This window comes from Podarcis liolepis (assembly GCF_965112155.1).
Source record: "Podarcis liolepis genome assembly, chromosome: 7".
Lineage (NCBI taxonomy): Eukaryota > Metazoa > Chordata > Lepidosauria > Squamata > Lacertidae > Podarcis > Podarcis liolepis.
This window is the reverse complement of record NC_139561.1, coordinates 52,052,630-52,294,355: the sequence shown is the minus strand read 5'-3', so window position 1 is coordinate 52,294,355 and position 241,726 is coordinate 52,052,630. Positions and strand designations below refer to the sequence as shown.

The following is a 241,726-nucleotide window of genomic DNA, read 5'->3' as shown; positions in this document are numbered from 1 at the left end:
ATGAAGATTTGGGTTATTGTAAAAGATGCAGGAAGAAATGATTAACGATAGGACTCACAAAGGGGAGGAGGGAAGTCCAGGAGATTCTATGGAATCTTGTATTTCTGTTGTATGTTGGATATGTGATCGTAAAACTGTAATTTGAAAAACCAAATAAATAAATTATATATATAAATTACAAATACAATTGCCCCTTAGGCCGTGTTTGTGAGATTGATGGGAGCCCAGCAGCATCCGGGGAGCCATAGGCTATTATTTATTTATTGTAGCTGTTTCTATACTGCTTAATATTCAGACTCTCTAAGGGGTGTAAGATTAGCCAGCCATGCCCAAACTCCTGATGTGTGGGGTGAGTGGAAGATGAACATGCTCACAGCATTAAGCAACAAATAATGTTTAGAGATTTGCAGCACAAACCTATGCATATTTACTTGTAAGTAATCCCCATTGAACTTAATAGGACGTACTTCTAATTGTGCATAGGAGTGTGTTGTTATATGCGGAGACTATGCATGTACAGTCATACCTCGGGTTAAAGTCACTTGAGGTTGAGCGTTTTCAGGCTCATTCTTTTCAGTGGGTGAATTCTGCTTGGGACGTAATAATACAGTGGTACCTCGGGTTACATACGCTTCAGGTAACAGACTCCGCTAACCCAGAAATAGTGCTTCAGGTTAAGCACTTTGCTTCAAGATGAGAACAGAAATTGTGTTCCGGCGGCGCGGCGGCAGCAGGAGGCCCCATTAGCTAAAGTGGTGCTTCAGGTTAAGAACAGTTTCAGGTTAAGAATGGACCTCTGGAACGAATTAAGTACTTAACCTGAGGTACCACTGTACAACCCAATTAACCCAGGTTAAGAACAGTTTCAGGTTAAGAATTAACCTGAAACTGTTTCAGGTTAAGAATTAACAATTAACCCAGGTTAAGAACAGTTTCAGGTTAAGAATGGACCTCTGGAACGAATTAAGTACTTAACCCGAGGTACCACTGTACAACCCAATTATTACACTGGCCCCAACCAGAAGTTGGGCATTTAGTATTGCTGATCCCATGCTGTGGAACACGCTTCAAAGAGACATTTGGCAGACATTAAGACTTTTTTTTATGTGGACAGGCCTATACAGCCGATCAGACTTTTCTTGAGTAGCCAGTCTTTTTAATGATTGTTTTGTGCTGCTTTTATTGGTTTTTAAAATGTTTTTACATTGTTGTACACCGCCCTGATGTTTTATGAAAGGGTGGTACGTATGTAAATAAAACCTGTGTTTGCATTTGGACATGTAGGCCCATACTGAAACTTGTACACATAAAGGAGGAGGGATGCAATCCTCACCCTCAGGCTCATTCCCAAACATCAAAAGCCAGGGGATATTGTTGTCAGAAAAGGAAGCCTTTTATTACATTTCTAAAGCCAGTGGCCTGCATGGGTGCATTGGAAGTCCGGGAAGCATTTGCTACCCTGGGAATGCTGTAACTCACAGGCCTTGTACCTTGCCACATGGGCAACAGTGCAGAGATTTGCAGGTTCTTAATGCTAGCTCTGGCAGCTATCACCGTAGTGCACCTAGAAGTTGATGTGGAGTGATTTAAAGTTTTACTTTTTGTACCATTTTTATCTTTTATTTTGCTTGTAAGCTCCTTTGGAAAGTCATTTGCCCAGAAAACCATCCTAAATAATTAAATAAATCCTAAGGCTCATCCTATATCAGGGTGGGTGCTACTTTTTAGCCCAAGGGCCACATTTCATTCTGGAAAACTTTTATGGGGGTCACAAAACCTTTGTGAGGCCAGTGAAAAAAAATGAGTAGAATAATTAATGTAAATTTAGCTTTGTACGGAAGACTGGTTTCTACACACTCACACTCACCCCTCTATCTTCCATCCAAGCAAGCAAGAGCCATTATCAGAGATAGAGGACATGTTGCAGCTAACCAAAAACACCCAAGGATGGTGAGGGGTGTAACTGGGGAGTGTGTATGACATTAAGTGAGTCCCAAAGGCCAGATAGAGAGGCCTACAGATTCCCCCACCTAGATCTGAGATTTCCCCACCTCTGCCCTTGATTCTGAGGCTGTGTGTTGGAGTTGACCAGCTTTTAGTATTCTAGTTCCCACCATAAAGCACAAACTTTGGTACTCTGCATCTGTTCATAATGCCCATAACATTACAAGAAGCAGACATTACAGGTAGGATTCGCCTAAGAGCCCTGTGGAAAGATTTTGGCTTGTGAAATGGGGCTTTCCCCCTCTCCTTCCCTAAAATTGGCTCTGGGTGGTCAGGAAGACCCCCAGAACAGTATTTAGGGATTACGGGGGAGGGGATTCCATCAGGCAAGCAGAAAGAACATTTAGCATAGCACAACACAGAATTACACCCTACATATGCATGCATGCACACAATGCAATGATTTCCTTTGGGTGTGGGATGGGGTGTGCTGCACTGAATATGATCTGTCCCAGTCAGCTTGGAAGAGAAAGAAATGTGGAACAACCCAATGCCTCGTGCTCAATAAACTCCCAAAGCTGAGGACGCTCATGGAACTTCACCTGTAAGAAGGCCCGTGTGTTTTTCCATTAATACAGCTGCTTTGGAAATTTCCTAACCAAGGGTGTTGTGCTTTGACTGCATGTAATGTGAAAGCCAATAATTTGGGTGACCTTGTCTTAATTATTTCAAGAGAAGTATGGTAATTTGTTTCTGCTGTCACCTGTTAATGATTATGATGTAAGGAAGCAGAACTGTGTTTTGGTTTTCCCTTCAACTTGTAAACAGTGACTTGGCTTCTCAAGTCACCTATCTAGGTCAAGAAGGAAAGCAGGTGATGTAACAGATGGATCAAGGAAGAACAAACCTAGATGCAAAAAATGGGAAAGAGGCCTGTTGAAAACAAAACAGGAAATAGCCCAGCCATCCTCTTCCAGCTGGCTCTCTCCCTTCATCCCTCCCTCCAGGAGAAAAGAAAGGAAGGGTGAGGTCTGAAGGTAGGGATGGGGGAGAAATTTGATTCAGTTCACAGTTCTGTAGGTTAATCTGTCCAATTCTCACTTTCCAAAACTACTTGAACCAAAACACAGCAATCCTTCCAAATTTGCACTTTTCCAAATTTTCTCCAAAATTTAGATAGCAGGTTGACCAGCTGAGGTGGATATAGCTGAATTAACTGTCTCTCAGTAGAGCTGATGGACTGGCTTCAATTCGTTCCTCTTATCTCATTCTGCTACAGCCTGATGGAGCGGCTGTTGCTAAGTGACCACTGAGGAAAAAAGCTTGTCTGCACTAACCTTTGCTACATGCTTTCTAGGCACAGGTCCAGGTTTTCCAGGTCCGTGTCTGAGCAGGGTTTGTCTGCCCCCCCCCCGTCACTTTCTCTTGGGAAACCAGCATTTTACAGCAGAATCAGAGCAAATGACAATCTGCAGAAAAACCCTATTGCCATTTGCTCCGATTCAGCGGTAAAAGTCAAGTTTTCCTGGGGAAAGTGCCAGGACAAAACAAAACAAAAAACCCCACTGATCAAAGCTGAATCCGGAAAGCCTGGACATGTGCTTAGAAATGCGGCCCCAAAGGAAGTGTGGATGAGCCCAAAGGCTCTCAGTAGATCTGATGGAGTGGCTCTGCTTTCCTTCTCTTGCTCTGTAATAGCCTACTGCTGTAGGCTATTTGACAGCTGAGGAACAGGAAGTAGGCGAGGAAGCCGCTGTCCATAATAAACCTCAGCAGTACACTTTAAATGCAAGGATGGAGTTGGTAGGGCATGTGTGAGTTTTTTTAATGACCCCTGTGCAGGAAAAACATCATGTGAAGTAGCTTGCACTGCAACATTTGGGTCAGAGGGGAAACAGAGTCGTCCTGTTTTATTCATGCAAATTAATGTCAATATCACCTGATCTAACTTTAGGATAGTCATTGCAGTGGCATAGGTTTGGTGTTAAGCAAGTTATCCTGACTAGCCTTGCCCTGCTCCACAAAAACATACACACCCTTTTATATTGCCTGCCTGCAAGTGACGGTATGTTTTCAGCTTCACCCTGATTTTAATCCTCTGCCTGAGATTTCTTCCAGGATATTGGTGTATGGTGCAACTCCTTAAGTGCTTGTATTGATTTCAGGAGCCCTAATTGTAAGCTGAGCTTTATGTTCTGACCCTGCATCCCTGAAGACAAAGATCTGGCCATTTACTTCAGTGGCAATGGAATCAAGGCTCTAAAACAGACCCAAAGCAAGTTTATCTGACAAAAGCTTTCAGTACAAAGGGATGTTATTGGACTCAAGACTGTTTACATCACAAAGTGATTTATGGACGTAGGTCACATCATACACTGACAGGACATGACTTCCCCCGAAGAATGTTGAGGGAACTATAGTGTGTTAAGGATGCTGGGAATTGTAGTTCTGTAAGGGGTAAACTGCAGTTTCCATTATTTTCTGGTATGTATGGATGTGACCTTGTGTTATGATGCAATCACTGATCTGAGGCAAGGCTGGATGTAGGGCTCTGGCTGTGATATAAGAGAGTAAAACACTACTGTTGCTCCAAAACTGGCTTTCCACCAAGTGCCTTCAACCTGGATTTTCCAATTTCTTGATCTTATTACCCTACCTATCCTCTGCTTTTTCTGTGAAATTGCTTCAGGACTGCCTTACCTGCTGTCCCAGCTCTTTATGTAGCCAGGGAGAGGAGAGGTTAAGAGCACACCAGCAGGAGTGGACTTAGGGCAGTGCAAGCGGTTGCGCACCGGGCATGCAACCTAGAAGGGCAACTTCTCAAAGCCTGGTCAGTGTTTGCCTGGTTTCAGGAAGGAGGCATGTGGGCCCTGACAGGGTCCTAGAGTGTTCCTTCTACCTTCCCAAAGCCAGGCAAGTTCTTACTGGACTTTGGGAAGGAGATAGGTGGGCTCTAGGACCCTGCCAGAGCCTCATAACTCCTTCCCAAAGCCCAGCTTAAGCAGGTACTGTGAATGCATCAAATGGCCTTGCACAGGGTGGCATATTCCCAAGGTCTGCACCTGACATCATGTAGCCATCTGCCATAAAAGGTAAAGGGATCCCTGACCATTAGTTCCAATCGCAGACGACTCTGGGGTTGCGGTGCTCATCTTGCTTTATTGGCCGAAGGAGCTGGTGTACAGCTTCCGGGTCATGTGGCCAGCATGACTAAGCCGCTTCTGACGAACCAGAGCAGGTCACGGAAACGCCGTTTACCTTCCTGCCGGAGCGGTACCTATTTATCTACTTGCACTTTGACGTGCTTTCAAACTGCTAGGTTGGCAGGAGCAGGGACCGAGCAAGGGGAGCTCACCCCGTTGCGGGGATTCGAACCGCCGACCTTCTGATTGGCAAGCCCTAGGTTCTGTGATTTAACCCATAGTGCCACCCGCATCCCTTCAGCCATCTGCCATAGAACACCACTTTTGGCCCACCAGTGTTGATTTCTAGTAGTACCTGCAATGGCACAGCTTCAAGGCCATGGTTGGCTGAGCCCAGCTCCTCACATTTGCATTGAACCTGTTGATTAGAGTAGCAGGCTTTCAAGTTGCACAAACCCCTTCAAGTAGAAAGCCCCAAAGGCCTGTAAGATCCAGCATATCCTATGGGTGTATGTTAATAGTCAGATCTGGGTAACTTGAATTCAAAGCCCTACTTAACCATTAACTCTGTGAGGATGGTGTGGGGTAATGTCATCCATCCCTCTTTGGTTCAGTTTCCATTTCCAAAGCATGGAACTTCCAGGCAACCTCTTTATTGAGCATTATCTTTATTTGACTGCAGGTGAATTAGATGACACTGGCTATTTAATTAGCATTCATTCTGATTTGTTTGGAGGAAGTTAGACAATGTTGCATCAAGCAAATATTATCCCACATTTTCCTGTGCATTTCCCCATCACTTTACGTAGTGCAAAAATTGGATCTTTCAGGAAAGCAGGTGTGTTGTGTTAGAGCTCCAAATTAGCTTTAATTGCGCAACCTGCATTTCCCCAAATAGCATGTCTGGAAGTGCCCTATGTATCCAATTTTATCAATTAAAAGCTAACTCTCAGTATTAAGAACAAAATAAGACATTATTAACACTCAGGAGGAAATTAAAAACATTTCCTGATTACCCAGGAATTTGATGGTTGAAAGATAGTAGGTTGTCTCCAACTAGTAAGTTTTACTCATAGCAAACCCATTGAAATTAATAGACCTAAATTAGTCATGGCCATTAATTACAATGGAACTACTTGGAGCAGAAGTAGTATTGGCTACAACTTACTGTTCTCACCAACCTTGAAATTATTAGTTGTATGTGGCAATTTTAACACGTTTTAGAGGTTCTTGATTGTATTTAATTGTTCAATGTTTTAATTGCATTGTTTTTACTATTTGCCCATTGGGCTTCTTTGGGAGGAAGAAGAATGGGATAGTAAGAGCCCTGCTGGACCAGAGCAAAAATATATCTAGTCCATAATCTAGTTTTCATTCTGATCAACCAGATGCTGATTAGAAGCTCACAAGCTTTTTGGGGTGCTGTACACATGATGTCGCAGCAGTTTTTAGCCTTATCCTCCATGAATATTGCTAATTCCCTTTTAAAGTCATTAAGTTGGTAGCCATCACTACATCTTGTGGAAGCATTTTGTTGTTGTTGTTTAGTCGTTTAGTTGTGTCTGACTCTTCGTGACCCCATGGACCAGAGCACGCCAGGCACTCCTGTCTTCCACTGCCTCCCGCAGTTTGGTCAAACTCATGCTGGTAGCTTCGAAGACACTATCCAACCATCTTGTCCTCTGTTGTCCCCTTCTCCGTGTGCCCTCCATCTTCCCCAACATCAGGGTCTTTTCCAGGGAGTCTTCTCTTCTCATGAGATGGCCAAAGTATTGGAGCCTCAGCTTCAGGATCTGTCCTTCCAGCATAGTTTATAGTTTAACTATCCCTGCATGGTGAAAGTATTTCCCTTTGCCAGACCTGCATCTATCACCATTCAGCTTCTAGTATGATGACAGAGGGAGCAAAATAGCTATCTGAGTGCTTCCACACAGCAGTTTATTGTGGATTTGGTCTTCTCATGCATGAAAGTTTTACACAGCATCCACATGAAGTGATCCTCAGCAAAATGCCATCCCATATGCTTTCCCCACTTAATCCAGATTTACCATAGACACATAAAATGCAGTTACAGATAGGTAGCCGTGTTGGTCTGCCATAGTCAAAATAAAAAAATTCCTTCCAGTAGCACCTTAAAGACCAACTAAGTTAGTTCTTGGTATGAGCTTTCGTGTGCATGGTATCTGAAGAAGTGTGCATGCACACGAAAGCTCATACCAAGAACTAACTTAGTTGGTCTTTAAGGTGCTACTGGAAGGATTTTTTTTATTTTGACATAAAATGCAGTAAGTCAAAACAAAACACTCACATGGAAATGGTAAATCCAGAATTAAGTGGGGAGGAAGGATGGGATGGCATTTTGAGAAAGACAATGTATTGTGGTTACTGCAAAAAAGCTACCTGTGTTATCAATGCAAACTCCACTATAAAATTTCCTGTGGAGGCATGCTCTATCCACTTCCGCCATAGCCCACGATGCTTAATTTTATATAGCTCTATCGTCATGACCCTTTATATTTGGCTTTCTTCCCATATTAATAGGAAGGCTACCCTCAAATCCAGAACCAGCCCTGATCTGCATAATAACTCTTTTATTCCATCTTTGGTCACAGCCAAAACATTTAAAGCACATTCAACACACATTTAAAGCACATGGGTTCCCTCAAAGAATGTTGGGAACTATATTGCGTTAAGGGTGCTGGAAATCATAGTTTTGTGAGTTCCCCACGGTTCTTTAAATGTATGGTGTGGCTGTGACAGGAGACTGTTTTTGTTTTATTTTTTTAAATAATGCTCAACAACATATTTTCTCTCTCCAAACTTTCCTCCCTTCCAAATTTGTTTTGTCACTTATCAAAACACAAAAGCTTGCAGACTACTTCATGTCTCCCCCACCATTGGCCATCATAACGAAATTATGCTGCAATATCGATATATTCATTTTCACCAAATGAACTGACATAATTATCTGCATTTTTAAAAAAGTCATATTCATTTTAGTCATACTCCACCAGGAATTGTAAATCTTGACAAGTTATTCTGAGAAGAGGAGACCCAAGTCAAACAAGCTCAAGCTATGATGCTACCACAAGCTTACCAATTGTTAAGGCTGAGCATTGAAACTGGGACTCTGTGGGTCAGGGGAACACTTGCACAGACCTTTTCCTTTGTCACGTGTAATTTTAATTTTTTTAAAAAGCATTGAAGGATTATGCAAACTGTACTCAGTTACTAACAGTCTAAAATAAACATGTTGGTTTCTATTGAATATACTTGGGATCTTCCCATCAGAAATTCCCTCAGTAAATATACCATGCCCCCTGGAGTTAATTGGAACAAATGAAGCATGAACTGTGTGATATTTAACTTAATTTCAATGCATCTGACAGCTTACTGTGTTTATATACATTATGGTGATTTCCCAAATTACCTCTGGTTTGAAACATTCTTCAGCTCCAAAGACATTTATCAAATTCTAGGTGGAGCCGAAGTGAAAGTTAAGCTAGCATGAGACAGAATAATGCAATGGCATCTGGGCTGTAATCTCCTTGCACCATGCCAAGTTCCTTGTTAAGACAGAATTAGGTTTGATTTCTGTCCATGAATGGCCACCCAGTTAGAATACAGTATCCAAATCACCCTCCTTTCCAGATTGAGGATTCATTTGTTATTGTACAGGCAATGTACATTTATTAAAAAAAATTGGCACGCTACTCCTATAGATTGATTTAGGAGTCGTAGTCCAAAACACCTGGTGAAAGCTGGTTTAAATTGCAACTGTATGCATTTTTGAGTATGCAGCAGTACTGGAAGAATGAAGATTTAATAACAGCAGGAGGAGCCTTATCTGCCTTCCAGAGGCTGTTTAGGAACATAAGAAACTGCCAGATATACTCAGCACTTTCTACATTGAGTAGCTGTGGCTCTCCAGGATTTCAGATGGGGGTCTGCGCTAGCTCTTCCTGGAGATGCCGGGGAATCGAATCTGGAGGAAGGAGAGGGTCAAAATATAAAAATGGCAACGACCCTGCCACAAAATGGTGGCTTTCAAATGAGAACAGGAAGAAGTCAGGGCTATGTGTCCCTCTGCTGTTTTCCAAGCTTTATGGATATCACTTTTCTTGCTATAGAAAAATGGGCAGTGAGTTATTGAATTAATGTCCATAATTTCAGAGGATTGCAGGCAAGTCAACTTCTATGGTGGCAGAATGCTATTCTAAAGGGCTGGATCTTGTATAGTACTTAAGAATGCATCCTTTTGAAGGACCAAGTACATTGATTATGGTGAAATTTACTTCCAAGTAAACATGCGTTGGATTGAGCTGTAAGGAGGGCTGGAACAAAGAGGCCTTGTCAGCTCAGAGATCTTCATTGGCTATTGATTTGATACTATGCCAAGTTCCAGGTGCCACTATTGGCATATAAAGCCCTTAACAACTTGGGACCAGTTTACCAATGAGATTGCCTTATCCCACATGTGCCCACTTGACCACTTCAGTCAGTGAAATTGGCACTACCACAGATGCCACATAAGACCTATTCCACCTTTGCAAGAACTCGATTGTTTAGCGTTCTCCCTGCCTTTCGAGATTAAGTAGGCGTTTTCACTGTACTCTTTTAGGAACCTGCTAAAACAAGCCTATCCAGATGCTTAGAAAGTCGAGGTAATTTTAATGTGTTTTGGTATTTTAACTTTTGTATGTTTCTTGTGGATTTCTCTCTCTCTCTCTCTCTCTCTCTTTTGAAAACTGCTTTGAGGTTTTTCAGAGTGTATAAATTTCATGAAGTAAATAAATAAAGCCCACAGAACAACACACCATAGCTGTCAACTTTTCCCTTTCCTTGCAAGGAATCCTATTCGGAATAAGGGAATTTCCTTTTTAAAAAGGGAAATGTTGACAGCTATGCAACACACCCTTTTACAAATGGGTGGGTAGTTTTCCCAGCAGCTCATTTTCTTTAAGAGGTGCAGAGTTAAATGTGCTTCGAAAGAAAAGGCAGTGGTTGAACTGGGTTTGTTGCAGAACAACTTGTTGTTTAGTCGTTTAGCCATGTCTGACTCTTCGTGACCCATGGACCAGAGTACGCCAGGCACTCCTGTCTTCCACTGCCTCCCGCGGTTTGGTCAGACTCATGTTGGTAGCTTTGAGAACACTGTCCAACCATCTCGTCCTCTGTCGTCCCCTTCTCCTTGTGCCCTCCATCTTTCCCAACATCAGGGTCTTTTCCAGGGAGTCTTCTCTTCTCACGAGGTGGCCAAAGTATTGGAGCCTCAGCTTCAGGATCTGCCCTTCCAGTGAGCACTCAGGGCTGATTTCCTTAAGAATGGATAGGTTTGTTCTTCTTGCAGTCCATGGGACTCTCAAGAGTCTCCTCCAGCACCATAATTCAAAAGCATCAATTCTTCGGCGATCAGCCTTCTTTATGGTCCAGCAGAAGAACTAGAAAAATGTTATTTATGTTTGGATATTTGAAAATAATAACAAAAGACATGCCAGGGGTGGGGTGCAGTTGGGGGTGGAGAGGGATCTGAGATTAATAGTGCAATGTTCTTTATATGTATTCAGAAGTAAGACTTCTGCATGAGTATTTTGCAGCTCGCAAAATGACAAATGGCGTTTGTTAAGCATTTGTGGCAATACTTACCTATTAGGACCTTTTAAAAATCAGACATATTTAAAATTGAAGTCAAATCATATTCTGGTTTCTTTTGCCCTTGGCTCCAGAACAGTATGTTTAGCTAAGGTTATCTTTATTTTATTACAATATTTTGCTTAGTATACCTTAGGGAATACCATATGAGAGAAGTATTTCTGTCTACGGCATGTAAAATTACTTTTGTCACTACTAATTGTTAGGTTCTTTGGATATGGTGCTTAGTCTTAGCTTGGTTATATTTCTCTTAAACAGAAAAAAATATACGAGCACAATCTCGCTTCTGCTGAAATAGCAAAGCATAATTTACTTATGAGACAGTAAGGACAGTAAGCCCACTGAACATGCATTAGATGTTCCTAAAGAAAAGATCTAAAAATAAGTACATCTGAAGGATTCAAAGGAAAAAGGCTTGCTTTAAATATAATTACAAGATAATTAAAAATAATATAAAAGCATTCTGGATTTAAACATTTTTCCACACAGGAAGGAGGATGAGCCTTGCCTTCTTTTGAAATAATACAGAATGTCAGGTCAAGAAATCTTTTAGCACCTTAACTTGACATTTCACTTTGGTCATTGAATTTAGCAAATGAAGCACCAAAGTAATCAGCTGACAATGAATCTCAAGTGAATTGCGATTAAACACCAGAATTTCTGACAAACTCAGATTATCGAGGGTTTCCTTCTAATTATGTGCTGAACACAATCCTTGAAGATTTCAAACTTTGGAAAGTGTGATTCATGGTGCACACACCACATTGTAAACACACTTTGTTCAAGCAACTAAGTCGTATGTTCATTGCACAGACATCTTGCAAAGCTTGGCAAAAGCACCCAGAAAATACTGCAGACAGCTTGCACCATATGCCAAGAACCAGGCCATTAGTCCAGCATTGCAGGTAAATATACAGGTGCACGTGCTGAGGACTGGAGTATCACAGCAATTTTTTCAGCAGTGTGCAGCAAGACTTAATGTCCGGATTATAGCATGAAACAGCCTATTTTATTCGTGTTCGTTGTCCAAATCTGCCTCAGGCTCCAATTTCAAATCCTTCTCAGGTATGAAGAGACCATGTAAGTCCAGGTGTAGATCTGTCTTGACCATGGCCCGAGCTATTTCCTTGAACGTTTTGGCATCCAGTATCAGCAGGAAAGGTGGTTTCTGGGGATCTGACGTTACGATGGGTGACAAGATGATACCTAAAGTTGCAACAGAATATACGGTATGCTAAAACAGATTTTCCTGAAATATTGCTCTTTTTTTTTTAAGAAGATGGGGCAGTGGGGGCATGGAATGGATATTAATTTATGCTTAACTTTTGGAGCTTGCCCTGGCACAGGGAATTAATAGTTTCCCACTAAACTGCAATGAAAAAGAAAGCACTGTTGCTGCATGGAAGAAATAGCCTGCTGGCCACTTAAAAAGCAAAAGAATTAATTGGAAACCAAGCTAACTGTTATTTGATGGAAAAATCTTAATGATCACTTTAATGGAGTATGTAATGTTAACACTTGGGAATGCAAATGCTTCTTTGATATGATTTTATATGCCCTGCATTGTTTTCTTCACTGATACTCTCTTGTTTGTTTTTCTTATATGTAGCATGCCTGTATGATTTCAGTATTATAAAATTACAATAAAAACATACTACCCAAGTAAAGAAACTGGAGAGGCCATAGCTCAGTGGTAGAGCACCTTCTTTGGATGCAAAAGCCTGTATGTTCAGCTCCTGGTATCTCCAGTTAAAAAGAGAGCAGGTGACTGGGAAGACCCCTCTTTTCCCGAGACCCTGGAGATCTCCTGCCAGTCACAGTAGACAGCCCTGAGGGAGATGGGCAAGTGGTGTAAGGCAGCTTCTTTTTCTGTTATAGCTGTGTTTGTTGTGTTGATATAAACTAAAAAGATTTTAAAAATTAAATCCTATGTATTATTATTGTTGTCCCTTAGCCTAACATATCACAGAGCTGTTATTATGTTGATAAAATGGGAGAAAGCCAAATACATCACCCTGAGCTTCTTGAAAGATGTGCAGGGCACACGTGATAAATGAATGCAATGGGGACAGTTGACAAAGGAAAGTGACATGTGTCAAAAGCCACAATGTGTGGATGTCAAGATTCCCAATTAAGTCAGCGTTACCACAAGTATATAATGGTTCCATGCAGCTTCTTGGAACGGTTTCTCAACATGTGTGCAAATGCTGAGCACTCACTTAAGCAGGAATGTAGCCCAGATTATAAAGACTTGTTTTCAGACTACATTAGCCAACATGCCATGGACTAAGTGAGTCATCGACAAGCCTGCAAAGTTTAAATCCAAAGAGTTGCATCCTGGGACATTATGGTGAAGGGTAGGAAAGAAATTGAATTAATAATAAATAATAATAATAATAATAATAATAATAATAATAATAATAATACTTTATAATATTACTTAGGAGATTTGAATCCATGCAAAGTTAATGGCACACATTATTATTATTATTATTAGTTACTGTAGTGGTTTTCAAACTCTCTAGCTTCAGGGGCACTTTGTCTGGCAAAGAACCCCTTGCACATTCCAGGGATTGTTCACCCTGATAAGCTTCCAAGGATCACCTGCAGTATTTTGCTTGAAAACTGAAGTTACTGATATAAGTAGAGAAACTATTAACTATGACTTTTCCTTATAATCCTGAGCAGGAACTTTTGTTTATTAAACTGGATGTTCTCACTTCTCCAAAGCTCCTATGTTGAGGTTTTGTTGGTTTTCAAATATTTACATGTAATCAGTTAAATGAATATATAATTAAAAGGCAGACATTGTCAATTAAAATATATTCAACCAGTTAACAGCCTTAGTTACTTATAGCATATAGTTATGTCTTGCTCCTATCTGCAGTTCTTCCAAAACAGAACTGGCAGAGTGTGATGAAACAACTGCTGTTGTGTTTGCTGACTCTGCTGTTTAGCTTAGACAAAACAGCCTTAATCTCCAGGACTATTACACAGTTTAAGACGAGGCCCTTTGATGATAAGCCATTCCAATAGGCTGCATGAAAGATCCATTGTACACGCCTCTGTGCCTGTCAAGGCGAAATGTAGCTTTGCTTTGTTCTGAGTTGTGCATTGTCAGTGGATAAGTGAGTTGCATTGTCGAGAAATTTCTACTGGTGATACAAACAAGGTTTAGGGGCTGTTATGGAAGGATGACATGTGCCAATCTAGTCATTAAAAATCCAGTTCTCCATTTGGAGTAGGTATCTTAGTACCTACTCCAGTACCTTAGTAACTGCTCATACATTCAACACTTCCAATTTGAAAGAATATCAGGTAAATCCATCTGCTTCAGATTCTGGACACTCACTAACTTGCAAGACTGGAAGATAGATTCCCTCTCCTGCACCTAAGAGTTGGTGGCTACTCATCATGTTGGTTATATACTGCTTCCAGGATCTGAGGCAACATGTCTCTGAATACCAGGTCCTATCTGCACTAAACCTTAATACAGTTTGTACTTTTGGCATGATGACCAACATATTTTAACAAATAAATTTGAGTGGCTCTTCAGTTGGGGTTGTATTTAGTGGTTTCTTGTTTGGCAGGGGGTTGTTGCTGTTATTGATTATTATTTTTTTAGTATCTTTATTTTTAGATCTTAGGATTTATGTGGAAATTATTTCAGTTTGGTTGTGTACTTTTTGATGTGTTTTATTTATTGTTTATGACTACCTTTGTTATAGGGACACGGGTGGTGCTGCGGGTTAAACCACAGAGCCTAGGACTTGCCAATCAAAAGGTCGGCGGTTCAAATCCCCGCGATGGGGTGAGCTCCCATTGCTCGGTCCCTGCTCCTGCCAACCTAGCAGTTCAAAAGTACGACAAAGCGCAAGTAAATAAATAAATAAATAGGTACCGCTCTGGCGGGAAGGTAAACAGTGTTTCTGTGTGCTGCTCTGGTTCGCCAGAAGCAGCTTAGTCATGCTGGCCACATGACCTGGAAGCTGTACGCCGGCTCCCTCGGCCAATAAAGCGAAATGAGCGCCGCAACCCCAGAGTCGGTCATGACTGGACCTAATGGTCAGGGTTCCCTTTACCTTTACTTTACCTTTGTTATATTTGTAATATTTTTTTAAACGTTGTAAGCTGCCTTGAGCATGGTCTTAACTATAAAAAGGCAGCATACCGATAAAATGATGTATGTATGCATTTGTGATTCCAGCAGAATTTGAGCAGTTTCTTCTCCCACAACAAAACCAGAGCGATAGAAAGGGAGAGAGAAAGCTGGCTGTCTAGTCACTGGTTTTGCAGGTTTCTGTAATACTCCCAAAGCCTCCCAAACTTGTTTGACCAGAGACAGCAGCAGGATAATAAATGAGAATCTACATCACAGTAAGGTAAACAAGGCCTGTATTATGCTACCTTCAAATCCCTTTTAAAAAACTGTTTGCCTCCATTCTTGGTAAAAGCAGCTTCTTAAAGCCTGTTCTATTTGTGAAAGAGAAAGACTTTAAATAAAAATAGTGTTTTTTGCGACTAATGAAATCCCATTCCCTTTAAAATGAGTCTTAACTTTCGCAAATCTTCACACTTTCCCTCATTAGAACCATCATGTCATTTACCATCATCTTCCTCTTTGGCATTAGGACTAGGAACAAAGATTGGTTCAGCTGGCCAGCAATGTTCTTCCTCCCAGTGAAGTGCCGTCTTTGTCAGAGTGTCAACTTTAACTACCTAGGTGAACAAAGAAGAGGGGAAATGCATTCTTATGATAGAATTCTTCAGATATTTCCTGATTTAGTTTTGCATGCCTCCCCAAAATAAAATTAATCCCCATGCCAACTGCCTGACTCAGAGGGAGGGATGCTGCAGCAAATCCCCACCCCCTTCAACGTGTCCGGGGACAACTGAGGGAGATGCAAGACAGCAACGACTTATCAGTTGGCCTGGCTGGAAGCTACTACCATTTTGTTTCTCCCCTCCCAGCTCATGTATTTTGCTCTTTCTTTTCCCCATTTTTATTTTATATTGTGTCTACTAGATTATGAATCATGATTTTAAACTGTGACCTACCCTGAGCAGAAATGGGGTATATACAGGTAGTAAATAAAATATATAGTGTCAGGGAACTGCCATCAGAGCATCAGGTGGTGGAGGGACTCAGGCAGGATGAAAGAGACTCAACTGCTGAAGCAGGGACCAGCAGGGGGAGGAGTGGGTCTCTGAGGGAATGCGAGCAGGAGGGAGGGCTCAGGGAGGCTTCCAGCGAGAACAGTGGGGAGGTATCGGAGTCTCCCATAGGGAGACCCACACCTCGCAGGAAACTGTCACGCCGTGAGTCCAGGAGACGCGTTTCCGTTAAGGAACTTCTTTGCTGGAAACGCTTCCGCAGACAGCCACTGTCGGACTCTACTAGTGACTAGAGCAGACATGTCTGAGGAGCTCCGTCACACACGGAGGTTTGTGGGGTCGCACAAACTCTGAGGGAGCACGTTTTCACGCACAAGCAGCTAATCAAACCCTCACAGCAGTCCGACAGTCTTTGTACGCTGCCTGTGCAAGAGAAGGCATCATGAGCGAACCAACCGGAACCGGAGGAGCAGGGGCTGGAGCTGGTCCAAGCTTGGAAGATAGATACCGAGCGTTGGAGGTTCAACTGGCCCTGCAGACGGCGAGGTTGGAGGAGAGAAGGGCTCAGGATGCAGACAAGAAGGGGAGAGCCACGCAATTCCCCAGAAAGGTACCAGGATTGGTGCAGAAATTTGGGGGGGACCCCAAGGACTACCATGCTTTTAGGACAGAGATGCAATATGCCCTTAATGTGCAGTTCGATGAGTTCCCTGATGAGGAATCGCGAGTTGCTTTTGTAATTGGGCATCTTGAGAAAGGGGCTAGAGACTGGGTTCGACCCCTAATGGCAACGCACAATGACATACTAAAGGACACAATGAAGTTCTTTCGTGCAATGGATATCATGTTTTCCAGCGATATTGAGGAAGGGGTGGTGCGCAGACAGCTAATGGCTTGTAAGCAGGGAAGTCGATCTGTCCGTGAATATTGGACTGAGTTTACCATGCTGATTCACAGACTGAGTTGGGATTTATCGGCGGCACCCGTTCAAATGCTATTTGAAGAAGGTCTTTCTTCGGGGGTGAAAGACGAGCTGGCACGGAGCCCCAGGGCGGAGTCTATGGATCAGCTGACCAAATCTGCGCTGACCATAGGAGCGCGGCAGGAGGCAAGAGCCTTGGAGAGGCGGGAAGGGAGAGGGGAACGTTGGAAGGAGTTCCGCATTCCAGACATTCCTGAGCCAGCTTTCCCGCCGGCAGAGCCGATGGAAATCGGAACAGCGCGCGCGCGCGCATTTTCAAAAACCAGCGAGGGAGCTAAGAAGGAGGGAAAGGGCCCCCGGAAATGCTATCTCTGCCAACAGCCAGGCCACTTTGCCAGAGTCTGCCCCCAGAGGAAGGAATGGCAAGGGATGGTGGGAGCTGTTGAGGGGGGAGAAGAAGGGGGAGCGGAGCAGGTAAAAGCCAACGCCTGGTTGCCACAATTGGGGCACTGCAGCCAGGCCAAAGAGCAGTGAAAGTGCCCGTGCCAGAAGCTCCTCGACCTGCTCTAGTGATTGAAGTGTCGCTAGAGCTGCAGAATGGGCACCCCCTAAAAATAAAGGCGCTATTGGACTCAGGCAGCTCCTGCAATTTTATGAGCAAGGAGTTTGCTGCTGAACACCAGATACAGACCATCCCTTTAAGCAACCCCCGGCAGGTGACCACGATTGATGGCAGGGAGTTGTTGGGAGGAGGAGTCCGCTTGCAGACTGTCCCAATGATAATGAGGGTGGCAAGGCACACAGAACTGATAGCGTTTAATGTGGCCACCCTGGGAGGCGCTCCCATTATTTTGGGAATGAGCTGGCTAGCTCTACATGATCCGCTGGTTGGCTGGCATCAAAGAGTGGTGTCCTTTGGTTCAGCACATTGCCTAGAACACTGCAAAGGGGAGAAGGGTTCAGCAGGGGCCCAAGCCACCCTAGCAGGGACTGAAGTAATGGGGAAGGTGAAGGTACCACCACAGTATGCAGATCTCAGCGACGTGTTCAGCGAGAAGGAAGCTGACCAACTACCACCTCATAGACCCTTTGATTGTCAGATCAATTTACTCCCAGGAGCACAGCTTCCCGTGGGCAAGTTGTATGCCATGTCAGACAGGGAAATGCAGGAGTTGCGAGGGTTCATTGACAAGAACCTGAAGAGAGGCTTCATCAGAGAGTCCAAAGCAGCAGGGGGGAGCCCAGTGTTCTTTGTGGACAAAAAAAATGCGGACAAGCCGAGACTTGTATGTGATTTTAGGCGGCTGAATGCAGTGACTGAACCGGTGGCGTTCCCTATGCCCAGAATTGATGATATTTTGACCAGGGTGAGGAAGGGAAAGATTTTCACAAAGCTGGATCTAAGGGGGGCGTACAACCTGATACGCATAAGGAAAGGGGATGAATGGAAAACCACCATGTTTACCCCTTTGGGGGCGTTTGGATACCTCGTTATGCCATTTGGATTACAAGCAGGCTCCGCGTGTTTTCAATCTTTTATGAACCACGTGCTGGGCCCTTTGCTCTACAAGAATTGCGTTGCCTTTCTAGATGATGTGTTGGTGTATTCTGAGAATGAGGAGCAACATGTGAGAGACGTCAGAGAAGTGTTGAGCAGACTGCAAGCCAACAGGCTGTGGGTCAAACTGGAGAAGTGTCGGTTCCATACCAAGGAGGTGGAATTCCTGGGGTACCGCCTGTCAGACAAGGGATTGGCCATGGATCCCGGCAAGGTACAGGCAGTGCTGGAATGGAAAACACCCAAAACCAAGAAGGATGTGCAGAGGTTCCTAGGGTTTGGAAACTTTTATCGTAAGTTCATCCGCAACTTCGCCCATCTGACGGCGCCCATCACTGACTGTCTCAGCAGTAAAAAGAAGTTTGTATGGACGGCGGAGGCGGAGCGAGCGTTTGAGGAACTGAAAAGGGCCTTCGCCTCTGAAGAACAACTTCTGCATGTGGATTTACGAAAGAAGCTAAGGGTTGAAACAGACGCATCTGACAGAGCCATAGGGGCGGTGCTTCTTCTGCAGCCGGGGAAGGAGGAGTCAGAGTGGCGTCCGTGTGCCTTCTTCTCGCGGAAGCTGAACAAATCCGAGAGGAACTACACGGTGTACGACCGAGAACTGCTTGCTATTCATGAGGCGTTCCGGAGATGGAGGCATCTGCTAGTTGGTGCACAACATAAAGTGCAAGTGTGCACGGACCATAAAAATCTAGAGTACTGGAGAACGGCGCGAGTGCTCAACCAAAGGCAGTTGAGATGGGCCCAAGAGTTCTCCAAATTTAACTTTGAGATTTGTTATGTGCCAGGCCCAGAGAATGTTAGGGCGGACGCTCTCTCACGCAAACCTGAATATTTGGAGGGGGAGGGAGCACCCGAAGAAACCCATATCATTCCAGAAGACCGCTGGGTGTGTGGGGCGACTTTGGTGGGGCAAAGGGAATTGGTAGAGGGTACGGTGCAGGATGCATACGCCCAGGGGAAACTCAGGGATCTCAGAGGGGAGGAAGACAAATCCGGTGGTTTTGAGGAGAGAAATGGGGCATTGTATTATAAGGGAGCGTTATATATACCTGAAGGGGAATTGAGGGAGAAGGTACTCAAGCAGCTGCACGATAGCCCCACAGCAGGGCACTTTGGGCAACACAAAACCATGTGGCTGGTTACCAGGGAATTTTGGTGGCCCAAGGTCAGGGAAGATGTGCGGGAGTATGTGAGAGGGTGTGAACAATGCCAAAGAGCCAAGGGGGAGAGGCGGGCGCCGGCTGGTTTATTAGAACCACTGCCCACACCTGAGAGACCGTGGGAAGCAGTGGCAATAGATTTCATGACTGATCTGCCAAGGTCTAGAGGGAAAACAGCCATCATGGTTGTAGTAGACCTGTTAACTAAAATGGCCCACTTCATAGCCTGCTCACATGCGGTTACAGCAGAAGAAACCGCCAAATTGTTTGTAGAGAATGTGTTTAGGTTGCATGGCGCCCCCTTGAGGGTGGTTTCAGACCGAGGGAAACAATTTACTTCCAGGTTCTGGAGGAAGCTCATGAGCTTACTGCATGTAGAGGTTAATTTCTCGACGGCCCGTCATCCTGAAACCAACGGGCAGGCGGAAAGAGCAAATGGGGTTCTCCAACAATATTTGAGGTGTTATGTTAATGACAGAGAGAATGATTGGGTGGAGAAGTTGGCGTTGGCAGAATTTGCCTACAACAATGCAGAGAACGTGTCCACGGGGATGAGCCCCTTTTTGGCTAATCACGGGTGCCATCCCAGAGCCTTCCCAGGGGGGGAGGGGGAGAACGGGAGCGTTCCAGCTGCAGAACAGTTCGTGGAAGAAATGGAAGCGATCCATCGCCAGCTCCAACTCAATTTAAACAGGGCTAAGGAGGAATATAAGAGGCAGGCAGACAAAAACAGAAGGGAAGGTGAAAGCATCAGGGTGGGGGACCAGGTGTGGCTGTCAACCCAAGGGTTGCCATTCAAAGGAGGTTGTAAGAAATTAAGACCCAAAAGGCTGGGTCCGTTTGAAGTCATACAGCAGGTCAATCCAGTGGCTTTCAGGCTCCGGTTACCGAACCACATGAAGCTGCACCCAGTTTTTCACAGGTCGTTGCTGTCACCGTATAGAGGAGACAGTGAGGGGAGGGTCACTAGGGGACCAGCAATGGAGGAGAAGGAACACAGCTACCATGTAGCGGAGATCCTCGATTCCAGGTGGAAGGGAGATCAAGTAGAGTATTTGGTAATGTGGGAAGGGGAACCGGAGTCGGAAAACACCTGGGTTAGGGCAGAGGATGTCAAAGACGAGGTTTTAATAGAGACTTTTCATCAGAGGTTCCCACGTAAACCTCAGCCGGTAGCGAGGTTCCGAAGGGAATACTTTGCCACCACCGACGAGGAAGAGGAGTTGGAGGGGTTCCCAGATTCTGAAGAGGAAGAGGATTCAGCTGGCCAGGACGACGATCGATGGAGAGAATTGTTCGAGACGTCAGAAGATGAGGAAGATTCGTTTCGGGGTTTTAGCCCTTCACCTCCCAGGGGGGAGGAATTGGGAGGGGGTGAGGGGGGCCCTGGAGGGGAGGTGGATGTCAGGGAACTGCCATCAGAGCATCAGGTGGTGGAGGGACTCAGGCAGGATGAAAGAGACTCAACTGCTGAAGCAGGGACCAGCAGGGGGAGGAGTGGGTCTCTGAGGGAATGCGAGCAGGAGGGAGGGCTCAGGGAGGCTTCCAGCGAGAACAGTGGGGAGGTATCGGAGTCTCCCATAGGGAGACCCACACCTCGCAGGAAACTGTCACGCCGTGAGTCCAGGAGACGCGTTTCCGTTAAGGAACTTCTTTGCTGGAAACGCTTCCGCAGACAGCCACTGTCGGACTCTACTAGTGACTAGAGCAGACATGTCTGAGGAGCTCCGTCACACACGGAGGTTTGTGGGGTCGCACAAACTCTGAGGGAGCACGTTTTCACGCACAAGCAGCTAATCAAACCCTCACATATAGTTTCTTTAAATATATTTATTATTGTTTTAATATTTCATTGTGAGTCACCTTGGAAAGATTTCTATCCTGAAAGGTGAGATTAAAATTACGATTGTAAGAAATAATCAAACAGCATACTCATTTAACTTTTCTGTCCAACATCCCCATTATTATTATTTTATGTGTAGAAATATTGAGATTGATTCAGATTCACATTCAAAAGTGAACCTACCTAATTTGCACTTCCTGAAGCAATGCACAAACTGAAACATAAGCATCCCTCAAAGTTTGCACTTTTCTGAATTTTGCAGTGCAGTTCTCAAGCCAAGTAATGTGTACAAAAAATGCACATACTGGAGTAATATGTGCATGAAATTGCATATATTACATACAAAAATGCATTATATTTGAGGAAACTCCTTTCCCAAAATGTGTGTATTATTTTTATTAAGGCAAAATTGCATATAACGTGTCAATTAGACGGAATCAGAACTAAAATGCTGATGAATTTTCATGAGGACTTTAAAAATACACACACTCACAATTGAAAATTGAGTTGGAAATGTGGGGAACTGAATTTAAGATTGGAAAAATGGGAAACAGAGAGAAATGGAAATTGACAGATTTGCCTATCCCTAGATATTGTATGTAGACAGAGTACGGCTGCCATATATCTGGATTTCCCCGGACATTACTGGGATTTCAAAAGCAGAATTGATGTTTGGGAGGAATTTCCAAAAGGCAGCACTTTGTCCTGGATCTTAGGCAAGTCAATTGAAAAATTGCATTTTTTTTTTAAATGCTCAACAACTTTGGGGTTTGTCTAAAAAAGCTCAGCAATTTTGGGGGTGTCCTGGTTTGTACTTTTTGAAATATGGCAACGCTAAGATGGAGTCTAGAATACAGGATATGGTCCTGACATATGGATATTACTTCATGTAATTCACTTCACCTCTGTATCTCTGGCTTGATCAATAATTATGGAATGAAAGTCACATTTCATGCAACTTTCCAAAGTTGCCAAAATAACTTGGAAAACTTTTGAACTCTGGGTCAGATTTGCTGCTGAAAAAGGAAGTCTATTCTCAGCTCTATTTTCTCCCTATTGTCCTCCTTGACCTTAACTCAGGAAGCAGCAACAGCCTTAATTAAGGGTTAACAAAACATGCATGTCAAGCAAATTTAATTCAGGGCCCTTTGGTTGTTGCTAAAGCTGTGATCTATGCATATAATTGTGTTAGGTGGCATCACCAATTATAAGAGAAAGAAAATAGGCCATGGACAATAGAAACGGACGTGATTCAGTGAAGCATCTAAAGCAAGGGTGGGGGACCTGTGGCCTTCCAGATGTTGTTGGACTACAGCTCTCATCATCCCTGACCAATGGCCATGCTTTCTGGGGCTGATGGGAGCTGGACTCCAAAATCTGAAGGGCCACAGGTTACCCACCTTGAATCTAAAGCACTTCTGTGGAGAACCTGAAAGGAAGGAGATGCCACCTCCTCCTTAGGCAGCTTATTTCAAACACTACTCTGCTTGTACTTAGCTCCCTGGCCTGCAAATGGCAATTGGAGTATCTTGCGAAGTTGTTGGTCAGAGGAAAGGTAGCCTTGGCTTTAAACAGATTTTGTTTAAATACAGTGGTACCTCAGGTTACATACGCTTCAGGTTACACACGCTTCAGGTTACATACTCCACTAACCCAGAAATAGTGCTTCAGGTTAAGAACTTTGCTTCAGGATAAGAACAGAAATCGGGCTCCAGCGGCGCAGCGGCAGCAGGAGACCCCATTAGCGAAAGTGGTGCTTCAGGTTAAGAACAGTTTCAGGTTAAGAACGGACCTCCGGAACGAATTAAGTACTTAACCCGAGGTACCACTGTAATAAAGTTAGTATAATGTTTATTGGCATTGCAGAATGACATGTTATAAGAGGAAGTGTGCTTTTAGACAGCATACCTGTGTGGGAACTGGACTCCATTTAACCTCTGTGGCATAGATATATCTGTACTTTTTGCCATTGTAGTCATAATTGATGCGAGGCAGCTCTATTCCTGCAAGGGAAGTAGAACAATTTGTACTCATAAACAACAAGAGGAAAACAGAATCACTGCTGATATAGGGGTAAATATATTTAAAGAGACTATAGTACTGAATATAGTAAGACTGTCTTCCTGTGTAATCCCTCTGGGAGCTGGTCATGTCTGCAACTGTGATCATATCTGGAGTCAAGTTCCTAGAGCAGGGGTATCAACATGGCACCCTCAAAATGTTGTTTGACTCCCAACAGGAATTTGGCCATGCTGGCTGGAACTAATGGAAGGGCACCATGTTAGCTAGCTAAGGTCGCTAATCATTTCAATGGGCATTTCACAAGGAAGGTGGTGGAATATTTTCAAGCACAGTCATATTTTAAAGGTAAAGGTACCCCTGCCTGTACGGGCCAGTCGTGTCCGACTCTGGGGTTGCACGCCCATCTCGCTTAAGAGGCCGGGAGCCAGCGCTGTCCGAAGACACTTCCAGGTCACGTGGCCAGCGTGACAAGCTGCATCTGGCGAGCCAGCGCAGCACACAGAAATGGCGTTTACCTTCCCGCTAGTAAGCGGTCCCTATTTATCTACTTGCACTTTGATGTGCTTTCAAACTGCTAGGTTGGCAGGCGTTGGGACCGAACGACGGGAGCGCACCCTGCCGCGGGGATTCGAACCGCCGACCTGACGATCGGCAAGTCCTAGGCGCTGAGGTTTTACCCACAGCGCCACCCGCGTCCCATAGTCATATTTTATACATCCCTTAATAGAAATTATGAGACTTAGAAGATCCAATGTGTCTCCCTCCCCACTGCCTACACAATGGCCTCTCACCTTCATATAGTAATTCAGGCTGACAGTAGATGCTGCCATCTTTTTCCTTCACTGCAGTTGCAGTGGTGGATGGGAGCTGGACCAAATTCGAGCCTATTTCTGCCTCCTGAAAGAAAGACATAGTGCAAAGGGTGCATTTCCAGTGCCAAATGAATACATAGGGACCAAGGAAGCTTGTAAAATTTGCACTAGGATGTATTTCATAGTATAAAACAGCTCACAAAATTATGAATTGGGATTGAGAAGCTACTTGACTGCAACGAGGCCAATTTCAAACACAGAGATGGGTTATTTTTTAGTAAACCCAATGAGGACTGAGCATGCACAGTAACTATGGAATGCTGAGTGTCACCTGAAAAAGAGAATATAAACTGACCTGAACCCTACACTCATCATCCGAACCCCTTCTTCATGTGCCCCCTCCCCAAGAGAGTGGCAACACAAGAAAGGGCCTTTTCTGCAGCGGCTCCCCATTTGTGGAATGCTCTCCCCAGGGAGGCTTGTCTGGCACCATTATTATATATCTTTAGGTGCCAGGCAAAACCTTTCCTCTATAACCAGACCTTTGGCCTTTAACTATTTAAGTGGGTGGGATGTTTTTAATGTATTTCTCTTTCCTTTTTGGTTTTAATGTACCTATGTGGGGTTTATTGTCTGGTTGGTTGTAAGTTGCTTTGGGTTGTCCTAAGCAAGATAAGTGACTAACTAATAATAATAATAATAATAATAATAATAATAGTAATGATGATGAAATTGGGTCTGGGATGGAGATGGAATGGCTTGCTGGAGGGTGGGCCCTGGCTGGCTAGACAGCACGCTGAACAGGAGCATACTTACTGAGAGATGATAATACATCAAGACTGTGTGCTGCAGGATCCACTTGCCATAGTATAAAAGATTTGAAGGCATTGAGATTTGCTATGCAGATTTTAAAGGGAAAATACTAATAACAGTTCACTTTGGCCAACCCCCCTGGCCCATGCCTTTCATTCTTTACAGATCAGGAAGAAAGAAAAATATCGAGGGCAACAACTGATGCAATCTCAGTTATTAGTACAGAGCTGTGTTTTCATAGCATTAGTATAGCCCTGTTTCAAAGGCGTAGCAAGGAACACTGTCTCAGCCATTCCACAGTGCGGCAGGCCAAAACTTGTCAGACAGGTTGATGGGCAGAATGAGTTATCCCTACAAAACAACAATGTAATAAAGTCAAGGCAGTTTCAGGACTGCTTCAAGTGTGATGGGATTCTTGACACAGGTAGCACTTCCCTGTTGGAAATCATGTTTATGTCACTTGAGAGCTGGCAGTTAAGACTGTGAACTGGGAAGTCCCCAGGGCAAACCTCACTGCAGCTGTGAACTCACTCAGTGACCTCAAGTGGTGCCATTGGGGTGGGGGGTGGGGAGAAATCCAGGGCTCCACTCAGTAGAAAGAGCACGAGGGTCTCAAAGCCCAGCTTGGGTGGCTTCATACATTTTAAAGAAAGCAGAATAGAAACATAGAAAGCTGTCTTATATGATGTCAGGCCCATCTAGACATCTAAACTGGCAGCGCCTCAGAAAGGAGACATTCCCAACACTGCCTGAAGATTCTTGGGATTGGCCTGGAACTTTCTGTGTGCAAGGCAGATGCTGTATCAACATCTAAAGTGGGGTAGCAATAAGGCCATTAAACCCTGAGTCTAAAATTACCAAACTGCACCATCATCTCTTATATCCCTCCACCTACAATTTGATAATAATGCTGGTTGACCTTACAGGGGTGTTTTGAAAGCTACATTACATAGTATTTTGGAGCTCTGCAGTTGGGTCTTGGGAGCTCCACAAAACAACTTGCAGGGGCCTGGGTGTGGCCTGAGGACTACAGGTTTGCCACTCCTGGTCTAAATCTTTGTTTTCCGACTTCGGCCCTAATCTGACTCCTCCTCTTGCTTAAAAGAGGAAGTGCTGTAGCTCAGGAGTAAGGTGTCAGCTTTGTATGCAGAAGGTCCCAGGTTCAATCCTTGACATCTCCTGGTAGGCTGAGAATGTCTCCCATCTGAAATCCTGGAGAGATACTGTCAGCCAATGTAGACAGAACTGAGCTAGATGGTTCAATGGCCTGATTTATACTGAATAGGACAGCTTCCTATGTTCTGATGAAATTGGTACTAGCTGCATAGAGGAAAACGTGCACGTTTGTGTACAGCTTCAGTGGGAGGGGATTTAATACAGGAAACCAGCTCAGAGGCAAAGGGTTAGACTTCTCTACTCCCACCTCAATCCAATTAACCCCTGCCTCCAGATACTTTTTAAGAAACAAAGAAACAGAAAATTGCAGGGCATTCCGGTCTTGCAACCACCACGCAACATTCAATTTGATCCTGGCGATAATAAATGCTGATAAATTTTGGTGAAGTGTTTTGCACTCCCTCAAGTACTATAATAAACGCTATGTAGTATTACACCATCGGTATTTACTTTGCTATTCAGATGCACAGGCACATGTAATAGATGTTGCAGCTGCCCTTGGTTGCCACAGCCCACTGAGGTTCCCCAGCGCATATACATGCAGCTAAACAGACACATGTGCATTTGTTATGTATGACACACAAACCACTCCCATGCCAGTGTCCCACTCCCCACTCTTCAGAAACATGAAGAAATACATTTCAAGTTACCTTAGAATTAACCAAAATGTGATCTTATTCCCTCTCCTCATTCTTATACAAATGGGATCTAATAAACAATTTAGAAATAGTGGACAGTTTTTTCATGAACATACCTCACATTGCATTCACTTAAACTCATGGTTTTAAAAATAAATCTGTTTTCTGGTGTATTTAGTTGCGGTGTGCAATGCAGCCGGGTGACCTCTCAGAAAATGTAATTCTCAAGCAAAGTAGAGAAGGGACACATCCATACTATAACATTGAAAGCACATGGCTTGCCCCAAAGAAACCTGAGAACTGTAGTCTACGCCTCATGTAGCTACAATTTCCAGCATTTTTAACAAACTACAGTTGTCAGGATTGGGGGGAGGAATAATGTGCTTTAAATGTATGGTATGGATGTGACCTTGAAAGAAAATGTGGCACAATGGACCAGCTCTGTTAAACAGGGCAAAGCGGTTGCCTCAGGTGGTGGATGCTGAGTGGCGGAGGAAAGTGGCAGCAGACTCCATCTATCCTTCCAGAGGCCCCTCCTTCTAGTCATCTGCCTCCATTGGAGGATGGAGCTATGTGGGTCACATTTTGCACCTTCTCAACTAGGCTAGTGCCCTTAAGCACTGTGGCGGACATTGTCCCACTGCTAATGTTGGCGTAAGGTTGAACTACCATTCTGGTCAGCTTCTGAACCTGCAATGATGTTCAGTGATGACTGTTGCCCACTGGGACAGGTAGATCAACAGAGAAGGAAGCCAGCAGTAGATGGAGCCAGAGCCAATGAAAGGCGGAGCCAACTCTCCTCCTCTCTGCTGAATTCTACAAGGGGCACCTCAGAGTAAGCTGCTAGGAAGTGCTGCCCACTGGACTGTGCACAAGTAAGAAGGTCAATGTCCCATTAACCCCAATGGACCCGGTTCCAGTGATGGTGGGGCGCTCTCTTCCCTTCTTGATCCGCCCCTCCCTGCACCTGCAGTTCACTTTTTAAAAACGGTTCATGCAGTTATGAATGTCATGGATAATATGTTCCTAGTTTGGTGCTTATGGTGTTGAGACCTGGGAAGTGGGACCTGGGGCAGGAGAGAGTGGAAAAGAGTGGAGTTAGGATTCTGTGGGAGAGAAAGCCAGGCAAGAGAGACTGCATGGGGAAAAGATATTCTCCCAAGCTGGGCGGATGGGTGTGTGGATATATGTGTGATTTCCGCATAGATCAGCCAAAACATTGGCTGCCAGAATTATACAAACATGTTGCGCAGTATAAGTAAATAATGCAATGAATTAATTTCATTATTTGGCTTACCTGGGTTGTGCCCAGGTCATTCAGAAGGCAACGTGCTTCTGACAATGTTTTCTTTTGGCTGACCCAGAAAACAAGCCAGGTCAGCTGGAGATTGTGGAAGGAAATGCATACCGTCTCAATGATTCACCCACAGAGCCCAGATCTCAAGGCCGGCCCAATAAATTTTGTTGCCTGAGGCAAAGGACAGCATGGTTCACACATGTACCCATTCCACATATAGCAGCGAATCCTATTTCAGTACTAGTAACCGGGCACTGCTTGGCCCTGGAGGGAGATAAGCGGGGTGGAGGGCAAGCTTTATGACACACAGCTCTCTTCTCCAACAGAAGGGTATGGTCAGGGAGGAATAACTGAGGACCACCAACTGCCTCCCAGCATATGCTGCCTGAAATAGTCACCTCACTCTGACTAATTGTTGGCCTGGCTCTACCAGGTCTTAACTACCAATGATTTGGGGAGGAAGCGTAATGTAAGCATTATCAGCTATATCAGGAATGCTGCCCCTTTAAGAGAAATAGCTATGGCGCAGAGCCCAGCTCCTAGATAGCTGATTCAGAGGTGTGGCCTGGCTGGAGAAGTTTGTCACTACTCTCTGCAGTGCCCCAGGCCTCATCAGAATTTTTTTTGGTGTGTGCTACCATTAATTCAGCTTATAGCGAGTTTCCATGTAAGCAGCAGAAGACATTGCAGGGAGCACCAGAAACTTTTATATAAGACTGTTCCTCTGGAAACATGACATTCTATAAGAGTACTGTTATCTAAGGTTGCCTCCAGATAATCTGTTTATTGAGCATTCATCCTGATTTCTTTGCAGAGAGGTTAGATGATGTGTCAAGCAAAGATGCATTTTCCCGTCACTTTGCTTATTGTAAAATGTGAATTTGTTGTGCAAGAACTCCAAAACAACTTTGATTTTGCATGTAGATGATGTGTACACCATTGCTATGTGAATCAGAACCAAAAGATACAGTTTAGAATTACGTACCTTGTCATATTGTAGAGGAATCACAAATCGCTTGCAGGTTGGTATAGAATTGAGTTTGGTGTTGTTTTCAAAGTTACCGTCCAGGTTTTTTAAATAAAACATCTGGTACAAGCTATTGTCTTTATAGGAGATGATGTCGAAAACCACATGGTCCTCCTCCTCGTAAGCATTCACGTGGTGAAAGAGGACCATGGCATCCGTGTAAAACTTGGCAGACACAGGTTTCTTGGTCCTTTTGTCAATAAGGTGGATCCAGGTCTACAAAATGGCAACACAACTTCTGGTTAAGAATGTTGCTGTCATAAAGATGGAAATTACATTACTCAATCAAACTGAATAATTCTGTATTTTCATTTTAGATACTTTGCTTTAAAAACTGTATATGGATTGTATTTTATTTTATGTTGTCTGCTGTTCTAACCCAACCTGGTTCTGCTGTTTGAAAGGCAGCATATAAATCTCAATAGTTTTTTATTTATTTATTACATTTATATTCCATCTTTCCTCCAAGAAGCTGAAGATGCGTATATTGTTGTCCCCTCCCTGCACTGTCCTCATGTTGTAGGGTAGGCTAGGCTGACAGACTGTGACAGGCCCAAGGTCATCCAATGAGCTCAATGGCTAAGTCAGAGTTTTAACCCATGAAGAATAATGCCAGATTAACGGGAGGAGTGGAATACAAGCTGACATCAATGACATCAAGTCTTGACTGGGGCTGATTGGAACTACAGTTAGGGATGGATGAAAGTGTCCATTTCAGCTTAACTCAACTTCTCATTGTTCCAGTCTTAAATTCACTTCTCTGCATGTCCTCAGCAGCTTGTAATTTTTATTTTAATCCTCATGAAAACTCATCAGCATATCTGCTTTTTCTGGTAATATACACATTTTTGAATGCAGTTCTGAACATATATAATGCCTTTTTTGCTATTTTCATGAAAATGTGCATTTTAAATTGCACACTTTCCTGCAAATATATGCATTTTTTTAAAAAAAACATTACTGGGTTGGAGAACCGCATTGCAAAATTCATAGATATGTGCATTTTGAAGGTTAATTGTGTTTCAGTTCATATATTGGTTTGCAGAGTGCAAATTAGCTGGCTTCCCATTAAAATGCAAACAGAATCAAATCTCTTCTCCATCCTAAATTGTGGTCTAAAACATCTGAAGAACATCAGATGAGGAAAGGCTGTTTTAGTCAGTGTTGGGCTTTTTATGTTGTTACCGGCTCTGGATATATAATTTTTAAAATAAAATAATGGAATCCTATGCAAGGAAATAAACTTCCAAATGTTAGTTAAACAACATGCAGATGTGACCACCTTAAAACTGCAGAGGTGACAGCCAAGACTGCGCAAATGTACTTCCAGGGGTTTATTGATTTCCGAGTCATCCCATCAAGAAAACTCACATAAGCAAACAGCCTGCAAATTGTTGCTTAGCCATGTTCTCAGGAAAATATGGGCTTTGGCACCTGCAATTTAATGTGAGGTGCGGCATTCCAAAAGAAATGTCCATGCTAATAACAAATAATATGTTGGATGGAGTAAGGGAGCTGTATAAAACTAATAGGCAGTTACAGAAAATTCACTACTGCTCTATTCAGCAAGAAAGGAGGGGGTGAGGGAAAGGTATATATATATATACCTTGTCATCCTTATGGAACACGAGGCAAGAGGCCCAGTTCACCCCTCTGATGTAGGCTGTTGCCATCTTGAGTATATCCAGTTTGAAGGGCTGCTCTATAAAGAGGATGTAATTTTCCGAAAGGCCGAAGCTGTGGTAATAGCTTGGGTGGAGCAGGGAGCGAGAGGGGATGGAACACATGACTTCCAGGTGTTTCAGGCAAGACTTCTTTTTCCTCTTTTCGCTTGCTAAATAAATAATAAAAGAACACATACACTGAGGGTTGTCAACATTTTGGAGCCTGTGAGCTCTTCTGCAAACCAGAGAACTGCCACACCAGTTCTTCCCTTACAACTGTACCCCCTGCCATAATGAGACTTGAATAATGCTTTCTATCAGCTACAGAAGTTTTCTTTCAAGCATGAATTTAGGAGGGGAGGGGGCCAGGAAAACAACCCTTTAGTAGGGAAGGAACAAATCCATCAATTTTGGTTTCTCTCAGTTTCTTATTTCCCCCCAGTCTTAAGTTCAATTTTGTATGCTATTTTCACAATAGTATGCATTTTTATGCACACTTGATCGAGCACATGCATTTTTGTACACATAACAGCTGCAGAACTGCACTGCAAAATTCAATAAAGTGTGAATTCTTAAGGATGGCTTGGTTTGAGAAGTGCACATTAGGTAGTTTCCCATTAAAATGCAGATTCAAATTCATCCTTCATTCCCTACACACACCCCCCCACACACCTTGCTCATCTACACGTGGTCTTTTTTTTTATTCATAGACCACCTACCCATACAACATGGTTGTTCCCTTGCTATGATCCTGGTTAAAATGCCCCCCCCCCCGGCAAGATGCTATTTCTGTTAGGAAAGGAAGTGCCCCAGGTGTTATCCAAGCACAACGTGTTGTACAAATCCACCTGATCCTGCTTTATTTCATATTAATAAGGAGCTCAGAGATGCCAGCTCCTTGTGCCTCTTACCTGGTGCTGAAGAAGGGATCTTAAAGATAACATATTTTGTCTTCCCCTTATCCACAATGGAGGTACCCATATTGAGAACATTTCCAGCACTGTCATAATGGGGATGGGATGTTGACAGATTGATGGCCACGTACTTGGTGTAGTCAACCTACCGCAGGACAGCCAAAGAAGACAGAAGGATGATGGGATGTGTTAATGATCATAATTCACATCCCAGAAAGTGCTGGCACCTTTGCTAAGGAATCTGTTCAGGGGAGGCTGGTCCATTAGGGCAAACAGAACAGTGCCCCAAGAGACTCACGTCTACCCGCATGCAACTCCCACCTGCCTCCCTTCCTACTTAACTAACAGTTCAGAGGGTGGCACTGGCTGCTGCCTTCCTCTTCCTTAGCCTCAGCGTTGCCCTTGTAGAACTCAGGAGGAATATATTAGCTCTGCTAACATTGGCTTTGGCTCCACCTACTGTTTGTCTCCTTGCTTTCTGTCCTACCAATCCTAATGAGCACCAGCCTCCACTGAACCTACGGCTACCCTTGTCAAGGATTCTGTTGGGCAATTCACCAGGAAGAGCAAAGACTAAAACAATGGTATTTAACCTGTGGCCTTTAGCTTAATTTCACGCAAGAGGAAAGGATGGGGGGAAAGGTGGGACTGGTGGGGAGAGAGAAGGAATGGCCCATCAATTTGGGCTCTGGCCTCATCCAATGCTAGCTATAGCACTAGACATTTGGCCCCCAAGGGAATGCAGAAGAGATAAGGTTGCCCACCCCAGACTAAAGCATTGGTTCAGAATTATACTTCATTCAGATCCTGCAAGTTTAAGAGTACTAGAATCAAAGGGACTTTAACAGATTAAAATGGCAGTGGGCCGCAAGGGTTCCGTCCAGACCGTCACTATTTTGGTGCATGAGGTTCAGTCACAAACTGGCAACAAACTCACTATTGTAAAGATGAACTTTTTGCAGTAATGAAAGGGATAGAAAACTGGAAAGTGTGGGGCAACAATTGCCAGGTGGGGCATCATAAAACATGCCCACAAATGAATCAAGATGGATGCTCCATAAACAAGCCATCTGACGGTGACCACTGATGGCTGCATGACTGAATTATAAGATGATATGGAAGGCTCACTTTATCTAATCCAAAGTATAATTCATGCAAAAAGACAACTGCACCCCACAGTGATAGGATCCACTAAACCTAATTACACCTGACAGATTCATCTGCATTAGCCAAGGTTGTAAGATTTATGAGGACAATTAAGTATGATGATAATCAATGCCGGGACTCAGTGGCAGAGCTGAATCATGTTTGCTAGCTCCAGTCCCGACATCGATGCATTGAACAGCTCTTGTACACAGAGCATATGGACACACAGTTTGGAGATGCTTGGCTCTGTGTAGAAGAGAAAATCCCTATGTAGAGATCAGGGGTCTGGCCAGGAGGTGGCATCCCCACCTCCCAGGTTTAGTTGTCTTCAGAGTGCTATAATGAGACATGAATAAAGAAATGTTGAGAAAGGATCCAGTCCTGGGAATTAAGTCCCACTGAAACTGTGGTTGGCCTTACTTCTCAGCAAACATGTATAAGATTGCACTGAATGGTACACTGGAAGCAGGGATGGGCAGAAGGTAGATGTCTGGGTGATTTGCAAGGGTTTCAAACTCTCAATTTGTCTAACAACAGCAACAGCTAAAAAGTATTTTCCCCTCCTAATTTAGGCTGATGAAAAGGCATGTTTGGAATAAAGCCTGAAGTGGATTTTTGTGTGAAAGGACTTGGGAGCTTGGTTCTGGAAGGAGCTTGTGTTGAGAGACACCCGCTTCCTTTCTTTTGCCTGTTCTCAGATTGGTTTAACAATTGATCCCTCTTCCTAGGGAATTCTGAAAACTATAGCTTTGTGAAGGTAATAGGGTTCTCCTAACAACTATCAGTAGCCTTAACAAACTACAGTTCCCAGGATTTTGGGGGGCAGGCCATGATTGTGGTACAATAGTGCAGATGTGGCCCAGCACAGTGGGGTCTCCTACACAAGTTCCTTTGGAATTAGGTTTACAACTATACCCTCTGTATCTGTCAAATCATCTCCTTGCAGCAAAGTGGTTTATCATTTGAGGTGTATTTTTACCAACTCCACTATTGCTCTCATTTTCTAGCCTTTTGCCTTATGGGGTCTACTCATAAGACACCAATGCTTACCTTCTCCAAGGTCTCCAGAGTCCGAGGATTGATTTTCCTAATGAAATTAACCTCACTTGTAGCGTAGTAATCGTCACCATTTCTCATTATGTTGATGAGACAGTTGTCTGTGAACTCAGGTATTGTGTGGGATAAATAACAGAATGCCCTGTGGTCAAGGGGAGGAAGGGGAAATTGCATCACAGTGATAATCTTTCCTATCAGCTTCACCAGGATACTTCTTTAAGTGCCAAGAAAATGTGAAAAACTGCTTTGGTACATATGCATGCACATTATTTGGTTAGACAATGTGTGTTAATCTGCAGCTGAACTTGTAAATACACCACATTCAATAGGATGGTACTTCAGGCAGCAACTAAATTCTACCTATGGCTCCGGCCTGGTGCTGCTCAGATGTTTTGGACTATGATTCCCATCAGCCCAAGTCACCAAGGCCAATGGTCAGGGATGGTGCAGTTGTTTGTCCAAATCATCTTGAAGACACCAGGTTGGGGGAAGACACCTGTGATAGGTCATTCACACATGCAAGGCACCACTTGTACAATACTCAAGGGATGGTATGTTTGTGAATTTGGCCTGTTGGTGGATTAAGTGTCATATATTTTATTTATCGGACAATTTTGACACTAAAAAGTGTCAAATAGACTTGATAAAGTAAAAATACAACACACAGAAGCAAAATAAGGCCAGAAAAAATGAGAAACACTGACAATGTAATATACATAAGATGCTAATCGAAGGACCAAGGAGCACCACCATAGGAGGCAACATCAGTTCACCAAAGGCCTGGGTAAACAGAGGACTTAGCTTGGCACCTAAAAACTGACAAAGATGGCACCAGGTGTGTTGAGCTAAGAACGGCATTCAGTAGATACTCTTGTGTGTCCTGTCTGCCATGTTGCTAGTATTTACTAAATTTTAAAAATTCTGAATAATGGAGTGTTGGGTAGCTAGGATGTCACATTCCTCTACTAACATAAGCAAAATGCATGTTGGAAAGCACCCAGGTATCTTTGTAATGCTGAAACAAACACACATTTCCCAGCTTAAGTAGTGACCCTTGGTATCAAGAATGAGGAGCCTCTGGCTTTCCAGGTGCTTTGAACTACAACTCCCATCCTTGGCCATTGCCATGATGGCTAGAGCCGATGGGAGTTGTATTCCAAAATCATCTGAGGGGCCATACATTCCCCACTCTACTTTATATGTCACATGTAATTGTAATCAAAGATAGGGGAGGGGTCAGGAACTTCTGGCTCAAGGGTTCTATGTGGCCCAAAGGGCCTCCCCCTCTAACTCACAGCCACTTCCCATGCCTACTTCCTCTCCTCCATCTGCCTCTCCTCCTAGGCCCCCTTTTCCTTGCTGTTGAACTGTTTCCCTCTGATCAGCACAAGTGGAATAGTAGAGAGGGGAGGTGTAGACTCAGCTGATTGATGGCAAATAGTATTTGTATCTGACAGGTATGCAGAGCTTGCATTACAATTTAATCATTGTGACCTGGGCAAAATTCCATACATACATACCCTCCGATTTATGCCAATGTTGGGTTTGCAAGTGACATGGTTATGTTAATGTGACTAAACAATTTCCTGCATTTGCCTATGTATGCAGAGGGAGGTGGAGACCTCTGAGTCAATGAAGGTGGGAGAGGAATCCTGTTCTCACGTAGGTATTTTTAAGGAGTCTGGACAACAATTTCCTTCGTTAAACCTATAGCTAGCAGTTAATAGCCCATAATGATCCATTGTGGTTCACCGTCAACAGAAGGAGCAGTCTGTGTATATGTGAAAACAGCACTTTGTAAGGAGGCATTATATTCATAAATAAGTAGAATAGGGAGAGTAGAGACGAGTGTGCCAACGCTGTGCTGCAACAGTGGCCTGGTTCACATGTAATTTACCATGGTTAATGATAAACATCATAAATAAACAACATTTTTACATAATGTTAAGCAATAGTTTAATAAACCATAGTTTAGCATTAGGTGCAAGCCAGGCTAGTGTCAACCTCCATGAGTTGTGAAGTTGACCATCTGCAGCTTGCTGTAGCTCAGTGGCAGGGCATCTGCTTTGCAATGAAGAAGGTCCCAGGATCCATCCCCAGCATCTCCAGGTAGGCCTGGGAAAGACTCTCTGCCTAAAGCCCTGAAGAGCTGTGGTAGATAATACTGAACTAGAGGAACCAATGGTAAGACAGCTTCTTATGAGCCTAGAAAATCAGGGTTCTATATTGTGTGGGGCGTTTCTTTGAGTAGCTCTGTGCTGCAGATGGTTGCCCTCCCACTCATGCAAGGTAATGGGGATGGTGACAAGAGGGTGGGCAGAGGGCAACCCTGGTTCCTTCTGAAGGACCTGAGAGAAGAGACACTGAGGAGCTAGGCCTCAAAGGGAAGCAGGGAAGAGCATCACATTGTGTATAGAAAGACTTGCTTACTTGGCAAATATATTTTTACATGGATCTGGATAAGCCATCGTTCCAAATTCTGACACCACGATTCTGTTTGCCTCAATATTGCAATTGTATGTGTCACTGCGGAGGTATTTACTTCGATAGAAAACTTCACCTGATAAGAAAAGAAAAGAAAAAGCTTTATATGCACATGTAAACCACACATGGATTGATTAATATGGTTCCAATTTCCCACTCATTATGCAAACTGAATTTGATACTTTTGTATAAAAGGCACACCTTAGTTTGACCTCAGCAGACATAGTTCTAAGCATGATTTTGGGACCACATATTAAGGACAGGAGAAGAACCCTGTTGGGTCAGGCCAAAGGGCTGTCTAATTCAGCATCCTGTCCTCACAGTGGCCAACCAGGGGCCTATGGGAAGCCTGCAAACAGCCCTTGAGCTAGAGGTAGGGGAGAGATTCAATGAACTTCACATTTAAAGGTGAGTCAGATGTTGTTGGACTCCAACTCCCATCAGGCCCAGCCAGTGGGGCCAATAGGAATTGCAGTCCAACAACATCTGGAAGGCATCACATAGGCTATCCCAAATATTTGCCATGAAAAATACAAATCTCATGATGCAGGACAAGGGTTAGAATCATAGAATTGTAGAGATGGAAGGGACCCTGAGAATCATCTAGTCCGACCTCCTGCAATTACAGGAATATGCAAATGTCCCATATGGAGATTGAGCCTGCAACCTTAGCATCAGCACCATTGCATGTCAAGGCCCCGAGCCCCCCTCCATTTGTTGAATAATAAAACACACGGCCACCAGTATTTCAGGTAAATGGGATAATTAAGGCCACAACTTTATTGGTTACAGAATATGAGTGGTATTGGCTTAGGCATTGGCATTGAACCGACTATATCTGACTCCGGCCTGCCATGCAGGTAGTCTAGTAAGGGTCAACCACTAGTAGGGGGAGCCCTGTTGATGTACATCAACTGAGAGCTCCCCCAGGGTCCCTGATGGGGTCGTGGCATGGCCCTAGCCCATACCCAGGCTTCAGACAAGATCCATCCCCCCCGATCCCTTTAACGGAATACTCTTAAAGAAGAGGAACAGGTAAACCAGGTTTTACCAATGCCTAACCGCAAGTTGCAAGTGAAGGCAACCGGCTGCTTCAGCACCCAAAAGAGGCAAAAGCAAAGAAAACTACTGCTTGTTTACACAGTGAAGCGGGAAGCTAAGGCAAGCAGAACAGGAGCAGCGGCAGAGATCCGACGAAAGAGGAGGTAAGAAGGGAGAACCCTCTGGCCGTGCGGCTGTTTAAATAATGCAAGCCACGCCCCCTGGCCGGCCGGATTGGTCGGCTGGGGGGCGTGATGCAGCCAGGACTCATCACCACGTCCCCCACTGTACATGGGGAGAACGTGTGGCCTGCCTGCAACACCGCACCCCGGGGAAGGGGAGCAGTCTACTCTAACCGACTGAGCTATCCAGGTTGTGTAAGAAGGTACTGGGTCTAGAAAAGGTTAGAAGCTTTTATAATCAAAGCACACAAAGGCATTTGTTTCAGAACAAGGAAGAAAACCCTTAACAATTCCAGATCGGCTGGGCCTGCCAATGACCCTGATTAGAAAAATCAAACTTCTCTACTTCACTGGCTGTGTTGTAAAAATGCAAATTGTGGAAACACGTTTACAAACTAAAGAAAATGCCAGAATAAGAATATGATAACAGTGAAATCCCCAAAACACAGCATCTGCTGTCCTGGAAACACACAACCTCTTCAAGCTTGTGCTGTGTTAAACAGAAAGCGCAGAGTGGTTACTTTTCACATGTTCAGAATTGTGGCAAAGTTCAGACCAGAAGTAATTGGGAAGGCAGAGAAAAGGATCATGTGAACTATTTGCTCCTGACCAAGCCAAGGTCACTTTGTTTTGGCTGCTGCTACTCCCCGTATTGGGGTCATTCATTACTATATAATGAATAGGCTGAAGAGTGAAACCTGTTTCACAAGTGGCCTACTTTCGTGCTTGGCTTCAGAAGCTAAAAAAAAACTGCAGAAGGGCAGACTTTAAGTCAGTGAAAACTAGGCTAATGTAGCAAGTTGCCCTTTTACCTTTGGGAAACCCATCAGATCTTGTGTGCATCACCATAAAGATGAATCTTACAGATTTTTTTATGGGCAGCCTGGCATTCCCTGGTGCTACACCCAGCCTCCATAAAGAGGCTTCTACTTCATGGCTTGAAGCAGGAAGGAAAGAAATCACCAGTGCAGACCTGCTTCCCTGGTCCCTGATCATGGAGCAGAGTTAAGACCTCAGCAACTGGGTTCAGAAGCTCGGAGAAAATGACTTTAACCATCTTCTCCAACCTGGTGCCCTCCAGATGTTTTGGACTACAATTCCAAATTGCCTAAGCCAGCATGGCCCAAGGTCAGGGATGATGGGCAGTATAGTCCCAAACAGCTGAAGAACTGTACAAGACTGGGAAATTCATGCCCCTCCCATCACCCCTTGGCCATGCTGGCTGGGCTGATGGGACAGGGGTCCCACAACATCTGGAAGGTCAAAGGTTCCACATCCCTGTTTAATGCACTGACTTTTAACCTAAAAGGCAAGAGCAGAGAAAATGCTGTGCCTCTTAACGTATGCGGAATACTTCCCCTTTATCACGCAGAAGTGAAAGTCACTAAGTACTTTCCCACCATCACATGTACAGTTCAGAAGCTGTCTTATTCCAGGTCAGATTATTTGTCCTCTAGCCTAGCAGGCAACTCCATAGCCCAGACTTTGCCAACCTGGAGACTTTCAGGTGTTTTGGACTATAACTCCTATCAACCCCCAAGCGATGGCTGGTAGCATCTCTCTAGGGTCTCCGGAAGAGGTCTTGCCCATCACTTGCTACCTGAGCAAATATCTGAAGATGCCAGGGATCGAATCTGGGACCTTCTGCACCCAAACAAGCTGTTCTTCCACTGGGTTGCAGTTCCTCCTTTAAACTGCACCAGGGTGTAAGGAAACAGGATCTAAGTCATGAGCCCAAACAGTGCTAGATATTTATAACGTATACTAAAGAAAGGGAGTGCCTGGCGTGCTCTGGTCCATGGGGTCACGAAGAGTTGGACACAACTAAATGACTAAACAACAACAAAGGGAGATTGCCATCACTGGATCTGAAGTTGAGAAGCTTTTTCTTTGGATTAGATCTCAGCTTCTCCCCTAAACTAGCATTCGCTGTCCAACAGTGGCTAGCCAATGCCTCTGGGAAACATCCATGCAGAGCTTGACAGAGAGAGCCATGACCTGTTGCCCACAAAAGCTTTAGCACATTAATTATGGCATGTCTCTGACATCACAAATGACTAATGCATTTATTGTGGCATAAGACACCTTGCTGCTCATCTCCTATGGTGTGTCTCCATCCTGTGGTAACTGGAGGTAAAATCTGCCTTTTGAGCACTCACTCTCCAATCAGCTGCATTGCACATTTGTGTGTAGAAGGGTTCAGTGACAGAGTATAAGCCCAGGCGTCCTCATCCTCGGCCCTCCAGATGTTTTGAGACTACAATTCCCATCATCCCTGACCACTGGTCCTGCTAGCTAGGGATCATGGGAGTTGTAGGCCAAAAACATTTGGAGGGCCGAGGTGGAGGAAGCCTCGTATAAGCTTTGCATGCAATGTCCCGGGTTTAATCCCCAACATCTCCAGGTCTGTCTCCTGCCTAGAATCCTGGAGAGCCCTTGTCTGTCAGTGCAGACAATACTGAGGTAGATGGACCAATGGTATGATTCAATAGAAGGCAGTTTCCTATGTTCCTCTTCAGTTTGTCTATTAGTCGGTGGCGGGGAAGAAGGGGGCTCTATCCAACATCTGATTGAACTCTGTTTTTGCAAAATCACTTAGTGGCACTCTGCCTATTTATTAGGGATGACAAAGATACTGTATTATACAGCAGGCTATGTTTTGTTAAAACTGGCATTAAATGTTTTTGTTGCTGAACTTGTATTTTGTGATATGGTGCAGAAATCTGGGATAACCCTAGTAAAGGTAAAGGGACCCCTGACCATTAGGTCCAGTCGTGACCGACTCTGGGGTTGCGGCGCTCATCTCACTTTATTGGCCGAGGGAGTCGGCGTACAGCTTCCGGGTCATGCGGCCAGCATGACTAAGCTGCTTCTGGCAAACCAGAGCAGCACACGGAAACGCCGTTTACCTTCCCACTGGAGCGGTACCTATTTATCTACTTGCACTTTGACATGCTTTCAAACTGCTAGGTTGGCAGGAGCAGGGACCAAGCAACGGGAGCTCACCCCGTCGTAGGGATTTGAACCGCCGACCTTCTGATCGGCAAGTCCTAGGCTCTGTGGTTTAACCCACAGCGCCACCCGTGTCCCTCTACTAGGGATAACTCTAGTAGAGAGGAATTCAGTGTAACCAAAAATAAGTTATGGTGTACACTAGTTGTAGTCCCACATTGTACACCTGAGACATTCTTCAGAATGGAAGTTGGCCTTCCTTCTTTAAAGGCACATGTTCATGAACCCGTAAGTTATAGATTGGACAAAGCCCTTCTCTATGTCAGCCCAACATTTCGCAAAACTGAATATTTTAAACCTGCAGAAAAGAGAAGGCTGGGCACAACCTTGTAGGCATTTGACAATGAGTTATTCAATTTTACCTGTATGGCATCTCAGGATGCCTCTGACGATAAGATCTGTGGCATCGTTTTAGTTGAAGATACCAAAACGGACTTTGAATAGATACAGAAGGTGATACATGAAACCAGAGATAGTCAATAGGGTGCCTTCCATTAAATAATAATACTAATGAAACAACAATTATTATTATTATAATAATTATAAAATGGATTTTTGTACTGCTCCCGCCAACCCAGAAAATACCAAGATAGCTATGCCTTAAACTTATGCCAGAAAATACCAAGACAGCTTCACATCAAAACACACACAAAATTTAATAAGAAAAATAGATTTTAGTAAACAACAGTTACCAAAGGCAACAGGAACCCAGGGAAAGCCTGGGTGGACAGATAGGTTTTTACTACTACTACTAATAGATAGGCAATACAAACAAGCTTACCATTTTTAATTGTAAAACTGTGCAACAAAGCCATGCCGTCGAACCAGTGATTGTATTTACTTTCCCCGATTGTATGCATGCCTGGACCGTTACGGAGAAGGATCCCCTCCATCCAGCTTGGGATCTCACCTGGAAAAGAAAGGGACTTTTTGCAGCAGGATATTTGTTTCTGCCTCAATGGAACCCCAGAAGTATTTCTGTTGAATGACCCCCAATTGCCCAGCCCTCACTCCTGCCAAATTAATATGGCAGGCTGAGATCAATTTTGCAACATGTCAAAGGTGACAGGATGGAGGTTGTTTGGTGATCTTAGAAATGGAAGGATGCTGCCAGACACAGGTGTCGGATGCATTAGGCAAAAAAGGTGTATTAAGTCAGTAGGGTGGCACCATCCCAATAAAGAAACCCTTCAAAAACCCCATACTACTCAAACTTCTGTTTCTCCCAACTGTTAGGATGGACCTACAAACTGCAAGTACTTCTGTAAGTATGTTTAGACACCCCTCCCCAACCATTTAGCTACTGGCAACACATTCTGAAGTGGAAGATCACCAAAAGGGAGGCGTAACCCTTGAACCTCTCTTATCCAGCTGCAGTCTGGGGAATAAAGCAGTTTGGCTGAGCAATTATCATGGATTACACGGATTTTTAGAGGGTAGGCCTATAATCTCTTCTATTTCTGATGTTTTGGTTGTGAGTGCCATTGTTTATATAGCCATAATGGCACCACCCACACGCAAGAGGGTGTTATCAGCAGAGTTGGAGAAGCCAGAGTTTTGCAAGTGTAGCAAATAAATCTTGAGAAATAACCCCAAGTGGGGGAGCGGGGCGGAGGAACTATCTAAAGCAGACCAATGAGAACTCAGCCGCCACAGAATGCTGACTGGTGGCTGCAAGGCAGGGGGCAGAAATGAAAAACCAGGGGGAAGAGAATGAAGTGGCTGGAATCCTGAACTGTCTGTTGTAGGTCCTACTTGTTACTGTATTGGCCTAATATAAGCCACACTTTCCCCCGAATTCCGACCATGAAAAGTTAAAGTGCGGCTCTATGGACTTTACATGTTTAGAGGCAGTGGTGGAGGACCATCCCTTACACAGAATTGGCCACCATGAGAAACTGTATACTGGGCTAGATAGGAACATAAGAAGCTGCCATATACTGAGTCAGAACCTTGGCCCAAGCTTAGTAATGTCTATATTAACTCTCCAGGGTTTTGGATGAAGGACATTCCCAGCCCTACATGGGATTAAACCTTGAACCTTCTGTATGTGAAACAGAGACTACCTCTGTAGATTTAGCTGACACCAGGAGCGCTCCTCTTTACATCCTTACAATCTTCACTTGAGTGGCAAATGCGGAATTCTCTCTTATTGTAAACAATAACAATCATACTGTCCATTTAAATCTACCTATCATTTAGTTCTGTGTGTATCTGTAGAAGTGGATGTCAACACACTTCACAAAGGCACTCATGCCGATGTAAATCCCAGATGAGCCAAGTCACAGTAATAATGCCAGTGCTAAGCTTATGATGCACTGACCATGGCAGAATTTATGACAGCAATATCTTCAAGCCATTGGTCATGCCAGAAAAAGGAAACCAGGATCCAAAGGCTCTGAAACTAGGCCAGTGAAACTCAAGGGAGCTTTAGATAATTCCCCTCCTTCAACAACCCTCTTCCTCATGCCCCATTGCGAAGTGCTTTTGAAAATGAAGGGAGCTTGGCTGTTCAAAGGAACAAGTAAAGAAGGAAAATAATCCAAGGGAGCTCGCCTCTTCTTGGCTCTCACTCAGCCAGCCTTCAGCAGCCTGGTGCCCTGCAGATGGTTCAGACTACAACTCCCTGCAGCCCTCAGCAATACTACATATGCTTACTTATCCTGTCTGAGTCGCAAACATTTCCAATGATGTCAATCTCATAACTTGTGTGTTCCCCTAATTATTATTCCTTTTATAACTTGAGGCAACTTTTCTCTTACTTAACTATCCTTTGTGCCAAGATACGTTTGCCCTAATATTTAACCCAAATCAAGCTACCCTCTTACAAGAGCAACATATTTCTTATAAAATGGCTTGATCTAATCCAGTATAAATGCCTTATGAAAGAGCTAGGTTTATCTAACATGCTTATTTGCATTACATGATGATTGACAGTGAAAGACGCGCAAACGCACACACACACCAAACAGGGAGACAGGAGCCAGGCAGGCAGAGAAGATGCGGTTCTTCCATTTTTATATGGGGATTTTAGCCACATGCACAAGGCATTTATAGGGAAGGAAGGAAGGATATGTTGGTGTCTCAGGTTTGAAATGCCAAACTTAGCTTTATTCTTGTGAGAGTCCCTGATGTGGATTAGTGCTATGGTATGTATGGCAGGGGTTGGTGGGGGAGCTAATACTTTTATGTCTCCAGCATGATTTGTGGTTGGTTCCTCTGTAATTTGGATTTTAAGAACTTGTATTAAACTAATTTAATTTGGTTTGATTTGTAATAATTTAGATTATTATTTTTTTTTAAATCAAAATGGCAATGCACAGTGGAAGTCAACCAAATCTTTTAAACCTGAATCTTTCACAGTGCTGATGGGTCTTGAACTTGTCTGGCTTTGAAGCTATTTTTGGATCTGGTATGCTAATGCAATGAAGAATATTTTGTATTCCCTCATTAGTTGTTGGTTGCAGTTTTGTAGGAAAACTAGGAGAAAGCCTTTCTTTAGAGCAATGAGATTTTATTTACTAAAGTAGCAAAGTGTCTGTCATTATGATGGGTCGGATACAGGTGGAGGAATGCTTTGTGCATCATAAGGAATCCCGGACATCTCAGTGGGTTCACCTGCTGTGCACCCATGCTATGAGATTCCTGTTCATGTGCAATGTTGAAACAAGACTTTGCCCACACCGCAGTAATGGCCCAATGGCTGGGTACAACTTTCTCCACACACCTGAATCATTTGTTTAGGTTTAGAAAATCGACTTCTGGCAAATCAAGCTACTGAGAATCAAGTCTTGCCTTATTGATATAACGTTGCCTCAACATCTGCTTAGACTTCCTCTGGGATCATGCTAGAATCTGGCAGAATATTGGGAACAGACTTTTAAATTTCCAAGCCTGCAAGCCACAACGAAAGGTTGCAGCACAATCTCACCTCTTAAAAGTAGTGCTCCGCTTTAGGGTGCCAGCCTCTCCATTCCATCCCCACCTTCATTTTGTGTGCCCCCCACAACAGTCAATTTTCTGTGGATATTGAACATGATTTATTCTTTTGCTGGAAGGAGAGGGTTTTGGGGGTATTTTTTGGTACTTCTGCAAAACTGTAGTTTCCTCTGAGGTTGCTTCTCTGTGAACCCAGTTTGGTTACCAACCTGTTAGTGCTTACCACCTGAGTTTGCTAAAAGAGAGAGCAACAAATCTATACTACATATTATTCTAATGCAGGGTTGGGGAAACATTCACCCGTTAGACTTGATGGAATGCACCTCCCATCATTCCTAACTATCTGCCAGGTTGCCTGAGGCTGGTCGGAGTTGTAGTCCAAAAAATATCTGAACAGCCACAAGTTCCCTATACCTGTTGTCTAGTGTGTGTTGTTGGTTGTGTAAGCCAGTGCAGTGTAGCAGTTGGCAAACCATGATGGGAATAAGGTTTACATCTCCAACTCAGCCATGAATATCTCATTGGGTGTACTTGAGCCCCCCAGCCAGCCCCCCCCTCTGTGTGTGTACACAGCACACACACAGCACACTTAAATCACATTGAAAGCACATTACTTCCTCAAATAATCTATGATTCTCTTATCACAATGCAACCATTACTAGCATCTTTAACAAAGTACAGTTCCCAGAATTCTTATATATCAGCCTCATCTACCTCTCAGGTTTGTTGTTAGACAAGGATCACAGGTGGATGGGTGAATAATCATGTATGCTGCCCTAAACTTCTTGGAGGAGCTGAGTGGGGGTTTTTTTTGGGGGGGGGGAATAAAGAAGTAAGCAAACAAAATGTAAGGAAGGAGAGATTTTTCGCTTCAATCTCCTCGCTAAACTTCCGCACATGCCTAAAACGTCCTTAGTTATTCCAGCGGGAATTTTAAGGTGATGAATTTTTATTTTGTGTGGTTTATTTCATGTACATTGCTTAGGTATATAAATGCCTTAGATAAATAAAACTGTAAGAAAAATGGAGCCGGGGGTGTGTGTAGCAATCTCTAGGTGCAAGCATTGAGGAAATGGCCAACTTGCTGACTAGGCAGATGAAAGCTCAGAGAGGCGAGGGGGAGGAAGAAGACGACGTTAAACCACCACCAGGGAAAAGTGAAAGTACGACTCCCCTCCCCTTATTTAGCTCCGAGGAAATCAACCTGCCCCCAGCTGTTTTGGACGTTTAAATGTATTTGGGCAAGTGTTACGCCACTTGTCCGCCTCAACCGGACTTTGAGGCTCAAGTCCAAGGGCAGTGAAGCCACATTCCCTCCCAGATGGTGATATAGGAAATGCTCATAAACAGGAAGTGGGGAGAGAAATAATTTATCTGCGATCCCTAAACTGCAACCCGATATATGTTTACTACGAAGTGGACCCCATTCAGCTCAGGCAGACCTGCCTCTGAGTAAACACGTCTAGGGAAAAGAAGTCTTCTCTGGAGAAAGGCAGGAACACCCCCCCCCCAAAAAAATCTGAGTTCCTTCGCAGTTGGCTAGCTGCCTGTTGCACTTACCCTGCACTTCTGCTCGGAGGGGCTCCGGGTGCTCCTCTTTATTTCTGGCAAAAATCGCTTCCATCATCCCTACAGGTGCTGCCATCGTCCCAGCCGGCGTTACTGACAGTGCGATTTGCAGCTTTCCTTTCCCATCTAAGGCTTTGGAGAAGGAGGGGGGGGACCCACCGATTTTTCTGGTTATTTATATTTACGGGGGTAAAAGGGTGAAGTCCGCCCCCAGCCGACTGCTAGTGGCTAAAGGGTGACCATGTGGTTTCTAAACGGCTGAGTATTAATCCGCAGGACTTTCTTTACTTTTCTGCTGAGCTTCACACTTTCTCTGCAAAGGCTAGTCCGCTCGCCCCGAAGTTGCGGGGTTTAGGATCACCTAGTTTGGAGGAGAGGAAATCCCTCCCAAATCGCCATCGGCTTCTCCTTAGCTTGGGAAGTTTGCTTCATTCGGCATGTCTTGTCTCCACTGCTTCGATATGTAATAGATTACTACTTCTGCTATAATCATACTGTTATTTGGCAAGATTAATATACCACATTGTGGTTTACATAAAATTGTATTATTAATTGTTGTTGTTATTAGACGTGTTAGTTGCTTGTTGCAAAAAGGTCTCCAAGTTACCTGCAACACGTTTAAAACAAATAAATATACATTATATCACAACAGCGGAACAAAACAAACCCCATAACAGCCACAGGATGCTTTGGGGGTATACCAGTAACAACTCCCTCCCCCAGCACCCCTTAGCCTACTCTATGAAAAGCATTATTCAGAATAGCAATTTGCACAACCCACTAAGGAATATAATAACATAATGAAATTCAAAACAGTAACATTTGCACATATTCAAAATCCAATTAAAACTATGTAGTTTAATTGATTCAATTAAACTGATGAACTCGATCCAGGGATACCAGCTTTTCAAAGTTTGATAGTCATTGGCACCTCCAGCACCTCATGCCGCCCGGTTACCTCTCAGCGCCTGCCTGGGTAATCCCACAGCACCACCAACTTTGGGAACCGCTGCCTTAGTGTATCAAAAGCCTTGGGGGGAAGTGTCAGCCTTTTCCTAGCACTGGAGCAATGCCAACGATGGTGCCAGATGGAGAAGAGCATTCCACAGATAGAATAAAATCTAAGGGTCTGAGTACAGTGGCGCCTCGCAAGACGAAATTAATTCGTTCCGCGAGTTTTGTCGTCTTGCGATTCTTTTCGTCTTGCAAAGCATGGTGTCGGGGAAGTTTTGGAAAAGCTTCAAAAATCACCAAAGTCTTTAAAAACCTAAAAAAGGCTACCACACCGCGTTCTATGAGTTGCTCCTCGAAGTCAAGTCGCAACTGTATTAACGGTGTTAAGAAAAAGGAAACAAACTTGCAAGATGTTTCCGTCTTGCGAAGCAAGCCCATAGGGAAAATTGTCTTGCGAAGCAGCTCAAAAAACCAAAAACCCTTTCGTCTAGCGAGTTTTTTGTCTTGCGAGGCATTCGTCTTGCGAGGTACCACTATATTATGTTCATATCAAGAGAGGCATATGAAATATCCATTTTAAAAATAGCAATAAAAACAGATTTTAAAAACAGCAGATTAAAATAATCAAAACATACTGTATATACTCGAGTATAAGCTGACCTTTTCAGCACATTTTTTATGCTGAAAAAGCCCCCCTTGGCTTATACTCGAGTGAGGGTCCTTTTGGACTTCTCCTCCTTCCTCCTCCTTGGCGGCGGAGAACCGAGCAGCCTGAAAGCAGCTTGTTCTTCCTCCGCCGCTGCCGCCACCAGCCTCTGGCTTATACTCGAGTCAATAAGTTTTCCCAGTTTTTTGTGGTAAAATTAGGTGCCTCAGCTTATATTCGAGTTGGATTATACTTGAGTATATACGGTAGATAAAATTAACGGTTTTAAATAAAAACACAAATGTACAGAATTAAGGTACAGTGGTACCTCTGGTTATGTACTTAAGAACAGACCTCCAGAACAAATTAACCTGAAACTGTTCATAACCTGAAGCACCACTTTAGCTAATGTGGCCTCCCGCTGCTGCCACGCCGCCACTTGATTTCTGTTCTCATCCTGAAGCAAAGTTCTTAACCCGAGGTAATATTCCTGGGTTAGTGGAGTCTGTAACCTGAAGCGTATGTAACCCGAGGTATCACTTTACGCATCTGGGTAGGGAAGTTTTTAGCAGCCATTTAAAAAGTAGTGTACAATGAAGTTACCTGCCTAATATCATTAGGCAGTGTATTCCAGAGAATAGGAACTGCCGCACTAAAATATCAGTTGCTTGCACAGCAAGCATTATTTGACACTTATAAAATGCCTGTTCTGCAGATCAAAGTGGTCAAGTGGGAAACCTGTGGATGCCCAGATGTGCCTGAACAACAACTCTAATAATTGGCTATGCTGGCCGGGGATGATTGGACTTGGAGTCCCACAACATCTGGAGGACCCAGCCCTGCCTGGAGATGCCAGGGACTTGGTACCTTCAGCACGCAAAGCAGATGCTCTACCACAACCCTACAGGTTTGGTATCAAGAACCTCGACATGGCCTTCAGCTGGCAGTATTGCAGCCACACATTTGACGGGCTTGTCCTCCTTAGTCTCTGTGCTTTGGCTATTGCTCAAGTCTGGGTTCATGAGACCAGATCCGTTCTACAAGGAAGATACAAGCCTAAGTGGGTGAAAACAGATAGTTATGGCAGGGAATAGGAAGTGGAGGGAGATGTAAGGGAAAGTGAGGCAAATATGCATACACTAACAACTTTTCAAAAATTGGTGTGCTCCCCCTCCCCATATCCATCCAACAGTGATTTACCAGTAATTTGTATCAGAAAATAGAAGATAGTCACAACAAAGGCTTTCAGATTAATAATAATAATAATAATAATAATAATAATAATAATAATAATAATAAAATTTAACTTTGAATGCTAGTAAAAGTAGCTCTTGTTGACTCTTACTCCCCCTTCTTTCCCTTCTGAAACTTGAACATCGCTAACTGTGAGGTTACATGCTCCACATGAAGACTCTTTGCACGACCCATTGCATGTCACAAAATCTCATGTGAATTAGACTTAGAAAATCAGAAGCTTATTAACCGCTGTCCCAGAATGTGTTTAAATCTCTCTTAATAACCAATTAAGCAATTAACATATGCGTCTGCTAGAACTAAATGGCAGTTTTTGCTGAATAAGGCTCTTGCTGCATAAGTTTGAAACTAGGTCCAGGAATATTTTAGATCTGCAAAATTTGTTCCTAGGTTGTTGAAGGGCAGAGCCACATATTATGAGAAAACCACAGGAGCCCTAATGCTGATCTTATCCTTGGGCTGTAAAGCCAAGGCTAGGAAGATACGTTACTGTGGAAAATGAACAAGTGGGAGCATCTCTGCCTTTTATAGAGAATCCAGGCAAATTTACTGTTAGTCTGTTGCATTTCTGCACTTTCTGTGTTGTCCTCCTGCTTTTAATCCCCCCCACCGCATAATCTGTGGCAATTAATCAATATGTAAGATACACTCACAGCATCAGCCTCTCCAATATAAACAAAACACTATTTAGGCTTTCACAAGTTATAGAATTCTCTCCATGGGAAGCTGACAGACTTTCTCTTTCTTCCCAATATTATATGGTATTCGAATATATTTTTATTCCAGGGGCAGGGGCAGGGGCAGGGGCAGGGGTTGCTGGAATTTAGTACAGCTGTACGTCTTTTTTTTATTTCTATGCAGTATTTTATTGTTATATTTTGGTTTTTGATGGAAGCTGCTTTTGGAAATTGATTTGAAAAGCAGAGTACAGTAGACATAATCAAACCAAACAAGCAATGAACCTGGGACATTTTGCGTGCCATGTTTGTGCTCCAGCATTAAGCTATCCATTGCATATTTCGAAGTGGAGCTATCAGGACCAGTCAGTGTCTATAACAGCCTAATCCCAAAAGCTTATCCAGTGCATGGCAAAGAAATGGAAAGCTGGAAAACTGTTTGGGTGCCAAAGGTGCACAGCCTTCTCCAGTGCAAAACACTGGTGGTCGGATGATGGAATGGAAAATGGAGTATCCTGTTTGGAAATCTGAGCAGGAGTACTCAACACTGCAACATTTTACTGCAGGTCTTACTCGTTCATTTCTTCTTCTATTTATCATAGTCAACAGCAGTTGAATGACAACAGGTAACAGCTAGCTACCTTTGAACCTGCCATTTATCTCTGTTGCTGTGTGGGGGAGAGGAGACTTAACTGTTTTAAACGTGGCTCTCTTATCAAGTGCACTTAAAACTGCATAATTCCGTAGTAAAAGCAGGGTCTGTAAATAAAAGTATTAGCAAGCTTGATGCATATATGAATCAGCCTGGGCAGTGTGTTATGAGCCAGCAGATGCAACAGCAAAATTGGTAAGTTCAGAACATAGCAATATATTCACTGAATTGATTGGGAGTTGTTACCTCCTTGTGCCAGGAGATGCAAGGTCTAACCATTATCATTGTTAGAGATTGCCTTGCGGGCGTGATACCTGTTGGCAATAAAGTAAAAGTGTATTTAATAGCTGAGGGCTGATCCAAGTTTCCTGATTTTGCTGAGAGGTTTCTGTGCGTCCGCTTAAGAACATCAGAAGACCCCTGCAGAACCAGGCCAAAGACTCATCTAGTCCAGCACCTTTTTCTCACAGGGGCCAAGCAGATGCCTATGGGGAACCCGCAAGCAGGACCTGAATGCAACTCTCCCCATGTGTGATGCTGAACAAATGGTATTCAGGGCCATCCTGCCTTCCAGAGTGGAATGCTTGTACACACGTAGGCTTTCTTCAAACCTTCAAACAAACCCATGTGAAACCCTAGCTGCAGCCACTCTGCTCTCCAAGCATGCACTCATTCCACCCACAAGTGTCACAAGAATAGCTCTTTAGTAAACAAATCGTATATTTATGAAGCTCTTGAATCTTTCAATAGACAGCTAAGCAACATTTATTTATTTATTTATTTGCCACACTTTGAGGGTATGTGCCTAGGACAGTGGTGTCCAAACTTTTTTCAAAAGAGGGCCAGATTTGACCAAAGGGCCAACCAAAGTTGTTGACCTTTTTTTGGGATTTAAGTTGTTGAGGTTAACTGACTGGTGGGCCGGATTAGGCCCCCAAAATGGACTTGGGCCATGCCTGGTCTAGAGCTGGAAAACCACTCAGCCACAAAGTTCACTAGGTGGGCTCAGGTCAGTCACAGTCTCCCAGCCTAACCTACCGTTGCTAACTTTGGGTGCGTGTACTGAGAATGTGTTGGTTTTTGTACCCAGTCAAGATAGCTTATCAAGGGAAGGTTTATTACATCTTACCAATTAAGATAAACACCTCAATAACCTTGTGACAGCACTAGCTGGAGCAGCTGACTCAGCTTATACAATACAGAAGAATGTATATTGTGAAATGAGCTTTGAGGAATCAAGAAAATCTCTTTGCCAGAAAAAGGGGACACGTTTCAGCACGGTGCCTTGGAAGTGGAGGGCAAGGAGGACATTTGGGTGAATGGGAACATGCAAAAATGAAAACTGCTACTATCAGTCTCCTTGGCTGTCTGTACCTTTTCTGATCCTCTCCTTAGGCGGATGGATTAACCTAGTTTCCTTTTGGTTAGCTAACATGGAAAGCTGCCTTATAGTGAGTCAGTCTATTGGATCATTTAGCTCACTATTGTCTACAATGAATAACAGTGGTTCTTAGGGTTTCAGACAGGACATTTCCAGCCCTGTCTGGAGATGCTGGAGAGTGAACCTGGGACCTTTTCTTTGTAAAGCAGGTGCTCTCTCACTGAGTCACAGTCCTTCCCCTCCAGCAGGAATAGCCAAAGTGGTGCATTCCTTCTATTGTTCAACTTCAACTCCCATCAGCCCAAGTCAACATGCCCAATGGTAAAGGATGGTGGGAGTTGTAACTAAACATCATCTGGGGGCATGGGGAACCACAAATATTGCCCACTTTTGCATAGAGGGATATAGGAAGCTGCCTTATATCAAGTTGGGTTTTCTAGCTCTGAACTGTCAACACTAGCACTGCAGGGGAGTTTTACCTGCAAGGCTCAACCACTGAGCTCAACCACTGAGCTATGACTGTTCTCCTACAAGAAAAACAAGAGCAACAACTCTCTTCGGCCTCTGCCAACATGCCCAACGTTCAGGGATGGTGTGGCTAATGGTTAGTAGAATAACAGAATCATAAAATTGTAGAGTTGGAAGTAACCCTGAAGGTCATCTAGCCCAAACACCTGCAAAGCAGTAATCTCAACCAAAGCATCCATGACAGATGGCCATCCAACCTCTGTTTAAAAACCTCCAATGAAGGAGTGTCCACCACCTTCCAAGGGAGTCCATTCCACTGTCAAACAGCTCTTACCACCAGAAAGTACTTTCTGATGTTTCATTGGCATCTCCTTCCTTGTAACTTGTATCCATTGGTTCAGGTCCTACCCTCCAGAGCAGGAGAAAACAAGCTTGCTCAATCCTCTATGTGACAACCCTTTAGATATCTGAAGGCGGCTATCATATTTCCTCTCAGTCTCCTCTTTACCAAGCTAAACATACCCAACTCCCTTTACCAAGCTAAACATACCCAACTCCCCCATAAGGGTTTGTTTTCAGACTGTTGATCATCTTGGTCACCCTCTTCTGCACATGTTCCAGCTTGTTAATGCCCTTCTTAAACTGTGGAGAGCAGAACTAGACATAGTACTACATGTGGGTTCTGACCAAGGCAGAATAGAGCAGAACTATTACTTCCCTTTGTCCTGGATACTATACATTTGTTGATCCAGCCTAGAACAGAATTAGCTGCTGTTAACCTTGTGGTCTACGAAGACCACAGATCCTTTTCACATGTCCTAGTGGCAAGCCAGGTGTCTACCATCTTATATTTAATGCAGCTGGTTATTCCTGCCTAAATGTAAAACCTTACATTTGTCCCTACTGAAATTCATTTTGTTAGTTTTGGCCCAGTTCTCCAATTTGTTAAGGTCATCTTGAATCCTGATTCTGTCTTCTGCAGCATTAGCTACCCCTCCCAGTTTGGTGTCAGATTGATTAACATCCCCTCAATTCCTTCACCCAAGTCATTTATAAAGATGTTGAATAACAACAAGCCCAGGACAGAACCCTGTGGCATCCCACTTGTCACTTTTTTCCAGGATTATGAGCATCCATTAATGAGCACTCTTTGGGTTCGGCCAGTCAAACAGCTACAAATCCACCTAACAGTTATCTTGTCCAGCCCACATTTTACCAGGTTCTCAGCAATACTATCATGAGGGATTTTGTCAAAAGCCATACTGAAATCAAGATACACTATGCCTACAGCATCCCCCTCATCCATCAAGCTAGTAACTCTGTCAAAGAAATGAGATTTGTCTGCCACAACTTGTTTTTGAGAAACCCATTCTGGGTCTTAGTAATCACAAAATCCTTTTCTAAGTGCTCACACACCAATTGTTTAATTAGCTTGTTCTAGACCTTTTCTGGTATCAGCATCAAGCTGGTCAGTCGGTAGTTACCTGGGTCTTCTTTCCCCCCATTTTGAAGATGGAGACAACATTTGCCTGCCTCCAGGAACATATGGAACATATGAAGCTGCCTTAAACGGAGTCTGTCCAGGACTTCTTCCTTGACATCTCAGACCAGGAGTGTTTCTCCTTTGTGTTTTTCACAACCTACATGATACACCAGGAGCTGACACAAAACATTTATGTATGCAAAGCGTGTGTTCTGCCACTGAGCTATGGCCCCTTCTGGCTAAGGGAACATAATGAAAAACATACCAGGAGTCCACCAGCTAAACAATGCATGCCTGTGTACTGTGATGTGACTTACAATATAATGCTTTACCTTAAAGTCCCTTTGTCCTCTTATGCCCTTTTGAGCTGGCTGGAATGGGGTGGCGTGAGACAGTCCTTCCATTGAGGGCAGTCTATACCATGAGCCAAGAGGCTGTAAAGTATAATAAGAACTTGTGGGGAATGAGGCACCATCCTGGGACAATTTCTTTGGGACTATTTGGAGTAAATGATTTCAGATCAGCAGGTGTTACATCCTGAAAAAATGCTCGTTCTGTGTAAGAGTCAACTCACATAGTTGCATATCAAAGGGGGTGATTTCTTGAAAGGATAGACATATGTAATATGAAAAAAAGGATCTCAGTTATGAATCCTTTGGGTATGGAAAGCTTCTTTTAGTTGCTGACTCCCAGGAGCCATCATTTTATTTTTCCAGAATATCTTGGACATTTTGTCATTCCAGGATATTCTGAGAAGAAAATAAGATTTGCCACCAAAAAAATGGCAGCGCTGACTGATGGCCACCATCCTGCCTCTTCCCTAATTTTTGGTGCTCCAGTGATCGTATATTCTAAATTTTGGAAAGGTAGAGAAATGAAGGGAAGCATGACCCATGCTAGATGTACCCATGCAAGCTCAATTAGGGTAGATTTAGGCTTCTGCAGAGTTAGACTCTGGGGTGTCTGTGCAGCAGGCCTTGATTCCATCCCTCAGCAGACATTGCATTATGATAATCACAGAAGGCTGATCAAGCATTTAGCAGTCCCACCTAAGTTGCCAGCTGCGAAACTGGTTAGGAGCATCACAGCTATAAAGACATTATGAGAGCTTAGCATCACAGAAGCATGTTCTGTTAGGATGACAGGTCTGGTAAAAAGCATAACAACCACTAGGCTAGTTATCAAGGCAAGGTCAGAGTATTTATTGTAAATACCAGTACTTGCCAGTACCAGTATGTCAGAGGCTGAAAGCCATATAGCATGATACATTTCCTGTCTCAGTGTGAGTCCATCTTTTGAAAATAATCTTATTGGTAATCAAAAGCAAAGTTTATATATATATATATAAAAACAAAAAACCCACACATACACAAGTTGAATGTTGGGTTGACAACTGAATTTTATCCCTCTCCTTATGCGTTTGATGGACTGTCTAGTTCCTCACTGGTGCTGGTAATTTCATGGGCACTGGCCAATACATCTCTACCACATTTATAACTGGGATCAGGGGGGGAAATTGTCTTTCCCCTAGTCCATCAAGCAAAGCCTGCAGAATAAGCTTATTGCAGCTGTCTCTCAAAATCCACACTTCTCTGAATTTTTCCGTGCAGGTCTTCACCCAGGTAATATGTACAAAAATGCATATACTGTGTAAAGAAAAGTAGGGTACCTTTTACCATATGTGGTGGGAATGTAAGAAAGTTAAGGACTTCTGGGAAATCTTAGTCTGTGATAGCCAAAGATTTTGAAATGATGTTTAAAAGAATGATATGCTGGAAAATATGTGTAAAAACCAATAAAAATATTATAAAATAAAACAAAAATGCATACACTGGGGTGAAGTGTGCATAAGCATTGATAGTGAAAATATCACAAAAATATTAGGCAAAATTGCATATAAAAATGTGTATTTCATGAGAAATTCGCACTGAAATGCTGATGAATTTTCATGAGGTCTTCAAAATAAATAAAATTGTAAACCAATGTGGAAATGTGGAAAACTGATATTAATTGAGGAAAAAAACAACAGGAAACCAACATGGATGGATGCACCCTTCTCTAGTGCATGCCCTGGTTCACATACTGAATGGAAAAACACAACTCCAATGTTTCATTGCAGATACAGAATTTCTGTCTGATTATTATGGTGCACCAGCTTTCTGAGTTTCTAAATGGTTATTTTGAGGTTGAATGCCCAGCTGCTAAGGTACAATAGCTTCTTTTACAGGATCCTTTATCTTTGGTTGCCATATGTCCAGTGGGTGTATATATCAAAGTAATCTTCTCTACTCACATGAAAGGCTATAAATTAAAGCCCACTGTGTATACTGTCTTTATTTGAACAATTGTACAATGGCCTGTCTCATATCCATTGGCACATCTTGGCATTAAGAAAAAAACGCTTTCCCCTGTGCAATAACCTTTGTTTATTGGGAGCAAGCTATTCCGCAGAGCCATTGCTAGTATTGTCCAGGGAAGGGAAGGTTGAGGCGAGAAGAGCATATGCCAGTGTAGAATGACACCCCAAATATCTGCAGAAAAGGTCAAAAAGAGTGGTGGGCTGCATCAGTCCCAAAACAGGACTTGGTAAGCTGCTGAATCAAACATGAAGCTCCTCATCATAAGCCTCATCATCCCTCTTGCCGTCAGTTCTACTGCAGAGGATTTCTCCCTTGTGGAGGGTATACCATGTTCAAAATACCAAGTGGCTTTCAATAGCTCATGCTATGAGTTTGTGAGGCTCCAGCGCACTTTCACGAGTGCCCAGAGCTGGTGTGAGAGAGGAGGGGGCCACCTGGTCTTTATTGAAAATGAAGAAACCCAGATGTTTCTGCAGGAGCACATCTCTGAGGACAACGAATGGTGGATCGGCATAACCTACAGTTCTTCCTCCAATGAAACTACTGAAGGTAGGGAAAAATAGAATCCCTGTTTTGTGAAATGTTGAGCGGGGGGGACGGGACATGTTAGCATAGTGTGGTGCAGGGGTTGGGAACCTGTGGTCCTAAATATGTTGTTGGACTATAACTTCCATAATCCCTAACTATTGGCCATGCTGGCTGGGACTGATGGGATTTGGAGTCTGACAGCATATTCAGGGCCATAGGTGTCTCACTCCCGGTTCAGAGTTTAGAACAGGGGTAGCCAATCTGGAATCCTCCAGATGTTGCTGACTACACTCCCATGACCCTTGGCCATTGGCCATGCTGCAGGGGGTTGGACTAGATGACCCTTGGGGTCCCTTCCAACTCTATGATTTTTATGATTTAGAGAGCACCATGGTTGGCTACACCTTGGTTAGTGTACCAGACCAAGACTGTGGAGACTCTGGTTCCTATCTCTGTTCAGCCATGAAGCTTGTTGGGTTGCCTTGGGGCAGCCAGTCACACTCTTTCAGCCTAGGCTTCCTCACAGGTTTGTTTTGAGGATAAAATAAGGGCTGAGGAGATTGTTGTGTTGCTATCTTGAGATCCTTGGAAGAAAGGTGGAGTAAAAATGTAATAAACAAGCATGCTGGATGTCAGTGGATTAAATTATGCTAAGATTTTTTTCACTGTACTACTGATGAAATATTAGCCAGCTGAGCCCCGGCGACATAGTCCTATATGAGCTGAACCCATAAGATATGCAAAAATGTGACCACCTCCCACAATCAATATCTAACTAATGGAAAATGCAGAATACTGGATATTTCCACTTTCATCTTATTTTCTTAAGGCAAGTTTCTGGTTTTAATGGTTGAATTTTAAAATTGAAAAGAAAAGAAAACCCCTCAGAAAATGTATATAACAGTGAAGATAACATACAAAAATGCATTATATTGAGGAAAATTGCTCGCTAGGAAAAATGCACTAAAATGCTGACAATTTTTTAAAAATTGCAAACTTGTGCAGAAATGTGCTAAACTGAATTCAGGACTGGAAAAAGGAGCAACTGAAAGAAACATAAATTGATAGATTCACTCATCCCAGTTGTTTAAGTAGGAGAGGCATGTACACTCACAATGCAGCTTCCTTCCATGCAGGGTCCATGGTTTGGCTCGATACCTCGAATATCACCTACAGCAAGTGGCACCAAGAACTGCCTTCCGTTCTCTCATCCTCATGTGGCTATATCCTGAGAAACACTGGCTATGACTGGGGTATAACAGAGAACTGCAGCCAGGAGTTTGACTTTATTTGCGAGTTTGGTAAGAGGTCCTAAACTGAACTTAAGGGTAACTACTTGTACCACACATCACCCCAAAAGAGTTAAAAAATAAGATTTGCACAGAACACAGATCTGCAGCAAAACACATAATTATAGGTGCAACATAGGACACTTAAAATAGAAGGCTGTCCTGTGTAATGCAACCTAACCCATGCATTTGAGAATGTATATTTATAGCTCGCTTGATTAGTGCTATTCCCTGAAATATGTTTATTAGCAGTTTCAGTGTGTGCACAATGCCATGCTCTCATTTCCACCAATAATAAACTCAAGTGGGGAGTGTCAGCAGTAATGGGCCAAATCAGGCCCATTTCAGCATGCTCAGGTGACCCTGTGGGCTTGGAGAAGCACAAAAGAAGGATGGAGTCCCATTCAGTAAGCTTGGTCAGTGGCCACTTGAATGATTTCTGAAGAACCCCTCACCCAAATCAGGGGCTGCAGGGGATGTGGGATGAGACATCCTGCAAAAGGTTTGTTGCATTTTACACTGCAACATCTTGTTGCAGGTCTCACTCGTGGTTGCTAGAATTTTCTCTCCTGCTTCTTTTCTGAATCTTATTCATGCCACCTAGAGGATCATTCTGGAAGTGCTCTCAACTCTATGAAATTCCCACTCAACTTTTTGGGAAAAGTAAAGGCATGGGATTCGTCATCTGGGGCAGGGAAGGGTTAAGAGGAAAAATAATGCTAGCGTGCTTTTCTCCAGGATTGAACACATTTTTTAAAATGGTCAGCTTTAAACCCGCTTAAATTTCCAAAATCCCACAGATCAGTATTTTAAAACTATCTTTGTTTTTAATAATGATGGTTCTATGTGTGTTTGTTTTAATGGTGATGGCCTTACGTATACTTGCTTTTAAGTGGGCTGTGTCTTTAGCCAACAATGCCACACACTCATGGTGTTTCTTGTATGCGTGTGCACAGAATCAGGCCACAGCATTGCCTGCGACAACTTCAATGCCACAGTGCAGTGTGGCTCAGGAGAAGTAATTCAGATTGGAGAAAGCTTTTATGGACGGAAAACACCTCACTTCTGTGTGCTAGAGACTCCCCTACAGTTTGATGTTGAAGAGGAATGTAGCTGGATAAGTGTAAAGGATGAAGTTGCAGGTAAGGCTTAGGTGACTTCAGTGTTTTGAACACAGATGGGGGAGAAAATTAATTCAGTGTGCATTTAAAGGCAAATCTATGTGGCATAGCAAGGCGCTAAGTGAAACGCAGCTAACCTTCAAAATCCACAGTTCTCCAAGTTTTGCAATCCTGTTCTCTGGCCAAGTAATGCATATAAAATACATACATTGTGGTAAAGTGTACATTGAACATCATTATATTAGCGAAAATGACATGCTACTGCATCAAACCTTGCAGGGCAGTGCCATGGACTCCAAGCATGCCAGGTGGCAGCTGATGGGACCTTCTTTGGAGATCCTTGTCCAAGTTTGGGAAGCTACCTGTCGGTTCAATACCACTGCATGGAAGGTAAGCAGAGGAACTTTCTCCACCCACAGGTACCATCAGCAGGTTGAGAAGCATCTCCCAGTGACCAGCTTGCACCTAGATGGACCAGTGCAGCCTGATTCGGTACAAGGCAATTTCACCCACATGACCTCTCCAAGGATGCAGAGAGGTGCTACTATTCTGTGCACTATTTTACAGGCTTGCGGCTGGCTGTGACGGAGGAAAGCTTTATCTTTGAAAACATCACCATATCAGTGAAGTGGCTCCTCTCTCCTTATTCTGGCAATCTCTCCTGCATCGTTAGCACCGGAGACGGAAACACCATTGATCCATACTACCCTCCAACGTAAGTCTACGTTTTTGCAGCCAGGCGATGAGGAAGTGAAGGTTTTGTTGCTTTCTTATTTGATGATGGTGATGATTGAAGACACCTTTCAAGTTGTCAGTGATGCCCCAAATCAGGAGAGCAGAACCTCACGCTTGGGGACTGAATCCCTTAAGGATTACCCAGCTGGTTCTCGAGACTCTCCCCATCACCCCAGACCTCACCTCTGACCGGGATGTGTCTTTGAGCTGTCAGACCTCATCTTCCTTGCCCGGTATATGTTTGTCGAGACATGCTTTTGCATGGCTGTAATGTAGCCTCCTGTACAAAGTAAGAGTCCCTTCCATTGCTCCTTCCTTCTGGCCATGCCCACCACCAGCATGCAGCCCCTGGAACATCAGAAGGGTATAAAGTGAAGGGGCTGGAAATAAGGAGGACTGGGGTGTGAGTGTGAAGTAGAGGGGAGAAGGTGCAGTAGCAAATCCAAACAGCTCTCCTTTTCCTCTGCCTTGGTCTGCCTGACCCATTCACCTCCCTCCTTCCCACGCTTCCCTTTTCTTCTCTCACACTTCTCAGGCTTCTCTGCTTGTCTGCCATCCATTTCCTCTCTTTCATTCCACTCTAGCTCTGCGTGCTACAGCATGCTATATCTCATGTCTCTAAGGGGCTCCCACATATGCCTGCATCAGGGCTGTCTTAAGCATATGCGGCCCTGGGGTGCAAATATCCGCCTGGTGCCCCCCCCCCAGGTTGCACAGTCCCAGGTGCGCAGGAGGGTGGAGCCGGCCAGCCGCCTCAGCGTCTCACTGGCTCGGTTGCCTCCAAACTTGCAGCGCAGAGCTGCCCGCAGAAGAGCCTGCTGCGGCGCTCCAACCGACGGGCGGGCTCTTCCCCGGACTCAACTCTTGGGCCCTGGACTCTCGGGCCTGGTGCCCCTGAGAGCCTGGCACCCGGGTGCCCCGCACCCCTAGCACCTATGGGTAAGACGGCCCTGGCCTGCATTCTGCTTGTGCCCGGTGTGGTGCTGGAATCAGTTCAGCCCAAAGGCACAAGCAGGACAGAGTGGGCAGGCTGCAGTGCTGAGGCCCACCTGAAAGTGGACTGAGGGTCAATGGTTGTCCCCTGGCTCTCAGACTGAAACACACTTTTTCTAGGTAGAAGAGAGAGAAAGACTTCCCAATGCCACAGCAAAAGAATGAAATGAATGCTTTAAATGCTGCAAAAATGATGCAATTTTAACTTGAAAAATGCACATATGAGCATTGTTGGAGAATGGAATGGATTATCCTGGAACAGGGTGTGGTTGTTGGTTGACTAAAATCCTAAACACAGTGGCGTAGCGTGGGTTGTCAGCACCCGGGGCAAGGCAAGTAATTTGCGCCCCCTAACCCGTGGATTTGCGCCCCCTAACCCGTGGATTTGTGCCCACTAACCCCCAGATGTTGCGCCCGGTGCGGCCGGCCCCCCCTGCACCCCCCACGCTACGCCACTGCCTAAACAGGAGCACTCGTGCTGCAACATTTTGTTGCAGGTTTGGCTTGTTCTGCTTCTAACGTGTTCCATTTTGCACCTCAAGCCTGTCTAGCAATGTGACCCATCGCTTCACATCTCCTGGCGAATTCACCATCTTTGTGGAGTGCACAACCAGCGAGTGGCACGTCACAGCTCAGAAACTGATCACCGTGCAAGACAAAATGGATGAGCTTTTGGTGACCGGGTGCTTCAGCAAATATGAAGTAGGGAACACTTCACATTGCAGGACTCTTTATGAAGAAGTGTTATGGATTCAGGTGGAACTTAATGGAGGTCAGAGCCAACACTTCGTTTTTGTTTATATATTCTTTTGCAGATCAATAGTAGTTTGAACAATGTACTTTCAGAGCACATAGGAGAGACTTTTGCTGGAATTGTCCTTTTTAAAAAACAAAACACCTTTCGTGCTTAGGGAGAAATTCAATTCAGTTTGCATTTGAAGGCAAATCCATGTAATTCAGACTTTCTTAAACCATACACATCCCAAAGCACGGTCTTTCTTTGAAATTAACACTTTTCCAAATTTTGAAATGTGGTTCTCCAACCAGGTAAGGTCCATTGACTTCCCATTTTAGACAGGTGTTGAAAACAGTTTTATTCCCAAAGGCATGTTGTAGCTGATTTCTGTCATTTAAAACTGTAAATTTGATGGATTGTTTTTTTTTTGCTTGTTTCAGTGCTGCTGTGTTTGACATCTGCCTCTGCTTTCTTTTTAATCGGTTTTATTATTTTTATATTTGATTCTTTTGTAATGCCATGCACACGGATGGTGCCAAATAAGTAAATAAACCACATTGCTATAGCATTACGGTAAATAAACTGATACAGTATTTAGTATATAAAATAAATGTTTTAAATGTTTTGCAAAAGGATGTGAAACGAGATATAATTTACACCACATTTTGGAAACCATTTCTCCTTTTCAGGTAGTGGAGTGACCTATACCGTGCTGGCTGATAACAAAACGCTGATGGAGTCCAGGGTGAAGGAAGGAATTGTTCCTCACAATCTCACCCTGGATGGCGCATCCCAACGGCTGATTGGTCCTGGCGTACATCATCTTGAAATAATTGCGTCCAGCAACACCACAGAAGCAGACGTTTCAGAAATCCTGACGGTTCATTTAGTAGAAGCAATCTCTGGTCTTCAGGCCACATTAAGCTCCCACTCTGTGGTTTTAGGAGAAGATCTGGAGATAAAAGTCTCTGTACATCATGGGTCTCCTGAGAAACTGAGGTTTGAGGTGACCGGGCTGAATGAGACCTTTTCCCACTTGAAGGACTTCACCGAAGGAGAAGCCGAGACCTACAGAATCCCAGTGAAGTCTGAAGGTACTTCCACACAAAAGCACAAACATGTAACTGAGCTAGATGAGTCTTCTTTTAAAAGTATGAAAAATGAGAGAGAAAGAGAAGGGAAGGGGGAATTTGCAGTGTACCATACATACACCACATGGGGGTGAGAAGGTGGAGCTCCCATCCCCTTTCCCTCTGTGGGCAAAGATAAAAAGTGGAGGCAATCCATAGTAGCTGAAGCTGGGTGCAGGGCAGGGAGCCAGGGCAGGTCAGGCAGGAAAGCAGGACAGGGTTTGGGCAGGAACTAGCAACCAACAATGCTGCTCCCACAACTTGGGACTGGGGCTGGCTGGCTTTTATCTGCCCCGAGGCATAGGGCGGCCCCGATCCTCTGGTGACTCGCCTCTCTTGGCCTGGGGGCGAGCACTCCTCCTGCGGGAACTTAGTTCCCTCCGCCTCTCTGCCCTGAGCCTCTGCAGCTCAGAAGAGGCTGGAGGGTTACCAGACCCAGAGGCAACCTCAGCTTCCTCTGATGGGGCTGAGAGTGGAGCACCTGCAGGCAGTGGGTCCTCCATCACCTCAGGAGCCAGAGCAGACTCAGCTGCACCTGAAGATCCAGCACAAGTGAGGACCCTTCAGGCTCAAGCCCCAGCCCTGGCTCAGCTGGTTCTGGAGGTGGGGAATCCTGTGCAGGCTGGGATCCCTCAGGTTCAGCATCCGAGTCCAAATCCCAGGCCATCACAGCAAGTGAGCAACAGCAAGGAGGAGGACTGGACCTACTGGGGGCATCTGGCACAAGGGGACCCCAAAAACTGAGGTTGGCCCTGAGACTGGTCAGATGACCAGTATTTGGGATGGAAAATAAGAACCCAGCTGGATGAGACCAAAGCCCAATCTTATGAATGGAGAACCTGTGGCCCTCCAGATGTTACATAGGGAGCTGCCTTATAATGAGTCAGACCACTGGTCCTTCTAGCACAGTATTGTCTCCCCAGCCCTACCCAGAGATGCCAGGGATTGAAATTGGAGCCCTCAGCTTGCAGAGCAGATGCTCTACCGCTCATGTATAGCCTTGCTTCACTGTTCCAAGGACTGGGATATTTGATTTGTGTTTTAATTCATAATTTTTTTTTACTAAATTGTTGTGCATTGCCAAGAGGACTACACTGATACATTCATAAATAACAGATATAGATATCACATAAATTAAAGCACCTTGTTCACTCAAAGTGCTAGAAAATCATGGGTGAAAGGGACTTGTCTTGTACTAATATTTTTGGCTCCATTTTTTGTCCATCAAGCCACATGAATCCATGTTCCCACCCCCTTTTTACAAGGTGGTACACTTCCCTGATTGGCACCAATAGACTTTGCGCCTGCCCTAACAAGTTTCACACCTTAATCTGCCTGACTCTGTGGATCTTTAGTTCCCAGCTTCTTATTCACCCTTATTCACCTTTTCCTGTGTCTTCTTTCCAGGTACCTTCCAGGTCAAAGTGTTTGCTATTAATGCTTTCTCGAACATGAGCACTGATGCAGGAACTGTAATCGTCTCATCTAACAGTTCTCACGAAGAAGGTAATAGCAGGCTCTTGATTATGCCAAATGATGACTTCATAAAATGAAGAGCAATCATACTTTTTAAATTACGGTATACTTCTGTCTTCTTTTCCTTTGCATTTTATTCATACTGTTGTGTGCTTCCCACTTCCAAGTGGTAAGAAGTTACAAAAACAGCATTATAGGATTTGGTATCCTTTTGATGAGAGGGCACCACAGACTTCTTAAACCAAAACCATTCTTAAACCGAGGCACGCTTTTCCTAATAAGGCCTCCTGCCACCGGTGCCCTTCCACCGTTCGGATTCCATTCTTAGACTGAGGTAAAGTTCTCAAACCAAGACACTATTTTCGGTTTTGCAGAGTTTGTAAACCAAATTGTTCTTAAACCGAGGTACCACTGTACATACCGCATTTTTCCGTGTATAAGACTCCCCAGGTATAAGACACCGCATACTTTTGGGGACCCCAAATTTAGAAAATGGGCATATGCACTATCTGTGTATAAGTCGCCCCCAGATTTTTAACCTTAATTTATAGTAAAAAAACCCTAGTCTTATACACGGAAAAGTACGGTAATCAGAGGACAAGGGAAACAAACAAGCACTCCTGCAGTTGGTAACATGTCCCTGTGGAACCATCCCTGGTTTCACTTCTGGTTTGATTTGACACTCCCACTGTTCCCATTCTCTCTCTCTCTCTCTCTCTTTCTCTCTCTCTCTCTCTCTCTCCACCCGCCCCCCCCCCCCGTTTCTTGCACACACATACATCACATTGGTGTGTGGACTCCACAGAAGGTTCCTAACAAGGTAATGTAGCCATCAGGCTGGAAAAGGTTTCCACCCCAAGCCTTATGGGAGGGCCCACCCTCACCACACTGGTTGGAAAGGGTTGCCCCTCCCCCTCTGCATTGGGCTGCGCATAGATTCCATATAATGGAGACATGGGACCAGATGGAACAGCTGGGTGCTTAGTACGAGGCAGCATGAGGCCCTGATAAATGAAGTCTGTCTCCCTCCTTCACATGAACAAACTGAATCCTTATACACTGTGATGCTTCGGGGAGCAATTTCTACCAGTTGCTCTGTAACTTTCACACAGACCTGGAAAAATAACCTTGATTTATACAGAAGAGGTCAGCATGGCATTTGCAGGTGCTATTGAAGCCTTCTGATTTATTCTTTGTGTTCAACAGATCCTCTTGAGGACAAAGAACAGTCCAATGTAAATGGTGAAAAAAGAGTTGTGAGTATCTATTAAAAGAAAGAATGAAAATAACGGAAAAATACTTTTGAAAATATTTGACAGGGATTAATGAACGGCTTTTCTTTCTTCTTGGTTAAGACACTGGATTTATTCAAGCTGATACCTTATGCCCTCTTGCCTGAGGGTAATCCCCATTGAACACAGTGGGACTTACTTCTAAGAAAGCATGCATTTGATTGCGCTGTTGTTGGGTTGTATCCAAGTAAGTTGTATTCAGAGTAGATGCAGTGACATGAATAAACCTAAGTTAGTCATGTCCATTAATTTCAGTGGGTCTACTTGGAGTAGGACCAATGCTGGGTATAAGCCACTGTATTTACTGAGGCTACAATCCTAACTATGCTTACTCTGAGGTAAGTTCTTCTGAACTCAATGGGACTTACTCCCAAGTAAGTGGAGTTAGTATGGAAGCCTACGTTTTATGTTTGGCTGTGCTTCAGCAAAACTATTAGGATGGCATCAAAGACAAAACCAGCCAACCAACAAAACCAGTTAATAAAAGAAAATATATGCCTGAAAAATTCCTGCATGTCTATGAAGTCTCTGTGGAGCCTTGGGAATGTCCATTCTTCCAGCCTTCATTCCCTGTCTGGAATGTGGGACTGATAATGGCTTATATCATGACAAGATTTTAAAAAGGGAATGATCTCACCAGATATCAAGGAGGCAAGAGGTACTTAAACCAAGGAAAACCTGTCCCAAAGCATAACACACCTAAGAATAAGACCCTTCTGGATCAGACCATCTAGCCCAGCTTCCTATTCCCACAGTGGGCAACCAGCTGCCTCTGGAAAGCTCACAAACAGCAGCTGGAATTCAGAGGCAGGCTACCTCCAACAGTGGTGGTAGCATACAGCCATCTTGGCTAGTAGTCACTGATAGAATTATCCTTCAGGAACTTGTCCAACCCCCTTTTTAAAGGCACCCACGTTGGTGGCCATCACTTCTTGTGGGAGCAAATTCCATGCTTCAACTATGTGCTGAGTGAAGGAGGACTTCATTTTGTCTGTCCTGAATCCCATGCCAAACAGTTTAACAGGATAGCCCCAGATTACGGTATCCTCCATCTTATTCACACCAAGCATAATTTTGCGCATATTTATCATGCCATTTTTTACTCTCTCCCCCCCCCCAACTAAAAAGTCCCAGATATTGTGGGGGCTTTCCTCATAGGGGAGTTGCTCCAACCCCTTGTTCATTCTGGTTACCTCTTTTCTGTGTCTGCTTGCACATGGAAGATGCAACTGCTCTGACAATTACTTTCCTTCGATCATTTCTGGTTTAGGATGACAAAGGGAAAAATAAGATCTACATTAAGCCCAGCCGCCATGCCAGCCTCTCCACAACAATCATTCTTGGCTGGCCTGAAGACAGCACTAATTCTACCTACACCTGGTCTTGCGGTATGTATGTTGTGTTTCACTGCCTTCTCCCCTTTACAATTGTGACCAGAACTCTCCATTCAAAAGAATATGAAAGTGTCCTCATGTTCTAAGCGAGCTGATGTGTTTGGTTTGTTTATCCGAGTTTAGGGCTGGGAGATCCATTTGATTCAGTTCACATTTAAAGGTGAACCTACCTAATTCACACATTCACACAGCCACCCTTTGACATTCTGATTTTGCAGTGCAATTCTCCAGCCACACAATGTGTACAAAAATGCATATACAGGGCTAAAGTGTCCAATATAAAAATACAACACTGGGCGCTGGGTTCTCTCAAATGATTCAGCTGAAAATTGCCTTTGAAGGTTACTGCTGGCCTGAATGGGACCAATGTGTGCAAGAGCATTCCATCCTCACAGACCAAAGAGAGATCCGGATCCCACCGGCTTGCTTACCTCCTCCCAGCTCTGCAGTGACCGTGAAAGTTACAGTCAAAAGCCCAGAGAAAGAAGAAAAACAGGATGAGCAATGCCTCTACATTACAGCAAAGCAGGATCTGAGCCTGCAGATCAGGTGTGCTGCACTTTATTTATTTCCTTGCGCTCTGAGGTTCTGACAGTGTCAGGTGAAAGCCTCATACAGAAGCTGTCAGAGGCAGTTTGCTCCTGAATTCTACTTGCTGGGAATCTTAAATGACTAGAGTGCCATTGTGCTCAGGTCCTACTTACAGGCTTCCCATTAGGGCATCTGGCTGGCCACCAGGAGAACAGGATGCTAGACTAGATGGGCCACTGGCCTGATCCAGCAGCCAGGCTCTTTTCTTAGATGCATGGAGAGGGTGAAGGATGGCAAGATGCTACCCTGACAGGTCAGGTGTGCTTGGGGAAGCCAACTAGGCAACAGGAGATCTCTTCAACAGGTAGACATTTGAGAATCCCAGTTGTGAGTATCACAGATGCACAGCATTGATTATATCATTCCACCCAAAAGCACAGAGCTCATTTGGTAAGCAAATACAGTTTGCTCCCCTTAGCTTGTTCCTTGAGCTTGCTAACTGCAGGTCCTGCCTTCCTCCTAGCTGCAAAATGAACTGCAAACCAGTGAATGTTACTGAAGACGTGACGCTCCTAGCATCCGTGGGGACAGACTCAAAGGCTACGCAGTACAAGTGGTACTTAGATTATACGTTCCACAGAAAGGTGAGCCTGTTGCCCATGTCAGAAATTCTGTACACACACAAAAGTTGAATCAATGAAATTTGCACTTTCTGAAACAATGTGAAAAACAAAACACAGGCATTTTTCAAAATATATACTTATTTGAATGTTATGATGCAGTTCCCCAACAAAACCATGCTTACAAAAACTCGATATATTAGGAAAAATTACTTGCAAAACTTCATTAAAAATGTGTTTGTTTGAAGAAATTTGCATTGAAACACTAATGAATTTCCGTGAGAATTATTTACAAAGAAATCTACAAATGGCTACAGAAATGTGGGGAACAGATTTTAAGACTGTAAAAAATGAAAAACTGAGAGAACAGAAATGGACAGATCCATCCTGTGTGTGAGATGACACTTGCTTTGACATAACATCATTTAACCTTCCCACAAACAAATCAGAAGGATATTCACTAAACAGCCAGCAGCAGACAACCTGCTTATTGAGTGTTTATCTTGATTTGTTTGCAGGGAGATTAGATGACATTGGCTATTTCATGACCAATTTTATCTTTCAGCAGGCCTATCCAGACACATGATATAGTTACATCTGTTTTTAAATTTATTTTATGTTTTTATTGTGATTTTTGTTTTTACATGTTTTCAGTTGTTTTAAAATGTTTTACATAAATATTTTTTTAAAAAAATACTGCATCATTGATGGGTTTTCTGCCCCGGGCAAGGTATCTGTTTAATAAAATTTTAAAAAATCAAATTTTGATTTCTCTGTGAGGAGGCTAGATGACCTGAAATCAGCCGCAGTCTGGATGCAGCCTTAGAGATAGAAGGCAAGACTATCAAAAGCTGGTTATCCTTTTGAAAGGGACAGGGGAGATATTAATGCAGCTGTTTGAGAACTAGGTGAAGACCTTGAGAACAGTCTTTTTGCTAGACATAGCAGAAAGGTGACCACAAGTCCATGTTTTAATCCATGTTTCTTCTGCTTTCTCTCTCTCTCCCCCTTGTGGTTCATTCCCCTCACCAGCCCAATCCTCTTCCACCAAGCTGTACCTTGAATGCTTTCCCACAGAGCTCCCTCACTTTGCTTCAGAGTGGCACACCAACGTTGGTGCTGAACAGCTCCTTCTTGCAAACCCAGGGAGAAGCTTTTCGAATTAAAGTAACAGGTGGGAGAGCCAGAATTTGGATAATCTGCATTTACTATGGCTTTAGTAGTAATTGTTTGCTTCCAACTGGTAGTTTTAATACTGCATGCTATCGATCGTTGTTTGTTTTCTACCTGTAAGCTGCTCTAAGCACTACTGAGTATTATTTTCATTACTATGAATTACCTGCCCTTCACTCTAAGACACCCAGGGCAGTTTACAACAATCCCTGTTTTAAAACAGCTGCTTTGGTTGCCGGTTCATTTCCAGGCTCAATTCAATGTATTAACAGGTTTAAGGTCTAAAACCTTAAATGATTCGGGCCCCCAAAATCTGAAAGACCACCTCCTTCCCTATATGGTGGCAGAGAAGACCCTCTTGATTGTTCCACCACCCTCAGAAGTTCAGTGAGTAGGGCATTCTCTGTGGCGGCCCCTAAATTGTGGAACTTCCTCCCCAGAATGCTGCAGCACACCTCTTTTCTCTTGTTTTTGACACCTGAGATGTACCCGCCTTATTTCTGGGATTTCTGTGTTTTAAACTGTTTTTAACATTGTCTTTCAATTATGCAAGAACTAAACAGAACCCCAGCCAGTAGTACAGCCGCTACATTTATAACCAATTTAAGTTTCCAAGACATCGTCAGGTAGAAGATTATCATATTATTAACTGCATTATAACAGCAACAACAAATGTGCAGTTCAGAGTTCTCTCTGGCACAAAGAACGGCAAATATTTCAAAGCCCCGCAGGATGAAACCTATGATGGGCATTGAAACAAACACTTCAGGGCTTTTTCAGACCTGTGGGAACACTTGGAATGGCTGCTGGGGGTTGTCTAGGTATTGCCAGGTAATGCATTTTGGGGGTTCTAAAATGGCTGCCAGCTGACACAGATGGGAGCCTATATACAAATGCTGCCACTAAGGTGTGATTGGCCCTGCCCTCGCCCATAGATATACGGATTTTATCCGAGCAAAGTTTCCTGGTGATCAGCCGGACATAGGAATAGTCCCGTGTGATCCTATTACCTGTATGAATTTTTTCTCTTCCCTGATAGAAGTTTTAACTCGCTTTTTTACTTCTCCAAGCTATGGAGTTAAAAACGATTATTTTAAATTTGGCGCCCCTTGGTTCAACTCTGCTTGTAAACTAGCCAGACTCCATCTACATACAATATATAATGACTATAAACTTTCCGGCGCTCTGGCCTTACCTCCATCTTATTCCCTAGCTAAAAAAGCATACAAACAGGCCCAGAAATCGGCCAAACGGGAATGGCATTTAAATCGCTGGCAGACTATAATTTCTGCCTCAAAATCTCATAACTCCCGGAAATTTTGGTCCTTAATAAAGGGAAGAAACACGAAATACCCCTTAACGGTGATCCCGGCCCCTACATGGGAGCAGTTCCTGAGAAAATATTTCTCAGTGGCAGAAGCTCCGGCCACTCACTGGAGACCTTCTAATCCCCTTCCCGTCTGGCCCAATACCGACCCTGCTGAAATCCTAGAATTGATAGCTGAGCTGAAAACTGGTAAGGCCCCTGGGCCAGATTTGGTCCCTGTTGAGGCTATAAAGTTACATTCTACATGGTGGGCAGGGATTTTAGCTAAAACGTTTGACGCAATAAATGCCACGGGCTTAATACCAGGAACGTGGAAGGAGGCCATTATAATTCCTATCTACAAAAAAGGCCCTCCCGGTGACCCAGGGAATTACCGGAATATCAGCCTGCTATCGTCCATTGGGAAAATATATGCCCGTTTTTTGCTGGCAAGGTTGATGAAATGGTCAGTTGAGGCTGACCTGATTGGGCATGAGCAAGCTGGATTTAGATCAAACCGATCCACAACAGACCAGGCAATTATTCTTTATCACTTAGCCCGGAAATACTCGACACCTCGACGGGGCCAACTTTGCGCAGCCTTCATAGATTTGAAAGCTGCGTTTGATAGTATTCCGAGGCAATTACTATGGGATAAACTTGCCTGCTGGGGAATAGACAGAAGGCTCCTGTGGCTTATCTCCCAACTTCATGCCGGGTCCGTGGCCAGGGTAAGAATATCCCCTGCTGGAGACCTAACTAACCCAGTGCCAGTAAATAAGGGTGTACGCCAGGGTTGTATTTTAGCACCTCTTCTTTTTAACTTATTTATCAGTGATATGAGGAACCCATTAATCGACTCACAAAAATTTATCCACACCCCCCGTATAGCAGATTATCGTTGTCCTTTACTTCTCTATGCAGATGATGCGGTACTACTCTCCTACTCCAGAGTGGGTTTAAGGAGGGCACTAAAGATTTTTGTGTCATATTGCCATTCTAATCATCTGTCTATCAACCACACCAAGTCCAAAGTACTGATATTTTCAAGGAGTCGAAAATTATATTCATGGAAATTGGAGGGCACGAAAATCGAACAAGTACATAAATTTAAATATTTAGGAATTTATTTTCAATATAATTTAGGGTGGAAAGCGCACGTTGAATATCTTCAAAACAAGACAAAAGCCCTATCACACTCCCTCCTCCGTTTTTTCTACTCTGAGGGGGCCTTATTCATCCCTGCGGCCTTGAAAGTGTATAGCATCAAAGTGATGGCCACAATGGCCTATGCTGCACCTTTATGGGCTGCCTTTGCAAACCTCTCACCTTTAGAGTCGCTTCAAAGCCAATTCTTACGCCGACTTTTAAAACTACCAACATGCGTAAGTAATGCGGCTATTCGCTTAGAAATGAAGATCCCCTCAGTGGAGTTAGTTTTATGGAGGAGAGTTTTGATTTATTGGATATCCCTATGGCATAAACTCCCGAACCACTATCTCATTCAAAGCATGTGGCGGGATGTCTTCACAAATTTGTGGTCAGGAAAAATCCATGCCAAATTGCTGTCCTATGAGATCTCGCCCACGGAATTGCTCAAACTGGATCTAAACGCGGCAAAAAGGTGTATAAATCAAAGGCTGGATGATGTGGAGCTATACCAAAATTTCTTAGCTGGTGGTGGAGCCTGCTCGCCGTTAAATCTCGGCATAACCCCTATCTATCGTGCTCCGTCCTACTTAACATCGCTTATAGCCGCATCTCACCGATATGCCTTCATTAGAGCCAGGTTCAATGTTTTTCCAACAAACGTGCTGAGACATAGATTCACTAAGGGCCAAGTCCCTTCAATGTGTGCTTGTGAAATGAAAACATCTGAATCTTTACATCATGTTATGTTTATCTGCCCTATGTACAGTTCAGCTCGTGCTAGTATACTAAACTCCATAATCCAGCCTATGGCTGACAAACCAGTAGACCTACAGCTTGCCTGGGTTCTTCAAGATGTAGATCCTTATATTACTCTACAGGTTGCTAAATTCCTAACAGCCGTCCTCTCGTACAAGAGACGGAATGGAATGTTAGCTGATTATTGATAGTTATAAGAATTTTTGATATTGACATCAGACATTGATTTTAGCGTAGTGCCTAAATTTTTAACTTTAATCTTAAATTTTTTTGTTTTGATTTGCCAATATTTGTCCTTGCGAGCTGTGAATTGTGTTATATTACTTGTGGCTTGTACGAGTCCGCTGTTTTATTTGATTTGTTTTGTGTGTTGTGCTTTATGATGGGCGTAAAGCCGAATAAACATTTTGATTTGAAGGTGTGATTGGTGGGAGGGGGGGAGGCAGGGTGAAGCATGGCCACTGCATGACCACACAGGTGTTGCTGCAGTGCAGCAAAATGTATAAGTAGTATTAATCCAAAAAGCCAAGTGCTCCTTTTGTGTCTCAATAGTATACAAACCATAGCAAACTCACCTTTGACTTGTTTTCTTTCTAAATTTGCCAGCTATGAGTGAGGACAAATATGGTGAAGACACCTATACTGTGAGCAGTGTGCCTCCACCTGTAGCCCCAGTATGTACTGTATCTCCTGCTCAAGGATCAGTGCTCACCAGCTTCTCCATCTCCTGTCATTCTCCCTGTCTGGTGGATCAGTGCCTTCCAGCTGACATCTCCTCACTCACATACTGCTTCTACCTGGAGACAAGTAAGAGTCAGGGGTGGCTGCTTGCATTCACTGTTTGTCTAAGGTTGGTTCTGGTAGCTGAATTCTCTCATAGGGATGGCATGTCAGTGTTTAGTGGGGTTAGAGGCAGAAGTGGTGTAACAAAAAGGGTGCTTCTTACTTTTATACAGTAAGTTACATTCCAGTAAAAGGCACATTCTGGGCATCCATCCAGGTAAGCAAGAGGCTATATATATATATATATATATATATATATATATATATATATATCTGAAATAAATAAATATACAATAAAATAAACATTCACAATTACAACATTCAGAATATAAAATAAACATTCACAATTCAATGACACATCCCAGCCTAGCAAAAGTATTCTAGAGGGTGCAGAGCAGGGCCAGGGGAAAGTGTGTCCTAGGAAAGGGGTGTGGCCTAGAGGGAGTCTCGAGGGCCAAATAGAGAAGCTTGGAGGGCCACATTTGGATGCTGGGTCTGTGGTTCCCCACCGTTATGCTAAGTGGTCAGGTTCTACAGTCCACAAGTAGCTTGTAGTAGCTAAGCTACTACTAAAGTGTGTAGAGGTGAAAATAACATTCAGAAATGGGTCATATCGGGGCAATTGTTTTGCAAAATTGCATAAGAAATGTGTGTATTTGGAGAAATTCACACTAAAATGAACTTTCATGGTGAATTTAAAAAATAAATCACAAGCTGATGGGGAACTGAACTTAAGGCTGGAAAAATGAGAAACCGAAACTGAGAAATTTGCTCCTCCCTACTCAGTTGTAGGGCATTGTAGTCCAGCAACAACAGTAAGGCCACAGGTTTCCCACCCCACCCTGTGTTAGAACCACTGGCTATAAATAGAAAATGACAAATAAATGTTCATCTGGCCATTGCAATCCAAGTCTAGATCAACACAGATCAAGAAATGCACTGCTGCTGCTGTCAGACTGGGTCATGGAAAAATTGGTTTCCTACTCTGTCACCTTCACCAATCTCCCTCCCTCCTCCAGATTCTCTTCTACACTGCGGACAAGAGCCTGTCCTACCTTCAGTTTATCTTCCACTTGGAGAAGCAGACAATAACTTTCTTTTATGGATTAACATTGGTGTGAGCAACGGCTATGGTGACACTGTTTATACCAATGCCACTGCCAGGGTAGGTGTGACTTCACTGGCTTCTGCTGTCTGTGCCTTTGCTATCTATATTATTATCTTCACATTCTATACAGCCATCTTAAGGTGATGTTCAATAAACACAGTTAAACACACACACACACACACACACACACACACGTAAATACATTTAAAACAAAACTGAGGCCGTACAAAATAGACACTCAAGGCAAAGACATCCACTCACCCTTGTGGTGTTGCTGGACAGCAGAGTCTCCCCCAAGAAATCCCAGGATTGGCTTCCTGTCCTGATGGGAGGAGAGGGTGGCTAAGGTGGTCGCTGTATTCTGGGGCCGGGTAGGAATTTGTCCACCAGGCAAATTGTCACCAGCCTGTTGGTTTTGCCTACCTCATAGCAATCGTCACAACTTGGTTGGGTATTGGGGCAATATCAATCTGGGATGGAGGGGAGGTTGTAGTCTCTGCCTGCCCCTCCAAATGCTGGACATCCCGTTAAAGGGATCTGGGGTGTGTGGCCATGTTTGCATGCCCAGCCGGAGCCTAGGACCATTGGCTCTCCCCCAGACACCAGTCTATATTTGATGTAAGTCTTAGGAACCCCTGTGTGGATTGACCATTGCGTCACTTCTGGCAGGCAGGCTGGAAGTATTTACTTGCCCCATGCCCAAGCCAAACCTCTCTCATCTGTATTCAATAAAGTTGTGGCCTGTTTCAATCCATAACCAGTCTCAATTGTCTTTCATTTCTCTGGGGGTAGAGGACTGGGGAGAATGACGACTGGTCCTGCAACCATTTATCCAGCTGCAATATCTTGTCAAAACAAAACTGTCTTCAATTGTTTCCAGAAAGTGCAGCCCAGTGAGTGGTTGTCTTTTCTCCACAGGAAGGCTCTGCCACAGAACAGATAGGGTGACAAACCCACACAGTTCAGGGGCTTGATCTGGTCCCCCTGAACACCCCCCCCCAATATACCACCTAATATCCCTCCTGATATCCCACCTATTTTGATAGTGGGATGAAAAGCAAAGCAAAGAAAGTACAGGTGACACAGCAGGTGGGTTTTTCTCAGAAAAGAAAATTCCACCTACTGTGTCTCCTCTATTATAGAAACATGTTGTCAACAACCCATTTACAATATTAAGCCCCTATCTGAAAACTTTCTTCTCACTGAGAACTGTTGGTGTCAGAGAACTGATTTGGATCAGGACTATAATGAGATGAAAAGCTTAAAGCCTTCTGCTGTATATCATGGTCCTGGCCTCAGCCTTGAGCATCTGCATCTGCTGTTTGTTTTCTAGCCACACAAGGGCTAAGAGGAGGGGACTAAGCCTAAGAATAACAACACATCTACTCTGGCATTCAGCAGCAAGAATGTCCTTGGTGGTTATGGAATGAACAACACAACTGTGTGCATTTCCCCCTTGCTTTATCAGGTTCAACATCAGGACATAAGCAGCGGAAACCAGACCTTGCAAGCCATTATTTCAGAAAAATCGAACACTATCCTCAAAGGCGAGAACAACAGCATGACCCTGTTCCAGCTGTACAAGTCAGTGTCTTCTGTCCTTAATCTAGAAACAAAAGAAAAGAGTGTTAATTCATCTCTGCGGACAGATACACGGAAAGAGGTTAGCTGCACATATTGCATCCTGGAACCATTTTTGCTCAGGAGCCTTTGGTGTGTAAGCAGCATTTGTATAGTTTAGCTACTACAAGCTACTCATGGAATGTAGAATCAATATCTTCTGGTGTCATTGCTTGATCTGGGCAGACCACAGGTGCTTCCCCTCCCTCTCAGCTGTGGGGGCATAAGGCTGGCCACACCCTCTGTGACATCAGCACATTTTGCCCAATGGTAGTGACCCCTATGTAAACCCCCACTCAGCTAACAGCATTAAGAGTTGGGTAGGAAAGAAATAATTGTTTTAGCTGTTTACAACCTTTTCACCAACCAGTTATTTTAACGATTCCTCTGTTGTTTTTAATGGTGTACATATTGTTGTACACTGGCCTGATATTTTATGAGAGGGCAGTACATAATTACTTTTATAAATGCATATAAATTAAAAAAAACAGTGGGTCATTAATTAAAAGCTAGCTGGAATAAGAGCTTTACCACCCATTAAAAGATGGGAACATGGAGTCTAGCAAATCTCCACCAGCCCCACAATCCCAGCCCCAGCACCGAGAAGGCTCCTTCTCTCTTGCCTGCACACAGGATCTCGTATACAGGCACTACAGAGAGCAAGGTCTCCAAGGCCTGGTAGGCTCATGAAGGAGCAGGCAGTTTCTCTGACAAAATAAAAACTATTTAAACTTTTTTTAAAAAAAGGAGTAGCAGGCAGTTTCTGAAAGGCAACCTGGCCCTAAGCTGTTCAGTTTTAAAGCCAATACTCACACTTTATGTTAATCCTGGAAACAAATAGATAACTACAGCAGGTGGAATAAGTCTGCATTTATATGCTCTGATCTTCAAATGCCAGCAGCATTTTGCACAAAATGAAGCTTGGGGTCTATTTCCAAAGTTGTCCCCGCATAGACACCATTGCAGTAATCTTGTGTGAAATAATGAAATTACAACTCATCCTGTTAATGTGTCCTTTGCTAATAAGCAGGATATCCCTCAGATATGGCCTTGTTCCCCAGTTCCTGAAGCATTGTTTGGGTTTGGAAGCCAATTGTCACAAATAGGGTTTGTATTATTTTAGTGCTTTGGGGATCCAAATCCTATCTGGCACTGCCAAAATGCCTCTAGATGTGCAAATAAAAGAAGCCAGAGAAGTGTAAAGAATTGTTTAATTGGCATTAATAATGATCATTTTGAAAGTCACGGGGTAGCTGGTACTTATGCTCAAAAAGGCTACATGTTCATCTCACTAGGAACTCTTGTTATTGCAAACGGATTTATTCCACATTCATAAATTCCCTTCACTCTCATGCAGTTAATATATTCCTCTATTTATATGTTCAACTGGAAGATAAACTGCGAATTTGCAATTAGAGTGAATTTCAACTCAGATTAGGCATAAAAACCACTTCCCACCCTATAATTTACAGTAGGGGTGGGCAGACTTTAAGCTTGGTGAGGGTCTACTTTTTCCCATTGGGACTCTGAGGTCCCCAATTGAAGCCAAGTGCAAAATCTCGGCTCAAGAAGGTGCACATAGAATTGCAAGGCAAGATGCCTCTGAGCACATGCAGAGTTTAGGAATTTGTTTCGGTAGCAGAAAACGGCTCACATCCTAATTATTTAACCCACAAATCTATTTCTGCTTTCTCAAGCATTCTTGATTTCTGCAGCCCAAATGAGGAGGTGAAGGGCATGGGAGAGAAAGACTTTTGGTTGTTGCTATTGTTAAACCATTGGGAGCCGGAAATTCTATATGTATATTTTTATTTAAAAGCATTTCTAAACCACTTAAAAATCTCGAAGCTGTGTACACTATGTACAATATAAAAACAATATCCATTAAAACAAAAATATAGGCTAAAATCAATAGAAAGATATAAAAATATAAAAGCAGATTTAGGAGATTCATACACAAAACCCAGGATCCTATCTTATGGCAAACAGGGAAAGGCTGCGCAAAAAGATAAGTCTTTGTAAGACATCTGAAAGAGGAGATGCTTTATGTATGGCTGAGGGACAGACATTCCACAGAACAAGGGCAACAGCTGAAAATGCCCATTTTGGAGTCACCACCCTATGATAATCAGTAGCATGTTGCAAATCACAGGGTCACCAATGCACAGTCTCTAGATGCAGGTCTTCGTCTGGTGCCTGTGAAACCCTGAGCCCCCAATTTCACTGTCCACCTGATCCTGGAGTGGCAAGGGTGATTTTCTTGCTTGAAAAGTACATAGAGGAGGAAGCTGGAAGGGACACCCTTTGCCACTTCCTGCTTTCCCCACTATGTGCTTTTCAGGGTCCAGGTTAATTCTACTGGATCTGATGTTTTAGTCAGATCACATGGAAGTGTGAAATGTGTCTCTGCACTTTCTCTTTTTGTGTGTTGGGGTGGGGGGATGATCCAGGGGGAGATAAAGGGAAGTGATCAGAGTGGATGGTACCCATGGCACTCACTCAAAAATCCAGATGTGCCCATGGACCTAGAAAGGTTGGCAACTTCTGTACTAGTTGATCCTGTTCTTCCAGGGGAGGGTCTATTAGAAACAAGACAATAAATAACCAGTATTTATAGGGTCTCTAATGATCTGTCTTTGCATCCCCAGCTGCGAGAGCTGATGCTGACGACCCTCTCTGCTGTAAATGTAACATCAATGCAGACGGCTCTTAAGATGTCAGAGGTGCTCAAAGAAATCACTTACAGGAGTGAAGAGCTCTCTTCCTCTGCGCAGGTGAGTGGCTAGGCAATGTGCATTTCTTCATAACTGCGTGTGGTTCATGCAAAGAGGCAACAGTTGTATTGACAATGTGAGAATCTGAGATTAGTGGTGCTTTTAACAGACTGGTAAGGGGGGGGGGTTGAAAGTGGGGTGGAGGGAGGGAAATTGAAGGAACTATTCTATGATTAATTCTTAGAAGAAGGCAGTACTTATAAAACTGTCAATCACCTCTTTGGTGGCCTTAGACAACTGGAGTTGGGACAGAAATTTCACAGAGGAAAAGAAATCCACCTATGACTGATGGAACCCTCCACCTTGTACCAAACGTAAGAAGAGCCTTTCTGGGTCAGCCAAAGGTCTTCCTAGTCCAAGATCCTGTTCTCATATTGGCTAACCAGGAGCCAACAGCCCTCTCCCCACCTGTGATTCTCTGCAACTGGTATTATCAGTAACATACTGCCTCCAACAATGGGGGTAGAACATAGCCACCATGCCTAGTAGCCCTTGATAGCCTTATCCTCTATGAATTTGTCTAGTCCTCTTTTAGTAAAGTAAAGGGACCCCTGACCATTAGGTCCAGTCATGGCCGACTCTGGGGTTGCGGCACTCATCTCGCTTTACTGGCCGAGGGAGCCGGCATACAGCTTCTGGGTCATGTGACCAGCATGACTAAGCTGCTTCTGGTGAACCAGAGCAGCGCACGGAAATGCCGTTTACCTTCTCGCCGGAGCAGTACATATTTATCTACTTACACTTTGATGTGCTTTCGAACTGCTAGGTTAGCAGGAGCTGGGCGACAGGAGCTCACCCTGTTTTAAAACCATTCAAATTTTAAAACCAAATAGGTGTCCATCATCGCAGCCTTTTTGGGAAACAGATTCCATAGCTGTGTGAAATGTTTTCTTTTCTTGGTCCTGACTCTCCCAATGTTCAGTTTCATTGGATGGAAGCAAAACGTGTGTGTGTTGAGTACCCCCTGGCAGAGGGCCCTCACCAATCTACAGTGGGTTTGTGAGAGGTGCTACCCTGTCATTTGCTTATCACCTGAATTTGAGAAGAAGGGAGCTATGAAACACCTGCTAGTTTGTTCTCTTTAGCCTGGAGAGCTATGTCCACTTAGAGGCCTCTTTTCTCATTCAGGTGGAAGCCGGTAATACTTTGAAGGATGTCAGTGAATCCTTGCTGATTGTGAATGCTGAAGATGGCGAAGATGACCTGAAGCGCAAGGAGGCTGCCAGCTATCTATTCAATGCAGTGAGCAACGTCCTTGAAGCTGCTGTGCAGAATGGGACAGAGGATGCTGCTGCACCAGAGACTGCACAGGTGGTCACTTAACTATGAAAGGTCAAAGAGCTATGGCATGCAAAAGTATATATAGCATATTGTGACTATGGAAGGGTGTCATGGACTGGCTGGACACACAGAGCAATGGTGGGAGGCACCAGCTGGGAAACCATCAAAGGTAGAAGGTTCAGAGTGTGGTTTCTTTCTTCTGTCATAGAGTTTGGTATCACTGCAGCTTCTAAACACCATTGAAAACCTCCAGAGTGCTCTCTTGATTGGGAAGTTGCCTGACAATGAACCCATGGTGCTCACAGCCCCCTCTGCAGCTATGTACATCAACCGGTAAACAGATTTTTGCTATACTGCTTTTTCATCACCCTCCAGAAAAATGTAGCATAACTGCAGCAACTATCATCCCATTAACTATGTGGCAAGGCAACAACCCTAACAACAAAAATGACTTTGGATTTTTCAGTGGGGAATTTTTCATTTGTAAGTCAGTTGAAAGATCGGAGTCAAACAAGGTTACCCAGAAGGGAATGTAGCCCTCAGGCTCAGAAAGGTTGCCCATCTGTGATGAAGACAATATAGAGCTAGATGGAACAATAGTCTGACTTGGTTTAAGGCAGCCTCCTATGCCTTCTGCATTGTATGCAGGAGGTCCTGGATCCAATCCCCAGCATCTCTAGGTAGGGCTGAGAGAAACCTGCCTGAAACTTTGGAGAGCCACTGCCAGTCAGTGTAAACAATACTGAGCTAGATGAACCAATGGTCTGGCTTGGTATAAAGCAACTTCCTATGTTTTGGTTCCTACTTCTGTGATTTTCTCTTCTTTGCTTTCATCTTTTCTGACTTTTTCCTTATCTTTCTCTGGAAAGGTTGCAGACAGACAACGCAGACAGCACATCCATTCATATCTCTGACTCCAGCTCTGCCAGCTTCACTCTGCCCTCTGCCTCTTCTCTCAGCATCTCAGGAGACAGAGACGAGACAGTGGACATCAGGGCAAGTGTCCCGTTTTTACTGCGCTTTAGCTTGCTCTGGGAATTCATTTTCTTCCTTTCTTATTAAGGCTTTTATTGGCTTTAATAACAATATAAACAATGGGACTATAGAAACTGACCCACCTGTTCCCCACCTGCCCAATAAAGGGTGGAAAGGGGGGGGGAGGAAAGGTGTAGGGAACTAGAACAAACAGAAATAGGAAGTACATTTTACAAAGCTAAGTACAGAAAAAGAATACAAAAGAAAAAGTTCAGGTGCTTTGAGAGGCAGAAAAGAAGGAGATCAGCAGAAGAATTTTTATGCATTTGCATTTTGTAGGAATTTCATCTGGTTTTGTATGAATGTGTTGATATTGTATTTTACTTATATTTAAAAAATGCTGGAAGTTGCTTGGAGACATCTGTGTAACAAGCAACTAGCAAGTTAGAAGCAGAAGAAGCAGAAGGAGAAGAAGAAGAAGAAGTTGTTGCAGTGGTAGCACAATGGAGGTTTTTAAACATAGATTGGATGGTCATCTGCATTATGGGGGGTTGTGGGGTCCCTTCCAACTCTACAGTTCTATGATTCTATGATCAAATCTTTTTGGTTCTTAAAAATCTCTTCCTGTAGATGGTGAGCTTGTCTGTGAATCCCTTTTCCACAAGTGACAGCTTTGATATCCATGGTGCTGTGGGAGGCCTCTCCCTCACCAGCCTAGATGGACTGGTTATTCCAGTTAAGAACCTTACAGAAGACATTGAGGTAATTTTCCTTGTGTGCATTTCTGAAGGGCAGGACCATGTGCTTTTCTAAAAACAGGCCACTTCGTTCATTCATCATTGCTAACTGTATTGTGATGAGGGGAGAAGCCCAGCCCACCCAGGCTTGGATCCAACATTAGTCTTACTTATAGTAAAGCCATGGAAATTGGTGGACATTATTAACTAAGATTTAATTTAAATGGGTCTACACAAAGCAGGACTTAGTAGGCTCCAAACCACAGTTCCCCACCCCTGGCCTATGGTCAGGGTGATGGGAGTTGTAGTCCAGAACCATCTGGAAGGCCACAGGTTAACCACAGCATCCAAGACATGGTCTTAAGGCAGAGCTTTCAAACTTTTCATGTTGGTGGCACACTTCTTAGACATTCAATACTTCTTAGTAATTCAGTTTTACTAGGAAATCGGAGGTTAAATTGACCTGTTTCCAGCCCTGGGAGGAGCGCAGGGAACATTTGCCTGACACACCTGCACACTGCAGCCAAGATACTAACGTGTCACAACACACGGTTTGGAAAGCTCTGTCTTAAGGTATTGATGCAGGCACCTTGCTGAAGCCAAACAAGTCTGAATTTGGGCAGTGCTTGGCTTGAGACTGCCTGGGAAGGGGAAACCCCATTAAAGACATCTGGAGTTCCATAGAAAGAAGGTGGGGTAGAAATTTGATATATAAACACCCACACACTTGCATTTATACTTCAGCTGGGTCTCCCTGCTTGATGACAGCATAGGTTTTTAAAAAATTATCAGGGTTTGGGGGCATTTCCAGAATTGAATTGTTGGCATTTAATGCAGATAATGCTGCCAAGGAATTCAGCAACTGACAATGACCTGAATGTGTTGAATCTGGGAAACTTCGGTGCTCTCCAAGTCAATGTGACTTCAGTAAATGCATCTCTAGTGATCCATCTACAGCTGGACCAAGACATTCCACTTATCCTATATTTGGGATATGGCTATCACCCCAACGAGACTGACTATGAATTGATGACACGCCTTCCTCTCAACAGAAATTCAAGAGGTAAAAATAAACACTCTGATAGAGGTCCGGTTGCTTGCTCATAAACCAAAGGGTTATGTAAGCCTGTGTGAAAACTAAAAATCTTTCATGCAGGTTAGTTTGAGAATTAAGGGGTTTGTTTATAAAACCTTACTTGTCTGGGAAACCAATTGGAAGGTGGTAAAACCATTGAGAAAGACACAAACTCTAGGCAATGTTTGCAAGTGCTTTGTGGCTTGGGCTGTAAGGGGCTTGGGTAGCCTGAGGGTACCAGATGAAAGAAAGGCAGATCAAAGTGAGTGTCCCAATGACAAGGAAGACAGCACTCCAAAAAAGGAGGAGGAGCTGCGACTCTAATGCAAGAATCTTTAGAGAGAATGTTATGTTGAGAGACTGTTTAGTCTGAGGGAAAGCTGGGTGCATTTAACCTCTTTATTTCACTATACCCTTGTTGGTCCATTTGGGGTTTGCAATGTGTACATGTAATCTTTCTTACTTTACAACCTTTCCCACTAAGAACAACATTTTAATCTTTTTAGTTGACTTTTAATCGTGACTTATAAAACCTTTGTGGTCTCTTGTTAATGTTTCAAAGTCATGTTTTAACCACGTAAAAATGTTATAAATAAAGCAATAAGCATTGCTTAATCTGATCATACTTCCCTAGACTTCAGCTCAACCACATCTGTTCCAGATGTTGTATATTCCTGGATCCTTCACCCGGAAGACCTTATTTTTGGAGAAGGGACCTACTATTTCATTGTGAGACCAGAAACAGAACTGGAGTCCATGGCCACCCATGACATAAATGTTTCTGTCACTTGCTTTGTCTCCCAGTGTGTATTCTGGGATGAGCACCAAGGGAACTGGAACAGCTATGGATGCCACGTGAGTAGACAGAATATAATGCAGCGGAGGGGCATCCTGAGTAATGAAATTTGGGGGAGGACCGCAGCCTAATGGTAGAGCACCAGCCTAGCATGCAGAAGGTCCCAGGTTCAGTCCCTGGCATCTCCAGGTAGGGCAGAGGGAGACTTCTGCCTGGAATCTTGAAGAACCACTGCCAGTCAGAGTAGGCTGTATTGAGCTAGACAGAACAATAGTCTGGCTCAGGATAAGGCAGCTTCCTCTATTCCTATAAGGGGGGAAAAATCTACTCACAAGGTTTGCACAAAGCCACAAGCTTGTGAGTGGGTATTTTTGGATTCTTATAGGAATGTAGGGATAGATAGGTGGTCATAAAGACAACTATTCCTTGGCTTGCAGGTTGGCCCCAAAACAAACCCCAATGGCACTCAGTGTCTCTGTAACCACCTGACATTCTTTGGGAGCTCCTTCTTTGTGATGCCAAACTCCATTGACGTCAGCAGAACGGTGGAGTTGTTTGCCACCTTTGTGGACAACCCTGTGGTGGTGACAACTGTGGGCAGCATCTTCCTCGTGTACCTGCTGGTTCTGATCTGGGCCAGAAGAAAAGACATCCAAGATGACGCCAAAGTAAGTCTTGTTCTCAGCTAGAACTTGTCTCCCGCAATATGAAGCTGTTATCACCTGAGAAAGATCGGTGAAACAAGACATTATCTGGAAGCTGTTGGTTGCTTAGAGCTTCCTGCACTCAATTGGAAGCCACATCAGCCATGTTGGACAATCGGCTTCCAAAAAACATTCACAAACCAAAACACTCACTTCCGGGTTTGCGGTGTTTGGGAGCCAAAACATTCGAGTCACAAGGCGTTCCAGAACCAAGGTACAACTGTACAATAATAAATATTTTTACACTGTGTGGCTCTTTGTCATCCTTGCTGAAATGTACACTTTGCAACTGTAATAGACTTTTGTCTACTTGATCGTAAACTTCCTCTCGTTAATACGTTGATGTTACAGTCTTGTGCCTTTTTGGCACATTTTTGTACTTGTTACATAGAGCTGTGCCTTTGTATATGACTTGTTTTCATACTCCTTTAAACTGCCCTGAAATCTCTTGAAGAAGGGTAGTTAAGAAATATTTTTTAAATATGTATTTTTGAGATGGTGCAAAGAGGAAGAGGTAATCAGCATTCCATTTGAGGACCCTATGTGTTTCCTTTGAGGTGTGAATAAATTATGGGGTGAGGTGGGGAATCGGAGCTCATCCCTCAGCAAAAAAACACACCTGGTCCTATTTCCAGGTACATCTTAGATTCAGATTTAGTAATCATTCTCCTCTTCCCTGCATTGCATATCTTCATTCGTCATTTGCATGTCTTTGCTGATGCTGCCATAAAATCTCCAGGTGAAGATAACGGTGTTGGAGGACAACGACCCCTTTGCTCAGTATCGCTACCTGGTGACTGTTTTTACCGGACACCGTCGAGGCTCAGCTACAACCTCCAAGGTACCAATGGGGTCCTGGGCATTGTTGCACACAAGTAAGGAGCTGTAGCTCATGCCTGAAACCCTGGAGGCTATAAGTGCAAATCATAAAGCAGTAAATAGTGAAATAGCCCCTGGTCGTGTTCATGCACACCTGCATTTGCTCTGTTCAGACACCTATTCACAGCTCAGGATTTGGTGGCACGCAAGTACAGTACAAGCATGAACAAATTGCTATTCCAGGTGACTCTGACCTTGTACGGCCAGGAAGGGGAGAGTGAGCCACACCACCTGGTGGACCCCGACATGCCAGTCTTTGAGCGAGGAGGAGTGGATGTCTTCCTACTGTGTACACTGTTTCCACTCGGGGAACTGCAGAGCATCCGGCTGTGGCATGACAATTCAGGAGGCAGCCCGTCCTGGTATGCAAGGGGCAAAGAGATGGAACAGGGAAAGGGTCATCCTTTAAACTAGGGCTGGGAAAGAGGAGCCAGCTGATAGGCTGGATGCTGAGCTCCCCCATGGGCAGTAGCAGCCACTGAGACAGAGCCGGGTGAGGAGATGCTGCTCACCTGTTTTCCCAATATGGAGGTTGCTGCTGGTAACTGAGAGGGAGAGGGGTGAAGTTGGCTTGGTAAATCATGGTCAAGAGTGGATTGGCTAGGGTGCCCAATTGCATAAGAACAATCACTCATGGCACAAAATACTGCCGTGGGGGCTCTGGTGCACTTGTGTTGTGCGAATCTATCCCAAGTCAGTGCCGCTAGCTTCTTTCTGTTGTTTTTGTTCACAGGTATGTGAACCGTGTGCTGGTTCAGGATGTGGCCATGGATCAGAAATGGTATTTCCTCTGCAACTCTTGGCTAGCCATTGATGTCGGAGATTGTGTCCTCGATAAAGTGTTCCCCATAGCTACTGAGGAAGATATGAAGCAGTTCAGGTATGTTAGGCTGGACCAGAAGGAGCAGTTTCCTCTGGCTGCTTTGGCCCTACCAGAAATGCTTCCCCTGGTTATGAAGTAGAGAGTCCCTTGCACATGGGTTTTGTTGGTAATGCAGAAATGTGTGTGTGTGTGTAAGTAAAATAGTGTAGTGGGGTTGGTATGAATGCTATCTTTGTGTCCCCTGCAAGCCTGTGGTTTTATATCTGTAATTCTATAGTGGAAGGAACTACTGAAGCAGTTAAATTAATGGCCACCAAGACGGTTAAACATCTTTTTACGTGACTGAAGAATTGGCCAAGTATAGGTTTGTTGCCGTAGAAATGACTAGCTAGTAAAACTTACAGAAGGAGGCGGAAGGTCTTCTCCCCACGCCCTGGCCCCCTGGTTGGAGGTCATGTCTTCCTAGGTGTAAGAGAACAACAAGCCAGGGGCCAGTCTGGGAAGACAGATGCTCCTCGCCCAGCTAGAGATTATTAACAGGGTGAAGACTACAAGTCACACCAGAACGATTTATGCGACTCTGGTGGTTTCATTTGTCTGTGTTGTCATGAAGCCATGTATCCACAAAACAGTCTTACGTTTTAGCTTAAAATAAATGTTACTCGTGGTCCAGCCTGACACCTTCTTTGCTCCTCTGCAGCAATCTGTTTTTCATGAAGACCTCAAAGGGTTTCCGTGATGGGCATATTTGGTACTCCATTTTCAACCGCTCACCACGCAGCTCCTTCACGAGAGCCCAGAGGGTATCCTGCTGCTTCTCACTGCTTCTGTGCACCATGCTGACCAGCATCATGTTCTGGGGTGTGCCTAAGGATCCAGCTGACCAGAAAATGGATTTAGGTAACTGCATGCCAGCCTCACCACTTGAATTGGAACTGTGGTGAGAGCTAAGACAGAATGATGAACAAGGAAGGGGTTCTATAGATCTGAAGGGTTCTTCTTGCTTTGGATTGGCATCGCTGCTAGGTGACTTTAAGCAGGCTGCTACTTTGTTCATTTCTTTAGTTATTTGGGAATAACCATACTGGCCTACTCTGAAGGGCTGTTTGCGAGATTTCTGAGATTATCCATGTGAAGCACTTTGAGTGTGTGAAACCTATATAAATGCTTACTAGAAAGGCTTTCCAGCATGCATGGCTCAGCTTCTTAAGCAAAGAACATGGATTCATCAGGTCAGAGTGTTGACATACCAAATTTTGCAAATGAAATGCCTCTGTAATGAACCACATTTGGGATTTGTATTAGGAAAGGAGGATAATTTGCTTGGAGTATGGAATGTTAGGTAGGGAGGAATGTTGCATATATGTTTGGAATGTTGGAGTGTTAAGGTATGGAATGCTGGGACTTTAATAGGAATTTAGCTGGTTGCTGTTGCAAGAGGGTGGAGAGTAGAAGGAATAAGCAGAATGAGAATGGGTTTAGGAAAATAGTAATTCTAATGACTTTCATCCCAGTCTTCAGTTTTCTGTCAATTTGTTTTTATGCCTGAAAGAAAGACTCTGTTGTTCTAGAAGTACGTATTAGGTCGTTTCTCATTAAAATGCAAAGAAAATGAAAATTCTAACTGATCCCTAACTGCAAAGCCTCTCTTCTACCTGATGTTGCCAGGTAAAATAGAGTTCACGTGGCAGGAGGTGATGATTGGCTTTGAGAGCTCCTTCCTCATGTTCCCCATCAACTTGCTCATCGTCCAGATCTTCAGGAACATCCGGTCTCAGCCTAAGAAAGAGAAGAAACCAGGGAAAAGTGGGCGAGTGTCTCCCGACCTACCTGCGCCTCTGCACCAAGCTACTCAGAATATGTCACTCACTCCGGAGGCTGTGATCAAGGCAAGCCACGTGACTATACAAAGCTGCCTTATGCTGAGTCAAACATGTTTTGCCTACAGAAGGTGCCATCTCCACTTAGAAGGGTCAGGGAAGGACAAAAGCAGAAGGTCGCAGTTTCAAACCCCAGCACCTCCAGGTAGGGCTGAAAACAAGCTCCTGCCTAAAACTCTGGAAGCCACTGCTAGGCAGTCTTGAAAATATCAGGAAGCTTCCTATGTTCTCTGTTTGAGACCCTGCCAGTCAGAACAGACAATACTGACCTACATGAATGAAATAGCCTGACCTGGTGACAAGGCAAGCTTTCATGTTCCTGTTGCTCCACCTGACACTGGGGACTCTGATGAAATGGTTTATAAACTCTCCTAAATTTAAATAAACAAACAAACAAGACTCTGGGCATGATGATTTTATCCACCCACACCCCCATTCTTTAAAGTGCAATGTGTATTTCTTGATTTGAGAATACGGTAAACTGCGCTTCTGGTTTTGCAGACTGCCTTCCCTCTATCTGCTGCATGGGGCCTGGGATTTCTGCCCCAGAATCGTCCCCTGATGGCTCCACTGCGCCTGTGCAATCAAGGGCACAATGCCTGAGCAGTATAGGCTCAATTTCATGATAATATGTAGTCGCTCCTCTCCTCCAGCATTTTATTTCTTTGGAAAAGGAATTCAAGTACTGGTAGATTGTGGGGTGTTTCTGGTAGATACTGGTTGATCTCTGGATCTCCTTCCCCCCAAAATAAAAAATAACTTAAAAAGCTCAACAACTACTGCTTCCTCAAAAAAGCTCAACCACTCTGGCTTGCTAAGAAAAGCTAAACAACTTTGGTTTTCCAAAAAAACACAACAACTTTGATCCATCTAATGACAATGGGTAGAGCACGGTCAGTTTTTTAATACTGTGAGTACATCACAATCTGTTGGGAGTTGGACGTCCCTCGTACTGTATATAGGAACAAAGGAAACTGCCTTATACTGAGCCAGACACAACAGTCCATACAGCACAGTATGTCTACACTGACTGGCAGCTGCTCTACAGTGCTTTCAGGAAGGGTTCTCTCCCAGTCCTAACTGGAGATGCTGGGTATTGAAACAGGGGCCTTCTGGAAGCAGAGCAGGTGCCCTACCACTGAGCTATAGCATGTCCCCTAATTGCAAGATTCTGTTCATCTTTCTTTTTGGGTAAGAGGGGGGTGGTTTGTTTTGTTTTTAAGGGTTTGGGCCTGGATCAAGGTGGGGAAAACCTTGCATGTTTTCTGCATGAAACCAACACAGATGGCATTTTCATAATTTTGGCAAATTTGGATTTTCCCTCCCATTGCCACCATATCTTCCATACAGGATATCAGGCGAATTGCCAACTCCCTGTTCAAAACCCTCAAGGCCCCACTACCTTCCCCAGACCCTGATTTTGGCAAATCGACTGACATCAACAAGCTCTTGGCCTTGGTTGAGGACATTATCTGCCAGCAGAACAGGATCGGACAGGAATTTTATGACGAGAGCAAGAAGAAAGATGATCCAATTATCATCACCCTCGGCTTGGTGGATTTACAAGGTAAGTTACAAGCTGGCAATTTCCGATGCGGCAAAATTCCGGTAAGTGAAGGTGATAACAGCTCCCAAGGACACAGAACCATCTGGCAGGCAACACGGTCCTAGTGGCTGACATGCTCACTCTCTGAGACAGTTCACCAGGGCCAGCCTGAGACATTTTGCTGCCTGTTGGGGCAAAAAAATCTTAATTTCACACATATATTCATTGGGTTGGAACTGCTGGTGGCTGACCAGGAACGAGACCTTGGGATTCTAGTGTGTGGCAATTGTGAAAAAGGGGCAACTTTCATGTTAGGAATGATGAGAAAAATAACTGAATATAAAACTGCCAATATCATAATGCCTTTATACAAATCTATGGTGTGACTACATTTGTACTGTTCTGGCCAACTTAGAAAGCACAGTGTAAAGTTGGGAAGGGTTCAGGAAAAGAGCAACCAAAATGATTGAGGGGTGGAGCAACTCCCTATGGGGAACGTTTGCTGCCTTTGAGGCATTCTAGTTTACAGAAAAGGTGAGTTCAAGATGACATGCAGGAATCACAGGTAAGGAGTCCCTAACAAGTAGCCATCCAACCTCTGTTCGAAAGCCTCCTGTGAAGGAGAGTCCGTTCTACCATCAAACAGCTGTTACAAATGATGGTGTTCTTTTAATTTCCAAGTAAACAAGTTTTAGTTTTCCTCTCCCTCTAGAAAAGACAAGGACTCCAACTCCTGAAAAAGGAGTGGGTGAAAGGCTGAAGCATCGAGACTACAACCGCTGCCTCTACATGCAGCTACAGCATGTAGAAATGGAGATGGAGTTGTTGGGGCCTCATAGATTCCAGAGCCCACAAAGCTACTCCCAGGCTGTGAGGCAGGTTCGGCACATGAAGGACTTCCTGGAAAGCCAGCTGTGCTCTGCAGCATCCATCAGCGAGAGGTAAAATGATGAGTTTGGGGAAGGTCCAGAGGCCTCATGCCATTGCCCATGCATTTATCTTACATAAGAACATTTACAAGCTTTGCCTTGTTGACTTTTTCCTCATAGGACTCCTATGAGATGGGTCTGTTATTCCCAGTTTACAGTTTGGGGAAGGGAAAACTGAGGCCAAAAATCCACCATAAGGCCACAGGTTGTACTCAGCTAAGCTTTGCTCAGATTAGACCTACTGAGATGAATAGACCTAAATTAATCATGTCAACTGATTTCAGTCTAACCAAAATGTCACAAAGCAGCGTGCAGGCTTTTGAGTTCACTAGAACACTTCATTAAGCTAGACAGTAAACAGAGTGGGGGAGGAAAACGGGGTGGGGAGAATGAGAAAAAAAAAGTTAGCTCATGTAAAGTCATGGAGTCTGCAGGGTGGAATTAAGATGTTTTAAGATGGAATGAGGGACAAGGAAACAGACATTCAAACCCCTGTTTTGAGAATATAAAATTCAGTAGTTAATCTGTCAAGAGGTTTTTTTATCTAAGACCACACAGTGAGTGAATGACTGGGGGATGACAAGGACCATATCCCTACCATACTTTTAAAGCACTCTTACACACTTGTAATCTTTTTCATTCAACATTCTGCCCCCTCCTGGTTAAGATGCTTATTTAGCATTTTTTACCACTGCTTTGAGCTCTTGTATATGTCATGTAACCCAGCTTTCTTGCTTCACCAGAGGCTCACCAACTCCCAGCGTTCTCGGAGATGGCAAGAAGGAACCAACACCCAAAGGCCTGCCCTGGTGGTGTGTCTTCATTGCCTGGTCCCTGGTGGTCATCACCAGCGGCGTATCGGGATTCTTCACAATGCTGTACGGGCTGCATTATGGGAAGGACAACTCCATCAAGTGGCTGATCTCCATGGCCATCTCCTTCTTTGAAAGCCTTTTCATCACACAACCCTTAAAGGTAAGCTCCCTTAGGAACATTAGAAAGCTGTCCATCCAGCTCAGTATTGTCTGCACTGACTCCAGGGTTTCAAGCAGGGGTCTTCCACAGCCCTTCTTGGAGATTCCAGGGAGGGGACCTGGGGCATTCTACATGCAAAGCAGATACTCTACCACTGAAGACTGCCCTTCCTTTTCATCACAGGCTTTAGTTACATAAGGTTCAATGGCAGAAGCTCCATTTACATGTGTGCACACAAGTGGGAATGTCAGTGAATGGTCACAGCAGGATATTCAGGGCTTGGAAATGAAGAGGAGATCTGCATTGCTCACCAAGGGTTTTGTTTCTGTGGACCACTTGCAGAAGGGATGCTATGGGCACCTCTGGATATGCACTTTCATTCATCTGATTTTATCTGCTTGTTCCTAGCCTAAGGCCAAATCAGGGTACCAAGAGGCCATCTAAATATATGTGGGAAGAATTGCAGGGCTTTGTTCCGTCTTTTAATTTAATGTCTATACTACAAATGTAAACTGGTTTTAAATCTCTTTAAGCATGAGTCTGAACAAAGAGAAGCCTGGAATTTTTAGTTATTGGTTTAACTATAGAATTGCTGGCACCTTCAGAAACCATAGTTCTAACGGTGCATTATCTTAATTTGATATGTGCAAGGCAGCCTTCATTAATCAGTGGCATACTATTTGTGTCGTCTTCAGAAAGAGTGAAACAGATTCCTGGTGGCCAAATTTTCCAATATTCCACAGGCTTCATCTGCATTTAGAAAACACAATATCTTTACTGCCAATGCAAGGTGTCAGAAATGGATATTTTACACTAAGCTTATCTGTGCCAAAATATGTTTCTAGATCTGCAACAACTGTTTTCCAGGTACTGGGGTTTGCTGCTTTCTTTGCTCTGGTTCTTAAAAAGGTGGAACAGGAAGATGAGGAAAACACATCTATCAATGGCCAATTGTCTGCCCCAGGTAACTTATTAAGCTATTTTAATAACATGGCCTAGAATAACATTAGCCTTCCCTAATCTGGTGTCCTTCAAATGTAGCTGAACTATAACTGTCACCAGCCCTGGCTATTGGTCATGCTGACTGTGTCTGATGGGATTTGGTGTTCAAAACATCTGGAGGGCTGCTGATTGGGGAAAATTGACCTATAATTTATTTCCCCTGGCTTTGCAAAATATCACGACCAGGCTTTGATGGTAGGACAGAGAAAGCTAGAAGTAGTTGTAGTTCCAATTTAAAGTCCTCCTTCTGTTTGCCACCCATCAAGCTCCCAAAAGAAGGGGACTGCAGAGAAGGCCTTCTGAGGACTTTCTTAACAGCTAGGCAGGTTCATACGGCTGACCTCAACTTCTAAAGGATTGAGGAAGAGCAAAGTGCTGAATAGGGGCAAGTCTAGCAATAACTGCACAATTTGTGTAACCTGCATGTACAAATAGTTGCGCACTCATGTTATTCACATGTAATGTTCAATTGTTGTACTGTCTGTGTACCTATGCACATAGTCGCTGAGCTGTACAGATCAACAAGTGTGCCCTCTTTCATGCAAACACTGGAACACGGGTAGAAACAGTTTGAACTTGTGGTCAGTACATCATGCGAACAAACCTGATATCAAGAGACATCCTCTTCTGCAATTTGTGGACCATAAGGGGCAACCAGGACTCAGGAGCATCAGGCTTCCCTTGTGAAACTGCCTCTTGTTGTCACATCAGTTCCACTGGCAAAATTAGTACGCTGTACTGGACACCTGCCCAGTTTTCTTGTCATCTTTGAAAAGTGGAAGTTTCACTGCCTGTACAGCAGAGCTCCTCGCTCCACTTAGGCCCTTTTCTCGCTTGTGCAGAGATCTATTTTTATCTCACCTTAAGCCAAACATATTCTCTCCTGCCCATTTCAATAGCCATGATGGGTGTTAGATCACATGCACTGTTTGATATCGATGACCTTTTCTTTGCTCCAGTCAGTCTACGCTTTTTTGTCCATAATCCAAGGTACTAGGTAAGTTTGTGCTATTTTCCATTTCTAAATAATTCAGCTTCTCCATTGAAGTTCCTAAAGGGGTTTTTTAATGTGTATCCTTTGTTTTCCTAGTAAGAACCCAGTGCAGGTTACATAAACAATTGTATCAAATAAGCATCTTAGCCTAAAACAGAAGGGCAGTCAGCATTAAAAATCAGCTTACGGTTGGTGATGGAAGACTGAGTATTTATAGAGAGCTGTTGTTTTTTTAAATGAAACTATCGTGCTGCTGTTTTATAATTAACAATATACTGAGAGATGCTGTGGAGGCAAAGTGCAATCTAATCCATGTTTATCTGGAGGTAAGTCCCATAGTGCTCAGTAGGGCTTTCTCCCTAGTAAGTGTGTTTAGGATTGCTATACACGCTTAACCGAACAGTGAGTCACACTGAAGTCATTGGTTTCTCCTTCTGAGTCGACAAACATATATAAGATCGCACTATTAATCAGCTAGTGCGGGGGGTGGGGAACCTGTTACTGGACTCCAATTCCCATCATCCCTGACCAGGCTACTGGGGCTGATGGGAATTGCAGTCCAACAACAACTGGAGGACCACAGATTTCCCACGTGCTGAGGAAGTGACTGCAAGGAGATATACAAAGTAGCCTGCAATCCTTCCTGTCTGTCTGTCTGTCTGTCTGTCTGTCTGTCTATAATTGTGCCTGGAAATGGTCAAGAAACCAAAGAAGCTTTCATTGACTTTGACCCACAGAGCTCTAAATGAGCTGGGTACCTAAAGGAGTATGAATGTCCTTGGTAGCCTGGGGCACATCATACTGTTGCTGTTAAAATGTATTTTCTGTAGCATGAAAAGTAAGTAAGAACATTATGCAAAAACAACCACGAACCCTGCCCCCAGACTGTTGCTATTTTGGGGTGGGATTTGATAACTAGAATGTGCCTTTGAGCTCCTGATGATGCTTCTTGCTTGCCTGGATAGACAGAGATGTGTGAGCATTGTTGCTCCACCCACTTTTGCTTCTGACCCTGACCACCACTGAAATGTGACCATTGGAAGGATGCCTAGAAGAGAATGATTCCTCAGGCTGAAAAAGATTCCCCAGCCCTGGTGTAGGCCATCAAAACTAGCTCTAGGGCTAGTCTAAATTAGGCTTTCCCAATGGAAACTGTACTTTTCATACAGCCAAGAATGCGCTACCTGAGATTGGTGACACAGGCCTATTGCCATGGATTCACAGTCTCCAAAACATTGTCCCTCTCCTGTTGTTTTCAGCTGATAAATTCCAGGCTAGTAATAGGCTGCTGCCTCCTCTTCCTGTACAGGTGACCCAAACCCTATCTTTGGAGCTCGCAGAGACAGCGGAAGCAACATCTACCAGCCTCCCCCTTCTACCGACATTGAGAAAATGAAGAATAACCGTGTCAAGGAGCAGAAAGCATTTGCCCTGATTAGAGAAATATTGGGTACTTTTATGATTGCATTCTAAACATACTGTGAGGGGAGAGAGAATGGGCTTTAAAAGAAGATATGAGTTGGTTAGTTACTTATTTCCTTGTCAAGAAGACGGAGACAACAGGCTACACTGATTCACATAAAATGTGCTTGTCTGATTTATATGTATAGATGCACATTCAGAAATGATTACTGTAAATGTAAATAGAAATACAATAATCTCACCATGGGGAAGACTGATCGGGTGAGCTGTGTGCGGGTGGTGCTGTGGTCTAAACCACCGGGCCTCTTGGGTTTGCCAATTGGAAGGTTGGCAGTTTGAATCTACATGACGGTGTGAGCTCCCGTTGCTCTGTCCCAGCTTCTGCCAACCTAGCAGTTCGAAAGCATACCAGTGCAAGTAAATAAATAAATAGGTAAGGTAAACAAAAAGGGAGTGGGTGGCGCTGTAGAGGGAAGGTAAACAGCATTTCCATGCGCTCTGGCACTTGTCACAGTCCTCCATGCGCCAGTAGCAGTTTAGTCATGCTGACCAGATGACCTGGAAAGCTGTCTGTGGGCAAACACCGGCTCCCTTGGCCTTGAAAAGCTAGATGAGCACCGCACCCCATAGTTGCCTTTGACTGGACTTAACCATCCAGGGGTCCTTTGTTGTTGTTTAGTCGTTTAGTCGTGTCCGACTCTTCGCGACCCCATGGACCAGAGCACGCCAGGCAACTTCTGTCTTCCACTGCCTCCCGCAGTTTGGTCAGACTCATGTTTGTAACTTCGAGAACACTGTCCAACCATCTCATCCTCTGTCGTCCCCTTCTCCTTGTGCCCTCCATCTTTCCCAACATCAGGGTCTTTTCCAGGGAGTCTTCTCTTCTCATAAGGTGGCCAAAGTATTGGAGCCTCAGCTTCAGGATCTGTCCTTCCAGTGAGTGTTCAGGGCTAATTTCCTTAAGAATGGATGCGTTTGATCTTCTTGCAGTCCATGGGACTCTCAAGAGTCTCCTCCAGCACCATAATTCAAAAGCATCAATTCTTCGGCGATCAGCCTTCTTTATGGTCCAGCTCTCACTTCCATACATCACTACTGGGAAAACTACTGGTTCTTCCCATTCTGTTGTTTTCCTCTATTTCTTTGCATTGCTCGTTTAAGAAGGCCTTCTTGTCTCTCCTTGCTATTTTTTGGAAATCTGCATTCAATTTCCTGTATCTTTCACTATCTCCCTCGCATTTTGCTTGCCTTCTCTCTCCCGCTATTTGTAAGGCCTCGTTGGACAGCCACTTTGCTTTCTTGCATTTCCTTTTCATTGGGATGGTTTTAGTTGCTGCCTCCTGTATAATGTTGTGAGCCTCCATCCATAGTTCTTCAGGCACTCTGTCCACCAAATCTAAATCCTTAAACCTGTTCCTCACTTCCACTGTGTATTCATAAGGGATTTGACTTAGATTGTATCTTACCGGCCCAGTGGTTTTTCCTACTTTCTTCAGTTTAAGCTTGAATTTTGCTGTAAGAAGCTGATGATCTGAGCCACAGTCAGCTCCAGGTCTTGTTTTTGCTGACTGTATAGAGTTTCTCCATCTTTGGCTGCAGAGAATATAATCAATCTGATTTCGATGCTGCCCATCTGGTGATGTCCATGTGTAGAGTCGTCTTTTGTGTTGTTGGAAAAGAGTGTTTGTGATGACCAGCTTGTTCTCTTGGCAAAACTCTATTAGCCTTTGCCCTGCTTTGTTTTGAACTCCAAGGCCAAACTTGCTAGTTGTTCCTTTTATCTCTTGACTCCCTACTTTAGCATTCCAATCCCCTATAATGAGAACGTCCTTCTTTGGTGTCAATTCTATAAGGTGTTGTAAATCTTCATAGAACTGGTCAATTTCAGCTTCTTCAGCAGCAGTGGTTGGTGCATAAACTTGGATTACTGTGATGTTAAATGGTCTGCCTTGGATTCGTATCGAGATCATTCTATCATTTTTGAGATTGCATCCCAATACAGCTTTTGCCACTCTTTTGTTGACTAGGAGGGCCACTCCATTTCTTTTACGGGATTCTTGCCCACAGTAGTAGATATGATGGTCATCTGAACTGAATTCACCCATCCCCGTCCATTTTAGTTCACTGATGCCCAGGATGTCAATATTTATTCTTACCATCTCATTTTTGACATTCAACTTACCCAGGTTCATGGTTCTTACATTCCAGGTTTCTATGCAATATTTTTCTTTACAGCATTGGACTTTCCTTTCGCTTCCAGGCATATCCGCAACTGAGCGTCCTTTTGGCTTTGGCCCAGCCGCTTCATCAGCTCTGAATCTACTTGGACTTGTCCTCCGCTCTTCCTCAGTAGCATGTTGGACGCCTTCCGACCTGAGGGGCTCATCTTCCAGCGTCATAACTTTTATATGCCTGTTGTCTTTGTCCATGGAGTTTTCTTGGCAGGGATACTGGAGTGGCTTGCCGGTTCCTGCTCCAGGTGGATCACGTTTGGTCAAAACTCTCCACTATGACCTGTTCATCTTGAGTGGCCCTGCACGGCATAGCTCATAGCTTCTCTGAGTTATTCAAGCCCCTTCACCACGGCAAGGCAGTGATCCATGAAGGGGCCAGGGGTCCTTTACCTTTACCTTTTTTACTGCTTACTGTTGATGGACAACTTTCAATGCCCCTTCTTCCTTGAAACAAGGCCCTTTCTTCTTTATAGGATTCTTTATCTTTAAACTGGATTTGGGCTGGGCAATAGGGAACTCTTCAAATAGAAGATTGTCCTCTGGGCCATTAAAAACAAACCAGCAAGGACATGTCCAGTTTAGAAAAGCTTTTATCTTAAGCGGTCCACAAAGTAAACATGGGATGTTACCTTAGGGACCATAAGCACAGTACAATTTTGTGTGTGTCCAATACCTTAGCATTTAAAAATTAGAACCAAATGAAAATGGATATTGCCCCTCATAAAAACATATGCCACAATCATTATGCCGTAATCCTAACCAGTGGAACCTTAACCATATCTACTCAGAATTCAATAGGACTTACTCCCAGGTAACTCAATTAGGATTAGGGTGGCAATGTTTGCTGTTGTGTTCTTGCACACTTCTTGAATTGTTTTTTAAGGTGTGTTTGCAAAGGTACAGAAAAACCTGTGTTCGTACTACAGTTGCACAAAGTAGAATGAGCCATTTGCAATGAATTAGCTCCTGTCTGGAAGCACCTTTGGAAACCTATTGGGTTTCTTCTTTGCTTTCATATTGCTTTGCTCTCCTCTCTCCAGCCTACTTGGGTTTCTTGTGGATGCTGCTTTTGGTTGCCTATGGGCAGCGAGATCCTAACTCCTATTACCTGAACAAACACATTGAGAACAGCTTCACAGACGGATTCCAAGACGTCTTCAGTTATCAGGACTTCTTCAAATGGGCCAGAACCACCTTAGTCAGCAACTTGTACAGCTCACACCAAGGTACAGAGATTCATTTCATTTTGTTTCATTTCAGTTATTTATTAAATTTCTATACCACCTTTCATCCAAAGATCAGAGGCAGTTTACAATATAAAAACACAAAAATACATAACAGATTAACAAACAAAAAACCCATATATTGTTTAATGAGCCAAAAGCCTGGGAAGAGTTCTAAAGCCCAGATACAGAGGCATGGAAGGCTGCATTTGGCCCTCTGGGCCTTAGGTTTCCCATCTCTGCTTTAAAGCATCTCCTCTTCCAATATACTGCTGTCTGTACCCCAGAGTCATCAGTGGAAGCCCTTCTGCAAGTACCCCCTGAGAAAGTGGCTGTAAGAGAGAGGGGCCGTCTCTCTTGTGGCTCCTCTGTTATGGAGTGCTAGATCTTGGGATATTCACCTGGTGCTTACATTAATTTGTTTTTTTGGCACCAGACACTCTTCAGTTCACCGAGTTGTGTTTTTTAAGGGCTTTCTTGTTTTAGCATGGACATATTTTTAATTTATTACTGGAATAATTTTAGGCTCAGCTGGCTGTGTTTTTTATGGTAGCGATGAGGAGACTGAAACCTAGGGGCCAAATGTGCCTCACCAGGGATCTCTGTCTGGCATTCAGACTCTGGCACAGTAGGAGACGTGGCTCTTCGACTGAAAAAGATCTGCCTTTTAAAGGATTTTCGCCTTATGAAGTTTTTATACAAGCAAATACAGTTAGCATTGCATTGTGCTGCCTCAGTTGCTGCTTCTTAGTCTCTGTTTCTTTGCATCTTGTGCTTTTTTTACGAGGGTTTGCTTGTCACTCAGACGACATTGCCATAAATGAAATAAATAAAATGAGTAAATAAAAAACTGTTGGTGGGGTACAAATTAACTTTGAAAGCATTGCAAATGACTGTGGGAGGATTTGCCTTTTCAAACACTTTCTCTCCCCCTCCCCCCTTAAATTTCAACAAGGCTTTATCACGGATGGCAACTCCAAGCTGGTGGGCAGTGCCCGAATTCGCCAGGTGCGAGTGAAGGGCAACACCTGCCCAATAGATCCCAAACTGCAGCTGACGGTTGGCAAGTGCCATGCTTCTTATTCTTTCGACACGGAGGACATGGCAGACTATGGAGCGCACTGGAACATCTCTTCCCTTGATAACTCATCAGAACTCAGTTCTGCATGGCAGTATCAGAGCCAGTCCAAACTGAGAGGGCACCCAATCTGGGGCAAACTGGCTGTCTACAGAGGTGGTGGATATGTGGTTCACTTGGGGACAGATGCCCACAATGCCTCCAGGTAGCTTATCTCTGCTTATTTGTGCTTCCACTGTAGTAGTGGTAGCAGCAGCAATAGTTTAATCAGTTAGATTAATTCAGGGGTTGGGAATCCTTGGCCCCACCTGGTTCTAGGGTCCCATCCCACCCATTAGCAGTTCAGTGGGAAGCAACCAAGGGAGAGAAGATGGGGTGTTGATGTTTTGCAAAGCATGCAGTTGCAGCTCCAGATTTGGTACAGATTGGGGAAAGTCTTAGCAGAGAGGTAAACTTACGTTTCCTTGTAAATATTCAGAGTTTCTGCATTTTCTAATTGCATACATGCCATTTCCAGGGTGTGACTGCATTTTGAAGTTTGGGACTTTGGATAACTGTTAGGCAAGGCTTGCATTTCAATGGTGTATTGATATTATTTGTATTCTTCTCCTGGAGCTATAGAGTTCTTTTTACCTTTTGCACAGTCAAGCCAGATAAAGTGGGGTTGAGGGTGTCTATGCTGGCTGTGGCTAATGGGAGTTGTCTTTCAAACCATCTGGAAGGTGCTAGGTTGGGAAAGGCTAGTTTAGACCAATGGCCGATCTAAGGGCATTTCGAATGTTCTAGATTGAATGCTTTGTTACTGCAGGAAATGGGGTTCCACCCTCTTTTCTGCTGGATCATCAGATTGGATTTGGCAACCTCTTGACTCCTTAGCATCTTAACATTTTTAGGACCTCAGGATGTGATTGCACATTCCTCACTTTGTATTTTGGCAGAATCCTCCAGTACCTCTTCAATAACGTTTGGCTGGATACATTTACGAGAGCTGTGTTTGTTGAGTTCACTGTCTACAATGCAAATGTGAACCTCTTCTGCATTGTAAGCCTCATGTTTGAAACCAATGCCTTAGGTAAGAGCCTGACATCTGCGCCAGTGTTTTCATGTAAGAAAAAAGCAGTGCCTACATTACTCTGGGAGTTTGCCTGGCACATTTTGTCTCCACATTGATGTAGTAATTCAATATCAACCCAGCATATTACATGGATACAGTGAGCCAGACAGAAAAAGGAACAGGGTTTCCATACCTTTAACAGCTACAATACATAGAAGAGGGCATTTCAGATTTGTACATTTTGTCTTAACCCTCCACAATAAGCTGCACCTGCTGTCCGACAGAACAGAATACTGACTTCTGCTTTGATTTCGCAGGGGCTTTCTTCACGCGGTCTGAGCTGCAGAGTGTCCGGCTTTATCCATACACAGATGGTCTGCATATCTTTGTGATAGCAGCAGAAGTCATTTATTTCCTGTTTGTCATATACTACATGGTGGGACAGGTAAGGATATCAGACTGGATCAAGCCAATGGTCCATTTGCTCCAGCATCCAACAGTAGCCAGCCACATGCCTCTGTGCGCAGTAGCACTCTTTTGCTCTTGGTTCTCAGCGACTGGTATTTAGAGGCATGGTACCTCTGAACAGTGGAAGGCATTCTCTTCCACCCTGAGCCAGGAAAGCGAACTTTGTTGGTGATATGAATCTGGAATTTCTTGTGCCACAGTTGAGAACAATGCTGCTAAACCAGACTTCCTCAAATTAGTCCTTCCAGATGTTTTTAAGTGAAGCTCTCACCATCCCTGGCCATTGCCCATATTCGCTGAGGCTGATGCAGATTGGAAGTCATCAACATCTGATGAATACACTAGTCCCCCATGCATTCTGGAGACCAGACACTCATATTGTTTGGTCACATATGTTCCAGGGCTTGCGAATCCTATCAGCAGCCCTGGCTGCCACCAGCCCTGACACTTAAGTGTTCCTGATTATTACGTATAGTGCTTGTAACTCCTGCTGCCAGTCAACTGCCACACCTTGCAGGCATGGACTAAGTAACCCAGACAGTGTAATTGTATAGATGTCTTCTCAGAAATAAGTCCCACACTTAGTTCTATGGGACTTTGTCCAGGTAGGTGTGCAGAGGCCTGCAGCCAAAGACTTGTTATGAGACAGCTGTCCTTCTTTTTGTGACCACCCTGAAGTTTTGGGATGCTGTCCTACAAACTGATTGGCTTTCTCTTTTGCATGGAATTTCCAGAACATCATTGGAGATAAAGGAGTACCTAAGGCTGCATTCGGACAAGTCTCTACACATGCATCGTGAATATAGTTGGGAATAGATAACAGTTTGCAGAGCAGAATGCCATCAGAAGTGTTTTCCTTAGCTTCTTTTCCATGTTGAATCTCTGTAGGTCAGGCAGAGAAAGCAGAGGCAGCCGCCAGCCAGAAAAAGCTGGAGACCCTCTCTGCATTCCAGCAGCTCTCTCATTTAACTGACTGTGTGATCCTTGGATATGAAGTCATGCTTGGCTACTCATCGAAATGAGGTTGCATTGTAGCAACACAATCTGCCTTTCTCCCTAACAATCACTTAATGCATTCTTTGGAACTGAACACCTTGTTCCTGCAGGGAAAGCTCATGCGCGCTCTGAAATGGAATTACTTCCGAAGCAAGTGGAACCTGTTGGAACTGGCCATCATTTCCATCAGCTGGAGCGCCCTGTTGGTGTTTGTAAGACGGACAATCTTGGGCTTGCGGGACATCAGCTACTATCAGGAGCATAAGGATGAGTAAGGGCTCCCCATCCTGCCACTTTGCAAACTCTCCATCCCATCAGGGGGAGAAAAGGGAAGAATGTTTAAGCATCCTTGGTGATCTATGGATGCTCCCTGTGGAATTTGATGTCTGTGAATTCCAATGCAAACTGACCTGATTTGCATCTCCCAAATATAATTATCATTTGATTTTGGCACTTGTACAAATGCTGCAGTACAGTCCTTGGCATTAAAGAGTACCAAAATGTATTAAAATAAAAATGTATGGTTTCAGAAAAAGGTCTTTAGAAAAATGTGGATTTAGATATATTTTTTGAAAAAAGTTTTTAAACACAAGTTTTTAATATAATTTTGTGGAGGTTTTTTTTAAAAAAACTGCAAGCTCAAAATGGATGGGATGGGTCGCATGAAATTCACATAGACCTTTTTTTTGCAAGGCATTTTTTCAACTTTGTAATTGCTACTGCTTGCATCCATAAAGATTATGTAAAATACAATTAATGTGCGTCTCCCAGGTTTTTGCTCTGAGAGAAGCTGTCCAATTTTAAGGGCTTATGTTTCAATTGGAAAATAATGGATTGGTTGACTTGCCCAACTCCACCTTTCCTCCAAGAAGCAGCTCAAGGAGACAAACATGATTCTCACCTGCCATGTGAAGCAGATCAGGCTGAGAAAGAAAGAGACTTGCCCAAAAAAATTCAGTGAACCTTGTGGCTGAGCCAATATCTGAACCTAGGTCTCTTCAGTCCCAGCCTGACATTGTAACCATTACACAACACTGCCTCATTACTGGGACTGGTAGAGCAGAGAGCAGAAAGGTCAATGACAGGCAGTGTCAACTAATTCTAGTTTAGGGAAGTTTTTAATGTTTGATGTTTTATTGTGCTTTTAATATTCTGTTCGAGCTGCCCAGAATGGCTGGGGAAACGCAGCCAGATGGGAGGGGTATAAATAAATTATTATTATTATTATTATTATTATTATTATTATTATTATCCTCTTCCCTGGTGAGTTTTAAAAAGCAACACTGAGACAAAAGAGGAGGAGGAAGCTGACATCTAGAGAGAGCCCCAGGACTGGTTATAAGGAAGGAAAGAAGCAGGCAGGCAAGCAGGTGGAGGGTAACTAAGGTTAGTGGAGCCATGCTCCATGTGCCCTAACAGAATAGCCTCCACTATGTCATAACGATTCCCATATTCCTTCAGGTTTGCAAGCTTCAACCAAACAGCGACTGTTGATGCAGTTCTGGGCTACCTGATTGCCTTTCTGGTTCTTCTTGCCACTGTGAAACTCTGGCATCTCCTGCGGCTGAACCCAAAGCTGAACATGATCACCTCAACCCTGAGGAGGGCCTGGGGGGACATATCAGGATTTGCAACTGTGATTATAATCATGTTCCTTGCCTACTCCATAGCGGTGAGTACCCATGTCTTCCATCTATTCCCAATTGGTTTTCTGGCTCTCTCTCTCTCTCCCCTCGCCCCCTACCAACCCTCCATAATTTGGATTAGTTTGCTCCTATTTTTTTTAGAGTCCTGTCTGTTATACAGATGTAGTCAAAATGGTACCTTCCAGATGCTGTTGGACTACAATTCCCATCAGCCCCAGATATCAAGGATGATGACAATGAGTTCAACTTACTACACACTCGTCACCCTAAGGTCCCAGAGCAGGTTACAGCCACTTAAAATACAATATTAAAAACAGGTTGAAACAAATTTCAACCCAAAGGTGGTTTCTTTCGGGGGTAAGTCATGACTCTTAAAGCGGTATGAGTGCTTTAAACATATGCAGAAGCTGAGGCCTAAAGCACAGGGGGCTTGTGAAAGCAACTGGCAGCAACAGTAATTATGTTTTCAAGCAGGGCTCATTTCTCAGTTGCAACCTCAGCTTTAACCTAAACCTTCATCTCTGCAGTAAAGAGACACCAACCGCTCCAATACACCCTGTGTCTAAGCAGAAAAATAACCATGTGTATTATGGAGAACCTAGTCTGCCCAGTAATCTGTGTCACTTGCTAACTGGCCTTGTGATTTGGGTGAGAAACTGTTTTCCTCCCATTTTTATAATTTGCAGACAAACTTGATATACGGCTGGAAGTTGAACTCTTACAAGACCCTGTTTGATTCTGCAGAGACAATGGTCAGTCTTCAGCTTGGAATCTTCAACTATGAAGAGGTATGGTTTATCCTTCAGAGGTTTTTTCCCTTGTAACTAAGGTTGAATTAAATGAAATGAACCACATATCTGTTGTCTTATTTATTTAGCACCATCCACACACATAGTTTTGCCAACCCCATCTTAAACTATCTATATTTTGCAATGCCGTTCTCCAACCAATAAATTTGTACAAAAAGCAAAAACCATGCATCTATCAGCAAAAGTAACATTCAAAAATGTATCATATTAGGGAACATTGCCTTGCAAACATGTGTATATTAGGGAGAAACTGCATATAAACATGTGTCTATTATGGGGGGGAATGCAGTAAAATGCTGGTGAATTTTCAGGACTTCTTCTTTTTTTTAATGCAAACTACAGTGGTACCACGGGTTAAGTACTTAATTCGTTCCGGAGATCCGTTCTTAACCTGAAGCACCACTTTAGCTAATGGGGCCTCCCGCTGCCACCGCGTTGCCGGAGCACGATTTCTGTTCTCATCCTGAAGCAAAGTTCTTAACCCGAGGTACTATTTCTGGGTTAGCGGAGTCTGTAACCTGAAGCATCTGTAACCCGAGGTACCACTGTAATGCGAAATGTGGAGAACTGAACTTAGGAAGAGAAAAATGAGAAACGGAGAGAAAATTAAATGTACAGATTCACCCATCCCTAGTTATCATAAGACAACCTTCCTCAACCTTGTTTGATTCCCATCTTCCATCATCCCCAGCCAGCATGGCTGATGGTCAGCAATTATGGGAGTCCGAAACATCAGGAGGGCAACAAGCTGGGAAAGGCTGTGGATGGATATTGGGACTACTGTAAGTGGTTTACCAAAGGCTTCATGAAAAGGCGTGTTTTGAGCAAAGCAATAAAGGTGAAATCACCTTTTGGGGTTTTGAAAAGCAGTTCTGGGTATAAAGGGGAAGAAAGGACGAAAGTTGACTAAGCAGGAAGAGACCTTTGGACAGGTGAGGGTGGTGGAAAAGGAGGAGCAAAAGTCACAGGCAATGATGCATTGGAATGGGAGAGGCAAGAGGGAACACATTTTTTTTACTTTTCGTAATGCTACCCCCTGCTCCCACTGAAGTACGGTAGTATAACTTGTACATAAAAAAACAGCAACACATACCTTAAGCATTACTTATCCTCAAAATATACAAAGAAACACTCTCTTCAGTATTAAGGCAGAGTGCATTTGGGCAAACATGATGCTTACACAAGACACCAGCAAACTAAATAATTCACAAGTACTGTCCCTGAAAATAATGTTCTCTTCCCAGAAGAAGATAACAATATCCCTTATTGTAACATATATGTCTCTTTCAGGTCTTGGACTACAATCCCATCTTGGGCTCCTTCTTAATTGGCTCCTGCATCATTTTTATGACATTTGTGGTGTTGAATCTCTTCATTTCTGTGATCCTTGTCGCTTTCAGTGAGGAACAGAAACATTATCAGGTTTGTCCACAGAAGTAATATGTGAATTTCCACATTTAAGGATGCCATCAGCCCTGGTCTGTACATATATATGTATACTGGGAGATCCGACTAATCAAGGACCTGCACAGGCCGAGTTCAAATGTAACACTACTAAACCATGGTTTAGTACTACGTACAGTGGTACCTCTGGTTAAGAACTTAATTTGTTCCGGGGGTCCATTCTTAACCTGAAACTGTTCTTAAACTGAGGTACCACTTTAGCTAATGGGGCCTCCTGCTCCTGCTGCGCCGCCGCCACACAATTTCTGTTCTTATCCTGAAGTAAAGTTCTTAACCTGAGGTACTACTTCTGGGTTAGCAGAGTCTGTAACCTAACGTGTTTGTAACCACTGTACATGGACATCAGGCTTGCCTGCTCCCCTTCCACTCCTCCCATTACTTTCAAGAATGTTGTCCTGTTTTATGAACCAGGAAACCTGCTATACAACTGTGGTAAATTTCAGAACAAGCCAGTTTCAAACTGTGGGTTGTGATGCTGGTTTGTTTAAGTAACTGGTTTGTTTAAAGCCAGGATTCCTGGTTCATACAACAAAACAAACAGATAATTCTTACAGAACAAACATCTGTAGATCTCTGCCTACTGGCTGTGCAGGAGGCGGGAAGGGGAGAGTCCGAGCCCAATTCTTTACTCTCCACAACTCATCCACGAGACTAAACCATGGTGTTAGCATTAAGTGTGGGGCCCTGGCCTGGTTCACATGACACAGTAATCCACTTTGCTTCTCCCCCGTCTTTTTACTCCTTCCTGCACTAAGCTAAGCCACGGTATGGCTCAGTGTGCTGTCCAAACCTCATCTTGTGATTGAGCTTGCTAACTATGAACTAGAACGAAAAATTACCCCCCCAATACATTTTCCTGTTTGTCTTCCTTTCTTTTGGCAGTAATTTTTAGTATCTGTCTGCAGCCTAATCACATGCACATTAATCAGCAGGTTTAGTTTGACTGACAATCTACTCATAAGGAAATTCACATACAGTATTATCCTGGCCACACTACAGTTTACTGCAGTGTGCTACTACAATGTTTAACATGACTGTTTCGTGTTCTACTTTTTCCTGCCTGTAGTTATCATCAGCACCACAAATTCTACACAAGCCCAGGATGCAATTCAGTTATATCTATACTCATACAAACTGTATTGTGTGTGTGTCTGTGTGCTTTTTAGGCTTCTGAAGAGGAAGAGATTGTTGACCTAATGCTGAAGAAAATTTGCAGCTTCCTTGGAATAAAATGTAAAACTGACCATAAACCAGCCTCTGACAAGAAACTAGAAGAACCTGTGATGAGCAACTAACAACTGGTCTTCTTACCCACTTCAACTTACAGCTCTTGCAGCTGCCTTTAGATATTGTGGCTTCCATGTTTGTGAAATGTTGTGGCAGACAGCAGGATTACTTCCATTGACTGAGGTCTTGATGTGCTCTCCAGTAATTGTACTTAAGATACTGGCCTTAACTCTGTACTGATAAATGTGAAAATGAGTGCTTGACAGAACTATAGAACTGATGCTTGCTTGATTATGCATACTGCTTTATTCTGTACTTATTCCACAGCGTAGTATAATAAAAGCTAAGAATCCAAAGCATTGTACAGCTTCATTGTTTATAACAAATTATAAAATCATTACCAGTTCAATTCATAATTTATTCTTAGAAAATGCTTTATTTGGAAATGTATAAAATCATTCACGGTGTGGAGAAAATGGATGAGGAGGAAACCTCTCTGAGTACTAGAACTTGGGACCATACAAGAAAGCTGAGTGTTGGAATATTCAGGACAAAAGATAATACTTCTTTACACAGCACATCATTAAATGGTTGAATTTGCTCCCCACAAGATGTAGAGATGGCCATCAGCTTAGATAGCTTTAAGAAAATTGTACAAATCCAAAGAGAATAAAGCTATCAGTGACTATTAGCCACAATGATTACTTTCACTTTCCAGTCTCTGAGGCAGTACTGCTCTGAATACCAGTTGATGTGGTGAGCACTGTTGCATTTATGTCCTGCTTGTCAGCTTCCCAGGGGCATCTGGTTCACAACTGGGAGAACTGTTGCTGGACTAGATGGGCCTTTGGCCTGGGGAGGGCCATTAGAGAGGTGTAGAGAGCCATGTTTGGCCCTTGGGCCCAAGGTTCCCCGCCTCTGTCCTAAAACATTAACTGAGGAAGTGGTGTCCACAGAGAATAGGAAGAAACAAACAATAATGCTAGGACATGTATTGATTGCACACACAGTTTGCATTTCAACTGGCTGGAGATTTAAAGTGTGTGTGTTAATGGCTGAACCTATGGAATCAGAAGTAAGCAATGTAGCTGACTCCCAGAGAAGTGCATTATTAGATTGCACTTTAGCTGCTCCTATAAATTAGCCATTATGCTATATGCTTTTAGTTATTTATTCATGTATTACATTTATATTTCACCTTTCCTTAAGTGCATGATTCTCCCCCTCCCCATTTTATCCTCCACTGCAAACCTGTGATGTAGGTAAGCTGAGAGACACGGAGTAGCCCAAGGTCATCCAGTGAGCTTCAAGGCTGAGGAAGGGATTTGAACCCTGGTCCTCCAGTTCGGAGTCCCAACAACTACACCACACTGCTCTTCGGCACACAGCTATCTGCATTTTGGGACTCTCATTAGAGGGAACAGGGCTCTATGGAGCTTGTCACGATGGGCTCCTAAAGTGCAAAAAGTACCACTCCTCTACTTATTATGGGATGCACTCCTCCAACTTGTTTCCGGCGAGAGTAAAAACAAAACTCCTAAGGGTTTGTCAGAATAGTGTTTATATGGCTTGAAGCAAGCTTTTAGACGAACGACGAGCTGCTTGTGTTGGCTCTTCCTTTTGGGGTGATTTTCTGCTAAATGCTACTGCTCTTAATTTTTTTACTGTTACTTTTTTAAAAAAAACAACACGCCACTTTTTCTTTTTTGCAAGCCGCCCAGAGGACACGGTCGATGGCGGTTAATAAATGCCTAAAGTAAAATAAAGGAAGCAGCAGCTGCCGCGGCAACCCGCTTCCCGCACATCCCCCCCCCCGCACTCTCCTCCTCCTCCTCGCCGGCCAGGCCAAGCCAGGCCCCCTTCCGAAAGGCCCGCCTCCCCCTTGTCCTCCGCCGCCGCCTCCCTCGCCGGCTTGTCCCCTCTGGCCCCGGCCGCGTCTCTGTGCAGCGGCCCCGCCATGGCAGCGGCACTGGCGGCCTTGCGAGCGCTGCGGCGGGTTGGGCCTGGCACGGCTTCTGCCGCCGCCGCCGCTGCTCCTTGTGCAGCCGGCTTGGCCAGGCCCCGTCGCGCCTTAGTCGGCTGCTCCCAGGCCGCCTGGGCCAATAGCAGCAGCAACAGCCAGGCCGCCCCGGCTCGGAGGCTCAGCACCAGCCCCGCGTTGCTGCTCGCCGGTGAGTCGCGGCGGGGAGGAGAGGAAGCGAGAGGGATGAATGGGCGCCGTGGGGTCACGGGGCGGAGAAGTGGGCGGCGGAGGGTGCAGTGCAAGGGGCCCGATCCGGAGGCAAGGTCTCCTGCGCAAGGAAGCCCTTTGCAATGAATGGGAGCTGCGGAGGAGCTTCAGTCGCTCTCGTTGGGTGGAGGGAGGGGGTGCTGCTGCTGCTACTGCTTTGCAACCCAAGCCTGCACGTGCCTTTCTCAGAAGGAAGCCCCTGAGAATCGAGAGGCGGCTTACTCCCAAGTAAGCGTGCCTAAGAGTGCAGCTGGGCAGCCCAAACTTGTGCGGGTTTACCTCACTTGAGTTCAAAGAGGCTTATTCCCCCAGCAGCCGGTCATAAATTTGCAGCTTGTTTGCTGCTACACACCATGCATTTAAAGCACATCCCCTGTCCCCAATGAATCCTGGGAACTGCAGTTTGAGCAGAGCTACAATTCCCAGCACCCTTAACAAACTACAGTTCCTGAAGTTCTTTTTTTTGGGGGGGGTAGAGGGATATGAGTTAAATGTGTAAGTAAAGGTAAAGGGACCCCTGACCATTAGGTCCAGTGTGACCGACTCTGGGGTTGCAGCGCTCATCTCGCTTTATTGGCCGAGGGAGCCGGCGTACAGCTTCCGGGTCATGTGGCCAGAATGACTAAGCCGCTTTTGGCGAACCAGAGCAGCGCACGGAAACGCCGTTTACCTTCCCACCAGAGTGGTACCTATTTATCTACTTGCACTTTGACATGCTTTCAAACTGCTAGGTGGGCAGGAGCAGGGACCGAGCAATGGGAGCTCACCCCGTTGTGCGGATTCGAACCGCTGACCTTCTGATCACCAGCTCTGATCCTAGGCTCTGTGGTTTAACCCACAGCGCCATCCGCGTCCCTCAGTTAAATGTGTACAGAGCCTCAAAAACTGCAGTCCTAAACACACCTGGGTGTGAGCCCCATTGAGTTCAATAGGACTTACTTTTGAGTAGACAAAGTTAGGATGGAGCTTTTCAGTACTGCAATCCTGAGCACATTTATTTGGAGTAAGCACTGTTGAACACAGTGGGACTCATTTCTGAGTAACATGCCTAGGATTTAATTGTGCAAAACTTATTGGGATATTTAACCTATCGAGGCAGGAGGGAAGGGATTGCTTTGGTTGACCTAGCTATGGGTGTTCAAACTTAAAATCTGTCTTGTGTGCAGTACAGAGTTTGTGCTGTTATTGGCTCATAGGCTGACTTTATGCAGTCTTTACCCTGCATTTTTGCAGGATTCGAATCATGCTTCCTGCATGCCCAAGACCTAATCAAAGAATAGAGGTCAGGGTTGCATTCCTTCATTACCCCATAAATGTTAATAAACATCCATGGAAGCACTGTGGTCCGTACAGGGTTAATTTTATTGCAGCATTTGCTTAGTTTGCCATTCATATCCAGTGGCACACCCACTCTGATTGGATCTGACTCTTTGGACTGGGTCTTGTGTTGCTGTGCGGCATAGTAATTTATTGCATTGCTTGTCATTCCCTATGCACCCTCATTTTTTCTCAGATTAAATTCTGCAAGATGGGGATGGAGGGTTTTTTTTGTTTTTGTTTTGCAGCAGGCATATGGAATTAGGGTCATGAGATTTTACACCACAGTACTGTTAATGTAACCTCAGGCCCAGGTGGCTGAATGTGACCCTCTATGCCTCTCTGTATGGCCTTCAGGACTCTTTCCAGGGTACACCCTTCCCTAGGCCGCATCCCACGTCCCGCACCAGCCCTGCTCTGTACTATTACCTGCTTGTAATGTGTCCTTGAACTCTGATAATTCCTATTGCTTGCCTGCACGGAGCAGGGGTGTTTATGTGGAAACCTCTGGTGGCTGGAATGTAGCCTACTGTACAAAGGTAAGAGTTGCATCCATTGCCCACATCACTTTTGCTTTTGTACCCAATTGGCAGGTTGCCCACAAAGCAGTGCAGCCCTTGGGCCAAAATAGGCCCTGCCATCCCTGTATCATTTAAGGTGCTGCAAGGCTTCACTCACTTGAATGGTAGATTGTGCTGCAGAACTTCTTTCAAGTGGTGTATGCATATTGGTGGGACCACTAAGATGTGCTTGCTCATGGTGGAGAAAAAAGGGGAGAAAGATTTAGGGAGAGGGTCCCGGGAGGGGAGGGACAGCTTTATTTTCATGCAAGATTGGGCAAAGGACTCTGTGCGAGTGGTGTGAGATTTCAAGGGTACTAGGCGTGCTTGCCCAGGGTCTGTGTTTCCTTTGGGACAATGAGGTGCAGAAGAGACTGTGGCATCTTGATCATATATGGTTTATTTGCACGTATTTACAACCAGAGTCTAGATAGAGGAAGTTCCCAGCATTACACTCTTGCTGCTCTCATAGGGGCAGGAGCAGATTGCCTGTTCCTCTCATGGCTGCCATGTTGGATCCAAAAACTGCCAGCAAACATTCAACTTGGCCTCTACTTTCCTGCTTGCCAAACTGCAAGCCCACCACAGTTGTGCCCCTCCCTTCTGAAACTGGGCTTTTGTCTCCGCTAACTCTCTCTCACCTCAGGAGGGGATTTTCCCATTTGTTTTCCTGCCCAGAGAGTCTCTGTGAATAGCCTCTTTGATCAACCATTTCTTTGTGGTCTTCTAAAGGTCCATCTCTCCAGGCAATTACTTCATCAGGAAAGCAGCCTGGCTTTTTTAACAGGCTAAATTCAATGTTTGGCACCCCAGATTTAGAAAGGGGGTCCAGAATTAGAAGGGGAGTCCAGGCATCCCACAGATTTATAGCACTGTGGGCTATTTTATGATATTTGACTGTGGTGTGTTGACTGGAATCCCAGCTTTTCTCGCTGGTTTTAATTAACTGCAGGGAAGTGCAAACATAATTCATAGATGGACAATATCCAAAGGAGCTTCACTTCTAAGGAGTGAAGCAAATAAGGAGAAACAATTTGCCACATACTATTTCAGTACATTTGATTTACCACATATTATTTCTGCAGTGGTGATTTTTATTATTGTTCAGGACTAACACACCAGAAGTCCTAAGGAGTGAAGCTCCTTTGGATAATGAAATTGATGCACAGCTTGGATTTGGGAGTGGTATTTTTTTTGTACTTGAAATAGGAAAGCAGGCTATCTTTTTCTAATTCCTGCTTGCAAACTTGGAACTAGGAAATCAAGTGCTTTTTTATGCTGATACATTTTAAGGTAAAACATTGAGGCAAAAAATGTGTTTAGAGAAAGCAAGGTGTGTTGAAATGTTCTGTTTGCTTCATTCAGCCCGTCGATTCACAGACAAGCATGAATGGATAACAGTTGAAAACAGTATTGGAACCGTAGGAATCAGCAACTTTGCACAGGTACTGCTTCTCTCTCTCTCAGCTTTGTGTTGCAAAATTGACATCTATCAGCCTTTTCTGTTGGCCTTGGTCTTTGGCTCCTTTATTGCCTATTCTGCATGTAGAGCCAAATTGTAGACTTGGAACTCCAACATTATTGGCCACTTTAAACCATCCTCTCCTCCCTTCAGCAGTTTGGCTCTGTATCTTACACTTAGGACTCAATGGGAACCTTGGCTCAAAGCTTTTTGTTTGTTTAATTGTTGATAATACTTTTTAATGCGTTTATGGGGCTGAATACGTCCTTGTAACTGGGGTTGGAAAATCCCCAGGTGCTTGGTTAGTTCCCTATGCACCTAAATATTTCAATAGGGTCTATGATTTTGCAGACAGAACAACAACAAAATGGCTGTGTGTGTGCTGGAGCCTAAGAAATAGAAATGTTTATTGCCCTGCTTATATATTTATTGCCTCATTTGCAGTGGTGGTGGTGATGGATAGCACCTGAACCTTTGCTCTCTGCATAGGAACCATGTAATTTCTTAAATGAGATTGGGACTGCAAGTGTCACTTGCTCTGCATCCAGCTTGGCTGGTTGCAACTTGCGTAAGACCCAGAGCAGAGCTTTCTCGTGGCATCCTTGAAAAGTTCCTCCATTCCTCATCTGTAAAAATAAAGAGCAGCTGTTTGAAAAGGCTTTCCTCACCGCCCAAAAGCACATGGCCAAATTTTATTGTGTCAAAAAAACATGTACAGAAATGCATATACTAGGGCAAAGCGTGCATAATTAGATGTGTTGTATTGGTGAAAATAGCATAGAAAATGCACCATATTAGGGAATATTGCTTTGCAAAAACATGTAGTTTAGACAAAATAGTATACAGAAATTAGGAGGAATTTGTGCTAAAGTGCTGATTAATTTTCATGAGGACTTTTTTAAAAATTGCAAACTGATATAAAAATGTGGAGTGTTAAATTTCAGAAAAACTGAGAGAAAATTGATGGATTCACCCATCCTTAACCAGCAGACAGACTGCCACATAGGCAGATCCTTGCCCTATGCCTACCTTCTGTGCCCTCCAGCTGTTTTGGACTATACCTGTGGTTGGGGCTCTTGGGAGTCGTAGTCCATAACAGCTGGAGGGCAACCGGTTGGCAGGTGTTGCCCTATGCTATGCCAAAGCCAGAGATACTGTAACCAGTAAAGTTATAGCCATGTTTAACCCATCCACAGATCTTGTGGTATTTCATTGCTCTTGCTTCTCTAAACCTGGATATGCCTGGTGCACAACCTATTATTTATTTGTTTGTTTGTTTTATTTAATAATAATAATAATAATAATAATAATAATAATAATAATAATAATAATATTTTTTATTTATATCCTGCCCTCCCCAGCCGAAGCTGGGCTCAGGGCGGCTAACATCAATAAAATAATACAACATTCTAAAATAATTTCATTATAAAATTAATTCAAATCAAATTAATGGCAACCATTGGGCTGGAATTCACAGCATAACAAGGAAGCTTGCAACAGGTTAAATAAAATCAGTCTCTAGCTCTTTATAAAACATTTAAAAGTCAGTAGATGCTGGTTGGCTTAAACAAAAAATCTTGCAGTAAAGGCCTGTCTGAACAGTGCAGTTTTCAGAAGATATCTGAAAGAAGGGACGGTTCTTGCTGAACCTCTACAGGTGGGCAGTTCCACAAAGCAGGCGGGGGAGACCTGACCCTCAGGGTCTCTTCCCACTCTACAATTCCATGATCAGAGGGTCTCAGGGATGAAGGCGGAGTACAAGGGATCAGGCGGTCCCTAAGGTACCTTGGGCCCAAGTTGTGTAAGGGCTTTATGAATTAACACAAGATTCTTGGAGCAGGCCCAGTGGCAAAATCAGCAACCAGTGTTGCTCTCCTTGTTGCATTACAAGAGGGAGGATGGAGCGATTGCTGCAATACAATGCACACACAAAGGTAGTCTGGGAAAGGGGGCCAGGTCCTTCCCTAACAACAGCTGTAAGTGGCTGGATGGTAGTAACATGGGTCTTTGTGTGTCTCAGGTGCTCCGAAGCTGGTGTGGCTGAGAGACTCCACAGCTGCTTCTCTCTTCATTCATCACCCTCCAGTTTGACTTTGCTGTGTATGAGAAGCCAGTTATATTATCCTTGATAAATCAGTCATGTTTATGACTTGTTTGTGATACAGTTCATTTGCCAGACTAAAGCGTATTCAGAGACAGGTGTGGGAAGCTTTGCAGCCCATGTTTGATATGGTTTTGGGGAACTGCAATAGGAATAGTGCCACCAGCTTCTGGGGTGTGTGGATTATAATGCTGTGCATTTGTTCCTTTCTTAAATTCTTGCCAGGAGGAAGGCGGGGGGTGGGATTCCAACTTTTTGATAGCTTTCTCAGTTAACAATTCTTGCTGATGTCTGAATGTTTTTGTTTCAGGAAGCACTAGGAGACGTTGTTTATTGTAGTCTTCCAGAAATTGGAACAAAGCTGAACAAACAGGGTAAGCGAATTTCTTTACTTTTTGGCACTTTTAACACATTGCAACATTGGCAGAAAGCAATGCATTTTGATTTAAATGGTAGCGGCTTTCTTGGATTAGAACTCCAAAGGCTAATTTAGGTATTTTTCAACAGCTTGAGCATACCAAGTTGTTTGTTTGTGTGTGTGTGTGTGTGTTTATGGACTTTGAATAGAAGGCTCCTTCTGTTTCCCCACCTCCAATGTTACGGCACAAGCAACTTTTAAAAGATCGTTACTTTGGAAAGTTGGTCATGTGGAATTGGGGTGGGGTGGGGTCCTGTTGTTGGAAATTGCATCTTTGGGCTTGCTTACGCAAGCAGATCTAATTGTGCACCCACTGAGATCTAAGCCTTCTCCTTTCATAGCCTCCACTCTTGTAAAGAGGGAGAGGAAACATCGTTTTTCCTCTCTAATGTTGTGTACACATTATAGCAGCTTTAAAACAAAGTAGTGTTGCTTCTTTCCTGCTGCATTTCAAACCACATTTGCACATCATTGCACATATCGGTACAGTTGGATGTGTTGCCAGGTGGCCTGCTGTCTGTCTCCACTAATGGATGGGGAGGGGATGTGGGTGTTTTCTTATTGCTTATGTTTTTCTAATCGGATCAAAGCTGGCTTGGGGAAAAACACATCAAAATGCAATATTTCTCAAGAAACTACAGGATCGTAGCTAACGCTATGTGTACACGGCTTCACATAGGGAGCGCACTGGATGCAGAGTAAAGATGTACACCACCTAGGCTGAAATTGAGCTTGGATTTACCTGAATTCCTAATCTTTCAACACTGGAGCTCCCTGCCTTTAGAAAATTCTTGTGGCAGCGCAAAGTAGCTCTCAACTTCCTCGAAGCCCAGTTAATTCAGTTTCTAAATTAAATGCTTTGCTCTCTTCAATTCTGTATTTCAGATGAGTTTGGTGCTTTGGAAAGTGTGAAGGCTGCTAGTGAACTCTATTCCCCCCTCACAGGAGAAGTAACGGAAATCAACACTGCCCTTGCTGATAATCCAGGACTTGTCAACAAATCTTGCTACCAAGATGGTAAGGGAGGCATCTTAACTTTGCAAAAGTGTTTCCGCCATCATTGAGTTGGAAGGATAACAGTGGAACTCATTTTGTATCGTCTTGTGCTTGCGGCAGTGAGGTTTATTTGAAAGCATTTTTATCCCATTCATCAGCTGAAAATGCCCACAAAGCATTTTATAAATATCAGTGATAAGGTAGTCCCTACTCTCAGGCTGATGGGAAAGGGACATGGAGAGAGGAGGAGCAAAGCAAACTCAGCACTATATCTTAGGTCCAGAGTTCTTTCAATGACCATTCTGAAAAGATTGCAAGGAAAGGGAGAGCCAAGAGTTGCTGATATTTCAGCAGAGAGGCCCTGCAGTTCCATCTCCTTTTCTCCTATAGCCACGAATGGAATGGCTTATATATGTATTCTCATCTTCAGCTAGTGAAAAGTTACCTGTTTCCTTTGAGACTTTTATGCTTGTCGACATGAATGGAAATTGCTGTGGTCAGGAGCCAGCATTTTACTAGAGCTCCAGGGAGTTGTGTGTGCCGCTGCTGCTGCTTCTGCTTCTAATTGAGTTGCTTTTATGCTCATAGGTTGGCTTATCAAGATGACTGTGGATAACCCTTCAGAATTTGATGAACTCATGAGTGAAGATGCATATGAAAAATACATAAAATCTATTGAGGAGTGATCCAAATGTTAACAGTAAACCAATGCAGACCATTTTCTTCACTGTAGATTGTCCTAAATTAGTGGTGTACAGAAGGTTCAACTCTGAGCAGCTTATCCAGGAAATTTTCAAGGAAAATATGCCGGCTTTGATTCAAATTGTGCTGATCCATGCCCACAAGTGACTGCAAGTCAAAACATTTTCATTTGGGGTGGCGTGTCTATCTTCACTTCTAGTACATGTATTGTTTTTTAGTCGAATAAATGTAATTATAGGATGTCAAGAGTTTGAAGTTCATAATTACATCTGGAGTAGAATAATCTTTGTTCCTAAAATAAACCTAAGCATTGATAAAGTAGAACTGTAACAGCCTTAATTTCACAGCACAAACTGTGCTTTTCAGCTCCACGGGTTTTATTCCCTCCCCAAGACAGCAGTCTGCTTTCAATCACGTTTTGTAATATTAAGGCTGCATTGCTGCCTTCAGAATTAGTGAAGGTTCCAGGTGACTAGAGCAGAACCAGATTTCACCTTTTTAAGTGAAACTGTGGAGGTGTGGCGATCCTCTGCAGATAAGGCTCCCTGCTTTGCCTTGGAACAGATAACAGAAGTTAATAAAAAATCCTGACTTTACCAAGTGTGTTTGCTGTTCTTTTTGTGTGTGTTCTACAGTAGCCTCTCTGGGGTTAATATTTAAATGATGAGCTTTCAGGTGGCATTTTGGAATGTGCAGGATCAATCTTCAGTGTAGTGCATTTGGCTGATTGGAGGGTCTGCCCTACAAATTCTAAGCAATGTTTTGAAACTGTCAAATGAGCTGGGTTAGGTTATCTGGGGAACTGAAAACGTCAGTGTGCAGCCTGTGGTGGAGTTAAATGGCAGTCAAAGATAAGTCTAATAATCCGTAGTACAGTTCCGGAGGTCCGTACTTAACCTGCATCTGTTCTTAATCTGAAGCACCACTTTAGCTAATGGGGCCTTCCGCTGCCACCGCGCTGCCGGAGCACGATTTCTGTTCTCATCCTGAAGCAAAGTTCTTAACCTGAGGTAATATTTCTGGGTTAGCAGAGTCTGTGACCTGAAGCTTATGTAACCTGAAGCATATGTAACCCGAGGTACCATTGTAGTTACGTTTTTAATAACTGTTGTTGAAAGCATTCTCCTTGACAAAGATGCAATGAAGATAAGGGTCAGGCAGTCAATCTGTAATGAATAGTACTCCAACTGCTTGGGGTATCAGCTGTGTTAATGACACTGATAAAGCAGCATGTGATCTGAGGCATGTGCCCAGGGATCATTCAGATTGTGCCTACCCACCTCTGACAATACGAGGGATTTTTGGATAGGTCTCTTGAATTTCTTGGGCAGCAGACTTACTTGGCTTAGCACCAGCCCAGGGTAAAGAACACAGCAAGGAAATGCCTTTCTGAAGTCTGGGAACAGATGAAACAGTTTTTCATTTCCCTCAGTGTATTCTTCTTTATGATTTTATTTACTTACTGTATTTATATCTCACCTTTTTCTCAAGATGGTATGCATGGTTCTTCCCCTCCACATTTAATCCCCAGAACAACCTTCGGAAGTAGGTTAGGCTGAGAAGCAGTGACTGGCCCGAGGTCGCCCAGTGAGCTTCATGGCCAAGTGGGGATTTGAACCCAGGTCTCTCAGTTCCCAATCTGACACTCTTAACCACTATACCACACTTGCTCATCTTTTCTTGGCACATCAATATAACTTTCCTTGACACATCAGCTCTGCAGATGGGAAAGTGGGGTTGACGCATGGATTTTTGTTCTTCCTCAGTGACATTAAGAAAAAGGCAAGAATGGGTGGACTCCTGTGTTATCAACCCCCTTCCCTTAAAGGCATCCACTTGGTGGCCATCACTACTTCTTGTAGGCAGTTCCAGAGTTTTAACTATGTGATGTGTGAAGAAGCACTTCCTTTGGTCTGTCCTGCATCTTCATTAGTATTATGGGAAAGAATCACATTCTCCATGCCATGCCTAATTCTCTACCCCTCTATCATGTCCTTCCTTACTTGCCATTTTTCTAAACTAAAAAGCCTCCCATGTTAAACATTTCCTCAAAAGGGGAGTTGCTCCAACCTCTGGAATCATTTTCACTGTCATTTTCTGAACCTTTTCCAGGTCTGCAGCAGCCTTTTTCAGGTATGGGGACCGGGGCTCCGCCCAGTGTGACTGCACCATAGACAGATTAGTATAATTGCATTATGATACAGCAGAGCTTTCCAAACTTCATGTTGGTGACACTTTTAGACATGCATCATTTCATGACACAGTAATTCAGTTTTACTAGCAAACAGGAGGTTAAACTGTGAACCGTCCTGAGACCCCTGGGTATAGGGCGGTATATAAATTCTAACCCCTCCCCCCAAAAACCTAACCCCTTTCCAGCTCCGGGAGGAGAGTGGGGAGCATTGACAAGACACACATACACACACACTGCAACTGACAAACTTAACGTGTTGCCACACACAGTTTGGAAAGTTCTGTGATACAGGGTATGGGATTTTATTTTCAGTCCCTTTCCATAATGATCCCTCATGTTGCCTTTTTCACTGCTGTCACACACTAGGTTGATGTCTTCATTAAGTTTATGCTCAGAGAACAATAAGAGCAAAAACGCCCACAGAGGCTTTGAAGTAATTAAACCCATTGCAGACAAATTCAAAAATGCCCAAGAAGAATTAGTGAGCGGGACAGGAATGGGATAGGCACTCCTAGAGCAATTTTTGGTAAATCCCAACTCCCCCCCCATACATTAATAAATAGGATGTCCCAACAATTTCTCCAGGTCTCCCTTAAACCTGGCTCCAGCTCTCACAGACTGTTTGAAGTGATGTCTAAACATACCTCTTGCGAGAGGCTGAGATGATTGTTCCTGTCAGTGACTTTGAGCGGGTCATTCACTCGCTGCAAATGTCGTAAGGGATAGGAATGTTGGCAGAAAGGCAGGCAGGTTGCCCCATCAATTTCAGGCTGTCCTGAGGCCCACAGGAGGCTGCACTTGAGAGAGAGGGTTTAGGGAATGTTTCATCCACTCAGAAGGATGAAATGTGGAGGGCCACAGGTTAGCTACCTCTGGCCTAGTTCTTGTTCAGATGTGTGAGCCCTTTTCTGATGTTCTGTGAAATGGACACAGGAGGGGTGCCCTGGATGTGCATTCATTAGAATGTCCTAACGGGGATCCCTGCTATACACACACTGGGCTCTATCCTTGCAATTGGGAACCTGCCAGTTTAACATGTGGGAGCACTGGTTTTAGATACTGTATTAATCTGATAATTTGTCAAAATTTGCCCATCTGTGATAGAGGACCTTGTGTAAGCACTTCAGTTCAGTGCAGGGATAGGGGAACCTGTGGCCTTCCAGACGTTTTTAGTCTCCAACTCCCATCAGCATAAATAAAAATAGTGCACTGAAAAGGATATGTGATCAAGTAGGTGAACATTATGGTCTGCAGCCTAAAACCTTGAAAGACACACTGAGGTTTGCTTAACACATTCCAGTGCTTTGACCCTTTGCTTCCATTGCCCTTTGAAATATTTGTGACGGCAAGCTCAGGAAGTCAAGGTCAGAGTGTCCCACTAGCATCCGCCAGCACATGGCACCAAGTACCAGAAACTGGGCACAAGACCCCCTGCAACTAGTCACCCATGAGACAATTCTACTCCATACATTAAAAGTCAAGGTTCCGAGACATTTGGAATGCATTTTTGGAACTCTTCACCGAGTAACAGCCACAAATTAGATGCAATGGGAGGCACAAGGCAGGGATGGAAACTTCCCCAACTTAATGGATGCTAATCTAGGACTACAGCAGAACATTAATACTTACTTATCCTAATCCTTATCTGAATGTGCATAACTGAACACTGTAATAGTATGCTAAACAAATGAATAACAGAGATGAAAATACTGCAGCTTAAAAAAAGAAAAAGTGTGAGGTTGGAGGATGATAATGTGAAAACCCTAATAAATCATGGATTTTTAAAAAGTGCTTGCTGCACTCCCTCCAGTAGAGGGAGATGGTGCTTTGCCAAGCAACAGGTTTGTGCGCAGAAGCACATGAGCAGACAAATGCGCTTTCCTAAGGAACATAAACCAGAATACAACATGGTTAACATGTATACATAGGTCTATTGATCTTACTGTGTTTTAATAGTGGATTGTAGCATAAGGCTATATTATGATGATACTGTTTGACAGATTCGAGTCCCTGGCATCTCCAGGTGGTGCTTGGAGATATTCCTGCCTAAAACTCTGGAAGGTCAGCTGCAGGTCAGTGTAGACAATACTGAGCTAGCTTGACCAATGCTCTGGCTCTGTATAAGAGAGTTTCCTATGTACCCCCCCCCCCCATCAGTATGCTGTGGCCTAGTACATAGTCTGAACAAACACAAGGCACTTCCTTTGAGGAAGGACGTATCTTTCCTTTGATAACCTTAATTTTCAATCAGTCGGCTGCAAAACACTTGGTGCAGCCTGCTGGGAAAATAACAGGCACAACCGACAAGCTGTTATTTCCAAGCTGCTTCCTAGGGAGAACATTCAAGAACAGCCATTGTGTGTGCTTGCGCCTTTCTTTTTGACACAGGCAACAGCTTAAAGAAAGCTATAGCCAATCCAGGTATCCAGCACTCCACTGCAGTCAAGAAAGGAGGGTGAAGGAGCAAATGGGTAGGGTGACCAATCATTAGCACACTGAGCTGGCATGCAGGGCAGTGTGTTCCCCCAAAAGACGCCTATCTAGTTCAGCCAACCAAATGCCCAAGGGAAGCCTGCAAACAGGACCAGACTGCAACTCCCAGCCACTGGTAGATAGAGGCATGCCATGGAGGTTCAACATAGCCATCATGACTAGTAGCCATTGAAAGCCTTGCCCTCTGAATTTGTCATAATCCTCTTTAGGAGCAAAGAGTTTTAACTATGCAGCATGCGGAAAAAGCCATTTTAGAGTACTATCCCGAATCTTCCACAATGAGCTTCGTTGAATGGCCCCAAATTCTAGTATTTTGACAGAATGAGGAAAAAATTGCCAATCTATTATAAATCATCCAGCCATCTACCAGCAGACTCTGTCTTCTGCCCACGCTAAGCTTGGATGGTGTATTTAGCAACAGATTCATATGATGGAGTCATCTAGCTGTGCTGATGTCTTTATTCTGAGCAGCTAAAGTAGCAACCCAACGATCAAGGAACTTCATGCTGTGTGTTTCGATCTGGGAGTCCATTTGCTGCTGTGTTGTGTTAGCTTGCTTGCCGTATTGGAATAATGAATCCTGGAAAACTTGCTTTGTAGGGGGTAGAACATAATCAATTACATATCATTTGCAAGCAACAAAGACAGCAAACACCGATTGCATTCACAGGATAGATTTTTGTTATGGACATGGGATGAGTAAGCAAACTGGCAATTTTCACTCCTCTCTCTATTGGCACTCTCTGTTGTCCCTATGCCCTCCACTGTTGCACCTAAGGAAAAATAAAAGTAGACCTGGCAAGCCAGAAGCCTGTCCATGCCCAAGTTGCATCATAGATTAGGGATGGGCATCCTGTCAACACAAAGGACCACATATATTTGTCCATTTTTGTTTGCTTATTAATCACTTTTAACGAGGCACCCCAAAGCAACTTACAATATAATAAAAACACATGCAAAACAGTTACGTATTAAAAAATCAAAACAACTGCATACATACATATTTTTGTGTGGGCCTGGTTAAAACAACAGCACACACATAAAATCATTTCAGATCCAATGCAGACACCAACTAGAATAAAGCTCTCCATTTAGAAGGCTTGTTAAAAGAGGAAAGTCTTTAGCAGGCACTGAAAAGACAATTGAGAAAGTGCCTGTTTGATATATAATGGGAGGCAGTTCCAAAGGATAGGAAATGTCCCACTAGAGGCCCAATTCCAACATCCTGGGGAACAGACCTAGGATTATTTGGGTTTGTAGAAGATGAGACTATATGCTCTTTCTTCCTGTTTGTTTTTTAGCTGATAAATAAAATGCTAGCTGAATTCATTTTTAACCTGATGTGGCTGCTATTTTTTATTCTGCTACCGTTTCGCTATTTTTGTTAGGTTTATTGATTTGCTGCTTAAACTGCTTTTTGAGTGATTGTTGTAATGCTTTATTCCTAGGAGTATTTTTTCTACTGAAGGTGGGGTACAAATTTTTATAAGTGACCCATCTGTTTTTGCTGCCTGCTTGCCTGTGTCAGCAAAATGGATGCGGGTTTGCAAGCCCCACATCTGGCCGCAATAAACTAACGGGGGAGAGTTCAGCTTGGTGAAGTCACAGGTTGTGCAGAACCTGTGGCTCTTCACATGCTGTTGGACTCCAACTCCCATCAGTCCCAACCAGTATGGCCAATGGTTAGGGATGATGGGACCTGTAGTCCAGCAGGTGTCTGTAGGGCATATATAAAGGTCTGTTGTGGAACAAGTGCCTTGTTACTCCATCGGGAAATGAAAGGTGGTATATACATTCCAGGAAATAAGTTGCAAAATCGTGTCAAGTAGCAAAGCATTGTTCCATGGGCAAATGATAGGGCCGTGTATACAGACCCACCTACCTAATCTCTCCTGCAGGATACTGTTCTGCAAACACAGTCCATGTGGGCGGAGGATTTGAAAAGCAGCAGGAATCAACCCTGCTGGGATCTGTGTCTCCAGGGCACGCTAGGGATGCTTGGCTGCCACTTGCCCAACTCCTCAGCCCAACAGCCCCTGATCACTCTGGGCAGCCTGATCCTCCTTCTTCTTCTCTGGCAATCACTCGTAGCCGAGTAAGATCGTCTTCCATGAACACGGTCTTAGCAGTGAGTCCATAAGTGACTGTAGAGGCCAATTATGGATCCACACGTCCTTCCACAGTGGGGACATAGGTTTCTGGGTGGGAGTTGATCACGGTGAGAGTTTGTCAAATGTGCCTTCCTCTTAGCACTTTCGCCCTGAGTTTGAGCGTCTTTAAAGCCCATGACACCTTTGGTAAAGGCTGTTCTCCAACTGGAGCGCTTGCAGGCTTGCAGAGTTGTCTCCACCTAACTCAGTCAAAGCCTGGATCCCCTCAGGTTGGCCTGATTCTGTTTGAGCTTTGGCCAAATCCAGTGCATATCCTTAGAAAACAGGTGAAACAAAAAAGCTGTTTTCTACACGTGGTACCCAGGCTGTCTTACCTCTGCAAATCTTGCTGTGTGTGGAGATGGCCAAAAGTACTTGAGTCCCACTCGAGATGAACAGGGGATGCAGAGTGACTGATGCTGAGTGGATTGCCCCCCCCCCCCCAGCACTCAACTTGTTAGCAGGGTCATTGAGAGTATCAACGCAGCAGCCTCCCTGTGTCAAATTAAATTAGCAGCAAGCCAATTACCACAACAGCTTTGTCGGCTAAGCTGACGGTGGCTGGCGCATCTCAATGTCTTCATCACAGAATGAGTGACAAATCTGGCTGCCTCTTTGCCTGGTGCCTCTGCCGTCAACTGATAGAGGATAAAAGATTCTCTTTCACTTTCCATCCCTTGGGAGACATGGGATTTACAATGGTCTCAGATTGCTATCTCTACCGCGAGATGACAGCAGAGTAATCAAACCTGACATTTAAAGGACACGAAGAGACTGCGTATCGCTGGAGCAGGTGGAGAAAGGCAGGTCATTGCTCTGGCAGCCCTTGGAAGGTGGAAACGTGAGATCTCCCCTTTGCTGAACGGGTGGCAAGAGCCTGGGAGCCAAAGGCAGGCAGGCAAAGTTGAGTCAGATCTCCTACCCACTTTTCACACTGCACACCAAGAGTTCGCCTGAGCACACTGAGCCTTCCCAGCTGCCCAGCTTTGGTTCCGGTTCTGTTGAGACTCATCGCCTGAGTTTGCAATAAGGAGGAATGATATAAATAGCATTCCTGTCAATATAATAATCAGCACACCCATATCAACAAAATATTGATAGAAAAGGCAGAAACCATTCAAAAACAGTTCAGTAACCCAAAATATAATAACAATAACTTTAAAATGATAGACATAACATTTTTTTTACCTACCATGTCTAGTAACAACTGCCATTATAGTAAAGCTTTAGTTTTGGGATGTCCTCCAGGGCTTCACACAAGACACATTTCATGTGATTGGTTGAACACTAATTCTGGTCATGTAAAAAGTGCTGTTAAAATGAAATAAATTACAGGCTGAAATGAGGGATAAACCTGGCTCTTATTGACTATGGGTATAAAACTGAGGGAGAAGGAGAGTAATCTTAATTATAGTTTGACATACTCTCAAGTTTTATATTCTCCAATCTTGACAGTATTTGAGTACCTGCTTATCTACTCCTCTGCTTGCCCCAAAAGGCTGTGTTTCCCCCCTGGAGGATGCTTACCTGGGAGAAATTGCTGCAGCAAATGTCCTAGAGTTGGCAACACAGGTGTAGTAGAGAAAACCTTTTGGGACTGTCGAGAGACTGCCAGAAATTAGCCTGGGTCTCCTGTTCCAACAAAAACAGCAAACCTCTGCTTGTAGTCTGTATCTTGCCGAGTACAAAGCTTCCCTTTCTGCTCTTGAGATCCCAGTGGGTTTCCCATGGCTTCCATGTGGTCCCCGGACTATAGGAGTTTCAAAATAGCAGTAGAGGCATTGGTTTTGTAATGTTTCTGAGCTCCCGCTTGCCTCTGTGACTCCAAACAGGAAGGCACATGCTCTGTGAACGTGGATGCAGGCAGCACAGCTGCCAGAGAAACGTGGCCTAACAGGAGACAAGGCATCATCCTTTGCCTCTGGGAGAAGTGCAAAAAGCGAGTGCTGTGTTAAGATTTAAAAAAAGGAGGGAGAAGTAGCACAGCCCTGAACTCCTTGTAGCATCTGCTAGTAAGACCACATAACATTGGTCCAGCTGGGTGAGGCCAAAGGTCCATCTCTATCATGTGATCCTTGGTGCAAATTTCACACACACCGTGGTCAAAACTTGAGAGGGCTGCAAGCTTGTGTGCAAAAAATCAAATAAAAAACCCGTCCTCCCCTCCCTGCACCCAGCAAACTTAGTGTGCCCAGTTAGGTTTGGCCATTTGCCCTGACATGCTGGGCATCTATGCAGGTGTTCTCCCCACCCCCACCAATCCCCAGACAAAGCACTTAAATTTGCATGCCCACTGTCACCTGCAGCCTGAAGTGGTACAGTCCATGAAAAGCCTGGCCACTCTGTTTGGCTGATTGTATAACTGGGCCACTATTGAAAGTGGCCTCTATCGCTGCTGTGTCTGCGGGTTCTGACTCTGCCCAGTCTCATATGTTTAAATATTTTCTAACAGGAGCAGTTGTGATGGTAGCATACTAGGAGTCCTGACGACTCTTGTCAGGAGAGGCATCAAATACTACAGTAAAGTCATACTCAAACAAAGGTATCATAGACGATTCCTGATTGTATCTCTGTCACTTAATATTTTATTTTTTAAAGGAGCCAAGGAAGGGAGGAGTGAGTTTGATTGCAGCAGTAGCCATAGCAGAAGGAGTGTTTAACCTTCCCTAGGACCACATCATTTTCCTTCCTCCTCTCTCTCTCTCTCTCTCTCTCTCTCTCTCTCTCTCTCTCTCTTATATACACGTTGGCCAAACTGTACTGTACATAAAACTGAGCCTTACTGAACCTGGTGCCCTTCTCTCATCAGATCCAGACAGCATGATGGGAATTATAGTCAAAGAATGTGTCGTCCAAAGCCTGACAGCTGTAGTCCAAGCATCGGTAACCTTGAGGCTGGATTACTGCAATGCACTCTGTGTGGGGCTGCCCTTGGGCCTGTTTTGGAAACTCCAGCTGGTATTGAATGTAGCTGCAAGATTGCTGAGGGTTGCATCTGGCTGACAACAAGTGACAGCATTGTTAAAGCACCTGCACTGGCAGCCCATCTACTGCTGACTCAGGTCCAAGGTCCTTGTATTTACAAAGCTTAGGTCCAGGGTACCACAGGAACCCTTGATCACTGAGGTCATCCGCAGGAGTGTCAGTGGTTATGCCCTGAGTTAGTGTGGTTCATTGGACAACAAGATACCAAGCCTTTAGTCATTTGCCCAGTCCTGTGGAATACTCTGCAAACAGAGGTTTAGCAGACACCTTCTGTTTCAACTTTTAAGCTCCTTCTGAAAACTTTTCTATTCTGTCAGGCTTATGCAGGCAATTAAGAGTATGTTTTTCCACAATAGCTAGCTTGATTTCTGATTCTATGTTTTGAAATACGTTTTTATTGCATTGATTTTTGTACAATTGTTGTAAACTGTTCTGTTGTGGGGGTTTTTATGAATATGGGGTGAGGTGGGGAGGCTGATTACGATCAGCATCAGCTTTGTGCCATGCAATCCTGGGGTGGGGGGTGGGGACATTCACCACCAAAGTTTGCTGCAGGAAGGAAGCCAGTGTAGTGTAGTGGTTAGAATGCAGGACTAAAACCTTGGAGATAAACGTAAAGGGACCCCTGACCATCAGGTCCAGTCGTGGCTGACTCTGGGGTTGCGGCACTCATCTCGCTTTATTGGCCGAGGGAGCTGGCGTATAGCTTCCGGGTCATGTGGCCAGCATGGCTAAGCTGCTTCTGGTGAACCAGAGCAGCGTACGGAAACACCGTTTACCTTCCTGTCGGAGTAGTACCTATTTATCTACTTGCACTGGTGTGCTTTCAAACTGCTAGGTTGGCAGGAGCAGGGACTGAGCAACGGGAGCTCACCCCATCACGGGGATTTGAACCGCCGACTTTCTGATCGGCAAGTCCTAGGCTCAGTGGTTTAACCCACAGTGCCACCCGCGTCCAAAAAACCTTGGAGACCAGGGCTCAAATCCCTACTCAGCTAGGAAGTTTGCTAGGTGACCTTGGTCCAGTCGCAGCCTCTTAGCCTAACCCACCTCACAGGGTTCTTGTGGGAATTAAACGAGGGAGAGAACCAGGTACAGTGGTACCTTGCAAGACGAATGCCTCGCAAGACGAAAAACTCGCAAGACGAAAGAGTTTTTCATTTTTTGAGTTGCTTCGCAAGACGAATTTCCCTATGGGCTTGCTTTGCAAGATGAAAACGTCTTGTAAGTTTTCAATGCATTCCTATGGGAAACCGTGCTTCGCAAGACGAAAAATTCGCAAGACGAAAAAACTCGCAGAACGAATTAATTTCGTCTTGCGAGGCACCACTGTATTCCACTTTGAGCTCCTTGGAGAAAATGGTGGAGTATATATGCAATAAATACACATGTAATGCAATACTGTTGAAAGCTACTTTAAAAAGACAACGGGTATGTTAAATCGCTCATTTAATTCTTTCTCACACAAACTAAACTGCTGTTAGCCCTGCTGGTGCATGATAGATGTCCTTGCATTTCTTTTCTTCAGCAAGTTTAGTAGTTCTAGGGCACAGATTTATAGTGGGTTGGAGCATTAACCTCTCTTTGTCCCCAGCACTGCTGCTTCAACTGAGAGCATCCACAGAAGAATGGAGTCAGGAGATCCAAAATGGACCTTCCATCATTTGCAGGCTCCCAAGGTGTTCCTTTGTGCTTCCCTTTATTATAGGAAAGCTCAAGTTAAAAAGAGCAGCTCAGGATTGGCATATGTGAAGCCCTCAAGACCACTCAGATGTGACAAATTCTATGGATGATTGTTGTCCTTATGGTGAAGGGCAATTCATGGTGAATTGCTTGCATTAAAAAAAACCCTGTAAAAAAACCACGCCTTTTCTTTCTATCCATTTCAGATCTGTTTTGGTGCACTGGGCACCATTTTTGATGTTACACCAATGTTCAGTCAAAGTGGGAAATTGCCAGTTTAATTTCACAGTGCATACCAACTATGACCGGCCTACGTGACTTGTGCTTCATTAGACCATATTTTATTTAAGAGCTACACTGAGCTGCAAGCTAGACAATGCCTTTTAAAGTTCCTGCTCCAGGAGTCCTGGCTGCTGCTTAGAGCACAGGCTTTGAAAGAAGGGGTCTTCCTTGGTCAAAATATTTCATTCACTAATGACATTTGATTGAAGACCATTATTTAAGAGACCTGCCTTCAAGGGAATAGAGGTAATCTCCCCTCCTCTTGCTTTACTTAAAAATATGAGAGATGATTAACTATAAGGAGGGCACTGAAGTTCTCTAAATAAGAACTGAGATTAGTAGCTCACTTCTTTCATTCTCTCCCCACCCCCGCAAAGGCTTTGAGAGGGAAGAAGAATTGTGTTAAAGCAATTAAGGACACCATAATTAAAGTCATTGGAGCTCAGTCACAGAGCTTTTGCTATTACAAACCAGGACTAAAAAGGCATGGATACTTCTTTTAAAGATGACATGGGGGGCATGTGGGGAGGGAAGGTGTGTCACCCTTACCCCCCCCAAAATGTACACAGTGCAATTGTGCTTCAGACCATGGGAAGGGGAAAAGGGTGGCAGGCAGAAGAAGGCTGGCATTGCACTCTCTGGGTGATGAAGTTGAATGCTCGGGGGGGGGGGGGAATGAAAGATTTCTAAGTACAGTGGTACCTCAGGTTACAGATGCTTCAGGTTACAGACGCTTCAGGTTACAGACTCCGCTAACCCAGAAATAGTACCTCGGGTTAAGAACTTTGCTTCAGGATGAGAACAGAAATTGGGAAGCAGCAGCGGGAGGCCCCATTAGCTAAAGTGGTACTTCAGGTTAAGAACAGTTTCAGGTTTAAGAACTGACCTCCAGAACGAATTACGTTCTTAACCCAAGGTACCACTGTATTTGACTTCAACATTCAAGGCTGGCAATCGATTTGGAGGGGGGGAGGCAGCACTTTGGCGCTTTCCCAACAACAGCTGTTTCTATTCCTTTTACTGCTTTAACACATTTGATTTCCCTCCCCCTTGCATTGTTTTTGCTGATTTAGCTGTTTTTATTGTTTGCTGCCCTGAGAGAGAAAAACACTGAAAAGCAAGATGTAAGTTAGCATAGGAAGAGCCCTGCTGGATCCAGCCAAAGGCCTCTCTAGCCCAGCATCCTGCTCTCACAGTGGCCAAGCAGATGTCAGTGGGAAGCCCCTGAGTAGGACCCTCCTCTCACCTGTCATTCAGCAAGGGCCATTCAGAGGCATGCTGCCTCCGAGAGGAAAGGCAGAACACAAGCATCATGGCTAGCTGCCACTCATTGCCTTTCCCTCAGTGAATTTGTTTAATCCTCTTTTGAAGCTGTCCAAGATGATGATGCTTTGTTTTTTTATATAAATGGACAGTCTCTGTGATAGGGCAACCTGAGAGGTAGTGAGTGACTAACCCAGAATCAGCCAATGAGCTTCACAGCTGTATGCAGGTCTCTTCTCAGCGTGGTAGGATCCAGACGTTAGGGGCTACAATTTCCATCTTCTGCCCCAGAGGAGTGCTCTGGTTTTAGTCTCATGGTACATATATCAAAAAGGACAATCCCTTCCTGAGAGGGAAAAGGCCCAGGAGGTGGGGGTGGAAGAAGGAGGCCTCTCCCCCCCCCCCCCGCCGGCCTCCTCCAAGCTAATAATATTGCCATAATTTTATGAGGCATTAAAAAAACAGGCGAGGATAACAGATGCTTTTAAGACACTGTTATGGGTTTGTGCGATTTGATTACTGCTTTGCCTGAAGTGCTGCCTGACAGGAGTCAATGATTTGACAGAAATGCCCTTAATGTTCCTTTAGTGGCAGCCAATGCTCTCATGAATAAGCAAAGCGTGGGATCCGAGACCAGCATTCTGCAAGGCTGCAAGAGAAAAGCAGGCAGGGCTTGTTTTGGTTTTTCACATTGAATTTTGGGGACAGACAGACCTGAAAGAGGTTTAGTTTGGCTGAAGCTAAAGCTCTGTGAGGTGAAATGGATCTCCCACTCTCTGGGGATCTGCTGCTCCACTGTGGGCATCCCTTGCTCCCAATATAATCTACTTGTCTATTTAGTAAACAAAGTTATGAAAGATGGTGTTGAAGCTCTACAGCAGCCTTCGCCAACCCGGTGCCCTCCCATCAGACAGAATGTGCTGGCTAGGGCTGATGGGAGTGGTAGTCCAAAGGATCTTGAGGGCACCAGGTTGGCGAAGGCTGCTGTAAGACTACAATGGGGAAACTCCAGGCCTGCAGGTGTTGTTGGACCGCAGGTCTCAACAGCCAATCAGCATTTATTTAAGATTGTAAGAGCAGGAGGGTAACCTGAACATGCATTTGCAGAACAAGCGCATTAGAAAAACAAAGTGGCACCTTAAATGCCATTTATTATTATGGCATATGCCAATGTGGGTTCGAGTCTTCTTCCTCAGACTCAAGTAGACTCCAGCCCATGAAAGCTTATGCCATAATAACATTTCAACTTTTTTTTGTCTGCTGCAAAAAAACTTAACATGAGTATCCCTCTGGGATGAAAAAAAAGAAGCCTTTAAACAGTATTGTATCATGTCAGCATAGCCTATGTTAAATCAACAAATACGGAAACATATACAATGCTCTGTTTTAAAAGCAATGGAGTGAGGAAGGGTCTTGATAGGAGCATAAAATACGTCTGGCATACACTGCAAAAGCCAGCTTTGAACACGGAATTTGCATAAAGGGTATCAGGATGAAAACAGGTGGCAATGTGGTTATATAGCACTGAACTAGTGAAGCAGGGCTCTCTCTCTCTCTCTCTCTCTCTCTCTCTCTCTCTCTCTCTCGTGTGTGTGTGTGTGTGTGTGTGTGAGAGAGAGAGAGAGAGAGAGAGAGAGAGAGAGAGAAATCCTAACAGCAAAGCACCTTAGGAGGCCTCCATTTTATTACTGCAGAGAATGAGTCAGGAATTTTATAGGCTGCTGCAGTTGCTTGTTAAATCTCTGCATCTGCCATTGTTGCCTTAACCGCGGCTCACAATGGCAAAAATTGTACTTGGGGAAAAGAGGAGCAATGGAAAGTGCTCTCATCTCACCTTTGGAGAAAGGGAAGCCTAAACAACAGTGATGGTGCTCCTCGCCCCCCCCCCACTGCACCCCAAACATAGCCTACACCTATGGGAACTCTTACCATTACAGCTCAATTCATACATCACATCAAATCATGCCTAAGGAATCTTAACCATGTTAAGAGTGATGCAATGAACTGACAAAGTGCATTGGCACACGGATGTATTTGCAAATTAGGGAGGGTTTGCAAAATGGTGGGTGTTCATTGTGGCTTGGGGGGAAATGTGCATGTCACAGCTGTTGGTTCTGCTTCCAGAGCCCACCATACCTACAGACCACAAATGGAATATTTAAAGGAGAAGAAAAAACTCGCCCTCATAGTTGCCCTGGGAGAGCAATTTTCCGGATGCTGTTGTGGTTGAGAAAGGTTAGCCCTCCTCTGTCCCTGTGCTGAGGTCTGGAGGATATAATTAAGACCAAATGAAGATATAGCTGCAGACGATGCATTAAGCGTAACATATAGTTTCACCCTTAGACGGACATCAGACTAGAACCAATTGTCAGACACAGCACACTACTGGTCTTCAGTGCGTGGGATATACATTCAGCCTCTGGGGCTGAGGTTCCCCGTGCCTGCTTTAGAAATTCTGACCAAGAGAACCTCTGCCTTCCATCTAGAAAGTTTTTGAATGGATATGTTAGCGAGAAAGGCTAAATATAGATGTTACCCATGAACGTAGAACGCATACAGAACAGATATTTTCTCAGGATCACACTCCCATTTTGCACCATTCAAGTTTAATGACAATTAGTAATGACACATTTATAAATTCTACTTTTCACCATAATAGTACAACCAGTGACTGGCTAATGCTTTAGGTAGACAAGATATGTAATGTTGTCATAAGGCAAGATATATTACATTTGTATTCACTGGCTTCAGAAAGAGTAGAAGGCATTAATATCAAATGACATGAAGTATTTTTTTTAACCAAAATAATACCAGTAATATTAATCAGAAAAAAACTACAAACCAAACAACATCTCAAGTACAAACATTACAGAATTCAGATACCAGTTTGCATCCAGCAGTTAAGAAATAGCTTTGAAGAAAGTCAAGATGTGTGGAAATAAATAACAAAAAAAGTTATACTATCACAACAGGAACATGTTGCTAAATAAGAACTCTTCTCCAAGAGCTACTAATTTGGGCATAACCCACCCAGAGGCTTTTCTGTGCAAATCCTGCTGAAATGAATAGTAGCTTCAGGACTGAACGTGCTCCTGTACACACTTACCTGGGAGTAAGCCCCAGAGGACCCACTCTTGAGTAGACCTGCACAGGATTTCAGTGCTATGATGACTAGTGAGATAACTACTTTAAACTAGGCTAGTTTGGTTTCAAAAAGCAGAATGTTATCCTCAACCCCAGAACCAAATTACTGTGTTTATGGAAATGAAACAAAGCTTTGCAGTCCAATCCTATGGATGTATGTTCAGAATGACATCCCACTTACTTCACCAGAACTTATAGCTGCTGTGGGCATGGGACTGGATCAGAAAAATTCACAGGGCAACCCCAATACCTGTGTACCCATAAGGAAGCCCCTTTGAGTCCAATGAGGCTTACCTGCAGCCAGGTAACTGAGTACAGGATCACAACCTTAGCTTTGTCTGTCAAATACACTTTTGTAACCTTGGGATAGGCTTGCAAGACTTAGCCTGTGAGGCCAGAGTAAAAAACAACAAAAACTATTTGTCCAATATAAAAGTGTTCAATATTAAAATTAGTAATTTTAGTCATTGCTACAACAGTGGATGATTGCCAGATTATTTTTGTCTAGCATTAGCACTATCCACAGTACACACACAAACACACACACACAGGATATAATAGGACTATAAATCCATATTATCAAAAAGGCAACAATGCATTTTGCATTGTAGAAAGGATCTCATTTAACTTTCCTGGAGAGAAAAAATCAGTTTTCTACAGCACCCTACTGGTGTCTGCTTGAGTGTTAAGACTAATTGCGCTGCTATTAAGCTTTCTGAACCCTTTGCTGTAGGGAATCACAACACAGAAACACTTAACCCCTTGTCAACTTCAAGAAAATAAATTTAAAATGTAAGTTCAACAACACAGCTTGCTGTACAATTGTATGCAAGTTTACTTAGGAGTATGTCTCCCTGTGTTCAATAGAACTAAGTATACATGTACAGAGCTGTAGTCTTAAAAGTGCTTAATTGCAATACGGTCATGTCCTTTTCAAGTCCTCTCTTCTCTTTTTTAAATAAAAAAACTGAAACACAGAAGGTGACTAGATTATTGCATAGAAAAAGCATTGGTAAATATATGCTTTTATTTTTAGAGATGGTATGTTTTGTGGAACTATGTTTAACTAGAACAAAGGCCAAGCATTCTAAAGTTGCACAAATTACGTTTAAATGGAGAAAAGTTTACCTATGCTCTTTGGAACTGCTAGTGTACATACCATATTTCTAAATACATTTACTCTTTTTGCATGCTAACTTTTAGTCAATGACAAGACAATGCTAATGTTTTATGGTTTTGTGTAATGAACTCTTTACAGAAAGTTAAGCTAATTATTAAAGAAATATTCCCCCCAAGGGCTACAAAGGACAAGATCACAGCTACCACACTTGCAATGGGCTATGTGACAAACGGACTTGTGATTCAGCCTTTCCCACGACACACAGGGTGCACACAAGATACACTTACGACAGAAGTTTATTCAAGTTTTGCATAAGAATCGTGCATATCAATTAAAAATGTAAAAGCAAATTCCTTCAGAGAAGAACTTCCTCTTTGTGTGAATGCTAAAAAAATGTGCAAGAGAAATAATACCCACCCAGGAGTGCCAATGCAGCGTAAGATTACAACACATTTGTAAAATAAACTCTGCACAGAATCAACCCCATAAAAAAACCTAAGATTTGATTACATATGTGTGTGTGTAAAAATACATCTGCATAAGAGTTGTGCAAATATATATTACACTATGATCTATATTATTATTTTTTATGCTCAATATATGAATGTGGTTTATAGAGATGCACAAAAAGACATTTCTCACCGCTACATCTTTCACTACAATAAAAGCAAAAGTTTAAAAGCCCATTGGGCTTTTGAAAACACTGGCTCAAATGTCCAAAGGACATTGTTCTGACAGCAGGATGGGGGAAACGCTAGTCCAGTTTCTGTGTTTACGATATAAACTCATCCTGAAGCCATAAAACATATTCTTTAAGAATTAAGAAAATAATTTAAGGACCACATCCGATGTTGTAGTGATTATCCTTAGAAGGCACCTAAACAATCTGAATTCACTGTGGGTTGACTTCTTTTTTGAGGATATAGATTTTGCAGATTTTTGCCTGCAAGCCTCATCAATCCATGCTTCAGCTGGCTGATAAAAGAACAATGTTATGCATGAACAAACATTTGTTCATGCGGTAGTTTATGAGCAAAAGCAACTGGGTAGCTCCCCTTTCGATAAACAGCATAGGGGTGCAAGAGCAGGAGCTCTCAAATCACTTTTACATAGCTAAGAGAAGCTCATGTTAAAGAGCATAATTTATATAGGGAGGTAGAGAGGGGGCACTCTACATTTTAATCACTCTTTTAAAAGCAGTGCTCATGGGTTGACAACACATTTAGTTTAAAAAGGAGCAGCTAAGATCTTTACCTGAGTGCTGTATTTGTTGAGAGCGTTACTAAAGGTTTTCTATATGGATGAAAGGAACCAGGCGAAATATTGCACATTTCAATAAAACATGGCACATTTCATAAAGCTACATCATTACGCTGGCAGTAAGCTTATGAACACAAAAGCTAAACTACAAAGCATCTACAATGAGGAAACGCACACACTTCGGCTACCTGCTAAACCCATGGATTTCAAACATTCCACCTTCAATATGGCACATCTTGCGATCGTCTATTACAGAGCCCCCACTTGGCTACAAAAAGATTCTGGAACATTCTCTAGGGCACCCACACATTCAGTCGTCACCAGCAGTGGTGCAGTTAGGTAATTTCAGACTCTGGACTTAATGGAAGTCCACTTTAGAAGCAAAGTGCATTACTTCACACTGTGGTGAACCAATTGCACCTGTGGTTTGAGATCTCAAAATCCTGGCCTGACAGCTCTCTCCTATCCAGATATTCTGGCCCTCACTGCTGCCCCTCACGGGCTGAGCAACATACCCAGCATTCCTCAGAGGCTCTATGCTGTGTGAGTGAAGATTATTCATGGTGAACAAGCTGTCTTTATCTGGGAAGCTTGCCCGCTATTGCTTCCTCTTCATGGAGGAACCCCTTATAAGCTTCCAAGGAAGCTAAAGGGTTTCACAGATTCAAATCACTGCTCAACATTCTTCTTTGGAGGAAGACATTCTAATGCTATGAGGAAAGGATGATTGGCGTGCGCTGGTTTGTGTTAAGATTAAGACAGATACAGCAGACAGTTTCTCTAAAAATATATTGCATTTAAAAACACTCATGTTTCCTCCCAGGGAAAAAATATATAGATCTATTATATATATATATATTAGACTCTACCTTGGCAATATATAGCTTTATAGCTTTGCTTTATGAGAGTACTGTACACATTTGGTTCACATGAATAACTGGCTCATACCTGGGTCCACAGAAGTTACAGTCAACAAAACCAGGTTTAAGTGCAGCTCCTTGAAAAGCTGTCAATATGCAGAAAAGTGCTGCTTGCTGCTCTGTAGGTAACACCATTGAGTTCTAGCTCATTTATCTATCACAGTGCTAGGCAGCAACCTCTTGTAAGCATTTGACTACATACAGACTGCAGCGATATACATACACACAAACACACACACAATTTGTTTTTAAAAGTGCTCCTCGTCAGTGTTACAGGGTTCTTAGCAGTGCTTAAAAGAAACTATTTTACTAATGCTCTGTATACAAATAATAGATCGTGTCACTGATACAATACAGTATATGGGATTGCTAAGTATTAATGTTGTCGGCCAGCTTTGGTCTCCTTGTCTGGAAAGTAAAGCACAGATCTGCAGCAGTTCCCTGCCTGCTGCCCTGCACTTGAACATATACAGACTGTTACTTTTAGTCATTTTCCATATATTCTCTTCGAAAACTGCTGCTTGCAATTTACATGCTGGGAACCCGATCCTGAAAATGTTTGCATGTAGGCTTAAAAATATACGCATGGGCTCAGAGCATGTTTGAGTATGAAATCAGCCCTACCAGCTCACTTACTAAAAAAAGATCACTGGGAGATCAAGAGACCCAATCCAGATTAAGTAACTCGAGCAACCTAAGTGGTCCGAGGATTCTTTCTGGTAGATAAAGGGGAGGGGAGGAAAAGCACTGCCACCCCCTCTGAATACAGTTAGCACACAAGCTTAAAGCATGTGCTGGACCAAAAGCCAAGTATCTCAAAAGAATATTTGTTTCTAGGCTTGCTCCACGTATTATCATGCACACATAAGTCCACCGACATTTGGAAAGCTACTGTAAGCGTTGGAGAGATACTGTTAATGCGAGTACACGAGCAGCAGCACACAGCTCTCAAATAGTGCAACTTTTCCGCCCCCTTCCTAGTGTTGCTCCTGAGCCTTCAGAGGTGGCCAGGTTCAGAGAAATTAAGCAGTCAAGCTGTTCCTATCATTGCATCAGGATAGGATATCACTGGGCATTTACTAGTGCCCGTGTCCCAGTGGAAGGCTCAGCCTCTGAATTTTTCTTGCTGTTGCTGCTTGTTGCTGGCACTGACTACAGCAAAGGGAATGAACAGGAACTCCTGCATGCCCCTTCCAATATGGCATACACTGGGTCAAGAGGGAGCTGCAACTGAATGGCCAGTGCAACTGTGGTGAAGAAGTGGAGAAGGCAGCTCACTGAGAATATCTTGTTCAACTGCTCCCCACCCCTCAGAAACAGGCTGCTGCCATGCCAGGAACTGTACCACTTGCTTAATTTCTTATTGGCGTTAAAGGCACAGGCACAAAACAAAAAAAGGCGGCAATGCTGCTGCAAGGATACCCTTTAGAAACACAGAATTTAAAACAGCGGCATGAAGCATGATTGTTATTTGCTGGGCATTAACTGATGGTGCAGTGCTGCGATTCTGCATTCAGTCTTCCTACCCAAAGCAACAGCTGTGAGAACGGCTGTTTTTCAAAACAGCTCCAAAGATGCAGCCATGCTCAAGCTACTATAATGTATTTTGCCTTTACAAGTTGCTTTATCTCTCTCTCATAACTGCAAATTATTTGTACCATGTGTAGTCCCCCCCCCTGCTTAAAAACTTACATTAAGCCAAAAGCCCTCCCTTCCTAAGAACATTGGTCCTGATATGAACAGGCAGCAGTCAAAGGTGAATTTCAAAAATAGCAGCATAAGGAATATTTACAAACTTATTTATTCTTATAGCCTAGGAGCATAGGAAGCTGCCTTAGGCTGAGTCATATCACTAGTTCATCCAGCCCACGACCGTCCACAATGACCAGCAGTGGCTCTCCAGGGTTTCACACAAGGGTCCCAGCCCTTCCTGAAGATGCTGTGGACTAGAGACCTTCTGCATGCCAAGCAGCTGCTCTACCACAGAGCTAACACAGCAGCCTGCCGTGTCCTTGACTTTTTCTGCAGTCCGGGGCAAGCAGAATTGCTTGGCATCTCTTGGATCGCCATGCATGGCTGCTGCATCATCTGAAGCGGTGCCGACTTGGTCAAAGGCCAAGCAACTCTCCCTCCATGAGGAATAGCTAGTGAGTTGCACTGAATAAGGGCTGAAGAAGTTCCAAGGAGAAAAGAAAGGAGATGGCTTGCAAAAATAAATAAATCTGAATGTCATTTTTTAAAATGACATTCCATTAAAAGATTCCATTAATTTTGCTCTCTTGTCTTAAGGCGCAAAGAAGTGACCCAAACATAAATAAATAAATAAATAAACACAAAAAGACCCAGGCCACAATCCGCTGGAGAGTTCAGCCCCGCTGAAATGTCTCCGCCATCTCCGAGGAGTGCAACAGGAAAATTCCTCAGTGGATTATTCTCCCTCTTGACAGCGTCAGTGGCCCAGGCTCTATTTGTGGATATATTTTGTGCCCATCCATTGTGGGAGGGATTTTGATAAGGGAATAAAGTCAACACAACCAATGTCCATTGCAGCTAAGTCAATGGACTTAAAGTGAGGTTTAAGTTCTCACTTAAATTTATCCACCATCTTGCAACACACCTGAATAACAATCAAGATAAGGCCTCTTTTCTTCAGAAAAGCACACATGATTCACCCCGAAGAGCTGAGCAATCTCACTTGAGTCAACAGGATTACAACTCATCACATCCCTGATAAGATATAGGGCAGGGGTGGGGAACATTTGACTCTCCAGATGTTGCTGAGCTCTCTCTCCTATCAACCGCAGCCAACATGGCCAATAATCAAGGCTGAAGGGTGTTGAAGTTCAACACCATCTGGAGGGCCAAAGGTTTCCCATAATAGGGTTTTCATAAAAGAAACATCTGCACCACCTCTGTACTGTACTGAGGGGGGGGGAATGAAAATTCAACACAGTATTTCTTCTATGTGTCCTTCCACACATACCGTATTTTTCACTCTATAAGACGCACCAGACCACAAGACGCAACTAGTTTTTGGAGGAGGAAAACAAGAAAAAAAATATTCTGAATCTCAGAAGCCAGAACAGCAAGAGGGATCACTGCGCAGTGAAAGCAGCGATCCCTCTTGCTGTTCTGGCTTCTGGGATAGCCGTGCAGCCTGCATTCGCTCCATAAGACACACACACATTTCCCCTTACTTTTTAGGAGGGAAAAAGTGAGTCTTATAGAGCAAAAAATACGGTAACTAAAAACAAACAGAAAGATTCTGATTCTAATTTCTAGAGGGGAATAGATTAGAGTATCTGGCATCTGATGGGAAAGCCCTTGCCTAAAGAAAATTCTCATTCAATTCCTTTTCACTCTGTTTTCCAAATGTCAAGACTTTTTTTTCCATGTATCCACATAACTCGGACCTGTGGTTTGAGTGTTATACTCCCCTGTCCAGTTCACAAGTAACACATAAACATGGCTTTAGCACTATGTGGAAGAAACGTCATGAGCCCGAGTGAAATGATGGATTTGTGCACTCTCCCCTGCGGATGAGCAAGTATATTGACAGTGCTTTCTTTCTATCTCCTGCTATAATACATTCTATGTTATTTTCATTAACAGATGTACTTTACCCTAGTATGTGCATTTTTGTTCACATTACTTGTCTGGGGAACTGTTCTGCAAAATTCATTGAAGTGTGAATTTCAAAGGATGGCTGCATTTCGGTTCACAGATTGTTGTGCAAAGTACAGATGAGGTATGTTCTCCTTGAAATGAGAAAGGAAATGGATTTTGTCCTCATCCTATTCTTCCACCACATCTCTTCTTCTCCCACACAGGTGGAAGGACTTTTGCTGAGTTTTGTTTTGCCTCCACAGAAACTTAGTTCAGTGTTATGTACAAACCAGGGACCCTGCTTTACAACAAATAAACAAGCAAGTTTCATGACCAATATTCTTGGTTGGTACATAAAGCTAAGCCAATTTTTTGTTTTTGTTTTTTAAAGCAAATCTAAACTTGATAGAACTGCTCCTTCCAACTGCAGGGGTGGAAGAGTGCATAAGCATGATGCTTCACTCTGGCTCATAGAGACTCATATCCATGTAGCACTAAATCATGGTTTACTGTTATGTGTAGACACAGCCATTGTTTCCCATCCAACTTAAACATGGCTATACTGCATGCATTTCATGATAATACTGGTTCACAGCATACAGAAGCTTCAGCAGTGACAGAATAACTCAAAGACATCTTTACAGGAATACCAGTTGCTCACCAAGAGTGCACATTTTGATGAAGCCAAAGACTGATGTACACGCAAAGAGAACACCTAAGTTTCAGTGGACATTTAATAGGCTGATCCGGAAAGCAAGGCTGGAAAAAACATTCAGTTCCCAGAGTGCCAGCATCAGATTCCTGTGGACAAGTGTTCAAGCTAAGAGGAAGACATAACACCATCGGTTGGGTACAGGATTTATACATGAATCTCTAGTCATTTGGAATCAGCAGAACTGTTAGAGCACACATGCTTTCATTTTCAAATTCCTGGCCTAAGTCTGCATACACACTGACTTGAGACTAAGCCTCAATGCCCTTGCATCAGAACACATATACATAGGCTCAGGTTGCAAGTACAGCCAAAAAGCAGGTTAGGCTGTATGCTTTTTTCACCATTTCCCTTAGGTATCATATCAGAACAGTTGTTTGCTTTTTCAGTCACAATTGGGACAATCTCAGGTAGCCTAAGCACTTAGAAATTTGAAATAATTATTCAGCCATCTGCAGTGCCAGTGCCTCAAAATTTGATTCTAGCACCTAAAAATGGCAACACACTTAGGAATTGGAAATAGTTTTCCAGTTCTGCTCCAAACACGTAGTCAAAAATAGTATCAAGCCACTGGTTTACACATCTTGTCACTCTGTTACAGTCTAGTGTAATATCCTAGGTTGTTATACTGCAAGCAGCTGTTTCATAACAGAAAAAAGGAGGAAGCTTACAGTGTAAGAAATCGTTGCCCTTGCAAGTTATTACAACACTACTTTCCCGTACTTTGCCTGCAAGTTGTTCCTCTGACGGAAGCTTGAAACGGCTCCTCCCCTCCCCCCAATATATTTCTCAAAATATAAAATATAAACCATCTGTATTTAACCTGGAAACACACAATTTTGAAAATATCATCTGATGGTGTATATAAATAAGGGAACATCTTACAATTCAAGACACAGCAAGTGAAGAATGGCAGAGGAGAAGGTACCCGCATGAGAACAGGAGACAAGGTCCCGTGGTCCAGACCAGCTTGAGGAAGAGAAGGCTGTGGGGCTTGAGTAAGTCAGGTGGTCTTCCGTGATCTGGAAAGAAACCTCACTGGATAACCTCTCAAAAGCAGACACATACAAAACCCTCAGTGGAACTGAGAGAGCAGCGCTGTGGTCTGCTGAATTCTAGCGATGAACAGACCACATCCCTACAGACTGGGGTTTCTGTGCAGATTCTTCTCACATCATGGTGAACTGAAACCACCCAGACCTAAACACATTTCACTAGGCGATACAAGTGGACGTGCAGATCATGTGTGTTCCCCAACCCCCCCCCCAGCAGCTTGAGCCTGGCTCACCCCTCCTCCCCCATTTGAGATGCAGACAAATCAATTGTACTGATTCAGTAATCTGCATTGCCCTTTCCCACTGCTTCAGGCAGGTTAGCTGACATCTTTTGAAAGACACAGCTTGCACATTGATTGGCTTAAATGTATATTCACTCCCTCTTTCCTCTTTTTAAAAAGAGGAGCAGATTTGTTTCTTTTTCTTGCTGAAAACCTATTTCAGCGAAAAGGGGAAATGTGGGCTAGTGATGTCACTTAGCTTTCAGCCAATCAGCACTGAAAACAGCCAGCTCTTGCTGCAAGTTGCAGGCTGGTTCTCCCTGATCCAGATATGGGAGAAGATTCTACACTTAAGCAAAATGCAGTGAGTGAGTTTCTACAGTGAGTTCTCCGTTTATGGTATAATGTATGTCACCTACTGTACTCCTCACTGAGGAAGCTAACCTATGTCTGGGCTGGACAGCCTCAAACTGCAGGTATGTCTCATATGATGGGAGTGTCTTTTTAAAATCCCTACACACAGAAAACTAGCATGTCTCTCTGACATGCCAATTTTCATGGTGGAGAGATTTCTTATTTTAAAAACAGGAGCATTCCATCATGCCTGCCTTCATTGCAGTACTAGGTGTTACTATACCCAGAGATTGCTCTGCGTGAGTACTAAGCTGGAGTTGTCATGGTGCTTACCTCCCCTTAAATATCTGATTAGAACTGCAAGCCTCCTTGCCAAGTGAGATTTGATCAAGGCTGGTTGGAGGGCAACTCAAAGGTGGTTGGAGATGGACAAAGTGAGCCACAAACAAACAAAGCTATTACCTATTGCAATCCAATGGAGGTTAATTTGGAAAGGGGACTTTTGGACTCTTGTTTTCCACATCCACTGGCCACAAGGAAAGATGAGCTTAACAGAGAAGAGCCACCCGACGGCTCTGCCTTTAACGACGGGTCATTTTCCTCCTCGGTCCTCACGTCCGACCATGCACCCTATCCTAAAAGAAACTCTCCTGGGTGTCGCCATATCCGTTGAGGGAAAGGAGCCTGCTGCTCTCCGCCAAGGTGGAGAGGAGGCCCCTCGAGCCGTCGGAGAACCTCGGCGGGGCGGCCGGCGCGCCTCCTTCCTCAGATGAAGTGGATCCAGGCGCCGGCGCCCGGCTCGTGGCCCGAGGCGGCCGCCGGCCTCTGCCTGGCGCGCAGCCGGTAGTTGTGGCCGTCGTTGTTGTCCCAGTACTCGGCGTCGGCCACGCAGTAGCGCACGGCGAACTCCAGCAGCGTGGTGCCCGCGCCCACGGGCAGGTGGAAGGCGAAGCGGTCGCTGTGGCCGTTGGGCGGCGGCGGCAGGTAGGCGGCGGGCACCTCGTTGCAGCTGGCCCAGCGGTTGAGCGTGTAGCGCACCGACACTTGCTTCTCGTAGGCCACGTTGAGGACGCGCACGGCGCCGCGCAGCCCCGACGCCTCGGGGCGCACCCACTCCAGCCTCACCTTGTGCTGCCGGACGCGCTCGGCGAAGCCCGCGCTGGCGCCCGGCTGCGGCGGGAAGAGCGGCTCCAGCACGGGCGCCGGCGGCCCGAAGAGCACCGGCTCCAGCTCGCCCAGCGACGGCGGCTTGCGCGTCTTGAGCAGGTCGGCGGCGCGCGGCGGCAGCGGGAAAGGCGAGGCGGCCAGCGGCGCCGGCGGCACCCGGGGCACGTCGGCCTGGCAGAAGTGGCGCACGGCGATCAGCTCCAGGCCCAGCGAGTCGGCGAAGCGCACCGTCTTGCGGCGGGACGGGCTCTGCTGCAGCGCCGGCCGTAAGCCCCGCTCGCCCGGCGTGGGCAGAGACTTGGCCCGGCGCCGGAGGGTCGGGCTGGGAGGCACCGACGGCAGCGTGGGCTCCCGGCCGCGGGAAGAGGGCGAGGCGGGCGGAGGAGAGGTCGGCGGCGACGGGGAGCGAGGGGCGGGCAGCGGGGGCGGCTTCGGGGGGGCGACAGCCGCTGCCGCCGCCTCTGGGGTCACCGGCGGGGAGGGCGGCGGCGGCGAGGAGCAGGGCGGCGGAGACGACGACGACGACAGCGGCCCCTCGACGGGCTCGGGCTCCGGGCTGCAGCCCCCCTTGCACTGGTCGGCTAGGCTGCCGTAGAGGCAGGCGCTGCAGCTGAAGTTGCGCGGGAGGTAGAGGCGCGGCGGCGGCGTAGGCACTGACGCGTGCACGGAGCCGGCCTTGTCCATGGCGGCGGCAGTGGCGGGGCGCTCTCCTCGGAGGGGGCCGTCGGGCAGGAGCCTCCGTTCACGGCGGCGGCGGCGGCTACAGCCGGCTCTCCGGCGGCGCCATGGCGCGCCTGGGCACCTTTCCCGCTACCTCGGGGCTGGGCTGCGGGGCTCACCTGGGCCGGCTTGCAGACGCGACGGGTCACGATCCAGCTCGGAGCCCGGCGCGGCGCGGCGCCTCTCCTCTCCCTCGGTGCTGGGAAGACGTTCCTCTCGTTCGCGGCCGCGGGAACAACCGAGCGCGCACGTCGCTGCTGTGACCGTGAGTTGCCCGCTGAGCTCCGCGTCTGGCGGTGGCAGCCCTACTCCCGCAGACCCCGGCACGATGGAGGGGGAGACCACCGTGACGCGCCGCGGCTCCGGGGCTGCTGCTGACGTCGTGGAGTCATGCAGCCGCCGCCGCCGCAGCAAAATATACGCATCCCGGGCCTCGTGTCATCTTTCCAATTCATCACGGCTCTGCTCTCCGCCCCTTCATCTCCGCCTCGCCTGCTCGCTCCTCTGCCCCCGCCGCCTCCCTCCTTGTCATCTCGGCTCACGATCAACCCGCCCGCCCCCCCCTGCAAACTGTGACGATTGTGCCACCCGCCTTCCTTCCTCTTCTTCTTCCCCCTCACCCCCCCTGCCGTGTCCTTAAGTACTTGATCCCAAAGCAAAGGGAGGGGGCGGCGGGAGGGATTCCCCCGGAGAAGACTCCCTCCCTCCCCGCTCCAGTCTGTTACCGGAATAGCAGAATCAAAGGCTCCCTGGGAAACCTAAGTCCGCGGCAGAGAGGAGATGCAGCTGGCTTGCGCGCCGGATCTGCCAGCGTAGATTTAAAAAGGAGGAAATCCAGTTTAATCCCATGTAATGCATTTTTCAATAAATCGGCCGCGCTCGGGAGTGCAGAGCTGCTCAGTCACGGTCAAGAACAAAAGGTACTCATTAGGCGCCGAATGAGCTTGATTGGTTCCATTTTCTTGAAAGAAAGTTAATTATGATTTTAATAAGGAAGATCAGGGAGGAAAATAATGCTAGTTCAATGTGAGCAGAATGAATTTTGTCACCTGTTCAATATTCCTCGGTTAAATATAATGCAGCCTCCATGTTTTGATTTGTGAATGAGATTTATGGAAATGGCATAAATAACGGAGAAACTAATCCTGTATTATAGTGCATGGGAGCAGCTACGCGACTTGTGCTTGACTAAGCATAGGAAAGACCAAGCATCACTGCCATTTTGATGTCTCTCCGAGTTAAGATTGTTGTCGTTTCCACCTGAACCCTTAATCGAACAACAAAAAATTAAACAGGATTCAGGCAGAGGACTCTGGAGGTGGCTAGAGCAGCAATATTTATGGAAGAAAGAGACGTGACAACAAAGGAATTCCATATTATCTTCTATACTAGTGCAAATAACAGCAAACCAGAATATCACTAAGTAGGTTTCTTATTCGCCATTCCTGATCTAAATGCACGTATCAGAGGCAGATTTAGGGGTGCATGATCAGTTTGGTTGCACTGGGTGTGGAGCCTTGGGAACACCACAAATATGCTTTAGGATGGAGTACGTTGTGTCAAATTTTGGCACTACACAAAAAACTATAAAGGGTTAGCTGAGTCCTGTGTTCAGAGTCTTCAATTGCCTGAAGTTTACGCTGGTCATCTGCCAGGAGGAAAGAAGGAAAGATTGATGATTTTAGGCTGATCCATGTCTGCTATATTCATCAGGGAAAGTTTAGAAATGAGAAGTAACTTTTTTTTGGTTTATTTTAATACAATTTCATGTTCTAGATATTCTAGATATTCTGTTAATAAAACAAACATTTGTTTAAAATACAGTTTGTGTGGTTTGATCAAAGGGGAGTCTGTACAACCGATATTATCTCAAATCACACCTTGGGCCTTTTAACCATGGTAGAGTTGAACTGCTCTTTATTCAGCAGGTGATGGTATCTAACTCTCTGATAGGGTGGTTTTTAAGCTGCTTGTGGAGAAGCTATCTGGAAAATCTCTGCACTTTTTGTAAAAAGGGTCATCCTTTCAGCGCTCGGGAGAACAATTTACACACCATGTACAAATAAATAATAGGCTCTTAGCTCATGATAGCTCATGTAAAATTATGCATCCTCAGATAAAGAATAGCCAACGGTTTTTGTCTGAAAACTATTTTATGTCCACATACTTTGGCAGAAATAGCAGTGTTCCTTGGGGACTTCTCATTCTAAGCAAGGCATGCTTGCTGAAAGTGTGGAATCCATTATCTGGCAAAGGATTTTGCATCCTAAGGTGCCAAACATCAATACAATACCTAATTAAACTAATTAGGTTTTTGTAAACAATTGGTTATCCTTATTCAAACACTGAGAAACATGGTCAAATTTTAATGAATTTCAGATCATTTACAAAGCTGCTATCTTGTGTAAACCACTAAACTCTAATATTAGTGTTTATGTCAGAAGAGGAATTGCAATATATGTAGAAAAGAAGCAGCTTTTAAAGCATGTTAAAAATATTTCAGAATTAGTTAATAAAGTCCCCCCCTCTTACTTGCACTGTAATTTGGATAAATATAGAAGAAGAGAGGACTAAGTAAGTGTAATTATGTTTTTCCTTCTGTATTTTGGGGGCGGGGGGCGGGAAGGGATGTTGCCAAATTTCTGTGACAAAGATTGTCTCAGTTCTTGTAACTATTTGTTTCAGAATGTAGTTTTTCCATTCATCTGTTCTCTGTGCATTTGGACACCTTTTAAACCATCATTACCAAATTTGGCCTGATGATGTCTGTGATCAAGGAGCAGAATTTGTTCTATGTTTGGGTATGATTGGATGCCCTTTTGATTCAAGATGATGGACTGAATGTTTCTAAACCATTGCTTTTAACTACTGACTTCAAAACTGCACTGATTTTTTATTTAGTTTCTCAGAATTCTTGAGCAATGTCAGATACACTGTTGCCAAACCTCTATAGCTGGAGAAATAATTTAGCAAAGGTAATCTCTGTGTATAACTATTTGACACAGACACACACACACATTTAGAACATTTGTATCTTTCTTTTAAAAAGTTTGAGATGACTTCCAATAAAATAACACAATATTAACAAAACACAATTTAAAATTACATAAATGGCAGCAGCCAAAAGTGGTGCATTCTTGCAGAATCAGAAATGCCCACTTTGTCAGAGACTTTTGGGAAGGAGCTGGGTTTCATGGCCTTTTTGAAAGACAATCACAAGAACTGTGTGACTTCAGACTTCAGGGTAGTGATTTTATAACTTCAATGGCAGTGAAGTCCCCACTCTCTGTCCCTGCTCACTTCATGTAGGCACATGGAGCTAGGGCCCTCTGGTAGAAAATGGAATTTTTTTGCGGGGTGGGTGGGTAGAAAGCACAGTTTCTTTGTGAAAGAAACATTAGTGTAGCAGAGAAAGCAGTCTGCAGTAGATTACATTTGTTGTGTTTTGCTCTGACACCCACTCCCATGGAGCAAGGCAGGTTGCAGGACCACTGATAGACCTGAGTCGCTGACTTGTTCTGAACTTCTGACAGAAGCTGAGAACAGACTGGGGCCTTCTAAGCCTCTGCCTCCAGACTACCTTTTTGCCCACTTTTAGAGGCTTCAGATTCTTAAAGGACCAGCCCTCTAATCTGCCCTTCTCCACCCTTCGATCACCTTCTGCCTTGTGAGCACCCTGTCCTGCTGGAGCACTGAGGTACTGTGGGAGCCATTTGGTTCCCCAGGCTGAATGGAAGGTGTCTGCCAGAATCTTGCCTCAACACCTCGTGTCTCTGATGGTCCTGGATATTCTTCTGAAGGCTCCTATCTGGCCTCTTTGGGTGCAGTGCTCTCCTGACCTCCAGTCAGAGCCTTCAACTTGGTTTCCTCATCTGATGCCTCAGCAGCCTCTGACTTTTGTGTCTGGATTGCTGCTGGATTCGAGGGTTGTGACAAACTTAAATCCCGAGTTTCTGAAAGAACGTATCACCCTGCCTGTACGCAAATATCTCTAGTGGAAGCCCTGGTAGTGACCTCCTCACCCAGTGAGATCCATGGGGTGGGGACTAAGTGTGCTTTCTTAGTACTGGCTCCCTGCCTCTGGAATGACCTCTCTTCTGAACTGCATCTCACCATGACATTGCTCTTGCTTTTTCATTGGGTGAAGATGCATCTCTTTGCTCAGGCTTTTGGGGAAGGGTGAGGTACACTGGACTGGATTTTTAAAAATTGCTGCTGCTGGTTTTTTTACACATAATTTATGTTGGCTTGTTTAAATATTATTGTTTAACTTCTGGTTTCAATTGTATGCATTTCTCCCCTGCAACCTTTGGATGAAGGGCATACTATAAAAATGATAAATAAATAATAAACGACTACAATACATTCTTTGTTTTGATAATATGTATCTTTAGCTCAGGGGAATATGAAGGCACTTCTTTCAGAGTTTCCTGAGTCACTCTGATTTTTCACTGCAGTCATGTGTTCATGCCCTTAGTGTGGTGATTATCATTTTCCTCTAGGGCTTGTTCCTGCTTAGACAAACATGCAGGATTTTAAAAAGAAAAATCTACAGATGAGCCAAGGAGGTTTAAATGGTCTCACTTCACTTTTGATTATGTCACACTGCTTTGATTAAAACAAGGAACACCCTTTCTGCTGTGTAAATAACAGTCATGTTAATGTTCACTGAAATGACCTTATTGCAGAACACACCTGTTCATAACCGTTCATAAAAGTTCATAGCAGAAAAGAAAATATTTGAAAAACTGAAGGACTGAGCACTGGGAATATATGATTGTCACTCTCCGTCCCAAAAACATATTTAACACCTTTATTGACCAAACACTTCTAAATTGTAAGCCAGTTTTGTGATCATGAATAGATCACTCCATTTTTGGTAAGATGTTCAAAGGACAATTTTCTTTCTGAATTTTCAAACCTGTTATAAAAATAAAACATGCTCATGGACTCTTATTACAGCAACAAGTTACTGTACTGGTATGTGAATTCTTACCTTAAACTTTGTAGCAATATGAACCTAATTTTGTATATGCCAGAAATATGTAGTTATAAACCTTCTATAAGCAGGAACCAGATTTCACAAAGACAATATCTCTTTTAAGATTAAATTTATGATCCAGGAACTGTAAAGATAAAGGTTGTGTCCTCTTCATTTCAAACTTGTGTCTCAGGAAGGTAGTAGTAAACCAGAAGATATGTACAAACAACAGTTCAAAGGTTTTGGTGTTCTGTTACTAACTCACTAGGTAAGCCCCTTCCCTTCCCATAGAAGTTAGGTTTGATCGAAGTATACTTAAACCCCAAGCAAACAGCTCCAACCACTCTTCCTTTGCTACTTACTTTTATTTGACTGCAGACCAAAGGAACAGGTGAGAGATTTGTCTCCTTGCTGATGTAGGGTTCTGAGGAAGAGCCCAAGGTGACTTCACACCATACATTTAAAGTGTGACTTAAAACAGTCATGGCTTTTTCTAAATGGTCTCGGCCCAGTATACCTGAAGGAGCATCTCCACCCCCATCGCTCAGCTGAGACGCTGAGGTCCTCCTCCAAGGGCCTTCTGCTGGTTCCCTCACTGCAAGAAGCAAAGTTACAGGGAAGCAGGCAGAGGGCCTTTTCGGTAGTGGCACCCTTCCTGTGGAATGCCCTCCCTTCAGATGTAAAGGGGATAAAGAATTACAGAACTTTTAGAAGACATCTGAAGGCAGCCCTGTATCGGGAGGTTTTCAATGCTTGATGTTTTTATTATTTTTTAGATATGCTATATCTAATGCATATACAGTGGTACCTCTGGCTATGTACTTAATTCGTTCTGGAGGTCCGTTCTTAACCTGAAACTGTTCTTAACCTGAAGCACCACTTTAGCTAATGGGGTCTCCTGCTGCTGCCGCGCCACCGGAGCACGATTTCTGTTCTCATCCTGAAGCAAAGTTCTTAACCCAAGGTACTATTTCTGGGTTAGCGGAGTCTGTAACCTGAAGCGTATGTAACCTGAAGCGTATGTAACCCGAGGTACCACTGTATATATGCAGTGTAGTCTAATATATGCAGTGTAGTGGTTAAGAGCAGTAGACTTGCAATCTGGTGAACCGGGTTCAAGTCCCCGCTCCTCCACATGCAGCTGCTGGGTGACCTTGGGCCAGTCACACTTCTCTGAAGTCTCTCAGCCTTGCTTGCCTCACAGAGTGTTTGTTGTGGGAAAGTAAGGAAAAAGAGATTGTGAGCCACTTTGAGACTCCTTAGGGTAGTGATAAAGCAGGAAATCAAATCCAAACTCCTCCTCTTCTTCTATAAGTTGCCCAGAGTGGCTGGGGAAACCCAGCCAGATGGGTGGGGTATAAATAATAAAATTATCATTCATTATTTATTTTCCCATAGGAAACACTGGGGATCATAGCTGTGCGTGGGAAATAGGATTCTCCTAACAATTCTTAGGACCCTTAACAAACTGTAGCTCCCAGAATTATTTCTGGGAAGCCATGACTGTTTAAAGTTGTATCACTGCTTTAAATGTATGGTTGTGAATGTGGCCTGTCAGAAGGCACAGATCTCAAATTCTTGACTTTGCACTACACTTGCTCATAAGATCAGTTACACTCTTATTTTAATTTCTTTAATTTCTCTTTAGTGTGAATCTGTTTCTCACGCTCCAGGTTTTTGGATAGCTGGGAACTCTTTTTGAGACTAAGATGTGTGACTATGAATCATATTGGCCGCCTGCATAACTGTAAAACTTGCTGTCCAAAGCAACACTCATATACCCACTGTCTTTTGTTTCTGTGTAATAAACTAATATGTTTATACTTCCTGGTGTGACTACTTCTTAGCTGAGCATATGGGTGAAAGGTATACATATATGCATTTTAAATAGACACATGTCCTGATTCCACGCAAAAGGCTTCATTTCTCTCAGTAGGGTATTGCTGGCTCCATAGACATGATGTGGGTTCAAACGCACACCTCATAACACACTTTTCTGTTTTCTTCTGAGTGCACGGTGCTCACTGTATGAGTCAGCCACATAGGAAGCTGAACTGACATGTTTACTCCCAGGTGATGGATTATCTTGACATAGCGGAAAATTGCTAAAGGAGTGACTCTCTTGACCCTCGCTACTAGTAGCAATACATTTTTGAAGCTGAATTTTGTTGCATGTGTGGCCTGTCCCATCTGTGTTTGCGATGGAAGCACATGTTCAGACTTCTGATGGGGAGCAGGGAGGGGCAGTTTTATGCGGCAAACAGTTGCCACGGGAAGGGCTGAGCTCTCCTTTTCCTCTGGCTGCTGCAAAGCTCCCTCTCCCAACAACTCTAGACCAAGAAGGGCCATTGGTCTAGTAGTGTTACAGGCAGAATCTGCATAGCTGTCAACCTTCCTTTTTTTTGCGGGAAATTCCCTTATTCCAGCGCCGTTTCCCGCTGCTATCATGGATTGTTAGATATCCCGTAGACCAGTGTTCCCCAACCTTGGGCCTCCAGCTGTTTTTGGACTACAGCTCCCATCATCCCTCGCTAGCAAGACCAGTGGTCAAGAATGATGGGAATTGTAGTCCAAAAACAGCTGGAGGCCCAAGGTTGGGGAACACTGCCGTAGACGGTCCCCAGGACAGGGGAGGCAGCTGATCCCTTATTTTCGAGGCTGCTGATCCCTATTTTCAAATCTGAAAGTTGACAGCTATGAGAATCTGGCCAAGATCATCATGGTGGAGGGACTCTTTAGCTTAATGTTCTATCTTGGCTCACTTCTTGATGTGCTAGCTTTCAACTTGCAGAGCTTATGGGATGATGCTGATGCTGATGCTGAGAGCCAGTGTGGTGTAACGGGCTGTTATCATGTGAGACTAGCAGCAGGGAGACTGGTGTCCAAAATCCCAACTCGGCCACACGGAAATCACACGCTGGGTGACTTGGTTCGGGCCAGTAACCAGCCCAACCCACCTCGCAGGGCTGTTGTGAGGATTAAATGAGAGCGAACCGTGTCGCCCACCTTGAATCCCATGGAGGAAAAAGTGGGATATAAATGCAAGGAATAATACTGGCAATGAGCCCCTCTCGCCCCGCCCGCCCGCCAGCCTTTGTTCGCTACTTCTCCCCCTCAGGCCCGGCTTCCTAAACAATCGCCGCCTCCCCTTGGCCCCGCCCCCTTTCCTCCCGCGCGCCGCGCCTTCCTCCCCTCCCTCACAACGACCGCTCCCGTCACCTGGGGCAACGGCTTTGAGGCGGGAGGGGGCGGGCGGTGACGGCGACAGAGGCGCGGGGCGGCGAGGGGACTGTGAGCGCAGCGGAGGCCCCACCCACCTCCCGGAGCAGCGCCGCCGCCGCCGCTCAACCCCCTGGTCCGTCCGTCGGTGTGCCCTCGTCGCCGTGTTCCCCTCCTTCCCTCTCTGGGTCCCGCGTGGGGGACTGGCAGGCGGAGGAGGAGGCTGAGGCGGGTCACAAGACTTGCGGGGGGAGGAGGAAGGGGCACGAGGAACGCCGAAAGGAGGCCTTATTATGGGGTGAGTCCGAGGGGGCCAGAGGAGGGGAACGGGCCGAAACTGGAGCCACGCCACGGGGACAGTTCGGGAAAGCAAGGCGAGGCGGGGGACCTCTGAGCGCGTGCAGAGCGCTCCCACAAAGTAACTCTTACTCAGCCCCAGTGCCTAGCCGAGTGTTTCCCAAACTTGGGTCACCAGCTGTGTTTGGACTACAACTCCCAGCATCCCAAGGTAGCAGAACCAGTGGTCACGGATGATGGGGATTGTAGTTCAGAAACAGCTGGAGACCCAAGTTTGGGAAACAGTGGTCTAGCCCAACCTTTCTCAACCTTGGGTCCACAGATGATGTTGGACTACAACACCCATCATTTTTTAGCCAGCAAGACCAGTGGGCAAGGATGAGGGGAGTTGTAGTACAACATCTGTGGACCTAAGGATGAGAAAGGTTGGGGTTTCCCAAACTTGGGTCTCCAGCTGTTTTTGAACTGCAGTTCTCGTCATCCCTGACCACTGTTCCTGCTAGCTAGGGATGGTGGGAGTTGTAGTCCAAAAACAGTTGGAGACCCAAGTTTGGGAAACACTGGGCTAGCCATACACAACTGGGATTTTTAAAAAGAAGGGTGTTCCTGACTAGCCCCAATGTCTTTCCATAGGTAACTGGTGCTTTAAGATAAGGGTGCCCCTGACCGTGCACAGTCACTGCCATCCACCCTCCTGCAAGTTACTGGGACATGTCAGCAAGTTCTGAAATGAGGGGCATGGTTGCTGTGAGAACACTTGACAGCTTGTTTTCTGAATAACAGTGTAACACAGGGAGGAATAGTCTTCTAAAAGAAAAAGAAATGGTATTAAATTATGGGAAGGAAGAACATATGGGGGAAGTAGGGAAAGACAGAGGTGAAGCTAAGGGTGAAGACAGCAATTCATTGTACTGCAGGGTACTCAACGTTTTGGGGCCTGAGAGTATATTTGGAAATGGAAGAAAAACTCATGGGCATCACAAGCTACCCATTTCACATAAGAACTGCCAGTGCTCAGACCCTGCTCCCTGTCCAATCCAGGCAAAACATCCCCAAAACTAATAAAACACTTTGCAGACCCCAGCATTATGTAAGGTGGTGAAAATTTTAATTCTCTTCTCTTCATTGAAGACAAATGCCTAGCAATGCAGTCTTTTCACTGGACTTTAGGAAACACGTTTCCATCACACTTTAGAACTGATATCTGCTTTCATTCTAAGGCAGGGGTGGACAACCTTATTGTTCCTCAGGGACACATGTAGCTGATGGGCGATACTTGGGGAACTTGTACCAGTTTGTGTGGCTGGTCCAGTCTTGGCAGTGGGCTGGAGCATTAACATCCACACACCCAACTTACACCCACATCAAAACACAGGATTTTTTTTGGAAGATGGGGACAAAGTAATACAGTCGTAGCTTGGATCCCAAATGCCTTGTGAGTTGAACGTTTTGGCTCCCAAACTCCGCAAACACGGAAGTGAGTGTTCCGGTTTGTGAATGTTCTTTGGAACCTGAATGTCTGAAGGGGCTTCCTTGGCTTCCGATTGGCTGCAGAAGCTTCCTGCAGCCAATCGGAAGCCACGCCTTGGTTTCCGAACATTTTGGAAGTTGAACGGACTTTCAGGACAGATTCCGTTTGACTTCCGAGGTACCACTGTATAGGGATGATATCTGTAAATAAATTCCCATTTCTTTGATCTATTTGAAGCATCTTGGGCTTCTGGGTGTAGTCTTTCTGAGGGAAGGGTCCCAGTTAATTAGTATAATGTGCCACCAGTGTGGAGAGCCTGCTACAGGATTGCTCAAGGTCAGGGGTTGGCAACCTAAGGCCCATGGACCGGAAGTGGCTCACAGAGGCTGTTTAACAGGCCCACGAGCCGCCCGCTTGGCGAGTCCCTGCGCGCTGTGTTAAACCCACGTGGTGCGGGGACTCTCTTCCGTGGCTCCAGAAATCGCTTCTGCGCATGCGCAGATGCCGGAAATAGCATCTGCGCATGTCTGTGGCGCTGGAAGTCGCTTCTGCGCATGCCCAGATGCTGAAAATTGCTTCTGCGCAGGCGTGATATTGGGTGTCTGGGCATGCGCAGAAGCAATTTCCGGTGCCACAGGCATGCACAGACATGATTTCTCGCATTGCACCGGCCCGGCCCACGGAGGATCTCCGCAGGAGTGATCCGGCACATGCCTGGTAAGCCTTGCCGACCCCTGTTCAAGGTCATAGAAATGGTGCAAAAATGAACTTTGTAGCAGCAGCTGGATAGTTTTCTAATATGTACATTATCTAATGTTGGGAAAACTAGGCCCTAGGCTGTGATTGGCAAAAATCTGCCTTGTAACCAGCCTTTTGATATTAATAAGTAGCCTTTGACTTAGTTTGGGGGCCCCCATTCAGATGAAGGATTGTGTTGCAATGACCTGGATGTAGCTTGCTGGTGGGATCTGTGACTACGGGGTTGATGGTAGTGTGAGGCAAGCTAATGCTGTTCTTTTTGGTCTGTACGTGAATTCCCAAAAGTTTTTTTGTTTCTTAAATTGTAATTTTTAGTATGAAAAGGATTCCATTTTAGTCTTGTGGTCTCTTAATAAAGTATTTGTCTTTATCTATTGCTGTGGCTTCTTGTGGTAGGCCTTTGCTCTAAATCTGGCACCTGGTTTTCACTACTGAGTAATTTGTGGGTTTGGGGCTTAGAGAACAAGGAGTGGATATTTGGCTCTTGGCTAGTTGAATTCCAAGGGCTCCAAAAAGAAATCTGAGTGTCCCCTGACTTAGATTTGGAAAACTTTTCAGGAGTGGAGGCTGGGCAGGATTGATTTTCCCTGGGCATCATTCAGCTTGGCTGCAGAGTTGAGAAATTAGCCCTGGGTAGGGAGGAATAATACCTGCTCCTTTGTTCTAGGCTAGAAGGGGTGAGATAGGAATAAGGAATGCTTACCATCATAGCTCCCATCTCAAAACAAAATGTTATTCAATCCCTTCTTTATCATACAAGTCTAGAAATAATGTGGGTGCTGTGATGCAGAGCTGCTATGCAGTTCCTGAGTCAGCAGGACTCCTGTCCGGTGGGGTAAAAAGCATGTCCTTGTATTCTGTTAAAGGATTTTAGAGGTAAAAAGTACTTGTTATCACCGAGCAACAGCTGGTCAGTAAAAAAATAAACATACCAATTTGTTTCATTCATGCTATTATAAAATAAATTGTCTAACTGCAGTATTATTACTTTTTTAAAAAAATCCTTAAAACACAGGCAGAGCGCGTGTAACCTACAGAGTCAGCAAGTGTAATGACTTCCTCTGAACAGAAGCAAAATGAAATAGAGTCTGAAAGAGTCGCTGGAAATACAAGAATTGTGGAAACAGAATTGCGCTGCACCTACCCAAATGAGAGGCGGGAGAGGAATCAGATTTACACCCTTCTAAGCATCAGTAACAGCATAAATGAACAAGAGGAAAGGTCCTTGGATTGTACTAATGGAACAGGATGGGAGGAAGCTGTGAGTAAGAATTTTATGTTGTGAACATTTATACTCTCAGTCACCAGTTATCCATTAAAAAGAATCTGCCATAATATAGTGTAGTTTATAAATGGGCACCACTTGTCTCCTAGGGACTGGTTCAAATGTAGTATACCGGTAAGTTGAAGCATCTTGTGTTCAAATGTGCATTCTGATGAGTATAAGAATTATATCATTGGTTTCAAATCCATCAGGTGATACCGTTGCAGAAGTCCATTTAGTTATAGAGGTCTCTCTTGCTGAATCTTTTCAATATAAATGTTGCTGCTGTGGATGCGTGCACCTTCCCTCACCTTAAGTTGCAATACTACCTATAGCCCTGCCTAGACAGAGTTAGCTTTGCCTTGTCCATACATGCTGTGGAAAATCCAAGTCTGACTACTCTAGTGGACTTGGAGAGGCCTTTGGAAACTATTTGTTATCTTCAATTACTTCAGAATATGGCAACTAAACTGTTGACTGGAACAAGCCACTTGGAATGTAGCTTGCCAATTTTCTGTGGCTTCTAATTTGATTCCAAGGATTTTCCAAGATACTGGTTGTGACAGGTTTTAACATATAAAATCTCACATGGCTTCGGACCAGAGTATCTGAAGGCTTGACTGCTCCTATATGAACCTGCTTGATTTTTAAGACATTCATCAGAGGCCTTGCTTTGGGTGCTTCCACTTTCAGATGGAAAGTGGGTGGCAATCAGATAGTAGTATCCTGGTTTTGGAAGATTTTCTCCAGGGACAAATTGACTGGCACGTACTCTTAGCCTTTAGAATGAGGTTGTATTCTCCTGTATTCAACTGTATTCTCCTGAATTTTTAATTAATTGTTTTAACATTTCCTTTGCTGCTGAGTACGTTTGTTGACATTCTTGCGGTTTGTATTGTTTCTGTATTGTAGTTCTTAAACTTTCTTAGCTGCTTAGAAAGTTTATATACTCAGATGTGGGAGAAAATTATTTTAAAGAAAATATTTAAAAACAAAACTCTTGTGACACGTCCATTTAGCGTGATAAAAACATTTAGGAGATAGACCGAGCTTTAATCCATAAAAATCTATGCCATGATAAACGTGTTAATCTTTAAGGAATGGCAAGAATCTTGTTGATCTATTTACAAAGGAATTAATAAAAATAAATTATAGGTATTAATAATTTCACCCTGTCCAGACTAAAGTCAGTGGTGTTGGGTTCCTAAATTTACATAAAATATAATCCTTAAATTAGACAATGCTTTTGAAGAAATTATTATGATTATAGTATTTGTGATTTGGTTCAGGTTAGTATATGAAGCCTGGGACACAGGTGGCACTGTGCGTTAAACCACAGAGCCTAGGGCTTGCCGATCGAAAGGTTGGCAGTTCGAATCCCTGTGATGGGGTGAGCTCCCGTTGCTTGGTCCCTTCTCCTGTCAACCTAGCAGTTCGAAAGCACGAAGTGCAAGTAGATAAATAGGTACCACTCCAGCGGGAAGGTAAATTGCGTTTCAATGAGCTGCTCTGGTTCGCCAGAAGCGGCTTAGTCATTCTGGCCACATGATCCGAAGTTGTACGCCAGCTCCCTCGGCCAATAAAGCGAGATGAGCGCCGCAACCCCAGAGTTGACCACGACTAGACCTAATGGTCAGGGTTCCCTTTACCCCTTTACCTTAGTCTATGTAGCAATGCTTTAATTCTTTGCTCAGGGTACTCTACACTTTCCCATTATATGTCATTTTAAAGATGTGCAGCTGGCGCTATGCATGGAAATAAGTCAGCCTGCATTTACTGGGGCTTATGCCCAAGTAAGTCTTCATATGACTGCAGTTAATTGTGTAATTACTTTTACAGTTTTCTTGTATTTTGGATTGTGAAGCAAATGTCAAAGCTTTTCTTCCTACTGCTATGCTATTGTTACTCTATTTTTAGGCTCATGTTTACTACATTTTTTTGAGCTCTGCTTTGTGTCCTGATATCTGTATCTAATTAAGAAGCCCTGTGGTTATGTCCACATGGTACTTATTTTTAGGGCTGCAATCCTGCCAGTGGCTTCATCCAGAGTCCATCCTTTCCTTGTATACATGCTTTGCATTTCCTAGCTTATAACACCTTGCAAGTGTTGGGGGAAGAGAATGACCAGCAAGGTCTAGTGATGCTTTCTTGTGAGAGGGAGCAATCCGAGCCACCTTGAAGGAAGCAGATATGTACCTTCTCTTAACCTGCAGACTGTTCCATCTATTAGTTGCTAATTTCTCATTTGTGAATAAAAGTTACCCAGTAGGTAATTATCACAACCCTGATTGCAATCCTGCTATTTTTCCTAAATTTCTCAGCAGGTTTTGTTACCATCAGTTATGATATTATTCTGGTGTATATTTCCAGGGACATTGTGCTTCAGTTCCTATGTGGAGAGCCATTTCAGAATGTGGTGCTGAGAGATCATCACTATTGTATTATGCAGGGATTTATTTTGTCTCTTATGCTGTTTAGAATCTCTTCTGTATGAAAATCCTGAGGTCCTTTGGGATCCTGGAGTAAGGTGCCATCCGTATGCTGCTGACATTTTCTTGTAAAATTCAGAAGTGGTGGTGGATAAGATGAACTGATGTCTGAAATGAGTAATAATAATAATAATAATAATAATAATAATAATAATAATAATTTATACCCTTTCCATCTGGCTGGGTTGCATGAACTGGATGCATGCTAACTAACTGAAGCTCAATCCAGACAAGATGGAGGTACTGATTATAATTGGTTTATAAGTGGTTTAGCCTGATACGTTGAGTCTATTTTGGGTGGTTTTGCATTTCCTTGAAGAATTAGGTGCAGAGCTTGGAGATTTGTTTAGATCTATTCTTATATCTGGATGCCCAAGTGAGATGTTGCATGAAGCACTTTCTGCCAGTTTCAGCTGCTATGCCAGTTTTCACCCCTCCTCTTGATGACTCTCTTATGTTAAGCTAATGCAGTCTCTTCATAGAATTATAGAATTGTAGTGTTGGAAGAGACCCTGAGGATCATCTAGTCCAACCCCCTACAAAGCAGGAATATGCAGCTGTCCCATAAGGGGATCGAACCTGCAACCTTGGCATTATCATGCTCTAATCAACTGACCTATCCAGACTCAAATGGAAGGGGATGCCTTAGAAGACTACTGAGAAGCCACAACTAGCCCATAATATGTTTGGTCGAATGGAACGCATTACACAAGTGCATAAACATATTCAGTGGTTAGATGTCTATTTCCAAATACAATTCATAGTGCTGTTGTTAACCTTTAAAGCTGTGTAGCTCAGGTTGCAGATATCTGCAGGACCGCTGCCTGAATGCTGAGATTCTCTTCAGAGGCCCTTCTGTGGGTGTCCTTTGCCTGTTTTATATCCTACTTTTCGAGGCAAAAGACATTTTTAAAGCAGCTTACAATGTAGCAGAGCAAGTATAACAATGTCAAAACAATAAAAATTCAGTTCTATTAACTAAGATTCTAGTTAGGAGATAATGCATCCTGATTCAGAGCAAAAAATTGGACTGGATCATCTTTGAAGGAGTTTGCCATAGTGTGGTCTGGTTTTGTCATAATCAGGAATGTGGCAGTAGGCTACTATGCAATGGTTGTCTTTCATGGGCATGAGGATATAGTTTATGTTACTCCAGTGGACCAGGAATTATTGACCAAACAGCAAAGCTGTCCTTGAAGAACACTTTCACATAGTCAGGAGTGCATGATCCAGCTTTCCATCTTGTATTCAAACTCGGGCTCATAACAGGCACCACTGGAGAAGTTACTGTGGAAGGTATTTATGCTGACAGACTAGTAGGTGGCAGCTTTCAGAACCATAACTGTTCCCAGAAGCAAAGCTAACATAACCTAAGGGTTTGCTTACAAGTGCTCAGCCTGGCTGCTGTGATGGTACCTATTTTGGCTTTTGTATGGTACATAGGACTCCATGCTAGCAATGCCACCATGCTTCAGTGTTTTGCCTGGCACAGATTATTCAGACTTTTTTTGCTTTGGGTGAAGTTCTTTCTATTTATGACTGTCTTTACAGATAGACCAATCAGATTTCTGGACACCAAGTACAGGGCCTGGACACCAAGTACAGGGCCTTTTCAGTGATAGTCCTGCATCTTTGGAACTCCCTCCCATAAGAACCTCCTGGCCTCCTGCTTCAGAGTTTTCAGAGGGCCTTAAAGAGTTTTTTTGGTTGTTGTGTGCAACTTTTTGGGGATGGTGTTGCTGGCTTTTATTTGTTTCATGTGCTCTATTCTGTTGTTTATATTAATTGTGGTGTGGTTTTAGGATATTGGTTTAAATGTGATGGTACACTGCCTTAGGAGGACTTGTCCTTAAAACTGAATTGAAAATAACTTGTGAGTTTACTGCAAGGTGCTCTGAGAACTTCATGGTAGATATAATATTCACTATTTTTTAAAAAACCCCTGAAAGGATTGATCAGAACACTTGTTGTGCCAGGGTGAGATTACGCAGCCTTCACAGCTGACTTCCTACTACTGGCAATGGGGCTGTTCTGGAGAAAAGCAACTTGTGTTTTCTAGAGGTACAGCACTTCCAGTTGTGCACTAAAGTATAGTATAGTATAGTATAGTATAGTATAGTATAGTATAGTATAGTATAGTATAGTATAGTATAGTATAGTATAGTGTGTCTATGGAGCACTGAAGTACAGATAATTGCTTTAGCCCATTGTCTGCTTTTAAAAAAAGCAAGTCTCGTCCTTTCTTCTATAAAATATTTTATACTTTCTATTACTTAAAAGAAAATTCAGTACTGAGGCTAGAATCCCATTGTCCCTAGGAGGGTGTGCCAGGGGGCCACTGGATGTTTCAAATCTCCAAGTTGAGGGCGGAGAACCTCATAAGGCCTCTTCCAGCCACTATGGAAGTCACTGTGGCCATTTGTCTTACCAATGTCAGAGTTCAAATGTTGGTTGGAGCAAAGAAAGAGGTTGGTTTGGATTTAAATCCTTTCCATATCCCTGACTCCACCCCTGCCCAATAAATAAATTGAGATAAATAAATGTCAGCCTTCGAACTGACATATGTATTTTCCTTTCTACTGGAAACATTCGGAAAGAAATAATAAAAACTTAGAAGACAAGCACTTAGAAAGGACAAATAAAAAAGAGCACCACACTTTCCACCTTTTTGTTTTGCTCTAAAGAAAGCATTAAGAACATGAATAATAGCTTTTGGTCCTCCCATTTGAGACTAAAAATTAGCCATAATATGATATGCACAGCTTTGTTATTTAAGTAGACTGGTATGAAACAAAAGTCGGGAGTTGACTTGTGCTGGACCTTCTTGTTTAGTACTAAACTATGACTCATTTAAGGTCTGCTCAACAGTCTTATCTGACTTTCTTGATAATGGGGCATTATTTTAAAATGGTCTAGGAACCTCATATCAATTACACTTTTTTTGAGCAGATAATATCTTTTCCTGCATATTGGTCCACAGTTAAAATTAGCAAGAGATTACCAGTAAATCTAGTTGCTCTGCTGCTTAAAATACTAACTTATATTCACATCATTTTGCTCTCAGGTCCAAGGCTGGGGCAAAACAGCCCCATTTGCTTATCTTCAGCTACAGAAGAAAGCTAGAAAAGCAAAGACAAGTGAGTCTGTCAGTGGATGCCAGTCTGTCAGTGGATGCCTTTACTGCTTAGATCTGAATCAAGTTATTGACAAAAGTTTGGAACAAGACCCCAAGGGTACAGAACCATTGAAAACTGATTTCAAATTAAGTACATGTGCTGCCACAGATCGTATTCCAGAAAAACAGCAGACTCTGCTTTTACAGAGTGCAACCATAGACTCTTCTGCAACAGAAGACTCTAAAAAGGAAAATTGTTATGGCAAAATATATTCTGGTCACACATCCCAAGGAGAAAAGAAAAAAGTGTCCTTAAAGGATGTTCAAGCTACTTTAAGTGAAAGGAGATTTTTTCTAATGAAAGAGAGTCCTCTCTTCCAAGGAGAAAAGAGAACAGTGCCAATAAAGGAGTATAGTATACTGACTACAGGAAAACACAAAACTCTAGAAACTGTGAAATACAAAGACACAAAAGGCTACGAGCCTCCCATATGTAATCATGTTGGCACTGAAACTGCTACTGTTAAGCCATCATTAGTACTACCACCTCTGAAAGATGCAACTCTCAAAACCACCCTGGATCCTTCAGCAAAGAAAAGCAAGACTGTTACTTCCCAGGCAAGTGAAAAATCATTCCATGCTGTTTCCGAGACAAGTTGCTGTGGTCAGGTTTTTAAAACCAAAGAGCAAAAGAGTGAAAAAAGAATAGACACAATGTGTAATGCAGTGAAGGAGCAAATAAAAATGCATGAAATAGCCTCTTTTGACTCAAGGCTTTCCAAGACTTCATTCATCTCAAGAAACCCAGATCGTTGCTACTGGCATTGCTCATTTGCACCAGATACAAAAATGGCAACCATGTCTAATTCAATTGCACTGCGAAGACACAATCATCTCAACAGCATGCATTTTCTGCATACAAAAGGAGCGCGAATCAACAAAGTTAATGAGATGCAAGACCCTTGCACCAGAAGCAGGAGTCACACTGGAACCAAACAAGGAAATGAGTCAAAAACACAGGAGATCCCTCTGCTTTCTGGACTATTCCCTTCCTTAACGGTCAGCCGTGTTGCAATAGCTGCATTGCCCTTTAGGCTGACCTGACTTTTTAAATTGTAATTTCTTGTTGGGCTATTCATGGATTTGTTTGGAGCACTCTGTATAATGAGAAAAAATACTGAAAAGTCATTGTAAAGCAGACTGGGCAGATTTGTTAATTTGCATAGGTGCTATTTTGAATAGAGTTGACTGCCACTCATTTCTGTACAAAATTAAAATACCAATTGATTACCTCTTACAATATGATAATGGTTTCAGTAGATCCTTAAATATGTTTAGTTGAACTAATAGAGTCTGCAGTGTAGACTCAGGCTCTCAGAGATGAGCCTTAATGTGCATTGCCTGGATGATGCCCCCAGTTTGCCAAAAACTTTTTGTCTTTAAAAGTACACCTAGCTAGTTCTTATTTAGAAAATTGGGCATAGCGTTTCAGTACTTCCAATCCCCACTGTATGTATGGTAAATGCAAGCTACTTTGGTCTGTTTTGTTCTTATTAGTCCTTTTGCTTGGGAAGGACCACTGCAGAAGCACCATGACCTGTGTAGTTTGTCTTCTCAAGGAATACTTGAACTACTGCACCAAACTCAGAATAGATGGGCAAGGGATCAGATTTTGCCTAAATTAAGCCCGTACAATTTGGAAGTCATCGAGCCATACATAGCCACAATGCCTGTTTTTGCTCTCTGTCAAGGATGGCAATAGAAGGCTGTCAAATATCTGTCAGGCCAGACTAAGTTGCTCATGAGCTATATTTATCTCAATGAGTTGTACAGTTGTACAGGCCTAGACCAAGTGCTTCACCATATGGAATCTAGAAAAGTACCAAAAATTGTCTGCGTAGTCTCTGCCACAATGATGTACTATTTTCAAGTGTCCTCCAATTTGTGCAAAGCCTTAGCTGTTTTTAGATGTTGTAAAAAGTTTATTTTTAAAGTTTTCTTTTATGTTTAATGTTCAAACAATGTGTAGATAAGACTAAGGAAGCAAAGTTAATATTTAGTTATATTTGTGTGTGTAGAATTGACTGTATATACTTCGTGATTTGTTTATGTCAGCTAGGACTTGTCCCCCTCTGCAAAATTAGGTAACTCACATTGCTTTATAATCTAGATAGCTTCAATAAAATACTTTTCTGTATGCACAGTGACAGCATGTTCCTCAGTATTTCAATCCAAGAGATTTTCCTGTCAACATCTGCCATAATTATCCTACACCTTATCTGATGCATTTGGAGTAGCAGGAAGGTAATGACATTTCTGGATATCCAATTGCAAGAGTCCCAATGTCACTCACCCATGATTCATGGAATCCACTTATATTTGATCAACTGTACAGAAACTTGTTCAAGTAGTTTTATTATAAAATCTTGCCAAATTCTTTTTAGTTTCAAACAAACAAGTTTGCACATAAACTGATCGTAGTCCTTGAACTAAATATTTTGAGTTCTTATGCAAAAAAAAATCTGAGAGCTGAGTGGCCTTTTCCTTTTGGTTTTGGTGATGGTAGCAAGGGCTCTCACCAGGAATTCATGTGCATAAACCTCCTGCAAGAACACAGTAGGCTAGTTGAAAAAATGAACTTTTTTGACAAGCAGCTTGCTTTCTTGTTCTTAAAACAGGCATGAAATTATTTAAAGCAAAAGTGTTCAATAGCATGACCATTTTTTCAGGATTCATCAGGGCCTACAAAGAAGGGATTAAAACAGTGACTGACAGAAATGTTGTAACAAACATGCAATATCTTTAAGAAACCACACCTGTTTCTACAAGTGTGGGGCAAAGATTTTTGGGGTGAACCACCAATTAAATGGTGTGAATTCCTCACCCCCCCATTATAGGAGACAAAATTGCTCGAACCATTATAAACTGTTTATTTGAATTGCCTTTTCTTGAATTGGCTGCTAGACTTAACCCTTCCTCTTGCTCCTACTACCACTTCTGTAGAAATGCTGGTTTTAGTGAACATTGTTGAAGGGCTTCCTGCTACCCTCATTGCACATCACATTTACTGCTAAGAATTGTGAAATTCTGTGCTCCAGTTTAAAACAAAACAAAACAGGGCTTAAGCAAAGTTTTGGATAATGGATGGATACAAGCAGTCGTTTACAAAGTGGTTGCTTAACCATGCTATAGCTGTAACCACTTGCTGAGTCAGTTACCTGTGTGATCCTGTTAGGCCAAGTGGATGAAAGTTTTACCTCTCATACAAAATACAGACAGTTAAATGGTTGTCAGTCTTCACCTATGTAGACTTGTACCTTGTGAAATAATGGCTTTACAGAAAATAACATGTCATACTTAAGGACCCATTAATATGTGTTTTCATTTTTCAAAATTACAAGCAGAATAAAATGTCAATAAATTTTAATTCTTTGTGAGCATAAATAAACTTGGAAGTTTCTTTTCTAATGATTCCATTGATGAGTGAACCAAAATAAATAGCAGCTACTTTTCAGTGAATTTAAAATGATTGATCTTGTTACTTACCAGCTAAACCAAGTTAGTGAGCTGAAAAGCCATGCTTGATAGTACTTACAAGTCATGCTTCCTGATGCTGCAGTTATGAAAACTTCAAAAAGCAATTTGGCATTACAATGAACAAAGTATGAATTTTGTATTACTTAGTCGAGGGTGTGGTGTGGGGGGGAAGGCTGTGGCCCTCCGGAGATGACTGGACTCGTTCCCCTCCTTGAACACAGTGGGGCCCACTTCTGGGTAGGTATGTCCAGGGCCAGGCTGCATATTCCACTGATTTCAGTGGGAAAGATTTAAGCATGTTCATAATGCTAACTGAAAATAAGTAGGGACTTTAAAAGTATCTTAGCGTTGGTTGGGTCATGCCCTTTGTTTTAACTCCCCTTTTCTGCCCTGCATAAAGAGAACAGATGCCACAATCCAATACTCAATGGTGCATGCTCCAAAATAAGTGTATATAGGATTACATACACAAGTAAATGTGTGTAGCATTACATACTAACACAAGTGTGTATTGCTAACTAGCTTTTAAAATAGCATATATATTTAACAGTTTTTTTCTTAGTTCTTCTGTGGACTTTGTCAATGATAACAGTGTGGAATTTAGCTGTGATTTCATTCTTTTTTAAAAAATTGTGGTGTTTTTTTTTAAAAAAATCATACTATTGATTTTCTTTTAAACACTTGAGTTTTTTTTTTTAAAAAATCACCATTATATCAAATGTGGAAAAATAGGGGGATAACAGCATGGATAATGTACATCACAAAGAATGTGAGACTACAGCAGAATTTAATAATCATTTAGCTTTAAAAATATAGAGCCTTCTTTAGATACAAATAATCATTTGATTCCCCCCCCCCGCAAATGCACCCCAAGACCCTCCTGAATTTATATCCATTAAAAAAAAACTTTACCAGTTCTGTGGACACCCTACTGTGATTCAGTTATACCAGAATATTTTTTGGTGATTCTCCCGGGACTCCCATGCCGATGTATCCTTTAAAAAAGGAGTACACCTGCTTTTACACTTTCGCCACTTTGGCAAGTGGCCCCCAGAGGGCTGACATTGGGTTTTTTAAATAGGATTTCATTACTAACTTGGTTCAATAAATCATCACCAGCAGGACATATCCAATATAACATTTAGTGGAAAATTCTCATTTTTCAAATGAAAGTCCTAGAGAGCATGGAAAAGTTACCTAACATGACATTGAAAAGTTTAAGAAGAATTTGGCCAAAATTCACTACAAGTTTTGTATAGAGGTTTGGTGAAATTCATTATATTAAGTGTTTTTTGTGAAAGTGAAAGATTCACGTTTTTGGTGTGGCTGCAAGACTCTGAATTTAAAGGCACCATCTTTTCCCCTCCCTTTTTTCCTTCCAGGAACAAGGCTGGGGGAGAGCTACTCCTTTCGCATGCTGTAAGATCCAAAAAGAGACCAAGAAACCAAGAGTAACCAAAACAGTCTCAAGCATCTCTCACCAGAATATGGTGCCTGCTAATAAGAAAAACATGGCCTGGGTAACACAGTTGGCAAGAGAGAGACAAAAAATGGACGACAAATTTACTGAAGGAGAACCAGTTTCAAGCAACAAAAAGATTGAAGTTTCGTGCATCAAACCATACAACTATGTCCCAATGATGACAGCCCATGCCGAGGGAGACAGAAAGAGAGGGAAATTAGACTCTATCCAAACATTCCTAGGTGAAAAAAGGAGCTTGCCAATAAAGGAATATGAAATCAAGTACTCACAACGGCAGACAGAACCTGACATCCTGAAATATAATGAGATCGGCCTGCCCAGAGTAATCCACGGTAATCCTCCTAACAGCTTGAGCTGTATAACCTTAAATGCATTTTTGGTCTTCAGACCAGACGAAGGCAATGTAATCAATTTGCATCTGGAGCCTCCTTCAAAGCATGAAGCAACAGCAGTCAAGAGAACTGAGGAAGAGGACAGCACGGACGCAGTCTCCTATAGCCACGTAATTAAAAAAGTAAAGCAGAAGAGTGAAAAAAAAGTTGGTATGAATAATACGGTGAAAAAGCAAATACAAAAATCATGTATCGCCCTTTGACTTGTCCATGGTGCTCAGCTATTTTGTCTCGTCTTCAAAGCTGTTTGACTTTTTCCTTTGTACTGAATTAAGATTACATTCAAGCTATCTTCCCTTCCCAATCATTGCTATTCTAAATGCAGTACGAACACCTGCATGGTTTGTGCTGCCCTTGTAAAATTGTGATAGTAGCAAGGGCAATTACATTAATAATGAGGGAGCTTTAACTCAACAGGACTGATCATCTCAATTAATTGGCAGTGACTAATTTTAAACCAGTGAGGCCAAAGAGCTGGGACTTAAGGGGTACTCTTGGTTTCTGAAGCTATTTTGGTTCTAGTAGTTTGCTATAATTCAGAATGACTATATATTAAGGTGGTCATTCTTTCTCCCAATATCTGGAGCCCCAAAGCACCATGGGTGGTTTTGGGTTGGCACACTTGGCCTTCCCAATTGCCCCTTTCAGTGGTAGCACAAACAGCCAGAGAAGCTCATCCCATTAGGAAGCCCTACAGAGCACACTCCTCTGGCCCCAGGATAAGAACAGCTGCCACCAGAAGGAAATCCCTCCATTCCCTATGAATGAAAGCTTTTTGCAAGACCCAAATGCTACAGGGGATACTGAAATTACTGTCTCTGCAGCAGGTCAAGGAACCATGAAGCCATTCTTACAACAGTGGATGCCAGTTTTGTAAAGCAAGGATGCCTTGATTAGTTTTGATTGATACATCAGTTACAATTGTGCCAACCCTCCCAATTTCCTCAAAAAAAATTAGGGAAACCAAGACCAAATCATGGGACGTAGGAATTGCTACAGTACTATAATAAGGGACAGTATTTTGAGTCCAACACAATTCAGCATTTGGGGTATGGGGGAGAAAGAAACCTATTTACAGGTAGTTTTCACAGGTTTATGGGGGGAAACCATTGAATTTGCTGTGTTTTAAATATTGCAAATTTTGATGTTACAATATATTATTATTATTATTATTAAATAAAAATGCAATATATTAAGACTGCAGACAGGGCACTGAATATTAGTGCTGTAAGGTTGCAGGTTAGAATTGCAGTCAAGCACAATCCAAAATACTTTTTTTGCAACACTGGGGCAATGATATTTTGAATGTCAGCTTATACCCTAAAACTAATTTGCTGAGAATAGGGAGCCTTAGCATTAGAACTTTGGCTGGTTATGAAAATCTAATTCTATTAATCCTTCGTGATTCTTCAGTTAGAAGAGTTATTCCCTAACTCTTGTGTTTGTTTGTTTTTTAAAAAGCTTATAGTGGAATAATTATTTCCCTCCTCACCCCAAAACATAGGTCAATTGTGTGGCAGTATAGTTGTGCCAGTTGTGCCTACCTGAGATGCAGAAGAGCTTCCTTCCTACTGATGAGTAAAAAGCCCTCCCTGCCCAATGCCTACTGCATTTTAGACTTTAAAAATAATATTCTTATAATGTGGAATTTTCCTTTACAGTAAACATGGGCTAAATATAGTCCACAAACTTTTTTTTTAAAAATCACCAATTAAGTTAGGATACATCAAGTACAGCCTTCAAACTATAATTATTCTCTTAGCATGGCAGCAAAATCTTATAATTATTTGGAGGCTTAGTTCTAAGAGGTCAGATAACCATACATTAAAATGAGTAGCCTTTTCCTTTTACATGACCTCTAAGAAACTTCATGGGTTTGGTGCTTGTCCTTTAATAAATGGCGCTCTGAAACACAGGGCTTATCCACACTTCCTCTTGTCCTGCTGCTTTCCCCCAGTGAAAACCCACTCCTCATCACTCGGAGCAAACAGCAATTTGGGTTTCCCCCAGATTGCCATTTTTTCCAAGCTAAAGAGCTGGTTTCCCCTTGAAAGCGAGCATGGCAAGGGGGAAACCACTTGGACTGAGCTTTCTAGGTGTGGCACAAACTAAAGTGTGGATGAACCCCAAGGCTTCACAGAGGAGTCTGCAGAACTTTTTAATGTGTTTTTAATGTGTTACTGTTTTTGCTGCCAATAAAGAGGCTAAAATAAATACCTTTTTATTTTAGTGTAAACTACTAAGTAGTTTGGTGAAATAGCCAGAATTACACATAGAGGAGTCAGTCTTTGAAATGTTCTCTTTGGTCATATTGTTTTTTTTTTGGGAAAAAATTCTGACCCCCAAACACCTCTATCAAAGAACATGCCACCTGTGGGCAAATGTACCCTAACCCTTGCCATCCCTTCCAACATTTGAAGCTGCTTTGAAGGTCTTGGGGGGAGGGGGGTGAATAAGAGAGGGAGCACTTCCTTGCTGTCTTAAGATGTGAGCTTGATGTGGATCTCCACCTTTTTTTGATGCCCACCCCAATACCCTAGCCCCACTGAACAAAACAGCTTCAAGCAGGCATTTGTACACGTGTGGTGAAGGCACAGAGGCTAATGCACTCCTTCAGAGTGCCCCTGTAGGCCCTACACTCTCCAGATTGGCTCTTGCTGCTGCTGGAGACAGAAAAGTATGTGGGGGTCAGCCCCAGACCCAGCAGCTAGCATGCCTGCCTATCATGGCCCCCTTGTGACCACAGAAGGATCAAGGTGGTGAAGCACGGGATCCCAGTTACAAAGAGGAGGTGCTGAGGGAGATTTGAAGGCTGTATACAGCAAGCCTTTCATTTACTTTTGAGTGCATGGATGGGGTTGTGGATGCAGAGGTGGAGGGGCATAGCACAGGTGAGGGGAAAGAAGAGTAGATGGAGAGGGAGGCAAACATAGCAACTAAGTGATAAAATAATATGAACGACAGAGAAACGAACAGACAAACAGAATGGAAGAGAAAGAATAGTTGGTATGAGAGGGTTTGTGTATGTGTGTGTTTGAGACTGGATGGAGGATGGAAGCATGTCTGTTGTGTGTAAGGATGGAAGGGGTTGGCTTATGTGAGGAGAATGGTTGATGAAATGGGGAAAAGCTGTGAGGAAAAAGGGGTGGGCTATCCGTTGGCTCCAGCCTTGCCTACTGCCGTTATGCGGCCTCTGACCACCTTTCCCCCACAGAATGCAGCCCCTGCATTCAGAACTGTTGGCCACCCCATATTAAACCATAGCCACGCTTGCATAGCCCTGGGAAAAGAATGCCAGCATGGCTACATCTCCTGCAGTCACGCCCCATCATTTGCAAACCCCTTGCATCAGGGCAAAACCATACCCTTTATCACTACTTTGGTTTTAAGGCAAGGAATAAAAAAGAAATGCTATCTCCATCCACACAGCCAAAGGCTATTGCACTACAGCAATTTGACAGGGGCTAGTGAAAAGTGTGACATTGCGTTTCTATTTCACAGTATAATCCACTTTCTAGACCCAACTATTTCTTTTCAATAGAGGAATGAAATGGCAAAGTGTTCAAGTAACCGTTTAGTGTAAAACAAGAGGCAGGGGAGGAAAACTGGTGAGTTAAGGCAGAAAGACATTTATTTGTTCATCTTTGTGACATAAATGTGTTTCATTATATATACAGGTAGGCCCTTAACCTGAACAGTTTTATTCAAGACAGAGAGTTCATTTATTTAAAGCTCACAGTATTTGCAATTCTATGCATGCAGTTGTGTGTGCAAACACCTAATGGACAGAGAAGAGTCAGTTCTACCATTTTACTGTCTGAAAGCAGAGGAAACTGTGCACTTGCATGTTGGTCTAAATTGTCATTGCATGCACGTGTAAGATTAATGTGCTCTTTGGCATTTCATCTTGATTAGCTGCCTGAAGAGAATACGTATGCATCGGAGGAGAAAAAGGAGGCTTGTGGCTCCATAAAGAATAACAGATTTAATTGTAGTAGATACATTTGATCTTTAACAAAGTGAGCACAAATGAGAGGGAGGAAACCCCTAGAAAAAGAGGACTACTCTGTCCCTAAATGTGGCAGAAAGGAGGGTGTAGTAAAAATTGCAGCTGCAAACGAGAATGAGATTTTCTTTCACTTACCCATATCCAGCCAGATATTAAAACTGTAATCATATGACAACCTCCTCTTAAAGGCAACAGGCCAGTTTCATTTTTATTCAGGATCCCTCCAGCCCATCTGCTCCTTACCCCCTCAGTGAGGAAATGGAAGTCATTCTCTTGAGGCTAGAAAACAGCAGCACTGTATTGTTTCCTTGCAAAAACTCCATAAAGTGCAAGAATTGGATATAGAAAATGTTCAATGATATACATGATCGATGCAGGAATTTAATATGGTGTCATTCAGATGTTTCATCTACATGCCAAGGTTCTGATACAACCCTTGTCCCTTTAATAGATAAACTGTGTGTATTGACTCATTTTCACATTTCAGGCAACTTGCAGTGGACAAAACCCCTTAGTTCACTGGTATTGTTCAATGACACGATATTGCTTCTGACATGGTATACCCATGCTTAGGCTGCAGGTGGGGGCTCACATTATTGAATGCTCCTCCATACAAAAGGATTCCCTCTTATTTTCTGTATGAAAAACTAGGTATTAGGGAATTTTTTTTAAAAAATGCAGGGGGTTTGAGGTGTAATCAAGCATACGTGTTCCCATCTGCAGCCCATACACAGCCTAGACACGTTTATTCACAGTGCAATCCTACATTTAGTCAGAAACAAGTCCCCAACCTCCAAAAACCCAAATCCCCTTAAAGCATGCAGAGGCTCACAGAGTTTCATTTCCAGTGTCTGTGTACGCCATCTCAATCTGCAGCCAGATGTGAAGCATGTGTGTGTGTGTATGTATGCACACCTAGAATTTTTCTTGAAAATTAGCAAGCATAATGAAATGAAATACCATACTTTGATCCAGCAAGAGTAAGACATCACACTAAGTTCTGCAACTCAGGTTTTTTGTTTTCAAGTTTAGAAATATCAATTAAGCAGACTAGTGCTATTTCGTGGTGCAAAATGATATTCAAGAATGTTCCTTTAAAAGTTAATATAAGCTTTGCAAACAATTAAGAGGTGGTTGTCTATTTCCTGCATGCTCATCCTCTTTTACTCTTTCATCCATCTTGAACCAGCTACAATGACAGGCAAATATCCTGGGTGCATCTACTGCCACAGGTAACCTCTAATGCTGCCTTTGCCAACCTGGCTGTGTTGGCTAGGGCTTATGGGAACATCTGGAAGGCACCAGGTTGGCAAAGGCTACTGTACAGTGATTGTGAACGAGTTACAGTGCTGCCTCGCAAGACGAAATTAATTCGTTCCGCAAGTTTTTTCTTCTTGCGAGTTTTTCGTCTTGCGATGCACGGTTTCCCATAGGAATGCATTGAAAATCAATTAATGCGTTCCTAGGGAAACCGCCTTCAGACCAGGTCCGGGGACAGTCTGTCCCCCGACCTCTTCTGAAGGCTGGGGGGGGAACAAGGGCTTTTCTTCCCACCCCCAGCCTTCAGAAAGCTGTTCTGAAGGCTGGTGGTGGGAAGAAAAGCCCTTCTTCCCACCTCCCGCCCCGCAAGCTCCGGGGACAGGAGGGCTTTGCTGCCGACCGCCAGCATTTTAAAAGCCCCTGCTGTCCCGGGGCGATTTTAAAATGCTGGCGGACGGGAGCAGAGAAGCAGCCCCCTGCGACCCTCTCCCGGCTGGAGAGGTGACGTGCGCCTATGGCAGGAGCCTCCATAGGCGCGCGTCACCTCTCCAGCCGGGAGAGGGTCGCAGGGGGCTGCTTCTTTGCTGTCCCGGGGAGATTTTAAAATGCTGGGGGTCGGCAGCGAAGCGTTCGCTCCCGTCCGCCAGCATTTTAAGATCGCCCAGGGCAGCGGAGAAGTCTCCGCTGTCCCGGGAAGGCAGGCGGGGGGAGCAAAGACTTTTGCCCCCCGCCGGCCTTCAGAAGAGGTCCAGGACCTCTTCTGAAGGCCGGCTGTGGGCGAAAGTCTTTGCTCCCGACCGCCAGCAATTTAAAACAGGTCCCCGGAGATTTCCCTATGGGCTTTCGTCTTGCGAAGCAAGCCCATAGGGAAATTCGTCTTGCGAAGCGCCTCCAAAACAGAAAACCCTTTCGTCTTGCGGGTTTTCCGTCTTGCGAGGCATTCGTCTTGCTGGGTACCACTGTATTTTACTTTCTAAAATGATACTAAACAACTCACCCAGTACAGTGAGTGTTAGGCCCTGTTTTCAGATGCTCAAAAATGACAACTAATATATCCCTCTAGAAGCAGGCATGAGAAAGGAAGCAACCAAACCCTGGAAGGAACAGCTTGCCAAAGTTTCTTGTGGCTTGCCTGAGATGGGTAGTAACTTGTAGTACTTGCCTTATTATCATTGCCGAAAAACAAATATGGTTGGTCTTTAGTTCAAGTTAATTTTAACCCTTAACTGAAGAAAAAGTGAAGAATTTCAAGGATGAGTCTTTCCCTATAGAAGACAGGACTCAAGTTAGAGCTGATGTACCGTATTTTTCGCACGATAGGACGCACCGGACAATAGGACACACTTTGTTTTAGAGGGGGGAGAACAAGAAAAAAAAATTCTCCCCCTCTCTGCCCAGCGCCCCTTCAGTGAAGCGGCAGGAGGTGCTGCACAGCGAGGGGGAGAACTTTCCCCCTCCTGTTTTCCCGCTCTAAAACAAGGTGCGGTTTAAGGTGCGTTCAGGCGGCTACCTTGGAAGCCTGGAGAGCGAGAGGGGTCGGTGTGCACTGACCCCTCTCGCTCTCCAGGCTTCAGGTTCCTTTAGACCTGCTCTTTGGGGCTGGCGGGGGGAAGCCCACCACCAGCCCCAAAGAGCAGGTCAGGGAGCAGTGGAAAGGGGCAGCGGAGAGGCTCCTGCCATAGCCACGTCACCTCCCCAGCCAGGAGAGCACGGGCGGGGCTAAAGCAGCCCCCCGCGACCCTCTCCCGGCTGGGGAGGTGACGTGGGGCTATAGCAGGAGCCTCTACAGCCCCGCGTCACCTCTCCAGCCGGGAGAGCGCGCGCGGGGATAAAGAAGCACCCCGCGAGGCTCCTGCCATTGCCCCGCGTCACCTCCCCAGCTGGGAGAGGGTCGCGGGGTACTTCTTTATCCCCCCGCGCGCTCTCCCGGCTGGAGAGGTGACGCAGGGCTGTAGAGGCTCCTGCCATTGCCCCGCGTCACCTCCCCAGCCGGGAGAGGGTCGCGGAGCTATGGCGTCTTCGCTCCATAGGACGCACACACATTTCCCCTTCATTTTTGAAGGGGAAAAAGTGCGTCCTATAGAGCGAAAAATACGGTAAATGTCAGTTGACTATATGCACCATGCATGCTGTATTATACTTGGGATTGTAAGGAAGATCATGCCTGTATATATCAGTGCCCATCAGACTGAGAGAAAGGCATTTCTTGTTTCTTATTACTATAGCAATCAGGGCTAGTCACACAAACACTAAGATATCAGTATGTATATTACCATCTTTCACCTTCTATGAAGTAGAAGATTAATATGTAGAAGCTGAGCAGGACATTCTTAGTTTGCTTTTGACAACATGCTGAGTTTGATAGGTTGCGGAGGGCTGGGTGGTTTAGATCTAACAAGGGATAATCTCCAGCTCAGAAGGAGGATATGTGGTATCAACCTCTATTCAGGTCAGCTGGTTCACGTTGACAGAAACTTACCTTCCTGTAGCTATTGTGTCATGCAAGTGGGCCCTCTGTGTCTAGGTCATGACAATCATGCTAAACACTTGTATATAAACCAATTATTTAAAAATTCAAATCTGTTTACTGCTTCCTCATTAGCAGGTAGGTTACCCCGATTGCTAGAAAATACTATGGAATTGGAAAACCAAAGGCAGAAGATGTAGCTTATGCACCAAACTCCCTTTAATTAACTTATATTAATCAAATACAAGGATTGTGTGCAGACAGTTGCAAACTGAGCAACATTCTGGTTCAATCACTCTGATGAAATGGTGGGGGGAAACAATCAATAGAAACAAAGAACAAAATGTTACAAGATTCATTTCGAAGACAGGCTCAAAATCTCCTTTAAAAGGATGCCAGGAACGTGAAAGGTGTTCAGAGACCAGGTCTTTTCTGCAAATATGACTAGGCTGAGAGTCAATATTTTCTCTCTATAGCAAATATATTCTTGGAATCTTCTACTAAAGAAAGAAGATAGCCAAAGGTAGGGCATGCAGGAGATCTGCCATTCCTGGATGGCTTTTAAGTCTTCTTCTATGAGTCCAAGGAGTGTGGAACATTTCTTCCCCCACAAGCAGAAATCCATGGATTGATTTAGTCACAGCAGCAGTTCAAGGCGAGCTATTGCATAAGCACCCTATGTAGGATAAGATACCAGTAACAGAATAGAGCCCAAAGGTCAATCTGCACTATTGGCACTGGCACTACACATCTATAAGTAGCTGCTTAAAGACAATCACATCAACTTAAGAAGGCGATTATATGCCAACATGATCTCCACTGCATTAGTGGTACTTTGATTAAGGTGTGGGGGACCCAGAACAGCTGCCTGTTTTGTTTGTGGAAAAGCTTAATATACATACTCATATTAGTGCCTGAACACCCTGACCACAGATACGCATCAACAATTCAAACCCAATTCAAGGTGCCTTTAATCAAAAGTGCACCTAGGCTACTACATTCTGAACTGTAAGTACCAAGCTGTACACCACAGCAAGCCGGATGACACTAGCTTTGCACTGGAAGCACTAGGAGAGCACTAAGCTTCAGTGGGATAAGGGACTTTTTAGTTGCATCCCAACAAGAGTATAGTTAAATCTCTGGAGTGCTATCTTTTTAATGTATTTTACATTGTTGTGAACCAACCTGGGATCTTATGGTGGAAGGGCAAATAATAAATCAAATAATAAATAATTTATGTGACCATGAAGGAATAACAGTACCACTCCTGACTGGCAATTGACCTTAGATCAAAACAACTTGCATGATACATAAAGAGTGCACCCTAGTGATGTCATTACTTCACTGCTGCCTGGGACTCTGACCAAACTGCATCATTTCAGCTTCATCACTTGTTAAACAGCATCAATCTAGAGATTGATTGAAGAACAGTGTGTAACCTGCATCAACCTTGAAGCTGTTTGCCACTCTTTGGCTGAAGCATTCAGCTGGTGCATACCAAAGTGTTATGTACGTACAGGACCCAGTTGAGAGTTCTTCCAAATGCTTATCCAAGGCTCATTGGGAAATAGATGCACAATTCTGCAGAATAAATGCTCAATTCTGCAGAATAAATGCTTGGAGAGAGAAAAAATAAACCCTGCATACAATTAATGAAGATTGCAAATATCCAGTGTAGGATATTCTCTTCAATAAACAAAAAATGGAAATAGAAGTTTCTGAAGAACATCAACAGATAACACTGAGCAGTTGCTAACACTTTAGACTTTGCACAGAGTATGCTGGGTAAGAGTTAGACGGTAAGACACAAAATCAGTGTGGAAGTGATGGGCCTATGCTGACAGACCATTAGCAGCACTATACAAAGACAACAACAGGCCCTACCACTGAACATGGTGCTCTCCAGATGCTGCTGAACTCCCAACTCCCATCAGCCTCAGCCAGTAGGGACAATTGTCAGGGATGATAACAGTTGTAGCCCAGGAACATCTGGAGGACCACAGATCCTCCATCCTAGCCCTAAGTTTTTTTTGCTCTTTGAAAGATAAGTTGTTCTTGGAGGAGCTGAGGGCTCAACATGAATTTAAAGAATTCAATCACAAACAGAACTTTATGTCCAACAGCAGGTAAAAGCTGTAGTTGAACACATGCCATCTGCTACTATGATGAACAATTTCCTTTACCACTTGGTAGAAGAGCTTCCTAGTAATCTTGTCCTGAGCAGATAGGAACTCATTGCTTTCTCATAGTTTGCCTTGCAGCTATGTTTCCAAAGTGATTGTTTGACATAAGCTCTTAGGACAGATAAAAAAGAAAAAAGGTACATTGGAAATTTTAGTCAATAATCCCTTTTCAGAGGCAATGAAAACCAGCAGCTCTGAAGAGTTGCTGACACAAAATACACTGAATTAAATAACATATATCCAAGTGTATATATGAAGTATCCTCTCTCATTTCTGCATTGGTGCCTTCCTTTCTTTTCCTTACTTAATATAGATTTTTGCAAGCCATTGAGCTTAATTCCAAACTGTCTGCTAGAATTTGGCAAGACTGTTCAGAAACTAAACTTACAGGGTACTAACATTGTTTCAAGAAAATTGAATCCATGATCAACAAGGATTTACCCATGCTAAACATGTTGGGTTGTATTCAACATTAGTCAAACACTGAGCAGACCAACCAAAATTAATGGACATGGCTAAATTAGATTAATTTCAGTAATCCTAGTTTGAGTATAGCTTAGCTGTACAGTATCCAAAGTGTACTGCTGCACATTTTTCTTAGCATGGTGATGTCAATATTCAGTTGTCCACCTACCCACAGTCGCAAGTATGAAGTCTTACTAAATTTATATGGATTAGAAGCCAGATGAGACACACACACACACACACACAGAGAGAGAGAGAGAGAGAGAGAAAGAAAACTTGTTCTGTACTTTGGTTGGTTTTCTAGCAAGCAACAAGCTGCTGCAAGTATGTAGGGCACATTCCTGCCAAATTGTTAGCCTATGTCACAGCAACATGCGGAAGCGTGAATCTGTAGGAATTCTTGGGCACAACCATGATGTAACCCCAGTAGAGCTAAATTGCAACAATGAACTCCAAAAACAAGAAGAAAAAAGAGAAGAGCTCCATTTTCAGGATTTGGGGAATGAGTCAGAATTTAAAGAAAACTAGGTTTTGGTCCATTAAAAAACAAACACCTACAGCACAATTCCATGTTTGATTACTCAAGAACTCCACTCTGTTTAGTGGACTTCTTCCCAAGTACAGGACTGCTGCGTTAATAGTAAAGATCAGAGGACAGGTATTACTAACAGCTATGAGTTTGGAACTTAAAAGAGTTTTTTTAAAAAATGTAACTCAGCATAGCAGAGGGCAGACACAAGATTACTACCAGTTATGAAGTGTTCAAACATACACAAACACACAGCAGTGAACATATGCACACAGGATTCATATTAGTAAACACAAAACAGTTACAAGTACCTTATAGTAGGACACAGTTTGTAAACCAACCATATGTGGTCAATTACATTCAGTGGAGGTGACTTGAATGTCAGTTTCTCCTACCCACACATAAATTAATCCTCAAAGAAAAGAGAGTTTGAGAACAGCACTCAATGGTTTGATTTATCAGGACCCTGAAACAGAGAACACAATTCTGCACAAGTCTGTGTTTCGACTGAACTGAACTGTGACTCCATTGTATTCCAGGCCAAGTCAGCCAACAAAAAGTCATCCATAGCAGTCTGAGTCTCATTGCTAGTAAGAAATAAACTGCCAAGGGTTTCAAAGCAGCTATCCATGGTCTGTGTTTCAGCACTATTCAGCTGGACTTTGCTTTCTGCCATTTGGTTAGAGGAATTTTTTGCAGGAAAATGCACTTCTGTCTGTGTTTCAGTATCAGATGAGTCTGTGCTCATAGAGAAGGTAGACTGTTTCAAGATGCTCCCCAAAGGCAAATAGGGGCTGTCTAAAAAGAAATTTAAGTCTGTCTGGGTCTGTGTGTCAAACATCTCCAAACCTAAGAAATTGGGATTACCCCTGCAGCTATAGGACTGGGTGGCATTATCTGAAAATAAATCTGTCTGGGTTTCAATATCTAGCAACTCCAAGACTGGCTCAGAGTTCAGCTGGGTCTCTTCTGTCTGTGTCTGGATATTGGAGGCTGTGAAGAAATCCTCAATGTCAAAATCAATTCCTGCGTTCTGCGTAGGGCCAGAAGGCAAGGGTGTGCCAGCATGCGAGCTAGTGTCAGTCAAAAGACTACGGTTATCCAATGACTGACCCGCTGTGTTATTCGAAAAAATAGTTTCAAGATCGTTCAGTAACTCCATTGTCTGGGTCTGATTGTCTGTCATAACCTGCTGTGGGAGAATATTATTTTGTGCACTGAAGCTGATAACTGGCTCACACTTAGTGTCTGGACTCAAAGATTTGCAGCTTCCTCTTTGTAGCAGACTTTGACCCAGGCCTGCAGCCATTAAGTTGCTGCCTGGAAGTCCCACTGTGGTTGAATCACTGAATGATGAACTAACACTGTCAAAAATGTCATTGCACATTACAGCCTGGTCCATTTGTACTCTCCCATCAATATCTTTCTGCGACCTATTGGTCTGAGTCTCCCGAGAAATTCCACATGACTGAAAGCAAGCCTGTGCAAGTGCATCTGTCTGAGCAGCTATGGAAGAAGTCAACTTTGAACTGGGTAACAGTGTCTGTGTCTGCACATTAATTGGCAACAAAACCTGAGAGCTGAATGTCAGGTCTGTTTGAGAACAAGAGGACACCGATGAATCAGGGGTCCAGGCTGCAGATGTCACAAAGTTCTGCGAAATATAAGATAAGTCCGTCTGCACATTTGTTGAACAAATCCCGTTCTTGTAGCATATGGCTTCCAGATCTTGGATTGTATTATCTGATGCACCTTTACCCAAATTGACCTGGATACCTGTGCTGACTGGCTCAACACTGCCAGCATTTTTGGTTTTTGAAAGGGGCAAGGTGCTTTTAAATGCAAGCGTTTCAGCCTCCAGTCCTGGTATCATAAATCCTACCGGCAGAGGCATTAAGTGAACAGTACTCATAACAGAGCCTTTGTCATCAACGGCAACTACAACGGGTTTGACAGAAGAGTCTGGTGCTGATACAAAGATAGGCAATTGAGTAAGCTGCATTACAGGGAGTTTAACCAAAGCCACTTTTGGCTTTGGCAGAAGCAACTTTGGTGAATTTTTTGGCTGCGTTTGTGTTTGCTTAGTAGTATAGGAACAGCTAGAATCTTCAAAGGAAGCTGCTGGCTTCATCTCAGAGGTCTCCAAGTCTTTAGTGCTAGTACATCTGGTCTGGACACTGGCAGAAGCTCCTTTAAGTTTTTCTCCCACCAACTGATTGGATACAGAGGTTTCAATTTTCCTTTTCTTACTTGGTGGATCCCTGTAAATATTACAAAATCTTTGACTAGGTACAGCTGTAGCACATACTCCTTCATTCCCTCCAAATCTTTCCCACCCCACCACTTTTACCATTTCTATAACAGAATTTAGAATAATGTGAATTGTTTGCCTTGAAAGCATACTTAGAGAAATCAAAATAGTAACACACTGAATTATGGTAATGTTAAGCAGAAAACTGCATTGTTGGGTAAATAAGTCAGAGTTACAGTTAAACTCTGTGCCTAGGCTATTCAACCAAAGAATAATCTTACAGCAGTTTAGCAGCCAACAATGCTGACCTAAAAGTAAAACTTGCACTGCAATTCCACACAGTCTATAATACTGCATTTTGATAAAGGACTTCAAAAGCAGTAGTCACCCTGCCTCCCCACATTGAATGGAAATGCATTCTGAATTCTTAGATAGTTCAAACAGAATCACTTTTACTGGTGGCAGCATGTTGGGTAATAATTGATTGTATAAAAGCCTGGAAAAATCCATGCCTCTTTAGTTATCCTTAAAAAAAATTGTTGGTAAGATAAGGGAAGCTGTCAGTGGCAGTGATCTTCACAGAATGGTGTTAGAACTCCTCCCCCTTCCAATGTTTTAAGGCAAATATATGTGCACATATATGAAACAGTTAACAAAGGAAAAATGTTGCCCTTACCTATGTTCAACAGGGATCTCATGCTGTGTCCTATAAATATGAGACAATAATGCTGTCCTGCTAGCATAGGGGCATCCACAAGTACACTGGAAAGACTTGCCACAGTCCTCACTATGTCGCTTCAGATCCCATATGGTGCCATAGGAATTGCTGCATTTATCACATTTATGCTTCTTTTCAGCATGCATTTTCATAAAATGCTGAAATATAAAAACAAAAGTTAGGCAAGTTATAGGAAACTGCCTTGGACAGCACTGGTTCACCTAGTTCAGTATTGTCTACACTGACTGGCAGCGGCTTCAGGATTTCAGACTGGGCTTTTTCTGAGCCCTACCTGGAGATGCCAGTGCTCTGTCACTGAGCGATGGTCCTTCCCAAACAAAAGAAAGTGGTACTATGTTTGAGACACAAAGCTGTTCAAGTTCCAGCCTTGTCTATGCATGACAAGGCACTTTTAAGCATGCTGTCAACAACTGAATTTTCCATAATTTTTGATGCATTTTCATGCATTTTTAAATGACTGACTGGAGTTGATAGAGGGGGTTCAAGATTTTTCTTGAATTCCTGAAAATGGTTAAAACATGGGAATGAAAGTCCATATGCACTATCTGGCTGCACCTCAACTCAATAAATACTACAACTGATTTTAACAATTCCACTCTTTCAAAAGTTATTAAGAATCAGAGAATGCATTTCTTAGAAGATCCAGACCTCTGACATGCAACCTGCATGAAGTTTGCAGTTAAGGTTCTCAATAATCTACACAGGCCCATTGTAAATTTTACAGTTATGTACTTCTGGTGAAAAGAGGGCATATTACAGAGAGTTAAAGGAGTAATTGAATTAACTAGTCAGAGCTCTACAGCAAAATTACCCTCCAATTTGTTCCTTTCATTTTCAGCTACTGAAGGCATATCTCAGCACATTTAATAAGTTTGATTTTCTAACAAAAGAGTAGTATGTATAAAACCTGTGCAATGATGCTGCAGGCTCCCAGTTCCATGAGGGCTCTTTCCCAACACACTGATCCCATAAACAATAGACAACTGACAACATGAAATGACATTCATATGAAGCTTCTCTTATTATGGTATACATTTACACAGAAATCTTGCAATTCAGAAAGATGCATGGCTCTTGAATAAGATGTTCCATATAAATTATATTGTTCTATTTATTGAATAATGTAGTTAGAATACATACCTGCCGTACAAGAGAAAATTGTGAAAAAGGCCTTTCTGGTCCTCTAGGGCAACCTTCAATAGGACAGCAGTAGTATTTCTGTGGCGTTTTCAAGTCTTTCCTTATTGCAGGATTTATTTTTCCATCCTGTAGGAGAATAATATTATTAAATTGTATCTAATGTTTGGGGCTCAGAAGTATCTGGAATACAAATAAAGCTTGTCTTTATACAGCATTTTGCCTGCCTGCCAGCATACTGAAGAGATTCTCCACTTGAAACTTCTGTACATGTTTCAGTTATTCCCTATATGGAATAAAAAACTTTAGGTAGTTTACATCCCAGCTCACTCTAATTGCCTAGATTATGTGACAGGTAGTTGATTATTCACTAACCCAGTTGGGTCAATCCTGGCTAAATAAGCAGAGGTATGTACAAGGCTTTTGCTCATGTGCTCTATCCCATGTGCTCTGATTTAGAGAAGCCGTCCTGGTTTCTGATTTGATCCCAGAATGTCCTGCTTTTCCTTAGGATGTTCCTGTTTTCACTGAAGAAATTTTAGAGGGTATGGAGTTATCTAACCCCCGAGCTGTCTGAAGGCAATACTGTATAGGGAAGGTTTTTTAATGTTTCATTATGTTTTCATATATGTTGGAAGCTGCCCAGAGTGGCTGGGGCAACCCAGTAAGATGTGTGGGGTATAAATAGTAAAATTATCATTATGGAATGGGATGTCCCTATTTTCATCGGAGAAATGTTGGAGGGTATGCTATCCTCATGCTGCCACTTTTTTCCTTGGCACGCTGTGAGAAGCAAGGCAATTTTCAATTAACGATAGGTCCCAGTAACATAGTTACAATGTTCCAAACCACCCAGGATTTTAAACCATGGTTTGAAAATGTTCCAAACCTGAGACAACCAGTTTCCTAGTGCTAGTGTAATAAGAGTAGATGAAGAATTCTGGGGTTAATTTTGGGGCACCAAGAAGGAGGGAAGGGTGTGTGTGGACACAAGGCTTATTCACATCTGGGCTTGTTAAACCAAGAAGATATGATTGAGTGATCATTGTCACTTAGGAAACAGAAACATTTTGCAGAAAACATTATGCTGAACTTTTAGACCAAACGATTTAGAACCAAACATCTCACCGCAAGAGAGTGTAATATTAAATTCAAAACAAACTGAAGCTAAGGAGACTAGTGCTATACCAATGACTTGTGATGTCAGAGCCATGAACCAGATCAAGGAACCACTGACTGCTCCAGTCTCTCCATAGCTGAACTTGAGCAGGTTTTTGAGCATACTGTGGTACAGAGCAAGCATGGACAAAAACACAGAATAATGAACATATTATTTCCTATAATATTATATTTAAACATGCAAAGTTTCCGGCACTTCTGGTTGGAAAGATTTGCTTGAAATATGTGTGGATATGGCTCCTAAAATCTCAGAAGCCAGAAGGAAATCAGTAGGATTTCCAGTAGCTTTGAGATAGGGCTTAATTCCAGTAGTTTGGGGACAAGGATTAAGTGCGTAACATTACAAAATAGTTTGATTGCAGAAGTATATGGGTGTGGTTCAATTAATACAAAATTTGGTGTCAAATTTGGACTGCAGAACTTTTAAAGGCTTTTTAAAGTGTGGCATTCTCTTTATACATTAAGGAACCCAAGCATTCGTAATCCAAGGCTTTCCAAACCAGCTGCATTAGATACATGCTCAGACTGGCTGGAATGTAAGTTTCATCATCGGTGCAAAACCTCTTCTCTAACTTCTTTTTATCTTCCCTTTCAAAAAGGAGTGGGGAAAGTGTGAGGGAACAGCCTAGAGATGCTAAAACCTGAAATGCAACGATTCAGTCCTGAAGAATGCAGGAAGACTCTCTCTACTCTTCAGGCCCTCCCTACCCTTCTGTTAATAAACAGCAGTGGTAGCATATATAAATCCCTAGGAATGAAAAATATTTCCAAACCTTAAGCAAAAGAATCTTTAAAAACAACAAAAAGCTGCCAGCATTTATTTATTTATTACATTTTTCATCTTAGGCTTCCACCCATCCATTTTATCTTCACAACTACTACATGAAGTAAGTTAGGCTGAAGAATAATGACTGCCTCAAGGTGACCTAGTGAGATCCATGAATGAGTGGTGACTTAAAACTGGCTCACAGACCCATTGACTGGAGTCTTCCTGTTTATTTTACAGAGCTCAGTTTCCCCATATACAATGCAAGTCTCACTTCAAAATTCACTCAAAAGGGTATACAGATTTCCATTTACTCATAGTTCTAAAGCACTGTCAGGTATCTTAACTGTCTACTGTAATATGGGCACTAAAATATAGAATACCATTTTGAGAAAACTCTTTGTTGGTTGGAGCAAAAATAAGTCTGAAAAGATATCTCTGAGGTAAAAGCCCAACAAGCCATTATGCCACCCTGCGATATGTAAAGGGATGAGGAGAGATTACAAGGAGTCCAAGTAGGACCTGTTGCAATATTATTGTCACATTACTTCAAAATCTTAATTAAGTCAGTACTTTCCAAACAAAGTATCTGGCTGCAAGATGGAGGACACTGTTTTATAAACACTCGTTTTGCTCTAAATAGCTACAGCTTCCCACCAGAGGTTTTATCAAGCACTTCTGGAAGGGATTTGGAGGAAGCCGCCAGCCACTTCCCATTAAAGGTCACATTTCAAATTTGGAAAGAGATTAAAACTTAAATAATATTATCAACAAAGTACAATCAGAAGCAGGAACCCAACCATAAAGGCAGTAGCAAAGATGTGAGTACTTCACTTAAATACCAGGATTTTGAAAACAGCACCATGGGCTCGGGCACAAAGCTCATTTTCAAGATAAACACAAGAGAAGAGAAAGTTACGGGAGAAAAGAAAGATTAGCGGTAGGGATTCTGGCTTTGGTGAGAGGAGGTTTCCTTGCTTAGCCTGAAATACACAGAGCAGCTGAAGGAATCTGTAATTAAGTACAGTGAGCCTTTCATAGCTACAGTGATTAGGTTACTAGGGTTTCAGGCTAGGTCTGGGAAGGTTATGAAGTTGTCCTTACCTGGGGCATACTCAGAGATTTTAAGAAAAGTACAGTGGTACCAGGTTCTCAACATCTTGGTTCTCAAACAACTTGGAACCCAAACACTGCAAACCCAGCAGGAAGTGTTCTGGTTTGTGAAATTTTTTCGGAAGCTGAGCATGCTCCGTTTTGAGTGCCACACTTCCGTTTTGAGGTCTGTCTGTTTTTGCTATTTATTTTGCATTTTTGTAGCTCTTTTTTGTTTTGATTTTGTGACAGTGTGGAACCCAGTTCAGCTACTGATTGATTGGTTGTGTGACTGCAGTACATTGATTATTGCTTTCATTTTATGGATCAATGATATCGTTAGATAGTAAAATTCATGTTAAATTGCTGTTTTAGGGGTTGTTTTTAAAAGTCTGGAATGGATTAATCCATTTTGCATTACTTTCTATGGGAAAGCGCGCTTTGGTTTTGGAACGCTTTGGTTTTGGAACAGACTTCCGGAATGGATTAAGTTTGAGAACCAAGGTACCACTGTACAGAGTGAATTTGTGGAATGAAAGAGCACATAGGTTGATATAAAGCAATGTAGATGGTGAGGGGATACTGTTCACTGAACCTAGAAAGCTTAGATGAAGTACAGTTTCAGAGCTTAGGAAGGGATTTCTAAATATTTTAAATGGGGATGCTCTTGCCTGATTTTAACAACAGCACAGCTTGGCGGGCAGGATGTTTGGCTGGAGTGAGGAATCAGGAAGGGCTGCAACAAGGCCAAATGAAGCTGCAACTTGTATCAGTGGGCCATAGTAGTTGAAGGATTCTGAGAGTTTGAATAAACCCTGACCTGCACCTAGTACATTTATAGAAGAGCCTAAGAAACAGATTTTAGGGTGGGTTTATAATTTGGCCCTTCAAGAGGCGCCTCCTCATATTTGCTTACAGAAAAAGCTTTTTAGTGTGTAAATATGTTTGTGTGAGAGAGTGTACAGGAGGATCATAGTGAGGGGATTTGTCAGATGCTTATGGTGAGGGTCACAGATTAGTGGTGCCACTACTTGTCTCCTTTTTGCAGAAAGACATATCATCATATGGGGCTAAATAGGTGGTGGCAGCAGCAAGTGTCTGGAAGGTCCAGTTCAAATTATGTAGTCTCTTGAGACTTCTAGTTCGGGCTTTGGTTCTAAACCTGCTTACTATGAGGGAGCAAGATCAGTGGTTCTCCAATATTACAGGCAAGTCTTCCCCAGCCCTGTTACTCAAACAACCCTTTACAGTGGTACCTCGGGTTACATATGCTTCAGGTTACATACGCTTCAGGTTACAGACTCTGCTAACCCAGAAATAGTACCTCGGGTTAAGAACTTTGCTTCAGGATGAGAACAGAAATCGTGCTCCGGTGGCACGGCGGCAGCAGGAGGCCCCATTAGCTGAAGTGGTGCTTCAGGTTAAGAACAGTTTCAGGTTAAGAACGGACCTCCAGAACGAATTCAGTACTTAACCCGAGTTACCACTGTACTTATGTTACACATTGTTCTAGGTCAAGCAGAATGTGTGGTGGATGATTACCAATTACGGTATGTATTGCAACTCTGTGAATGAATGGTTAGAATGGATACTTTCTGCTGAAAAATTACTAAAGGAAAGGAAGTAGGATGGCAGCTGAGCTGAACTGCTGAGTATCACAAATGAACAAAGCATTAGAATTCTGCCTCTACAGAATCATCATGAAGCTACAGAGTTAAGAACCCACAATAAGAGCCACAGTCCTTGGAAGTCACAGGCTAACCTATTATTAACAGAAATTCCAGAAGCATGAGAGGAAAATAACATTTCAAGGATAGCTGGTACCCAGTCTTCCCCAGGAAGAACAGAAAACATCCTGATAATGCCAAAGTTACTTGCAATTATGATGCCAATCCACCAAGTTATGAACTAGAGAATTTTGGGAAGTACTAAGTGAACAGACGAAGAGGCTCAGATGATCAAGTTATTGAGGGATAAAAGGTATTAGAGGGACAGAACCATTTGGGGAGGGGCAAGATCTCTGCAGTGTAAAGCTTCCACCACAAACCCCACTCCATCACAGAGTGTTTGTGAGTGTATGAGACCTCTCTAACTTTGATTTCAATAAACCCAGTGTTTTGCCTCCCCCCTATTAGACCCTCACTAACTTATTTCAGGCTGAGTATAGTCTGACTATACTCCCAACATTTGGAGATACTGATGATTGAACCTGAAACCTTCTACATTCAAAGCATATGAAATGAGGTTACAGTGGGTTGGGTTTCCATGGGTCTTCTCTGAGTAGAACTAACCTTGGATACAGCCCATTATACTGACTCAAAGGACAAAGTATGGCACTTTCATATACCATATTCATATGACTTAGATCAGGAATGGCAATGTGGTGGCCACCAGTTGTTATGGACTATGATCCCCCCATAATATCTGATCACTGGCCATGATGGCTGGGGCTGATGGTGGCAGCTGTAGTCCAAAATGTCTAGAGGGCACCATGTTGGCTACTCCCAGTCTTACACCAATGGTTATCTAATTCAGTATTTTCTATCTTGACTGGCCACAGGTCTCTTGGATCTCAAGGATATTTATTTCCCAATAAGATACTTTTAACTGGAGGTGCTGAGTACTGAACAAGGAATCTTCTGCATGAGCAACTAGGGAGCTACTTCACACCAAATCTGATCAAATGGTTCATCCAGCCCAGTATCATCTGCCACAACTAGCAGAAATCGAATCTTGTACCAAGACTGAACCTGGAGCTTTGTGCAAGCAAAGGATGTGCATCAATTTAGCTATGGGCCCTTCCTAACATTTGCTTTTTTAAAAAAGGTATTTTATTACCATGGTTGTATGGCATCCTGGCAGCTTTGCTAGATATGCCTGAAACCTTTAAATAAAGCTAGGAAGTAACTGTGAGTGGGAAAGGGAGTCTCTGAGTTTTGATTTAACATTGTACTGGCACACCACTTTTCAAGCAAAGAAAATGAGCTCACAACAACAACAGAGCATTAAAAAGATATTAAGAATGCCGCTGGAGGAGGGAGGGAGGGGAAAGGGGTATCTGAGGTAAATCAACCAAAAGGGGGTGGGGTGCAGAGAATAGGAAAAGGGCTTTTGTTGCTGTGATTATTATTAATAACTGTCTATAGCTACCAGTTAATAATTATTGCCTGGGATATGAAGAGGGGCTGAATATTATAATTAATACTTGAATTTTGCCAGCTACCCACCAATACTTGGGAACTTTGTGAACAAACCAATGCTGGAAGGGAGTGATTATTAACATTAACATTTGAATTCAGATAGCCGCCATCAATGAAAACAATTGAATTCTGATATCTGAAGAATTCTGTGAATTCTGAATTCTGTGTATCTGAAGAAGTGTGCATGCACACGAAAGCTCATACCAAGAACTAACTTAGTTGGTCTTTAAGGTGCTACTGGAAGGAATTTTTTTATTTTGACTATGGCAGACCAACACGGCTACCTATCTGTAACTGAATTCTGATAGCTACCCATCAGTAGTACATTGTTACCTGGGAAGCTTATAAAGAAACCGAATGCTAAAAAGTGGGGCTGAAATGAAACCCCTCTCTGGCGCGCCTCTGGAAGGAGAGGGAAGGCGCTGGGTCCCCGGAGGAGCGGGAGAGGGGAGGGCGCCGCCGGAGCCGCTTACCTGCTGCTGCTGCACGCCGTGGGCCTTGCTGAGGTGCATGCTCAGCGCCGGCGGGTTGGGCAGCACTTTGCCGCAGCCGGGCACCGTGCACAGGATGTTGCTCCTGACGGCCCGCGAGAGCTCCGTCACCGAGGGCCTCACCAGCTCCCACGGGCTCGACGGCCGCTCGCGGGGGCCGCGCGGCGCCGAGCGCGGAGGGCGGCCGAGCCCCAGTCCCAGGCCGGGCCGCCGAGCGGGCGGCGCCCGTGTCACGGCTGTTACCGCGGCTCCTCCTGCCGCCGCCGCTGCTGCTGCCGTAGCCGCCATGTTGCTCTCGGCCGTTCCCGATCCGCCGACCGGCGGGGCACTTCCGGTGGCGGGAGGAGAGGGAGAAAGAGCGTGGAAGGGAACTCGGCGGAGAGAGTGACAGGGAGCTCATACATATTTATACCTGGCGTTTTCCATATTCATGAGGGGCGCGCGTTCTACGAAACAAGTCCCACACCCAGTTTGCGCCTAGTGCCTTCCAGATATTATCCGCGGCTGGAAATAAAAGTAGATCAGCATTTTCTATCTCTCCATTTGTAAAATGGAATATGGCTTATTGATAAGAATGTGGACAAAACAGGGTGGTGGTTACCCCCCCCCCAATTCAGCAGTTGCATATGAAAGACCTTGGATTCTAAGGCCTGACCGCAACTGAGAACCGATAGGTAGAAATTCTTTTGTTATTTGCAAAAGTTTGTTTGCAACTTGTGTACATCCATGGGCGTAGCCAGGCTTCATGTTGGGGAGGGGGCAGGCTTCATGTTAGGGGGCAAATCCTCAGTTTATTAACCCCTGCCGATGCCCATGTGTACATCCTCAGATGAACTCAATCCCATTTTACACAGGATCAAAGCGCAAAAAAAGGTATGAATTTTTCCAAATGTATGAAGCTATGGATGTCATTAACACTGGAATACAGATCTTTACATTCCAAATCTGTTAAATGAACTCAAATTGATATGTACACACAGTGCTTTTTCTGAGGGGACACAGGGGTACGCATACCCCTAAACGTTTTATGAATCTTTGTACTTTTGTCCATTTACTGTATCCCCCCCCCAATTTGAACTATAAAATTGTGTTTTTCTTCCAAGTCAAAATGAGTACCCCACAACATGTGAATTAACTTCAAAACAGGTTTGGACATTAAATAAGAATAGGAAGAAAATCTAAAAAAGGCTTATATTAAAGAAGGAATACAGTTAGCAGTTGGATTAAATATTCATTAATGTCAGTGTTTAACCTTTAAAAATTCAAAATAATGATTTTACATCTATAGTAAATAAATTTCTGATTCTCTAAAATATGCTGTCTCTCAACCTTCTTTGGAAATCTGATTGTAATTCAACAGAGGCACACATACTTGATATAAAAGAGATACTACCAGTATAATGGGGCCAGTTACATGCTCAGACTTTGCAGTGCTTTGAATCAGGGTATTTTGTTATTCAGAGGGGGTGGCTGCTTCAGAGTTTGTCTCATTATACTGTACACAGCTTGAGTTTTGTATACATCATATCACTATCACTACTGATGACTACATTTGGGGGTAAAACAGCAAGAATGTGTAAGCCACTGGACTAGAGAACAAGGAAATGCATTACTAATTCCAGTTCTTCGATAAGCACACTACTGTATTAAATGGGAAGTGGCAGTAAATGTAATAGCTTTATTTACTCTTGTGAAAAAACTTGGACTCAAGCAGTTATAAGCTTTCATTTATTTAATCACACAGCTATTTAAAAACTAATATTACAAGCACCATGTTTATTATAATTTTAATATCATATCAATAAGAATTTTAGTTTCATTTGGTTAAACAATCAAGCACTTTGATATCACATCTAACTTCAGTTATTTGCTAAAGAAGTTCACCTACTCATTGTCCAGGAAGTACACACAGACTCTGGTCAACTGGTCACACCAGCTAGCAGGCTACAGCCTGCTAAGATGTCATATTGTAATCTGACCAACTGAATTGTAAGAAGTTTATGGGAATAGATTCCATGTTGTTTTATTTTGCTGAAGAGAAATAATCCACTCCTTTGTCTAAAAATGTCATTAGCTTGCAAGGGTTTGTGATAGTGCACTTTTTCTCTCATTAATTCTAAAATAGTTCCTGGCTTTTTGGGTGATGCAAGTAAGTAATGGTGAAGGGGGAACATCTGCCAGCCCTAGAATAGAAGAAAACAAAATTAGAATCAGTTCTAAGTTTTGCATATGGTTCCATATTGCCTTGAAATTACAGCTGTCCAAAGAACAAAACAGTTGGTGGGACCTGTCTTTTAAGGGTCACATAAGCCTTTTCTTTTAAATACAGCTCTTCACTTGGTCTATGCACTTGCATTTTATTCTAGATCACTATAATAGTCTATAATCCTCTGCATGTTACACTAGACCAGGACTGGAGAACTGATGACCCTTAATTAGCCATGCTTATTACAACTCTCATAATTTGCCTTACTTACTAGATGTCATAGGGGTTGGTCCAATAGTTCCCTACCCCACACTAGGGGACCATTAGTCAAGTTCAGCCCCTAATGTCTCCTGCTTGCATAGTTTGATACATTTCAGTTTCTCACTCCCCTGTGCAAGTCAAGCAATAGGAACTGAAGTCCGAACATTCAGCTGCAGTGCTTAAGGGCTCTGAAGATGTTATGGAATCCTTTGCCTGCATCTTAGCTTATGTTGGAATGTTGGCACAGCCAATATTCCTCAAATCAATTTTTGGCACTTAAATACAGTAGAACCTATACTTATGACTGCCTCTACTTGGGCCTGATCCAAGTTGCGACCATGGCAAACCCGGAAGTAAATACCGGGTTTGCTGCGATTTGTGCATGCGCCAAAGTGGCTGCCGCTGAATGCACCTGCACACAACAGCGCTTCTACCAGCGACCCTGATCGACTTATGGACGGACCTCTGGAATTGATTACGTCTGTAAGTAGAGGTTCCACTGACAAGTGAAACAGAGTATATTTTGCCAGTTGTCTGATTATCAGCTGTCATTTAAAGCCTAAACCAGTTTTAAAACATTAAAAGATTAAAAATAAGTTTGGCAGTGGTGGTACTGAAACTCAGGAATTACTGCTTCTATGGAATCCTTATGCACCAGATAAGCATACAATACATAATACTATGAGTGTGCATTCTCAGACACTGGAACACTTACCGGCAGGTGCTAGGGATTTCAGTGACTCTAAAAGATGAGGACTAGAAAACTTGACCATACATCTAAACGGGTCTTTATTGTTCAAGATACCATTTTCTTGTTCATTTCTGAGCATAGTCTCAAGCTGTAAGTCAAATCAATAAATGGGTTTATAAAAAAGAGCTCTTTGTAGCTTATAATAAGCAGATAATTATTTTTACAGTTCAAAGTGCTAAAACTACACTTCATTTTCAGCCAACAGATTATTACACTCAGGATCCTGGTTTAAGATACCATGGTGGTCCATTAATTATCTGCTCTCAGAATCCAACAGTTATCCTTTCTCGCACCTCATTTTAAAAGAGCTTTATGCATTTTCTTTAAGAAATCTACAAACAGGAACAGCAACTTTTTCAGATTTTACAATCCTGTTTTTTCCAAAGTACTTATGTTTTCTTAAGTATGTGTGTGTATACACACACACACACACACACACAGAGAGCCAATCAGTGAAGCTTGAGCTCAACATATGGAGAAGTATATCACTCTGGTGGAATTCTACCTGTATTGTACCACTTTACTTGGGCCTTCTGTCACAAAGGCATTAAAGAAAACAGGTTCAATAGATGTGCATTAAAAAAAACCAAAGAGTGCCCCCCTGTGGCAAATAGGCAACAATGCCTAAAACAGCCTCATTCATAGTTTTAAAGAACCCAAAACACCTGCAGCAATTTTGATTCCATTTTTATCACTGCACTAAGCTACATATTCTAATTTACTGTCTCAGCATTGCTACAGTATTGGCTCAATTAAAAAGCATAAGAATTACTTCAGTCTCAGTACACTACCCTCTGGGGTAGTTGTGAATTGAGAAAAGTACTTTAACATTTCAAGACTATGATGTATCAATTACAACATCAAAGAAATATCACCATTCTGTATACAGGGTAATGATCTGCATGCACGGCTGGAAATCCCATGTCTATGTAAAATAGTTAATTTAAGAAAAATAAGCCATTTAAGCCCAGGGTTTTAGATTGTATTTCAAGCAGTCTATACAGTATAAGAATGGACTCATGCAACACTGAGGAACAAATCAATACTCTTTCAGTTAGTACAATGAAATCTGCACGCTAACAGTTGACCTATCTTATAAAAATTGTAGGGCTGCTACAGAAATAGAAAACTTTGTCAATAATATGAATTTTAGGCCACAAACAACTCTAATTGAACATAGGAACTTACTTCTGAGTAAACAAATGGGATTGAAGTGGTAATAGAATAAACAGAATAAAAACTGAACTTGTTTGTGCATCTTACACAGGGGAGTACCTCCCCTGAGATGGTGCCTACCATACAGTTTCATATATTCCTGTATTTCTTTTTAATCTGATTAATGGCACCTTTTTCAGTTGATCAAATAGTCTTATTCAATTAATCGAAGTAGTTAACTGACACTTCAGCCCTAAGTATTGTTTTGTGCAAAAATAATTTTTATAGAATACATATACATAATAAATGTATATTTGTGCATTAAAATTATATAATATGCATTAAATATAATTTTACCTTGTATTGTGCAAACTCTAGTTTTGGCTGAGGACCATCACCAAAGGCTTCCTCATTAATTCTTTCAGTTCTTTCCTTTTTAAGTTTATCTTCCTTAACTATATTTGGATCCACTGAAAGTACAGAACCATATAAAATTTCATGTAGAATGTTATCCTTTTCAAAGTGGCATTCAGAACTGGACAGAATTCCAAAGATGTAAAGGTCATGATGCAACAGAGTAAGACATACACACGCAGTCCACTGTTGTGTGCTTGAAGTACTATATGAATTGTGCTGCAGTGCCCCCCCCATTCATTTACTCTATAACATACTAAAAGTGAACATATCAACACCAGAGAAAGCTATGAACTTCCAGCTGTGAGTTAAATGCATGCAAGACAAATATTAGCCACTATTTAAGTTTCTGAATATTTATTTAAATATTTTAGAAGATTGATAAATCTCTCCAATTAGTGCACAACTTGCTGAACCACTTCCTGTGCACATGCACATAGGGGATCTGGGCACCCCAAAACAGATAGTCATGTGGTAAACATGGACCTCCTTACAATGGCCAGACTTCTTAATATTTAAATATGCTGTTTTGCTATATAGAGTTTTAAACCAAGATATTATGGATACCTCTTTGCAGAATGCAATTTCGTTCTTGTTGAGGTTGTGGGTGATGAGTTTGAAATTTCTGGAGGAGGGGGGTCCATGGAGAGATAGAATAGTGATAGAACATTGTTAGTGTATTTTTGCCTCTAATGAGTGATTGTCTGAAACTGCATTGCATTCAATGCTTGTCCTACTTAGAGAAGACCCACTAAAGTGAATGGGCATGACTAAATTAGGTCCATCAATTTCAATGGGTCTACTCCAAGTAGGACTTTGTATACAACCAATATTCCAAGTTCATTGACTTAAGATCCAGTTTGCATGCCATGAGAAACTGTTAACTATATATTATGCTTAATGACTCCATCAGGGCTATTTTGCTCCTCCTTCTAGTTTATGAAGAAACAAACCAAATCACTGGCTTAGCATCACAAAATTGCAATCTGATTTATATTAAAAATGCTGACTTCTTGTTGTGGTTTGTTTAGAGGAAAACAAACCACAACCTCTGCTTTGAACATTAGACTAAACCAAGTATTTTTCCTTCTTGCCAGTGCTCAGTGAAGGACCCTTGGCTCAACTCTCTCTTCAATAACCACGAAATGTAGCCAAGAACAAACCTTGGCTACAGCTCATGGTTAGTGAACAGAGTTCTTAACCACAAGCTGCAGTTCAGACAGCACATCAAGCCAAACCTTGGCTTAGCACAATAGCAAAAAGGACAGGGGAGGGGCAAAGTGGATTAGCAAGGTTCAGCTTAGCATGTAATGCAAAGCAGTTCAATGTCATATTTTGAGATTAAGTGATAACAGACAGAAATGATAAAAACTCAATAACGGCTCTAAAAGCAGGAGGGAAACTAATTCTGGCCTTTATTATCTCTTCCTGATTGTAAGACTGTACAGCTCTGTAGCACTATAAGCAATCTCTTTGAAGGAAAAAATTTCCTTACCTCCTGAGAATTTTAGAAGCAGGCCTAAGATTTAACCCCCCCCAAAAAAATTTTTTTTGACTTAGAATAGTATACTTAAATAACTTACCTGGCTACATCGCTTAAGTAAAATATCTTTAAGTGAGTCTAAACAATGGCTTCGGAGGTCCATTTCATGGATGTCATTGTAACTGGCGGCAATCAGCAGGGCCTTTAATTAAAAATGAAGGTGCTAGTTTAGTTGGAGTTGAAAGAGTTGTTCCATTATTTCTGTTTTAGAATTGGAATTTGATATTGAATTTCAGAGTATACACCTCTGTAGGATATCACGCAACTGAGCAGTAATTTCCAGTTGCTTGTTCATTCACTCTTACTAAATCTAAGTTTAGAAATTACCTTGAAGATGACAGACAAACAAATCTTTACCAGACATAATGTATTTACCTGCAAAAGTAACGGTTTGCAGTTCTTATTTCTAGAGCTGGATATGAACACATAAGGAGTCTGTGAAATGTAAGCTACATAGGATGGCTTGTATTGGTTGGGCTTTGTATACTGTGTTCCCCATGCAATGCGAATCCAAATTGCATTGTCTTCAAACTCTTTAAAGCTGATAGTTACCTGAAGTAAAGATAAAGGAAAAATATATATTGCAGTCTAGCTGGCAGAAGTGGGCACTCAAAGTACTGAGAACCCTATATTTAAAGGCCAAGAAGTATAGACATAGTTGTTTCTTATATGTGTGCTACAAGAGGCAGCAAACACATCATGAACTACTTTAACACAATGGTTTCTACAATGTATACAAAGAAGTTATGAGATATGAAGCACACCTAATTACCTTCCAATATGATACTAAATACTGCATTTTTTTAAAAAAACAAACAAACCCAAGGATCACTGCTAAATTGGATAGATGGTAGACATTTCTCCATTTAGTTTCAAATTACTATAAATTTACATTATTTTTATACAACAGGATAACAAAACATTTAAGAGAACCCAAAATATTAGCATTGTTTATGCTCACATTTTTCAAAGCTGACTGAAGACTTCTTTTAAATTTCTTTTTAAAATCTGCCAAGTCAAAAATGTCATATTCATCACCTGCCAATAAAATAAAACATTTTAAAATAAGCTTCATTCCAAACATAACTTGCATTATTTTAGTTCAAGCATGCAAAATACCAAATTATTTATTTATTATTAATAATTTTAAAATCCTGCTCTTTAGTTAAAAACTTTTCTGAGACGGTCTCATATCCGTGCCCTCAGGAATGCAATCAAAAATATGAAATACAAAACAAAAAAGGGTTGGGAGAGAAATAAAATTTAGTCACTGTTCCTCAGTTCTTATAATGATCACCTGGAATTACAGGAATTCAAGGAGAGAAGGGGCCAAAGTTTCTGATCTTCCAGCAGAGTTTATGGAAAGATCCCGCAGTACCTTCTCCTATAGGATGGAATGGCTGCTGTAGACAATAGTTCTGGAAAGGGCATAATAAAGTTGCTCTTTCCTCAAAGCAAGTCTAGAGCTGGTGTAATGAAAACTAATCTGCCACCCTGGCTGGCATGAGTTGGTGAGGCTTAGGATATGGTGGTGGATCCATACATACACACATCCCAGTTAGATTGCTCTGTTCATTTCCTGGGGGAAATGTTTTATTATGGAAGGAAGAAGTATATCTTGGCCTTTAAGTAGCATTAAGAAAAACCCAACCCTTTGAGCTCTGCTAAACAGTCAAAGGTCTGCAAGAAAAACAGCAAAATTTTAGAGGTTTCCAGCAAGTTTTATAAGATAGCTGACATAATCCACTTTAAAGTTAGGACAAGCAAAATAAGACTATAACATATAACTGGGCACTTCACTTATTTATATAATGCTTTTGATAATTATAAACACTTACTACCTTCTTTTGTCATTTGATAAACAGTCCAAAGCTTTTTGTCCCTGTATGTGTAGTTGTCTGAGGAAAAATATTTGACAATAAACAGCATTGCTTATTAACACAAGAATCCATAATTGTTATAAGCTAGCAACTCCTCCCTACACAATACAGGAATTTCATATTTCATTTTGCTGATTAGTCAACAGTTTTGCTCTTTGTTACAGAAAGGATGGCTAAATTCTGTATGCTTGGGAACTGATATCTATTACGCATTCTGGAGATTAGAACAATCCAACCCAACCCTTTTCATGGATGATCAGTTTCCATATAATAAAATTGGTTCCACCCAACAATTAAGAGCTTCACAGAAATAGGACATGTGTTTTCAAATGGTAAGATATAAACAGATTTCCAAATAGTGCAGATACATACTATTCTCATTGGCCACATTTGCAGATACAGTGGTGCCTCGCAAGATGAAAATAATCCGTTCCGCGAGTCTCTTCGTCTAGCGGTTTTTTCGTCTTGCGAAGCAACCCTATTAGCGGCTTAGCGCTATTAGCGGTTTAGCGGCTATTAAAGGCTTAGCGGCTTAGAAAAAGGGAGGGAAAGCGAAAAAAATCGCAAGACTTGCAAGACGTTTTCGTCTTGCGAATCAAGCCCATAGGGAAATTCGTCTTGCGAAGCGCATCGAAAAACGGAAAACCCTTTCGTCTAGCGGATTTTTCGTCTTGCGAGGCATTTGTCTTGCGGGGCACCAATGTAACTCTAATTTTGGCTTACTAAACAATACTGTACACAGATACTCCCACTTTCCTCATCCCTTCATGCAGCCAAAATTTACTTCCCTAACAAGTATAATTGTCAGCAAATTTTAATATCATTCTGATTTTATTTGCATAGGGCCATTTGTGCCCAAAATTTCTTCAGGAGCCAAATCCAACCTGCAAGTGACTAGTTGAGTTATTTCTTCTTATTGTTATTTCTACCATAAAGCAGCTTACAAGAAATGTGAATACAATAAAGATCAAATATTTACCCAAACATTTATTCCAAATTATGAGAGGAAGAGAAATTATGGTTCCTTAACTTGACATTGGATATAGATTCTTTCAACCTCCATTTACTTTTCAAAAATTGAAGCAAACTAGAAATCAATGCATGATCTGGGGTACTGTAGTTACATTTTAACATTTCACAATGTAAACTATAAATAGCTGCAATGTAAATGTTTACCAAATACTAATTTCAGATCACAATGGAATTCAAACCTTCAGATTCTGACAAATATTCAAGCTTGTATTTAGTGAGTTATGCAAATACCATTTAATAGTACTGTAATCCTATAAACACTTGTGGCAGTAAGCCAAATTAAACAGTGACACTTGTAAATAAACAGAGGATGAAGTTGAAAAGAGCATCCTATTTCCTTATCTGGCTCTAAATGTAATTCAAGCTATGTATACTGCAAATAAATGAAATCTTAGTCTAGTAGAAACTTCTTTGCTTTGGGAATGTTCATTGGGGAATACGATTACAGTACTGGCTAAACACAATTACTGGGTTGGAGAGGACTCTTGCCTTCTGAAGATGGTACATGGATAGCTGGGCCTAGTATCACTGTGTAATGAAAACAATACCATCAAATTAAGAGGAAAGGGGAGTGATCAACTACCTTGTATTACCTAAAAGTTAAATGATTTATTTTTTCGACAAGACAAATATTAATCTAATCAAAAGGAAGTGCTGAGTGCTTAACCAAAATCTAACTGATTTATACCAAAACAGAAACTAATCACAACAACAACAAAATATAAGAAAACACTTCACTTACAAATTATGTCTAGATCTGCTGCACGCTGGATAGTTGCATGGTTTTCCTTCAAGACAATAAGAACAACTAATCAAAAAAGTTAGACGATCTTATATAGGCCCAAATTGCATACAATGGCAAGCCACAGTTTTTTCCAAATATACTGGTGCATGCTTCACACCAGCCCCCTCCCCTCCATGTCATGTTAGGAGAAAACAAAGTAGAACAGTGACCTTGTATTACTTGCGAACCAGCATTAGTGGTTTGTTTTCTCTAAACAGGTAAGCAAATGTGTGAGCATTCGTTCCCACATAAAACCAAGTCTATGCCCTGATTTGTTTTCTCGAAGCATGAAGGAGGGGGTGGAGGTGAAAGAGCTGTGTGCACCAGCATGCTACTCATTCACAGTAAACCATGGTTCATGGCTTACTCTTATGTCCAGATCTGGTTAAAAACTGCATTTGTATTAAAATAATATTTTACAGCTCTGAACCTGTAAAATCTATTAGTTATTCATTAGTTGCTTCATTGACAAGAAACTGGGGGCACTCCATCACAGATGAACAAGGGCTACAACAGTCATGGATTTTGTTGAAATTCTGCAGAATCATTATACAAATCAAAATGTATCTACAGCCAAAGTACCCCTGAGCCTCACCACAATTGCTCCAAGGTCACATTTCCCATACAACATGTACAATTTGTAACAGACTGTCAGCGGGAGGGGTTTGTGGCCCTGTCCCCAGGGTTCCAGTTACACAGTGCTCAGATTTCTGGATTAGGTGCTAAAAGGAGCTCCATCATCACATTGTCCTGCTATACTCCAGCACTGGAGCAAGAAGATACAGTATGCTCCAGTTCTCAGAACTGGAACAAGATATGCACCCCAAAGGCCAAAGCCAGTGCTATTTTCTACATCAGGCTTCCTTAAACTTGGCCCTTCAGATGTTTTGAGACTACAATTCCCATCATCCCTGTCCACTGGTTCTGCTAGCTAGGGATCATGGGAGTTATAGGCCAAAAAAACAACTGTAGGGCTGAGTTTGAGGAAGCCTGTTCTACATCATTGCCCATGCAAGGAATAATAGTGACAGAAAAAAGATGGGGTATAAATGTAAGAAAAATGTGCCCCCCAATGTGCATTCAAAATTCTCACACTGCAAAGATCACTACTTTTCACACATGCTCCCATGTGCTCACATCACTGCCTCATCCTCTTATTTGGGTGAAGACATCACCAAAGGTCTGGTGGGTCCTCTATTAAAGGCACTTGAGAAAGATTTCAGTATTAAGAGACCAACTCCCATTAAAAGTAATTTTAAAACACAGACCATCAATAGTACAGTCATAGTACTTAAATAGTACGGTACTATGTTTCCCAGTAAGCATGTGTTTTATTTTATGCAGAAAAAACAATGACATCTGTACAAATTTCACAATGATCCTTCCAATACTGTTCTCACCTCACATAGCCGAACTACTTCTTGGGACACATTTTCCTTTAGCTGATGGATGTTTAAAGACTGAAGCTGAGTTTCAGACAGAAACCCCCATGTGGCCAGCATTTTCCCCATTTCGGAACGTGGGATTCGCAGCACAGTTCTTCTAATGAATTCAGCTACTCTCTCATCCATAATGAAGACCCTTCAAAATAAAATAGAGATTAAATATTCAGATACATTACACCAGGTATCCCCAACCTTCGGCCCTCCAGATGTTTTGGACTACAATTCCCATCATCCCTGACCACTGGTCCTGTTAGCCAGGGATCATGGGAATTGTAGGCCAAAACATCTGGAGGGCTGCAGGTGGGGATGCCTGCATTACACACTGAAGATAGAAAGCATGCAGCGGCTGTGAAAAAGGTAAATCCAATACAGTATTAAGAATTAGTAGGAAAGGGATTGAAAATAAATGGCAAGAATTGAAATGCTACTATAAGTATTTGCTGCAGCCACATCTGGAATCCTGTTACAAGTCTGTCTTCATCTTAAAATGGTATCACGAAGCTTCAAAAACCCCAGCCACAACCCTAAAATAATTACAGGCTTGAAACACCTTCCGAACAAGAGATGAGCTAAAGTTTTAGAAGCTTAGGAGTTTTGAAAATATAATTAAGAGGGTAGGATAGTAATATTTACAAAATTATGTTGGCAGAAGTATAGGTGAGAAACCTCTCAGTGGTATAGCTACATATTCCCAAAATTCAGGATAATCACAACAAATTTAGATATTCATCACTTGAGATTTTAAGGTCTAGTCATACTATAAAGTAGAACCTACTGTGAATCAATCATCCTATCCACAACAAGTAGATATTAAATACTTATTTTCTCCTGTGTTTTGGCTACATCAGCTTGCTTCAGAAGCCAGTACAGGACACACTATTACAACAGGGGTAATCCGTGTGGTACCTTCCAGATCCTATTGGACTCCATCTCTCATCAACCCTAGTCAGCACCGCCAATAGTCAGGGATGATGCAAGCTGTAGTTCAATTACATCTACATTCTATTTTTATCTTGCCATTCCTCCAAATACATGTTCCCCTCATTTTATCCTCACAACCTCTGTGAGGTAGACCAGGCTGAGAAAGGAAGTGACTGGTGCATGGTTACTCTCCGTGAGCTCTGTGGATTAATGAGGATGTGAATCTGGGACTATCAGATACCTGCTTTTAGTCTGGCACAGTAAGTGCCACTTTATACTGGCTTTTACTCTTGTGAGAGCAGTGCAACATAAGCATACACTGGACCCTACTTTCTTCTGAGAGTTGTTGGAAGATATATTTTTGTAAGAGGGTACCGTATTTTGTTTTTACAATCAAGTTGTCTATAAATGTTATTGAATATAAAAATGCTTGAAGTATGCAAAATAACAGAGCGTCTCTGACCATCTTGGTGGCAAAAGCCCATGGGGTCCTAGGCACACACATGGGGTCTGTGTCCCTTTGGGGAAGAGAAGACATGGCAGAGAATGTCACGCTTTAAAAAATATGGTTTATTCACCTATTTACACCTTCAGCCTGAATGAAGTCCAGATTTTACACCATAGTCATTCCAAAAGGTAGCAGTATAAGTAGCCTGCAGCCAGCACACTCCAAATGATGGATCTCAGCTCTTTTATCCTTCTTCACCTAGCTCCCACCCAGCTGTTACCCTGGCAACCTCCCAAATCCCCAGTCTCAGTTCACACCTGGGGGCAAGAGGGAAGTTTCGTTGTCTTGCTAACCGACTCTATTGTACACTTGATAGCTGTAGCTCCACCAGGTTGGTTTGCATAAACCAGTCCAGGAATTGCCTGCCTGGCACAGCTGTGAAGTTGATGTCTTAATCCACATCCCATTTAATCAAACTCCTAATAGTTAATTATTCCTAGAGTTTGGGGAGGGATCCCCCCAGATCTATTATATCCTCATCAATGAGCAGCAACATTCTCCCACACTCCAACCCACTCACTGACATTACCGGTACTTTGGGGACTACGGGGCGGGGCTCCTATGCCCTTTATCCCTGCTGGCTGGGGCTGATGGGAGCTGCAGTCTCAAAACACCAGGAGGGCTCGACATCCGGCACCCCAGGCCCAAAGGCCATGACTCGGGTCAAACCCTCTCGGCCACGAAGCTCTCACTGGCTGCGACTTCCTCTCCCGGTCCTATCCTACCTCACAGGGTTGTCGCCAGGACGAAATGGGGATCCCACTATGTTAACGGCCGTTCTGAGCTCCTCGGAGGAAGAGCCGGATAAAAATAAACTGACTGATTTACAACGTACCGTTTCCCCGGCTCGCTTTCTTCTGAGGGAAAGGGGCTGCCCCTGTTACCTCAGCGGCGCTCCCCCACCCTCAAGTCGAACTTACTCGGCCCCGTCCTTCCCATCTCCGGCGTCCAGCCGCCGCCTCTTTGCCATCTTCTTTTTCGGCTTACGAAGCCCTCCCGCCGCCCGCCGCGGCCGCCAAACCGTCCCCTCAGCTTTGAACCAGCCAATCAGCTGCCGCCTTCTCGTCCTCCAAAGCCAATCACCGCCCTAGCTGTGCCACGCGCCGCCTTGGCGGCTGCGCAGAGCTCGAACCGCGATAATCAAGAGAAGCCCCCTAGCGTTCCTCGTCTCCTGTTCCGATTGTGCCGGCGTTAGTATAGTGTGCTATCAGCTGCAGCAGGAGAAGAGGCGGGATTTCCGTGTGACGGAAGCGGTCAAGAAACAACAACTTCCGGGTCTGAACGAAGCTTACATCCGGGTTTTGCCCTTTCTTTGAATTTCCGTCTGTTCCAGGCGTGCTGGGAGTTTTGCAGAACTTAGGTAGGTAGGTGTGAAGCGGGGTCTTCAGTAAGCGGGTGTTTGTGTGACTTTGAGTGAAAATGTGAGAGAGGAGGAAGAATAAGAATGGCAAGGATGTTGAATTCTGTTGACTGCTCGTTTATATCTATTGTATTATATCATGGGGAAATTATGTAATGTATTTATGCAATATATGTTGAGTTGTATCTGACCAATTCATATTCAGCGTAGATCCATTGAAATTAATGGAGTGGAGGGACACATTTATGCCATTCATATCTCCTCCAGCCCAGCGGAATGGGGAGTAGTAATATTTCTGGAATTTCAGTACTTTCGTTGTTATAGCAAATCAGGATTTTATTTATTTATTTTTTGCTGTTTAAGAGAATAAGAAGAGCCTGCTGGATCAGGCCAATGGCCTGTATATAGCATAACATCATTTTCTCCCAGTGGCAAACCAGATGCCTGTGGAAAGCCTGAAAGCAGGATCTGAACGGAGATCCTTTGACAGTGGAGATGGAACCCAGCCGTAGGTAGCCTTATTCAACATGAATTTGCTACCCATGCTGATCGTATAGTTTTATAGTTCCATAGTTTTAACTGTGTGCTGTGCTTTTATAAAACCCAGTCTTAAAAAACAATACTGTATGCTGTGCGAAAATGTACTTTCAGTCCTTTCGTTCTTACATTTATGTATATTTCTGTATACTTTGAAAATGGATTTAGATTTATGATGTGTCCGTATGCTAGTATGTTCTCACTAAAACTGTGATTAAAAACAATATTAGGAACAGCAAAAAATCTCAAACTAGGCTTGCTCACTGCATTGTAGTGTTGTCCTAATAAAGCTCTCCCCTCCCTTGTCATATTGTGTTGGGAAATGGGTAGCTATGCTGGATTTGTACTTCTACCTTCTATTGTTCTTTTATTGACTATTTTATGATTTTATATACTATAAGCAGGCTTTGGTGGGAGAGGGCATTCTCTGTGCCAGCCCTTAAGTTGTGGAATTAGCTCACCACAGAGATGTGTCTTGCACTTACACTATATAGTTTCGATTGTATGTTGAAGATACATCACTTTACCCTCGCCTTTAGTGCCTGAGCTATGTATTTTTAGGACCCACCCAGTTCTCTTGACTGTAATTTGTTTGTAATGTTGCTATAATCCACCCTGGGACCTTATTGTAAAGGATGGCTAAGAAATCAAATCAACAACAACAACAACACTTTGTGCACCACATTCTACAGTATGACTGGCTTCTGAAACTGTAGTTTTTGTGAAAAAGGTTGGGATCTTAAAGTAGCTTATGGTGTGGCTAAACCTTGTATATCGAACAAAAACTAGCCTATGTATAAATTTGGGTCACTCCAAGCTTTCCGGCAGCTGAATTCTACAAATGGAATAGAAGCACTCTTTGAATGAATGAATTTTATAGTGGTGGTTACTAGAAAAGCATCTTAATAGTTATGCTTGCTTTTCTTGGCCATGGCACCACCTTGTGGTCATTCGTATATACACTTTGTTGTTGTCCTGTGGGTTGTAAATAGCTTCTATGTGCATTTAAATAGAAACCAACTCACAGCCTGCTTTTAGAGAGAGAAATATAATGGTGCATATTAATCACGCCAGGACTGGAAGTTAAATCAGGCTTGGCGGAAGCTTTCCTACAATTTATGCCATTTTCAGTGAGAAATGATCCCATCTTCCTTAAAAAGATGATGAAAACTCTTGCTAGTTAGCAAACAGTTGCTATGAAAACCTGTTCACCCAAGCCATGTCAGGCTTTCTGCAATCCCTCAGAGGCTTTTTTCACACTTCCCATCTTTAAAGTGTAGATTTTTCACATCTAACTATCCATTTTTAATCTGCCTTTCTTGTTTCTGTGGTGAAAGCTTGGCTGCAGCTGTAACACTGCTGGCTAAGTAACAATTGTGCTGCACAGTGAAATATCGCAATATGGTACTATGTAAGGCTGACACCAGTGACATGGAGTACAAATTCTTCCAGTACTTCCTTTTCCTGTGGAAGTTTTTCCATTTCATAATTTCGCTAGTAATGATTAATGCATGGCAATTGTGAATATATACAAGGCAATCTCGGCAGTTTCAAAGCTTCGTTTACTAAATACAAATAAAATAAGCATGCTAAATTAGATCACCCTGTAGGACAACAGAAAATGTTCTGATGAAGACTGAAAAATTGTCAATACAAAATTTTCTGTAATACCCGTGTCACTGTCTGAGGCATGCAGTTTTTAAAAATATTTTTTGGGTTATATAAGTCTGAGGGGTTTCTGTATTTCTGCAAACTCTGAGGTTCCTCCAAGGTGCCTGATATCTCCTCTGTATGTGTGTGTGTGTTTGTGGTGTCACTTATGCCACTTAAAGAACCTGATTCGGAGAAGGAGTTCACTATTAGCCCATTTTGTCAAACCTATATACTGAGAGTAGACGGTTAGGTCTCCTTAGGGGACATAAAGCTGTTCCATTCATTCTGTAAGAGAGTAAAAAAAACCCTGGCAGCCTACTATTTATTGAACAGTGCTCCCTCCTGAGGAAGAAGAGAAATGTCATTTCTGTGGGGGCTCCTTAATATCCTGAGGTTAAATGTATTGAGCCGAGATAATTCTGCTTTGTGATCAATATAAATAAATCATCTCTTGAATTTTGACAGAACAGTCTTGCTCATTTTCTTCTGCGAACTCAGTGGTGCAGAATGATTTGACTGTGGAAAGAGAGAATGGTTAGAGCAAGGCACTGGCATAATAGCTCAGTAGCAGAGTGCAAACAGACATCTGGGGACGAAGCTTTGTGTGTGTGTATATGTGTGTATATGCAGTTGTTGTCCCCCCCCCCTTTGCTTTGTATGATGAGGGGAGGATGATGCAGCCACTGCATCAAAGAAACAAAGAAACAGTGGGGTCACTCAGGGGAGAAGATGGTGAAATGCAAACAGGGGACACAGAAAGGGCTGAACTCCTCAACGCCTTCTTTGCCTCAGTCTTCTCCGATAAAGAAAACAATGCCCGACCTGAAGAATTTGGAGCAAATGATTCAGCAAAGGAAACACAGCCCAGAATAACTAAGGAGATAGTACAAGAATACTTGGCTAGTTTAGATGTATTCAAGTCTCCAGGGCCAGATGAACTGCATCCAAGAGTATTAAAAGAACTGGCAGATGTGATCTCAGAACCACTGGCAGTCATCTTTGAGAATTCCTGGAGAACAGGCGAAGTCCCGGCAGACTGGAGGAGGGCAAATGTTGTCCCTATTTTCAAAAAGGGGAAAAGAGAGGTCCCAAATAATTACCGCCCAGTCAGTCTGACATCAATACCAGGGAAGATTCTGGAGCAGATCATTAAGCAAACAGTCTGTGAGCACCTAGAAAGGAATGCTGTGATCACCAACAGTCAGCATGGATTTCTGAAAAATAAGTCATGTCAGACTAACCTGATCTCGTTTTTTGACAGGATTACAAGCCTGGTAGATGAAGGGAACGCAGTGGATGTAGCCTACCTTGATTTCAGCAAGGCATTTGACAAGGTGCCCCATGATATTCTTGTAAAGAAGCTGGTAAAATGCGGTCTTGACTATGCTACCACTCAGTGGATTTGTAACTGGCTGACTGACCGAACCCAAAGGGTGCTCATCAATGGTTCCTCTTCATCCTGGAGAAGAGTGACTAGTGGGGTGCCACAGGGTTCTGTCTTGGGCCCGGTCTTATTCAACATCTTTATCAACGACTTGGATGATGGACTCAAGGGCATCCTGATCAAATTTGCAGATGACACCAAACTGGGAGGGGTGGCTAACACCCCAGAGGACAGGATCACACTTCAAAACGACCTTGACAGATTAGAGAACTGGGCAAAAACAAACAAGATGAATTTTAACAGGGAGAAATGTAAAGTATTGCACTTGGGCAAAAAAAATGAGAGGCACAAATACAAGATGGGTGACACCTGGCTTGAGAGCAGTACATGTGAAAAGGATCTAGGAGTCTTGGTTGACCACAAACTTGACATGAGCCAACAGTGTGACGCGGCAACTAAAAAAGCCAATGCAATTCTGGGCTGCATCAATAGGAGCATAGCATCTAGATCAAGGGAAGTAATAGTGCCACTGTATTCTGCTCTGGTCAGACCTCACCTGGAGTACTGTGTCCAGTTCTGGGCACCACAATTCAAGAAGGACACTGACAAACTGGAACGTGTCCAGAGGAGGGCAACCAAAATGGTCAAAGGCCTGGAAACGATGCCTTATGAGGAACGGCTAAGGGAGCTGGGCATGTTTAGCCTGGAGAAGAGGAGGTTAAGGGGTGATATGATAGCCATGTTCAAATATATAAAAGGATGTCACATAGAGGAGGGAGAAAGGTTGTTTTCTGCTGCTCCAGAGAAGCGGACACGGAGCAATGGATCCAAACTACAAGAAAGAAGATTCCACCTAAATATTAGGAAGAACTTCCTGACAGTAAGAGCTGTTCGACAGTGGAATTTGCTGCCAAGGAGTGTGGTGGAGTCTCCTCCTTTGGAGGTCTTTAAGCAGAGGCTTGACAACCATATGTCAGGAGTGCTCTGATGGTGTTTCCTGCTTGGCAGGGGGTTGGACTCGATGGCCCTTGTGGTCTCTTCCAACTCTATGATTCTATGATTCTATGATTCTATGATTCTATGCACTCGTGTAGATGCAATGCGAATAATACTTGCTCTGATAAACCACTAATTATCTGAATATAGGAAGCTGCCTTATACTGAGTCAGGCCAGTGGTCCATGTGGCTCAGAGTACTGGGCAGAGGCTCTGCAGGGTTTCAAATATGACACATCCCCAGTTTTACCAGGAGATGCCAGGGACCGAACCTGCAAACGTCTGTGTGCAAAGCAGATGCCCTACCACTGAACTACAACCCTTCACTTGTCAAAGGCTAAATATCTTCTAGCTCAGTGTTCATTCGTCTAGACCTGTATTGTCTACACTGACCAGCAGTGGCTGTCTAGGGTTCCATGTGGAGTTTCTCCCAGCCCTACCTGAAGATGCCAGGGATTGAACCTGAGACGTTTTTCATCCAAAGCAGACATGCTACCACTGAGCTATGGCCCTTTCCCAAATTTATTCCATTACTATTTTATTTTGCCTTTCTCTCAAGCAGCTCAGGACAATAAGGAGAGTCTCCAGCTTAATTTTATCCTCACAACAATCCTGAGAAGTATGTTTGGCTGGGAGTGAGAGAGTGACTGGCCCAGGGTCACGCAATTAGCTCTATGGCCAAGAGAGGATTTGAAACTGGGTCTCATTAGTCTCAAAAAGTTAAAGGACCCCTGACCGTTAAGTCCAGTCGCGGACAACTGTGGGGTTGCGGCGCTCATCTCACTTTACTGGCCGAGGGAGCCGACGTTTGTCCGCAGACAGTTTTTCCGGGTCATGTGGCCAGCATGACTAAGCTGCTTCTGGTGAAACCAGAGCAGAGCACAGAAATGTTGTTTACCTTCCTGCCGGAGTGGTACCTATTTATCTACTTGCACTTTGACGTGCTTTCGAACTGCTAGGTTGGCAGGAGCAGGGACCAAGCTCCGGGAGCTCACCCCATGGCGGGGATTCGAACCGCTGACCTTCCGATCGGCAAGCCCAAGGCTCAGTGGTTTAGACCACAGCGCCACCTGACACTATCTACTAGGACCTTGGCCAGGGACAGCTATCAAACTTGTGTGGGATCTTTTGCATGCAATGCTTGTGCTCTACCAGTGAGTTATGGCCTCTCTTTATATTATAACAAATTATTAACAATGGTATGGTCAATAATTGCATCTCTGTGTGCCTTTTGCACCTTTATCCTGTCAGTGAGTGCAGTATGACACAGTACAGTAAACTTTTCTTGCTTTTCACTGCCCTGTGATCTTCAGATCAAGGGCAGTATACAAATTTAATAAATAATAGCAATAAAAATTTCACCAATCGCCATTGCATCTTTCCAAGAAATAATAGTTTCAGAAAGATGATACCCAGGGAATGTAGAAACCTATGCTGGAGTGTTAACTTGATGTTCTATGTATCCAATATTGTGTTGCAAAAACTATTATATATAAAAATTATGCAGTTGTTGGAGTACCAAATAGTTTTCTCACACATACATACACGCATCCATGTGTACACAAACAAACAAACATTCCTTCTTTCCTTCCTTCCTTTACTGGCTTCAAGCCTTGTGTGTTTCTTGAAAATATCCATCTGATTTTAAACTCACATAGTTTTACCAAAGTCCAAGTTGAATAAAGTGGGACCTGTTTTTATCAAGGTCCAAGTTTTCTGTAAACATTCTGATTTTGTAGGTTTTTAATTGAATTCTGACTTCCTGTCCTTGCAGTAGTAAGCATATATACACAATCACATTATGAACACAAACTGCAGTAACTTTTAAAAACAAAGTTCAGCAGACAGAATTTTGATTTTTAAAAAATGCCATTCATGTTTCCCCCCCACAGTTGTGAATTGACAGATAACAGCAGGCGCACAAGTCAGATTTCCCAGGTAAGTACTAATTTTTATATTGTTCCAGGCTTTCAAAGGTTAGAAATAGCTGCCTTACACAGAGGCAGACATTTGATCCATTTAGCTCAGTATTCCCTACACCAGACCTTTCCGAACTTTTCGTGTTGGTGACACTTTTTAGACATGCATAATTTTGCAACACAGTAATTCAATTTTACTAGCAAACTGGAGGCTAAACTAACCCCTCTCTAGCCCTGGGAGAAGCATGGGGAGCGTTCACGCAACACACCAACACATTGCAGCTGACACACTAGCGTGTCATGACAAACAGTTTGGCAAGCTCTGCCCTACACTGACTGGAAGCAGCTCTCCCATGTTTAAATTACTTACGTATCCTCACAACAATGCTATGAGGTAGGTTGTCCTGGGAGACAGTGATTTGCCCAGGGCTATGCTATAAGCTTCACAGGTGAGCAGGGGTTTGTATTTATGTATCACGTACAAACCTTATATTTTGTTTTGTCAATGTAAAAACTGCTTCAGCCATTTTTCCCTGCCAAAGAAGAAAATGAACTTAAGTTTTTCTTTCTTAAACAAATGACTTTTTTTAAAAAAATGCTTGCTAGCTATTGGAACAGAGCCAAAATCCAGTTGTTGTAGCTTTATAAGTTTTGACCTGGAAGTCCTTTATGTTATGTTGCACTGTCCACTACAAATATTTCTCTTCTTTATTCTATGCATCCAAGCCCAGTGCATTTTATTTTCTGCGTGTAAATTTTACAATTTTGATGGTTGTATTTGATAAATTGCAGGCGTTGGATCTACGTTACTAATACCAGTTCTTAAAATGTGTTAAGCTTGAAGGTGTTGCTTAAAATCTCCTTTTAAATAATAATATAAAAAACATGGTGATAGTTATAGTCACGCTGGTTCTATGCACTTCCAGTACCAGGAGGGAGCATTTGTCTGAATAGCAGTTCTTAGGCTTCACAAGAGAAGAGTGCTATTGCTTCTGATTGGTCACCATGGGACACAGGAAACGGCTAGATCGGGCCTTTTTGGTCTGACCCAGGAGGTTTCTTTTTACGTTCTGACCTAGCCAGGCTCTTATTTTCTTTCTTGTTCTCTTTGGTTCTTCCCTCTCCCTCCCTGGAGAGAAATGAGTACAAAGCAATTCTTCTTCTTTTTTAAAATAATTTTTATTAACAGGCCAATCACATCACATTATCCAAATCACATTAATTCCAAATTATACAGCCAAATTTTAAATTTTGTTGGGGGTACCCGTACATCAAGCTCCGAACGAGTCCAAACATCACTTGTATTGTGGCTTTAATTAAACAGTTCTATCCAGTGCAATCCAGATAGTCCTTTATTACTTTCTTCATTTTCTTGTTGTTATCATATATTCCTTTCTTTGCGATCTCTGATAATCTTCACAAGAGATTAGAGACAGGCATCCTCTGTGTGGGTTTTGTACACTCCAAAGATCATACCACTCAGGGACAGCCGCCATTCCACGCTTCCATAAAAAAATTAATCTTCGGTCTGTCCTTTAATTTTCTCAGGCTTGCCAAGTATATCAGGAGGGCTCTGTCAGGTTAAGATCACATTCCAACCGTCCTTCTCATTCCAATGGTCCTGATTCTCCTCCCCCGTCTTTCTTTCTCAGGCAAGCCTGTCTTAGCGAGACGCCATTTTAAGCTGCGTCATAAAATTTTCCTCTGTTCTCGTTGTTTACCAATCATCTCTTTAACTATAATCCACTCCACACAGTTCTTGAATTCCTGCTTGTGGTTAGTAAAACGCAACGATCTTATTTCTTTCTGGAGTGGAGGGTTATTAATATCACATAAAGCAAAGCAAAGAAAAGTTTTTTCCTCCACCCCCCCTTCATTCCAAACATACAGTCTCTTAATGGTGGTTCATCAGTTGATTTACTTATCCATCCGTCACTCCGGTCACAGAGATCCATTAATCAGCAGTCTTATCTCTCGAACGTTGCTTGATGTATGTGCTTTAGCTTCATTCCAATCATATGTTTCCAATTATAATTCCGAGCTAAAGCAAACCAGCACGCACTGATTGGAACCGGCGTCAGGAAGAGCCGAGCTCATAGAGGGCTCGTGCCAAGTGACCTGCACCCCCTTCTCTCGAATCCGGGGGTGCATTGTGGACACCACTGGCAAGGCAGCCCCCCCATCTCCTTGGGGGGGTAGGAAGACTGCATACTTCCCATAGCAGCCTCTTAATTACCTGATGGCTGTGCTCTGCCCCTGCTCAGAAACAGCATGCTTCTGAATACCAGGTGCTGGAAACCTCAGGAGGGGAGAGGGCTCTTGTGCTCAGGTCCTGTTTGGGAGCTTCTCACAGGCCTCTGGTTGGCTGCTGTGAGAAGAGGATGCTGGACTAGATAGGTCACTGGCCTGATCTTGCAGGATTCATCTTATGTTCTTGTACCTTCTGAATTTGGTCTGAAGTTTCGGGAGCTACCGAATTATCTTTGGGCTACTTTATAGAAGCCGTCCTTCATATCTGTTCAAAATCTCTCCAAAAGGGGCTTTGTCCAAAGCGGAGGCCCACACATTGTGCTTGTGCTTTGCTTTTGGCCTTCTCGCTGGCATGGGTGAGAAGCAAGATGCGAAACCTAAACAGGCCTTTGTTCTTACCTTCTCAGGTTTTTACATTCTTATCTGTTCCATTTACCACTTTGGTATATGTCTTCTTGGCCAGCTAGCTTCTGATTTCTCGCTCACCCTAAAAGCTCAAAGGGGTGTGACAGCCCTTCCTTATCTCATTTTGTAGGTTGCCTCTAACTTGCCAAAGCTGAATAGCTTTCAAGATGGGCTACAGGAAAATTATCCTGAGGTCGTGCTCCCTTCTCTATATACTATACAATCACAAAAACACCCGATAGATCAGGTTTATTAAACTTGGTTGTTCACGCTTGGTATTTCTGATACTCTGGGCTTATGGCTAGACCCTTGAGGTCAACTTTGAAAGCCTTGCAGGAAGATTTACTTCTTGATTACTTTTTGAAGCAGTTGCACACCTTGATGCCTGGGGATACGTGTTGAAAGCACGGTTAGTGGCGCACATACCCAGGCAGCCAGAAGCTGAGACATTTACTGCTGCTCTATTCCTGTATAGTTAACAGAGATGAGGTGGAAATAGAGCTTCAGCTTTGAAAAAATGATTAATGGAAGCTGAGGTGTGGCAGAGCAGAAACTAGTAGCAAAAGGTCACCCCACAGAAGCTGCATTGGGGGCGGGTAAGGGACACACAGAGAAGCCCAACAGATACTGGGGATAAATGTATTGATACCCGATGTATGAATTTCAACATATTTTGAACCAATTGTGCTTTATCAGACAACTGTGTTCTCTGCCCTTTTTTTAAAAAAAGTCTTTCTTCAAAAGGAGTCATTGCCTAATCTACTGATTCTCTTCATCATTATGTATGTGGGGCTCAGAGGACCCCGTTCTATTTAAAACTAAATTTGCAGTGATTTATGGCTAGAATCCAAAGAGCCAGTCCTGCAGCGCAGACCTTTGCACAAGCATTCAGGAATGAGTTACCCTCAGTTCAGTGGGATTAAGCTCAAATGTTCTTATTAGGATTGCAGCTGTGGGTTCATACAAGGGGCTTAAACTAGCCCAATGGGACTGATTTACCTGGGCAGCTGATGCTCTCCCCATTCCCTACGTGTCTGGGATGCATCATAAACTATATGAAACGCCCCAAGGTTTCAAAACCAGTTTGCTGCTCTTTGAGCTCACAGAACCAGTTTCCTAATTTGTTGGCTCCTGGCCCATTTTATCTGTTGATAAGTGAGTATGTAAGGTTTTTTCCACTATGTAGAACCTTTAATTGGGCAAACAGGAAAAAGAGGAATTGCTCTCAGTTGATGAGCTGAACTAAAATCACCAACCCATTGTAGAACGTGAACTAAATTATGTTGTTCTGGTTGTTGTGTTGTTGTTGTCATTGTCATTGTACTGTGGTATGATTCATTGCCTATCCGTATTGTACATCTACAAGTAGGGTCAGGTTTTACTTCTGTTGTTGGATGAACTCCTCAATACATCTCTGTTCTATTATGTTTTATTCTATGTATTTGGGTTTAAATTATACACAGGCAGTTGTGTATTTTATATAATGTAAGTTGCTTAAAGAAACTGTCATGTAAAGGTAAAGGACCCCTGACCGTTAAGTCCAGTCGTGAACGACTCTGGGGTTGCGGCGCTCATCTCGCTTTACTGGCCAAGGGAGCCAACGTTTGTCCGAAGTCAGTTTTTCCGGGTCATGTGGCCAGCATGACTAAGCCGCTTCTGGCGAAACCAGAGCAGTGCACGGAAACGCCATTTACCTTCCCACCGAGCGGTACCTATTTATTTACTTGCACTTTGACGTGCTTTCAAACTGCTAGGTTGGCAGGAGCTGGGACTGAGCAACGGGAGCTCACCCCGTCACAGGGATTCAAACTGCCGACCTTCCTATCAGCAAGCCCTAGGCTCAGTGGTTTAGACCACAGCACCACCTGCTTCCCTAACTGTCTTGTAGGAAGCAGTTAATAAATGAAAAATATTATCGTTATTAAACTGATTAATTAATTGCTCACTACAGATTCTCTGATTTTACAAAAGATTAAGAGCCAAATGCAAATAGTACTTTACTGTATAATCATGCTTTGGTTCTGATCTTTTCGTTAAGAAATATACATAGGGCAAGATGCCCTATCTGGCATTCTCTTGGATATAAAAATGTATCACAATATTCACAGGTGGAAGACTTCAGATTTTCCCCATGAGCTCTCCTTAATTTGCGATGCACCCAGATCTGTCTCCTCATCTGCACAGCGAAGAATGCAACCTTATTATCCGTCTGCTCAAGGAGTGCCACAAAGAGGTAGGACTTCTGCCTAAACCCAAAGCACACTGAAATGTATCCTGATAGAAAGGGCTTATCCCAGAATTCTACAGATAGAGGAGATGGCCTTTGAGCAGTATGGCCATGAAATAGCTAAATACATCCTAAAGAGCAGCTCTCACTCTCTTTCTTTCTTTCTCTGTCTCTCTCTCCTTGGCTCAGCGGCACACACAGTGTTGCTGATGGTGCCTTTAGAAAGTTCAGCAGGTTAAACTGATTCAGCAGCTGTGCAGGTTTGACCATTTTCACAAGAGACAATTTTGTTTACCCTTTTCTTTCTCAATATAATGTAACATCCAGAAGCATCCATATTACTGCAGGTACGTACAGACGGGTTTATTGCTCTTAATACAGCTGGCACATTAAGAGCAATCAAAGTGCTGGGCTTGCCACACAAGCCTTTTCAAAATTAATGCTGAGAGAGTTTGCCTATAAGGCAGTTGCTGGGTTAGGTTTTGGGTGGGAGGGAGTTGCTAGGTGCTTACGATTCTCAAATATGATGGAGAAGTCAGCTTGCAAGGGTGTCCTGTAGCCATGGGCCTTGTATCGCTCATCCGACTCCTTGGCTGCCGTTGTTCTCTTCAAGCAATGAGAACTTTGCTGCTGCTGCTACCACCTAATTACGCCATGGTGGGTAATTAAGAGCTGCCTTTTGTTGCTCGGTAGAATTCATCTGCGGTAACATTCCTGCCTGGCCATGGCTGCAAGGGAGCCTTTTTTCGGAATTAATATTCATGAACAGCTCTAATCCTTTCATGTTTTAGAAAGGCTAGGTGAAATGTTACATATAATTATAGGTTAAGCAGATGTGGTTTATGATCAGTCCTACTTGAAACCTATATTTGATTGCTGGAAGAAGAGAAATGGAAGCACAGCCAAGGAAGGAAGGAAGGATCTTTTACTCTCAGTATAAAGATGCAGATGATGCATTTGACACGTTAAAAATTGCTAACTGTTCTCTAGCTGTGCATGTAGAAGCAACAATAAAGAGTTAATTAGCTGAAAATAGTTTCCTGCAGAAGGAAGTAGAATATCTGCATTTGTGGTCCAGGTCCCGAAAATAAATTTCTTTATTTTCTAAATACTACTTACAAAAGAACTTCCCCCTGTTTCTTAGTTAACTTATATGGTCCATTGATTGTTTCATGTTAGGACTTTGAAAAAATGCTTTTATTGAGATTAATACAAGGCAAGTATAGGAAGTGGGGTGGAAACCAGCATACAAATTCAATGCAGCTGCTAATAATTTTGAAACAGTTATACAGTCCTGTACTGAACTGGTGCCTAGGCTCCTAAAGGCTTTTATGACTTACTGCTGTAGTAAGCACTGAACTGGTTGTGGTTAGGATTGAGCCAAATTGGAGGGGGAAGTGGTTCAAACAAACAAACAAACAAACAGACAGACAGACAGACAGACAGACAGACAGACAGACAAACAATCCAGTGAATACGTGTGTGTGCACACGTAAACATGACACTAGCCTGTTTAGAGGGGGGCAGGAAGCATTGCTCTGGCTCTGTGACATGAGGTAACTAAATTTAATAGTTTATGCAGCATAACCAAGGTTTGTCCTATGTTTACAATACATGGTTTGTCTGAGAGAGCTAAATCACGAGCCCATTAAGCTTAGTGCATCAGCCAAATGACCAACAAAGAGCAAAGTGACTGCAATATGCTCTCTTTGAGCCTGCATGTTGCGCTTCCACACGATACTGTGGTTTGACGTGTGAACCAGACAGCTTCCTATGTATTCTATGGGTGCAGCAACTATGGATGAGAGTCTTTAGGTTTGGGTTGGGGGAAATCTTTCAACTGCTGGCTCAACTACTCAAGGCCTCTCTTGGGATGTGTGTCCAGGAACAATGCCTATGCTCCACCCCCACCCACTTCCTGCCCTTTCCCTTTCCGATGGTTGGCAAGGGGAGTGTCAATCACGAGGTGAAAAGAAAATAAGTGTATCTGAAGTGTATCTGAAGAAGTGTATCTGAAGAAGTGTGCATGCACACGAAAGCTCATACCAAGAACTAACTTAGTTGGTCTTTAAGGTGCTACTGGAAGGAATTTTTTTATTTAAAAGAAAATAAGTAGCTGTTACTATTAGTATTCTCTTATATCCCACGTAATACCAAAATAGGCTTCTAAGCGGTTTACAAATATAAAAACACAAGCATGGTGTCATACAGCTGTTGGTGATGACAACTGGAAGTTGGGAAGCCAGGCCCAGGGTTAAGCCTGGGTTAGGGAGTTAAGGTCCTGAAGTAGACTGGAGAATATTTTGTACTGTGGATTTGTTTTCATATTTTAAATTGTAAACTACCTTGACAGAAAGGTATGTGTGCAATGATTAAAAAACCCCCACTGACATCATAGCCTTGGTCAGCTAATTAACGTACACAGTCATGAAACAAATGCCTTTGTCTTGGTTTGACCCATGTTGTCAGAAGTGCCACAACCTCCATTTTACAGATTTTTGGGGGAAGGGGGAGTTGGAAAGGAAATCCAGTGTGACTGATTATGAATTGCCATTACCACTAATTTAAACGTAAATTATAATCTTCACTTTGAACTCTTCCCATGTCCGCCAACACTTTATATTGTTTCATTGATAACATAAGAGGAAAAATGACATTTACGTAATCTAAGCACAACCACAGGTGCTCCAGATCAGGTGTTTAGGTGTGCAATATTGAATGTTACCGGTTAACCCTCTTTCCCCTTCACTTTTGCTTTTGTTTAAACCAATTCACAAACCAAGAACTTGTACATTGACCGTTAATGATGAATCCTATCTTGTAAATATTACTTCAAAACTGTTATACTGTTTTTTTGTGATATACAAATGACATGAGAAGACTTGGTGTATTTATTTGTATAATTTATTATTACTGTGGTCCTTTTTCTCAGCACTCCATCATGAGATATTTTGGTCGTTGCAATGATTTTGACAAAGAAATGAGGCGATGCTTAAAGAAAGAGGTAAGCCACAGACAATGAGGCCAGACCACTGAAATATTCCCAAACACCCCTTTCAGTTTTGTGCTTTCCTCTTGACAAGTGGTTCCCAAGGTGGTCTGTACCAATCCCAGGAAGGGCAGTGGGATTATCTATGGGGGTACTATGAGGCAAGGGGATAGCTGGAGGTGTAAATGACTAACAGACTTTGAAATGTTGGTTTCACTGGATCAAGTTCCACAGTTTCATTGAATTAATTGAACTAAATAGTTTTAATTTGGTTTTGAATAAATGTGCAATTAGTTATTACTCTTTTGAATTTTATGGTGTTGTTATATTTAGTAGGTCATGCAAACAGCTCTTCTGAATGATGCTTTTTGTAGAGCCGGGTAGGGGGCATTGGGGATGAGTTTATGAAACCAAGCATGGCCTGAAAAAGTTTGAGAACCCCTGCTCTTGAGTCCAGGGGTCCTGCTGGAATTTTACAAAAGCGTTTGAACCCATATTCCCCTAAGCTGTCTCCCATCAGAAATCATCCACCTGGGGGGACCACACTCAGTGCCAAAATCCAGGCTGGAGAGGATCTAGACAATTTGTTTAACCCGCCCACACCCATCCCACAGAACCTGCATTGACACAAGCTGCTCACACACCTTGCTCCAAAAATGGATACTGGGCAATTGTTCAGATCCTTTGGCAAGGTTTGTTAGCCCTCATGGTTTAAAAATGTATACAGAGTGTTCCCTTGAAGTCTCAGAAAGCATATGGAGCTGTGGAAAGAGCTGCTGTTCACTTTTGAAAAATGGAGTAGCTAAAGATGCAAATTAAATAATAACCTTGTTGTTGTTTAGTCGTTTAGTCGTGTCCGACTCTTCGTGACCCCATGGACCAAAGCACGCCAGGCACTTCTGTCTTAATAATAATAATAATAATAATAATAATAATAATAATAATAATTAATAACAATAACCTTAGTGGGCTGCTTTGGTGGTGGTCCCCACCCCGACCAATGCAAATGTAATTTGTGTTCTACAAAAAAAACATGTATTTCCTTTTCGAGTGATAAACCCATGCTGCATTTTTAATGTAGTGACATGACTTATCTATTATTCATTTATCGCCTTGTTTTTCCTGCCAGTATCAAGAAAACAGAGCCAGGAGCCAAGCACACGCAGAAGAGATAAGACGAAAAATGAGAACTTCAGAACCATAGATAGAGCTGAGGACTGGGCAACATACGGATGGCCAAAGGAGTGTGTTGTCTCATGTCTTCTGGGTACCTAAATAAAGAAAACTATTTAAATCCAAAACATTTGCAATAAAAATGGCTGCGATGTTGGCAACTGTTCAGTGCTCTTTAATTATTTGGTTGAGACTTAACATTTTTTAAAGAGCCCTGCTAGATCAAGCTATTTATTCCATCATCCTCTATCCTGCAGTGGCCAACCAGATGTCTGTAGGAAACCCACAAATAGGATGCCAAGACAATAACTCTGTCCTACTCATTCTCCCCAACAGTAGGTATTTAGAGACATGCTACTTTGAACCTTGAGGGTAGCATATGGCCATCCTGACTAGAATCCATTGATAGCCTTGGTGGAGTATAATCGCTTCTCGAGTTTTTCTGCGGAGAGGAATGATAGCTCCGTGGGTGAGTGCATGATTTGCATGTGGAAGGCCCCAGGTTCAGTCCCTGGTATCTCATATTAAAAGGATCTCTTGGGAGCAAGGCTGGGAAGAGCTTTTCCCCGAGACTTTTGGAGGCTGCTTTGAGAAAGAAAGCAAGAAACAGAGACTAGGGAAGCGGAATCTTGCAGCCAGTACAACATAGTGCATTTCTTTGCTGGAGTATACACATGGCCTTGGTTTTAACTGATATGTTAGGAGCTTCAGATCTCACTCCATTTCCTTTTGGAAATAAAAGCTCTTAGAGAAATGCCTGATTATCTGCAAATTGCTTTCAAAAAATATCAAGTCAGATGGTCAGAGGCATAAAGAACCATCCTATTTGCTCAGCACACCTGTCAAAACACGACCCTGAAACATCATGTGTGCAACCACAGCAGGAGGTGCAAACAAACAGCTGAGTGCATTAATGCTCCTGTGTTTGGTGGGAAAAGAACTTAACTCTGATTATACTGGATTGGGGGCAGTGGATGACCAGCAAAAAAGTATTTGACGGGCCCTGAAGTCACACACTTTTTAATAGTGCTTAGTTTATCCACAAGATAAAAAAGTTAAATAGAAAAGAAAAGGATGAATGGACATATATTAACACAGCACGGCCCATTTCACTCAGAGTAGACCCACTGGAATTAATGGACCTAACTTTGTAATTTCAAAAGGGCTGCTCTGACTAAAACTTAGTTGAATACCACCCGTGGTTAGGGTTCCATTGTAATTTCATCTGCCTGCAGGAAACAGTTTTGACTTATAAACAGCCTTTATAAACTAGCCTTTTGCTAGACTGATAACTGCTTGACCTTGCTTACTTATTGCCCTTGGTTGGTTGGTTGCTACCTGCTTGGTCTATATATTTATAAACTGGATAATATGAAAAAGCCTATCATCTTTTGCAAAGAAAGCTCTTGTGTTTTGTTGATTTCTTATAATCTAGCTCTGGGTTCTTCACACTTAGAACATATTCATACTTTGCAACATAGGAAACGTACCTTAAACTAAATTGGACTGTTGGTCCAGCCAGCTCAGTGTTGTCCACACTGGCTTTCAGCAACTTTCCAGGGTTTTTAGGCAGGAGGCTTTCTCAGCCTGACCCGGAGGTGCTGGGCATTCAACCTGGGGCCTTCTGCCAGAAAAGCAGATGCTGTACCACTGAGCTGCAGCTCTTCTCCTTAAACTTCATGGTTTGGGGCTGCTGCCTTTCTCTGAACCCATTTGCAATCTTAAGTTTTCGCAGGCTCTTTTCCCGTCGTCAGTTTCTCGCTTCTAATTCTAATGTCAATGCTAATAAAATCCCATCGTAAAGGTGTTTTATACATGAGCTGTGCTACGTTATGGTGCTTGCAATATCATGCTCCCCGGATCACCACATTAAATCAAGATATTGGCATTTATGGCGCACTATACTGCCATCATGTGAGGTTATAATTTGGAGATGCTGCAGCTCATGATTGTATCTGAAATGGGAATCCACAGCAATAAAATGAAATGTCTTATAATAGGGCACTGTGAGAACTGTATGTGTGTGTGTGTGTGATGTGGAGTTACAGACAACTCTTTTGGAATAAATCTGGGTAGCTAATGGGATGCCCTCCAGATGTTGATGGACTACAACTCCTGTCACCCCCAGCCAGCATGGCCAAGGTCAGGGATGTTAGGATTTGTAGTCCAACATCATCTGGAGGGCACCATCAATTGTCTGCAAAACCATGTTTCCCTGTCAGTGAAGCCTTATAAAGCTTGTGTGTTGGGTAGGAGAGACCAACTTGCTCGCTGATGTGTATGTGTGACACATAAGGATAGGTTTTCAGATGGGCAGGCTTTCAGGCAAGCAAACTGACTAACGTCTTTGGTTCTGACAGCAAGAGCTGTTCAACATTGGAAAAGACTCCTATGAGAGGTGGTGGACTCTCCTTTCTCGTAAGATTTTAAGTAGAGGTTGGATGGTCATCTGCCCTGTATGATCTACTCCTTGCCTTGCAAAGAATTGGACTAAATGACCCTCAAATCCTTCCAACTCTATAGTTCTATGATTCTCTCTCTCTCTCTCTCTCTCTCTCTCTCTCTCTCTCTCTCTCTCTGTGTGTGTGTGTTTGTGTGTGTACACACATACACATACATAGATGCATGCAAGGCTGGTTTGCATATTGTATTTATTTACAAAGAAGCAGTGGCTGGCACACTTCACATTGTTGCGAGGGAGCCTGGTATTGAGTTCGTCATTCCTGGGCCAGCAGCCAGTAGCTGGCAGAGTTATGAATTAAAAATAAAATGGATATTTATAGATATGCTACATAATACTCCTTTTATGTGAGCTACTTATGTAGGATTCAGCTTGTGCGTAGCCTTGTCCAGTCCAGTAAAGTAATGAGGTGAAGTGCACCTATTAATATAAACAGCTGGTCGCTTTCCCTTGATTCACTGCATTCCTCGTGAAGAAAAACAAAAAATATTGGACCGAGGCTCATTGGCTCAGTAGTAGAGCAAACACTTTGCCTGCAAAAGGTCCCAGGCACCATCTCTGAGTAGAGCTGTGGAAGATTCCCATCTGAAACTCTGGAGACTCACTGCCAGTAAGTGGATGTAGACAATACTGAGTGAAATAGACCCCTTCAGAATTTAAGATTGACCTGCTTAGGAGCCAGACGAAACAGAGACATTCTGTTAAATGAAAGTATAGAGTTCGGATCAAAGGAAGTAATAGTAATAATACAATTCTATTCTGCCTTGGTCAGACCACTCCTGGACTACTGTGTCTGGTTTGGGGCATCTCATTTTGAGAAAGGATATTGACAAGATGATAAAGGGTCTGGAAACAAAACTTTATGTGGAACAGTTGAAAGAATTGGGAAAAGGAGGCTGAGAGGCTATATGATAGCCATCTTCAAATATCTAAAGGGCTGTCACATGAAAGATGGAGCGAGCTTGTATTCTCCTCCAGAGGGTAGGACTCAAACAAGTGGATTCAAATTACAAGAAAGGAGATTCCAACTAAACCTTAGGAAGAACTTTGTGACAATTGTTACAATGCATTGTACGTACTTCGCCAAACCTTTATTAGACATTACAAATATAGGCCATCATAGAACATCTATATATAAAATTTTAAAATATATACAAATAAACAGCCATGTAAAAATATGTAATAACGAGGATTTTCATTGGAGTTTCTTCCTGCTAAATACTGCCATTCACCACTCTAAGAAATACTATTGATAAAAACTCAGCCACCCTTGCAGTTACTTCTGGGTTAATGTCAGACAGATAGAATCTGATATTTTCATTGTCCCGTGATGTTAGACTACCCAGAAAATGGGATAGCATGCATCAGCGTAGCTGGTTGTGGAATGGACAGTAGAAAATTATATGTTCTACTGTGTCCGGCACATTCAAAAAACATCCGCAGTGGGACAGCTGATTGGTTGCCAGCTTCCAGACCTCCATATACTATCAACCAAAATGATTTGTTATTTTTGTTTTGGATTGAGTCAGGTAATTGGGACCATTTTGAGGTGGCATATTTTTATTTCTTTTCGGCCAGAACAAGGTGATGTTTTCTTGTTTCAATGAAGTAGAAAGGTTCTAGTTTGGTATTTTTGAAAATTTGGTGCAGTTTTCTTTTAAGTTGAAGACATTCATCGTCAAACCAGGGACTAGTTCTGTTTGTAAGTGACCTGACTTGGTGGAGTGTTAAGCTCTTCAAATGTTTTGAAGATTTCACTATACAGTGGTACCTTTGGATGCGAACGGGATCCGTTCCGGAGCCCCGTTCACATCATGAGCAGAACGCAACCCGCGTCCACGTGGGTTGCGCTTTGCCGCGCCTGCGCATGTGCGTGATGTCATTCTGAGCGTCTGCGCATGCGCGAGCGGCGAAACCCGGAAGTAGCCCGTTCCGTTACTTCCGGGTCACCGTGGGACGCAACCTGAAAACGTTCAAACTGAAGCGACTTTAACCCGAGGTATGACTGTATACTTCCAGAATGTCACTACAAGAATTAATGTTCTTTAGATTAAAGATTACCTGGTTTGTAAAATTAACTGTAAGTTTCCCCCCACTGCTACATTCATTTCCTGGGACCATTTTAACTGGGTCATTTGCTTATGTTGACAATAATTTGTGTTGTTACGATTAGTTATTTCTAAATCAAAGTTTAAATTTACAGACATCACCAATGGTTGGTTATCACTTTCGGTACATGTTTCAATTCTAAAGTCCATTATCAGATTTACAATGTCGCAGTGGACCAGCATATAGTCAATGACAATGCATCCTTAGGGGAACAATGCATTGTAACACATTATTGACAATGTAACACAATGTGTTGTCCACATTTTCCAGCAAAGATTCTCCATCAGCTAACAACAATAGATGAAGTTATCATAACTTTTAAACTTGCTTTTAAATTTGTAATCCAAGGTTTAAAACCAAATCCTGGATTCCCTGTGCAGGTCCAAAGACACTTTAGAAATGAAATTCGAAAATCAGCAATAAGAATAGCTGACTTGAGCCATAACCTTCCAAATTTGCTCTTGCATTTGCTGCTGGGTTAACAGCGTAGAAATCACCTCATTATTCCTGGGTCAAACAGATGGTGTAACAAGCTCTGAAAATGTTATTGTTGTGGTTGGGGTTCAAATAAGAAAAAGTTTCACCAGTAAAATGTATATCTGTCATGCAACTGTTATAAGCACAGGAGCCCCGTTGGGAGAAGCTTCAAAAACATGTATGCACTCTATGTTTGTTCCTTGTTCAAAATCCAAAATGTATATTGTTGTGGACAACCCAATGATCTGGTTTCAACAGATGGAGTTGGCAGAAGTGTAGAGTTTCTATTGCCAATTAGCTTTGTCATGTAACAGGGGTTAATTTCCCCCCTGAAAAGATCGCTTCCCCTGATGCTGTTGGTAGGTTAGTACAGTGGTACCTTGGGTTACATACACTTCAGGTTACATACGCTTCAGGTTACAGACTCCGCTAACCCAGAAATATTACCTTGGGTTAAGAACTTTGCTTCAGGGTGAGAACAAAAATCGTGCAGTAGCAGCGCGGCGGCAGTGGGAGGCCCCATTAGCTAAAGTGGTGCTTCAGGTTAAGAACAGTCTCAGGTTAAATATGGACCTCCGGAATGAATTAAGTACTTAACCCGAGGTACCACTGTATATGCAAAGTGGGAAGTGGTCTTAAGGAGGATGACTGAAATTCTACCTGCACCTACAAATTTCTCAACTTCTGCACAGTCTGACAACAAAAGACAGAGGGCTCAATTCTAAAATGGGAAAACTCGTAAAAGCACAGAATCATGAAAACTGATGAGGTTGGTAGAGCCATCTAAACTAGTCTGCTGTCATAAAGGAGGAACATCCACATACATGGTGTTGAGAGAGTGGATAGAGATAATTTGTTCCTTTTCTCCCATAATACTAGGTGTATTATTGAAATGAAAATTATTAACAGCATCTTCTGCACATATCAAAGAAATCACTTCTTCACACAATGTCCAATTAATTCATAGCCATAAAATGTGTTGGCCACAAGCTTAGATGACCTTAAAAGTGACATAGACAAAACTCAGGCAAGTTAGGGATGGTTGATAGTGGCAGAGGGCTGTGGATGCCCTGTCATGCTTGTGCTTTCCTAAAAGCACATGGCTGCCCACAAGATAATAGAGCCTTGGTCTATCTTTGTGTTCACCAGCTCTAGACTATAAGATCCACTTTCACCATCAGTAGGGATGGGAAAATCTGTCAATTGCAGTTTTTCTTGGTTTCTCATTTTTCCAATTTTAAATTCAGTTCTTCTCATTTCCTCATCAGTTTTTTTTTAAGTCCTCATGAAAATCCGTCAGATTTTGGTGTTAATTTCTCCTAATATACACATTTGCATGCAATTTTGCTAATATACTTTCCCCCCAAAACCAATGACCCCTAATATATGTGTTTTGTTTGTTCATTTCACTAATATTTGCACTTCTATGTACATTTTACCCTAACAATGTGCCTTAACTAGAGAACTGCATTGCAAAATTCAGAGACCTGAATTTAAAGGATTTCTGTGTTTCAGTTCCTGTATTGTTTCAGAAAGTGTGAATTAGTTAGATTGGCTTTTATATGCGAACTCCATTGAATTTGTCCCTCATCCCTAAACACCTGTAATAGTTCGTCTGGAGAAGCAGTGGCTGCTGCAGAGCTACTATTTTTTTCTGGATCCTTGGAGGATTGAGTCCCAGTGTATAATTTCAGAAAATAATAGTCTCAGTGAAATGCTCTAATTGGGGATAGGTTGGGTTTTCTCCAGAGTGTGGTCTCTTGCGAGCACCTTGCTGATTATCTACAGTCTGTTAAAGAGAAAGAGACACTACGCTCCTCCCCAATTTGATTTCTGCCGGGCTTGGGAGCCCAGAAGATGTTGAGCGTATTCCCCACACGACAAGGCTTCCCGTTCTTGCCTTCAAGACTCCTGATTATAAAGGGGTGAGGAAAAAAGAAAGCGCATCGTCACAAATTATAAATGCAAATGCAAGTTCCATCTATTTAAGCAGTTACTACAGTCATGCCACATCTTTCTTCCAAGGAACTCAAGGTAGTTTACATGTGTTCTTCTTCAGGCCCATTTTACTCTCACAGTAGTAGCCCTGTGAGGTAGGTTAGGCTGAGAAAAAGCCACTGGAGCAAGGTCACCAAGTGAGTTTCATGACTGGGTAGGATTTGAATCCGGGTCTCGCCAGTTCTAGTCCCACAACTGCACCACAATGGCGCTCCAGAACTATGGTTCCTAGTTAAGTGTCAGAAACATTTCCCATCGTGATGATGTAAACTGGGTAAAATTAAACAATACTGAACAGAATAGTAGAGTTGTGGAGCTGGAAGGGACTGTGAGGGTCATCTAGTCCAACCCCCTGCACTTCTGGAATCTTTTGCCCAGCGTGGGGTTCGAACCCACGACCCTGAGTCTCATGTTCTACCAACAGAGCTATCCCTAAGTTTTGTTCTACCCATTAGCAGGAATTTCCAGAGCTTCTGTTTAATGAAGCTTTCAGGGGCCACATGCCAGTGGATAGTGGGGCCAAGACATAAGTAAGCACAGCAATGGATGTGGTTCTTGCCTTTATGCACTGCCACCCCTTTTAACCCTGAATGGACATCTTGGTGATGCTGCTGTTTAAACTGCATTCCTGAGGGTAAGTTCCTGCTCCTTTCCATGGACACAACCCAGGATAAATTAACTGCAAAGAACCATTCATTGTCAGTGGGAGTTTAAAAAGAGCCATCTTTATATTTCTCTTACCGAATAGCCGTGACACTAGGTGAGCCTGCAACCCCTGAGAATCAGATCAACCTTGTGGCTTGTAAAGTTCTGCACAGTGGGCTGTGCAGAAGAACAATACAGCTGTCAGGTGGTGGTGTGGTTGCTCGAGAGCAAACAGGCAAGACTCTGACCTGTCTTTTCCAGGCTTTATTATTAGTGCAAACTATAAAGCAGTTAATTTAGCCTGGGTTGTGTCCATGGAAAGGAGCAGGAACGTACCCTCAGGAATGCAGTTTAAACAGCAGCATCACCACGATGTCCATTCAGGGTTAAATAGTGCAAACTATTTACAGTGAAGAATTCATCATGCGAAAAGCTGGGTTGGATGAATCCCAAGCTGGAATTAAGATTGCTGGAAGAAATATCAACAACCTCAGATATGCAGATGACACAACCTTGATGGCAGAAAGTGAGGAGGAATTAAAGAACCTTTTATTGAGGGTGAAAGAGGAGAGCGCAAAATATGGTCTGAAGCTCAACATCAAAAAAACGAAGATCATGGCCACTGGTCCCATCACCTCCTGGCAAATAGAAGGGGAAGAAATGGAGGCAGTGAGAGATTTTACTTTCTTGGGCTCCATGATCACTGCAGATGGTGACAGCAGCCATGCTTCTTGGGAGGAAAGCAATGACAAACCTACACAGCATCTTAAAAAGTAGAGACATCACCTTGCCAACAAAGGTCTGTATAGTAAAAGCTATGGTTTTCCCAGTAGTGATGTATGAAAGTGAGAGCTGGACCATAAAGAAGGCTGATCGCCGAAGAATTGATGCTTTTGAATTATGGTGCTGGAGGAGACTCTTGAGAGTCCCATGGACTGCAAGAAGATCAAATGCATCCATTCTTAAGGAAATTAGCCCTGAACACTCACTGGAAGGACAGATCATGAAGCTGAGGCTCCAATACTTTGGCCACCTCATGAGAAGAGAAGACTCCCTGGAAAAGACCCTGATGTTGGGAAAGATGGAGGGCACAAGGAGAAGGGGATGACAGAGGACGAGATGGTTGGACAGTGTTCTCGAAGCTACCAGCATGAGTTTGACCAAACTGCGAGAGGCAGTGGAAGACAGAAGTGCCTGGCGTGCTCTGGTCCATGGGGTCACAAAGAGTCGGACACGACTTAACGACTAAACAACAAAATTTACAGTGAAGAGTGTCGCAAGTTCATGTCTGGCTCACTTGCTAGCAGAAGCTGGGAGTGGGCGGTCCTTATACCTCCTCCAGCATAACAGCCGCGTGACCACCAATCTTCTCCTCCCTTCCCTGTGCCTAAACCTACTGCACAGACTGGGCGCTGGCAAAGGGGTACTTCCCTCCCCTCCGGTTTGCTCAGGCTAGGCTCAGGCTAGTTTGAGCCAACTAGGCTCTTCCTAGCATCCCCTGCTCCCACCACTTCCTCTCCACTGGAAGTGGGGCTTCCCTCCTCACCAGAGGAGAAACTGCTTCGCAAGATTTTCGGAGGTTCCCTATAACACAACTGCCCTTCCACCTCTCGCCTCTGAGCTGATGGCAGTTCCCTGACAACAGCAATAGCATTTTTTTCATTAAAGTGACAGGTAAAAGCAGCATTAAAACCCAATCTTTTTCAGATTAAAAGTCCTTAACAGACATGGGGAGTTTGATGCCCAAAGGATGATGACGTAGGTTCCAGGCAAGCCTTCCTGAAGTTTTTGTTTGTTTATACAGTATTTTTATCCCTCTTTTCAGCTGAAAAGGCTTCCAGAGTGGCTTAGATAAGATCAAGAACAAACCAGGCAGCATAGTCGTCCTACTTTACAAAGGAACATAAGACGAGCCCTACAACTGGATCTGGCCAAAGGCCCAGTCCAGTATCCTGTTCTCAGAGCGGCCAACCAGATGCCTATGGGATGCCCACAAGCATGACCTGCGTCCTGTAGTTGAAGGACTGTCTACCCCAAATCTGTCTTAAAGATAAAGAACCAAAAGAAGGGAGATCAGGAAGGGTCCTGAAGTTGCCCACCAGCAGCTAGCTAACAGACACACCAGGTCACAGTCTTCCTTCTTTGGTGGGATGGAGTGTATTTCTCTCTAAATAATAATAATAATAATAATAATAATAATAATAATAATAAGAAGAAGAAGAAGAAGAAGAAGAAGAAGAAGAAGAAGTAGTAGTTATTATTTATTATTTGTACCCCACCCATCTAGCTGGGTCTCCCCAACCACTCTGTGCGCTTCCAACAAAGATTAAAAATACATTAAAATGTCACACATTAAAAACTTCCCTAAACAGGGCTGCCTTCAGATGTCTTCTAAATGTCAGGTAGTTGTTTCTCTCTTTGACATCTGATGGGAGGGCGTTCCACAGGGGGGCGCCACTACTGAGAAGGCCCTCTGCCTGGTTCCCTGTAGCTTTGCTTCTCACAGTGAGGGAACCGCCACAAGGCCCTCGGCGCTGGACCTCAGTGTCCGGGCTGAACAATGGGGGTGGAGATGCTCCTTCATGTAACTATTCCCACGTTTGCATCTATACAAATATACATCAGCATATGCAAATAGCTATCTTCTTTTTCAGAGGTGCATATGTAAGCAGCCTCCCAACAAGATGGGCCCTGCCTGTAGACTTGCAATCTAAACGTTACGGCCAAAAAATAAAAAAGGGAGGAAGAGACTGCAAGGAGATTCCTGCATTGCAGGGGTTGGACTAGATGACTGTTGGGGTCTCTTCCAGTTCTATGACCATAACTCCTGTGGTAGAGTATTTGCTTTGCATGCAAAGTGTTCCAGATTCAATACCTGGTACCTCCATGTAGGTATGGGAATGCCTCCTGACCCAGAGAGCCACTGTCAGTCATTGTAGACAATTCTGAGCTAGATGCACCCAAGGGTTTGACTCAGTATCAGGCAGTTAGTTCCCTATGTTCCTAAGAAGAAAACAAGCAAACCCAAGCATTCATTCTTAAAGTTACTAAGTTCTTTTACTGTCCACTTGAATGAAAGCAGTTCAGGATGTGAAGCAGCTAAATGGAGCTTTGCAGTCAAATGTGTTGACAGAAAGAATTCCGATTCCCTTCTCTCCTTTGACTGTAGCCTCATAGAATGTCTGCTTCTAGATTCATAGTTCAGGGAGAGAAAGAATCAAAGAGCACCCTGATCCCAGCAGGATTCTAGCTTCCTTTAAAAGGCTATGCATGTGCATTCTTGTTTGCTGGATCAGCCCAGGGTATTATGAGTGCAGTGCCAGCTTGCTCAGGCAATTCTCCATTAAAGGTGATGGAGAAATTCTGTTCAGTGTGCATCTAAACGTGAACTTACCTGACTGGCCCTTTCTGAAATAATATGTGAGGTAAAACACAGCCATCCTTCAAAACTTGCACTTCTCTGATTTTTACAACGCAGAGGGTGACTAGTCTAGCCATTACATCTTATTTCAATACTGCATCCAAGGACAATAGCTGCTGCCTTCCAGCATTTGCCGCCCAAGGCAGTGTCTCACTCTCCCTAATGGTAGGGCTGGCCCTGAAGGTGCCCATATGCAATACTTCTTATAAAACCACCAATCCGCTTTTGAGAAAAGAAAAAGTAGCATTTGATCTAGGAAATGAGAATGAAAGAGCCTGCCTTGGAGGTACGGAGATTAATAACACTATAATGACTCATCCTGGCATTTCCCCCCTCCACAACAAAGCCAAATTAACAGTCTCCCTAGGTAATGACTTTAGAAAAACAGTGCAACGTCTGAGAGATTTAAACCCCTCTTTAATGACCACCCTTCTGCCCTTGGCCAAAAATAGTGATACCAACAGCAGAGGCGTAAACTAATCTGGAAAGGGGTCCAGAGGGGATAGAACTTCCCTTATTTTGCAGCCCACATGATGGTTAGGCTTAGGAAATCAGATTGCAAAGCAGAACAGGCAGAGAAAAGGCTTAAGGTCCAACTATGAGTTGTTAGGATACTCCTGTTCCCCCTCACAGAGCTACATTTCCCAGATTGATTTTGTTATGTACTGAAGTTCTCACCCTGGGCCAGCAGGGGGATACTGTAGATAGTTATGCAAATGAAGGATCGAAAAGTGACGTTCAGTGATTAGATAGTTTTAGAAAGTTGCAACAGTTACGCTGTTCTGGAGCTCTATATAAGCAGGCTGACTGAGCTCCTCAATTCAGTTCTGTTCTGGCCTTTGGAATAAACAAGAGCTGTTTGAAGAATTGCTGTGACGTCTGATATGTTCGCCCACAACTTAACAGATTTAACGATCAATCCTTCATCGCTGGGCATTCTGAAAATTTTAGCTCTGTGAATGGTGAATTGTGGTCTCCTAACAGCTCTCAGCACCCTTAACAAACTACATTTTCAGGATTCTTTGGGAGAAGCCGTGACTGTTTAAAGTGGTACCATACTGCTTTTAATGTGTAGTGCAGATGGAGCCTAAGTGAGAATGTCCATGTGTGGAACCTATCACGATGTTATAGGCATTATGTGATGATCCTGCATATGTGGACCAGCCACACACATTTAAATCGAGACACTCATGCAGATGTTTCTTTTACTGAAAGAATAATGATGAACTGAAACCAGCTAGGCAGGTCCAACTGAAACACTAGCAGGATGAGCTAAAAAATTGTTTTGTTTTGCTAGTCACACAGAATGTTTTAATTCAAGCAGCGTATGACAGCAGTAATTGCCCTAGTTCTGACCATCATACGACTCAGTCACTAGGAAGAAGAAGAAGAAGAGTTTGGATTTGATATCCTGCCTTTCACTCCCCTTCAGGAGTCTCAAAGCGGCTAACATTCTCCTTTCCCTTCCTCCCCCACAACAAACACTCTGTGAGGTGAAAGCCAAGGAAGAACATTTTGTGACCTTTTTTAAAAAACACCCAGTAAGGGACACTGAGGTGTTATCAGTTTCCTGCTGTGCTCAGTTGCAATTGCCAATATGTGTTAACTCAAAATTATATTATATTATATTATATTATATTATATTATATTATATTATATTATATTATATTATATTATATTATTAGTAATCACCTTGACAACAAAGGTCTGTATAGTTAAAGCTATGGTTTTCTCAGTAGTGATGTATGGAAGTGAGAGCTGGACCATAAAGAAGGATGATCGCCGAAGAATTGATGCTTTTGAATTATGGTGCTGGAGGAGACTCTTGAGAGTCCCACGGACTGCAAAAAGATCAAACCTATCCATTCTGAAGGAAATCAGCCCTGAGTGCTCACTGGACGGACAGATCCTGAAGCTGAGGCTCCAATACTTTGGCCACCTCATGAGAAGAGAAGACTCACTGGAAAAGACCCTGATGTTGGGAAAGATGGAGGGCAAAGGAAGAAGGGGACGAGATGGTTGGACAGTGTTCTCGAAGCTACCAGCATGAGTTTGACCAAACTGCGGGAGGCAGTGGATGACATGGGGTCACGAAGAGTCGGACATGACTGAACGACTAAATAACAACAACATTTATATTATATTATATTATATTATATTATATTATATTATATTATATTATATTATATTATATTATATTATATTATATTATATTATATTATATTATATTATATTATAATATATTATAATATTATATTATATTTATTATATTATATTATACCTTGTAACAGAGTTTCAACTGCTGTTTTACATTGGATGTATGATGTGGCATCTGATCCATTAGACAGAATGGGCTACTGGCCCTCCAACATTAGTCTGCCCTCCTTTCCATGCCTCCACCTTCCTGCCCGCCTGCCAGGGGGCGTGGATCTGCCTGCCAGCTTCCTCCTTGTCTCAGTGTTGCCCTTTTCGAACTCAGCAGGGAGGAGGAGGGGGACAAAACTAGAATCAGTTGACACCTCTACCTGAGCAAAGGCTCCATCTACTGTCGGCCTTCCGCCCTAAAAGTTTCAATAGGCACCAACCACCACTGTGCCTATCAGTAATCAAACTTGCAATGAGACCTGCACTATAAAAGTTGGAAAGATGGTTAAAAGCCAAGAGTGCTCTTAACCATCCCCTTTCCAGCCACAGACCTCAAAGCACACATGATTAGTTAAGAGCCAAAATCTTTTTGGTCAAAGTTAAACTTTTTATTCAGCATACATCTGGGTATAATACACTTGCGTTTTGCCTGTATTTGTAAGAGGGATGGGTGAGGAGAGTTGCAAAACTTCAATTAATACTATTAACAATGAACATTTTATTACTATGTTTCTCCCGCTAATCTGATGTTGCTGTTTTTTTCTCCCTCTCTCTTCAATTTCCTGGCGTTTGCCTTTTATCTCTTCCACAGGATATTATGCTACCTTGTAAGATGAAGAATGCCGGTTTTGATATTAAACTGAAGCAGGGCTGGGAATGGAACAAATGCTCACCCACAAGTAAAGAGACAACAATCTTCTTTTTTGAGATGAATTAAATAAAGTGAAATTCACCAGTAATCCATTGACACCATCTGACCTGAAGCCTGGCAGGGACCCTTCCTTATCTTTTCTTCCATCTTCAATGAATTAAGTACATTTGCTAAATGTTTTTATATCAGAAATAAGATCCTGATCCCACTGGTTTGGGAAAGAACGCAGACAAATGAATTGGTTTGGGAAGCAAAGATTGGAGGTGGAACTTGAGTCGGTCCAGACACTATCTGAGCTGACTGAGGAATAGAGCACTGTCAAAAGACTAGGCCAAGCGTGGGGAACCTCAGTCCTGGGGGGGCGGGGGACGGGACGGATGTGGCCAACCAAGCCTTTCTGTCTCTCCCAGGCTTCATCCATAGGGATGGAGGAGAAATTGGATTTGGTTTGCATCTCACTCACACTTCCCCAAAATCATATGTAAACTGATTCGCAGCAGTCCTTCAAAATCTGCACTTCTCTGAATTTTAAGCCTCCAATCAAATAACATGTACAATAATGTTGTATTATTTTATTGTTGTTAGCCGCCCTGAGCCTGGCTTCGGCTGGGGAGGGCGGGATATAAATAAATTATTATTATTATTATTATTATTTGTATACAAGGAGAAAGTGTCCATTAAAATGCATATATTTTAAAAAATATCCGTAAAATTTCTTATACTATGGAAACTCACATGTAAAAATGTGCTTATTACAAGAAATGCACACTAAAATGCTGATGATTGCAGACATAATAATAATAATAATAATAATAATAATAATAATAATAATAATGCAAACTGATGAGGAAATGTGGAGAATTTCAGACTGGGAAAAATGAGTAGCTAAGAGAAGACAAAACTGACAGAAGCGAAAGCTGACAAATCCTTCCACCCCTCTGGTCCCTCCTGCCTTTAGCTATGGCCCCGCCCATTTTTGCTGTTGGCCCTGCCCACTTTTCACTCTGGTCCTGCCAGCAGCTGCTAAAGGGGTGGTCAAGCTTTCTCAGGCTAAGGGTCACATTTCCTTCTAGGCAACCTCTCAGGGGCCACGTGCAAGTGATGGGTGGGGCCAGAAGCAAAAGTGGGCGGTGTAACAAATATCAATTGACTCATGCACCATTTTCTGAATTCCACCCAGGCAAGGCAGAAGCACTGTCAGAGTTTAGGACAGATTCCAGCCAGGTAAAGGAGGCTGCAAGGCAGAGTCAGTGAAGGGCTGGGGAGGAGCTGTGGTCTGGGGACAGTTCCAAGTGACAGAAAGGTCGGCATTTGGCCCTGGCCCCTGGTCCTGAGATTACTTGTCCAGTCAAAGCTTGGTTGTCGAACGTAATCCGTTCCAGAAGCCCGTTCGACTTCTGAAATGTTCGACATCCGAGGTGCGGCTTCCGATAGGTTGCAGGAGCTTCCTGCACTCAAGCGGAAGCCACGTCAGATGTTTGGCTTCCAAAAAATGTTCAGAAACTGGAGCATTTACTTCCGGGTTTTCAGTGTTCAGGAGCCAAAACGTTCCAAAACGGAGGCATTCACAATCCGAGTCTGTTTCCAGTGAGACAAAGCATCACTCTCTCTACCACACATTTTCTCTTTTTTGTTATTTATTTTCCTGTCAGAAGGTGGTTTCTGCTGCTTCCTGTTTTAGAGTACATCGCCTATGGCCAAACACAATTTCCTTCTCGAAAGCTGCCCAAACTCAGCTGACCAGCATAGGCATATGCAAGCATTTTTTTAAAAAAGAAAAAACACATGCAAAATCCACCCCCCCCAAAAAAAACCTTGTGTGCTTCCCTAACAAACTCAGCATTACTACTTCTTCTGCTATTCTGTACACTAGGCCCTGGCGGAGGAAGAGGTGTGCGGGGGGAGCACACCATCCCCGGCAGCACGATCCCGACGGGGGGCCATCGCTGCTGCCCCCCCGCCCGCGCTGGGTGCCATGCCCCTACGGGCCTCACACCACGGCCCCAGGACGCACACCAGTCCCGCCCCTGCCTGTTCTGTGCCCCCCCCCCCCCCGGTGCTGGAGCATGAAGCTCCGCCACTGCACTAGGCATACAATGTGGAGAGAGGAATCTAGTGTAGGAACTGGGATTTCTGTGGCTTCCCTAAAGTAGCCTAAGACTGCAATCCTGTGCGTGTTTGCATCAGGGGAAGTTCCACTGAAATCAGTGGGTTTGCAGGCATAGCTAGGACTGTGCAATAAGGCAGCTGGTGGTTTGCTGCTATGCTTCTGTGTTCTGCTGTCTTTTTAGTTATTTATTCATATCAGCAATCCCATGTATGTATGTATGCACATACATTTATATGCTGCCCTCCTGGTGCAAAAGCACCACAACATTTAAAATTACAGTTGTATAGAAACAGCAATGTAAAACAAAATGGGCAGGAATGCCTCTTTTAATATAAAAACTCTGCTGCTTCCACAAAATAATACAAAAGAATAATAATAATAAATGATAAAATGTTATATCCATATTTTTTCCATTTTACCTGGAATACTCATTAAAATTAATAGACCTACATTAGCCATGTTCATTAAATTCAGTGGGTTTTCTCTGAGTATGTTTAGCAGCAGATGACATGCAGTGTATGTATGTATGTATTTTAAAAAACCAATCTCCTGCCTTCTTAATCAGGGAACTATTATTTTAAAACATTACTTAATTTTTTTAAAATTCATTTCTGCCTCACACTTCAGCTAAAAATGCTTCCATAATGGCTTGCCGATCAATAAAAATAAAAATGACAGTCCCTGCCCTTGGCCTTATAAACCGTAAGACACACACACACATACAAAGGGAAAAGGGGAAGCTTTATGTGTGGAGTGGGGTAGGAGAAGGAAACACAGGCAACCAGCTGTTAAATTTACAGAATATGTAAACATTTAATTCGCAGCCAGTCTCAGAAAAACGTTTTGGAAAACATGGGGGTACCTTTTAGTTGATTAAAATGTTTTTAAGCAATTGAATTGTACCAATTAATTGACTAAACACTGCAGCCTTATATCAGTCAAAGATATTAGAAGAGGTACACTGCCTTATCTATCCAGCCTTCTGGTTACAGATTACATAGGCTTCCAAACAAGCTCCAGGGTATCCGTTTTCTATAAGAGGTCATTAAATGGATAATGGCATCACTGAAAAACTCACTCCCCATGCCTAATTAGTCAAGAGCGGCATTATGCGAAGCCTTCATCTCCTGGTCTCCTGTGCAGCTGGAGTGAGCTGTTTGACAGAGATTGAAAGTCAGGCGTAACCTCCTCCTCGATAATTGTTTGCCCACCAGACTCATAATGGGCAAGAACTCAAGAAGAACACGCCACATCCCCCACCAAGAGGCTCTGTCATTGCTTCAAAGACATGTGACTGCTGACCGCCTCTCGGAAGGTGCTTCCAGACTGTAAACACAGCGCATACTATAGAACTTGCTCCCACAGAAAGCAATGATGGCCACCAATTTGGATGGCTTTAAAAGAGGATTAGACCAATTCATGCTATTGATGGCCACTAGCCATGATAGCTATCCTCTGCTTCCACATTCAGAGGCAGTAGGCTTCTGAAAACCAGTTGCTGGTAACCAGCGGAGGCAAGGATACTCTTTGCTCTAATCCTGCTTGCTGCTTTCCCACAGGCCTCTGGTTTGCCACTGTGAGAACAGGATGCTGGACTAGAATGGGCCATTGGCCTGATCCAGCAAGATCTTTTTATGTTCTTAACTATTTGGGGTTTTTTGGATTCAACCACATATCAGCAAATTCAGGTTGTACAATTAAGGGTTTCTGTGTAATTGAAGGCTTCTGGTAATTGTCCTTGTTTTGCCAGCCTGCACCCCAAATCCTTTTAATTGTGAAAGTGTCTTTCTGCTTGCAGTCTTTCCCTCCTCTTTGCTAAGAACTGTTAATGATGCCTCCATTCTTGGAATTATCACTGATTGGCTTATTAAGCACCTATGATCACCTTGGTCATAGTATGATATAAGTGAATATTTGAATATTCTTATAAATACTGTTATGTTCCCACACAGTTTGAATTTCAATGCAAATTAGACTAACAGGTCTAAAGAAGATGGGACAATGAAGGATCCATACACAAATCTCCTATCTGTTTAAGTTTTTCTTTTAAAAATAGCTGTGGGCAGTAGGTAGTGTAATGTTTCTGGATCCAATAACAGGCACCAATAATGAAGATGAGTTTCATTAAAAGAGCTTTATTCAAACAAATACACCACAGAGCATCTTGTTCTGCCATGTGCTCCAGCACAAAAACCTTAAAAAGATTGGATTTCTCTCATATGATAGACAATCCCTATGTTTCCTAAACCCACACAATCTCTGGACACAAACAGCAGGATAAAAAGCCCACAGACAGCATGAATCCTGACTGTCAGGATGTTCAAATTTTCTAAAACGCTTTAAAAACTTTATATTAATGTATCTATCCATCTGTCTACCTGTCATACAGTTACTATGACTGAAGTAGGTGAAAGTAAATCGAAACAGACAGGAAAGTATCTTGACTCAGTAAAGACTCAGATATCATTCACTACTTGACGTGTCAAGGAGTTATGGAGAAGTTCATAGAATTCAAATGGAATCCAATAAACCATTTCCAGAAAATCTTAAACGAACACATCTTCTTTTGAAATTTTAGAAGTTTCAGTGCACCAGTTTGAAAATATGCATAATTACTCACTATGGATTTTGAGCATATTAGGAACTTAATATATACATGCAGTTGAGGAGGCTAAGAATAAGGAGGTCTTATTAGCATACAATACAGCTTTCTGATTAACAAGACAGTGCATGTCCACTTATTCACACAGGGTATATATGTGTGTGTGTGTGTGTGTGTGTGTGTGTGTGTGTGTGTGTGTGTGTCTGCCTCATCTTTGTCTCTTTGGTACCACTGGTAACTGAATCTCCTTTGGGGACGCCAGCTGGAACTAAAGGGAAATTAATATCAGGGAATGGTCACAGCTCAATGGAAGAGCATCTGCTTGGCATACAGAAACTCCCAAGTTTGACCCCCAGCATCTCCAGGTAGGGCAGGGACTAACTCACCCCAGAACCCCCAGAGAACCATCACCAGTCAGTTGGCAATACTCAGCAAAATGGACTAATGATCTGATTTGGTATGGCAGTCTCCTGTTTTCTTAAGACCCAAACAACTGACATGATCAGAAAGGAGCACTTGGTAAGGAATCATATAAACATATGTGTGCAATGTATGCTGATAGATTTGATACAGAGCACACTGGTGGATAGATTGAACAAGAATGCCAGGGTTTGAACAACTTCTACTGCGACTGCTATACTAGTCTGGGTTGGCAACTGTTGAGGGCTATCCCGTGCACCCTCTCCTTCCTCTTCTGATGCTGCTGGTCTTGACTTAGTCTGTTTGCAGGCACCAGCAGCTGCAAGTGACTTTTGCAGGAAGCACTGGGAAGCTACAGGCCACCGCCAAATTTGGCTTGCATTATTGGAAGGTGAGGAGGTATCTAAATCCTGATTGTCAGGAGGATGGAGTGTCGAACATGGAAGAGGAGATGGTGGGAGACCTGAGGATGTAGAGAGGGAGTTAAGGCGGCAGCAATGGATGAGGAGGAAGGAGAGAACACGGCTGAGGGGATTGGAGTAATTAGGAAAATAATGGGCTGTATCTTGGTGGTAGAACGCATACCTTGAATCCCTGGCACCTCAAGTTAAAAGGACTGGGTAGTTAAAGGATTGGCATCTCCAGTAAAAAGGTGATGGCAAAGACCACAGCCCAAACACCAGAAAGCTGCTGTCAGTCAGTGTTGACAATCCTAAACTAGATTAACCAATCAGTTGACTGAACTGGATTAATTTCTGTCACTTATACATAAAGGTAACGGGACCCCTGGCCATTAGGTCCAGTTGTGGCCGACTCTGGGGTTGCGGCGCTCATCTAGCTTTATTGGCCGAGGGAGCCGGTGTACAGCTTCCGGGTCATGTGGCCAGCATGACTAAGCCGCTTCTGGCGAACCAGAGCAGCGCATGAAAATGCCGTTTACCTTCCCGCCGGAGCGGTACCTATTTATCTACTTGCACTTTGACGTGCTTTTGAACTGCTAGGTTGGCAGGAGCAGGGACCGAACAATGGGAGCTCACCCCGTCGCAGGGATTCGAATCACCGACCTTCTGATCGGCAAGTTCTAGGCTCTGTGGTTTAACCCACAGCGCCACCCTTACACATATATTTTCCTTAAAACTCCATTATTTTTTTCTGTCTTAAAAACAAAACACTTTAGACTGTTTCATAAACTTGGTGTGGTGTCTTATTTTAACCCTCTCACACTTAGGAGCTATAATACTACACTACGTACTTTAAAAGGCTTCAGGGCCTTGGGGGGAATTTGGAGGCTGATTGATAAGGGGCAGCCTTGTGGAAATAACGAACCCGTCTCAGGGCGGCAGTTTTTTTTCAAAGCGGAAGAGTGGGCTGAGCAGAGGGAGATACTCTGTTAGCTAAGGACACTCTCCTGCACACGGTACAGGCCCCAGGGAGGCTGGGGGTGGGGGTGGGTAGCTGCTACAAGGAAGCATTGCACGGACTAGCCCACCATGAATGGCACTGGATGGAGCCGGTTGTTTCATTTTGATAATCCTTCCCCTGGCTCCTTCACTCGTATGAAATGGTTTTCACGTTATGAACTCCTTTTTTTTTTTAATGGCCTGCATGATTGTAAAGCAAAGCATTTCCTTATGATAGCACATAAATGTTTTACAACGCTTTCATTTAAATTTAGCGTCTGCTTTAGAATGACAAATGAAACAAAAGGAAGCACCAACGTAAAATATTGTTTTGACACCTTTGGAGCTGAGCAAGGAAATTACACCGAATACGTTTATCCTGCTCCAGCACATTTCAGCACCTTTCAGCAATCTTTTCTTTAGAACAAAGTCACGCTGCAGTCGGCGTGTAAATAATGCATACAGGTAAAATATTATTATACCTGCACATTGATGTAAAATTCCCTGTAACTGCAGGAAATATGGAACATCTGCCAAAACAAAAGAAATTCCTCATTTCCTCACTTCCCTCCAGGAAAAACAATGGTTGGTGTGTGTGTGTGTGTGTGTTTGCACGCTACCTGCAAAAGGCTATGAAATACAAAATACCATTGCATATCAAATGTTAAATAAGATTGTGTTTTAGTTATTCAATACTGCTAAATATTGACTGTTTAAATTTAGATTTGGAAATGAAGTATCACAATGTATCAAATGAGAATATCAAATGGAACTCAAGCAAATATACACCAGAGAAGATAGAATCTTTGGTGCTCCAGATGTTGTCAATTTCCCATTTGCTTTGACTGTCCCTATTATGGGAAGAGTCCTGCTGGATCAGATTTGAGGTCCACTTAGTTCAAATATAATAGCTGACACCCGTTTAACTTCAAACTGCATTTTCTGAGCCAGGTTTGTTCCAGACCTGATAGTCATAGTTTCACAATGTGGATGACATGAGAAACTGATCAATTAGTCCAGGAATTAATTGCAGCAAGGCTTTACACAATGGAAAAAAGACATTAAAAAACTGAGGATTAAATATAAAATATTAATAGATGAAAGGCAAAGAGAGGGGATTTGCCCTTCCGGATCTGAAACTCTACCATGAAGCAACTTGTCTAAGCTGGATGAAAGAATGGATTGAACTGAAGGATGTGAACATATTGGATTTAGAAAGGGCCAATTTAATTAATGGGTGGCATGCGTACCTATGGTACAAAAAAAACCAAGGTTCACAAGGGATTTTTTAATCATGTGATTAGAAGTTTATATAAGGTCTGGATGAGACATAGAGATATCTTAGAAAGAAAAACTCCTGGTTGGATATCACCGTAGAAGCAGTTGCAGTATGGGTAAATATGGATAGGACTTGAGGAAAGTATAAAGATCTGCTTGAATATCAAGAAGGTAATATAAAATTAAGAGATAGGCAGGAGATTTCTAACTGGATACCTGACTGGTTTCACTATTTTCAAACAAAGGAGGTGTTTAAAAAAAGATAAAGAAAAAAGATAAAGAAGGTTCAGAATTTGAAAAAGGGATTTTGGGATCTAATAAAAATTAATTTCTAATTATATAAATTATTGTTAGAATGGGAGACTAAAGATGAACTTATATAGGAGGCAATGATAAAAAGGGTTATTGACATTGGGCATAATATTGAAATCGAATCGTTGAATGGGGAAAATTATGGAATTTTGCACTGAACATTTCTGCATGCTATCAAAGAGAAAATATGCAAAATATGCAATATAGGTGGTATTTGACACCGGTTAAATTGGCTAAAATGTATAAAAGAGGCTCAAAACTTTGTTGAGGGCACATTTATTCATTTATGGTGGAAATGCAACCGGGCAAAGGAATTATGGGAGATAGTGTATGAGTTTTGAAAAAAATTGAAATTCACAAATCCCAAGGAATTGGAAGCATTCCTTCTAGGCATGCTTAGGAATTATTTACCCCCAAAAGCCCACAAACTATTTCAATACGCAACAACAGCTGTGAGTATGGTTTATGCAATATATTGGAAACAAAGAGATCCCAGGGAAAGAACAGTGGTTAAATAAATGAATTGAATATGCCGAGCTTGCAAGGATGACATCTAAAATAAGAAACCAAGATGACAAATGGATGAGGAGTGAGTGGGAGTATTTAGGGGAATATTTACAAAATAAATAAATAAATTGATCTCAAATATAAATTCCAGGTAGGAATTTAAATTCCAGGTACCTTATGACTAACAGTTGACAATATAAAGGTTATGAGAATGTGGAAAATAAGGTGAAGGAATTAATGCATATGCAACTAAGATTTGTAAAGAACTGTTATGGAACGCTGGGTGGGAAGTCCAAAATGACTGCTGTAAAAGAATGGAAAATGTTGCAACTATAAAACTGAAAACTCAATTAATAATAATAATAATAATAATAATAATAATAATAATAGCAAGGCAAGGAGAAATGATGGCACATGCAGGTAGAAGGTTCATGCACATTCTCTGATGAAGTGTGTTATTACAATGCGGTATGGCTGTAACAGGCATGTTTTGTAAGGTGGTTGACCATGATATATGGACTCATCTACCTTTGACTGCTTT

At 43.1% G+C, this 241,726-nt stretch overlaps 8 protein-coding genes and 1 long non-coding RNA gene across 15 annotated transcripts; 5 read left to right on the top strand and 4 right to left on the bottom strand.

Moving 5' to 3' along the window:
- Positions 1–11,023: 11,023 nt before the first annotated feature.
- BCO1 (beta-carotene oxygenase 1) lies at positions 11,024–46,745 on the bottom strand. Of its 2 annotated transcripts, XM_083515024.1 has the most exons (11): positions 46,130–46,745; positions 41,412–41,540; positions 36,342–36,471; positions 33,906–34,053; positions 31,707–31,854; positions 30,739–30,965; positions 29,090–29,347; positions 24,160–24,265; positions 23,255–23,349; positions 15,347–15,458; positions 11,024–11,945 (listed from the first exon to the last, which is right to left on the bottom strand). In XM_083515024.1, the coding sequence occupies exons 1-11, from the start codon at positions 46,212–46,214 to the stop codon at positions 11,749–11,751; spliced, it is 1,635 nt and encodes a 544-aa protein (XP_083371150.1). In that variant the 5' UTR covers positions 46,215–46,745; the 3' UTR covers positions 11,024–11,748. The 2 variants fall into 2 exon arrangements, with proteins under 2 accessions (XP_083371150.1, XP_083371151.1); XM_083515025.1 differs by lacking the exons at positions 41,412–41,540; positions 46,130–46,745 and adding an exon at positions 40,993–41,064 and having other exon boundaries at positions 36,342–40,228.
- Positions 46,746–56,258: 9,513 nt separating this feature from the next.
- On the top strand, positions 56,259–107,103 carry LOC310711136 (polycystin-1-like protein 2; the record flags this gene model as incomplete). The annotated part of the gene is made up of 43 exons (XM_083512605.1): positions 56,259–56,562; positions 57,678–57,842; positions 58,787–58,972; positions 59,231–59,341; positions 59,519–59,666; positions 61,222–61,451; positions 62,105–62,509; positions 63,953–64,051; positions 65,228–65,277; positions 66,584–66,701; positions 67,049–67,256; positions 67,762–67,882; positions 68,891–69,032; positions 72,852–73,052; positions 74,048–74,193; positions 75,605–75,799; positions 78,405–78,530; positions 79,659–79,841; positions 80,020–80,144; positions 80,681–80,807; positions 81,417–81,548; positions 82,361–82,586; positions 83,233–83,453; positions 83,832–84,062; positions 84,838–84,939; positions 85,161–85,339; positions 85,711–85,857; positions 86,501–86,700; positions 87,469–87,689; positions 89,031–89,247; positions 89,939–90,167; positions 90,899–91,130; positions 91,998–92,094; positions 94,436–94,576; positions 97,823–98,008; positions 98,961–99,288; positions 100,022–100,155; positions 100,455–100,582; positions 101,712–101,872; positions 103,063–103,273; positions 103,934–104,035; positions 105,347–105,478; positions 106,687–107,103. The coding sequence occupies 43 exons, from the start codon at positions 56,259–56,261 to the stop codon at positions 106,813–106,815; spliced, it is 7,476 nt and encodes a 2,491-aa protein (XP_083368731.1). The 3' UTR covers positions 106,816–107,103.
- A 1,366-nt stretch (positions 107,104–108,469) lies between these two features.
- Positions 108,470–117,129, top strand: GCSH (glycine cleavage system protein H). Its single transcript, XM_083514062.1, has 5 exons — positions 108,470–108,918; positions 112,220–112,299; positions 114,728–114,791; positions 115,721–115,852; positions 116,420–117,129. The coding sequence occupies exons 1-5, from the start codon at positions 108,705–108,707 to the stop codon at positions 116,515–116,517; spliced, it is 588 nt and encodes a 195-aa protein (XP_083370188.1). The 5' UTR covers positions 108,470–108,704; the 3' UTR covers positions 116,518–117,129.
- A 24,734-nt stretch (positions 117,130–141,863) lies between these two features.
- Positions 141,864–144,780, bottom strand: LOC310711769 (protein phosphatase 1 regulatory subunit 3E-like). Its single transcript, XM_083514020.1, has one exon. It carries the CDS (start codon positions 143,824–143,826, stop codon positions 142,741–142,743), a length of 1,086 nt encoding a protein of 361 aa, XP_083370146.1. The 5' UTR covers positions 143,827–144,780; the 3' UTR covers positions 141,864–142,740.
- A 7,282-nt stretch (positions 144,781–152,062) lies between these two features.
- LOC310712171 (uncharacterized protein C16orf46 homolog) lies at positions 152,063–171,543 on the top strand. Of its 3 annotated transcripts, XR_014528789.1 has the most exons (5): positions 152,063–152,360; positions 155,605–155,850; positions 161,407–162,516; positions 163,662–163,761; positions 166,377–171,543. XR_014528789.1 is itself a non-coding variant. In XM_083514990.1 (4 exons), the coding sequence occupies exons 2-4, from the start codon at positions 155,641–155,643 to the stop codon at positions 167,070–167,072; spliced, it is 2,016 nt and encodes a 671-aa protein (XP_083371116.1). In that variant the 5' UTR covers positions 152,063–152,360; positions 155,605–155,640; the 3' UTR covers positions 167,073–171,543. The 3 variants fall into 3 exon arrangements, 2 of the variants coding, with proteins under 2 accessions (XP_083371116.1, XP_083371117.1); XM_083514990.1 differs by lacking the exon at positions 163,662–163,761; XM_083514991.1 differs by lacking the exon at positions 163,662–163,761 and having other exon boundaries at positions 152,105–152,360; positions 161,407–162,075.
- Positions 171,544–174,802: 3,259 nt separating this feature from the next.
- Positions 174,803–189,812, bottom strand: ATMIN (ATM interactor). Its single transcript, XM_083514955.1, has 4 exons — positions 188,620–189,812; positions 181,913–182,038; positions 180,710–180,909; positions 174,803–180,043 (listed from the first exon to the last, which is right to left on the bottom strand). The coding sequence occupies exons 1-4, from the start codon at positions 188,923–188,925 to the stop codon at positions 178,225–178,227; spliced, it is 2,451 nt and encodes an 816-aa protein (XP_083371081.1). The 5' UTR covers positions 188,926–189,812; the 3' UTR covers positions 174,803–178,224.
- A 539-nt stretch (positions 189,813–190,351) lies between these two features.
- CENPN (centromere protein N) lies at positions 190,352–202,747 on the bottom strand. Of its 2 annotated transcripts, none has more exons than XM_083515106.1 (11): positions 202,373–202,747; positions 200,064–200,244; positions 198,622–198,667; positions 196,806–196,865; positions 195,929–196,005; positions 195,343–195,519; positions 195,008–195,109; positions 193,992–194,049; positions 193,368–193,480; positions 191,820–191,943; positions 190,352–190,820 (listed from the first exon to the last, which is right to left on the bottom strand). In XM_083515106.1, exons 2-11 carry the CDS (start codon positions 200,232–200,234, stop codon positions 190,708–190,710), a joined length of 1,041 nt encoding a protein of 346 aa, XP_083371232.1. In that variant the 5' UTR covers positions 200,235–200,244; positions 202,373–202,747; the 3' UTR covers positions 190,352–190,707. The 2 variants fall into 2 exon arrangements, with proteins under 2 accessions (XP_083371232.1, XP_083371231.1); XM_083515105.1 differs by having other exon boundaries at positions 202,458–202,623.
- Positions 202,748–202,754: 7 nt separating this feature from the next.
- Positions 202,755–218,590, top strand: CMC2 (C-X9-C motif containing 2). Of its 3 annotated transcripts, none has more exons than XM_083515167.1 (5): positions 202,755–202,901; positions 209,359–209,404; positions 214,149–214,273; positions 217,200–217,271; positions 218,386–218,590. In XM_083515167.1, the coding sequence occupies exons 3-5, from the start codon at positions 214,193–214,195 to the stop codon at positions 218,458–218,460; spliced, it is 228 nt and encodes a 75-aa protein (XP_083371293.1). In that variant the 5' UTR covers positions 202,755–202,901; positions 209,359–209,404; positions 214,149–214,192; the 3' UTR covers positions 218,461–218,590. The 3 variants fall into 3 exon arrangements, with proteins under 3 accessions (XP_083371293.1, XP_083371294.1, XP_083371292.1); XM_083515166.1 differs by having other exon boundaries at positions 202,765–202,897; XM_083515168.1 differs by lacking the exon at positions 209,359–209,404 and having other exon boundaries at positions 202,757–202,897.
- A 2,074-nt stretch (positions 218,591–220,664) lies between these two features.
- Positions 220,665–232,637, top strand: LOC310712279. The gene is made up of 2 exons (XR_014528838.1): positions 220,665–220,827; positions 232,497–232,637. It is a non-coding gene; the product is annotated as an uncharacterized lncRNA (long non-coding RNA).
- The last annotated feature ends 9,089 nt before the right edge of the window (positions 232,638–241,726 follow it).

Excerpts from the sequence above, each read along its gene's own strand:
- CMC2 (XM_083515167.1), top strand. The coding sequence starts at position 214,193 with ATGCACCCAGATCTGTCTCCTCATCTGCACAGCGAAGAATGCAACCTT. Across the intron at positions 214,274-217,199 it reads TCAAGGAGTGCCACAAAGAG|CACTCCATCATGAGATATTT; the intron begins GTAGGACTTCTG and ends CCTTTTTCTCAG. Across the intron at positions 217,272-218,385 it reads GGCGATGCTTAAAGAAAGAG|TATCAAGAAAACAGAGCCAG; the intron begins GTAAGCCACAGA and ends TTTTCCTGCCAG.
- ATMIN (XM_083514955.1), bottom strand. The coding sequence starts at position 188,925 with ATGGCGGCTACGGCAGCAGCAGCGGCGGCGGCAGGAGGAGCCGCGGTA. Across the intron at positions 182,039-188,619 it reads ACGGCGTGCAGCAGCAGCAG|GATGGAAAAATAAATCCTGC; the intron begins GTAAGCGGCTCC and ends ATTCTCCTACAG. Across the intron at positions 180,044-180,709 it reads GAGATCCCTGTTGAACATAG|GGATCCACCAAGTAAGAAAA; the intron begins GTAAGGGCAACA and ends TAATATTTACAG.
- GCSH (XM_083514062.1), top strand. The coding sequence starts at position 108,705 with ATGGCAGCGGCACTGGCGGCCTTGCGAGCGCTGCGGCGGGTTGGGCCT. Across the intron at positions 108,919-112,219 it reads CCCCGCGTTGCTGCTCGCCG|CCCGTCGATTCACAGACAAG; the intron begins GTGAGTCGCGGC and ends TGCTTCATTCAG. Across the intron at positions 115,853-116,419 it reads CAAATCTTGCTACCAAGATG|GTTGGCTTATCAAGATGACT; the intron begins GTAAGGGAGGCA and ends TTATGCTCATAG.
- BCO1 (XM_083515024.1), bottom strand. The coding sequence starts at position 46,214 with ATGGCAGCACCTGTAGGGATGATGGAAGCGATTTTTGCCAGAAATAAA. Across the intron at positions 36,472-41,411 it reads CAGTTTTACAATTAAAAATG|GTGAAGTTTTCTATCGAAGT; the intron begins GTAAGCTTGTTT and ends TTTTCTTATCAG. Across the intron at positions 15,459-23,254 it reads GGAGTCCAGTTCCCACACAG|GTAGTTAAAGTTGACACTCT; the intron begins GTATGCTGTCTA and ends TTGTTCACCTAG.
- LOC310711769 (XM_083514020.1), bottom strand. The coding sequence starts at position 143,826 with ATGGACAAGGCCGGCTCCGTGCACGCGTCAGTGCCTACGCCGCCGCCG.
- CENPN (XM_083515105.1), bottom strand. The coding sequence starts at position 202,507 with ATGGCAAAGAGGCGGCGGCTGGACGCCGGAGATGGGAAGGACGGGGCC. Across the intron at positions 200,245-202,457 it reads GATGGGAAGGACGGGGCCGA|GGTCTTCATTATGGATGAGA; the intron begins GTAAGTTCGACT and ends TTTATTTTGAAG. Across the intron at positions 198,668-200,063 it reads AAGTAGTTCGGCTATGTGAG|GAAAACCATGCAACTATCCA; the intron begins GTGAGAACAGTA and ends ATTGTCTTGAAG.
- LOC310712171 (XM_083514990.1), top strand. The coding sequence starts at position 155,641 with ATGACTTCCTCTGAACAGAAGCAAAATGAAATAGAGTCTGAAAGAGTC. Across the intron at positions 155,851-161,406 it reads GAACAGGATGGGAGGAAGCT|GTCCAAGGCTGGGGCAAAAC; the intron begins GTGAGTAAGAAT and ends TTTTGCTCTCAG. Across the intron at positions 162,517-166,376 it reads GACTATTCCCTTCCTTAACG|GAACAAGGCTGGGGGAGAGC; the intron begins GTCAGCCGTGTT and ends TTTTCCTTCCAG.